At 41.8% G+C, this 288,358-nt stretch overlaps 6 protein-coding genes and 1 long non-coding RNA gene across 12 annotated transcripts; 3 read left to right on the top strand and 4 right to left on the bottom strand.

The window, feature by feature from the left end:
- Positions 1-8,243: 8,243 nt before the first annotated feature.
- LOC134206921 (uncharacterized) lies at positions 8,244-8,939 on the top strand. Its single transcript, XM_062682664.1, has one exon. It carries the CDS (start codon positions 8,244-8,246, stop codon positions 8,937-8,939), a length of 696 nt encoding a protein of 231 aa, XP_062538648.1.
- Positions 8,940-11,951: 3,012 nt separating this feature from the next.
- On the bottom strand, positions 11,952-13,185 carry LOC134210017 (uncharacterized). 2 transcript variants are annotated; one of them, XR_009978797.1, is made up of 4 exons: positions 13,084-13,185; positions 12,590-12,903; positions 12,377-12,523; positions 11,952-12,315 (listed from the first exon to the last, which is right to left on the bottom strand). It is a non-coding gene; the product is annotated as an uncharacterized LOC134210017 (long non-coding RNA). The 2 variants fall into 2 exon arrangements; XR_009978796.1 differs by lacking the exon at positions 13,084-13,185 and having other exon boundaries at positions 12,590-12,962.
- Positions 13,186-17,454: 4,269 nt separating this feature from the next.
- LOC134205689 (CDGSH iron-sulfur domain-containing protein 2 homolog) lies at positions 17,455-43,166 on the top strand. Of its 2 annotated transcripts, none has more exons than XM_062681212.1 (4): positions 17,455-17,602; positions 17,678-17,792; positions 42,273-42,484; positions 42,550-43,166. In XM_062681212.1, the coding sequence occupies exons 2-4, from the start codon at positions 17,696-17,698 to the stop codon at positions 42,637-42,639; spliced, it is 399 nt and encodes a 132-aa protein (XP_062537196.1). In that variant the 5' UTR covers positions 17,455-17,602; positions 17,678-17,695; the 3' UTR covers positions 42,640-43,166. The 2 variants fall into 2 exon arrangements, with proteins under 2 accessions (XP_062537196.1, XP_062537195.1); XM_062681211.1 differs by having other exon boundaries at positions 17,460-17,615.
- A 614-nt stretch (positions 43,167-43,780) lies between these two features.
- Positions 43,781-94,893, bottom strand: LOC134205687 (uncharacterized). Its single transcript, XM_062681205.1, has 6 exons — positions 93,821-94,893; positions 78,118-78,353; positions 63,531-63,808; positions 63,322-63,477; positions 63,196-63,256; positions 43,781-44,315 (listed from the first exon to the last, which is right to left on the bottom strand). Exons 1-6 carry the CDS (start codon positions 93,876-93,878, stop codon positions 44,310-44,312), a joined length of 795 nt encoding a protein of 264 aa, XP_062537189.1. The 5' UTR covers positions 93,879-94,893; the 3' UTR covers positions 43,781-44,309.
- A 27,539-nt stretch (positions 94,894-122,432) lies between these two features.
- On the bottom strand, positions 122,433-243,745 carry LOC134205686 (myosin heavy chain 95F). Of its 4 annotated transcripts, XM_062681202.1 has the most exons (16): positions 243,497-243,744; positions 242,874-243,170; positions 169,245-169,297; positions 145,852-146,191; positions 129,889-129,962; positions 128,662-129,781; positions 128,437-128,601; positions 128,150-128,373; positions 127,883-128,080; positions 127,393-127,825; positions 126,864-127,326; positions 126,712-126,802; positions 126,506-126,645; positions 125,956-126,003; positions 123,172-123,410; positions 122,433-123,095 (listed from the first exon to the last, which is right to left on the bottom strand). In XM_062681202.1, exons 4-16 carry the CDS (start codon positions 146,033-146,035, stop codon positions 122,746-122,748), a joined length of 3,729 nt encoding a protein of 1,242 aa, XP_062537186.1. In that variant the 5' UTR covers positions 146,036-146,191; positions 169,245-169,297; positions 242,874-243,170; positions 243,497-243,744; the 3' UTR covers positions 122,433-122,745. The 4 variants fall into 4 exon arrangements, with proteins under 4 accessions (XP_062537186.1, XP_062537185.1, XP_062537184.1 ...); XM_062681201.1 differs by lacking the exon at positions 169,245-169,297 and having other exon boundaries at positions 243,493-243,744; XM_062681200.1 differs by lacking the exon at positions 169,245-169,297.
- Positions 243,746-253,457: 9,712 nt separating this feature from the next.
- On the top strand, positions 253,458-255,758 carry LOC134210010 (pre-mRNA-processing factor 17). Its single transcript, XM_062686037.1, has 4 exons — positions 253,458-253,835; positions 253,911-254,945; positions 255,067-255,422; positions 255,492-255,758. The coding sequence occupies exons 1-4, from the start codon at positions 253,626-253,628 to the stop codon at positions 255,667-255,669; spliced, it is 1,779 nt and encodes a 592-aa protein (XP_062542021.1). The 5' UTR covers positions 253,458-253,625; the 3' UTR covers positions 255,670-255,758.
- A 13,292-nt stretch (positions 255,759-269,050) lies between these two features.
- LOC134210005 (transmembrane protein 181) lies at positions 269,051-285,406 on the bottom strand. Its single transcript, XM_062686031.1, has 5 exons — positions 284,165-285,406; positions 283,824-284,101; positions 270,333-270,435; positions 270,050-270,274; positions 269,051-269,990 (listed from the first exon to the last, which is right to left on the bottom strand). Exons 1-5 carry the CDS (start codon positions 285,042-285,044, stop codon positions 269,851-269,853), a joined length of 1,626 nt encoding a protein of 541 aa, XP_062542015.1. The 5' UTR covers positions 285,045-285,406; the 3' UTR covers positions 269,051-269,850.
- Positions 285,407-288,358: the final 2,952 nt, after the last annotated feature.

Below are 288,358 nucleotides of genomic sequence, written 5' to 3'. Positions count from 1 at the left end.
CGTCCCTCATCGACTCACTAGCAGGGCAATCAAAACACAGAACTCATGCGTTTTGTTGCAGTCGCAACAATGGAGGAGCTTTGTGATTGTGTGTGTATAACGGGACTTGATGCATTTTGCATGAAGAAAGTAACGAATAAAAGCTTATAAGCTTCCATTAAGTTTCCGATAGCTAGCCTCATCGGCCATCGAAGAAAAAAAAAAGAGAATAATTCGTAATAAGGTTTTACATCAAATAAACATAACCTCAAAAACTCAAACGAATGAATTCAATTTGACATTTATCGGTGGTAGGTTCATGAGGTTCATCATATCTCCCGCAGCAAGCGGATGAACCTTTGTTTATATACAAACCACCGATACCTGTCAAATATGGAAGAAATTCATCAGAACGCAGCCGTGGCTACATACGTGTGACGTCACACTGTGAAACCATATAGTAATTATTACACTCTTATGTTTCCTGTCTCATTTTTGTTAAAAATGGAACAACCCAAACATTAAGTAAAAATGTCCAATACTGAACCCCCTACACACTTAGAATAAATTACCGACTTCGGTAAATTATTCACCGAATTCTCAACAGCTGAACGATCGGTAAACGTTTCGGTAAACTAAGATATTACCGAAAAGTTTGTAATCTGTATCGAGGCATCGTTTGTCAAATTTACCGAAAATTCGGTAAAATTTACCGAAAAATAAGCAAGATCTGTAATTTACTGGAATCGTCGAAAACATTGCAAATCACCGAAATGTTTGTAAATTTTACCGAAAATATTGTAATACTGAGATTTGTTGTTTTCAATAAAACGAGACAGTTCGTTTGATTTATGCATAACATGATTTTTATTGATGCCATACATACCAAATATGTGTTTTAATTGATCCAAAATCTAATTCGGACTTGCCACTAATACCTAAAAGACATAACACATTTTCAAGACAAAAGTTCAGGCACAGACAGTCTGTGGTTCAGGTACCAGTTGTAAATGCAGATTAAAATTCTTCTCTGTCATGCACGCTCATACACGCCAATGTGCTTGCACAGCTTAGATTTCGGGTACCGGATGAATTTGAAGTCCTATGGTCGCCATGTCGCCATTTTTTTGTGAATGGATGAAGAATATTCAGCAGGCTTATCCCTTGGAAAAACGAATCAACACAGACGCTGTAGTTAAAAAAAACAATACTCAGTGTCAGAAACTCGTTTAGTCAACGACAAAAAGATTATTAACTATATTTACCTTGGCTCTTGGTGTTATTTTTTCGCAGACGAAGCGGATCCTCACTGGAACGACAGTAGCTATGAATTGAAGAAAAAACTTGGCGCGATGACGTTTTGCTTTGTGATTATTGAATTCACCGACGTTTCAGCTGATAATTTACCGACGTCGGTGAATTAAACAATTTACATTCTTTGTCGGTAAAAAAATCTGAAGGGTTATGTACAAGACATGACCGCCCAACGTAAACTACGTAAAACAGTTTGGTGCATTGAGGAATGTAGTCATATTTTAAGATAATTCATTTGATTACTTATGTCACTGGTTTAGAACAAAATTACCATAACTTAAAATACAAAACATGTTGGATACCGTAGTCAGGGGTGACGTCCGAGCCCTCACCGACAGTCTGGAGGTCGGATAACAAAATCGTTCAAAAAGGTCACTTATAATTCAGTTTTATTGTTCTCAGATACATTAAATCTATTCTACAAGCCTTCTTTGTAGTTGAAACAGTGACCCATTCTCACCCCCATTTGACCCATTGTCACCCCGACGACGGTACGATAACTTAAAATTTTAACTTTAAAACCCCAAGTGGTAATAATGCTTTTCGCAATTCCAACTGTTGCATATATGTGGATATATGTGGAAATATGGGAGTATGATTATTAAATAATACTATTCTGAAATAAAAATAACTCACTAGTGTTACAGTCGGAATTCGCTGGTTGAGATTTTAATACTTGGGTCACTTTTTAGTTGGGCCTCCGCTGGTTGGGTCATGGCCCAACTAAAAAGCAACCGTGCGTCAAAATTCAATGTAAACACGGAAAACGGGTCTGGGCGTCACTGGACATCATTTGTGATGTTCAAGTCGAAATACACGTGTTCAAATGGCTGTCAGTTGGCCCAACTAAAAAACCGGATTCGTTAGTTGGGCCGAGGTCGTGGCCCAACCAGCGAATCGCGACTGTACATGGTTATGATATCCCAAGCAGCACACGTTGAGCCAATCTTGTTGCAGTAACCTTAATGTGAGAGAATTCGGGCACATAGGGACACGGCAGGTATTTTCGTCTGTTCGTCGTAGTCTCGAAAACCAATTAAAAAGACGCTTTTTTGTAAAACTCATACGTACCAAATCATAGGCTCAGGAGAAACATTCGGCTACAGTGGAGTTCTAGCAAATGTACATTGCTTTCGTTGGTCTTAGCCACTACGACGATGGACGGAAATACCTGCCGTGTCCCTATAAGTTACTGTGATCGATGTGCAATATGTTTGTTGTTGGGGTGAATACTGGTGAGTGCGTGTACCACGATTCAGCGATTTTACGACAGATGTGAGACGATACGCATCGGCCCTGGATCTTGCAAAGAATCTCTGCTCTGGCTACGGACAAACAGGTGCCTCTGTTCAATGGTAGTCAGAGCATCGAGTCATCACTGGTGGAAGAATACGAGCCTTGGACCTTTGGCAGAATCTCCGCCCTCTGTTATTTGGAGTGACGAGGAATAGTTGGCAAAGAAGGGATAGTCGTATTGTTGAGTCCGACAAAGAAGCGCGAGTCGATAAAACCCGGTTGCGCCAACTAGAAATCAACAAATACTAGCTATGTACCGTTTTGACTCAAATTCCGAACATGACTCATATTCCGAACTTATGCTTTTAAATGCCCATTTTAACTTTATTCGTGTAATTTTCTCCACAGGAGTTTGAATTCGTTTGTTATCTTGATCCTCAGTGCGGAAAACCAATGACAGTTTTAGTTTTAGGGCGCTAAAACGCCAGTGTTCGGAATATGAGTCATATTCGAGATTTGAGTCAGAACGGTACCAAAAACCAAGCCATTCGGTTGAGATGCGCCAGAGTAGTAAACGCTGCGGACGGGAATAGGGTATTTGTGCTATTTTATTACAAACTTCTTGAATTAAAATTGAGTTCTTTTGATTTTGGCGCATATTTAATAATAAAAATATAATTAACAATTTGCAGTTTATCATAAAATGGCTTACCATTTTCCTAAGTTATCTTTGAATCGAACATGTTTGTTCATTTGCATTGCGATTATCGCATTATGACATTGCATTGCCGTTGCTAACAATCGATCATCCTATCTTTGCACAAATATGCGCTTGTATGTATATCGCCGACTGCGGTCACTGTTCTGGCCCTACTTTTTGTGCGAAGCACCGCACAAAAAGAAGAGCCCAAAAACCAACTACACTGAACAACGGCCAAATGAGACTCACGTTGCGAACGGGAAAAAAGATGCTGCCAAAATGGTCCAATACCCTACTTTAACGTTGATAATCAAATGTTTCAATATAACTGGAAAATTGGTGGAGAGTTTCCGAGTCGATTGATATATAAATCTCAAAAATCCATCGAAAGATGAATGCGCTATTAACGTTCAAAATCTTACATGATTTCGTGACGGTCTCGGATTTGGAAATTTTCATTTGTCACCCTGTATCCGAGTCTTCCCCTTAGACGTAGTTTACGTCAAAAGATTACCGATCTCGGTAAAGTTGCATAAAATTCACCAAACTCGGTAATGTTTTCAGCGATCACCCGAGAAATCACCGAAATGTTTGTAATTTTTTGGATTACCGACGAATTCAGTAATTTGCTCTACCGAACTCATAGAATCTATTTAAGGGCCGATGTCCACGTAGCGGTTTTTCAAGCTGCGTTGACGCAGCGTTACTCGGCGTTGAATCAGGCTATGAATGCACACGACAAGCGGTAATTTGCCGCAAAACTTCTAACGTCAAACCAATCGTGTGGTATCCTATGATTGGGTAACGATTATTTGTATCAGTGTAAAGGCAGAGAATAGGAAACATGATGGAAAGTGGAAAAAGGCAGTTGAGTCTGGGTACGCGGTTTGAATAGACGTGTTCTGTACCAAGCGGTTACGATCGAATCGGGAATATAGTTTTGAGTGTCTAAACAGTGTGTTAATATATAAATCCGAAAACCTCCAAAAGTCCATATTGGCGACGAGGATACAATGTAAGTAATGTTTTGGGCAATAATCAAAGATCGTAATGAAATGGCCGACATTCATTAGCATCCTTTTTGGTGGAGTGAAAAAATGGCGAATTGGGCCTCTGCCCCGGCGGCGGTCTGAAAAGAGATGGAATAAAGAAGAAACAAAATCGTGCACTTTTTAATGTGTTTGTGAGAGCGTATGGAATGCGCCTAACCAATAAGAAGAAAATCTTTGTTTTACATGAACGGTGTTCGTAAAGTGACCGAATGGAAATTATGCGTTGCAAGATAATCTATTAAAAGAAATGAGTGTATATTTTATTGTATACGGTTTAAGCGTAATTTTCTATATTGATGGTGCATTTTAAGGTGTCTGGAAGCATAATCGAAGTGACATCAGAAAAACAAAAAAATAAATTCTAGATTCTATGGGTAGACATGCATGTGCTCATGAGGGGAGGAATTCAGAAAGAGCAGTGCAAGACAGCAGTGACTATATCGTTGTCTTATTTTTACTCAACATGTTGGGTGTAGATGAAGAACACGGGTGTATGTGTGTTCTGACCATGCTATCGTGGAAAGGAGTATTGCACGTCTTTTATGAATGTCAGGTAAGTAAACAACAAAAGAAAACTGAACGTACACTGAGATAATTCTCCATCTAGAATGTATGTGCACTGCACATATATTTTTGCAATCAAGCTTTGCACATGTACTATATTAGTCTTGCACATAGAATGAGAAACTCTGCTACTCTTATATTTTATGTGCACGCACTAACAGAATTCAAATGCAATTAGAATATTTATTATAGCATTAGATTAATATGTTTTATGTGCAGTAATAATAATAATCATGTGAGTTGTTTTCAAATCCAATCCGATCTAATTAGGGGTTATTGTAAATAATTTGTGAAAAAATAAGAAATAATAAGAAATATTTATTTATACTTCGGACATTTACAAGAACTTCTGCGTAGTAAATAAAATATTACGATCCAATCGTGTACTTAGACGCAAGTTTGGAGTGCCGCTCCGTTGTGACGTGGGGACGGAAACGAAGGTGCTGCCAAAATGGATCTTCTTAATTAACGAAAACCACCCGCGGCAGTCGGTATATATCGGCCCAAATCCACACCGATTTGCGCCAATCCGTTCAAAACGACCACCATCGTGAAAGTGATTTTCCCTGGAGTATTCCAAAAGATTTATCCGATGGTCTCGCCAATCAAAGCTCTTCGCCGTGCTGCAAATTGTGATAATACCGCCTTCGCGCTACTGCACCAGTAAATCCATCACTGCGTAACACTTTGCGTATGTTTTGCCGGAATAAATAGCATCCGCTCGTTGGTGTTTTTTTTCTGTTAATGATGTAAAGATTATTAATATAAATGTTCATTTCTTTGTCATATTCACTTACCTCCATTGATGTGAGACAAGATTTTGGATGTTGGGAATGTTGTTTTTCTTCATTTCTCCACTCGAATGCTGAGTGGGTTCACCGTATTTTGGTAGCGGTGGCATAACTGCGACATCCATGATCTTTTCTGGTGGAGCCATGTTTTTCACACTGCCTATTTCACCCAACAGAGTTATCCGATGCCAAACTGCAAATCGCAATGCCGCGCAAGAGTTCGTGTCGTTCCTGCATCAGAAACCCCATCATCGTGTAGCACTTTTCGTGTAATTTGCTGAAATAGAACATCTCGATGGTGGTTTTTCCTGTAAAGGTCTGCAGTTTGTTTATAGAATAAGGTCCATTTTTTTGTTCTCTTCACTTACCTCCATCAATGTGGGCCAAAATTCCGATTTTGGAGATCTTTTTCTGCTCCAACTTGGTTATACGCTGAGTGGGTCCGTCGTATTTTGGAGGCAAATTCTGGTTTGCTTCTCCGCCATGTTGATGATTTTCAAACAATAAATATTAATTTCAACGCTAATGTATTTCATGTGCGTGTATTGATATTTGATTTAATATTGGTCATTGCATTGAAAATTTACTTGCGATTTAAGTAAATCATAAATGTTTGGCATTTAAATTCTATTACCAATAAATATATTTCAAATGCTGCACATAAAATCGAGTTTAGGGAAGCCGGCTTGCTTCTATATAGTTTGTGCACATAAAAAATATTGTTGATTTGATCTCAGTGTAGAGCTGAACGAATTTAAACATTTTTTTTGTAAAATGTTTTGACCGTGAACCAAATCAAGTTATGCTCAAGATTTTAATAAGTACTCTCATTAATTATATAAAATATACGAGGAGGGGTTGACATATATAAGTGGATTCAATATTTAATAGAAAGCGGGTTCGCTGTAAGTAGAAACAGAGCCGGTTTGCTCCAGAAGTAGAGCACCGAATCGATATAAAACGAAAAGCGGGTTCGCTTTCAGACAGAGAGCGGGTTCGCTATGAAACAGAAAGCGGGTTCGCTATTAAACAGAAAGCGGGTTCGCTGTAGTAACAGAGCGGGTTCGCTCCGGAAGTAGAGAGCGGAATCGCTAGTGAACGGAAAGCGGGTTCGCTGTAGAACAGAGTGGGTTCGCTACTGAAGAAAAGGCGAGTTCGCTATTTAACAGAAAGCGGGTTCGCTATTAAACGGAAAGCGGGTTCGCTATTAAACGATCTCAGATTAAACGGAAAGCGGGTTCGCTATGGAAACAAAGAGCGGCTTCACTAATGACAAGATAGGTGTAACCAAGGGTGTAACAAAGGGGATGTTGAATTATATAATAATCACATAAGTTATTATCTAGAAATGCGGAATAACATTACGCTAAAGATGGGTACGTAAAAGAAGTGTATTTCTTTTGAAGAACAGAAATGACAGGAGTGTTGTTTTGAAAATAAAGAGGGTTCAAAGACTATTTTAGTTATGAATCAGTAAGTGCAATTTCTCAACAAAAAGTAAAGCAAATAATCGCTCATACATACTCTGACCAAAAAGTTATGCCATTGAATGTTAACGAAACGGCCATTTTGTGGACTAGAATATTGGAGTATTTTACATCATTGGCATTCATTGGGTTATTTTTTGTTTATTATTCGTTTTTGGAACAGGTTTGGCAACGATAGTCGAGTGAAGCCATTCCAAACTTCAGTTGAATCCTCGCAACTCCCTTTGGCCTGGTCTAAATGGAAAAGAGATTTGGAAGCATATTTTGAATCGGAGAAGATTGAATGCCAGTACGATAAAAGGTCAAAATTGCTATTTTTGGGTGGCTCTGACCTGAGGGACATTTATGACAATTTGCCAGATACTGCAAATGTACCCCATGTATTGAAAGATCCGCCATATTATGATGTGGCCGTATCGAAGCTCGATGCTCACTTTGAGCCTTTCCGCCGGCGAACGTACGAACGGCACCAATTCAGACAAATCGCTCAAAACACATCCGAACGTTTTTCTGATTTCGTATTGAGGTTACGTGCACAGGTCAAGCGCTGCGATTATGACAAACCGGATGAGATGATTGTAGATCAGGTGGTTGAGAAATGTATATCCAGTAAATTGAAACAGAAAATGCTGAAGCGGGATATGAGTTTGGAAGAGGTGGAAGCTTTGGGATCGAGTCTTGAGGAAAGCGAGAAAAAGCTTAAAGAGTTCGGAGGCGCAGCTGTAAGAAGCGACATTCAAAAAGTGACCAGCTGGGGATATTCAAAATGCAACCACAGCGGTATCAAACAGCAAACCGCTGGGGTCAAGGAGTACCAAATAGAATGGCCGAAGCTAGGTCTGAAGCTGCCAAGGCGACTGGCTATACTGGGCCACAAAGAATGGGATCCCGTTCTGATCCAGTATGTTTTGCCTGTGGCAGGCGTGGACATGTGAAAGGGTCGGAAATCTGTCCGGCCAAGCAGGCAGCTTGTATGAGGTGCAAGAATATCGGGCATTTCGCTAGACAGTGTTTGAAACGCGCAAATAGTGGACAGTCTGCTGGAGTTCCCCCGAAAAGAGTTAGGTTAATTCAAGAACATAACGAGGAGGACAATGGTAATGGGTACATTTTTTACGCGATGGGAAACAACACATTCCGATTCATGGTTGGCGGTGTTGAAATCCCATTGACGATCGATTCGGGAGCAGCTGCCAATATTATTAACAAGGAAACTTGGGATGAGATGAAAGAGGCTGGGGTACATGTATGGGGGATGACTTCCAAAATTGATAAACAATTTACATGTTATGCATCGGAGACACCCATGCAAATTGTTGGAAGCTTCATGTCAACTATTGAGGGCGGCGGAAGAAAAACTGATGCACAGTTCTACGTTGCTGAAAAGGGGCAACAATGCTTGCTTGGGGATGATACGGCAAAGAGATTGCAAGTGCTGAAGGTGGGTTTCGACATTGGGAACATCTCAACCGGACCAGCCAAAGAGTTTCCGAAGTTTAAAGGCATTGTAGTGGAAATCCCCATAGACCAGAGTATCCAACCAGTTCAACAAGCATATCGACGTGCGCCGTACGCTCTCGAGGATAAAGTGGAGGAGAAGTTAAGAGTATTGTTGGCGCAGGGTATTATTGAAAGAGTGAAAGGGCCGTCCCCGTGGGTGTCACCAATGGTTCCGGTCTTGAAGGAATCGGGGGACGTACGCCTATGCATCGATATGCGACGAGCTAATCAGGCAGTTTTGCGCGAAACACACCCTCTTCCCTTGGTGGATGAGCTGCTGGGATCCGTCAACGGAGCGACGGTTTTTCCAAGATAGACATAAAAGATGCCTACCACCAAATTGAAATTTCGGAGAAGTCACGACCGATAACCACTTTCGTGACGAAGAATGGACTATACAGGTAATTACCGTATAAGACAACTAGTTTTATTTTTTTTATCGGTGATGTCAGTAAATACTTTGTGGGACATAATTGTTGAATTTTAACTGAATAAAGGTTCTAAATAAATCTATCAATCTTTCTATTTTTTATTTATTTTCAAATCGTTGTTAAACAGATTCAAGAGGCTCATATTCGGTATCAGCTGTGCGCCGGAAATTTTCCAAAAAACAATGGAAAACATACTGGCAGGGTTGAAAGGTCTCATTATATATCTCGATGACGTGGTTCTGTTTGGCGCAACGGAAAAAGAACATAATGAGCGACTTCAAGCGCTTCGAAATAGATTAGATGAGTATGGTATTCTTCTGAATCATGCTAAATGCGTATATAATGTCACAGAGGTTACTGTTCTTGGCCATATTTTAAATAAAAACGGAATAAGGCCAACAGAAAACAGGATGGCGGCAATCAAATGCTTTCGAGAGCCTCGAAATGTGTCAGAGCTAAGAAGCTTCTTAGGGCTGATAACTTATGTCGGACGGTTCATACCCATTTGGCAACGAAAACCGAACCTCTTAGACAACTGTTGCGAGGAAAAGCAGCATTCCGTTGGGAAAGCGTGCATCGCGAATCATTTGACAAAATAAAGGAAACTATTTCTGATATTGGATATCTGGGGTTCTTTAACAAGAAAGACACAACGAAGTTGATCGCCGATGCCAGTCCTGATGGCTTGGGGGCAGTCTTGTTGCAAGAGAATTCTGTTGGAGAAACCAGAATTATTGCTTTCGCAAGCAAAGCGCTCACAGTCCTCGAAAAAAAATATTTTCAAACCGAACGTGAAGCGCTTGCGTTAGTGTGGGCGTGGAAAAGTTCAGTTTGTACCTACTCGGTAGACGTTTCCAACTTGTAACGGACTGTAAAGCGTTGAAATTTCTTTTCAATTCCCGTTCCCGACCATGTCCTCGTATTGAACGTTGGGTACTTCGCTTGCAATCTTACGACTATGAGATAATACATGAACCAGGGGCTAATAACCTTGCGGACGCCCTCTCCAGGTTATCCCTGCGAACGCCTGAAGCTTTTGATTCATCCGGCGACGCCTACATTCATCATTTATTGGTGCATTCTGTGCCGGAGGCAGTAACGATGGCAGATGTGATCGAGGCTTCAAGAGAAGATGCAATCCTACAGGAACTCCATAAGGCACTCAGTACGGACATATGGGGCGAAGAAGTTAAGGGGTACAAACAGTTCAAGGCCGAGTTACATGTCTCAGATGGTGTTATTATGCGAGGCGATCGACTTATAATTCCAGCCAGGTTACAGGAACAAGTTGTCACCTGTGCACACGATGGGCATCCTGGAATGAGTGCGATGAAAAGAAGACTTCGGCAAAAAGTGTGGTGGCCAAAAATCGACGAACAAGTAGAAAAAAGTGTAAAAAATTGCAATGCTTGTACAATAGTTTCAACAGTAGGACCTCCCGAGTCGATGAAGCGATCAATGATGCCAACTAGAGCGTGGTCGGAGGTAGCAGTAGATTTCCTAGGACCCCTACCAAGTGGACATAACTTGCTAGTAATGACCGACTACTTCAGTCGCTTCGCGGAAGTAGTAGTCATGAAGCAGATCACAGCAGACCTAACCATACAAGCTTTGTTTGAAACATTCAGTCGTTTCGGCATTCCAGAAGTACTGCGTTCAGATAACGGTCCCCAATTCACGAGTGAATCTCTTAGAACTTTCTGCAAGGAATACGGCATTGTGCAACAAAAGACCATACCCTACTGGCCTCAAGCCAATGGCGAGGTCGAGAGGATGAACAGCACTATTCTCAAACGACTTCGTATCAGCCAAGAAATGGGATCGTCGGATTGGAAGTGGGATTTAAGAAACTTCCTGCTCATGTACAACTCAACGCCCCATTCGATCACCGGAGTAGCCCCATCGGCGTTGATGTTTGGGCGAGTACTACGTGATAAGTTACCGAGCGTCCAAGAATCCAGAGAGAAACTAACAGAAAGCATCAGGGATCGTGACTGGGAAAAAAAAGTTGTTGCCGCGGAATTAGAGGACAAGAAACGCCGAGCAAAAGCGAATGAGTTAACCGAGGGGGATATTGTAGTGGCCAAGAAAATGTTGAAAGAGAACAAACTCTCGAGTAACTTTGGCCGGGAACAATTCGAAATAACAAAAAGAACTGGCACAAAGGCGGAGCTCAAGTCAATGGAAACAGGTAAAACGTATCAAAGAAATGTGGCGCACCTCAAACGAATTAGTAAAGAAACAGAACCACATGAAATCGGGACGTCAATTGAAGAGAAATCAACGGAGCATCCGGATCCTCCAACAACAGTGATCGAATCAACGATACGCGAGCGAAGAGAACCGAAGGCACCAGGCTATTTGCAAGATTACATTACTACCGTGGAGTCGAAAAGTAAGTAAAGGGGGAGTGTGGTATCCTATGATTGGGTAACGATTATTTGTATCAGTGTAAAGGCAGAGAATAGGAAACATGATGGAAAGTGGAAAAAGGCAGTTGAGTCTGGGTACGCGGTTTGAATAGACGTGTTCTGTACCAAGCGGTTACGATCGAATCGGGAATATAGTTTTGAGTGTCTAAACAGTGTGTTAATATATAAATCCGAAAACCTCCAAAAGTCCATAAATCGAGTTATCGATTCACATAAAGACATCAAACGTGAAATATGTAAAGAATTACAAATTTAAAAGTTTGATTTTGATTTGTATGAAGCTTATTGCCCCCGAACAAGAATCAATGGGTAATGCTATTAAAAACATGTCATTAGCTTTTACCTACATATATGATGGCAGACTAGAGCAAGTAAGACACTATTGTCCCAAATTAGAAAGTTCCATTGATACTATCTAGTAGAGAGTAGAAAATCTATTCACTGTCGATTCAAAAGTCACCCATTATCTACTTCTAAAATGAAAAGTTCGAACTTCCGAAATTAATTGTAGAGCTGTGAAATTGAAATCATGCCACACAATCCGAAAACACGTTTTCAATACAGAGAGGCAAAAATTTGGCATTGCTTTGCTTTATCCCAATGTATTTTCTACAATTATAATAAATAATTATTGTTATAATTTCATAATGTTCTTTATTCTTTATTTCCAACTTAAATTTATTACTTCATTGGGTTAGATTAATCTTGAATAATTGTGGATCCAGACATTTAATTGTTCTTATCTTGAATCCATCATATGTTGTCTATGGGGTACGATTCTTTAATCATTTAATATATCGGCTAGATAGGGACGAATCATTATTTTGTTCTGGAATAAAAACATTTTGGTCAGATACTGCAGCCGATTTTCACTCCACTGTAACACGGACCGACCGCAATAGCGTTGCCCCACAACACTAGAAGAGTCGCACAGATCCCGGAGTCTTACTGTGGCTCGCCACCATCTCATCATGTGGTCCCGTTTCTTTTTGCAATCGCAATCCACATTGTTTGACGACATCCTACCGTCAACATTCCTAAAAACATGTTTGTCTATCAGCAATAGAAAAGCTAACATATAGGAATCTCGGTATCGAACTTACATTTATTATTCTTCCCATGGAACTGGTATCGCCTGTCTTGGTGTAGGGTCCCGCGGAATACACTTTGTTGGTTGAATTTCGTCTGCTCCGTCATTCAGTCCAAAACTGTCACATCGCTGTCTGTTCGGAAATCAATTTATTCTGATAAAGTTGGTACAATCAACGTCACTATCGCACACATATTTCGGTTGACTTTAACACTATTCGCCAGCCTGGGATGTTTGCTTGTCACTTCTTTCCAAAGGTGTGTTGATCACGGCTGGTATTAACATAGGAGCGAAAGAAACATTTGCTGCTCCGAACTATTACTAGCACTATTATTTAAAAAGTTAGATTTGAAACGTTTTGTTATTTGCAAACTAATTTGCGAAACCAAAATGAACTGATTTGCGAAGTATTTTGTTTGTTTTGATTTCGCTCTGACAGATTCTTTCTGCAGATTTTCCCATTAGAAATCTTGTTGGAAAGAAAAGAAGAGAAATGTCAAAAACTACTCGCGTGCACGCTGCGTTCCTGTGGGGAAAAGCGGTGACTTTGCGGTAACTTTCGCCGCAAATGAGACGCGAGTCGACGCCGCGTTAACGCAAGTGCGTGTGCATGATTCTATGTGATGTTGGGTACTCCCTGCCGCAAATGCGTGGACGCCGCGTGCACGCAAGTTCAAAACCGCTACGTGGACATCGGCCCTAAGTGTGTAGCAGCGAAATTTAGCTCTAGAGATGAGTGACGTTTTGCGCTCGCACACTAATGTGCAATTCGTCATGTGTAAATACATGTTTGTTTTTCTTCTGCTCATAACCTCAAAATTGATCGTGTCGTCACAATCTGGGAGCTGCGGATAGATTCAAAACGAGTGTCAAAAAATCTCCAAAGTAAGCTGTCAAAAAGTATCCATCGCATCGAGAGAGGTTTTGTGGATTGTGAGCGCAGCCGAGAGAGTACACGTGTAAATCAACTCATACTAAATATAGCTCATTTTGAACAAATTTTAATTTTCTGGGGTCATTTTAAATATATCGACGGATTCAAAATAAGTGGAGGGTATGAATTAATTTAACATTCGACACGTTAATTTATGTGATGCAGTAAATTGACGAAAGCTTTGTAATTAATTTTATAAAGATGAACACAATTATAATTCAATGTGAGAAAATCGTAACGTGTACATTGAACACCGAGAGGAAATTAGCGAGTTTCAAGCAAAATATCTTGAAAATTGTATTCGACCGAGTCCGCAGCTCCCAGGTCACAATGATTGCAAAGGAGTCAAAAAATATATGGAAGCTAGCGGACCCGGCAAACTTCGTCTTGCTCAAAATTGATTGATTGAATGGTTACTGTAGAGATCAGTACAATAATATAGACAGAATTATTAAACTTTTTCTTTTCGCGCATGTCACGCTTTTTCATTATTATTTCCATTTCAATCAACTAATAACTGGGAATAATCTAAATTTCTATATTGTTATTCCAATATTTTTTTTATATTATTGTACTGATCTCTACAGTTACCAGCATTCACCATTCTACTTTTTACACAATTTTTGATCAAACATTTCCAATTAATAACATATGAAGACGAATTTGGAATTATACGTTACACTTCTCAATATACCGTCGTTCGGGGTGACATTGGGCCTAGGGGGTAAGATTGGGCCAAAAACGAAAAATGTTTCAACTCCTAATATCTCAGAAACTGTTACGAATTTTGATGAAAACTTCAAACGGTTCGAAAATATATTAAAATTCACGTCTAAGAAATCACAAAACAAATTCCAAGGATTAATTGTGCTCGTACCATAATGCTTGGAATTTGAATGTAAAACTATTGATCGAATGAACCCGTATTAAAATAGTGTGAGTAATGCCCCACAAATCTATTAGGTACATAACTAAATTTTAGATCGATGGATACCTGGTTACGATAATCTGTTTGTTGTTTTATCGAATTTTATGAATATTTATTTAGCATTCTTGCTTTTTCGTAGCAACGAGCAATGCATGCTAAAAGGGGTGAGATTGGGCCAAGCCTTTGGTTGATTTGCCATACATAGTTGGTAAAAGCCGTAATGTAGGCAATTATTTTACTGAACGATTGAATCGTTGCATCGTCACCGCTGAACTTTATTGTATGTGGCCCAATGTCACCCACTGTGAGGGGTGAGAATGGGTCAATTTTAAACAACATATAACTTTGAAGAATTTCTCTCATTTATTATTTTTTCCCCACACAGTAGTAAATTTATTGTTCAAGCTTGTACCTAACTAATTACAACTTGATTCCAATATTAACTACTAGAGCACAGAGAAACAGACGTTTCACTCTACACATGTTCCATCGTTCATCTTTTTAACGGTGGATTCAATTTTTTGTAGGTGGTCGATCGGCCACCGATGGCGCTTCCATCGGTTTTACTTGTGTTTGACGTTTGCTCACTACCGCCACCTGGTTGCCGCTTGTCCACCTACAGTGCATTTAGAATTGGGCGGTACTGTTTTCGTGACGATGATTTTGATTGCATTTTGATCTAAGTGAGACGTCTGTTTCTCTGTGACTAGAGCTTTGTGACATTTACTTGGAGCATACCACATTTTGGCCCAATGACACCCCCGTAGACGGTATTTATTTAGTTGCGATTAAAACTTCATTTATTTTATTATTTAAATTCAGTTTAATCTAATGCCGCTTGATACACTACATTTTTTGTTTTATTGTCCGGTGCGTACACAAACAACGTCTGCCTACGCGTTAACATGCCACATACAGTTGCCCATGAGACAAACATGGGGATTCAAGGTTTAATCCACATACTTCCAATGTTTGGCCTTGAAATTTGTTGATGGTCATTGCGAACGCTAAGCGAATTGGAAATTGAATATGTACGTTTGAATTCAAACGGCAAATCAGTTGGAATTATCGGGATTCTCGGGATTAGCACTTTTTCACCTTTAAATTTTCCTTGGAGCAACGTTGCTTGAATGACATTATTCTTGAGTTGATTCATGACCAACCTTGTTCCGTTGCACATTTTTGGTTGATTCAGATTTCGTAGCACCATTACGATAGATCCAACTTTAAGCTGCAAATTTTGCGGTGGTAATCCAGGCAAGTCCAAAGAGCTTAAGAACTCCGTAATGTAAGTTTCCAACAATTGCATTCTCAATTATCAAATTCAAAGAATCCACTTCATTATTTTTCGCTGCAAGAATTGCACGTGCACTCAACCAATCGTGGTTTGAAATATTCTGATCGATGTTAGGAAACTCTTTTGAAATAAGCTTCTCTTTCGTTGATGCGAACTGACAAAAGTTTGGTGGAAAAGATATCAATCCGGTGGTAGCGTCAACCGGTATCGATCCATTCCCAATCGCCAACAATTGGTTCGAAAATAGTTCGGCAGAAGGATCATCTTGTAACGATACTCGCATATTCGTTGTCAACCGCAATCTTGTCACATAACGCCACAAATACGAAAGCTTCAGGTAAGCATTGATTTCATCGGCTGCCGTAGACCGGGGAATGACAGGGAGTGTTTGAAGAAAATCACCCGCCAGCAGAATAATTGAGCCTCCAAAAGGTCTTGAATTACCACGCAGATCCTTGACCATGGTACAAGTACCACAGGTGTGTCTTTAGTATTATTAGGTACTTTTTTCTAACAATGTGGACTTGCAAATACATGTACATATTGTCGGCGTAGCACCAAGTTAGAATTCAGAAGTCGGGACTTCCGAACCAAACTTTCTTCCGAAGTTTTTTTTGTCAAACTTATGTCGAATTCGTCTTTAAACCTGGGTCAGTGCCAACCCGAACCCTGAATAAAAAAACATTTTCAGTTCCATCTGTCATTGGATATGTTGTTGTGCGTACACGGACAGATAAATCAACCCAAACTTTGAGTTCAATATACGCACTGATGAGAATATCGCAGAAAAAATTTACCCAAATTTGGGTAGTTTTCCCTTTTTTTCCCATGATTGCTATCAAAACTAGAGCAAGATGCAAACACCTCACCGAGGTTGCTCAGCCCAATAACCCAAATTTGAGTAAATTCAATATTCTCTATTTTGGGTTGATTAAGGTCCGCTTTGGATAAATTAAACTCAGCTTTGGGTAAATTGTTTACACGGGATTAAAGGCAAACTACCTAGTGCCAGAAAAGCCATTTTACTTAAATTTGGGTTATTGGCCCAAACCACGGTTTTGAGTGCAAACAACCCACTTTTGGGTAGTTTTGGTTTTCAGTGCAGATAGACAATGGTCCAATGCACCGAGTTCATCATTGACGTTTGAGCGGTGCGCTGTTTACTAAGAATGAATACTTTTTCATTCATCGAGTTCATGCAAGTGTTCATTTTTAGTAAACAGCGCCCGTCTCAAACGTCATTGTGTTCATTCGGTGCATTGGACCATGGTCCAATGCACCGAATGAACACAATGACGTTTGAGACGGGCGCTGTTTACTAAAAATGAACACTTGCATGAACTCGATGAATGAAAAAGTATTCATTCTTAGTAAACAGCGCCCGTCTCAAACGTCAATGATGAACTCGGTGCATTGGACCATAATCAATTTTTCTCGCAGTGCTGAACATCTTGACCGATGAGGCACAATTGGAGCATTAAATGTCAGTTTATTCCCCTTTTGAGCTCTTTTTTCACAAGGCGACATCCAGCAGACTGAGCTTTTTTGGACCATCCCAAGATGAATACACCACTAGGTGTTCCAATCTGCCAAATTCACGATTCAGCCATCTTGGATTTTAGTATGGATGAGCCAGCCGGTTTGTTTATGTTTTGCACCGAAAATGAATTTTTCACCCCCGCCTTCTTCTCGTCCATAAACTGGGCAGATTGAAACACCTAGCTGTGTATTCATCTTGGACCATCCGTCATCCATCCATCATCCACTCAGTTGGTGTCTGATCGTTGTGTAGTGAAACAACAGAGCACCTGGTCCGGTCTTTTGAGTCATCAATCCCCCTTGCCAATAGCCTTCCTCTCGTCATCTGGTAATAGAAAGTGGTGCGGTCATTTTTTGTGTATCTTATCTTTCTCAATTAACTCTAATAAAATTGTTCCTATAGGTTTGTTACATCGACAAAATGCAATTGCTATCCGGACTGGTGAAAACCACCCTGCCTAACTATTTGGCCGGATTGCCGATCCCGGACAGTTTCGGCGGATGGTTCCGGCTGGGATGTGAGTACTGCTTCTGATTTATTGACTAACTCCATTTTCTATTCCCCCTTTACAAAAGAAGGGGGCCCGCGATCGGGTTGTGTGTGTTGTGCAAAAGACCTTCACGTCTGTTAGCAGTAGCTGCTGCACGTTGCTTCTGGCTCATCGGGTACTGGGAGTATCATAAAAGAGATCGGAGGACAACCGAACCATGAAACTCCATTCGTCTCGGAGAAAATGGAATTCATATTTCGTGAATCGGTTCACTTAACATTAAACCTAGTTTCAGTTACTTTCATTTGAGATGTAGGCAATGTACGCTGAGGCCTAATAGAAAAGTGAAGTTGATCGGTGGATCAGTATTGGCAAATGTTTTACTAGACTTGTAAAATAGGTCCATTTAACTGATTGAGACCCGGGATTATTCAAGTCTCGTGATATGTTCTGGAAAGCCAACAAGAGCAAAAAACAAGAACACGTTATGTAAGATTTTGTTTTCGATGTCACCTTTATGAGTGTGCAGCTGCTGGGCACCGTTGTTGGAGACAGCGATAAGAACCTGCATAGTTATATGCGACTTGTTAGTAGGAATAATGTGGCCGTCCTCCAGAGAGATAATGAGGCTAAACTAAATTCATGTAAATTGGGGGGATCATAAAAAAGCTCATTATTGTTCATGTTCCTTACTAATTTTTTAAATCCATTAAAAAAAATGCTTAGTCATGATACAGTGACCTCAATTGTTCGATATGTTGTATGTTGTGTATTCGGAGAACATATCTGCTAATATTTAAAATGTCTATAATATGTTGGGGCCTCTCTTAGTCGTGCGGTGAGACCATGCTGAAGGCGGCTGGGTTCGATGCCCAGTTTGGTCTAGGAGTTTTTCGGGTAGGAAATTTGCCCGACTTTCCTAAGTGTTGCGCCAGCGAACAGACAGGTAAATCAAAGAAATATGTCTGATTTTATAACACTCGTATATTTGTGGATGGTAGTTTAACCCTCAACTACCACAATCCCTTTGGAGCAAATATAAAGAGACATACATATATGAGCTTTGATCGCATTTCAGCGGTTTCTTGGACAAACTTGGGTCGTTTCAGTAAATTTAGGACCTTGTTTTAAATTCATTTGAGGCTGTTACTTACGTTTAGTATTTTTCTACCTATTCTTGTCTGTCTTACTAGCAATTCCGTCTTGGTTGTACCGTTGTTTTGTATAATAAATTTAACGATTTTAATAGCAACCGCTACACAGGGAAATGCCTCAATTTTCTAACTGCAAAAGTTTCATACACTAACAATAGTCATGCAAATTGTTTGTAATGATGGCTGTGATATTCACATTAAAACCTAATATGGTCCGCGAATTAATTATAATTTATTTCGGTTCATTTAGCACTACTTTCAGTACACCGGAGTTTAAACCTGTGTCCACGATCCGAACTGTTTTTCCAAACTAAGACTCCTCGTTCAAGGCCTACTCTATTTCTAATTCACTACATCTTTCTTTTTCCCATAAGTCACGGTTGGCCAACAACATAGTCTTGTTGGCAGGGTGGTCGGTATGTTTGACGAGAGGGGCGTGTTCTCGTTTCTAGTCCTCGGACGGGTGAAGGACTCGTGATGTCCTCCGTGGCAGTCGGTGGCGATTCTTCGTTACAGATTTTATTAGGTGGTTTTTCGGCTCCTGGTTCTTCAAGCGCTGTATCCGTGACTACGACGTTTTCTACTTGAGGATTTTTTTAAATTGAGATGTGTTCCTTTCAAATGTACCGCCTGAAATGGGATCGAAGATTTTTGCTCGACTTCCCCTTCTCTCAACAACCACATATTCTGTTCTTCCAAATTTTGGTGTGAGTTTTCCCGCAGTCACTAGATTCTGTAGTAAAACGTGATCTCCTACTTGTAGTTCTGATGGTTTAGCATGCCGCTTCTGGTCTTCTCTTTCTTTTCCCCAGTACTTTAGAGTTGTATCTCGGTCGTGAGATTCGAAACCCACATGTGGTGTGTTTTCGATATCACTTATCGATGGAATCTTGGAGCGGATCAGCCGATTTTGCAACAACGCAGAGGGAGCCTTACCTGTGACGGAATGTGCGGTGGTGTTGTACATCATTAGGTATTGGAGTAAATCGGTTTTCCATTCTCGATTCATAGAATGGCTTATCTTGAGACGTTTCAGGAGGGAACTGTTCTGCCTTTCGACTTCACCATTGGCCTGTGGCCAGTATGGGGCGGTATGGTTTAGCTTTATATTTCTTGACTGACAATAGTTATCGAATTCTGTGCTGATGAACTGGCGGCCATTATCTAGGGTGATAGTCCGTGGATATCCTAGCCAGACGAAAATGGGTTCGATTCGCTTAATAGTTTCTTCGGACGTGATTTTCCTCATGACGCATACCTCCTTGTACTGGCTGTAGTAGTCGACAATTACTAGGAGATACTCATTTGATGATAGTCCTAAAAAATCCATTGCTACGTCTACCTAAGGTTCTGTTGGCATTATTCGGCGGCGCATCGGTTCGGGTGCTGTTGGTCTACCTACTAGGCGGCATCCTTCGCAGTTTCGTACTGTCGATCTTGCATCTCCATCAATTCCTGGCCACCAGACTCTGTCACGAAGGCGCGATATCATTAGTGTCTCACCTGGATGGCCTTCGTGAGCGAGTTGTAACATCCTTGCGCGTAGACATTGTGGAATAACGATCCTACATCCGCGGATTACGTAGCCTTCAAGAAGAGTGAGATCGTTCTGGAATGGTACATATCTCTTCGCATTGCTTCTCACAGCTTCGCTCGTCCAATCTGAGGACAACAAGGCCTCCTTGACCAGCAATAACTCAGGATCGGTGTCGAGTGCTTCCTTGATTTCCGATACATCAACTGCTGCTGAGTCAGTGATTGCGTTGATGTAGATTTGGTCGTCGCATTGGTCTATATTTTCACAATTGGCTGTTGTGGATAGCCGTGATAGCGGGTCTGCTATGTTTTGCTTCCCAGGTTTGTATATTACTTTGAACCTGAACGGTTGCAACCTTAGGGCCCATCTTTCAATGCGTCCTGGAGGCTGCGATGTTGGCTTGAAAATTGCGGTCAAGGGTCGGTGGTCGGTTTCGAGTTCAAAATCTCTACCAAGTAGATATAATTGAAACTTTTCAACGCTCCAAACTATCGCCAGTGCCTCTTTTCTGTTTGGCATATCGGCGTTCTGTGGGTGATAAGCTTTTACTAGGGTACGAAATTACAATAGGTTTGTCGTCGAATTCATCCTCGAATTGGATTAAAACAGCACCCAAACCTACAGGGGAGGCATTTGCAATAACCCAGGTTCGACGGTAATTGTCGAAGAATCCTAGTAATGGGGCGAAGCATACAGCTTGTTTCAGGTTATTGAATGCAGCTTCCTGTTTTGCGGTCCATTCGAATTGCTGTCCGCCAATGGTCAGCTGTCGCAGATCGAACGTTTTTGTGGCCAGATCAGGAATGAAACGTCCTACATACCCTACAAGTCCTAGGAAACTGCGAACTTCTTCTGCAGACTTTGGCGATCTAAATTGCTGAACGGCCAATACTTTGCTTTCTGTGGGTTTAACGCCTTGTTGAGAAATGTGGTGACCTAGAAATTCAGTTTCAATGACCTTGAATTTGCACTTTTTAGTGTTCAAAACAACATTGTGAGCCTCGAGCGTTTCCAAGACACGCTTCAGTGCAGCATCATGCGCAGCTTCCGTTTTAGCATAGATGAAGATATCATCTTGGTAATTGAAACAGTTGGGGCAACTGCTTAAAATTTGTTCCATAATTCTTTGGAAGTGTTCTGATGCACTACTGATTCCAAACATCAGTCTGGTATATCTGAACATTTCCAGATGCGTTATAAACGTCGTTAGGTGTCGGCTTGATTCGTGCAATTCAACTTGGTGATAGGCATCTTTAATATCGAGCCGAGAAAACCATTTAGATCCGTTTAGCCTTGCAAGAAGATCGTCGAGTGTGGGTATCATATGATATTCCCTACAAATAGCAGTGTTTGCTCGTCTCATGTACGTCTCCGTTGTCCTTGATGACAACTACAACGGGAGACACCCACGGGCTTGGGCCGCTGACTTTTTCAATGATACCTTGATTCAGAAGACGATTTAGTTGATCTTCAACCTGTTGGCGAAGGGCTATTGGAACACGTCGCACATGCTGTGCCACGGGCGTGGCGCTTTCGTCAATCTTGATACGTATTTTTACACCTTTAATTATTATTGAATCATTATTAATTGTTCTTTATTATAAACTAGTAACTACCTTTAATTACAGGGAATCTGTCAACTGAGTTTTCGGAGATGTGTTGAAGTGGTTCTGAGCAAACGACGCTGGGTAAACCAATTAGCAGCACACCAAGTTGTTTAGCTGTATCTCTGCCGAGTAAATTTTGCTCTCCACCTTTCACAACGTAGAAGCTGGTAGTGAAACTGATGTTTTTTCCTTCGACAACTGCTATTTCTGCTTCAAATGTGCATATGATGGCCAGCGGGATGCGTTGAGCATATGCTGAAAGTTTTTTGGACGATGGTCGAACGTTTTTCATGGTAGCATTTCGATCTTGCATGTATCGCCATGTTGGCTCGTCGATGATGTTGTGCTTGCTTCCGGAGTCGATCATCATTTCGATGAGCACGTTGATTCTATAACATTCCCCAGAAAACCATGCCCCAGAAAACCATTCCCCAGAAATCCGTTCCCCAGAAAACCACTCCCCAGAATATACCCTTCCCCAGAAAACCATTTCCCAGAATGAACCATATCCCAGAATTTTTTCCATACCTTTAAAAAGATTGCTGCAATGAAGAAAAAAGCTTTTGTTTCTAAAAGCCCAAATCAGTCATTGGAAAAATGGACCTTATTATATTCACGCCGTTTTCGAATGACATGAATAGTCGCTGACATAAGCGAACTTCCAAGAAACAAATATATAATCTGAAATGAAACACACAACGCAGCAACTCGTATCCAACAGGCAACCAAACTAAGCAGCTCGTATCCTAGGAAAACAAATTCAAGCGACAGCATGCTATACATTTTTGTATTTTTCTAAATCTAGGAAACCTTAGTTACCATGATCGTTTCGTTTTGCGTGTCAACCTAGTGTACACTGAACAGTGTTCAAAGTTCAAAACTACAAGAATACCGAGACACACTTTTGGCTCAAGTTCTCTTCAGAATGCATTTTTAGATTGAAGCAACTTTATATGGACTCTCCTATGCTGCCATCATACGCATATTTGTCCCATGTTTGCTGGGATCCCTATGTACATGGGACAGTTATGCATATAACGACAGTATTTGAAAATTTATTTAAATTTCTGCCAATAAAAATGTGGATTTTTATTAGTGTGGATATATTTATGCTTCAAAAGAAGGCATCTTTCACTTATTTGCAATACTCCGGGAAAACGTGTGATCCGAAAGAAGGTGTATTTCATAAAAATACGTGAGTCAAAAGAATGTGCCACTCATTTGCTTTTTCCCAGAAAATGCGTATTTTGAAAGAAGGCATCATCTATTCGTTAACCTTATTTCGAGAAAATTCGTGCTTTTCAAAAAGGAATCATTTACTCATTTTTCATTTTTCGCGTGCTTCAAAAAAGGAAAAAAGAATACTTGGTGCCTTATCCGGTGGAAATGCCGTGAAAAGAAAATGACGCATGCGTAGCACACAAAAAATTGACTCACTTGTCTTATTCCGGGAAAATGCGCCTTTTTTTAAAGAAGGAATCATCGATTGATTTGTCTTATTCCGGGCGAATACGTGGGTCCCTATTTGTTCCCTCAACAAATGAGGTTTAAAAAGAGAATAAAAAAAAGAAATCATGTTCATCTATACATCCGGTTTTCTGGGGAACGGTACATTCTGGGGAATGGTTTTCTGGGGAATGGTACATTCTGGGGATTGGTTTTCTGGGGAATGGTACATTCTGGGGAATGGAATTCTGGGGTATGGTTTTCTGGGGAACGGTTTTCTGGGGAATAGTATAGAACCGAGCACGTTCCCTATTCTGCACCATACCATTTCATCATGGTTGTCGCTGATAGCATGTATAAAGGAGTCCTGATTTTCTCGTTCGAAGTTAGATGCTCGCTGAGCCACCGATTCATTTGTATTGATGGCGTTGAGTTTCGGTATCTTTGATGCATGATAGTTTTGGTTCTCCGTGGTAAATTTGCGTTTTGGCCTAACTGCTTCTATCGTTCCTTTAGTTGCGAGAAAACGGCACTTTTTGGCATAGTGTCCGAAACGGTTGCAGTTACGACACGAAACATTTATGGCTGGACACTGTTCATTGGGCTTATGTTGCTTATTTCCGCACCTGCCACACTCGGTTAAGAAACGATTTTCTGTCCGACGTGATTTGTTGTCATTTCCGGTGATCTTGTTGACGAACATGTTTCCCCGACTGCCCTCGGGCATGTTCCATGAACCAGTAGTATGTTGGTTGAGCTCGCGAATCTGCTGTTGGACGGATAGATGGGTGTTGACTAAGTTTGTTAGCTCATCCAAGTTGATGTTGGGTTTCTCCAAAATTTTCCGCCGGAGCTCTGGCGGTGCGAGCATTACAATTTTGTCAATTACAGCTGCATCTTTACTTTCTTTTTCTGTGGTTCCAAACTGACACTTGTTGGCCAATACTTTCGCTCGCAGCAAGAACTTGTCTAATGTTTCACCTGCGACTGGTTTTTCATTCCAGAATGAATGTCTTTCGAATGTATCGTGACGTTTGGGAGCGAAGTATTTGTCAAGCTGGCGCAATACCTTGTCAAAGTCGTCCTCTTCATTTCCGATCGCTGCATGGTTGTCCTCTGGTAAGCCTTCGTATATACGCTGCAGTTGACGACCAGCGACGGCGAGAAAGATATTTTTGAGCTTCTTTTTCTGCTTTTTACCTAGAGCAGCGGCTATGTATTCGAATTGCTTCTTGTAGTCGATCCATGTTTGCCTGAGTTCCGTTAGTGGTACATTGTCGCATTCAAATGGTGGTAGCTTGAATATTTGATCCTCCATACCTGTAGAATTGTACAGACGATATTGTAGTATTTTGTTATAGTTAGCATTCAATATTACTTTCTCTTTCGAGCCTTAGGACATCAACACGCTGTGAGAATTATCATTTCTTAATGACACGTTGCCATTGGCAACCGTAGGAGATTGGTGGTCTGTTAGGCTAATCTAACAGTCATTGCTACCAATGGCAACCGGTATTTTTTTTTTTTTGCTTAGCCGTCAGAATTTGTTGCTCTGACGGTTCCTGGAACTTCTTTCTGCCAAGCCAGCGAAACATGCCGTTGCTGAGGCGGTTTCCTTTTTGAAGGCGAAGTTTTTCTGCCCAGCCAACAGAGTGCTTCTGTCGCTAAAGCGGTTCCCTTTTAAGGCGAACTTCATTCTGCCTAGCCAACGGAACATGCCGTTACTGAGGCGGTTCCTTTGCCAAAGGAGGTTTTTTCTCTGCCCAGCCAACAGAATTGATCTGTTGCTGCGGCGGTTCCCTTCTAAGGCGAACTTTTTTTTTATGCTTAGCCAACAAATTGTTTGTGTTGCTAAAGCGGTTCCCTTTTAAGGCGAACTATTTTTTCTGCCTAGCCAACGGACCGTATCGGGTGTTGCTCAGGCGGTTCACATTTTTGAGTGAACATTTTTCGTTTTTGTTTAGGTCAACGCTTCGTTGCCCAGGTAACCCTTGACTTTGCTTCACTTGCCTGAGATTGTCCCAAGTTTTCGAAAAAGAAGAGTTTTTTTTATACCTACCGGATCAGCTTTTTTTTAAATTTCACTTGGGTTCGCCTCGTCGCCAGATTATGTGATATTCACATTAAAACCTAATATGGTCCGCGAATTAATTATAATTTATTTCGGTTTATATAGCACTACTTTCAGTACACCGGAGTTTAAACTTGTGTCCACGATCCGAACTGTTTTTCCAAACTAAGACTCTCCTCGTTCAAGGCCTACTCTATTTCTAATTCACCACAATGGCAATGGCATCTCGGTGTGTTGCTGACATGTTAGTTGTCAGGTAGCTTAGGGTCAGCTCAAGTTGTGCGAATCAAGGTAGCTGTGTGATAGCAGGTGCGTTGCAATCTGTATTGTTGCGACACTCCCCCTTGGTATGCCCAACCCCGTGAAACAAGCACTAGTTCTTGAAGCCACCGTTTGTTGGTGTGGCGCTAGTGCTGTTCTTGAAATTTAAAGCTCCGTTCATATTGTACCGTATATTTCGCGCGGGTATTTAATTATGTATCGCAAAATGATTTTCGATCGTGAAAATTTAAATTTTAATAACTTAAGTTATATTGTTCTGTTTTCTTCATTTATCCAGCATTTTACGTGCAGTAATAGCTGCCACAATATAATTATCATCAAAATCAGCCGAAATGATCACCGAAAAAAAAAACAATAAATTAATTTCAATAGCCGCCACAATTTAACATGTTCTGGTAAGGTGCAATCTATTTGACTTTTGTCTTGTGTCGTTTGTCATCGCAGCGATCATCATCATCCTCATGAATTTATTATTATTGACGAATAAAGGTTGCATGAAGAAGAGGAAGTCTAAGGATAATATTTGAAAAAAATGCACGAGGAAACATACGGGAAGTGTTTTAAAATTCTTCTCAAAAATTTTAGGAGCAATTTGATTTAAAACGGTTAGCAGATTTTTGGCAATTTTTCGATTTCAAATTTTATTTTGTGATATCACACTTGATACACAGTATGAGAAAAGTCAAACCCCGTACTGTTTTCCGTTTTAAATCAAACTACTTCTAGACATTCCAAAATAAGCGGCCGTTAGCGCTCGTAAGATGCTGTAGATGACCACAATTATCATACGATTTTGACAATTTAGGGATGCCTGGACCGGAAATTTACCGAAAAATTAGGGTAACCAACTTGATTTGGACCCCTACATCCCAACAAACAACGACAAGCTACAAACAAGCATCTAGGTTGAATTATTGTTTATTTGTGATCTTTGTAGCTGAATAAAATGGATGCTGAATAATTTGCTAGACAGATTTCATTTCAGTATTTAATCTAACTAATATTCGACATAGCCTATTTATTTGTTTACTACCTTTATTTGCAGTCGAACTTACGTTTTCGTTTGATCACATTTCAGCACATTGGGGAAGTTTAACCCGTTTCGGTCTGACCTAGAAATCAAAATTGAAATAACCCGTGTGGGCTCATTTTTAGTCCGATTGCCATGAAATTTTCAGGGAAGAAGCGTCATCATATCTATTTTTTGGTACATGACTTGATTTGACCATGGGGCCAATCCGGCCAGATTTATTAAGGGGGGGTCCTGGGTCAGATGCAGTCAAAAACGGGTCATTTTTTTAAAAACATTGATAAATGAACGAAAGTGACCAGAATGCTGATGCAAACGTGGTCAATCATCATTCACCAGCATCAGAAGTTAGTTTTGATACAATTGAATCACCAGGACATGGTTCCGGATGTTCCGGGAACCTGGTTCCCTGGGGTATCCCTGGGGTGGTGGACACTTTTCAAGCGGACACAACCCAGTCTTTCGACACATCAAACTTCATGGTTTTGGAAGACAATCCAAATAGATGAGTTTTTGGGAGGTTTTGGACACATTGCCCACATCCGGAAGTGTTCCCGGGAACCTGGTTCCCTCAAGAAAGTGGACAAATCTCGATTAGCACCGAAACCCATCTTGCGACATATCAAACTCCATGATTTTGAAATACAAGCTCAATAGATGCGTTTTTGAGAGGTTTTGGACACAGTGCCCACGTTCGGAATTGTTCCCGGGAGCCTGGTTCCCTCAGGGAAGTGGACAAATTTCGATTAGCAGCGAAACCCATCTTGCGACATATCAAACTCCATGATTTTGGAAGACAAGCTCAAAAGATGAGTTTTTAAGAGGTTCTGGTCACATTGGCCACGTCCGGAAGTGTTCCCGGGAACCTGGTTCCGTCAAGAAAGTGGACAAATCTCGATTAGCACCGAAACCCATCTTGCGACATATCAAACTTCATGATTTTGAAAGACAAGCACATCACATGATTTTTTGAGAGGTTTTGGACACATTGGTCACATCCGAAAGTGTTCCCGGGAGCCTGGTTCCCTCAGGGAAGTGGACAAATTTTGATTAGCACCGAAACCCATCTTGCGACATATTAAAAGCCATGATTTTGAAAGACAAGCTCAATAGATGAGTTTTTAAGAGGTTTTGGACACATTAACCACATCTGGAAGTGTTCCCGGGAGCCTGATTCCCTCAAAGGACCGGACAAATTTCGATTAGCACCGAAACCCATTTTGCGGCATGTCCAACTCCATGATTTTGGAAAACAAGCTCAATTGATGAGTTTTTGAGAGATTTTGGACACATTGGCCACGTTCGGATGCGTTCCCGGGAGCCTGATTCCCTCAGGGAAGCGGACAAATTTCGATTAGCAACGAAACCCATCTTGCGACACATCAAACTCCATGGTTTTGAAAGACAAGCTCAACAGGTGGGTTTTTGAGAGATTTTGGACACATTGGCCACGTCCGGTAATGTTCCCGAGAGCCTTATTCCCGCGAGAAAGTGGACAAATCCCGAACCTGGTTCCCTCAAAAAAGTGGACAAATCTCGATTACCACCGAAACCCATCTTGCGACACATCAAACTCCATGATTTTGAAAAACAAGCTCAATATATGAGTTTTTTTTTAGAGATTTTAGACACATTGACCACATCCGGAAGTGTTCTTGGGAATCTGGTTCCCTCAAGGAAGTGGAAAAAAATCAATTAGCACCGAAACCCATCTTGCGACATATCAAACTCCATGATTTTGGGAGACAAGCTCAATAGATGAGTTTTTGAGAGGTTTTGGACACATTGGCCACGTCCGGAAGTGTTCCTGGGAACCTGTTTCCCTTAGGGAAGTGGACAAATTTTGATTAGCACCGAAACCCATCTTGCGACATATCAAACTCCATGATTTTGAAAGACACGCACAACTTATGATTTTTTAGAGGTTTTGGTCACATTGGCCTCGTCCGTAAGTGGTCCCGGGAGCCTGGTTTCCTCAGGGAAGCGTACAAATTCCGATTAGCACCGAAACCCATCTTGCGACAAATCAAACTCAATGATTTTGAAAGACAACCTCAATAGATGAATTTTTGAGAGATTTTGGACACACTGGATACGTCCGGGTGTGTTCCCGGGAGCCTGGTTCTCTCAGCGAAATTTGTTACGTCACAAGATAAGTTTCGGTACTAATCTAAATTTGTTTACTTCCTTGAGGGAACCAGTTTCCCAATAACACTTCCGTTAGTGGCCAATGTGTCCAAAATCTCAAAAAAAGTCATGTATTCAATTTGTCTTTCAAAATCATGGAGTTTGATGTGTCGCAAGATGGGTTTCGGTGCTAATCGAAATTTGTCCGCTTCCCTGAGGGAATCAGGCTGCCGGAAACACTCCCGAACGTGGCCAATGTTTCCAAAATCTCTCAAAAACTCATCAATTGAGCTTGTCTTTCAAAATCATGGAGTTTAATATGTCGCAAGATGGGTTTCGGTGCTAGGCATGATTTGTCCACTTTCTTGAGGGAACTAGGTTCCCGGGAATACTTCTGGATGTGGCCAATGTGTCCAAAACCTCTCAAAAACTCATCTACAGAGCTTGTCTTTCAAAATCATGGAGTTTGATATGTTGCAAGATGGGTTTCGGTGCTAATCGAAATTTGTCCACTTCCCTGAGGTAACCAGGCTCCCGGGAACACTTCTGAACGTGGCCACTGTGTCCAAAACCTCTCCAAAAACTCATCTATTGAGCTTGTATTTCAAAATCATAGAGTTTGATATGTCGCAAGATGGGTTTCGATGCTAATCGAGATTTGTCCACTTTCTTGAGGGAACCAGGTTCCCGGGAACACTTCCGGACGTGACCAATGTGTGTAAAACCTCTCAAAAAATCATGTGTATTGCTTGTCTTTCAAAATCATGGAGTTTGATATGTCACAAGATGGGTTTCGGTGCTAATCGAGATTTGTCCACTTCCCTGAGGTAAGCAGGTTCCCGGGAACACTTCTGGATGTGGCAAATGTGTCCAAAAACTCATCTACAGAGCTTGTCTTTCAAAATCATGGAGTTTGATATGTCGCAAGATGGGTTTCGGTGTTAATCGAGATTTGTCCACTTCCCTGAGGGAACCAGGCTCCCGGGAACACTTCCGAACGTGGCCACTGTGTCCAAAACCTCTCAAAAACGCATCTATTGAGCTTGTATTTCAAAATCATGGAGTTTGATATGTCGCAAGATGGGTTTCGGTGCTAATCGAGATTTGTCCACTTTCTTGAGGGAACCAGGTTCCCGGGAACACTTCCGGATGTGGACAATGTGTCCAAAACCTCCCAAAAACTCATCTATTTGGATTGTCTTCCAAAACCATGAAGTTTGATATGTCGAAAGACTGGGTTGTGTCCGCTTGAAAAGTGCCCACCACCCCAGGGATACCCCAGGGAACCAGGTTCCCGGAACATCCGGAACCATGTCCTGGTGATTCAATTGTATCAAAACTAACTTCTGATGCTGGTGAATGATGATCGACCACGTTTGCATCAGCATTCTGGTCACTTTCGTTCATTTATCAATGGTTTTAAAAAAATGACCCGTTTTTGACTGCATCTGACCCAGGACCCCCCCTTAATAAATCTGGCCGGATTGGCCCCATGGTCAAATCAAGTCATGTACCAAAAAATAGATATGGTGACGCTTCTTCCCTGAAAATTTCATGGCAATCGGACTAAAAATGAGCCCACACGGGTTATTTCAATTTTGATTTCTAGGTCAGACCGAAACGGGTTAACAATGTACTGAACTAATGATTTTTAAAGTTCTCTGTTCGACTATGATGTGATGCTCTGAAAGGGTGGTCGAATTGAGTTTGAATAGTAAGTTAGTAAGCAGGCATTAGACATCTTTCTTTACCTTTGTTCTTCTTAACCATTGGATTTCACATTTATCTGATCTATCGCACAGTGGAAAAAAACATGCTTTTTCAGTTTGAGAGAAAATCTGGATTCTAGATCTTTTAATTTATAGAAAAATAATGATTTATTTTCAAGACATGCTTTTTATTTTCGTGAATTATTAAACTGTCGGAGATTATAACGAACGAAACTGCTGGAGCAATAAAAAAAAATCATGCATTCATGCGAAACTAAATTTACTAAAAGCCGGACATAACGCCGTTGAATAACATCGGAAAATTATTGAATCTTTGATATGTGGAATCCCAATATTATCGCATGGATGTTGATCTTTATTGCTGCGAAATTGGAATAATCTTAGCATTTGACAATCATATCGCATCGATTATCAAGAGATTCTGAGGAAGACCGAATATACATTGATTTTATTTTCATAAATCCATAAATAGCATTAGGGACGGATTTTATTTTATCGTTTATAGACTTTATTTTTACGTATTTTTCCTAGTGTGCGATGGTTATGACTGGCTGAACAATGGTTGAAATAAAAATCTTGTACAGTTATTAACAAACTGTAGTTTGACAGATCGACTTATTGAATAAGAGTCCAATTATGATTCATATTCAGCAATAAGATTATTTATGTTATGCACTGAGTGAGCCATATCTAACAAATCAAGGATGGCGCGGATGACAACGTTACCGGCGGATGATCAAATGACAGCAGTTCGAGACCCGATTTAGGAAAATTTTAAAATGATTACATATATGAAAATAGCAATTGCTTCAAAATACGTTCATTGGAGATCTTACTGATGTTACCTTCTATGCGTTATTATTTTCGAAGAATTCACATGTAGCTGAATTGAGGCTTAGTAAAATGCTTATTAAAGGTTTAACGAATTAGTTAATAAAGTTGTTTTTCAAAATGAGATGTTGTAGTTGTATAACTTCGCCAAAATTGTGTGAACAAAGCTTGAACAGAAGTTGTGATAAGAAATAGTACAGACATTATTCAACACAGCGCTAAATTGGGGCAGCAGGGACAGCAGGGACAGCATGATGTCCAAGGGCTTGACGACCCCTCCCCAGCTGTCTGCGAGTCAGGGAGAACTGCCTAGGGCGTGGTGGGATTTAGCAGTGGGCTCTGCTAAAATCCCTCCCAAAAAACCACAAGTGCCCGTAAGCGGACTCTATCAAAGCGACTGTGTGCCGCTTCAAAAGCACAAGCCCAGGGAGGGAGTGCCAACTGGCATGGGGAGTGTCCCTACTTCGGTAGGGTAGTGCGTGAGCTGCTTCGGCAGGGAGCGAGTGATCATATTGTGCTGAGGCAGGAGTGTCATAGCGAGTCGCCGCCGCTATGGCAGCCTCGAAGCGCAGCAGCAGTCTGAGTATGGACTGCACCTGCCAAGGTAAGAGTGTCGTAGCGTTGCTACCGCTATCGACACCTCGAGGCATGGCAGTGGAGTGTTAGAGTGAGTTGGGGAGTGTCCCTACTTCGGTAGGGTAGCGCGTGAGCTGCTTCGGCAGGGAGTGAGTGATCTGGTTGTGCTGAGGCAGGAGTGTCATAGCGCGTCACCGCTATTGTCACCTCGAAGCGCAGCAGAAGTCTGAGTATGGACTGCACATGCTGAGGTAGGAGTCGCGGGCCCTATCGACACCTCGAGGCATGGCAGTGGAGTGTTAGAGTGAGCACCCGCGAAAGGGTCACATGGAGCGAATGGTCTTTGGAGAAGCTGCTTCGGCGGCAGGGTAGCAGTGGGTTGTACCCACACACCTACAGTTGTGCACATGTGGTGCATGGGGAGTGTCCCTGCTTCGGCAGGGTAGCGTGTGGTCTGCTTCGGCAGTGGTGTGATTGATCTGCTCGTGCTGAGGCAGGAGTGTCGTAGCGCAATATCTGTAGGCCCAGGCAGTTACCGCTATTGACACCTCGAGGCATGGCAGCGGAGCGTCCGGGAGAGCATCCAAGTAAGACTCAAATGGAGAGAATGGTGTGCGAGCACCCAAGTCAGTCTCGCGTGGGACGAGTGCCTGTGTGAGCGATAATGAGCGAGTACGCTTAGTACTGCCGTCCCCCCAGAAGTAGTACTGCGAGGTAGTTCCTGGGGGAAACGATGGTGGAGCCCAAGGGAGTTTAGTCGGTATTACCGGTATGGTCGAGTCCGACACTCCAGTACACTTCCGTGTGGTAGTTTGGCAACTACAATGCACGTGTACTGGGTTAGTGTGTAAATGCATTCTCCCTTGTAAAAAAAAAAAAAAAAAAAACAGCGCTAAATTAAATCATCACACTGATGTTAGTTCAACTAGTGAATGTTTGTTGGGATATTTTGGACCCTCCTGTTGACATTTTATTGATATCTGAACTAAATTCAATGCCGCTGCTGCATCCCGCATGGTCTTTATGTAAATAAGATTGCTGCGAATGTGTTTAACTAGTTTCATGTGCGAAAATAACGATATTTGGATGAAATGTTGATGAAATCAATTTTTTCAAGAAGGCAAGCGTTACAATGCGTTACGCTTCAAAGCATACATCATTGAATATCTCAGAACGAACACAATCACTTCATGTTGAAATTGCAAATTTAAATCGATGCAATCTTCTCATTGATGCATGTCAATCGAAAGATTAGACTTTGCTTTAGCTCAAATGACCTGATTGACCAAATTAAAAATTCATTTTTGAACAAACTAAAAAGGGAGGTGTCCAAAATGTGTACATTTGGGGGTCCAAAATATGTTGCACTTTCCAAAACGAAGGATATTTTCATTTCAGATAGTTAAAAATCTAAGCGATTTATAAACATCCGATGTTCATTTCAAACTTCCTTTTCATAAATAAAACTTTCATCTGTGAAATTTTGTGATTTTAGCCTGTATCACATGACTCATTTGAAAGATATAAGCGGATATAGCACTTCCTCTAGGGATTCAAAATGCAACATTTACCCTAAACTTGAAAGTGCCAGTTCGAAGATTTAAAAAAAATACCCAGTCTTAAAAAAGGCTGATGCACCTCCCAAAACCATTAAAACGTAAATCTATATTATACGATAATTATTGAACTGCCTCTATGAGATATGAGACAGCAACTACTTTTCAGTTGACGAACTTAATTCATCTACTATTTGATCTTGACGCATTAACTCTTTGGTTACAAACTTGAGCTCACTATAATGTGGGCGTCGAAACTAAGATAAATTAATCTAGTCATTGTACGTGTCATCGACAGGTGTTTTATGAAACACTATTGGAACCTTTTTCCTTTACATTTGATCTGATCCAACTGGAAGTGGATGTCGCATTTTGGATAAAAATTTTCTTTAAACTGGACCATTTGTGTGTTGACAGAATAATAGTTTTTTGAAGCATAATTGACTTAGCATTAAAATCAAGAGACTAAAAATAATAACTATCGAGCTGCCAATGATCATGCACCAAAAGATATTTTAGTTACCAGATAAAGATTGTCGCTTCGGTTCCCTTTGTTCTGCTGTCCGAAACATGTTGGGTACCTACCTGTCAAATCGTATGTATTTTTCCATTTTGACATTTAGATCCCCTATCCTCGCCAGCAAAAGATGTTCCGGACAGCGACGACAGCGACAATGTTTATCTGGTAACTAAAATATGTTTTCATGTACCGGAAAAAAGTTCTTTTAGCTGACGAGAAACCTAACCATACTGCTCATGTCGCAAATTTTTATCGATTATGAGTTAATCTTAAGAATCCTAAGTAACCCAAGAATAAAATCAGATTAGTAGTGATTCAAATTGTACTGCTGCATTTCATTTTAATATGAATCTGAAACATACATTCTCCCAGCAGCTGCCTCAGATTAATTTAAGTTCAGATGCAAAAGCTCAAAACTGTTGCACAGCTTTGTTCTATTTTCTGCAGATTGAATCACGAGATTCAAATTTTGTATGTTTAGGCGATTGAACGCGTTATTTTAACTACGGAATTTGGATCAATGCACTTTGCAATTACGCCGCATTTCTGAGCAGCAAAATAAGTAACAATTATTTATATATACATGAACATGAACAGAAAACTGCTGGAGATACCAGCGTTTTTTTTATTTTGCTTCAGATTCCAACGAGAATAGTGTTCTTAAATTTGGAGGAAAAATAAATCACTGCTGATCAATCAATTAATTGGTTTGCAGTCTTATTTTTTCTACTTGCAAAAAATTGTTTTTTTTAACAGAACGATGCATTAGAAATTAAAGGCCCACTCTTTATCACAATGCCTAATATTTGTCAAATTCCTTCAGACATCTATCAAACCGTTAAAGATATCGACATGAGTATCAGACAGACTTGACAAATTTGTTATTATTAATAATTTGGTATTTGTTATTGTGACAAATACAGTGCTGATAACTTTTGCGCTATAACGAAACATGTGTATCTGAAATTAACGAATGAGAGATAATTGCAATACATTAATGAAACATATTTTAGCGCTTTTAAAAAAACTGTTTCTTTATTTTTTTATTCGAATTAAATTTCTTCTCGAGCGATATTGTCGCATGCGTCACTGTGTTCCGTGCTTAAAGCCACTGCTTGACAGCTAGCACCAAGTTTAGCACCAAGTTTTCGGCTCAATCATGTTGTATGCAGATGACAGCCGTTTCAGGGGGCTGGGTATGCCACTGTTGTACAGGTGGTGTATCATCGTTTCCACCAGTGTCCAGCACTGCAACCTTGGTGTGGCTAGTCTCTCCAGAAGTCCACTGGCTGTTTGCACAGTTACGCGACGGACTTGTTCGTCCTCGGCTTGTATCACTTGAACCACACGTCCTCGCGGCCAACAGTTCCTCGGTAGATTGCAATCTACGATCCATGCTACGTTGCCTTCCTTGATGGGTTTCACGGGTTGAACCCATTTTGTTTTCCGTGTTAATGTAGGCAAATACTCTGTTACCCATTTCTTCCAAAACTTGTCTGCGTATAGCTGGGCCATTTTCCATGATCTCTTCAGTACCATAGGTCTGTCATCGAAGGCAATCGGGGCCTTAATTCCATTTGGTGACCCCAAAAGAACGTGATTTGGTGTTAAGGGCAGTTCAAAGTCGTTGTCGAGCGGAATGTCAGTGGGGGGTCTTGAGTTAAGGATCATCTCGATCTCCATTAACACCGACCGCAGTATTTCATCCGACGACAGTCGTGGAAAGTTGAAGTCTTCCATTGTTCTTTTGACTGATTGAATCAATCGCTCCCAACTGCCACCGAAATGTGGTGCGGCCGGATGGTTGAATGTCCACTTTGTTTCTGGACTGCCGAATTTAACCATAATCTTCTGTTGGTTAACTCCTTCCAAGGCCTCTCGCAGTTCTATAGAATCTCCAATAAAATTTGTACCTCGGTCGCTTATAAACTCTATTGGCAATCCTCTTCGCGCGATGAAATTTCGTAGTAGGAATGAGTGGCCTAATTCCGCCGAACGAGCTATCCGTTGATTTGATCGCTTGATTTTGTCTTTTCGAGCGTGCAACTCCGGGCGTGCCCGGCAGGGATAGAGGCAAGGCAAAGTCATGGCCTGCTATTCACTAGCCAATGTTGGCAACCAAACTGTTACGGTAAACCTGTAGATATGGCAACGCGGTTCTATAACACTAACCCGAATGTCACTGCCCCGAATGTCACTACCCCGAACGCCAGTACCCCGAAAGGTCACTACCCCGAATATTCCACTACCCCGAATGACCACTACCCCGAATACCCCACTACCCAGAAAGGCCATTACCCCGAAAATCATATAAATATACTACGCAATAATTTTAATTATTACTTTTGCATATGCTAACAATTATCCCAATATTTGAGCCGGGAACGCTCGGGATAATGCGGAAGAGCGAATGCCAGAGACCTTGCAACAGACGGTGCTTATATAGAGACCAACAAAGAGAATGAAAGCAAATCTGGCTTCACGACCTTCACGAGAAATTTGTGATGTGACTTTCAGTATAAGCAATTATTGGTTTTTCTATAATACATGTCCTGTCTATGGAACGGATATTAATATCTTCAGCAACAATTAATGTTAATGCGCTTAGTACAATAAACGCACTTACCCGGGACAAGGCGAGAGAGTAAATTACTTTTTTCTTTCAAATTATGCACTTGCCCGGAATGAGATGGGAGAGTGAATGTCTCCTTCTTGTAAAGCGTGCTTGCCCAGAATAATGCAAGGGAGTGAATGCCTCCTTCTTTTAAATCACGCATATGTCCGGAAAAAGGCGGGAGAATAAATGACACCTTCTTTTATAGCACGTGCTTGCCTGGAAATCATGCGAAAGAATGAATTTCTCCTTCTTTTAAAGCACGCATCAGTGGAAGAGTAAAAGACACCCTTTGAAGCACGTGCTTGCCCAAAATAAAGAGGCCTGCACAAACAGTGAACGCCTCCTCCTTTTAAAACACGCATTTGCCCGAACTAATGTGGAAAAGTAAATGACACCCTCTTTTAAAGCATCCGCTTCTCCGGAATAATGCTTCCTTCATTAAAATTAATGCTTCCTTCTTTAAAGGCACGCATCTGCCCGGAATAAAGTGGGGAGTAAATGACACCTTCTTTTAAAGAACGCACTTGCCCGGAATAATGCGAAAGAGTGAATGCCTCCTTCTTTTAAAGCACGCATTTAACCGGGATGCGACGAAAAAGCGAATGTTTCCTTTTTTTTTAAACAACGCGGTAGCCCGGAATAAGACGGGTGAGTAAATGACTCATACTTTAATTATTTTGAATATGTTATTTTTGACTGATTAGTTTCTATTTTCAATTATTGAAACGCAATCTAATAAAGTGATAAAGTGAGCAAGAAAGTGAGTACATGTTTTTTTTAATTTTTTGACAAATTCGGGGTTATGGTCAATCGGGGTAATGATAATTCGGGGTAATGGGTTATTCGGGGCAATAGCCTTTCGGGGTACTGGCGTTCGGGTTAGTGACATTCGGGTTAGTGACATTCGGGGCAGTGTCATAGAATCGGCAACGCAGTGTCTGTCGCACAGTGAGTAGAGTGGACAATCTGCTGTATCTAGCAATACTGCAAAGTACGAATGGGAAGAAATATGATGGTAAGGGCATTAGGATCAAAACAAAACAGATGATTATCTATCCAACGTGGAAATCATATTGTGTGAAACTTTAAACTCTTTAAAATTATGTAAAAATTCCTAAATAAAAGCTAGTTTGTTAAAAAATAATTATAACGTTCACTGTACAAATAAGTCTACATAAATTAATCAAAAAGTCCTACTTAAAACTAACTTAAATCTAAATAAATTAGGTACGAGACTGTCAAGCAGGTTAGATTGAATTTGTAAAAATAGTGGATGTGCACGATTATTTTACAGTAAGTTCTGAGCAATTATTTCTTTTCCCTACATCAAGATATAGACTAGCTACTTAAACTAACTTAAACTTATATGAATTTAGAGTTTCTACTGTGCTGAACTGGAATTTATAGCATAATCAACGAAATACGGTCCATTAGTGAGAGGAAAGCGATTTCAAAACTAAATTGTAAGTAGTCGAGACTTTAGTTAAGAGTTCATCATGCTCATAGAATAAATTGAAATTACAGCTTTGATCAACTGTTAAAGAAGACGGTGATTACAAGGACTAGTTTCTCAAGCAATCCGAACACGAACCGTTATATGGATGATATTTACCAGAGTCTATTATATAGAGTTGCGCAAAGAGGATCTTCTTACACTTATTCTGAATGATCTTCTTGTTATTGTGTTTGCAACTTTCATTTTTGTTCAACCCTTAAAGTGACTTCACGGAAGTGTTCACTGCTAAAGCCAAATCTTTTAATGTCGATAAACCGTCACCTATCGAGCAAACAAATGCTTGTTGCTACTTTATTTGGGGTGTATTGAAGTTTTTAAGCTGATTTCTAGAACAAATCTAATGAATTCAATTCATGCGTTTAGATTCGCCATAATAATCAGCTTAAAAACTTCAATACACCCCCTTACCAACAAGCATTTGTTTACTTTGCTCGATGGGTAGACGGTTTGACAGTTCAATAGGTAGCTTTGGAACACTCTTTGCGTAAGTCACTTATAATAGAACTCTGAAAGTTGCAAACACAATAACAAGAAGATCATTCAGAATAAGTGTAAGAAGATCCTCTTTGCGCAACTCTATATAATAGACTCTGATTTACATGTCTTTCATCAATGCACGCTCAGAGTGGATTGCCCAATTTCTATTAAATCTCACCCTCACACCTACGAGCACTGACATCGTTCCAAAATAGTCGACACCGGTGTATGCAAACGGGTGTTGGTATGCTGCTAAACGGGCATGTGGAAGAATTCCCATTGCTGGTGGACGAGGGCATGCCAGGCGGAACAAAACAACGCTGGTAATTTCTGCGAATGCGAACGAAGACGGGAAATGTTGTAGTTCAGACGAATATCGTTCCAGGCCGTGTTGTGGTTCTGATGGCGGTACTTTTTATGGTAATCGGCAATTACTAGGTTGGTTACGTAATTTCGCCTAGGAAGCAGAATTGGGTGCTTGGTAGCAAGCATTGATACGCCGTTGCATTCGTAGAACATCCTTTTCATCCATCGATGGACTCAGTTTGTACAAAGGACTTGTTTTCGGTAACACATGTTTCCAGGTACAAGGCACTGCAGTTGAATTACGGATCAATTGAATTTCGTCCGGATAAGCTTGTTGATGTACTATCTGGTAGATGGTGTTCTCAACTAGTTCCAGTTCTTCTTCCATTAATGGTCCTAAATCGAGTCTCCCTTCTGGTCCGCTTACGAGCATTGATAACAAACCGATTGACATATGCTACTGCCCTTAGTAGTCGTTTCCACTTTGAAAAGCGCTCGTAGCTTACATGTGGCTCGATAATTGAATGGTGAAGAATACTAGCACGTATTTCTTTTAAGGTAGTACCGTGATCACCACTATCACTAGGCCACTCACTTTATAGGTCCCACAAGAATTCCGGTTCACGGAACCACCTACTGTTTGGCTGTAGGTCCGGCAATCCTTGCCATTTCGTACCGTCGTCTGCTACGTTCTTCTTGGATGGAAGCCATCTCCATTCTTCCACTTCTGTCGTATCGAGTAGTTCACTCACCCTGAAGGCCACGAATTGGCTGTATCGTCGATGATCGGATCTCAGCCAGCAAACTACGTCACGGGAATCGGTCCAGAAAACGCAGCGTGTGATTTTCATTCGATGTGATTTGGAAGTGGAATCAGCTGGACGAGCTCTGATCACAGCAGCTTGAAGTTCAAGAGGGGGAATATAAAGAAATTTTAGGGGAGCCACACGTGTTTTCGATCCTATTCTATATCCTTCTTCTTCGAACCTGAAGAAGGCTACAGCAACCAGACCATTCTCACTGGCATTGCAGAAAATGTTCAATTCCACGTTGTTCGTTGACCTGGACTGCCGTGAATCGCAAATCAGTCCCATCTGTATATGGATTTCATATACAGATGGGACTGACTTGCGATTCACGGCAGTGGAGGAAGTAACTGTTCGGTAACAACGGGGAATACAAACTTGACGGACGTTCGGAAGCGCTTCGACCCATGTCAACCATCTTTCTGCCAGTTTTCCAGTGATTTCGTCATCCCAGCTGCATTTGAAACCCAATATTTCCTGAAGCAGGCTCTTCAAATATATTATGAAATTGGCGATGAGCCCCATGGGATCGTATATGGCCATCAATGTCCTTAAAACCTCACGCTTTGTAGGCATTCTTGTACCAGAAAGTACATCCAGATCATGCTTGATACCAGTCATTGGGATGCTTTTCTGCCTTCTCCGCTGCCGACAGTCGTCGAATACTCCATAATTTTTGCACGCATCGCCTTGTCTAAATCCGGGTCTCATTTCAATCGTTTCTGTAGACACGCCAGCCGTTTCAATGCCATTCCTTTGCTGTCGGGTAACTGTACCCGATAAAACCGCCACAGGAGACCAGTCTCATAGCGGTTTCCAATCAAATGTGTTTCAGCGGACAGAATCTTCGTTGCTCTTTCCTCATACTTCGAGGGTAATGATTTGACTGATCCACAGATACCTAAAGATTCAATGGCAAAATACTCCTTCAAAGCAGCATTAATATCACTAATTTCTTCCTTGGTGCACGGACAGATATGGAAGCTATGATGATTGCTGTAGCCAGAATACGTTGCGCCTGACTCCATCTCACAAGGTCCATAGACAATCTATCCCAGACGTGTTTTGGACACTACATGTTCGTTCTCACCTCCTTCAACACTTCTCAAGGCATGACCTAAACGGCAATTGTTCATGCCTATTAGGATTCGGGGGGAAGCGCCGTCGTATGATTAGAAGGGCAACCCTTCAAGGTAGTTGTATTTGGCTATCATTTTCGAGATTGAAACCGACTGCTTCGGAAGAGAAAGATCGCCAACTGTTTGGACTTCTAACAAATCGAACACCTCGCTGGTGTTATCCACTCCTGAGATTTTCAGGGAAAGCACAACCGACTCGTTCTCCTCTCGTGATCCTTCAAGTCCCAACTCCACGAGAAGACTGTTTTCCATCAACGTATCTGAAGATACATCGTCGAGGAAAGCATAAGTTGTAACTTATTTTCCTCTTCCGTAGATCGTCACTGGCACATACCGGAACAGGACTTCAGTAGTCGCTTTCGAATGAGTGTTACAGTTCTGTACCATCGAATTCTCGCTTATCGGACGAAACAGGTGTCGAAATGTTTGCGCAGGTACTTCCTGCATAACTTCTGCTGTTTGACAACCACCCAACGGGATCCGATATCCATTTCTAGAAAACTTGGGCACGTCTCTGGATTACCGCATCTGTTTTGGCAAACAAGACAACCTTTTAAAACAGAGGCTCGAACGCCATCGGAAAGATCTTCGATGTCAGAGTTACTTTCTGTATGCAGGTTAATAAAGTTGTCTTCTCCTTTTCCGCGTTTTTCTGCTTTTGGCATACTTATCGATGGAATCGTAACAATACTCGCAGCCTCGACCAATTTCCCAAGCCAATCTCCGAACTTCGAGAGTGTGACTCTACCCAACGTCTGATGATGGTATGCCCAGTTCAATTTTATAGGATAGACTTGCAGGATGCAATAACCGGCAACGAACAGCATCCATGGCCTTCCCCTTCAGGCTTCTTTGAAGCAGCAACATATTCTCCTCGTCACTAATTCCGCAAATCCTCGTTGAGTTCTCGTAGTTTGCTAAGAAAAGCGGCCATTCTTCTGGGCTTCCAGAAAATATGGGAAGTTCCTTGGTGATAGCTTGGCGTGCTGAGATCTGGCTATGGCTAAGCAATGAAGCCCCGAAGACGCCACTGATACTCGGTTGAAATTCTGCAGCCTGCGGATTCAGGCCAACACTTGAACCTGCTGCACCTCCGTCTGAAATAGCAAATCACTGTAACAGTTTTAAATTTTATAATCATGTTAATCATATCCTGTAATCCCTTTATTTATCATACAGTCAAGGACTGGCTCTCGCTGATCCCGCCGACCGCCGCCGTTGGAGGCCTCGTCTACATGTCATATCTGGCGTTCTGCCCGGAAGCACGGCCAAAGCCTAGCACTAAGGTGAACCGGTCCGTTCGCTTGGCCGAGGCCAAGGTGGTGGACATGATTGACATCGAAGACATCGCCGAGAAGGCTGCCTTCTGCCGGTGCTGGAAGTCCAAGAATGTGAGCGCCATTGCTTTAGCGTGTTCGAATCCTAATGAAAACTTTGCTGATGTTTTGTTTTTCAGTGGCCTTACTGTGACGGTGCGCACGGTGCCCACAACAAGGAGTGCCAGGACAACCTCGGACCGGTGGTAGTTCAGCGCAAAAAGAACTAAAGCAATAACCAAGCAAACTCAGGAACAGTTTGGATTACTCGAAAGTTCCGGTGGATTCCAATTGTAATTGAATAGTGCTTTTTACATGCATTGGAGGAACGAAGAAAAAAGATAATAGCAAACAACTTGCATTATACCGGATTAGCGCTAGGACTTATACATAGGATCTAATAGAAAGAACAAATCATAGAAACAGGGGTAAGAGAAGGCACTTACGCATCACCACATCACTTTGTTTATCATGTTTCATCATTTTAACTGTTATAGATAGTAACCGAAAGCTACTTAAATGCAAAAAAAAAGCAACGGTGATGGCAGACAATAAAATACTGCAATTCAAAAAACCATACATACCTTTTTTTCAAATATCCTGTTTACGATTGTTTGTTTTATAAATTTCAAAACAAGCATTCAGCATGTTTCCTTAAATAAGTGCGTACTTCAATTTCATGTGATATCATTTAAATCTGGATATACAAACCTGTTACAGCCGAGACGGTGCTGGAACACACTTTTTTCAAACAAAACTGCCGAATGTTCTAAACATTCTACCGTGCATTAAATTTCAAATTTGTAATTTTGGCTAATAAATTGGTCCAGTTGAGTTATGGAAATACACGAAAATGGTTTGTAACTAATAGAGAAATCCCGAAAATATATCTGCTTGAATATTCCTATGCACTTGATTAGATGAGTTGAGCATCATAAAATGTAGTATATTGATTAAGGCAGTTATCCAGGGGACTCATCGTTCAGCTTTCTGTGTTATTTTTTTCATATGGATTGTTTGTTGTTTGCGATTTTGCGTTGTTTGGCGACTAAGTGAATACAACCACATGTCTTTTTAGATATTTAACGAACTTTTGGAAAAATGTTTCTTTTAGACAGCTTTAGGGATGACAAGCTGTTTTTCGTAGCTAATTTTTATATGTTTTTACATCTTTATAGGATACTTATTCTACGAGTTTTACCACGTTTATTATCGAATATGAATAGTAAACTCAGCAATGATGGGCGTTTAATGCCGAGATAGTTACTCTATTATAACGCGATAAAAGTTGTCATTTGAATTCTGAATAGCCTATTTTGGGTATAACGGATTATGTTTCTCAATTTCTATTCGTCTGAAAACACCTTTAGATTATTGGACAATCACTTAATATCACAGTCATTATTACAACTTTTATGCTAACAGTTTTATTTCTGCTTTCTTTTTTGATGGCTTGTTTGCGTTCTACTAGTTAAAATAATATCTCCATTTTATTTTTCTACTAAATAAAACAACCTTCATGTAGTAATTATTTTAGCCGATGTTTTCTTCCCACATCAACTAAACAATAATGAACAAATATTTCATGTTTTTGATGACAAATATGAAATCGATATACCTGGTTGACGTCAAATCGGAATTCAATGGCACTGAAATTAATCTAAACAGGACCACTAAATGGCAAAAATTCTTCCTATAAGTAGTTTACTTTAATGAACTAAAATAGGTCTAAAATCTGCAAGAGAAGGCTTTATGTTCAAAATTGAGTCCTTTGAGTCCTTATCCATGTAAATTTATGCGAGATATCATCTATTGAGCTACGATTGTTTTTTTTTCGTTTTTATCTTCAATAGACATTTGGATGTCCTGTGCGGATGCCAAGCATAAAATGCAGCGAGCTTCAAATCTGCGAAAAAAGATATAAAAACAAGTTATTATTTAAAACAATGTTTGGGCTTAATTTAGTTATTAAACAGCTGGAGGGATTCCGATTCCTTGGATTTGTGCACTGATTCCTAGTAGTCTACTATTATCAAAAACAAAGACCTGTCTGTAGAGTAGAGTGGGGCAAGAGTGCGCGTGGGGTAAGAGTACGTTTTCGATTTTTTGAAGTAATAAAAAAAGATAAACTAGCAGCACTGCATCAGTTTGACAGGTTTTCTGGCCAACTATTATCATGTGTAATTGTAAACAATTTGAATAAACAACGAGGGAGATATGGAGTTAGATAACTTTTTGGTCATTTTGCTAAAAATAATTGGATTTCCGCAACTAGTATTTCATTACCATATATACGTTCAATCAGGTGAACATTATACCATTTCGATAACCTATTGTATAGAGTACCTTATGGTACAGAACACCAATCCGGTTGGTTTTCCAAGAAATCAAAACCATTACTTGAATAATTTTTGGGACTGTGGGGTAAAAGTACGCAGGAACCGGTGGGGCAAGAGTACGCATTAGAATCTTCAAGTTATGATGTCAAACCCGTATCTCCGTCCGAAATAAGACTTCTTCCAAAGCGTAAAGATCCACAACTAAGAAAAAAGGGACAGAATTCGAAATTATCACAAGTTTTTAGGATAAGTTGAAGTAATTCGGTGTTAGAAAGGACTTAGCGAACAAAGCACTGAAGCGAAATAATGAAATTGTATTAGGACTTGTTGTACACCTAAACATAATACGAAAACACAATTTCATCTAAATGATAATTTCATTTAATCAAAAGAAACATTCATAAATTACGCAACGTTTAGCTGGGAGGGGTTGTGAGATGTGTGACGATTCATATAATTTTTAGAGGATTCATACAAATAGTGTAAGATAGGGGGGGGGGGGGGGTGATGAAATAGCCAAATTTTACGTTACGTGATTGGTAGACTTTCTTTACCTTTGTATACGCCACGCGAAACCTGATATATATTTTTACCTCTGTAGTTTTTTGGATATATAAAAAACAATGGTTTTTCGTATGAAAGTGCACATTTTTAGGACCCCCTCCCCCTTTAAGAGTTACGTAATCTTTAAAGATTCCCTAATATATGATCATTAAACATCAATTAAATGTTATTAACTCTTATTTGTGTTAATATATACTTAAAGCACATGATTGGATAAATGCGTACTCTTACCCCACCCGATGCGCACTTTTACCCCACCGGTGGGGTAAGAGTGCGTTTTTCACTTGTCTTGCAATAAGGGTTCTACTAAAACGAATCTCAATAATTTCAAAAAAATTTCCACTGGGTAACATAAAGGAAGAGTATATGAATCATCGACACTGATTTCATATGCAGAAGTTTGCTTCACAAGGGCCACATGATCGATTGAAAACTAAGTGCGTACTCTTGCCCCACTCTACTCTAAGGGTATCACAAAAAACCCTATATTCGAAAAATCATGGTGCTCAAGGCTTGAATGAAAGATTTTCGCATCTGGAGCATTTCTGAAGAACAACACAGAATTCTAAATATGTGTAGTTCGATCTGACCAATTATCAATAGAAAGCAATAGGACAGGATTCCGCATCGAATGCAACTTGTTGCAAGCAAATCGATCGCTTAGTTCCAAAAAGTATCAGTACGATAACTAGACATGCCCAAAAAAATTTAAATTAAACTCATTATTTCTATCAATTACGTCTAAATAATTAAAAAACCTGCATAAAATTGCCATAAAAAATAAGTTAAGGGACAACTACAGCGACATTGATTGATTTATCAATAAAATGAGGATGCCCACAAAAAATTTCGCATTTTTTTTAATGTGAATGTTTTTTAGGGGTACCTATTGAAATTATTACATATCTTGAATATTTTATGAAACTCAGCCCAAATCCAAAATTTTATGAAATTTGGAACACGAGAACTATTTTCAATCAATTTCGAAAAACCGAACCTCTTCCCCTAGTTTAGAGGTTCCGACAGAGCATTTTTCGAAAGAAGCTATTTTTCACATACAGTCGGGATTCGCTGGTTGGGATTTTAATTGGGCCTCCGCTGGTTAGGTCATGGCTCAACTAAAAAGCAATCGTACGTCAAAATTCAATGTAAACATGGAAACGGGATTGGGCGTCACTGGACATCATTGTGATGTTCAAGTCGAAATACATGTGTTCAAATGGCTGGTCCAACTAAAAACCGAATTCGTTAGTTGGGTCGAGGTCGTGGTCCAACCAGCGAATCGCGACTGCATTGGCTATATTCGCCACATTTTAAACGCCTTTACAATCGCTAAATGTTTTTTGAATTTTCTGTTGACCGTAATTAGCATCGTACATGGTAATTCCGTTGGTATTATGCAATTATATGATCTCTAGAACCATTTCAATATAATCAAAATTATGCGGACATTCAGCTGAGGTCCGAGCAATGACTCTGATCATTTCTTCGTTGTCAGTAAAATTCGATCACGGTTGTCAACGGTACCGAAGGAAAGATTACAGCGAACGATGCATTACAATCTCCAGCAATTGTCGGTGGAAGGGATATCGGCTGAGTACCGTCATAAGCTCGACGAACGGATAGTGCAATCAACTTTAGCGACAACATAAACGATCTATTGGAATTGATCCATGGAGCGGTGAGTACAACAGCACGAGAAGTGGTAGGCACTCCACAAAGGCGCCCGGATGGGTCGGTTCGATGTGGAGTGTCAGAGAGTGACAGACGAGAAGAATGTTGCCAGAAGCCGGATGTTGGTGTCGAGTACCCGATCGAATAGACTCAAGGAAGCAAGAGCAACCGAAAAACGAACCCACCAGTGAACAGAATAAATATTAGCGACGATGGAAAAGCTGTGGAGTCGCCTACACTAGATGAGGTTAGAAAAGCTACACCCAATCAGAGACTGCCACATTTTTTAATTAGTGGAAGTCGCGTCTACGAGCCAGCCTAGGGCTGGAAGTCTCCTTAATAAAGACACACAAAAATAGTGGAAGTAAATGGAAGAATAATAGTACTTTAACCGTTATTATTATTATTACCAGACTAAGGCCGGAGTGGCCTGCGCAATACTTAAAAGTCTTCTCCGTTCTGCTCGGTCCAAGGCTGCACTTCGCCAACCACGCAGTCTGCGGAGGGTCCGCAAATCGTCCTCCACCTTGATCGATCCACCTTGCCCGCTGTGCACTTCGCATTCTTGTTCCCGTCGGATTGTTGTCGAGAACCATTTTCACCGGATTACTGTCCGACATTCTGGCTATGTGCCCGCAGTCTTCCGATTTTCGCGGTGAGAACGATGGATGGTTTTCCCAACAGCTGATGCAACTCGTGGTTCATGCGCCTCCTCCACGTAAACTCCGCCATCTGCACCCCACCATAGATGGTACGCAGCACTTTCCTTTCGAAAACTCCCAGTATGCGTTGGTCCTCCACGAGCATCGTCCAGGTCTCGAATCCGTAGAGGACTACCGGTTTAATAAGCGTTTTGTAGATGGTCAGTTTGGTATGGCGGTGAACTCTATTCGATCGGAGCGTCTTGCGGAGTCCAAAGTACGTACGATTTCCAGCCACTATGCGTCTCCGAATTTTCCTGCTGGTATCATTTTCGGCGGTCACCAGTGAGCTCAAGTACACGAATTCTTCAACCACCTCGATAGAAACTCAAGGTGGATGGCTTACATTGACCTCTCTTAAGCCTCTTCCTATCATGTACTTCGTCTTTGACGTGTTGATGACTAGTCCAATCCGTTAAGCTTCGCTTTTCAGTTTGATGTAGGCTTCCTCCATCCTCTTAAAGTTACGTGCCATGATATCAATGTCGTCGGCGAAACCAAATAATTGGACGGACTTCGTGAAAATCGTACCACCCTGCTCTTCGTATTTCTCCCTCCCAAGCGATGTTGAATAGCAGACACGAAAAACCATCACCGTGCCGTAACCCTCTGCGGGTTTCGATGGGACTCGAGAATGCCCCTGAAACTCGAACTACGCACATCACTCGATCCATCATCGCCGTTTATCCGGAAATCCGTTTTCGTGCATTAGCTGCCATAGCTGGTCCCGATCGATTGTAACATATACGGCTTTGAAATCGATAAATAGACGATGCGTGGGCACGTTGTATTCGCGGCATTTATGCAATACCTGACGTACGGAAAACACCTGGTCTGTGGTAGAGCGTTCACCCATGAATCCCGCCTGGTACTGCCTCACGAACTCTCTTGCAATTGGTGTTAGTTGGCGGCATAAAATTTGGGAGAGTACCGTGTAGGCGGCGTTCAGCAATGTGATAGCGCGGTAGTTGCTAAAATCCAGCGTATCGCCCTTTTTGTAGATGGGAAACACGACACTTTCCATCCACTCCTGCGGCAGAACCTCATCCTTCCAAACCTTGGTAATTACCCAGTGCAGCGCTGTAGTTAGTGCCTCACCACCGTGTTTAAACAGCTCTCCTGGTAGTTGGTCAACTCCAGGGGCTTTGTTGTTTTCAGCCGGGCGATCTCCACCTGAATTTCCTGTAGATTCGGAGCCGGAAGTCGCATGTCCTGCGCGCGTGCTCCTAGGTTCATTTCCATACCGCCACCGTTGTTTGCCACATCGCCATTCAGGTGCTCTTCGTAGTGCTGCCGCCACCTTTGTATTACCTCACGCTCGATTGTAAGAAGGTTCCCGTATATGTCCTTACATATATCGAGCAGTGGCAAGTGACCCTTACGTAAACGGTTCAACTTCTTATAGAACTTTCGTGCGTTATTAGCGCGGTACAGTTGCTCCGTCTCTTCACGGTCTTGATCTTACTGCTGGTGTTTTTTCCTCCGAAAAATCGAGTTTTGTTTGTTCCGCGCCCGTTTGTATCAATCTCGCAATCTCGCCCATGCTGCATTCTTCTCCTCAACTAACTGCTCACATTCGCCGTCATACCAGTCGTTTCTCTGATTTGGGAGCACCGTGCCTAGTGCAGCGGTTGCGGTACTTCCAATGGCGGATCGGATCGAATATCTCTCCAGCCATCTTCAAGAGGCGCTGCGCCTAGCTGCTCTTCCGTTGGGAATGCCACTTACAGCTGCTGCGCGTAGTCTTGGGCTAGTCTACCGTCTTGTAGCCGCCCAGTGTTTAGCCGCGGCGGATGACTCCGACGCGTGTTGTACACCGCCGAGAGTTTTGAGCGCAGACATACTGCTACGAGGTAGTGGTCGGATTCAATATTCACACTGCGGTAAGTGCGTACGTTCGTGATGTCGGAGAAGAATTAGCCGTCAATTAGAACGTGGTAGATTTGGTTTTCCGTTTCTTGGTTAGGTGATTTCCATGTGGCCTTATGGATATTTTTGCGGGAGGCTGCAAATTGTATGCATCGTTGGCCGTTGTCATTCGATACGGTATGCAGATTATCCGGTCCGATAACCGGTCTATACATTTCCTTCCTTCCTACCTGAGCGTTCATGTCACCGATGACGATTTTGAAGTCCCACAGTGGGCATCCATCGTATGTCTGCTCCAGCTGTGCGTAGAACGCTTCTTTCTCGTCGTTGGGTCTCTCTTCGTGTGGGCTGTGCACGTTGATGTGCTATAGTTGAAAAAACGGCCTTTTATTCTCAGCTTGCACATCCTTACGTTGATTGGCTGCCACCCAATCACGCGTTGGCGTATCTTTCTCAGCACTATGAAGCCGGTTCCCAGTTCGTTGGTGATGCCACAGTTTTGGTAGAAGGTAGCCGCTCGATGCCCGCTTTTCCACACTTTCTGTCCTGTCCAGCAGATTTCCTGCACCGCTACGACGTCGAAGTTGCGGGGATGTAATTCATTGTAGATCATCCTGTCGCAACCTGCGAAACCTAGCGACTTGCAGTTCCATGTTCCAAGCTTCCAATCGTGATCCTTTATTCGTCGCCTAGGTCGTTGCCGATTGTATCGAGTCGCATTATCTCTTATATTGTTCGTAATGGTTGTTTTTAAAGGTGGCTTCGTCGGAGGGCCGTCGTTTCAGGGCTGTTTAGCGTCCCACCTAACACCAGGACTTGGGCTTGTACGCTTTGAGCGGCACTTGGTCGCTTTGGCGGAGCCTACGGATACAAGCCAGCGGATACATGCAGCTTTTTATAGTCATGTCATGACCCCACCACATCCTAGGCAGGTACCACAACTCGCAGATGGCCTGGGGAGGGATCGTCAAGCCCTTAGACATAGTCGCTGATGACCGTGACGAATCGCCAAATATGTTTCAGAAGAAATGAATGAATTCTTGGAGGATTTTTTGCAGAAAAACATGAATAAATTTTGAACACAAATTTCTAAACTAATTTCTGAAGGCATTGTTGAAGGAATCCACGAATGCATGTCCTATGGAATTTCCAAACAAATACCTATTGGAATTTTCATTTAAAGTCCTAGATTACTACAGGAATTCCATCGGGAGTTACTTCAGAAACTCCGGCAAGAATTCGTTCAGGATCATCTGAAAGCATTCCTCCGGGAATTCTGCCAGGAATTTCTCCGAGAGTTCTTTCGAAAATCCGGACAGTAGTAAAACAAAACCCCGTTTTTAATCTGGCATTGAGACTTGCCAAAAAAAAATATACAAAAAAATCAGAAAGTTTGTGTACAAGACACGACCGGAAGGTAGACGTTGGACAACGTATGGACATTATTCGACAATTCGCATTGCATTGTAGTTTATTATGGTTATGGTTTTAGTGTTAACTAAAGTATTATTGTGGTGGATGATCAGGAAAATCGAAAGGTGAGTCCTGGAAGCATTGATTTTGGTTAAAATAAATTTAGTTTGAAATTTATACACTTGGCGGCTTCAGTGAATATGAGACTACCAAATCTAGTTCTAAAGAAAACTGAGATATGGAAAACTATTGTATAGTACAAAGCTATTTGTAATGCAAAATATATAAAGTCTGATAGTTAGATTAAATGAACAGAATAAGATGTTTACATTATTGCTGCAATCTATAATGTTTCTTGAGAGATCAATATAATTACACTAGGTAGGGGACCAGGGGGCATTATGAACACCCGGGGCAGATTGGACACCCCCCTTGTTATTTAAATCATTTTTGTACTTTCAATGCAGCAAACTTTATAATCCTGTCATAAACAACTAATTTATAGCGTAAAAGCCATTGTTTTATTTTCTTAGCGCATTCATTCATTTATTTAGTTAACATCTAAACAGATAACACTGAATCAACAATTTGACGCCACAATGCACGGTTTGAGGCCGCATCTCTCCATCCTCGGATACGCCCCACGCTCGCCAAATCGTTCTGCACCTGGTCTGCCCATCTCGCTCGCTGCGCTCCACGCCGTCTCGTACCTGCCGGATAGGAAGCGAATACCATCTTTGCAGGGTTGCTGTCCGGCATTCTTGCAACATTCCTGCCCATCGTACCCTTCCGGCTTTAGCTACCTTCTGGATACTGGGTTCGCCGTAGAGTTGGGCGAGCTCATGGTTCATTCTTCGCCGCCACACACCGTCTTCTTGCACACCGCCAAAGATGGTCCTAAGCACCCGTCTCTCGAATACTCCGAGTGCTTGCAAGTCCTCCTCGAGCATTGTCCATGTTTCATGTCCGTAGAGGACTACCGGTCTTATTAACGTCTTGTACATGACACATTTGGTGCGGTGGCGAATCTTTTTCGACCGCAGTTTCTTCTGGAGCCTGTAGTAGGCCCGACTTCCACAGATGATGCGCCTTCGTATTTCACGACTAACGTTGTTGTCAGCCGTTAGCAAGGATCCGAGGTAGACGAATTCCTCGACCACCTCGAAGGTATCCCCGTCTATCGTAACACTGCTTCCCAGGCGGGCCCTGTCGCGCTCGGTTCCGCCCACAAGCATGTACTTTGTCTTTGACGCATTCACCACCAGTCCAACTTTTGTTGCTTCACGTTTCAGGCGGGTGTACAGTTCTGCCACCTTTGCAAATGTTCGGCCGACAATGTCCATGTAATCCGCGAAGCAAATAAATTGACTGGATCTGTTGAAAATCGTACCCCGGCTGTTACACCCGGCTCTCCGCATGACACCTTCTAGCGCAATGTTGAACAACAGGCACGAAAGTCCATCACCTTGTCTTAGTCCCCGGCGCGATTCGAACGAACTGGAGTGTTCGCCCGAAATCTTCACACAGTTTTGCACACCATCCACCGTTGCTTTGATCAGTCTGGTAAGCTGTTCTCGTCCATAATTTTCCATAGCTCTACGCGGTCTATACTGTCGTATGCCGCCTTGAAATCAACGAACAGATGGTGCGTTGGGACCTGGTATTCACGGCATTTTTGAAGGATTTGCCGTACAGTAAAGATCTGGTCTGTTGTCGAGCGGCCGTCAACGAAGCCGGCTTCATAACTTCCCACGAACTCGTTCACTAATGGTGACAGACGACGGAAGATGATCTGGGATATCACTTTGTAGGTGGCATTAAGGATGGTGATCGCTCGAAAGTTCTCACACTCCAGTTTGTCGCCTTTCTTGTAGATGGGGCATATAACCCCTTCCTTCCACTCCTCCGGTAGCTGTTCGGTTTCCCAGATTCTGACTATTGTTTCGTGCGGCAAGCTGTCGTTGTCGTTTTTGCACCTTTTATTTTTGCTTGTCTCTGTGTGCTGTGTAGTGTATCGTTGCATGTTTGCATCCACTGCGGTGTGGCGACGATATGGAATGTGAAAAGTGTAAAGTGGGGATCGCTATCAACGATTTCCCGCTGCGTTGTTGTCAGTGCGATAAGCACTTTCACGCCCGCTGTTCTCCTATCGAGAATAAGGCAGCAGCGAGGCTGATAACGGAGAACGTAAATGTGCTATTCAAGTGTTCGGACTGTCTGTCGAGTCGGTTTTGCGACGGACAGAATGTAAAGGTGTCGGACGTTACCCGTATTGAGGAAGAGATGAAGAAAATTTCTTCTCTCTCCGAATCGATTGGTGGCATCCGAGATCACATTACTGCCAAATAGACAGCGCGTTGAAGCTCGGTATGGAACAATTGGCAAGTAAATTGAATTGCGTTTTGGGTGAGGCTATTAGTGGCTTCCAAAAATCTGTTGGTCAAGAGTTGGAAAATATGAAAAGTTCATTTTTTCAATTTAACTCGAATAAGAGCTTAGCTGCAATGAATATAATGCATGGTACATCTAGCACGGCTTCGGAGCCTGGTCAGAATCCCAGACCTAAAAAGCGTAAGGTTCTTGATGACGTTAGCGATGCGTCGGAAAATTTGTTGACAGAAAACGTTAGTTTCGCGGATGTTGTGAAAAGTAAAACTGGGAATAAAGTTAAAAGCACGAAAAAAATTGCTGTAACGCATGAAGCGAAAAGTAAACGTAAAGCTCGTCCGGTTATTGTGATTAAACCAAAAGAGTCCAACCAGAGTAGTGATGCTACTCGGAAATTTTTGAACGATAAATTAGATCCAAAAACACACAAAATCAGTAACTTTAGGAACGGAAAGACGGCTCTATTATTGCTGAGTGTGCAACAGGATACAATGTAAATGTTGTGAAAGATGGCATTCAAAGCGATCTGGGTGAAAGCTACAATGCTGTTGTTCCCACATCGGTGCCAAGGCTTAAAGTGATGGGCATGTGCGATAAATTTTCCTCCGATGACTTCATCGAGATTTTAAAAATCAAAATGAAGACATCGCTATAAATGAAGTAAAGGTTATCAGGACGTACGAAAATCCACGTTTCAAGTACAACAAATACAATGTTGTGATTGAAGTCGATAAGGATACTCATAGTTGCTTGCTGACCGCGAAGAAAGTGAATATAAGGTTTGATCGGTGCCTTGTAGTTCCCGAAATTAGTGTTCTAAGATGCTTCCAATGTGGAGAATTTGGGCACATGAGTACGGAATGCAAGAATAGTATTGCGTGTTCTAAGTGCAGTGAAGGTCACAAAACATCTGATTGCACGTCAACTGCTTTGAAATGTATCAATTGTTTGAAAATGAATAAAGAACGTAAAATGAATCTGGACGTAAACCACGGAGCATTTAGTACTGAGTGTAAAGTTTATAAAAGGTTATTTGATCGTAAAAAGAGCAGCTTACGTTTCAATGAATAGCAACCAAGTTCCAGTAGAAATGTGAATAATTTAGATATTTTGTATTTGAATATTGCTGGTTTGTCTACAAACTACGTTGCACTACGTAAGATTGTAGAAGATAAACGTCCACTTTTAGTATTTCTATCTGAAACTCATATTGTTAACTTAGAAGCATTTGATCAATATAGTATTCCGGGATATAGTGTTGCTGCTTGTCTATCACATTCGAGACACACCGGCGGAGTTGCTATTTATGTCAAAGAATCAGTTCAGTTCAAGCTTCAATTGAACGAAGTTTGCGATGGCAATTGGTTCTTAGGCATTGCAGTTGTACGTGGCATGAAGTTGGGTAATTACGGTATTTTATATCACTCTCCCAGTGCTAATGACCAGCATTTTTGGAAATTTTTGAAAACTGGTTAGAGTCGTTTATGGATCCTAGTAAATTAAATGTTATTGCTGGCGATTTTAATATCAATTGGTGTGACGATTCAAATTCGAATCATTTGAAGCGATTAATTGACTTTTAATTTAAAACAAAAAGTAAATGAGTATACGCGTATTTCTCGGCACAGTAGAACTTTGATTGATCATGTTTACTCTAACTTTGATTCTGTCACTAGTGTTACGAATTGTGATTTAAAAGTAACCGATCATGAAACACTAGTCATTAGCATTACAGATGACAGTAGTAATAATAACGATTTGGTAAAACTTAAGTGCTGGAGAAAATATTCGAAACAAGCAATTACGAGCCTTATCGAAACAAACGTGGATTTTCGAGAAAATACTGGTAATTTAGATCAAAGAGCAGCTGTTATCACGAGCGTCTTAAAATCCTGTACCAATCAGTTAGTTGAACAGAAATGAGTAACTTTGAATAATTCAAACAGCTGGTACAATCTAGATCTTTTACGTCTTAAACGTAAAAGAGATAAGTTGTACAAAAAATGTCGTAAAAGTAATAATGAAAATCATTGGAATAGGTACCAGGTTGCGCGGAATAAATATTCGCAATGTTTAAAGCATACTCGATGCGAATATATACAGAGGAAAATTTATCAGCATCAAAACAACAGCAAAGAGTTATGGAAAATATTAAAATCATTGTTAAAACCTAGTTCTTGTAAACCGCGATCCATAACTTTTAAAGGCACATTAGAAGAGTCGGAAGAAGTAATCGCGTCTAAATTCAATGATTATTTTATTGAAAGCGTTTCAACCATTAACCGATCTATCGAGTTAATGGATGAACCTGACGAAATAAAACAGCCAGTTAACAGTAACTTGAGATTCGAAGGTTTTCACCCCATTACATTTCAAGAACTTGAAACGATTTGTTTTAATCTAGGAAAAACGGCTGGTATTGATAATGTTAATGCTAAAATTATACAAGATTGCTTTCATGTCATCGGACACAACCTGCTGGACCTGATAAATGAATCATTGCAAACTGGGCACGTGCCGCAAGTTTGGAAGGAATCATAGTTATTCAATTCAAAAAGTTGCTGGAACGATTAAAGCCGAAGAGTTTCGTCCCATCAACATGTTGCACACAGTAGAGAAAATTTTAGAACTTGTTGTTAAAGGCCAGCTACTTACGTATTTAAATAGTAATAACTTGTTAATACCGGAACAATCGGGATACCGGGAGGGTCACTCCTGCGAAACCGCTTTGAACTTGGTATTAGCTAAATGGAAAGAAAGCATAGAGCATAAAGATACGATTGTTGCTGTGTTCTTGGATCTTAAACGCGCTTTTGAGACAATTTCTAGGCCCTTGTTGTTGAAAACTTTGGAGCGCTTTGGAATTTCAGGTTCTGCATACAATTGGTTTAAAAGCTATTTGTCTGACAGAACTCAACGGACTGCTTTTAATGATTCTGTATCTCGTCCCATGGAGAACACCCTAGGAGTGCCACAGGGAAGTGTATTGGGGCCACTTTTTTTGTTTATTATGTATATAAATGACATGCGACGGGTTTTACGTTTTTGTGATATAAACTTATTCGCAGATGATACTGTGTTATTCATTGCAGCTAGAGACTTAGAAGATGCGATTGAACGCTTGAATGAAGACTTGCATTCTTTAAGTAGATGGTTGAAGTACAAACAGTTGAAATTGAACATTAGTAAAACAAAGTACATGATTATTTCGCGAAATCGTTCAATTGATAATGTCTCGGTGAAAATTGATGAAGAGACACTTGATCGCGTACGGGAAATTAAATATCTTGGCGTGATTATTGATGATAAATTGAAATTTGACCAACATATTGACAATGTCATCAAGAAAATAGCCAAGAAGTATGGAATCCTCTGTCGACTGAAAAACGAATTAAATATTGCTAGCAAAATACAGTTGTACAAATCAATCATCTCTCCTCACTTGGACTTTTGTCCTTCCATTTTGTTTCTAGCAAATCAGACACAAATATCGAGATTGCAGCGTTTGCAGAATAAGATTATGCGTTTGATTTTGAGATGTAACAGATTCACTTCCTCAACTTTTTTGTTGGATGCTTTGCAGTGGCTCTCGGTGAAGCAAAGAATTGTGTATTTGACAATGGTGTTCATTTTTAAAGTAATTAACGGATTGCTGCCTCGATATTTGTGTGATCGAATTGAAAGAGGAAGTGACATTCATAGATATAACACTAGAAACGCGGAAGATATAAGAACACCATACTTTTTGCATGGAGCTTCACAAAATTCTTTGTTTTTAAAGGTATCAATTATTTCAATTCGATGCCTACACATATCAAACGATGCAACGACATTATCACAGTTTAAGAGACTTTGTGTTTCACACGTAAAGCTGCCTTTTAAGCAGCTACTTAGTTGACTTTTATAATTCAATAAATTTTGTATCTTGACGAAGTTTGACCTACGGATTGTTTGTTTGGACAATTGTATTTTTTATTTATTGAGGCCCTGATAAACTGTTTTGTTCGCCTCGATGATGATGATGGATTTTATATATATTGACGTAATTGTAATCTGATCTTTTTTGTGTAGTCTACAAAGTTTGAGTCTCGCAAGCGCGCTAAGCAGATATGGATGATTTTTAAAATTTATGTACAGACTTGCGCATTTTCAACTGTTTGAATGATTCTTCGGATTAGTAATGGGCTATCTGGTAGAGTTTTGTTCCGTGGTTGATACCGAAACTTTTGATATCGACGGAGCGGTAACACAAGTTTTAGTTTTGTTGACGACTTAGATTATTAATTTTATTGATGCTTACGAGTGATAAACGTGGTCTTGTATAAACATGAAACGCGATTCTTGGTGGAACTTTTGAAATCTGTGCGAGAGGTATCACAAGTTTTGCATTTTAGTATAAGCTCGAAGTATCACTACCGATGCTTATGAGAATCTGTAGATGAAAACAACAGTTTTTTTTTAATTTACATTTTTTGCTGGATAGTAATGAAAAGTTATGTAATTCATATCTGTGATGGTAATCAGATCGTTTTTGTTTTTTGCAAATCTGATTAAATTGTTATTATATCATTCAATTAATTATCTTAAAGATAAATCGTCTAGCTCAAACCTTTGTAGGGGTATGTGGCGGGACCATCATCATCATCATCATCAGTATGTGCAGGCAAGTGGTCAGCTTTTCCGGGCCCATCTTGATGAGCTCAGCTCTGATACCATCCTTACCAGCTGCTTTATTGGTCTTTAGCTGTTGAATAGCATCCTTAACTTCCCTCAAGGTGGGGGCTGGTTGGCTTCCATCGTCCGCTGAACTGACGTAGTCATCTCCTCCGCTGCCTTGACTTTCACTGCCTGTACTCTCAGCGCCATTCAGATGTTCCTCGTAGTGCTGCTTCCACCTTTCGATCACCACACGTTCGTCCGTCAAGATGCTCCCATCCTTATCCCGGCACATTTCGGCTCGCGGCACGAAGCCTTTGCGGGATGCGTTGAGCTTCTGATAGAACTTGCGTGTATCTTGAGAACGGCACAGCTGTTCCATCTCCTCGCACTCCGCTTCTTCCAGGCGGCGTTTCTTCTCCTGAAAAAAAGCGGGTCTGCTGTCTCCGCTTCCGTCTATAATGTTCCACGTTCTGCCGGGTACCTTGCTGCAGCGCGACCGCCCGCGCTGCGTCCTTCTCCTCCAACAGTTTTTAGATTTGTTCACCTGTTGGGGCAAACTGAACACTCTATATGGGGTAGAACTGACACCTTAAAAATTAAAAACATAACCTCAAACTCATCGAACTTGGCTTTCATATCGTGTTATTTTCGTGTTATTATGGTACGGAATTATAAATCGCCTTAAAAGTTCCAGTACATGACATATATACCATAGAAGCATATATATACCATAAAAGTCGCTGAAAGTGCGACAAAAAAGGAAGTGTTTTGTATGGATTTGGCAATCTCGTTGGCAAGTTGATCGGTACAACCCATTGGAAGGATGCCAGTAGAGTGAATAAGAGTATGGCCCAGGAAACAAAAAGTTGTCTAATTCCACGAAGCACCCCCCAGGATTGTGTCTTTGGGTGAAAAAATCAATCTCTGAAAATTTCAGCTCAATCGCTTGTTGCATAAGCTGGCGCATTTGATTTGAAGTTTGTATGGGGATTTCAGCCAAAATGTATAGGATAATACACCTCCGTCACTCTTTTGATCTGGAAATTGGTTCTGATTGCTCGATTGACCTCAGAATTGCAAAAACGGCAGTTGGTATGCTACAGAACAATTTCACAGAACATTGTATGATGATTAAATGAACTTTTATATAGGTTTCGGCTGATGCGATTCGATCAAAAAACCCAAAAATACACAAATCAGCCGAAAATTATATAAAAGTTCATTTAATCATCATGCAATGTTCTGTGAAATTGTTCTGTAGCATACCAACTGCCGTTTTTGCAATTCTGAGGTCAATCGAGCAATCAGAACCAATTTCCAGATCGAATGAGTGACGGAGGTGTATTTTCCTATACATTTTGGCTGAAATCCCCATACAAACTTCAAATCAAATGCGCCAGCTTATGCAACAAGCGATTGAGCTGAATTTTTCAGAGATTGATTTTCTCACCCAAAGACACAATTCTGGGGGGTGCCCCGTGGAATGGACAACATTCTTTTCTCCCCATAGTAATCTGGGCCAGTCTAGTATGCATAGATTATGCAATGCTTAGAGTAGAGACTATTGATAAGGGGTTTTGCACTAAGTGTGAGGATCCATATAAAAACAATCATATGCTTCATACAAAAAGTTCGACATACATGTATGAGGCCGGCTGAAGGTGGGATATTTTTGCGTTACGTAATCAATCTTCTTCTATTCGTCATGGAATTAATATAGAAAACGACCATACATGACCTCGCTTAAGAAGAAGGAAATAGATTTTCGGATGTTGATGATCCAAACACAATTTTAGGTGTCTCATGACAGGAAGATGAACAATTGGGTAATATTTATGTTGGATGATCCATAAAATAGGTTACTATGGAATATAATTACAAGTAAGATAATTTTCTTCATATTTTATAAGGGTGTCCATACTGCCCCATGGGGGTGTCCAATCTACCCCGATACCTTCCCGAGAGTAGTGAAAAATTAACTATTACAAAATCGTCCTATTTGATTGAAATTGCCTTATTTTCAATACGATTCAAAACAGAACTGGTAGTTAACGAGTAATAGTATCATGTAATTACTAGAAATCCGAATTATATTAAATTTAAATCACCTTAAATTGATTAAAACCTTAGGGTGTCCATATTGCCCCTTATCCCCCTACCAATTAAATTTAGCATTCAAACGATATAGGTATACTATTGATTCCCATATCGTTGTTCTGTGATTGAAAACCACGATGTTTTAAGACAAGTTTACTTTGGAGTTCAGTTTTCAAAGGAATAAATCGGGTTCTCAAATGCAATGAACATTACTTAGGAAAAAAATCATTGTGTTCTATGCTAGTGTATTTTTGCTTTTTTATGAGAGAAGAAGATGAATGTTGGGGTTTGAGTAAGTTACCATCAGCGTGTGGTTATAAATTAACACCTCAACGTGTCAATCGGTGAGTAGCAAGCTATGACTCGGCCTCTTCTCGTTAGATCTCTGTGGCGTGCACACGCACCCAAGGAGAGCTGGGGTGAAATTGCGCATCTCGAATCGAATCACTCGATTCGTACGTTTTTGCATTCGTTTCGAAAAATTTGCGGCATTATGTATTTCGGTCGACTAGATTCAGTCGCAGTACAAGACTTCAAATGGTGCTGTACTAGCTCAATCGAGTATGTTCTGTCAAACGAAATGTAAACAGAGAGAATAAGAGATAGCTGTCTCCGTGTTTATCATGCTGGCCGCTGGAGAGACAACCTTCAGCGCATTGCGAATGTGAGTAAACAAAGAGAATAAGAGTAATTTCATCTGCGTGTAGCATGTTGCCTGTTGGAAAGGCATCCTTCATGGCATGAATTGGCAGTTAATTCATAAACAAGCAAATCGTGCTCAATGACTATAAAAGCAATATTATTTATTGAGCAGTTGAAACCGATTAAAACATTATGCCGATACGACATGTTTTATAAATTGAGATATAGTTACGACACAAATTATAAGTTTTATTATTCGGCAACTTGGCCGTACGAAAACCATTTTGTTTTTGTTAAATGTCTTGGCTGTGTATGGCTTTGCTAAAGCATTTGTTTAGTTTGATTGCTCTAATTGTAATCAAGTGTCGGTCTTCCACCGTCATTATTCGTCTGAGTACACGCGACCGCATGCGTAGAGCAATCAAACTCATCGAATGCTTTAGCATTTATTATATTTATTCGAGTTTATGCCACAGATCCAATTTTGAGCTAAATAATTTAAAGCTAAAAAAGGATTCGATAATACACACTTAATTTTTTTACCGGGATCTCAGCAAAATGTTGAACTTTTACCGAGAATCGCACAGCCGTGCCCCAGCAAACATGTTTTTTGCCGAGATTTCTGTCAAAATTGCTGATAATCAGCAAATAATTTGCCGAAAATCAGCTAACAAACGCTATTTTTGCCGGAATATCAGTTATTTATTTTGCTGGCGCACGGCTGTGCGGATTTTTGCCGAGCTGCAGAAATTAAAACTGAGTGTGTAAATTACTTTGATGTTTCCATGTGTTTTAGTTAGATGCACTTGGGTCATCTCTTGCGCGTTTTTTTATTTAACTCAACTATTTTTACGTAGATTTTGGAATATATACGTTTTTACGCAGATTTTCCCCATAGATTTTTCACGCGGTTTACCGAAATCGTCAAGAAATACGTGAAAACTGCAAAAAAAAAAATCTTGGGGTTGTATACAAGACACGACCGCTCGACGTAACCTACGTAGAACCAAACACAGTAAACTGAACAAATCATTCCGCTCTAAATAGAAGAGGAGGAACCATCCCACCAACACTACTACCCAGTTTAAGCAGCCCCTCCCACTATGTGAGAGAGTAGGAACTCCACTGTCTAGCAGCTGAACCACCCCATTCATACACCCCATACCATAATTGATAATACTCTAAAAGTAGGCAATTACCATGGATTGGAACACGCTGTATAGGGGATGCATGATGCATGAAAGAACTAAAATTTTCAATAGTTTAGCGTTGATAATCAAAAAATTAAATACTACTGGCAAATTGGTGGAGAGTTTGCGAATCGATTGATATATAAATCATTAAAATCCATTGAAAGATAAAGGACCTATTAATGTTACAAATCTTACATGATTTCGTGACGGTCCTCAATTTGGAAATTTTCATTTGTCACCCTGTATCCGAGTCTTCCCCTTAGACGTAGTTTACGTCAAAAAACGATTTAAGTTGAAGTCGTTTTTACGAGGATTTCGGGATAATTAGAGATTGCATATTGTCTGGAAACTATAAAAGTAGGTATACTAATGACATTCTTTCCTTCAAGATACAATAATGGATCATTTATGCTCTTCCCGTAGAGAAATAATAACAAATATAATGAAAAACTTTAAGGAAGAAATGACTCTTGAACAACATTCGAAAGCTATAAAGGTGACGAGTGATTTTCATTCGACTTGAGTCGTTTTTCAGTGTGCTCTCGATTCTCCATAATGCCTAAACATCTCGTTATTCTTGTACCTCCTCGAGCATACTCGAACGATGAGTCGTTTTCGAGATCGAATCGAAAGCCGTAATGCCAAACATGTTAGACTCGATAGAATTACGTTCGAATCGAGATGCACAATGCCACCCCTGCTTTCATTGCATTTCGCTACGGCCATTTGGGCCCACACAAACATACTTAAAGAATTTCCAAAGAAATTCCTGCAGAAATTTTCGAAGGATTTCTCCTAAGTCCTAAAGGAATTTCCGAAGGTATCCCATAAACAATTTCTGTAAGTATTCCTAAGGGAATATCCGAATTATTTTTCTTAGGTATTTCCGAAGAAATTTTCAAAGGATTTTCAAAGCACTTCCTAAAGAAATGTTTGAAAGAATTTCTGAAGAAATTCCTAAGAATTTCCAAAGGAAATTCCAAATTTCTGGATTTATCTCCGAAGTAATTTCCGGAGTAATTCTTGGAAAACTCTCCTCCAGGCATAGTTGCTCACTACTGACGCCAAATGATAAACGAATCACGCCAAAAATGCTGGCGCCCCATCATCAAACTCAATCTTGGTTATTTTTCCAGATGTATAGATAGATGTAAGTATCCTAGCTCAGAAAAAAAATATTACAATTCTTTTTGACTATCATTAGTTATTTATATGCAATGGTAGAAACAAGGCGGTATTTCACTTACCTCATTGTTTAGATAGTAATCGTCCTCTGTTACCAAACGCTGTCGCATTCCGTATCTGTTCCTAAACAGAAAATAGCAATATTGAATTATTATACAATTTAATACATATCGAAAATAAAATCTTACTCTAGTCGGTTCCGGTAGAGTACCATGGCAATGTAAGCAGCAAGTGCCAGTATAAACACCGCCCCAAGCATGATGATCCATATGTGTTCCTGTCGCATAGCCGACACCTCAATAGTCGTATTGTCGTATATCAGTGGGTAGTGTGCGTTTTTGTCTCTGAAATATATTCAATTATAGAACCGCTAGTGACGATTTCGCCGAAACCCTACCCAAACTGTTCCTCCAATCCATCTTCCTTGTTCGTAGCTTCCGGTTGAACTTGTTCGGCAGCGTAGTCGGAATCGTCCTCCTGACTCTCCCCTTCATCCGAATCGTCGTCATCTTCGGCGTCGTAATCGTCATCATCATCATCGCCGTCGTTGCCTACCGTATCGCTCTTACCGTTGTCGATCGGTGACGGTTTGGAGCTGCTGCTGCCGCCATTCGACACAATTGAGTCATCGGTGTTTACTGTACTGCTTTCGACCTTTGCCAGCACGTTTTGACCCTGATCACGGAAATGAGAAAACAACGGTGAAAAGGTGATCACGAATGAGTTATACTGTAGGCTAAGCTTCTGTACCAGTTATTGGTTTCACCAGTTCCGCTGAAACTGTGAGATTAGAAACGTTTCTCGTTTTATGGCACTTTTTAGTGCGTATTGAGATGTTTCAATAAGAAATTTCTGCTTATCCATCTATGAAAAACTAGTACTTTGGCCTATACATGGACTATCACAAAGGCCGTTGACGACATCGATCAAACAGTTTGATCATTTAACATGGCATTTATCCCATCTGTTTGACCGCGTGGGGTGTCTACGTCCAATGCACTCACTTGCCGTTGATGATACTGTCTGGTCTGGTATAATGCACTCGCTGCACGCTGTCTGCTTATTTATTTACTACTAGCTTTATGTACCCGGCCTTGCTCGGAGTTGCCAGTTTAATTCGCAGTTTTTTTCACCATCGGAATTGGAATAGGTCAAAAGGATAATTGTGTTTTCTTATTGATATTTCATCATTTGATTAAAAGAAGGTAGATTACATTTGAAAACATTGACTGATTTTGAAAATGGGATCAAACCCAAAATCGCTTTATTCCGGGCAAACGTCTATTTCTAAAGAAGGAAAACATACACCGATGCCTTATTCCGGAAAAACGTCTATTTTAAAGAAATGATCACATTTACCGTCCAGAAGGAAACACTTTAATCATTGCTTTTCTCTGGGCAAACCATGATTTCGATGAAGTGTTGAGTTGATCGATCCCTGTCATCTTCGCCTTCTTAAGAAAAAGAATGTTTGTTCCAAATTTGGTTGAAATCGGGCAAGGGGTACAGAAGTTATGCTGGAACATTGGATCATTGCATACCTTGCTTTTATTTATTAATCTTGAATCATTATCATATAATTATCATACCTTTTAAAATTTGGAATAAAGGTTACTCGATTATGGATCACTATGCAATTTGATCATTCATAATCATCAATCATTAATCATATCAATCGTTAATCATTAACCATACACATAGTGTGTCAACATTTAATCACGATCGGTAATCGTTAATCATAATCCAACGGTTTTTCATCTATTATTCATAATCGTTAATTATTGTCAAAAATGAATTTAATCATTAATCATTATCAGTCATCATTTTCAAAAATTATAATTCATTAATCATAATCTTTAATCATAGAGTTGAATGATTTAATCATTTAATCTGCTTAGAATTGGTCCTGGGGTCAGGAGTTACACTGAATTGCCCGTTTTCTAAAGACAACCGCTTTCCCTTTACCCTTCCTCTTTTCTCAACGGCCATTTCACCCCTTTGTTATCTTCTCCTAGGGATAGAAAATGTGTGTACCAAATTTGGTTGAAATCGGTACAGGGTTCAGAAGTTACACTAAATTGCCCGTTTTCTGAACAATACCCTCCTTCAGACCCCTACCCCCTTATCCAAATTTCCCTCCCGTACGATCGGCTCCTCATAGTGAATATGTGTACAAAATTTGATTGGAATTGGTCCTGGGGGTTACACTGAATCGCTCGTTTTCCAAAGACAACACCTCCCCTATACCCTCCCTTTTTCCAATGACCATCCCATCCCCTTTGTTATCTTTTCCTTATGATGTAGAATGTGTGTACCAAATTTGGTTGAAATCGGTACAGGGGTTCATAGTTTACTTTGAATTGCCCGTTTTCTAAACAAAACCCCTCCCTCCAGACCCTCCCCTTTCCCAAATCCCTCCCATATAATTACCTCCTCGTAGTGAATATGTGTACAAAATTTGGTTGAAATCGGTCCTGGGAGTTGAAAGTTACACAGAATTGTTCGTTTTCTGAACAAAACCCTCCCACCACCCTCCCCTTTTCTACATGACCATCCCACCCCTTTGTTAACTTCCTCTGAGGATAGAGAATGTCTGTACCAAATTTGGTTGAAATCGGTCCTGGGAGTTGAAAGTTACACAGAATTGTTCGTTTTCTGAACAAAACCCTCCCACCACCCCTCCCCTTTTCTACATGACCATCCCACCCCTTTGTTAACTTCCTCTGAGGATAGAGAATGTCTGTACCAAATTTGGTTGAAATCGGTCCTGGGAGTTGAAAGTTACACAGAATTGTTCGTTTTCTGAACAAAACCCTCCCACCACCCCTCCCTTTTCTACATGACCATCCCACCCCTTTGTTAACTTCCTCTGAGGATAGAGAATGTCTGTACCAAATTTGGTTGAAATCGGCCAAGTGGTTCAGAAGTAGTTAGCGAACATACATACATAGATTGGTTTTTATATATATAGATGCAATCCTTAAACGACACATTGATTCATAACAAATCAACCCGAACCAGAAAAACAAGATTGCATACATCCGTGGCGAGGGTGATCATCTTGAAGGAGAGTGAAACTTTGTTTACCGACTCTCATCGATCGGTCGGGGTGGACTACTGGACTGTTTGCGCCAGATGGACTTTGCGATTCGCATGAGGTAGTGCCCAAGAGCGCACCTTTTCCCAACCGGTCGGATTATTAATAATCTCGTCGTGTGACTTACATTCACACGGGGCTATAATCGGTATAATGGGGTCGAGGAAGTTTGTTTACCTACTTGGCAAGGCAGTTTAGACAGCTAAAGTCGCTGCATGGGGTTTGACGATGAGGAAGCATGGCGGAGATCAAGTCCCACAGCCGATTATGGAAAATCACGACCGTGCTTGTCGTCTTCTAAATAACTTCAGTCGTTAGGTGATCGTGAGTTTTTCTTCTTGCTTACTGAAACGGGATAATTTTGTGCGGAAGCTATCGATGATGGGTCAATCAACAGAAGGGGATATTGATGCATCTATCGTAATGCTCACATGATCTCAGCGTATTAATAGCCGTAAAAATAGCCGGAGCAGCTTACTTTATCTCGTATCGAACAGATCTACAATCCGCATGAATCACCATTGAAAAAGGGAGACGTCACCAAATAAATATTTCCAGGAACGTCAGTACTTATCAATAAGTTAAACGAACCTTTATTTTCCTACTAACGTGATTTTCCATGACGGTATCTCTACACCACCCGTCAAACCAATTGAATCTGACCGTTATGAAGCTGTTACACTTCTCGCAAATCATATTTGCGACGCTGATTGACCGTGTGCTGCATAATGTGTCTTGGGCAGTACGTAGACCGCTTTGGCAGATCCTAAGTACATCTGAACCAGTTCACAAAAACAGTTTGCTCTCCAGTTACGCGACTCTGTTTGACACAATAGTATCGAAATGTACAATCGGTTTCACAGGAGGTCCTTTTTGTGGATATAGAAAGATCACTGCTTCTGAATGGGACTAGGAAGAATGTCCCGGACAGTGAAAGACATTACTGCATGCGAATCAGCGATGCGGCACAACAATACAAAGTTCAACGTTTTGCGCACTTAAGCCCCGTGAGTCGTGATGGGTACTTTCTTCATACGGTGGCAGAACCAGTATAATGCCTCTTCAACTTGGAATATGTGTGAATACATTGCGCCGCCGTAATTGGTCAATTAGGTTCAATATTATGGAAGAATTTCAGTACGCGCGTGCTCTTCTCCTAGTGCATTTGATCCCGGAACGAGTCTACGTAGCGCTTATGTGTCGCCGCATGTGATAACAATCTGGTTTGGCCAGGGCGGGAGAGTAAATTATTTTGTTTACATCTTCGTAAGGTTGCTATTTATCGCTCGGTAGCGGGTTTTCGTTGTTTACCATTTGCCGTAAGATTATTTATATCGCAGTTATTGGGGCCAGCTTCCGCATTGATTATGGATTGATTTTGTAAAAGCTCAGCTAAAATTGAATTTCTAATAAAGGATGCAAAATGAGATCAGAAAATCAATGCAAGAAGAAAACAAATCGTTTGGGTTCTCAAAAAAGCGCGACTAGAATGCAAGACAATGCTGGAATTACATAAGTCCAAAATCATCTAATTGATTCAATTATATGTTTTCACTCTTCATTGAGCACGAAACATATCATGCAAGCAAAGGAATATGATTTAGGGAAATGTATATATCTAGGAACTTTTTTCAAATAGGCCTAACTGTATTTGACCTTGAATTTTGAATCGAATCATATACTGTCTATTCACCAAATTTCGTTCAACTGACGTTTCCACCGGATAGTCCGCAATCTATTCTTTCTGTTGAGTACATTAGTTTACCAAAATAGTTTGAATTAAGAGCACAATCGCCGTTCCAAAAATCAAGGTCAGAATCAATTACGCCCATTTGAAAAAAGTTCCTAGATATAATTAAAATTTCTGACGGGAAAGGTCACTTGTTCGGGATAATTTAAAGTAAATTTTCTGGACTTTCTTCGGAGTTTCTACGGGAAAATGTGGATTTCAACAAGAAATTCTTTAGAATTTTCACGGGATTTATTTTAAAATTCTTAAAAAACAACTGAAACTGCCGCCTCGCAGCTCGTATTCATTAATCACTTCCACATTTGTTAGCAGCGACGTTTCTAAGCCAAGTTAACGTTTTTGTATTCGTATATCATGAGGTTATGATACTTTTAAGCCCAAGACAATTTTCAACCCGAAAACTTCCGAGACCGATCCGAGAATCAAACTCAGTCACCTTCAGCATGTTCTTGCTTTGTAGCCGCTCCCTTGGGGGTTAGCGTTAGCGTTAGCGTTAGCGTTGTTACGGTATACTTCGTAGATTGGATACTAGTGATACTCATGTTTCTTATGGAATCCTTATCCAGATTGCTATCGGAAATCAAGATGGGGAGTTACCCTTGATTCCAATCTAAGATAAAAATGGCATAAGCATGAGGATTACTACTCCCGGCCACGCCCATCTTTACCGTAACTAGGGATAGGAAAGGAAATGTTGATGTAGAACTTACTTAACGAGAGGCCCGACTTGGCGACGCCCTCATAAGTTCTACGGAGTTGGTGGTTTGGTAGGGTAAGGTAGGTCATGGAGGTTTGCCTCAAGCTGGCAATTCGACCCACAGACTATGTTGTTTACCTGTTTTTATTTAAACTCTTGCCAGCCGGCTGTCGAAAGAGTATGCTAATATCAATTTTATTTACAGTTTATTCTTTAAATAATTTACAGACGATTTCTTAACCTCAATCTATCAACAAATATCCGTTGAACAAATCTAAATTTACCAAATTTGTACTTTCTGCTCAGTGAGCAAAACGATTCTTCTAGGTTCATCGAATACAAAAATCAAACCATGCCTTTTAAAGATAATTATACTAAACATTTTACAAAGTTTTATTTCAAGTATTTTCGCGATTTCTGATATAAAATTCAATAGCAAACAATCTGTTTTGGGAATAATGAACTGTAATTAAATACTGAAACTGATCTTGGTTAGATCTGAAAACTGGTTTATTTTTTCGTCTGGTTGGTACAGAGGTTAAATTCAAACTGAATAATCTTCGCGAACAACTCTTCTTTTGCGCGGCAAAAGTAACTTCAGAGCCGGATTCAGGACAACGGTTGTTGATAGTCGAGGGGCATATCAATACCAGAACATACACCCCCACCTTGAGGCTACCGGCCTCAATTGATAGGAAGCACGCACAATTTGTGGATAGGACGCTGGTAAACCGTTGAACCCCGTCGCAATGTGACCGTTCGCACTATACCAAATGCATCTGGATGGACTTCCTGTACCCGCGCTAACTCCCACTGGGTGGGTGGAGCATTGTCGTTCTTGATTAACACCAACTGACCCACTCCAATGTTAGCGTTAACTGAACGCCATTTTACCCGTGGCTGCAAACTGGTGAGATATTCATTTTTCCATCGTGACCATATCTGAACGGTCCGGTTTTGCAAGTCTTGCCAATGATCTAAACGATTTCGAGGGATGTGTTGAATATCAGGTTCTGGAATCAAGTTAAGCGGCTGTCCGACCAAAAAATGACCGGGGGTCAATGCCTCACAGTTGTCTGGATTGCTGGACAGAGGACAAAGTGGTCGACTGTTTAGACAGGCTTCAATTTGACATAATATTGTTGTTAAGTCTTCAAAAGTTGTGGCTTCTGTTCCCAGTTCTGCTACCAAATGGAATTTCACGCTCTTGACGGCCGCCTCCCAAATACCTCCCATATGTGGCGCCGATGGAGGATTAAACACCCATTTTATTCCAATGTTGGAGAGGTATCTTTCCGCTTCCTTACTATGCGACATAATCTGTTCGATGAATTCTCGAAGAACACGATCGGCACCAATAAAATTGGTACCATTATCGGAACGAATTTCATTTGGGTAGCCCCGTCTCGACACGAAGCGTTTGAGGGAACTTATGAAAGTATTTGTAGACATATCACTAGCAACCTCTAAATGTATTGCTCGAGTTGACAAACAAACATAGACCACAATGTATCCCTTACTGATTTTAACACCTCGAACGCAGCCGGCCTTGATTTTCAATGGTCCTGCGTAGTCAATGCCAACGTACGAGAATGCTCTAGTCGCCAAAACTCTTGCTGGAGGAAGGTTTCCCATTAGCTGAAGTGCTGTCTTCCCCTTCAAACGCACGCACCGTGTGCATTTTCGAAGTACATCACGCAATACAGTTTGACAACCAACGAGCCAATACTGTTGATTGATCGTGGCTGTAAGCAAGGTCGGTCCAGCATGGAAGTTTTGCAAGTGTAGTTCACGCACCAATAATTGTGTGACTCGATGGGACTTAGGCAAAATCACGGGATGTTTACTATCGTAAGGCTGAACGGAATTTTCCAGACGTCCTCCAACTCGCATTGTCCCAGTAGCGTCAAGGAACGGATGCAAAGCAGCAAGTATGTTTTTTGTTGGAAGCAACTTACCACTTCGAAGTATTTTCATTTCATTTGTAGCCGCTCCCTTGGGGGTCGTACACTTATTACGTAAGCAATTTTTCTGGGTTTTTCGACACCCCCTCCCCCCATGTAAGATTTTTTTCATACAAATGAATTTTTATTTATATGGAGCGTAAGATATTGACCGACCACCCCTCCCCCCATAAGTGCTTACGTAATATGTGTACGGCCCCTTGCCACTTGACCGTAAAACCCAAATTTCAATCGAGACGGTTATTACGTCGAAAACGTCATTTGGCCGTCAGTGACGTACGGCCGAACTGGTAACTTGGTCGAAAAAATCGTTTACCCTAACAAATCGTTATTTGGACCTCGGAAGGTCCTCACATCTATGGCATTTGAGAAATGGCAACCGTCCACCAAAACACTATCGATTTGAGAACACATATCCCTATTTGGGTGTCTCCAGGTGTGCTTTCGATTATTCTTGCGTGCAAAATAGGTGCTACAGATAGCCATTCCTCTGGCTGCGGAAAAATTGACTAGCCTCAGGCTGTTGTCATTGGCAGTTGCGCGGAGGCTCTCCTTTCCACAGGCCGAAAGAACTCTTCCCTTCCGACTTGTGCGTTTGCGTCACCGATGATGAATTTCACGTCATGTTTGCGCATTCTCTTGTCTAGACGCTCATAGAACTCGTCCTTTTTGGTGCGTATGCATTGATCAAGCATTTGGATCGTCCTTACAGTGGACCTAAGGATGGTTCAGTTTCAAGTTTTTTTTTACAGGAGAGAATGCATTTACGCACGACCCAGCACACGTGCTTAATAGTTGGCAAGCTACCACACAAGCAGCGACCAGTTGGTACCCTCTTGCGGCCCGGCCACATGCGTCTGGTTGGTGCTTTTCGCCTTTTTGGGCCGAGAAGTTGCCTTCTCGGGTCGACGCCCTTCAGGCTCCTCTGCACCCTGTTCTGCTCCATCCAGACGACGTTTGGCTTTTATGGTCACATGTCGTTGGCGTTCTGAGTGCGTGCCTTCGCCGGAATGCTGCCTGAGCCGTGTCAGGTTAGACGCAGTCTTTTCCTCATTGGCCGTCAGGGCGAAATCAATCGCCTCTTGGGCCATAGTAGCTCCTCCAAGGAACAAGAAGGCATCGGTTTGGGCACCTTTGTTGGCCTACTCATTTCCCACTACTCATCTGATAAAAGCGTCCTGTTCTTGCGTCCTTGCGAGTCGAACAGCCTGGCGGAGCACCCGAAGGTTCTGTCTCTGCTCCTTACTGATGTTCTGCCTTGCGCTCGCGAACTCGATGATATTATCGAGTTGCTCGGCGACTACCCCCATCCCGAGTAGTGTAGTGGTAGTGGCCCGCCGAGCGTGCTGATAAGGTATAGCCCATCACTGCTGGGGAGACTTTGGTCCTGCTAGTTGCAGCCACCATCACTCCCTGCGAGGAGACCTCTCCAAATCTCCTATGGCAAAGGAGTTTACCACCTACATAGCTAACGCATCGTCAAAAGAAGAATTAATTTTTGAATCACTCATTATTGTCGGTTACTTATTTGTGGCTGCCGTCGAATCCTACTGGAGTAATCGCCTTTAATGATCCGATTAAGGCCGTGGGAAGGGATCGTAAAGCCCTTTTTTTTCCTAAGCAATGGAGGGGGAATCTGCTCAACAGACATCCTGGGTTGTCCAGGAAGTGCGGGGTTAGGAACCACCTCCAACGGCAAACGAGGGAGGCAGGACTACATCCCCGACCCGCTAAACCGTTTCCATTGGCGCCAAGCCCATAGTCCCTTCGGTACAACCAGAAAGTAATGCTTCAAAGGGGGCCCAGTGCACAACGCACCCTCGAGGTTAGCTGCGTGTCCTTGCAGCACCGATCATCGTGGCTCGCTTTTTTAGAAGAACACCATGGTATCGTGCCAGCGCATTGCTGGATTTCCAGGTGGCCTTACCACGCTCTATGTCCTCGGAAGGTGGGAAGGGTCGACTTCGCGCCTGCTTCACTCTGCACGACTGGTATCATGAATGATTATGCCGCGTGCACCCCAAATTGACCTCTCTGCGACAGGGTCTATTCGCCAACACACAGAGGGACTTGCCTACGCGGTGCCTACGCCTGCCCCAGAGTTGACGAGCACCCCTTTCCGTCCTCGGGCTCGGAACCCGCCCGGTTGACCGACGCCGCGAAAGCGACGATACCATGTTGTTCTTCGCGCGGCCACTTGTTCGATAAAAGGATCGAGTTCGACCACGGAGCATGACCACCGGTATGACCCATGAAGCCGACTCCGATCCTTTGGACCACCTTTTATTTGCGCCTGAACCAGCCATCCTTGAGTCCACGCGCCACCTTCTGTGTAGCTCCGAGACGATTTGGGCGATAGCCGATAAAACGCCGTTCCAGCCAACTACATCTTTACACATCCTCCGAACTAAGTTGTTCAGGGTAGTGTCCAGACCACATGTGGCAAGCATGTGGTCACGCATTGCGCGAAAACGTGGGCACACGTACGACACGTGTTCCGCCGTTTCCTCTCAACCTACGCACACCAAACACTCGGGTGAGGCCGAGCAAGCCAGCTGCGTTACCTGCACTGTGATTCTGCAGCACGCTTAAACGCCGGGCACATCGAACCCCCCATGGGGTGCTTGCTGTTCACAGCATTGCTGGAACAAATCAAACAATTGGGAGGGTTCGTGCAGCATTGTGCCTTATGTCCCTCCAATCCGCAGCGTCGGCAGAGATTGCTTCTGTCAGGGCCTTTGCAGTCCCATTGCTTGTGCCCCGGTTCCAGGCACTTGAAGCAAACTTCGGGTTGCTCGTATATGCCCACAGGGCACACCGACCATCCCACCTTGACGCTCCCTAACTTGACTGCCTTGCAGGCGTCCGCTGCAGATAGCCGAACCAATGCTACCTGCGTTCCTGCCGGACCTTTCCTCCGCCAACTTCTTGTAGGCGGCGCCCTTTTGCGAGACGCCCCGCTTCAGCTCGAGGATCATCTCGCCCATCCGGGTATGTCTTATTCGACGTACGCCGGCGCCGAGTTCACCGAGCTTGACGTCACTCCTCATCGCCTTCAAGACGTCTAGGTACTTAGGCTCGTCCGTTTTGATGACTAGGGCATCGCCCCTGGAGCGATTGGCGCCTACCCTAGACTTCTTGCTACACTCATTCGCCTGGGCCTTCTTTTCGGCTCTTGACGTCTTCGGTTTCCTCTTGTTCTTGACCAGGGTCTAGGAGGTGTCATCCCCCTCTATTTCCCTGGTCTGGTGCGACTGACAGCTCTCAGCCTGCCGTAACCCCTTACCACCGTCCTTCTTCCCCCGGTTTTCGAGGTACCTGGCCGGGGCTCAGCTTCCCAGCCCCACTACCCTTGTTCGAGGTAGTAACCCTCCGCGTTTTGGAGCGGCCCCCTGGGAGCTCATCCCCTGGAGACTGTCTCCCCCGTTTTTGTGTCTGCTCCGTTGGAGCAGTCACCCCCGACGTGCCCGCAAATACTTGAGCCTCAGTCTGGGTAGACCTCGACTCCACGGATTTCACGGGTTTACACTTGGCCGTCCCGACCGCCCTCTCCAGCTTGGCGTCCAGCATCGACTTTCGAAGTTTCAGCAAGCTCCTCTTGAGTTCCTTACTGATATTATGCTTCGATGACGCAAAGTCGATGATGGCGTCCAGCTGTTCCGTCGCCACCTCGAAGGCCGAAAGCCCATCGCGTTTGCGGTTCATCGCCTTCACAAGCCATGAGCCGTCTGAAACCTCTACCGGCGGAGTCTGGGAGATGGTTAAGTGACCCACGCTGGCGCTGCGCACTGAGCTGCCGACTATTGCCTCTGGCCTCCTAGGCGGAGACCTGAACAACCCACCTCTTGCGAAGGGGTTGTCGCCTACACTACTACCACTAATTGAAGAATTGACTTGGTTTTCCATTTTGGTCCCACGAGTTGCTCGGGAAAAGAGGTCCACCACGCCAGAGCCCAGCATGACGCGGTAAAGGACAATTACTGTGGAGGGTGCCCAGGTACCCCACAGGCTCCGTTAAAGGCCTAGCTCATTATTTCACCCCCCTGGCCATGCATCCCCTCGGCACGGGTCGCTTAACGCCTTGGGATTAGGGGTTAGGGACGATGGTCCCGTTGGTCGCACCCACTCACTCTAGCTGATGTCAGAAGGACAACAGTGCCCAGGCTGCACTACCAGCTAAGTACAAAACCCTTAGCTGGCGGTCGATTGTCATCGGAAGACCCGTGGAAGCGTGAGATTGGAACTTGTGAGGACCAGAGCTGTGTAAGTCGCTCCTTCCCAGATGTCAACTCATCATTTCGCAGCTCTTAGTAAAGCCCTTAGACATACTCCAAGGAATCTATGACAAAAGGTCGAAAGACAAAAGGTCGAAAGGACAAAAGGTCGAAAGACAAAAGGTCGAAAAGACAAAAGGTCGAAAGGACAAAAGGTCGAACAGACAAAACGTCGAAAGGGACAGAAGGTCGAAAGGACAAAAGTTCGAAAGGGACAAAAGGTCGAAAAGAACAAAAGGTCGAGAGGGACAAAAGGTCGAAAAGAACAAAATGTCTAAAGGGACAAAAGGTTGATAAAGAACAAGTTGGGTGTATTCTATAGGAATTTGTTTGACTATTATCGGCTCTTTCAGTCTTATAAAGCAGCTAAAACGTTATTGCATCTATTTTCCGACGTTTCGGTGTATATTTACCTGAAATATACACCGAAACGTCGGAAAATAGATGCAATAACGTTTTAGCTGCTTTATAAGACTGAAAGAGCCGATAATAGTCAAACAAAATTGAGCACAACAGTCGAAAGCATCCTTTCAAATATAGGAATTTGTTAAATGCATTTATTTTCAAGCAGAAATAACACACTCATCTCATCAATCAAAGCTGAAGAATGAGCAATTTTCGAAGAAGGAGTAATTACTATAAACCAATATTATGAATATCTAGATAGTTCTGTTAGAGATAAAAAAGATAGCTAATTTAAGAAATGAATAAAACTTGTATTACACGAGACAGAATTGTATTATACAGTTGGCAAAAAAATTGCTTATTTACTTTCCACTATTTTTAACAATAACACATAAAATCATTGAATGAGTGCAAATAATAGATGGAGATCTAGATTTTCTAAATGTCACTTCAATCTGTCTAAATAGTGCATGCCGCAGCCATGCAAGTGCGCGCATTAAAAATACACCGGTGTGTAAAGGCTCCCCCAGGCCTAAGCAATTTTATTGCCGGAACAGCGATAGCTTGATGCCACGATTCTATCGTTGGGTGGATGCTCGCAATGCACCATTTACGCTTCCATACCAACGGCGACAGAATCGGTGTCGCCAGGCAATAGAATCGCGTCAAGATTGTCTCGTCGCGTGTGTTTGGGAGAACCTTAATACATGCCGGTGTATTTAATGTGCGGCGTGCGCCATTGTGAGAGAACGAAGTTACATTTTGAAAACTCAAACATCCATCTGTAGTCATTGAATGAGTTTTATTTAATTATTAAAAATTGTTAAAAAATAAAAAAGCAGAGTTTTGCAAATTGTGTAAGGCAACTCTGGTGCGGGATTGAATCTCCCCGTTTCAGTTTCTTGTCTATTTCGACCTTTTGTGCCTTTTGATCTTATTGATCTTTTATTTCTTTCGGCCTTTTGTCCCATTCGACGTTTTGTCCCTTTCGACCTTTTGTCCCATTCGACGTTTTGTCCTTTCGACCTTTTGTCCTTTTCGACCATTTGTCCCTTCGACCTTTTGTCTTTCGACGTTTTGTCTTTCGACCTTTTGTCCTTTCGACCTTTTGTCTTTCGACCTTTTGTCCCTAACCCTACTCCAAGCTGCCCCTAAGCCCCCTCCTTTTCGCCAAGCGCCCATCTAGCCTTGGTTCCACTAGACAAGTAAAGAACTGAAAAATGCAAGCAATGCATTTCGAGTTCGTGTCATGCCGTAACTCAACGGTAAGATGTGTGACTACAAAACAGACCACGTTGAAGGCGGCTGGGTTCAAATCTCAGCTCTTTTCGTACACAGACCTCAATACATCGATAAACTATTTTTGTTATAACTTTTGAAAACAGCAACCGATAGCAAATTCAATGTGGGATAATTATTCTCCATCGCATGAAACTTAATTTAAATCAAATTACCATATACATATATATATATATATATATATATATATATATATATATATATATATATATATATATATATATATATATATCAAATTACTATAAACTGTTTGAAAAACGGTTTCTACATTTCTGTACAAACACACGTCCAATTAAAAGACAGATGACCCGTAATGCTGGGTAGACACCTTTACGTGGTGTGTTACGGGGTAAGATCTACCACGGTTACATTGCCAGCTACAGGCAAATCCTGACCCAACGATTACCTTCCTCATTATCCAAGTCCGTGGTACTTATGAGGGTGTCGCTAAGTCGGTGGCCTCTCGTTAAGTAAGTACTACATCAACACTTCCTTCCTCTCCCTAGTTACGGTGAAGATGGGCGTGGCCAGGAGTAGTAATCCTCATGTTTTGTTATTTTTGTTTAAGACTGGAATCAAGGACCACTCCCCTTCTTGATTTCTGATAGCATTCTAGATAAGGATCTCAAAAGTAAAACATGAGTATCACTAGTGTCCAATCTACGAATTACACCGTAACAATGCTAATGCTAATGCTAATGCTAAAAACACACGTCCAATTAAAAGACAGACATCAACCTAGTTGTTGCGTTGCGTTGCGTTGTAACGGAGTATTTCGTAGATTGCATACTAATAGCTGTCATGTATATTCTTTAAATTTCTTACTCCAACTGCTTATAGAAGACAGACATCAACCTAGTTGTTCAGCAGAAAGTTAAAAACGAGTATGCTAGGATACCAGTCCCATTAAAAATTAAATAAGCTGATTGCTCAAAATTTAATTATATTTTCTAAGAGCTAAATATTTTTTATGTTAACTCTTTGATCGAGAAACAAAAAAATTTAATTATTTAAAATTTGGTATGGAACATACGATTTAAAGCTTCATCAGCTCAGTTCAATCAAAGTTAATTGCCTATTTTCGGGAATTAAACCACCCGACTTGGACGTAAATTTACAATGTTATGAAAACTCATATGTGAATATGTACGTTATGTGGAAGATATTGATTTGGAAAATGTATTGGAGGTAACCACTTTCCCTTCGATGGGACTCGAACCCATGACCCTACAGTACGCTAGACTGGTGCTTTAACCAACTAAGCTACGAAGGACCTCCCATTAGCTGTTAACTCAGTTAACTGTTAACCCTTCATCAGCTGAACTCAGTAAGCGGAAAACAAACATCTATTGAAACAAATCGTTTTTTAGTTTTTGGTTGTACGCGAGAGTCACAAAAGGTAAACTTGTAATAAAAATACTGATAAGAGAAAGTTATTACCACAAAATAAACTAAGCACGATCATGTTGAAAACATTATGTCTTACCCTATTTCCTACCTTTTCACTTGTGCTATTTTCCACATCCGATGGACTGCTCGGTTCGAGGGCAGCACGAGCCTGAAGAATTTTCAGAGCAGTATCGTTTTCCACTATTTTGTACACGTTACCATCTTTGGGGAAGATCAGTGGTGGCTCTTTGGAGTTTGGATTTGATTCAGCGCTTTTTACCAACTCAGTGGAAGATCCCTTGTTGGCATTGCCAGTAAGGTCTACCGGAGTGCTGTCTGCATAGTCTACGTTTGAAAAATAAAAAAATAAAAATATACAATTAGGAAAATGCAATTATTTAGTAGCGAAAGATGTTGCAATACATGGTTGAACTAAAAAGAAAATTTGTAAATTACTCTGGTTGCATACTGACATCCCATAAAAAGACGATCTTTTTGACCGTCCCAAATGATCGCCCCTGCGAGTTACGTGACTTTTCTAGGGTGTGGTGGTATAGACCTGAAACGAGGGTCATATAGCGAACAGGAAATTTCAATCCGTAGAAAAATGGTCATAGAATACTAAGTTGAACAGCAGGCCAAGTTTCAGTTGTCATGTAGAGCCCCACGCAACAAAGAAAGTATTATGATTGGCAGCTTGGAGCTATGAGTCACAAGACTCCACAGGTTGCGGGAGAATAACCAATTACTCGACGAAAAGTCAACAAGTATGAGACATTGAAATCTATTTTTTTACAGTAGGTCAAAATACGTATTTGTAAAGATTACAATGTGGTGGAATTGAATAGAATAGTAATGAACTCGTAACTCACAAACGACCGCATTTAGCGTAGTGCGAATATTAAATCCGACCACTATTTACCTTGTTGCAGTATGCTTGCGCCCAAAACGCTCGACGGTGCACAGCACGCCACGGCTAAACAGTGGGCGGCTACAAGACGGTAGATTAGCCTAAGACTACGCGCAGCAGCTGGCAGTGGCACTCCCAACGGAAGTAGTTGTGCACTAGAATGCACACCCATACATCCACTTCTCTCTCCGAAATAAAAAAAGGAGTCGATCGAACATTCTTCACCCAAAATCGTTTGTTACGTTTGGAGGCACTTCATAACGAAACAAATTTGTAGACGCATCCAAGTCCGAATTCGGCCGCAAATCGGTCGATTTTCTGCGACATTCCGTCACCGTTCAAGAAAGCCGTCCTCTGCCAGATCACGTGGAAGCCATCCCAATTTTTAAGCTACCGTCTACAGTGAAGGAGTTGAAAAGATTGTTTGCATTGATCCGCTTTTCTCGAAGGTTTGTCTCAAATGCAATTGAGGCTTAAAATTCCGTTGCTGTCAATAAACGTAACGATCGTTCACCTTGCGCATGCAGCAAAGAGACTGTACCATCTTTTGAGAGAAAAAAGCAGCAACTTTCTCGTGTAACACGCTTAGCGTACCCCGCTAAAACTACCGAACTGTCTCTTTGGGTCGACGCCTCCAACTTCATTACAGGTTGAACCAGATCGACGGTGAAGCTCTACTATGCTACATCACATATGATCGTAAGCTAAACGCAATCTACATGAAATCACTTTTAAGGACCCATTTATTTTTGTCAGTTTTTGACTTGACTTGTTAAATATTGGATTAAATAATTCAAGGATCTTGGTATAGATCAGCGGTTCTCAACCTTTTTCTTGAGAGGTACCCCTTCGAACATAGGCATTAATAGAGGTACCCCTATGTTTTTATGCTTGAATGAAAAGAAAATAAGCTCAACTAATAACATATATGAAAAATGAATCTAGAAACTAACGGGATATATGGTTCTCCATAGAGTTGGTTTAAACTTTCATTACTCCGTAGGTTTATAGATCAAGCTTCCTACAGGACTTTCATGACTATGTGAGCTTTCCGAGCCTTTCGAAAGTAGGCTTCCTGTACTCTTGAATGGTGCCTTTCGCGTCACTTGGAAGAAGATTTTGATAGGACGCTTCTAAGCCTCTTGAATTAAGAATTACGAACCAAACGAAGGAAGGTTTCCGAGCCTCTTGAAAGGAGGCTGTTGAGCCACTTGAAAGTGGGATTTCGAACCACTAGGACGGATGCTTCCGAGCCTCTTGGGAGGAAGTTTCTGAGCCTCTCGAAAGGAGACTTTCGGGCTAATTGAAAAGATTTTTACGAGCCTCTTGGAAGAAGGCCTCCAAGCCTCTTAAAAAACTGTGTAAGCGTCTTGAATAAGCCATCCAAGCCTTTGTCTTGAGTCTTCCGAGCCTCTTAAAAGGAGCCTTGCGAGCCTCTTTGAAGAATGTTTCAGAGCATCTTAAAAAGAGCCTCTTGAATGGAGGCTCCCAAGCCACTTAAAATGAGACTTCCAGGTCTCTTGAAAGGAGGCTTCCGGGCCTCTTGAAAGGAGGCTTCCGGGCCTCTTGAAAGGAGGCTTCCGGGCCTCTTGAAAGGAGGCTTCCGGGCCTCTTGAAAGGAGGCTTCCGGGCCTCTTGAAAGGAGGCTTCCGGGCCTCTTGAAAACAGGCTTCCGGGCCTCTTGAAAACAGGCTTCCGGGCCTCTTGAAAACAGGCTTCCGGGCCTCTTGAAAACAGGCTTCCGGGCCTCTTGAAAACAGGCTTCCGGGCCTCTTGAAAGGAGGCTTCCGGGCCTCTTGAAAGGAGGCTTCCGGGCCTCTTGAAAGGAGGCTTCCGGGCCTCTTGAAAGGAGGCTTCCGGGCCTCTTGAAAGGAGGCTTCCGGGCCTCTTGAAAGGAGGCTTCCGGGCCTCTTGAAAGAAGGCTTCCGAGCCTCTTGAATGGAGGCTTTCTAGCTTCTTGAAAGGAGGCTTCAATACCTCTTTGAAGGAGTCCTAAGAGCCTATTGAAAGAGGCTTCCGGGCGTCTTGAAAGGAGGCTTCCGGGTCTCTTGAAAGGAGGCTTCCGGGCGTCTTGAAAGGAGTCATCCGGGTCTCTTGAAAGGAGGCTTCCGGGCCTCTTGAAAGGAGGCTTCCGGGTCTCTTGAAAGGAGGCTTCCGGGTCTCCTGGAAGGAGGCTTCGTAGCATCTTGAAAGGAGGCTTCATAGCCTCTTGGAAGGGGGCTTCGTAGCATCTTGAAAGGAGGCTTCCGAGCCTCTTGGAAGGAGGCTTCCGAGCCTCTTAGAAGGAGGCTTCCTAGCCTCTTGAAAGAAAACTTCCTAGCCTCTTGAATGGAGGTTTTCTAGCTTCTTGAAAGGAGGCTTCAATACCTCTTTGAAGGAGTCTCAAGAGCCTATTGAAAGAGGCTTCCGAGCCTATTGAAAGAGGCTTCCGAGCCTCTTGAAAGGAAGCTTCCGAGCCTTCTAAAAGGAGGCTTCCGAGCATCTTGAAAGAAAGATTCCGAGTCGCTTGAAAAGAGGCTTCCGGGGAAGAGGCATCTGAGCCTCTTGGAAGTGGGCTTCCAAGCTGCTTGGAAGAAGGTTCCGAGAAGCATAGAAGGATGCTTTCAACCCTCTTGCAAAAAAGCAACAACATTATCAACTCGGACATGTTATTCAACATTTTGCTTCGATCAGGTAGATTGCACTGAAATGTTTGAAATTTGTTCATTCCACGTTTTGTCCTTTTGATTGTCCACAGCCCTTCATACACTGAGCGGGGTGTGAAGGATAGGATTCAATAGGCTTTGATTTACTGAGCGTCATACATATTATGTACAAAAACAATGTGTTGAAATAAAAAAAGTACACTCCATCAATAAGTTTTGATTGGAATTGTAACACATCCGCCATTATGCATTTTTGTCCAAGGTACCCCTTAGGACCAGCGAAGGTACCCCCAGGGGTACATGTACCCCAGGTTGAGAACCGCTGGTATAGATGATTATAAAAGTGGATTTATTTTCGATTATGCTAAACTTATTTTATCTTATATTAATATGACATCAATGGAAAAGGCGAGAATAGTGAAAAGGCTATTGATTATTTGTATTAGTATAAACAAATGGCAAATGCTGGGTAATGCGTACATGAAGGATTAAAAACGACCCCATTTCGCGGTCCTTAGCCTCTTACCCAGCACCTCCTATCCCTACATCTTCCTGACGCTGGCCGGGATACGAGCAACCTTGGGGAAGATCGGGTAACCAACAACGGTGGGAATTATGGCCGTATGCTGACATGGAAGGGGGGATTTGCTCCTCTCCGGAGGTGCAAATCTGATCGAGCGTCTGTTCTCCATGTTGGAAGCGGCTCACAACAGCGTCTGTTTCCCATGTTAGGGGCGGCTGATCATCGTGCAAGTGCCAGCGAGGGACTCTAAACTAAACTGTGTACATCATGCTGCATCATGTCGTCATCGAGAAGGCAGCTCCTTCAACGCGATGTAGGTAGCGGAATCCTGGTAAGGTAGCCTACCGAAGATTCTACAGTTACCAAGAAAGGTAAAAGTAGAGCAAACCAAACGGATTGATTCAACGGCACCTGACCCGGCAACAGATGAAGGACAACGATTGGAAAGTTGGATCCTGGACCGTGAGAACTTTGAATGAACCAGCACGTGTTGGACTCCTGGCTCGTGAGCTGTAGAAAATAGTGAGCAATTAAGGAAATACGGTGCCCCAGAACTGGAGAACGTGAATTCCGGGCGGTGGATCCCATAGCGAACACTTCATTCAAGTGCCACATCTACTATAGCGGCGGTGACAGAGCAGAACGAGGAGTTGGCTTCATGGTGGTCGGGAAGCAGATGAAGTGTGTTATCCGGTGGGAGCCGATAAGCGACCGCATTTGCATGTTGAGAATGTAGGGCAAATTCTTCAACTACAGCCTGATCAGCATCTATGCCCCAACGAACGATAAGCCTGATGACGTGAAGGAAGAGTTCTATGAGAGCCTTGATAAGCCCTACGGAGAGTACCCAACACACGATGTGAAGATTGTCATCGGGGAGGCAAATGCGCAGATCGGAAGAGAAAGTTTCTTTCGCTCTGTCATTGGTACGGAATGCCACCATTCCGCTACCAACGATAATGGTCTGTGACTTGTAACCTTCGCTTGCTGCTGCTTTGCTGCAGTAACTACTTCGCACGTAAGAATATCCGCGAACACACCTCCCAAACATCCGAGTGGAGACACTTGCTCACAGATAGACCACGTGCTGGTCGACGGACGACATTTCTCGGATGTTATAGATGTAAGATCCTTCACAGGTCCCAACATCGACTCGGATCACTATCTTGTAGTTGCAAAAATGCTGGCGCGACTTTCCAGCGTCACGAATTAACAAAACAACAGAACGATGCGTTTCAATATCCAACGCTTGTCAGTTGAAGGAGTTGTTGAACAGTACCACTAGAAGCTGGACGAGCGGATAGGAGATGTCACCGGATCTGGCGACTTCAACAGATTGTGGGAAAATATCCACGAAGCTGTGACTACAACAGCGCAGGAAGTGCTAGGCACTGCACTGCGACGCCAACGAAATGGTTGGTTTGATGAGGAGTGCCAGCGAGTGACGGACGAGAAAGATGTTGCTAGGAGTCGAATCCTAGTGGCTCGTTCCAACAGAGAGCGGTACAGTGTAGCAAGGGCAGAAGAGAAATTATTCCACCGCAGAAAAAAGGCAACACGAAAAGAGTGTGATAGCCAAGATGATAGCTGATGCCCAGGAGAACATGGATAGAAATAATATGCGGAGGTTTTACGAAACTGTCAATGGCACACGGCATAAGACTGCGACAGTGCCCGCCATGTGCAATGACCGAGAGGGGAATTTGCTGACAGACAAGACTATGGTGGCAGCCAGGAGCACTTCTAAGATTTGTTGAACGGTGAAAATTAGGGAGCAGGATGGACATAGTCGGCGACGGTCAAGCTATGGAACCACCAACGCTGGACGAGATTAAGAAGGCTCTAAACGAGCTGAAAAACAGTAAAGCTGCTGGGAAGGACGAGATCCCGGTCGTGCTTCTCAAACACACGGAAGTGAGCAGCTGCATCAATCAATCCACCACATTATCCAGAAAATATGGGAGGATGAAGAACTGCCTGCCAGCTGGTTGGATGGCCTCATATGCCCAATCTATAAGAACGGGCACAAACTAGAGTGTGCCAACTACAGAGGAATCACCCTTCTGAACTCGGCGTACAAAATCCTGTCGCATATTCTGTTTAACAGACTGAGACGGCTTGAGGAGTCCAGGAGAGAGAATACCAGGCAGGTTTTCGTGAGAGCCGATCAACGAGGGATCAGATGTTTAGCCTGCGAATGATCCTAGATAAATTCCGGGAGTACAACCTGCAGACTCACCATCTGTTCATTTATTTCAAAGCAGCGTACGATTCAGTCAAGAGAAATGAACTGTGGCAGATAATGTCCGAACATGGTTCCTGCGAAACTGATTAGACTGATACGTGCAACGCTCGATAGTTCGAAATCAAGTATTCGGATTGCAGACGAAGTGTCAACCTTGTTTGTGACCTTAGACGGATTGAAGCAGGGTGATGCACTTTAGAATTTATTGTTCAACATTGCATTCGAAAGCGCTATTAGAGGATCTGGCATGCAGAGTAACGGCACTATCATCACACGGTCGCATATGCTGCTGGGCTTTGCGGACGACATCGACCTTATTGGAATCGATCGCAAAGCACTAGTTTAGGCTTTTGTCCCACTGAAGAGGGAGACGGCGAGGATAGGCTTAACCATTAACTACCAAGACAAAGTACATGGTGGCAGGTAGAGATAGGGGAAGACAGAGAGCCAGAAGAACCAGATAGAACAGAGAACCAGATAGGGGCCGTGGGAGGCCACGAACACGCTGGCTGCACGCGGTGGAATCCGACCTAGGGACCCTGAACGTTCGGGGAAACTGGAGGATCATCGTTCAAGACCGACGATTATGGAACTCTACAATACGCCAGGCATAGGTGTATCGACGCTGTAGCCAACCAGGTATCCAGGTAGGTAATTGGATTGATTTAGTCATCAATACGAAGACGAAGTACACGATAGGAAATAGCTCAAAAGAAGCCACCCACCACGAGTTAGTGACGAAATAGAGGTGGTTGATAATTTGGTGTGTTGGCGAGCGATAGACGAATCCTTGATTCAGTAAATTTTATTCCGGCAGAATGGACGTAAAATTACAAAATTCCTATGAATATGTGAAATCGAATTAGGCACATATATATATAGTCAACTTAATATCGCGACCTACTTTTGGTGATTCGTTATCGCCTCAAAGCGTTGAGCTTCGGCTCTGATTAACCCCTTCTTGGTGGAGTTTTGTACCTGAATTTAATTAGGCAATACACTAATGAAGGCTCTAGTTTTAAGATAGATTTCTTTGCATGATCTCACCTTAGGTATTAAATTAGTAATAATAATATTTTTATGCGATAGTTCACAAATTCTAGGATAATAAACTTTAGCTGTAAGCAATAAAAAATTGAGCACATTGTAGGGCAAAAAATTCATGTTAAACTACGTTAGATGTTTAAGTTTCTCAATAATACCCATTTGCCTTATTCGCACAGTATTTTACGGATTGGATTATACGGATTCTACGCACAATTGTGTATAACTCATAGGATTTAGAAATACGTTTTAGATATGCCACTTGTTGTGTTCAGCTCAAGCATCTACTCTTTTGTCTGTTCTCAACATCTATTTGGTGATTGACATTCACTCAATCGACGATCCTTCTGTAGGTGCAAGGGTGCGGTCGCACTCATTTATCAGCGTTGGCAGTAACGCAGAAGTTGGAGCTAAGTGGACATCTTGACGTGGCGGGATTAACACTCCTCCGAATACACCGATGGTCCTCCTGAGGCGTATCCGTTTTAACGCCGACGTCAAGCACTGCAATTTTAACAGCTGGGCGCTCATAGATTCCATTGATAGTCTGCACTGTGGCCCACCTCACTTGGCCGTCTGCTCCTTGTTTCGTAGCTATTATACGTCCCTTCGGCCAACAGCTGCGTGGGAAGTTCGGGTCTACGATGATTACGATGTCTCCAACTTGGATAGGTTTTGCTGGGCTGAACCATTTTGTTCGGCGAGTAATCGACGGCAGGTAATCACGAGCCCATTGGATCCAGAATTGATTGGCCAAACTCTGGGAAAGCTTCCAGCAATTTCTCAGAGCTGCCGGACTATCGTCGAGGGATACCCATGACTTTAAACCGTTGGACGACCCGAGTAAAAAGTGATTTGGGGTGAGCACCGGGGATTCGTCGTCTTCTATGGGGATACTAGTTAGTGGTCTGGAGTTGACCACGTTCTCCACCTCAATCAGCAAATTTTCCAGGACTTCGTATGATAGCGTACGGTTCGGCAACAGCTTGTTTAGATTCTGCTTGACTGTGCGGATGAGGCGCTCCCACGCTCCGCCCATGTGCGGGGATGCTGGTGGGTTAAAACTCCATGTGGTATGCGATGTAGTGAACTCGATCATCATCCGATCCTTATCAATATTTCGCATGGCGGCTTTCAGTTCCTTGCTAGCACCCCGGAAGTTGGTACCTTGGTCACTGTAGATAACCGCCGGTGTGCCTCTTCTTGCAATGACGTTTCGAAGGGCCATGATGCAGGAATCGGTACTGAGTGTGTGTGCAATTTGCAAGTGGATGGCGCGGATGGTCAGACAGGTTGCTATTAGGACCCAGCGTTTCTCGGTTTTTCGATTAGCAGTTACCAAAATCGGACCGAAGTAATCCACCCCCATATGCGTGAACGGGCGAGAATAGGCAGCAAGCCGAGATGGCGGCAGATCGCTCATAGCTGGTGGTTGTGGAGCTGCCCTCGCGTTCATACATCTTTGACACTGCCTGCGGACTGTATTGTATACTGATTTGAGACGTGGAATCCTGTAACGTTGGCGAATTTCGTTGAGAACGGTGTTGTGGTTTTGGTGATGATATTTATCATGGTAGTGCAGCACTATTAGTCGTGTGACATGATGGTTACGAGGAAGAATTACTGGATTTACTGCGTCGTAATTAATCAACCAGCATTCACCGGTTCGGCCACGGACTCTCAGCACGTCAGATTCATCAAGAAATGGACAGTAATAGGCAATAGAGCTGTTTTGGGAATAGGCTTCTTATCTTCTCTACACAGACGATTACCGAAAAGGATAGCTATCTCCTCGGCGTATTCGTTACTTTGAGCGTGTCGATACAGGAAATTTTCAGCCCTTGTCAATTCCAGCTGCGTCAGCGATCCACCGGTTCGTTGCTTCGTTGTTATCATTTGCTTTGAATTACAGATAAACCGGAATATGTACGCCGTTGTACGCAGTGTCGTAATCCACCTCGAGAAGTTCTGTGGATTAATGATGGATTCATTTGCGGGGGCATGAACTAACAGATGCGCTCTTAACTCGGTGTCTGTCGCTCCGTACCGGTGGATAACAGGCCACTCTGCTTTAGATTTGCGAAGGAATTCTGGCCCTTGAAACCAGCGGCTGGAGGCACTGAGATCAGGTTGACGCGTCCATTTGGTTCCTTCGTCGGCCACGTTCAGTTTTGTTGGAACCCATCGCCACTCCTTTATATCGGTGGTCTCCAAAATCTCGCTTACCCGGAATGCCACAAATTGACTGTACCGTCGATGGTCAGAGTTCAACCAGCAGAGGACATCTCTTGAGTCAGTCCAGAAGTAGCGCTCCCGAACTCTATTAGATAGTGATTGAGCGACGCTGTTTGCTAGTCTAACACCCAGAACGCTCGCTTGGAGTTCTGAACGAGGGATGGAAAGGAATTTTAGCGGAGCGACTCTGGTTTTTGCAGTAATAAATGCAATCTCTATAAGGTCTCCCTCCTCGAAGCGAAGATACACAACGGCTGCGAATCCGTTTTCACTCGCGTCTACAAATGTGTGCATGTTGCAACTACTTTGCAATGTGGCGAATACTCTATAGCACCGTGGAATCTGCACGTCGGTAACCTTCGGTAGAACCTTTAACCAAACTAGCCACTTTTGGAACTGTGGTTCCTCGATGGGAGTATCTCAGTCAATTGATGACCTCCAGATCTCCTGCATTAATACTTTCAGGTACATCAGAAAGTGCGAGATAAAGCCTAGCGGATCGAACATCATCATAAGCGTACGCAGTACCTCGCGTTTGGTAGGTTTACGACGACCAGATAGCAGGTTCTGATCATACCGTGGAGACACTTTGAACGTGAAGCAGTCGGTAGTCGTGTTCCACCAAAGCCCTAACACCTTTTCGGTAGTATTCTCTTCTCCAGCTCCTAGGCATTTCTCTGTAGCCGCTTCTTCCTGCAGGGATGTCAAGACTATTGGCGAATTGGACAGCCAGTTGCGCATTTCAAATCCCCCTGCAGCGTGGATGCGTTTAACATCTTGTGCAAGCTTAAGGGCTTCTTCGTCTGTTTCGACGCTAGCAAGCATGTCGTCTACGTAATGCTTTTCACAATGGCATCAAAGGCTTGTGGGCACTCGTTTTCAAATCGTTTTGCGTTTATGTTCTTCACATATTGGGCTGTTGTAGGTGAACAACAGGTTCCGAATGCCATCACTACCATAACATACACGCTCGGAGAGCTATCCTGAGCATCTGCCTTCCAATAGAATCGCAGGGAATGTTGATCCTCCGCTCTCATCAGCACTTGGTGAAACATGTCCCGAATGTCTCCGCATACCGCAACTCTAAACTCCCGAAACTGAATCAAGACAGTCAACAGGGACGTGAGCTGGTCGGGTCCTTTCAATAAGACCGAGTTCAAAGAGATTCCTTGTGTTGTAGCTGCTGCGTCCCAAACCAGCCGTAGTTTTCCTGGCTTATTGGGATTATATACTGGAAACACCGGTAAATACCAAACACGTGGTTGCTGGATCTTCAGCTCATCGTTGGTCAATTTACGGACATATCCTTTCTGAATATAGTCGACCATCTTTGCTTGTAGCGCTTTTGCCAGTACTTCGTCTTTCTTCATCCGGCGCTCCAGACATTCCCATCTCCTGAGCGCCATCGCCTTACTGTCGGGAAGACGTACAGCATCATACTTCCAGAGAAGGCCAGATTCATAGCGACCATTCGTACGTTTCGTTACTGCTTCTAGGATATTAACTGCACGCTGGTCATCCGCGGAGAGTAGTACCTTTTCAGGCTTGGTGATACCCATGCTGTCAAGATTGAAATAGTTTTCATCGCCACATGAAGACTTTCATTGGAAATATTGCAATCACACACTTGCACAGCATGGTAGTTAACGTGGGTCGCTACGTGGTGAATGGATGAGCAGCTCCCATATACAATCCACCCTAGTCGTGTTTTAACGGCGATCGGTTCGAATGGCTTGCCTTCCCGACTCTTAAATGCGTGTCCAAGCTGCGCGTTGTCTAGACCGATCAAGATACGTGGATTTGCATCAACGTAAGTATCGAAGGGTATTCCAGAGAGATGACTATAGCGCTTCTGCATTTCGGCAGCTACCAAAGTTTGTGGTCTGAGTTTGAGTTGCTGTATGGTTCGAACATCCGCTAGCTTATATTTTTGGGACGATTTCCGCGCTGATGAAATGTCCACCTCAACTTATTGAGAATTGTTCTCTATCCTTTTGGCGTCACCTGTCCATCTCAAACAGAGAGCGGCTTGAGATCCTTGCAATCCAAGCTCCTGCGCTAGAGAATGTTCCATAAGCGTGAGCTCCGAACCATCATCTATGAAAGCGTAAGTCTGAACCATCTTCGCTGGGCCATAAAGCACGACAGGAACAATGCGGAAAAGGACATGGTTTGTCTGGGTTTGATGAACGTAGCAATTGGAATCCCTAGCTGCCTCTGCTCCTGAACTAAGTTTGGAACCTTCATAATTCTCGTTGTGCAGCAAGGGGTGATGGAGGTAGGTACACCCGTTGATTCCGCATTTGTTTTGTTGTCTACATGTGCCGTTGTGTTTACGAAGGCACTTGCGACACACCTATAGCTTCGCGTATTACTGACCACTTAGACTCGTAACTCAGTTCGCCAAATCGTTTACACTTTGCAATCGACGAACAAGAACCTTTGCACACAAAACACGCTCTTGACGGTTCTAGTGCCTGGGCTAGCGTTTCTTTCTCTGGAACCATAGATGTTTTGCATCTAATAGTACTTGAATCCGAGTGGACGTTGACGAATGCGTCTTTCTTAGAATTACGGTTTCGATGAGCAACTGAGGACGTCTGCATGACCGCACTAGCGTCCTCCGCCATAGCGTACAGCCATGTACTCAGATCTAGAAGATTAGGAGCTGGGTTTCCTCGGATGTACCTTGCCCAGTCCAGCCTCAACGTTGGTGGTAATCTTTCCACGAGTTCTAACTTCAGCGAAGCATTATACACGAAGTCTCTCACTCCGCACACTTCTATTGTAGCCACTAGATTTTCGACAGTAAGCGCAAAGTTTACCAGACTCTCTAGTCGATCCACTTCTGGTGATGGGAGTGAACGTATTTTTCTTATAGCCGCTTGGACGATTGCTTCTGGTCTGCCGTAGAGCATCTTCAGTGTTGAAAGAACCCCAAAGACATTGGAGGGATGGAGCAAACGGCACTTCACAGCTTCAAGTGCCTTTCCCTTCAGACATTTACGTAGGCGCAGCATATTTTCCTCATTGGAGAAGCCACACATCTGTGTTGACGAAGAGTACATGGAGAAGAACAGAGGCCAATCCTCAGGATTTCCGGAGAACTCCGGTAGCTCCTTAGAAACCGCTTGCCTAGCGGCCAGTTGACTCCTGTTGAGGACACAAATAGTCTCTTCTGCTGGAATTGGTACATGCTCCGTTGCTGGACCATTCAACGCTTGCCGCATTCCAGAATATGGCCTAGATCCTAGATTCATCGGAGGCATCATGGGCCGCATTTGCGGTGTAGAGCGTTGTTCGGGAGCGAAATTTGGAAATGTGTTTCGTCGTCCACCTAACGAATGATGTTGCTGGCTTGCATGTCGTATTGGCTGTTCAATAGGTCTAGATAAAGCTCTATATTCGGCTGGTTGCTCTTCCTCTACCACGCCGGAATCCTGGACAACCTCTTCACGCCCCGTATCTCTCATCCAGCGCGAAACTATGGACATCTTCTCAAGATCCTCATCATCCAATCCCGTCTCGCTGTCATCTTCTTGCTCCTCTAAGATTCGGTATTTCTCCTCCAAAAACCTTTGCTCTAACTTCTTCTGCTCCTCCAGTTTCTGCAACCGTAACTCTGTTTTACGTTGTTCGCTTTTTCTACTGCTCTTCTTCCCGTTTGATCTTGTATCGCCACAGTTCCTTGGGGGTGGACTCGGGGGTGGATTTTTTGCTGGTATCGCTGCTCCTGCATCTTTAGGAGGGATTTTCTGTTGGACCTTGCTTGGTACGGATGTACACACCGGGCAGACCCAACTGATTTCAGCTACTCCCTCGGTAACTTCCACGCAGGAAAAGTGGAACCATCTGTCGCAACCATCACACTGCACCATTCTACTATTGTCACTATCTACACACAACTCACAACTGTACCGATATGCACGCGCGCGACGATCCGGATTACGTCTGACAACGAGTTTTCCGTGTAAATTTGACAGGGATGATCTATGTTTCAGCTCTACAGTTGAAGCTACTTGCTTCGGCACTGCTCCATTGGCATTTAATTTATTGGCTACGTCAGCATTTACCTGATTGGTACGAAGAGGGTTTGCTGGTTTTACCGGATCTGTTGGATTATTGATGACCGATGCAGTGCGCAATGTGCCGACTCCCGGGTCCATCATGCCCACCGTTTCGCTCGTCGCGACCGCTGCTGTGCTTGCAGCTGCAGTGGGGATGTTGGCAGAAGATCCCGTTGCTGCGCATGTTGCGCCAGGTCCACCTTCATTGGTGAACATATCATCGGAGTCGTTCCTGCCAGATCCAGTATTCGATCCCTTGCCAGACATCGCACTTTTAGCCACAAAAGAATTTTGTAAAATGTTGGCGAGCGATAGACGAATCCTTGATTCAGTAAATTTTATTCCGGCAGAATGGACGTAAAATTACAAAATTCCTATGAATATGTGAAATCGAATTAGGCACATATATATATAGTCAACTTAATATCGCGACCTACTTTTGGTGATTCGTTATCGCCTCAAAGCGTTGAGCTTCGGCTCTGATTAACCCTTCTTGGTGGAGTTTTGTACCTGAATTTAATTAGGCAATACACTAATGAAGGCTCTAGTTTTAAGATAGATTTCTTTGCATGATCTCACCTTAGGTATTAAATTAGTAATAATAATATTTTTATGCGATAGTTCACAAATTCTAGGATAATAAACTTTAGCTGTAAGCAATAAAAATTGAGCACATTGTAGGGCAAAAATTCATGTTAAACTACGTTAGATGTTTAAGTTTCTCAATAATACCCATTTGCCTTATTCGCACAGTATTTTACGGATTGGATTATACGGATTCTACGCACAATTGTGTATAACTCATAGGATTTAGAAATACGTTTTAGATATGCCACTTGTTGTGTTCAGCTCAAGCATCTACTCTTTTGTCTGTTCTCAACATCTATTTGGTGATTGACATTCACTCAATCGACGATCCTTCTGTAGGTGCAAGGGTGCGGTCGCACTCATTTATCAGCGTTGGCAGTAACGCAGAAGTTGGAGCTAAGTGGACATCTTGACGTGGCGGGATTAACATGGTGTGTTTGGCTTCACTGGTGCCCGACAAAAACAATCTCAGCAGAAAAATTCTGCGACGCATTGTGACAGAAAGTCTCAGGAACTTTGAACTCCGCGAGACACTTCGATCGAATAGAGTTCGCCGGCGTTGCAAACAAACTGATGTCTAGAAATCTGTCATTGGGCAAGTAGTCTGCTAGGGACACGAGACCTGGGTAATGCTCGTGGGCGACCAATGCGCACTTGGAATCTTTGATAGAAAAGTGCTGCGTACCAGTCATGATGGGGTGCAGATGGAATACAGTACATATATGGAAACATTGGATGAGCCAGGAATTGCATCAGCTGTTGGGGAATCATCCATTGTTCTTACCGCGAAAATCGAGCGTGGCAAGAATGACGGACAACAATTCTGTGAAAATGGCATTTTTTAGAGATCCGACGGGTAGAAAAACGCGAGGTGAGCAGCTAGGTGACTCGGATAGTAAAAAATTGTATACCAGTTTGACTTTTGTTTACATCTCTTATTCAACAAAACAAAATGCAACAAATTCCACTTTGACTGACGGAAACTGCACAATATATTTAACACTATTACAATTGTGACGAACGGTAGACGCATTCAAAAGTTATGGCGAATCTGGTGTTTCGCATCATAGAGGTTTGTTTGTTGGTTAAATACAAGAAAGGATATATCGTCACTTTGTGGAATGATCTATATTTTTATTGCATCATTCAAATCGACTGGTTTTCTAATATTGCGAAAAAATAAGAGAAAGGCAATTATCCAAAAAACGGTAGCACGAGTATTATTCTAGAACTTTTTTTTTGTATATTGACGAATAAGAAAGCATCCACCTAATTTGTTTGATAGTCTTCAGTGTTCCGCGCTTGACTCAGTCGTCTTTTAAACTTGTGCAGACATTCTTCTATACAAGCTTCATCTGAAATTGACTTTAGTTTGATAATTTGATCCCTTCTAGATAATTTAGTTTTTAATTTTTAGGTTTCAGTTATCTGAATACTGAAAACTCAAATATTGATAAAATAAATACATGCTTCAATAGTACAGATAAAGAATAGCGCACGCCTCAACAAACCAGTTTTCAATGGCAAAAAATATGAAATGTCCCATGAAACTTACCGGATTTCGCAGCAACAAAGACTAGAACTGAGAGCACCACTCGCAAGTTGACCTTCATGGTTGTTCTCTGGTAAACGTCTCGAAGACAGAACTATCAGTTTAAAAAAAAACGTTGCCGTAAAATAGGGCCGCTTCGACGCACGACGAATACAAGGTTCACAAGTTCCTGATACGGAATAATATTATCGACCGGGGCACATGAGGTTCTGACGCGATTCAAAATTTTGCACCCTCGCACTGTTACCGATCAATACCCAACAATAAATTGACTCAAACACTTAGCATATCATATGCTATGCAGCGGTCACACTTCCGATCAAAGACGAATCCTCCGAGACACCCAAACACACACTATATTCTTCGCAACTCAAATGTTGAAGGCGGTATCGACGGAAAATACCGGTTCTCTTTGGAAATTAACGTGTTGAGATCTTTCGGCGATTCGCTAGCACGTATTACTCATACGGCTCACTGCACTCGATAGCGTGTGAACACTTGACCGCTTCCTTGGAATACTTCGAATAACGTAACTACATTCCTTCCACTGGCAATCAATAAATACCGTCCAAACGAACATGTGCACCACCGCGCGCGGCTAGCCCAACCTTTCGAATAACCAAGCCGCACAATTAATCACCAATTTACTGCGACAAACTGACGAAACCTGAATCCGTTTCTAGATCTGCGAAATTGGATGCTTCTTCGGAACAGCGGGTCTCAAATGAATTGGCTCCGGTTGGGTGACGTGTTGCGCTATTATTACCGCTATTACATTGTCGAAAATCTCTACCACAACATCTCACGTAGCTGCGATACTAATGTGCGAAGATTGATTTCGCACCGTACCACCCAACGAAGGCTTCGCCAATAAATTGATAAACGTAATTGAACTGATAAGAGAGTCCCAACTCGATACGGTCGATGGTGCTGAGGCCGATACTAGTTATTGTTGTAGGACGATAATCTCACGCGGCGGCTTCTTTCTGACTAGCGGAGTTGTCCGTCTTATCGGTTCAGTTGTCCACTGGGAACTGAGCGGCCGTATTCAAGCAAACTATCATTTTTAAGAAACGGTTGCTAACGCCGCCGCCGATTTCTTGCGTACTGATACTGATGCTGCTGATGCAGTGAGCGTGCGACAGCGTCTCAGGGAGAGTTTAGTAACAGAAGAACGGTTTCCGCGTGATCCACCTACTCTCGGATGGAGCATCTTGAGCGCCGAGAAATGGGATGGCGCGAAACGAAAGAGAGTGTGGTGTGATTACTTGCACTTTGTAACAATGTTGCTTGATGCCCACAATACTGCTGCAACGGAAGATAGTCAATAATAGTTATATCGCTGGACATGCTCACATTTATTATTTAATTAGGTCTGGACTGGTGAATCGATTTTACGGTATAAAAAACTAAAAGCCTTTGAAACGTTCTGCGAATCGCTATCGTTAATGGAAGATTGGTGGAAAACTTTAATTTTGTAAAGAATCACATGATAATGTTCCACAATAAACTTCGAGACAATGTGAAGTCTTCAGCTATTTGGATGTAATATGAAGCACATTGTTAATTTCATATAGGGTTACTGCTTCAGGACTTCAGGTAGCTCCGATATTCTTCTCATGAAAAACAAAGCAATGAAAAAAAACGAGATTTACTCTTATTTTTGTGATATTTTTAGCAGTAAGCACATGTTAGTAAAAATAAGCGAAAAAATTGGTGCTGTATTTCTTAGCTTCGCGATGAGATGAATATATGTTCAGTGAGATGGAAAACGTAACAGTTCCCCTACTTGAACTTAATATTTATACTCGTGCCCTCCTTAGCCGTGCGGTAAGACGCGCGGCTACAAAGCAAAACCATGCTGTGGGTGGCTGGGTTCGATTCCCGGTGCCGGGCTAGACAATCTTCGGTTTGGAAATTGTCTCGACTGTATCATCGTGTTAGCCTTATGATATACGAATGCAAAAATGGTAACTTGGCTTAGAAACCTCCCTTGGCTGTTCGGCCACATTGAGAGTTGACGTAAAGTCAATGTCAACTTCTCCCCACGAACAGCCTAGATAGCCGTGTGGTGTCGGCAGCCGGTTGTCTGGCTAAGAATAACGCTACGGATTGCCTGTTCCAGTGGTAAAAGTCCACCATACAGGTGACCCCTAATTCTTGGTGTGATGCGGCTTTATGCTTACCGTGCCTATGAATGAATGGTTAGTGGGGTCTAAAAAACCTAACTGCTAACGGATCCTGTGAAACACCAGGGCACCCTTCACAGTATTGAGCCTTTATTGCGCTAACCGGAGCTATGGCGTAGTTGACTTTTTGCTTCTCCGGAATAATCGGCTACTCTTATTCAACTTCATCGTGAGGTTAAATAAGAGTAGGGTTATGAATATGTTTTTATTTAGTTTTTCATCTAATTGTCACCTATATGGATTCGCTATATGCGTTTTTCACAGTGTACTCTGTGTTTCGTCTTTGACGTTCTTGATACGATACCGACTTGGTTTTATCGTTGCTGTTTACATAAATGTTGAAGTTGTGGAGTGTATTATCGTAATTCACAATGGCTACAGTTAGGATAGCTCAAATCAATCTTCAGCACAAAAGAACAGCAACGATTAATCTTTGTAGACTTATGCAAAATGGCAAATCCCAAGTAGCTTTGGTGCAGGAACCCTATTTTCGCAAGGGTAGCTTTTACCTAGGTAACCTAGTGAACCCGGTTTTTGCTGCTTTCAGTAATGAAATGGCAAACTCTCGATCAATGCCGCGTGCATGTGTACTTGTTAACAACGCTATCGTTGCTACACTTATCTCTGAACTAACAACCAGAGATGTATGTGCTGTCACAATTGATGCAACTGGCGGATCCTCCGTCAGGAAATACGTCTATTGTTCGGTTTATTTACCACATGATGAACCATCCCCTACGGATGCTTTCAAACAAGTGGTCAGTTATTGCACGTCAAAAGGCCTTCCGCTAATTGTCGGCAGTGATGCTAATGCTCATCACATCATCTGGGCTAGCTCGGATATCAATCTGAGAGGCTCCAGCTTGATGGAATACTTAAGTAGTACCGAACTTGGTTTACTTAACATAGGCAATCGCCCAACCTTTATGGTATCTAATAGAGCAGAAGTATTAGACATAACTCTCTGCTCCAATCGAATCAGTCACGAGTTGACGAATTGGCATGTGTCAGATGAGGAATCCATATCTGACCATCGCTACATCTATTTTGATCAGTTGAATGTTTCTTCGCAGACCTTGCGTTTTAGAAATCCCCGTTCAACCAACTGGGATCTCTATACAGAGTTGCTCTCGACAAAATTTCATGGATATCTACCATCCATTGAAACTCCTACCGACTTGGATGATACCGTTGATACTACAACGTTACATATTGTGGAAGAAGCTTGCCCCTTGCGTTCTGTGAAAACCTCAAGAGGAACCCCGTGGTGGAATTCCGATTTGGCTAAGCTCATGAAGCAGTGTAGAAGGAGTTGGAACAGACGCCATTCAGCAGGGACGGATTCTTTCAAGTTGGCTCGCAAAGCTTACAAGAAGGCTCTACGATCTGCTGAACGATTCGGCTGGAAAAACCTTTGTGCAAATGTTTCCAATTTGAGTGAAGCCACTTAATTGCATAAAATTCTTGCGAGATCCAAGGATTTCCAAGTTGGCGAAATTCGCAAGCCAAATGACGACTACACTTCTTCTGACGAAGAAGCGTTAGAGCACTTATTTGATACACACTTCCCTGGATGTGTAGATATTGCATCTTCGGATGTTCCTGATGTCTTTTCTTGTAGTTATGGGTCTTGGGCTCAGGCTCGTAGAATCATAACTAATGAATCGATTCAATGGGCTCTTAATAGTTTTGCTCCTTACAAATATCCAGGGGAAGATGGGATCTATCCTGTTCTTCTTCAGAAGGGTTTTGAGCATATCAAACATGTTTTGAAAAAAATTTAAGTATGCAGTTTTGCTACTGGGTATATTCCCATATCCTGGCGGGATGTCACTGTAAAGTTTATCCCAAAAGGAGGACGTGCTTCGTATGAAGAAGCAAAGAGTTTTAGACCCATCAGTCTGACCTCATTTCTTCTGAAATGCTTAGAACGTATTATCGATCATCACATTCGTGATGACTGTTTGGCAAACATGCCTCTTCATTAGACTGGCCCAGATTACTATGGGGAGAAAAAAATGTTGCCGAATTCCACGGGGCACCCCCCAGAATTGTGTCTTTGGGTGAGAAAATCAATCTCTGAAAATTTCAGCTCAATCGCTTGTTGCATAAGCTGGCGCATTTGATTTGAAGTTTGTATGGGGATTTCTGCCAAAATGTATAGGAAAACACACCTCCGTTACTCATTCGATCTGGAAATTGGTTCTGTTTGCTTGATTGACCTCAGAATTGCAAAAACGGCAGTTGGTATACTACAGAACAATTTCACAGAACATTGCATGATGATTAAATGAACTTTCATATAATTTTCGGCTGATTTATTAGGAGCTGATTTGTGTATTTTTGGGTTTTTTGATCGAATCGCATCAGCCGAAAACTATATAAAAGTTCGTTTAATCATCATAAAATGTTCTGTGAAATTGTTCTGTAGCATACCAACTGCCGTTTTTGCAATTCTGAGGTCAATCGAGCAATCAGAACCAATTTCCAGATCCAATGAGTGACGGAGGTGTATTTTCCTATACATTTTGGCTGAAATCCCCATACAAACTTCAAATCAAATGCGCCAGCTTATGCAACAAGCGATTGAGCTGAAATTTTCAGAGATTGATTTTCTCACCCAAAGACACAATCCTGGGGGGTGCCCCGTGGAATTAGACAACTTTTTCTTTCCTGGGCCAGTCTACTCTTCATGTTAATCAACATGCTTACCAATCTGGAAAGTCCACCGTGACTCTTCTACACAAGGTTGTCTACGACATCGAAAAAGCATTTGCCCAAAAGCAATCATGCTTGGGTGCGTTCTTAGATATTGAGGGTGCTTTTGACAACGTGTCTTTCGATGCAATATTGGAAGCCGCACGATGTCATGGGCTACCTAATATAATTACCAAATGGATTCACCAGATGCTTAAAAACCGACATCTCTACTCGACATTACGTCAAGCAGCGATTAGGAAATTAAGTGTCTGTGGCTGCCCCCAAGGGGGAGTATTATCTCCACTTTAGTGGAACCTCGTTGCAGATACGCTATTGAGATTACTCAATAATGGCGGTTTTCCTACCTATGGATTTGCTGACGACTATCTAATATTGATAGTCGGTTTGTGTATTACTACTTTATTCGACCTGATGCAAAACGCTCTTCAGGCAGTCGAAAGTTGGTGTCGCCAATATGGCCTTTCGGTTAATCCGAATAAAACATCTATTGTTCTTTTCACGGAAAAACGTAACCGTAACGGTATTCGCCCATTACATCTTTTTGACTCAAGGGCAGCAGGGACTATGTCCAAGGGCTTGACGATCCCTCCCCAGGCCATCTGCGAGTTGTGGGGCTTGCCTAGGATGTGGTGGGGTTTGACAGTGGGCCCTGTTAAACCTCTATAAAAAGCTGCATGTATCCGCAAGTAGGCCCCACCAAAGCGACCGTGTGCCACTCAAAGCGCACAAGCCCAAGTCCTGGTGTTAGGTGGGACGCTAAACAGCCCTGACACGACGGCCCTCCGACGAGACAGGAGGTTTGCGCTGGCCCAATAAGCCGCCTAGAAAACCAATCATTACGAACAATATAAGAGATCATGCGACTCGATATAATCGGCAAAGACCTAGGCGACGAATAAAGGATCACGATTGGAAGCTTGGAACATGGAATTGCAAGTCGCTAGGGTTCGCAGGTTGCGACAGGATGATCTACGATGAATTACATCCCCGCAACTTCGACGTCGTGGCGCTGCAGGAGATTTGCTGGACAGGACAGAAAGTGTGGAAAAGCGGGCATCGAGCAGCTACCTTCTACCAAAGCTGTGGCACCACCAACGAGCTGGGAACCGGCTTCATAATGCTGGGTAAGATGCGCCAACGCGTGATTGGGTGGCAGCCAATCAACACAAGGATGTGCAAGCTGAGGATTAAAGGCCGTTTCTTCAACTATAGCATCATCAACGTGCACTGCCCACACGAAGGGAGACCCGACGACGAGAAAGAAGCGTTCTACGCACAGCTGGAGCAGACATACGATGGATGCCCACTGCGGGACGTTAAAATCGTCATCGGTGACATGAACGCACAGGAAGGAAGGGTAGACCGGTCATCGGACCGGATAGTCTGCACACCGTATTGAATAACAACGGCCAACGATGCATAAACTTCGCAGCCTCCCGCGGAATGGTAGTCCGAAGCACCTTCTTTCCCGGCAAAAATATCCACAAGGCCACATGGAGATCACCTAACCAAGAAACGGAAAACCAAATCGACCACGTTCTAATCGACGGTAAATTCTTCTCCGACATCACGAACGTCCGCACTTACCGCAGTGCGAATATTGAATCCGACCACTACCTCGTTGCAGTATTCCTGCGCTCAAAACTCTCGACGGTGTACAACACGCGTCGAAGTCGGACGCCGCGGCTTAACATTGGGCGGCTACAAGACGGTAGACTAGCCCAAGAATACGCGCAGCAGCTGGAAGTGGCACTTCCAACGGAAGAGCAGCTAGGCGCAGCGTCTCTTGAAGATGGCTGGAGAGATATTCGATCCGCCATTGGTAGCACCGCAACCGCTGCACTTGGCACGGTGCCCCCGGATCAGAGAAACGACTGGTATGACGGCGAATGTGAGCAGTTAGTGGAAGAGAAGAATGCAGCATGGGCGAGATTGCTGCAACACCGCACGAGGGCGAACGAGGCACGATATAAACAGGCGCGAAACAGACAAAACTACCGCGCTAATAACACGCGAAAGTTCTATGAGAAGTTAAACCGTTCACGTAAGGGCCACGTGCCACAGCCTGATATGTGTAAGGACATAAACGGGAACCTTCTTACGAACGAGCGTGAGGTGATCCAAAGGTGGCGGCAGCACTACGAAGAACACCTGAATGGCGATGTGGCAGACGAAGATGGCGGTATGGTGATGGACCTGGGAGAACGCGCGCAGGACATAATTCTTCCGGCTCCGGATCTCCAGGAAATCCAGGAGGAGATTGGCCGGCTGAAGAACAACAAAGCCCCTGGGGTTGACCAACTACCAGGAGAGCTATTTAAACACGGTGGTGAGGCACTGGCTAGAGCGCTGCACTGGGTCATTACCAAGATTTGGGAGGAGGAAGTTTTGCCGCAGGAGTGGATGGAAGGTGTCGTGTCCCATCTACAAAAGGGCGATAAGCTGGATTGTAGCAACTACCGCGCAATCACATTGCTGAACGCCGCCTACAAGGTACTCTCCCAAATTTTATGCCGTCGAATAGCACCAACTGCAAGGGAGTTCGTGGGCAGTACCTGGCGGGTTTTATGGGCGAACGCTCCACCACGGACCAGGTGTTCGCCATTCGCCAAGAACTGCAGAAATGCCGCGAATACAACGTGCCCACACATCATCTATTCATCGACTTCAAAGCCGCATATGATACAATCGATCGGGACCAGCTATGGCAGCTAATGCACGAACACGGTTTTCCGGATAAACTGACACGGTTGATCAAAGCGACGATGGATCGGGTGATGTGCGTAGTTCGAGTTTCAGGGGCATTCTCGAGTCCCTTCGAAACCCGCAGAGGGTTACGGCAAGGTGATGGTTTTTCGTGTTTGCTATTCAACATCGCTAGGTAAGTGGTAACACGAAGAGCAGGGATTAATACGAGTGGTACAATTTTCAATAAGTCCGTCCAGCTATTTGGTTTCGCCGACGACATAGATATTATGGCACGTAACTTTGAGAAGATGGAGGAAGCCTACATCAGACTAAAGAGGGAAGCTAAGCGGATCGGACTAGTCATCAACACGTCGAAGACGAAGTACATGATAGGAAGAGGTTCAAGAGAAGACAATGTGAGCCACCCACCGCGAGTTTGCATCGGTGGTGACGAAATCGAGGTGGTAGAAGAATTTGTGTACTTGGGCTCACTGGTGACTGCCGAAAATGACACCAGCAGAGAAATTCGGAGCGGGCAAGGTGGATCGATCAGGTGGAAGATGACTTGCGGACCCTCCGTAGACTGCGTGGTTGGCGACGTGTAGCCATGGACCGAGCCGAATGGAGAAGACTCTTATATACCGCACAGGCCACTTCGGCCTTAGTCTGATTAAATAAATAATAATCTTTTTGACTCTGAAATCAATGTAACGGATCAGGTAAAGTATGTGGGACTAATTCTTGATTCCAAGCTCTCCTGGACTCCTAACATTGAGTTCGTGTATGGCTTTCGGCCAATGCCGACGAACTTTTGGTAAAACTTGGGGTCTTAAACCTAAATATATCAAATGGATTTACACAACAGTTGTACGACCAATTTTGGCTTATGGATGTCTTGTGTGGTGGCAAAAGGGTGAAGTGAGGACAATTCAGTCTAAATTAGGCCATCTTCAAAGGATGTGCCTAATGGCAATGACTGGTGCGTTGTCTTCGACTCCCACGGCTGCTCTCGAGGTTCTTCTCGACGTTGTCCCACTACACATACATCTCAAACAAGAAGCACTTTCTTGTACTTACCGATTATGGGTTCTCGGTTTCTTGGAAGAGAATCCTGTAAACCGCAGTTCTACACACACTTCGTTGTTACAACTCATGGTTGATTGGGACAGAAAAGTCCTTGCTCCAAGTGATCTCACACTCGCTAGTAGTTTTCCTTATAGGACATTTTCAACACAATTCCCCTTGCGGGATGAGTGGACATCTGGCATTTTGGAGAGAAGTATGTCGGACAGCATTGTTTGTTATACTGACGGCTCCCTCTTCGAAGGTAGAGCGGGTGCAGGTGTCTACTCGCGTGAGCTAAGATTGGAACAGTCCCACTCACTGGGTAGACACTGCACTGTCTTTCAAGCGGAAATATTTGCCATTATGTGTGGAGTGCAATCTGCACTTCAGAAACACATATTGGGCAAAGTAATATACTTCTGTTCAGATAGTCAAGCAGCTATCAAAGCCCTCGCTTCAGCCAACTCAAGGTCGAAGTTAGTAATCGCATGTCGAACTCAAATAGAGGAACTGAATTCAGTTAATACATTGCACCTTATATGGGTACCTGGCCATTCGTCCATAGCTGGAAACGAATTGGCTGATGAGTTAGCTCGCACTGGAGCATCACAAGACTTTTTGGTCCTGAGCCAGCTATTCCAATATCTAAGTGTTGGGTGAAGCGTTTGATTAGCTCTTGGGCTTCCACTCAGCACAAACGGTATTGGAGTAGTTTGGATTCATGTCGACAAACAAAATTGTATATCCGAGAGCCATCTCCGGTAGTAGCTAACTATTCAGCTAATCTGTCTAAACAGAATTGCAGTGTCTTAGTCAAGGCCTTGACAGGTCACTGCCGACTCAACTATCACATGGCAAATATTCAACGTGTTGAATCCTTTGTCTGTGATGGTTGTGAATCCGATTATGGAACTTCTTATCATCTGATATGTAACTGCCCAGTTTATGCGCAACTGCGTTTCCAAATATTTGGTAAACACTTACTAAGTGAAATTGACTACAGAAACCTGAACCTTCAAAGCATTCTGTTGTTCATAACCCGTTGTGGCAAGGAGCTATGAGCTTTTGTACGTGTTGTATACGTTGTATGCCCTCTTCAAGGGTACCTTTCCTCAACTTCCCATTTTTCTCCCATCCATATTCCTTTCCTTTTTGTTCACTTCCTTTTCCGTCAGGTGCGTGATGAGAAAGGCTGTGAAGGCAATGGCACAAATCTCCCGAATTGAGGTGAACGTGCCCTTGGAGCCGACGTTCTGATACCTGATACCTGATGCTGTGGGTGGCTGGGTTCGATTCCCGGTGCCGGGCTAGACAATCTTCGGTTTGGAAATTGTCTCGACTGTATCATCGTGTTAGCCTTATGATATACGAATGCAAAAATGGTAACTTGGCTTAGAAACCTCCCAGTTAATAACTGTGGAAGTGCTTAATTAACACTAATCTGCAAGGCGGCTCTGTCCCAGTGTGGGGATGTAATGCCAAGAAGAAGAAGAAGAAGACTTATAATTTAATACCCAATTTTATAAAGCTCCTCCTCCTTCCTTAATAAATATGGAAAATCAGGAGAACATCTGGCTCTTTCTTAACTATTTGAGCGGTGAAGTATTCGTAAGGGTAACAACTACTAACACCAACATGATGAATTGCTTTCGGTTCTGTAATGAGTTTAGTTGACTTGGTAGAACAATGAATCGCCTGCTTTGAGCGTGCTTACAGCGGCACACTGGGAGTTAACTTTTGGAAATCAGTATGGCGAAAGGCATCTAATGTTTAATATCTCGAAAATAACCCAACAAACATTGGAAGCTGAAGAAGAGCTTGTTTCGTGACAAATAAGCTTCTTCAGCTAAAAAACTAGCTTGTTCAGCTTAAATTGTTTGTTGGGAAGCACCTTAATCGAAAAAATATTTGGTAGGCGTAGTAGCGGACACCTTCCAACATAACTGGTACCAAATAGTTTCTCGTGAATAGTTCCTACTGTTGAGAAAAACCGCTTTAGATGTCTTTCGCCATACAAACTTCAGGTAGTTAACTCATGCTGGCGCCTGGATGCTGGCAGCGGCGGGTTGGAAACCAGCCACTGTATGTGATTCATTAATATGAATTCTAAAATAATTTATATAACTGATGAAGGCTAGTTCGATTCGAATATATGATCATTCACCAGGGATTCAAGGACTTGGTTGCTATCGGATTTTTACCAGTCCTGGTTGAGCTGGTAGACCAATTGATCTTATTTCCAGAATAATTTGGAGACCTTAAAATATCTGCTATAGACTTATTTGAATAGTAAATCATTCGTTACGATTCTAGAGATTTGCATGGACATTAGGGTGTCCCAAAATTGGACCAAGTCTGGGATTTTGGGGGCTCAACCTTCAAATGAAAGCTTAGGGTATAACAAAAGAAAAATTGTTCTACGACAACTCTGGGAAATGACGTTTAGGGGTGGCCCCGACGCGTTTTATGAAAAAGGTGCATTTTTTATAGGTAACATCGAAAATACCGGTATATCGGAAAGAAATTCGATGAAACCCATCACGATGAACCATTTTCTTCATAACTTTTAAACGCAATTACCGATCGTTATAAAATTCAATAGTGATCAACAAGGCTTTGTCCCCTGTCGAATGAAACTTGTTGCGAGAAAATCGGTTAAGGATTACTATACGAAAAGTTGTCTAATGTTTTTTATAGCTTTTGTGCACACACATACACACATACACACGGACAGACAGACATGTGCTCAGCTCGTCGAGCTGAGTCGATTGGTATATAATACTATGGGTCTCAGAGGCTTCTATAAAAAGTTCGTTTGCGGAGTGAAATGATAGCCTTTCGGTACAACTTAGTTGTACGAGAAAGGCAAAAATATAAAATGGATGGGTTTCATCGAATTTCTTTCCGATATACCGGTATTTTCGATGTTACCTATAAAAAATGCACTTTTTTCATAAAACGCGTCGGGGCCACCCCTAAACGTCATTTCCCAGAGTTGTCGTAGAACAATTTTTCTTTTGTTTTACCCTAAGCTTTCATTTGAAGGTTGAGCCCCCAAAATCCCAGACTTTGTCCAATTTTGGGACACCCTAATGGACATGCTTGGTTGCTTGCGGCTCTCGACTTCCAAATAATTAGGAGAACCAGAAACATCTTCGTTGAAGTAATTTGAATAACAAAGCATTCGCGAGGGCTTTAGGGACACGCTGGGCTGCTATCAGTCAGATTCCAGACGCAGTTGACCTGGTAGACCAATTGAACTACCAAAGTCCCGGACAATTTGGACTTATTTGAATAATGAAGCTTTCACATCATATCTAGGGAATTATATGTATACGTTGGGTTCCTATCGGTATGATACCTGGCGTACTTGACCTGGTAGGCCAATTGAATTCAACTTCCGGACAATTTGGAGACTCTAGAAGTCTATAACATCTGAGTTGGGCTTATTTAAACGGTGAAACATTCACAAGGGCTCTAATCACTTATATGAACACGCTGGGTTGCTATTGGTTTGATACTAGTCTTAGGTGACCTAGTGGAGCAATTGAACTGAACTCTCGGACAATTGGGAGATTCTAAAACATCTGTGTTGGACTTATTTGGATCGTTTTGATATCAGGCATAGTTGACCTGGTAGACTAATTTAACTCAACTCCCATACAATTTGGAGAACCTAAAAAATCTGCGTTGGACTCATTTAAACGGTCAAGCATTCAAAAGAGCTCTACGGACTTGTTGGATTACTATAGATTCATGTTTCATGCACATAAAATTTCCTTTTATTTAGAGCAACTTCACCACAATTCCGAATGTTTGGAGGCCTTATGTTAGTTCTTTTTACATTATTTGCACAAATCTCATTCAATTTAATTATATTGAATAGTCATGTTCATACGGACTGATAAACGAACCATTAAGGTCTGAGGGAAGGATTTTTCGTCGAAAAACCACGTGGTGGCTCTCTTTGAGAAATCGCACGACTTAGCCCGCCAGAATGAAACTGTCAGTGTCGCCAAAATTATTTCATCATTATGCAGTTTACAATTGCTTTAGAATTTGCTGTAAATGGAGAACTAAAGGAATTGCCAACAATGGGGACAAAATTTATCACTCATGAAGTGGTTCGGCGAGAGAACAGCGCCGACGTTATTAGGAGACCAAAATAAACAAACTCCAGCTGGTTTTGGAAATTAAAAACATGAGCCGTTGCTAGAACAACATTGGAAAATATCGTAAGAGAATTTCAGTACCGTGACCTACGGAATTAGGGCAGGTCACGGTACAAGGATTCCAAATAAACCAAATAATTCAAATAAGACAAATGGTCGGGGTTCAGCGAAACCGCACCAAGCGCCTTTTTGAGTGACTTGTGATATTTTGCTCGTAGAATAAAAAACCAAAAGTAATTCATGTCAATTCATTTGTACATTTGTTGTTGGAAATCCTCAGTTATGAGGTAGGATATCCGATACGATTTGTGATCAATTGAATCTGCTACACGCAAATTTGAACAATAAAATGGGTTATTTTTTTCATTGGCGCTTGGTGCGATTTGACTGAACTCCGATCAAATAAAACAAATAAAACAAATAAGACAAATGAGACAAATAAGACAAATCAAACAAATAAGACATATCTGACAAATAAGACAAATAAGACAAAAAGTAAAACCCGGAGGAACTTCCGGAGGAATTCTCTGAGGAACTTCCTGAGGAATTCCTGGAGAAACTTCTGGAGGAATTCCTGGAAGAACTTCCGGAGGAATTTCTGGAGGAACATCCGGAGAAATTGCTGGCAGAGCTTCCAGAGGAATTGCTGCAGCAACTTCCAGAGAAACTTTCGGAGGATTTGCAGGAGGAACTTCCGTAGGAATTCCTGGAGGAACTCCCGGAGAAATTCTTGGGAGAACTCCCGAAGGAATTCCTGGAGTAACTCTTGGAGAAATTCCAGAGAAAAAGCTGGAGGATCTTTCGGAGGAACTTCCGGAAGTATTGCTGGTGGATCTTCCGGAAAAACTTCTGCCGGAATTCGTGGAGGGCATTCCGAAGGAATTCCCCGAGGAACTTCCGGAGCAGCTTCCAGAAAAATTCCCGGAGAAACTTTCGGAGGATTTGCAGGAGGAACTTCCGGAGGAATTCATGGAGGAATTCTGTGAAAAATTCCGGAGAAAAAGCTGGAGAATCTTCCGGAGAAAAAGCTGGAGAATCTTCCGGAATTTCTGGAGGAATTCCTGGAGGAACTTCCGGAAAAATTCCTGGGAGAACTTCCGGAGGAATTTTTGGAGGTACTTTTGGAGGAATGTTCCAGAGGTACCTGCGAAGGAATATCTGGAGGAATGTCCACCGGAATTTCTTGATGACCTTCCTAACGAATTTGTGTACTAAATTAATGATTTCGTGTGTGTTACTTCTACGTGAAGTTAAACGATTTACAATGATATGGAAATGCTAATATCATCTTCCAAACTTGGACGTACATGCTATCATGAACATGTACGTCCAAGTTTGGAAGATGATATTAGCATTTCCATATCATTGTAAATCGTTTAACTTCACGTAGAAGTAACACACACGAAATCATTAATTTAGTGTACTACCCTTGGTGGGGGCATCCATCAATTCAGCTGTTATTGGTCGACGGTACAGCAGCAGTGCCTTTCTCTGCTTTGTTCTCTCCGAGGCAGCCAAGTTGGTTGCGACGAGACGGACGCAATGAGAAAACAGAACTGTGCAATAAAAATCCTATTCGACTAAATGCTGATGTCATATTAGAAATTTGGAGACAGTACTCGTCGATAGCAAATCCTTCCGCACGCGATGGCATATGAGCAAGTCAAACCACCTTCCTTTTGCCAGTGGAGATATATCAGCTTCCACACTGATATTCTTCCCTCCCCCTTCATACGGGAGCTTGGCAGAAGGTAGGTCGTGCGATATGTGCCATCACAAATATTGCCCTCCGCTCGCTTTCAAATCGACTTCTATAAAAAACATTCTTCATGCCTGCCGTATCCTAACGGAACTATCAATTCTATACTTTCGCCTCTAATGCTATCATGAACATGTACGTCCAAGTTTGGAAGATGATATTAGCATTTCCATATCATTGAATTTGTGTAATTTTCTCAGTCCTGTTTAGGAACTTCTGAAAAAAATCCGGATGAACTTTGGGGCTTGAAACTAGTTCACGTCGACCCACGCTGCTGCCGCCAATCACCAACGGCGTGACGCCGCCACCGCTGGCTGAATATGATATATCACGTCGTCGCCGGTCAAATTTCAATCGGCGCTCAGGTCTACAGGGAATTCTTGAAGAAGGGAAGATTTATGACAATTGCAAAATAATAATAAGCCTTACGTTACGTTAATGTAAGGAAAAGATAAAAACGGATAGAATGGATCAATTGAAGCCATTTTGCGCTCACTGCATTGAGATAACATTGTCTGTATGCTTATACGAGAGCCGAAAAATGGAAATACGACTAATATAAGACCGTATTATTATTATTACACTCAACCCTCTTTTTACGGAACTTATTTGTGGGACGTCAAAAAAATATGACGTTAAAAGAATGTTCGCCTCAATTATTGGTTTTCACTTAATTCATTGATCTTTGGACAATTTTAAATGCGTTACATAATCAAAGGAATCCAAAGACCCAAATTGGACATGTTATTATCGCATGGTCTTAAGCTTCCAAGAACTCCCTGAAGTTTAAGCTTTCAGGCCTCCACGCATAAACTAACATCTATAGGTATTTTTGATATGGTACATACTCTCAGCGGTGCAAACATCAATATTCCTTGCGATTCTTTAATCAAATTGGACATGCCTTCTTGAAAGGTCTGTTTGTCCCTTTTAGAAATCAAAAATGCCCTTAGCGATGATTTGAACCAAGATTCATATGAATTGAATGCATGCTCCTTTCCAGACCATCCGTGAATTGCAAGAAGTGGAGTACAAGCCTTAAGGTATATATACGCAATACGAGTAACGAAAGATCTATTTGCTCCTATCAGAGATGCAACATAGAGCATGTTGTAATGTTGTGATCATTTGAACCAAATTGGATGAAAATTTAATGCATGTTTATTTATAGGCCATCCACGAATTCCAAGAATTGGAGTACAGGCCTTAAGGTCATTTCGCATAACGAATGATCTATTTTCTTTCTTTAAGAATTCAACGTGCTTTTAGTGATTATTCAAATTAAGTAGGATTTAATTTCTTGTTCAATGCTTTTTCAATTTGATTCTATCGATTACTAAGGTCATGGACCATTCACAAAAGGAGCTGAAAGCCTATACTTCAAGGCTTCTAGTGATTCTTGGTTGAACTGGGATACAACAATAATTGATGATGTATCCATTATTTTCTATGGATCACAAAGGCACCCGAGCAGAACCGACAACCTCGATATCAGAAATTGGTATGAACTAGCCTTGCATAAGAGGTAAAGACCAAAAAATAATATCAAAAACTTAGATGCAGAATACTTGAAGCATAACAACGAATAATAATAGGTTTAAGCCTTTGGTATAGAAATTCAATATGATAACTGAGTATGTTATGGCTCAAGTATTGTGCATATTAGTTTTTGGCATATTCCTTTGGTATTTTACCTCTTATGCAGGGCTAGTTCAAAACAAATTATGGTATCAATAACAGAATTAGGTACTACTGAGCCAATTTCTCCTGCTCGGGCATCAACCATTTTTAAAAAAGTTATTAGAGACTTCTGGTTATGCGTGTTTTTTTTTTTTCTTCCTAAACAATGGAGGGGGAATCTGCTCAACAGACATCCTGGGTTGACCAGGAAGTGCTGGGTTAGGGGCCACCTCCAATGAGGGAGGCAGGGCTGCATCCCCGACCAGCTAAACCGTTTCCCTTCGGTACAACCAGTAAGTAATGCTTCAAAGGGGGGCCAGTGCATGACGCACCCTCGAGGTTAGCTGCGTGTCCTTGCAGCATCGAACATCGTGACTCGCTTTTTTAGAAGAACACCATGGTATCGTGCCAGCGCATTTCCGGCTTTCCAGGTGGCCTTACCACGCCCTATGTCCTCGGAAGGTGGGCAGGGTCGACTTCGCGCCTGCTTCCCTCTGCACGACTGGTATCAAGAATGATGATGCCGCGTGCACCCCAAATTGACCTTTCTGCGATAGGGCCTATTCGCCAGCACACAGAGGGACTTGCCGACGCGAGGCCTACGCCTGCCCCAGCCTTGACGAGGACCCCTTTCCGTCCTCGGGCTCGGCACCCGCCCGGTTGACCGACGCCGCGAAAGCGACGATACCATGTTGTTCTTCGCGCGGCCACTTGTTCGATAAAAGGATCGAGTTCGACCACAGAGCATGACCACCGGTATGACCCATGAAGCCGACTCCGATCCCTTGGACCACCTCTTATTTGCGCCTGAACTAGCCATCCTTGAGTCCACGCGCCACCTTCTGTGTAGCTCCGAGACGATTTGGGCGATAGCCGATAAAACGGCGTTCCAGCCAACTTCGTCTTTACACATCCTCCGAACTAGGTTGTCCGGGGTAGTGTCCAGACCACATGTGGTAAGCATGTGGTCACGCATTGCGCGAAAACGTGAGCACACGAACAACACGTGTTCCGCCGTTTCCTCTAAACCTGCGCACACCAAACACTCGGGCGAAGCCGAGCAAGCCAGCTGCTTTACCTGCGCTTTGATTTTGCAGCACGCTTAAACGCCGGGCACATCGAGCCCCCATGGGTGCTTGCTGTTCACAGCTTTGCTGGAACAAATCAAACAATTGGGAGGGTTCGTGCAGCATTGTGCCTTATGTCCTCCAATCCGCAGCGTCGGCAGAGATTGCTTCTGTCAGGGCCTTTGCAGTCCCATTGCTTGTGCCCCGGTTCCAGGCACTTGAAGCAAACTTCGGGTTGCTCGTATATGCGCACAGGGCATACCGACCATCCCACCTTGACGCTCCCTAACGACTACCTTGAGGCGTCCGCTGCAGATAGCCGAACCAATGCTACCTGCGTCCCTGCCGGACCTTTCCGTAGCCGAACGGCTGCGGTGGGCGTCTCCACTTCACACTGTCGCCGCAGTGCCGTGACGAGCTCTTCGACTTCAGTGATCTCGTCCAGGTCTTTAACCCTTAGATTCACCTCCGTCGTGAGTGCCCTCACCTTGACCGTCTCGCCTAGGACCTCCTCCGCCAACTTCTTGTAGGCGGCGCCCTTTGCGAGACGCCCCGCTTCAGCTCGAGTATCATCTCGCCCATCCGGGTACGTCTTATTCGACGTACGTCGGCGCCGAGTTCACCGAGCTTGACGTCACTCCTCATCGCCTTCAAAACATCCGAGTACTTAGCCTCGTCCGCCGTGATGACTAGGGCATCGCCCCTGGAGCGATTGGCGCCTACCCTAGACTTCTTGCTACCCTCATTCGCCTGGGCCTTCTTTTCGGCCCTTGACGTCTTCGGTTTCCTCTTGTTCTTGACCAGGGTCCAGGAGGCGTCATTCCCTCTATTTCCCTGGTCTGGTGCGGCTGAGAACTTTCAGCCTGCCGTAACCCCTTACCACTGTCTTGTTTGAGTGGACGGACCTTTCCAGGTCCTTCCTCCCCGGTTTTGGAGGTACCTGACCGGGGTTCAGCTTCCCAGCCCCACTACCCTTGTTCGGGGTAGTAACCCTCCGCGTTTTGGAGCGGCCCCAGGGAGCTCATCCCTGGAGACTGTCTCCCTGTTTTTGTGTCTGCTCCATTGGAGTAGTCACCCCCGACGTACCCGCAAATACTTGAGCCTCAGTCTGGGTAGACTTTGGCACCACCGTCTTCGCTGGCACGCCTTCGGTCGACTCGACCTTGCCCGAGTCCGCGAATCCTTGGGCCTCAGTCTGGGTAGACCTCGACTCCACCGATTTCACGGGTTTACACTTAGCCGTCCCGACCGCCCTCTCCAGCTTGGCGTCCAGCATCGACTTTCGAAGTTTCTGCAAGCTCCTCTTGAGGTCTGATATTATGCTTCGATGACGCAAAGTCGATGATGGCGTCCAGCTGTTCCGTCGCCACCTCGAAGGCCGAAAGCCCATCGCGTTTGCGGTTCATCGCCTTCACAAGCCATGGGCCGTCAATAACCCCTTCCGGCGTTTTTATAGCCGAGAGGAAGGTTGAGTGACCCACGCTGGCGCTGCGCACTGAGCTGCCGACTATTGCCTCTGGCCTCCTAGGCGGAGACCTGAACAACCCACCTCTTGCGAAGGGGTTGTCGCCTACACTACTACCACTAATTGAAGAATTGACTTGGTTTTCCATTTTGGTCCCACGAGTTGCTCGGGAAAAGAGGTCCACCACGCCAGAGCCCAGCATAACGCGGTAAGGGACAATTACTGTGGAGGGTGCCCAGGTACCCCACAGGCTCCGTTAAAGGCCTAGCTTATTATTTCACCCCCTGGCCATGCATCCCCTCGGCACGGGTCGCTTGACGCCTTGGGATTAGGGGTTAGGGACGATGGTCCCGGTCTAACTCGCAGTGGCCATGGGGAGGGGTCGTCAAGCCCTTGGACAAAGTCCCTGCTGCCCCCTCTGGTTATGCGTGTAGAACTTAAGGTATGTGCTCCAGGGTATTCTAGGATGAATCTTTGAATCAAAAAGGGCACAAACTATTGTTAAAAGAGAAAACTGTTTTTTTTATACTAGACGGTCTAGACCGTAACACCCATACTTCAGAGAATTCGTAGATGACCTGAAACGGAACGGTTATTGAAGGCAACTCCAGGCGTACGAATTAAAACCCGAGCAGGAGCAACGACCTCGATAACAGAAATTGGTGTGAACTAGCCTTGCATAAGAGGTAAAATACCAAAAAACAATACCAAAAACTTATATGCAGAATACTGTAGGCATTACATGCTTAGGTATTTCAATACCAAACGAATAATAATTGGTTATGCATTTGGTATTGAAATTCAATTTAATAACCGAGTATGTTATTGCTTAAGTATTGTGCATATTAGTTTTTGGTATCATTCCTTTGGTATTTTACCTCTTATGCAGGGCTACTTCATAACAAAGTATGGTATCAATAACAGAATTAGGTATTATTGAGCCAATTTCTCCTGCTCGGGAAAGAGTATGAACCATTAAAAAAACAGACCTTAGTTGCGCGTGAAGGTAAATCCGTGGCCTTTATTCCAGTGATTCTTGGAGCATCTGGAGGGGAATAGCTATTGAAGGCATATTTAATTTGGATTAATAGATCAAATAGAGCATGAACTATTTTCAAAAGTAGATAACAAACATTTGGTTACGTGTGTAGATTTCTAGGACTATACTCCAGGGAATTCTTGGATTAACTGGAAAGAAACAGCTATTGAAGGCGTATCCAATTTGATTAAATAGATAAAATTGAGCATGCACCATTTAAAAAAAGAGATAACATTTCTTTTAAAACACACGAATAATACCATAGCGCTTATACTCCAAAGAGTTTTGGGATGACCTGAAACAGAACAGTTATTGGAGGGGTATCCGGATTAAGAAGGGCAAGGACCATTTCCAAAAAGAGGTTTCAACCCTTTGGTTACGCATGTAGACCTTAAGGCATAGGCTCTAGGGAATTCTTGGACGATTTAGGACGAAACAATTATTGAAGGCGTTTGCAGCTTTATTCTACAGATTGAAAAGGGCACGAAGCATTAAAAAAATATGAGCTCTTTGGCTTATACTTCAGGGGAATTGTTGGATGACCTAAAACGAAACAGTCAAATAGATCAAATAGGGCATGGACCATTTTCAAAAACAGATATCAGCCCTTTGGTTACGCGTGTAGACTTTAAGGCCTATACTTCTTGCAATTCGTGGATGACCTAGGACGGAACAGTTATTGAAGGTCAATCCATTTTTTTCTGTGTAGGCGTGTAGACCTCAAGTTTTATACTCCAGGGAATTCTTTAATGAACTGAAAGGAACAGCTTTTGAAAGGGTATCCATTTTGGTTCACTTGATCGAATAGAACATGAAACATTTTTAAAAAGAGATAACAGCTCTTTGGTGACGCGCGTGTAGACTTTAAGCCCTATGCTGCAGGAAATTCTTGGATGAACTGAAACGGAACAGTTATTGAAGGCAAATCCAATTTGGTTCACTGCATCAAAAAGGGCATGAACCATTTAAAAAAAGATATAAACCCTTTGGTTACGCGTATAGGTAGACCTCAAGGCCTATACTCTGAGGAATTCTTGGATGAATTGGAAAGGAAGAGCTTTTGATTCACTAAATCGAATAGAACATGAACCGTTTTAACAGCTCTTTGGTTACGCGTGTAGATCTGAGCGCCTATACTCCAGGGAATGTTTGTTTGACCTGGAACGGAACAGTTTCCTGTTTGGTTTCCTGGATCAAATAGGAAATGAACCATTAAAAAAGATATCAACTCTTTGGTTACGCGTGTAAACCTCAAGGCCTATAGTCCAGAGAATTCTTGGATGAGTTGGAAAGGAACAGCTATTGGAGGCGAATCCACTAGATTCGGCGGTTCACTAGATCGAATAGGACATGAACTATGGCAAAAACAGAGAAAACAGCCAGCCCTTCGATTACGCGTGTAGACCTTAAGTCCTATACGAGGCCTAAATTCCAGGAAATTCTTGGATGACCTAAAACTGAACAGTTATTGAAGACATATCCAATTTCGTTTTATGGATCAAATGGGACATGAACCAGTTTTTAAAAGAGATATCACCCCTTTGATTATGTGTGTAGATTAGACTGGCCCAGATTACTATGGGGAGAAAAAAATGTTGTCGAATTCCACGGGGCACCCCCCAGAATTGTGTCTTTGGGTGAGAAAATCAATCTCTGAAAATTTCAGCTCAATCGCTTGTTACATAAGCTGGCGCATTTGATTTGAAGTTTGTATGGGGATTTCAGCCAAAATGTATAGGAAAATACACCTCCGTCACTCATTCGATCTGGAAATTGGTTCTTATTGCTCAATTGACCTCAGAATTGCAAAAACGGCAGTTGGTATGCTACAGAACAATTTCACAGAACATTGCATGATGATTAAATGAACTTTTATATAATTTTCAGCTGATTTATTAGGAGCTGATTTGTGCATTTTTGGGTTTTTTGATCGAATCGCATCAGCCGAAACCTATATAAAAGTTCATTTAATCATCATACAATGTTTTGTGAAATTGTTCTGTAGCATACCAACTGCCGTTTTTGCAATTCTGAGGTCAATCGAGCAATAAGAACCAATTTCCAGATCGAATGAGTGACGGAGGTGTATTTTCCTATACATTTTGGCTGAAATCCCCATACAAACTTCAAATCAAATGCGCCAGCTTATGCAACAAGCGATTGAGCTGAAATTTTCAGAGATTGATTTTCTCACCCAAATACACAATCCTGAGGGGTGCCCCGTGGAATTAGACAACTTTTTCTTTCCTGGGCCAGTCTAGTGTAGATCTTAAGGTCTTGGTTACGCGTGTAGACTCCAGCGAAATTCTTGAATGACCTGGAACACATGTTGGCAAATGCTGAAGATGCAAAACAGCTATTTAGTTCTTTGGGTTTCTAAGAGTGCCTTCTAATAGGTCTACTTTTGGGTGACAATATTGCTCTAAATTCATTTTACGTCACGTAAAAAGAGCACCGTAAAACGAAGTGACTTATAAGAAAGTTCCGTAAAAAGAGGGTTGAGTGTATCATAATGGAACAGATTAAGCCTTAATCTTAAATTCAATTACGCATGGCCAGCCCTTCGAAAATGTTGCTCGCCTCTTCCAGACATATCGCAATGCCTCTTGACATTGGCTGTGTTTAGCAAACGACTTTCGTAATTTCAATTTATTTTAGAAATCATATAGGAAATGACCTCACTCAATCTTGACCGTACATGAATGGAGGAATGGACAACTCGACGAAATTGGCGCACATTAGAACCAAGGCCATAACCTCAATTGACCGTAAACTGGCACGTCCAGGTCGTTCACCTATTCTCCCCGTTAGTGGGAGGCGGGTGTACTGTTTTGACCTGTTTTGAAGTTGTAGTGGCCTACAATGTCATTCCAGATCGAGTGGTGTAATTTAACGTTCTGAACTAAGGCAACGATGCGCGCACTTGGATTTTTTGATTGACCTCTTTTGCCTTTCTCGTACACTCTCTAAATGGACCGATTGAGCCAATTGATGAGGTGAAAATCGAAATCGTTCTCAACAACACATGTACCTCAACGATTGACGCCACTGACCGCATGGTCACGAATCCCACTAAACCAAATGACTTGATTTTATGAAACTCTTAAGAAATCTACAGATACTAAACATGTGCTTATCAAGTAATTTGATTGAACTGCAGCTGAGTAATGAACGTTGAAGACCTTCACCTTATTATCTTCATTTGGGGCAAAGATATTAGGCGTTGCAAGAAAAATTTGGATAACATGAAAATATAATTCAGTTCGATAGAATGGTTTCCAAGCAACTAATTATATTATCCCGGTGGACGGGTTTTTTCGTGCTCGTCAAATTTCTAAATGATTCTTAACCAAAATTATTCTCTTTGAATAATTCAGAATAATGCTGTTTTTGTGCTGTGGACCTCGATAGAGAGGCAATACATCGCAAGTGCTCGTGTTTTTAACGACATGTATTTGGTCTTTTTGATTCTCGGCTGCTTCGGCTAGGAACATTGCAGCAGTGTGCTCGTCCAGCGGAATACAAGATGCAGCAGCAGTCGGGTCATATTGCTGCTTGTTTTGCGGATAATTAGCCGACGTGTAAATTCTTCGACTCTCCCTGAGTGGTCCCGATATTCGCAGCTATTTGGATGATAAACAGCGGATATATGAACAAAATTGGTGATCACGTTTCGGATTTTGTTATGGATGTCTTGTATATTAAGGTCCCAAGTGTCCGGTTCACGCTTTAGTTAGCAGCGGTTGCCAGGGTTTGCAGAATTCGCTCTCAATAGATAACGAACAACGATAAAAGATAGGCAAAAACTGTTTCGAATCATTACATGCCATGGTAACAAATTTATCAAACTTGTATACAAGTGCGAAAAAACGGAAAAAACAGAATCGGATAGGCAGCCCCACAGAAAAATGGTGATTTTCGCTTTGCTTTCGCTCCTTTCGTGTTGGTTACTGCACAGCTGTGTAGAAATGCATCATCAGAGCCAGTGCTCCCCACATTCGGAGCTTTCTAAAAGAAATTTATCATGGGGTATAACATCCCGAATCAGTTCTCTATCATGACAGCTTGCGAAAAAAGTTTCTCGCGCTATGCTACATATCGTATATATGTATACAGACAGAGATGATAAGTGAGAGACTTGCAATTGCTCTTTCTCTTTAGGATTCAATCCCTCGACCGTCTATCCCTGAGTAGTTAGTGCGGATAAGGGGGTCCTTGCGATGTTTGGCTGTACATGTAACGAACAGCTAGTACATCCCACTAACCTTTCACCTTTCTTGCCTCAGCAGTAAATCTTTTATGCAGTACTAGTCTTCAATACAAAACGAGCACCATTTGGGAGCATGAGATTTGATCAAATGCTGAGTAATGCATACCATTGGTACTTCGCGAATCTGAAGGAATAAAATAGATCCTATTTCGCGGACCTTAGTCCTTTACCTAGCTATTCCTATCGCTACCTCCCCGTTGTGCCGGTAGGAATACGAGCAACCTTGGGGAAGATCGGGTAATCAACCCATGTAGGAACTATCGGGAAGATCATGTGATCAACCCCGGTAGGAACTAGGGGGTCTCCAGCTTTGCAAGCAATGGCGTTGGATTACCAATCCGGAGATTTCGAGTTTGAAATTCGGATGTTTCGTGTTGGACACTTTCTTGACACCCTGGGCATAGTGTGCAATGGCGGACATAGAAAAGCTTTCAATTAATAACTGAGGTAATACTAACAGAATACTAAGGGGCTGACCATATACCACGTGGACAGATTTTGGTCAGTTTTAGATACCCCCTCCCCTAGAGTGGACATTTGTTCATATAAATTTTTAAAAAAATGTATGGACCGTAGACATTTGGCACACACCCTCTCTCCCCTTAACTGTCCACGTGGTATATGGACGGTCCCTAAGTTAAAAAGTCGGCCATTGTGCTGCCTCGTATCAGCATCGAGAAGGCAGCTCCTTCAACGTGATGTAGGTTCGCAACCATGGCTAGGTAGCCAACTGAAGACTCTACAGTTACCAAGAAAGGCAAAAGTACAGCAAACGGATTGATTCAACGGCAACAGACCCGAAAACGAATAAAGGACAACGATTGGAAAGCCGGATCTTGGTACGTGAGAACTTTGAATGAACCCGCAAGATGTGAGGCTCCAAGCGATCTCAATCTGTTGAACAGAATATTTGTACGCCGAATTAAGGAGGGTTATTCCTCGGTAATTTGCGCACTCCAGTCTGTGCCCTTTCTTAAAGAGAGGGCAAATGAGGCCGTCCAACCAGCTAGCAGGCATTTCCTCGTCTTCCCATATTTTCGACATAATATGGTGCAGAACTTCATAAAGCTGCTCACTGCCATGTTTGAGAAGTTCAGCCGGGAGCTGGTCCTTCCCCGCAGCCTTATTGTTTTTCAGCAGCTCTTTAACAGCTTTTTTACAGCGGGAAGCATACGAAGCGTATTATTCGGTGGAAGCCGATAAGCGACCGCATTTGCGTGTAGAGAATGAAGGGCAAATTTTTCAACTATAGCCTGATCACCCCCTGATGCCCCCACGAACGATAAGCCTCATGACGAGAAGGATGAGTTCTATGAGAGCCTTGATAAGGCCTACGGAGAGTGCCCAACACACGATATCATTGGGGATGCAAATGCACAGATCAGAAGAGAAAGTTTCTTTCGCCCTGTCATTGGTACGATAATGGTCTGCGACTTCTAACCTTTGCTGCTGCTAGAGGGATGGCAAAAAGCATTAACTACTTCGCATGTAACAATATCCGCAAACACACCTGACAACATCCGAGTAGAGACACTTGCTCACAGATAGACCGCGTGCTGGTCGACGGACGACATTTCTCGGATGTTGTAGATGTAAGGTCTTTCAGAGGTCCGAACCTTGTAGTTGCAACAATTCGGACGAATTCACGAAACAACAGACCGATGAGTTCCAATATTCAACGCTTGTCAGTTGAAAGAGTTGCTGAACAGCACTACCAGAAACTGGACGAGCGGATACGAGATGCCACCGGAGCTGGCCACATCAACAGATTGTGGGAAAATATCCACGAAGCTGTGAGTACAACAGCGTAGGAAGTGTTAGGCACTTCATAGCGACGCCAATGAAATTGTTGATTTTATGAGGAGTGCCAGCGAGTGACGGAGGAGAAAAATGCTGCTAGGAGTCGAATGCTAGTGGCTCGTACCCGTTCCAACAGAGAGCAGTATAGTGTAGCAAGGGCTGAAGAGAAACGAATCCAGCGCAGAACAGAAAGGCAGCACGAAGAGAGTGTGATAGCTGAAACGCAGGTGAACATAGATAGAAACGATATGCGGAGGTTTTACGCAACTATCAAAGGCGCGCGGTATAAGACTGCGCCAGTGCCGGCCATGTGCAATGACCGAGAGTAGAATTTGCTGACAGACAAGACTATGGTGGCAGCCAGGTGGAAGGAGCACTTCGAAGATTTGTTGAACGGTGAAAATGAAGGTGTATTAAGAAGCAGGATGGACATAGTCGGGAGCGGTCAAGCTGTGGAACCACCAACGCTGGACGAGCTGAAGAAGACTCTAAACGAGCTGAAAAACAGTAAAGCTGCTGGGAAGGATGAGATCCCGGTCGAGCTTCTCAAACACGGGAGTGAGCAGCTGCATCAACGATCCACCACAATATCCAGAAAATTTGGGAGGATGAAGAACTGCTTGCCAGCTGGTTGGATATCCTCATAACCCTAATCTATAAGAAATGGCACAGACTAGATTGTGCCAATTACAGAAAGATTACCCTTCTGAACTAGGCGTACAAAATTACAAAATCCTGTCGCGTATCCTGTTTAACAGACTGAGACCGCTTGAGGAGTCCTTCGTCGGCGAATACCAGGCAGGTTTTCGTGAGGGCCGATCAACGACTGATCAGATGTTTAGCCTGCGGATGATCCTTGATAAATTCCGGCAGACTCCCCATCTGTTCTTTGATTTCAAAGCAGCGTACGATTCAGTGAAAAGAAATGAGCTGTGGCAGATAATGTCCGAACATGGTTTCCCGGCAAAACTGATTAGACTGATACGTGCACTGCCGGATGGCTCTTAATCAAGTATTCGGATTGCAGACGAAGTGTCAACCTCGTTTGTGACCTTAGACTTATTTAAGCAGGGTGATGCACTTTTCGCGACTTCAAAGCAAGACCATGCTGAGGGTGGCTGGGTTCGATTCCCGGTGTCGGTCTAGGCAATTTTCGGATTGGAAATTGTTTCGACTTCCCTGGGCATAAAAGTATCATCGTGTTAGCCTCATGATATACGAATGCAAAAATGGTAAACTGGCTTAGAAACCTCGCAGTTAATAACTGTGGAAGTGCTTAATGAACACTAAGCTGTGAGGCGGCTCTGTCCCAGTGTGGGGATGTAATGCCAATAAGAAGAAGAAGTGATGCACTTTCGAATTTACTTGGAATCGATCGCAGAGCAGAAGTGGAGGCTTTTGTCCCACTTCTACGGTTTACGTAACCAGCTTAGGTCCCGCAACATGCAGACGGAAACGAAATTTGCTCTATATAAAACTCTGATTCTACCAGGGGCTTTTTATGGACATGAAGCATGGACGTTAAAAGAGGCGGACCAGCGAGCTTTCGGGGTTTTCGAGCGAAAAGTGCTGCGTGCAATACTCGAAGGGAAACTAGAAAATGGTGTGTGGCGCAGACGCATGAATCAAGATCTCTATCAAGTATACACAGAAGAAAATATTGTGAATCGTAAAAAAAGGGCAGACTTCATTGGGCTGGTCACTTAGTGTGAATGTCGGAAGAAAGAATAGCGAAAGCAATATTCAACAGAGAACCAGATAGAGGCCGGCGACTTCACAAAAGGTCACAAACACGCTAACTGCACGCGGTGGAAAACTAAACGTTCTGGGAAACAGGAGGAGCATCGTCCATGATCGGCGATTATGGAGCTCTACAATACGCCAGGCATAGGTGTATTGACGCGGTAGCCAACCAGGTATCCAGGTACTCTACACTTTTCTTTGTTTGATAAGAAAACACTTGACATTACGTGATAAGTTGATTAGAACTAGACGACGAACAATTGTCGACGAAAGATTAGGATTGTATGGCTTACCAATTGAAGAAGGTCCCATTGGAATTGATCTGCAGATGATAGATTTCAATGATTAGGATTTCTTTTGCTCTATCTGGGAATAATACGTTTTATTTTGTCATAAAACCATCAGCATTTTTTTATTATTAGTAGAACGTGAAACACAAGTTCAGTTTTTTTGTCCAATCAATTCTAACTTCTTATCAACTCGAAGTACCAGATGTTGTAATTTGGAAGAATACATAAACTTCGCTTTTTCATTGTTTCAAGGGTTTCAGGTTGGTATTTTGGAACAAAGTTGATCACATTCATCTATGTAAAAATAGAAATTTGTTTACTTAACTGCTATGAAAGTCTTTGTTAAATACTCTTGCGATAAATGGTCTCAGACACCAACAAGTATTATAATAGAACGGATAATAGGAGTTACTTTCTGTTTTTTTTATAGACGGCAATTTTAGCTTGTTTGTCTTTGAAGGAAACTTGTCTTGCAACATATTTGTTGTTTGTTGTTTGCAAATAAATATATGGGGCAGTAAATATGTCCACTACCACCATTCTTCTTTACTTTGTCTTAGTTTCGTAAGAATATCCTCCATTTTGTATATATTTTTATTAGTATCACCTTTCGATAATCCATTGTCGTCAAACATAAATTAAAACAGTCATTCGTACTTAGATCAAAACTATTAAAAAGCTGACTATTTGTATATATTATTTTATATGTAAAACGTAAGACGATAATATTGCATGAAATAAAGAGAAAACTCTCACACAAGTATTGGAACTGTTAAAACACACGGAATGTAACAAATATTCAACTTCTATATTTTTCATTTTTTATTCCAAAAGGCACCAAAACACAAGACACTCGAAAGCATTTGGATTTTCTCATGATCGTTCGGTTACGTGAAATTTCCAGAAAACTTTTTATGGTTCAATTTACTAATTTAAAATAGACCTCTTGAAAAAAACATAACTTCCAAATACACAAATACTTATTTACCTGCTTTTTTGAAAGGCTTACCACCGTTCCGTTCCCATTCGCGGTTGAACTCGTGTTCCAGGATTTCGGCACCACGTTTCCGTGTCAGTCCGGTCTCCTCCAGGCTGAGTTCGCACATTTGCATATCGTCGACACCGGCCACCAGCAGGATCGGTGGCTTGTCGGCGTGCAGCTCCATCTGGCGAGCCACATACTGCCCATCGAAGTGGGCATACCACCAGCCCCGTTTGTTGTTGTCCTCCTGGTTGTTGCTCGGCCGGACGAACGGAATGCGGAAGTAGCGATGCACCGATCCGTTCGTAATCTCCTGCTTCTGGGATAGTCTTGGCGGAGCTCGTGCGGCTATCGTAGAATTGGTGGTCAATTAAAATTTGAACACATGGAATTGCATTAGTATCGATTGAGTAAATCAACTTACCGGCTTCCATGACGCTGCGTGGGGCCCGTTCGTTCTCGTCCATGGTGGTACGCTTGCGGTTCTTAGCCTTCCATGCGTGGTACACCTTCAGGCGGCGGTGGAACTCATGGCGACACGCCTCCAACAGCTCGATGTCACAGCTGGTGTTGATCGCATCGCGCAGCTCCGAATACTTCCACTTGGATAGGTCGTGCTTTTGCTTCTCGATCAACTGCTGCTGGGCGCGAATCGCTTCAGATCTGGGTGGGTAGACGCAATGTTAGTTAGGCACGTAATAGAATCATGATAATCGAGTTAATTTGTGGCAGGTGAAGGGGAATCAATCCATACAATACTATAAGCTTGGATCAAAATCTAATACATTCTAAATATGTTATGCGGACATTAGTGGACATCAATGCTCTTCCAAGATCTATATTCAAGATCAAATTGAAGTGAATCTAAGTTTGCTACATACTAATTGCTTAATTCTACAAATGTTCTAGATTTTTAGTTTGTACTAAATTTTTAAGAACAATTCAAGCATCCTACATTGTATATGATATGTTAGTATAATCTAAGATGCCATGCTGTATGGTCGGTAGTGATAAGCGTATGTTTCGAGAAAATTTGTCGTTGTGAATGAGAATTTGAGGAGAAATATATGAAAAATCTGTATTAACTTTCAATGCATAAATGTAACTTAAGGTAATAAGAAAACTGATCGATTTTTAACAATTAGAAAAATTCTAAATAGATGATTTTGTTTCCAAGTTTAAAATCATCATTTATTCGATGAATAGTTGGTGATAAATTCTAAAGAATTGTGAAAGGCTTATTTGATGGAAGACTCTTTCACCATAAAGAGAAATCTGTTTCTACGAAACTGATTCATCAAGGCTTCCTCCAGAAGTACAACAGCTCTGGAAAGAAAACAGTGAAAAACATTCGACATTCAAGAAGCCTCCAGTTTTATTGATGGAAATGTTTCTAGAAGCTCGAAGCATAGGCAACGAATCTGTAATTTTCCTTTTTCTTCGTTGGCATTTTATCCCCCCACTGCACTGGGATATCGTCGCTTTGCTGCTTAGTGTTCAAACAGCGGTTCTCAACCTTTTCCTTGAGAGATACCCCTTCAAACTTTTGCATTAATTCCTATTTTTTGGTGTAAATTAATATAAGCGTAGATAAAATATATGAAACACTGACTCAAAAACTAACGGCTCTCCATAAAGTTGACTGAAATTTTCATTATAACGTGAAATTTGGTTTGTTAGGTTTATACATCAAGCTTCCTATTCGAGCCAATTGAAAGCATCGAAAAGAGCCTTCCGAGCATCTTGAAAGAGCCTTCCGAGCGTTTTGAAAGAGCCTTCCCAGCCTCTTGAAAGGAGGCTTCCGGGCATGTTGAAAAAAGGTTTCCAAAACTTTTGAAATGAGGCTTCCAAACCTCTTAAAGGTAGGCTGCCATGTCTCTTGAAGGGAGGATTTCGAGCCTCTTGAAAGGCGGCTTTCAACTTCAGCAGCAACTTGAAAAGCTTCTGAGCCTCTTGAAAGTACGCTTCCAAACCTCTTGAAAGTAGTATTCCGACCCTCTTGAGGGAAGCTTTTAAGTACATTGAAAGGAGAATTCCAAGCCTCTTGAAAGTAGTCTTCTGAGTCTTCTGAAATGGCTTCCGGGAAAAAAGGTTTCCAAAACATTTGAAATGAGGCTTCCAAACCTCTTGGAAGTTGGCTGCCACGCCTCTTGAAGGGAGGATCTCGAGCATCTTAAGGGGGCTTTCGAACAGCTTTAAAAGGCTTCTGAGGCTCTTGAAAGTACGCTTCCAAACATCTTGAAAGTAGAATTCCGAGCCTCTTGAAAGAACCTTTTAAACACCTTGAAAGCAGAATTCCGAGACTCTAGAAAGTAGCTTTCTGAGTCTTCTTGAATGAATTTTCCGAGCCTCTTGAAAGTACGCTTCTACGCCTCTTGAAGAGAGGCTTCCGAGCATCTTGATGGGTCAAGGGAGGCTTTCGAGCCTCTTGAAAGACAGCTTTCGTGTCACTTAAAAGGATGATTCCGAGCATCTTGAAAGGCTGCTTTCAAGTAATTTAAAAGGAGGTTCTTCTTTCGAGCCATTGCAAAGAAGCATCTTGAAAAGATACTTCTGAGCCTCTCGAAAGAAGGATTTCGAGACTATTGAAGGAAAGCTTCCTAGCCTCTAGAAGGGAGGATTATGATTTCCAAGCTCTTGAAAGCAGCCTTCCAGGACTTTTGAAAGGAGCCTTTCAACCTCTTGAAAAGACGCTTCCGGGTCACTTGAAAGGAGGCTTCCGAGCCCTTTGAAGGGCCAAGGGTGGCTTTCGAACATCATGAAAGGCAGTATTCGAGCCACTAAAACAGAGGCTTCCGAGCATCTTGAAAGGACGCCTCAGAACCTCTTGAAAGTAGGCTTCCACGCATCTTAAAAAGAGGCTTCCGAGACCCAAGAATTTGTAAAAAAAAATCAGTCGAAATGATCTCTCTAATATCTGAATGGAGATGTTTATAGTGTGTTCCTTTTACCATGTTCGGGATATGCATTCACAGCCTTTCACATAAATTGGTTACAAAAAAGTCGGATTGCTATTGAGGAATGTTATAGTTATCATATACACAAAATTGTTTTCGCATTCAAAACAAACGAACACAGACTATTACAAACAGTTTAACGGACAGATAGCGGAGAAAGCAGATCGGTATATGAGGACAGTAATGGGTGACTACTACAACAGGCGATCTAATAATCTTCTAATATTTTTTTACAGTAAATCAACAAGTACCTGATCAATCTGTTGGGATTACCCAAAGGCGTAACTTCTGGCGTACCGCTGTGAAATGGTCGAATGGTGGGATGACAAAATTGTAATTGTTTCTTATTTGTAGCTTCTTTTAATTATTTTAGAAGAAATAGTTTCTTTTAAAATAGAAGTTTTTTGAGAACAGAAAATAGAGTTGTTGTTAACAGGGCTAAGAGTAGAATCGTAGAACCAAATGAATGGTGAGAAGTTTAAAGAAAATTTCTATACAGGGTTCGTGTAATTTTGTATTCTGTGTGGCAAATGAGCAATGTGAAATTTGCAACAAATGTGATGAACGTGAAATATCGCAAAGATCCAAATATCAATCCAAATTTTGTCACTATTTACAGCCGAGAAGTGGAAAAGAAATATATTTGCAACAGTGAAAAGGAAAAAACGACAAATCAGCGTTTTTTTGTACAAATCTTAAAATTACTGGCACCCTGTACGTTAAAGAATAAGTGAAACGGAAAACTTAACAGCAGTTTCAGTAAAATAGAAACAAAAGGAATATAGGTAAAAGCATTCATACTTTCTCAACAAGGGCGGACTGTCCTCGACTTGTCCATTGGATTCCTGAGCCAGTCGAAGAGCCAGCTCGTGGTCGCGTCGCTCTTGTTCTAACTGCTGCCTGTACTGGATATCCTCTTGGGCTTCCTTCTCTAATTGAGCCTGAAATTTGCACATATTCATTATAGATATTTGTGCGTCTGAAATCAACGAATGCGACTGACTAACCTGCAGAGCGAGCGCTGCTTTACGATCTTCCTCTTCCTGTCTGAGACGGCGCGCTTCTTCCTCTTTACGCCTAGTTTCCATTTCGGCTTTCCTAAAAAAATGGCAAAATTATTCTAGTGTGCAATCTTAAACCACAATAAAAAACTACGCACTTTTTCCGGGTTTCCTCTTCCTCTCGCAGCCTTCGCTCTTCCTCCTCTTTGGCTTTTCGTTCCGCTTCCAAAGCAGCTTGAATCTTACGCAGTCGTTCCTGTTCTTCGGCGTTTCGCTGTTCCTGCAGCTTTATGTGTATCGTTTTCATCTGGTTGTCCAGCTTGTTCATGATTTCCGCATATAGACCGTCGATTTGGACGGCGGAGATCTTCGGATCGTTCTTGATCCTGGCTACGGAAGATTCGATCGTCCGTTGTACGTCGTTTACCTGCTTCAGCATGTTGTCCCGTTCCGATTTCAGCTGATTCGCAATTTCCTGCATCTTGTTGAGGTTTGACTTGATTGCGTTGATTTTGATGATACCTTTGATGCGTGGTTGGTGCTGCTTGCGAGCCAGGTAGCCGCGGATCGTTTTCTGCGCCAACAGTACACATTTGTTCCGATAAATAATGCGGTTTTTCACTGAAATTGAAACAGGTCATACATTTTCAACGCCAATAGGAGACTAATAGGCATCTTTATACTCACATTTGATTACACATATTGCACAGAATACTGATTTTATCCATCGGGACCGCACGAGCCACTTCTTCACATTCGCGATGATCGCCCGCAAGTTCTCCGGATCCGACTTCATAATCCGGTCAAACTCGACGAATTTTCCCGGCCGGAAAAACACCTTTGTAATGCCGAATTTGAAATCATTGTTGTTCAGTTTGAGCGAGTGCAGCATCGCTTCGCAGAAGGTACGTGGATTAAGCCTGGCCAGTTCCGGTGGAAGAAATGATTTGTACATGTTGTACAGCTCGTTGAACGGCACACGCGACGGATAGCCGTACTCCATCAGCTCTAGCACCGAAGTCGTGCCGGAACACTTGAGCTGCGCCAACGCGAGGCTGCCCTCGAACTCGTGATCCACCATGCGGCTGTTTGGTTTGATACAGCGAATGAAATTTGTGCCCTACAAAGAATAATAGTTGAAATCATAAGCTCAGAAAAAAATGTAGACATCACTTACGTTTTTCTCCAGTTTGTCCATCAGTTCACCCAGTTGAGTTTTGAACTTCGATCCAACAGAAATGAAAGCCAGTTTGCCCTTAGTGGAAGGAGCTTTACCGTTGCTAAAAAGCCGCTTTAGGAGATGATTTTCCGACTCCTGCACAAGGCCTTCTAGCGAAGCATGCAGTGCGTCATTGTTCTTCTCGATAAATTGATGCTAATGAACATTAATTAATTATGAAAATCCGTGAAATTAGACTTCGTTTGATAAACAACCACAACTTACGGTATTGTAGCAAACGGCACCGGCAAAGTGTCGCACCAAAAATCCTTCGTCATCCCGTAGCACACGGTGGGCCTTCAATCGGGAAGCACGAGGCAACGATAACCGAAAATGTCCCGACCATGCGCTGTGTACTTCCGCCGTAAAATGAGCGAAAGAAGGTTTCGGCAGTTTAGACTCCTCGTCAAGAATGTTGAATATACCGCTAGCCTTGGATTCGATCAATTCTGATGCAGAAATTAAAGGTTTTACAATGAAAATCATAATATTGAATGAATTTGATAAATTACCAATTATGTCCTGATTATCTGTGAACTTGATCTCCGGTACGTTGAGACCTTCCCGTTTGTAGAGCTCCTGTTCAGCAGCCAGGATATTGTCATTGAAAAATTTCTGAAGCTTTTCATTGCAGTAGTTGATACAGAATTGTTCAAACGAGTTCACCGTAAAATACTCTGCAATTATAATATTTAAAGTTGCTTTGTTCATCACATTACACTTAAGAAAAACCTTACCGAAACCAGCAATATCCAATACGCCAATATAATAACTGGACGCTTGGAATGGAATATTCTGATTGATCAACGACACAATATGATCGAACAGCCTAGAATACAAAGCCTTTGCCAGGGCATCTCTAGCGTTGTTGGCTTCGTAGATCTTCAGCGGTACCATAATAACCGTACCCTTGATACCACCGCCTTTACTCTGCATCACCCTAGAAACCAGGGCTTGTCTCAATTCAAACGAATCCAACCCGATCAAATTCGCTGTGATAGCTAAAGCCTTCTCCGAACTCTGCGAAACTCGGCAGCCTCCCTTGGCATCTTCAGGGTTGTCCTCAAAATTGATGTTCCCCAGATGTAGCACCGCAGCAACTAGTCCATAGATCTCGAACTTTTGGCTCTCGGACAACCCCAACCGCGTCAAGGCTTGATCCAACTCGTGGAAATCGTTAAAGTCGTCCAATATCGGATCCTTCAATGATCCCTTCGACATGTGATCCCTCGATTTTTGCGAATTCGGAATTTTCCTATCCGTGGTTGTCGATGAAAAATACTGCGTACATCCGGACAAATACCTATAGTCGTCCGGTTTGCCAATCATCAGCTTGTCCCGAAGCTGCTGCGGCGCACCCGCACACAGCAAATAAAACACGTGGTAATTTCTCTCCTCCTGACTCTGCGTGCAGATCCTACTCTTCTCCAACAGGTAGTGCGAAATATAGCCGCCCACTACCTGACATTTGCTATCGTAGTGCACCTCGATGAACTTCCCGAAACGGGAACTGTTATTGTTCCTGGTGGTCTTCGCATTTCCAAACGCTTCCAGAATTGGATTGGCGTCCAAAATCTTCTGCTCGATAGGGCCCGCCGCCGATGCTGAATCGCACAGATACTTCAGCAAGTACTTAGTGCTCTCGGTTTTCCCCGCGCCCGATTCGCCGGAAACGATTATCGATTGGGACACCTTGAGTACGCGCATGTCACGGATCGCTTTGTCAGCGATGGCGTACACATGCGGCGGCAGTTCACCAAGCGATCTGCCATTGTACTTTTTGATTGTGTTCTTAGAGTACAGATCCCGGATCTCTTTGTACGGATTGACTGCTATGAGGATGTTGGCTACGTATGTCTGACGGAGTAGGAGGAATTCGAGAGATTGAAATTATGGTTGACGTTAACATTGGGTAGCATAAGTTATATCAACGAACGTTTAGGTTAGAATAATTGATTACTTACATAAATTTTGTCCTTATAGTATCGGTTTTGGATGTTATCTAGTAGAGTTGCCTCATTAAGGAACATTAATTCACCTGTGAAATAAAATTATAGAATCAATTCAGGTATGAGAGGTATTCGGAACATCAGATTATCCCTGTACCACCGATAACACTGATCCCCCTGCAGAAGATTCGAAGGGATATAATCTTCGATCGATGAACCAATGGAATTACGTGAGTGTAAATTGTACTTATTGAGTTTATTACTATACTTCTTATTGGCATTACATCCCCACACTGGGACAGAGCCGCCTCGCAGCTTAGTGTTCATTGAGCACTTCCACAGTTATTAACTGCGAGGTTTCTAAGCCAGATTACCATTTTTGCATTCGTATATCATGAGGCTAACACGATGATACTTTTATGCCCAGGGAAGTCGAGACAATTTCCAATCCGAAAATTGTCTAGACCGGCACCGGGAATCGAACCCAGCCACCCTCAGCATGGTCTTGCTTTGTAGCCGCGCGTCTTACCGCACGGCTAAGGAGGGCGGTAATAATAAAATTGAATTCCTTGCTTAGATGCACCACACAATATTATAACCTCCAATATCCGCGAAAAAAATTGAAATATTATTACAGTAAGTAATCATTACAGTAAGTGATTGTAGAAAACGACTTATTTTGAAATTGTATCGTTAAGCTTTACAACAACGAGAAGCTGAGAGCTCGATTCATTATCTTTTGGTTGCATGAGTAAGAAGAAGAACTTGATGTGAGTTGCCATAATTATTTGTATGAGCACGATAACTAATAATTTAAAACGTAATTATAGCTTTAAGCTGTTTTCACAAAGACTGCTCTGAGGACGGTTTGTGTTTCTATCCGAACAAACTTAAAGATCAACAATCGGAAACCTCAAAATGCCGGAAGATTTGGATACCTCAAAGGCTGAAGATCGCATCTGTATGCTGTCCGAGGATCGTGATAACGTAGACGATATGGTTCATGTGACAACAGTGACCTGTGGGCTCATTTTGCTCATTATCGTTGCGTCGAAGTGACAGAAAGCGTCAAAGAATTTCCGTGGATGGGCTTAAAGTACGAACACTCTGCAGGTACCAAAACATTCTATGAAGGAAGAAGGTTCCAGCCAAAAAGACGTCCGGTAAGAAAACTAGTGACAAGAGTGATACCGGATCTGATTCAGCAATAGAATTAGCGGGAGCTGTTGAACCAAATTTCGAAGAATCTTTGGAATTACTACAACAGCAGGAGAGTGAAAAAGTTAATCGACTATAAGACGAAAAATCCTTTATGAAAAACGGCTGGAAGTTGAACGAGATATCATAAAGAGGAAACGGTTGCAGCAGAAGCAGATGTTAGACAAGGAATTGGTCCAAGAACAAGAGATCCTGGAACAGCAGCTAAGGGATGAGCAAGAATTTCTTTAACGACGTCAGGACCGCTTTCGGAACCGGATCTGTCGCATCAATATGAGGAACCAGAAGAGTCAGACGATGAAGAAGATGAAGATATCTGTGCTGTAAAGGCGATGGATTGGTTGAAATCGAACAAGGCTCCAACATAGCCTGGAAGGTCTCGAGAAGGAAGCATATCAATGTCACCTTTTAATGTCTGATTCCGATCCGGAAGTAATAGAGAAGATCTGAGGAAGCTATTTGTCAACCCAGAAAGCCTTTAAAAACTCTGGTGACGTAAGTTCGCACCAAGGTTGGATAAGTTGGAGACGTTCCTATATTTTAGAATCACGGTCAAGCAGCTTTATGACCATCTTCAAGCTGCAAAACTTCATGACCATCTGAGTAATCCTATGCTTGTTCAGGAGCTCGTCAACAATCTTTCTTCCAAGTACAAGTTGGACTCGGTGAAGTTTAAGATAGGTAAAGCAGGGACGTCACTAAGAAACTTCATCGACTTTATCATCGTTATTGCTACGGAGGTGTCCGAAGTAGCCGACTTCACAAGAGCGGAACAAGGGGCAATCGATCAGTCGAGGAAGAATAAGCCGAAGAAGAAGTTCGTCAATACTCATAATACACGATCGGACCGGACTGCCGCGGCATGCCGGACCGCAAACGAAAATTCAACCAAAGGCTAGAATACCGTGTGAAAGAAATGATCACAAAGTTCGGTACTGTGACGACTTGTCCAAGTTACGCATAAGTGAACGCTTAAGTAGTTGAAAAGTTCAAGCTCTGACAGCTATGTCTTAATGACCATGGTAAAGCATAATGTACGTTCAAGGGGCGTTGTACTGTGCCAAAACTGCACTAGACCACATCACACGCTACTACATCGCTAGTTGAAACAAATGCACATTTCAGGTCATTTAGGTCGGCATTGTACGAAAATTCGATCTTTTGATCCCAGGAAGGCAGTCTTCAAATCAATATGAAATGAAGGAAGCCAGAACAGTCAAGGAACTGCTTCGGTCCAAAGAAAATGTGTATCTCGAGGAGATAACCGGCCGATAACGTCACCTCGAAGGATTACCGGTTCGCGATTACGGTCCCCCGAATATTGATCGGACTCGATAATCTGCATTTATTTCTAATTATCTAAATTAGGAAAACCTGGCGAACCTATTGCAGTTCGATCACCTCACGTGTGGTCTATCTATGGACCGGAGCACCAGCGGATCTCACCCAAGGCTTACGTACATCACTATTCAGTTCAGCCAATAAGCAACCAGAAGCTCCATGATCTTTAAGATCTGATAATATCAGAACGCCGTACACCAAAATACGAACAAGCTGAGACGCTACCTGAAACATTTTTTTTTATTTCTTGATTGGAGTGATTTTTTAATATTTGATTAAGTTCATCACTGGAATCTACCTAAACAGAGAGATTTTGCGAGCAAGGAACAGACAATAAAAAAGATTGGCGACCGCTATGAAACTGGGTTAATCTGGAAACATGATGCCGTATCGTTTCCAGGCAGCTATCCAATGGCCAAAAATGTTGTCGCTGTATAGATGGCTTACAAACGACACTAGTTTACAAAACAACATAAAAAGTGTGAACTTCAGTGTTTGACCAACGTTTCTAATGCAAAATCCTACGCTGAATTCAATGCCGTGGTCAGAAAAAAATAAAGTAGAGCCATTTTTGAGATATACAAAAATTTTGATTTTTTGAATTTTGGACAAAAGTACGATTACTAAAATGTCAATATCTTTGGAACTAGTGCAAAAATTTTGAATCTTTTTTTATGAAAATGCAGCTAAATAAATTTGCTATCGTTCACTAGAACAGTACAGCATTTTTTATTTTTCCTGAGAATTTTCCATAAAAATCTGGTTTTAATCAACATTTTTAAAGAGATAAACGTTTTAAAAATTTATACCACAACTGGATCTTAAAGTCCATTAAAAACTGGAGAAAATGAGCCTTTCATGGATGAAATCGGTTGGAAATTGTCGAAGTTATGAGCATTTTTGTAAAACACTTAAAAATGTTACAACAGTTTTAGAGTTCCTTTTCTAGGTGTCGTTGTAAGCATCGCATGTAAAGTTTTGGGAGTTTCTTTTCTCTACATATCAATTTGATTAAGGCATGCCAGGATTTAAAACCGAGTTGACACAAAAAAAAAATATTCAGGTATTATTAAAAATTATTGAGAATCGAATGACTTTGTCTTCGATGTATTGAACTTGTTTCTCGAATCAGAAACCAACAATAGTCACCCATCATTGCTTCATCCCAAAACCCTTGGTAACGACGTTCCATCATCTTCATTTGTTGGTGAAAACGTTCGCCGTGCTCATCACTCTCGTCACCAAGATTTTCCGGGAAAAAATCCATGTGAGAATGTAGGAAATGTATCTTCAAAGACATATTCACACCTGTGTTCAGTGAAATAAAAGGATAAAAAATAAATTATATGTAACAAACACAATATTTTTAATTTATACCTATTTTCTCATAATTTTTGAGCAATTCATTTACGGCTTCCTCATAATCTGGGCTTCTGAAATTTCCTAAAAAGGTTGTGACAACACGCTGGAACGATTTCCACGCTTCTTCCTCATCTGGTGTCAAAACTGTATTGAATGCGGAATCATTGAGCAGTTTTTTGATCTGTGGGCCAACAAATACACCTTCCTTTATCTTTGCGTCAGATAAATTTGGAAATACTGATTTCAAGTACTGGAATGCCGGTCCTTATTTTTGCAACGCTTTGACGAAATTTTTGAATAACCCAAGTTTTATATGTAGTGGTGGGAGTATTATGCGTTCTTTTACCACAAGAGGATCATTTTTAACGTTTTCTTTACCAATTGTGAAATTATTCCATTTTGGCCAATCTTTTCGGACGTAGTGTTCCTTACGAGCTCGACTGTCCCATTTACACAAAAAAACACATATATTTTGTGCATCTCTGTTGCAATCCAGTCAATTTTCCAATTGTGTTGATTGTAATTTATCAAATTGAGCAATAGAGCCATTGATTCATACGTTTCCTTCATATTAACGGCATGAGCTAATGAAATAGAAGGTTTCTCATTCCCTTGATGCAGTAAAATGGCTTTCAAGCTCAACTTGCTGCTATCGATGAATAAACGCCATTCAGCTGGATCATATGGCTCACCAAACCCTTCAAACAAGCCGTTTAGGTCATGGCAAAAAAATGCCTTGTCCTTTGTAGAATAATATTTGTCAAATTTCTTATGTAGATTCCTGTGATAAGAAATTTGGACCTCCTTGCTCAGCATGTTGTTAAATATCTTGGCTGTGCATATGCACAGCATATGTTTCGAAATGGACAAATTGATATGAAATTTGCGAAAAAGAATCCACGTGTCTTGGAGGGACTCGAACCCTCAACCTCCTACTCTCTAGATAGGCGTGATGACCCCTACACAACAAGACCACTTAAAGGTCACGTTTGCGGAAAAGCCATCAGAATCCGAGTACCAACCTCCACCGCGGTTAGCTCTCTTTTTTGCAAATTGAATATCTTTCGGATGCTTGATTTGTCCAATCTCCACATGTGCTTTACTGTTGTATATCCACAGCCAAGCGAGTGCACATTGTTTATTGAACGAGAGGATCGCACTCCATGCCCCCCAGTAACGGGCTGGGCGGGATGGTATAGAAATAGAATGCGAATACAATCGCACTCTGCTGTACCAAAGGCTTGCTTGGCTAAAGCATTTGATGAGTTTGATTGCCTTACGTAAGCTCGGATTCTGATGGCTTTTCCGCAAACGTGACCTTTAAGTGGTCTTGTTGTGTAGGGGTTATCACGCCTATCTAGAAAGTAGGAGGTTGAGGTTTCGAGTCCCTCCAAGACACTTGGATTCTTTTTCGAAAATTTAATATCAATTTGTCCATTTCGAAACATATGCTGTCCATATGCACAGCCAAGATATTTAACAAAAAAATGGTTTTCGTACGGCCGAGTTGCCGAATAATATGCAATTAATTGTCAGCATGTTGTGTTCTTTCAAGCGTGATGCCAGCAATTCGGATTTCTCTTTCGATAAGTCGAGATCTCGCACCAAATCATTAAATTCGGATTGTTTAAACAGTTTTGGATTTCTTTCCAATTCCACCTCGAAGTCTTCCTCGCATTCCTTCTTGAATTCCTCCTCACTTTTTGTAACGGTCGATTCAACAGGGGCGCTCGTTTCCGCTTTGGATAAACAGGATACGGGACCGAACTTGAATGTGGAACAGGTTTTGTCATAGAAGCCACTTGTGGATACTCAACTGTTTTGTGAGTTTTGTGAATTTTAAAATAAAGCCTGTATGCAGTTTGCAACGAAAAGGTGAAATTGACCGATTTTGTAAATATATAGTTGTCACACGCGTAACAAAACTTTTGAGGATCATTTTTACACTTGAATTCACGTTTTGTCGTACACATCGTTAAGCAATGTTAAAGAAAGAAAGCTGCCAAATTCACGGGACTGACACTTGTATACCTCTACCACAGTTCATTTCGTATACGTTGGCTATAGCCAACATAGAAAATTCCGCACTGACAGCCATAAGAAGAATCATGGGAAAGAAAGAGATAGGTGCGTTCCACACTGACAGTTCCATAAACGACAAGCAGAAGAAAGGAGACTGCATCTACACTACGAAAACACAACCAAAACACAGATCCCCGGTCAAATTGAGTTGGTTGCGCCGAGCGGTCTCACAAACACTAGCGTAAATTATATTGTTGAAAATATCCCATTTAATTTTGCGTGACAGCTGGTAGTGTTAGTATGCGTACACGTCCGCAGAAAGGCTTACTGGAAGTGGTGCATGAACCTAGGAGCGGGACAACGGCCAATCTTGGTACATTTAATTTCCATGATTTTACAGAAAAAATCATAACTTCGACAATTTTCGACCGATTTCATCCATTAAGGGCTCATTTTCTCCAGTTTTTAATGGAAGATCCAGTTATGGTATACATTTTTGAAACGTTTTATCCCTTTAAAAATGTTTATTAAAACAAGATTTTTATGGAAAACTCGCAGGAAAAATTAAAAAAATGTTGTAAATTTTTAAATAACTTCAAAATTAAATTTTTAATCAAGATATTTTCATAAAAAAGGGATAAAATTGGTGCACTAGATCCAAAGATACTGACATTTTAGTAATCGTACTTTTGGCCAAAATTCAAAAAATCAAAATTTTTGTATATCTCAAAAACGGCTCTACTTTAATTTTTTCTGACCACGGCATTGAATTCAGCGTAGCATTTTGCATTGGAAATGATCATCACCTTACCGAGTTCAAAAATGCTGTAAACTAGTGCGATCTACGACTACAGATTGAAGGTTACAAGTTACAGGGAAAGATACACAAGGGGTATGTGCATCAGGCGCTTGAAGCAGAGTTGCTTAGGGTAGATGTTTCTCACGTCTCACTCAATTCGAATCTTTTAAAGAGGCCTGATATTTTCACGTCGTTGTTAGCTGTTATAAGTAAGTTTCGTGACCGTCCAGGAGCAACAAAGCGCGCCTGGAAGAGCTGGAACATGGTTAGTGGTTTGGAAAACCACAAAGCGCGTCTGGGAGAAAATCCCAAGGGTGGTTATGGAAGCATTGATTTTGGTTAAACTAAATTTAGTTTAAAATGTATAACTTAGCGACTTGTGAACATGAGACTACCAGTTAAGCTAGTTCTAACGAAAGCTGAGAGATATGGAGATCTATCGTATGCTACAAAGTTGTATGGAAGGATTAATATATTATCTTGAAGTTTATTTTGGAATTTACTGACTTAGAAGTCGTAGCGGAATTACCAGTTGGATGACATATCCAACATTCACGAAACTCAAAAAACGTTGCCAGCATTCACAAATTCATAAGTTTGGAGTTATTGGCTAATAGTACTGGTTAACATAAGTCTAAAATTTAGGTATATACTTATGCTACCTCATTTAAGTATGATATCTCTGTCAGAGCTTAAAATATTCATATTCAATAATAATATTCAATCGAATATTGACAGTCCAGAGCCGACTATGATTGTGTCTGGAAGTGAGCTGACAAGTGAAGACAGGTGGACTTCACCAAAAATTTTCGATTATTGTACACTCTGTTGCGAAATTTTAGATAAATATCATATCCTAGGCCAGATGTTCCCAAACTACTTGTACATGCGACCCACCTAGCAGAATCGCATATTGCTTGCGACCAAGGATGTTAACGATCATTCAATAATTTGCGTTCGATCATTTAGTAGTTTGTCAATAACACATTCCAGAAGCTGAATTTCAAAATATGTTGTATGGTGGACTTATAGTGCGAAGGTTTTTCTACAACTCTGCCTAATGGTTCGTTGTTTGAATTCCACTAGTAACGGAGTTATAGCTATAGTTTCAGTAACTTAGACTAAATGATAACAAAATTCCAATCATTTAGTCTAAGTTACTGCAACTAGCACTCTAACTCCGTTATTAGTTGAATTCTAATAACAAACCATTAGGCAAAGTTGTAGAAAAACCTTCGCACTAGAAGTCCACCATACAACATATTTTGAAATTCAGCTTCTGGAATGTGTTATTGACAAACTACTAAATAATCGAACGCAAATTACTGAATGATCGTTAACATCCTTGCTTGCGACCCTCCCACATTGGCTTTTAGAATTTGGATAAAAATGAGTTTGCGTTAGATTGAACAAATTATTATGAATTGTTTCATATCCCATCATTAAATTACTTTGAATGTATTGGAATTCGAACGAATTTAGATGGGATTTGGATTAGATTTTGGTTGGATTAGATTAGGTTTTGGATTTGGAATGGATGTGGAATGGATTTTAATTGAATTTGGGTTGGATTTAGATTGGATTAGGATTAGATGTTGATTGGAATTGGATTGAATGTGGCTTGGATTTTTATTGGAATTGAATTGAATTTGGATTGGATTTGAATTGTTTGGATTTCATTGTATTTGACAAAATCTCAAAATTTATTGTTCTCCATTCACTACATAGATCCAAATCTAATGGCTGTGGGACAAAATAGGAACAAAAGTATGAATCAAGATTCGTCTTTCGCAATCCATCATTGATCAGCCCACGACCTCCCTGGGAGTCGCGGCCCACAGTTTGGGAACACATGTTCTATATATGAAGCTGATAGTTTGATTTAGCGGACGGTATAAGATATTTAGATTATTGCTACAATATAAAATGTTTCTCGTGAGATCATTACCATAACACTAGATACCATTTTAGTTTAACATTTAAACGAATCAACCTATTGACTTGCATTTCGTTGTTCTGCGATTGAAAACTACGATGATCAGACAAGTTTATCCTGGAGTTCAGTTTTCAAAGGTAATTATCGGTTTCTCAAAAGCAATATGTTCATCTTCGTCTCACGTAAATAACTTAAAAAACACATCAACTCCAAAACGGGATTCGTAGTTAGAAATTGATCAACGAATTCAACTATGGTGCTCCATAGAAATTTTTTTCTACAAACAGCAAAAACAATGGTCACAGGAACAACTACCTCCAGCAAGCACGAGAATCGAGATGCGAACTGTACATTTGTTCCATGAAGTTATCTTTCCGGGAAAGCTAATCGATGTAAGCAAATTTTCTGAATGGAATGTCCTCATCAGGTCGTTAGCGAGTGCATTACTGCCCATGATCGCATATTTGTAACATTTGCATTTTGGTTGATTTTGAAAATCTTTTGTCAATCCTCCCCACAAACTCAACCATTTCCAGCTTACCACAGATAAGCAAGGTAGTAAAGCCTTGACAAATACTTGTTGTCATGGTAAACCAGGAGACTGAAAAGAAGACTAATACGACCCACCCACCATTCGTTCAATATGCCGTACAATGTTTTCGTTGATTTCATGATAACAAAGCTTCGGAAGTATCGACGGGCATCTTTTCGACATAACAAAAAACCATACTAACACAAAAGGCTCGATATACCTCAACCAAGTTTTCGCCAGGAAAGGTTAATTGCCGACAATTAGCACTTACTGCATACGAACCAATCACCCAAAATGAGCAGCTGAATTCGGGTATACCATCCAGAAACTGGGTACCAAAAACGATGTTGGGTAGAGTACCAATGTACCGCGGATGACAGGTGTTTCACCCTCCTGTGGTAAACAGCGTATTGGATACTTCAGACGTTCATGTTCAAGATAGAATTAGAGACGAAAGTATAGATTAGAAAGTTCCGTCAGGATACGGCAGGCATGAAGAATATTTTATAGAAGTGCATTTTAAGGACAATCCCATATATTTAGTCGATTTTCCCCAAAAATTTCATGTTTGTTGAGCACCCACTTATACTTGACAGATCTGGCTGAAATTTTTACAGTAGCTTCTGGTAGTAAAAACAACTCATTTTCAGAGGGTATACTGCCATTATTCGCATAACTGTCTCATGCATATAGGGAATCCCAGCAAACATGGGACAAACACGCGTATGACGGCAGTATACATCTCGAATGATGATTTTGAAAAAAATGATTTTGATTTTTTTGGTATTAGGGTAAGACGGTATAATGCGCCCCACCTGGGCAAAACGCCCCCCTTTAATTCCTAGAAAACTAGAACTAATTAAGGGTCAAAATCAGTTGGTACCTATAAGTATTTGTAAACCCATCATACTATGTGAATGTGGAAGTATTTTTGAATTACACAATGAAAATAATAGCAAAATACAAAAAGTTACAGTTTTGATGTAACTTTTTATGTTTGTTAGCTCAACATTCTGGAGCGACTCTGGCATACTGTCCACAAAACTTGCACTGGAACACTCAGTTGGGCAACAAAATAACTTTGATAAGAAAATTATTTTGAGCTTTTTAGTGGAATGTTTTCACCTGTCATAAGACGAGTTTAAACAATCCCATTGAATTCCACCACTTAATTGTATCCTGACAGATACGTATTTCGACCTCAACAGTAAGGCCGTCTTCAGTGTCTTGTACTTGACTCGACTTATTTGAATTATAGTCGAGTCAAGTACAAGACACTGAAGACGGCCTTACTGTTGAGGTCGAAATACGTATCTGTCAGGATACAATTAAGTGGTGGAATTCAATGGGATTGTTTAAACTCGTCTTATGACAGGTGAAAATCTCTTTGCTTAGTGGTTAATATGATATAAAATTGCTTCCATCTTCAAAACTATAACGATTTTCGAAAACATGTTTCACTGGAAAAAACGCCCCAGTGTAGGCAGGACGATATGCCCTTACCAACTGGACACAAGCGCAGCGAGCCTGCAGCAGTTCCTTCCAAATTGTATGGAAAATATTGAAATGTAATTCACACCTGCTTAAATGGACCTATGTTGGTTTTTTATTGTCAAGCGCATAAGGATTTGTAACCTTTTTATTATGGGATTGATAAAATACTAATGAAGGGCTATGAAACGTCTTTGGCTAAGGTGGGGCGTATTGCCCAGGCACTTGTTGAAATCCATATTTTCGCGACTTTTCAAAAAAGCTTTATTACGTGTTATTTGTAATATTTTTATATGACTACTCACGGTTAATGCATTTGCGACTTCCTGGACTACCAAATAATACAAAGTTTGCATAAATTGCGTTGAAAAGTAAAAAGTTATCAAGGAGTTGTCTTAGGGGGGGCATATTATACCGTCTTACCCTAGTGTGGTCTCCCCTAATCAAGATGCTTAATTGGAGCGCTTGTTCTACCCAGAACAAAACATTGAGTTTCCTCAATGTTTTTGTTTAATGCTTGTTCTAACCATAGATATACTCACCACAGACTCGATCCATCTGCCAAACAAGGACTCACATGACCAAAATTATCAAGGCCAGAGTGGTGGATTCAGAAAAAAATGATTTTGAAAATAAGATCAACGCTCTATCAGTCTGTGATAAGCCGTTATGGCAGTTAATAAAAGTTTTGAGAGCCAAACATAGTTTATTTTTACTCACTGTTGCACGTCAAAATAGCCTTCGGCAATGTCTGGCACGATGGTCTGGTGCTTCTTGTACAATATGTCCAGCTTCCTAGTGATAATCAACAAAAACCAAGAGCATTTAGGGTCTGCGCCCATTGAGCTAACTATGATGCACAACAAATCATTGTTGCGTCCCGCAGGGCAGTATCATTGGTCCCCTGCTATTCAATCTATTCACATCCGACATGCCTGAACTACCAACGGTGAAATGTGCCGACCTAGCAGATCATCTTGGCTTAATACTAGACAGCAAGATAATTTTCATGTAGCATGAGGACAAAACTGTCACTAAATGCTACGTTAATGCCAGCCTGAGTGAGTTGCGCTAGAACACACCATCTTAAGCTACGAAGAGTGCAACACAAGATTTTTTTTTTTGCATGATGCTTGACATCTGGAAGAGCATGCGAACAACTGAGGTCCATCGTCTCAGGCTGAGATAAAACTTCGAAACGATAGCTTTGGTGACACGTTGTTTAGGTTTAGAAAACGTTGCCTTATATCTAAACACTTAGTGGTTCGGTACTTAATGGGACTCCGAAATCTCGAAAGGCAGACCTTTTTATACGTGTAACAAAAGACGGAATATATCGTAAGGCGTAACGCGTAAGTACAAAAGGCAAAAAAACGAAAGGCAGAATTTTGACATTTCTTAGTTTTACACATCTTCTTTGATGGCTCCCATTCAGCATTACACTAGAACTTGCTTTGCTACAGCCAGGTCCCTTACATGCGTACACTATCTGGCAAGTTGATACAGTTTATACGGACTTGTCACTTGTTAGCAGATTTTGACCAAGTTAATCTTCACACCCTACTAGATAAAATGGAACATCTAGGTGTCTTGTCCAACTTTGTAGCTTGGATAAGCATATACTTGGTTGGTCGTCAATTGAAGGTCTTGAATTGAATTGAAGGTGGGATCTTTTGTTTCTGGTCCTTTTAAAAACTGTTCAGGAGTACCTCAAGGAAGTAATCCTGCTTAGCTGCTATGTTCAATACTCTTCAATGATATCTGCCTCGTTTTTTTCTCGTGGATGTAAGCTACTATATGCTAACGATCTAAAGATCTTCCTTGTTGTGACTGTTGTGAGATCAATCAACGACTGCAGAGAGCTGCAACGAATGGTGAATTTGCTCGAAGACTGGTGCTACCGCAATGCATTGACTATCAGCGTTACAAAATGCTTGATAATATCTTTTTTAGCAGAAATAGGCAGCCTCCCATTTGGATTTACCGTATGGCGGACGAACCGCTGCTGAGAATATCTGCTGTCAAGGATTTGGGCGTTTTTCTAGACACAAAGCTACAACTTACCGAGTAATCTAGGTCTGATGTTCGAATTGCTAAGGAGCGTAAAGACCCTTATTGTATGAGATCACTTTTCTACACAATGGTGCAATCATTACTGGAATCTGAAGTGATTGTTTAGAGGCCTACGTCTTTCGTATTAGTGTCATGATATAGGGGGAGATCCCCCACAATACCGAACACTTCTCAAAACGACACTTGCAGAGGTCCCTCGACCTTCTTATGTAATACAAAAGAAAGCTATTGAAAGGTCATTTACCGGGATGAAATGTCAGATCCTCATGTTGTAAACTTTGTACAACATTTGAAATAGAACAATAATGCCAAATTTCATATCATATCATATCATTTCATATCAATTCACATTTCGCCTTCAACAATAATAAAATGAATCGAATGCATCTGATTATGTGGAGATGGCCAATATTAGCCATTTTTTGAATATCGATCAAGATTTGTTAGATATTTAATGAAACTGTGGTGCAGAATCAATTTCTGTATCCGGTAGCTGCACCCGGGTCCGGACAGTGAGATTTGTCGTGTGAGAATGGCTATTTGTTCTTCACGCTTGTTTTGTTAAGTTTACTGTCGTCATACGCATAGTTGTCCCATGTTTGCTGGGATCCCCTATATACATGGGACTGGGACAGTTATGCGTATACCGTCAGTTTACTTCAATCCACTTTTTTTCTGCAAAGGTATCAAAAAGCCACAGAGATAAGCAAACATAAAAATTGAAGATATGAATCAAAAAGGTGGGAATTTGGAGTAGAATGTAAGAAATTTAGCTGGAGAGTCAACTAAGCTCTACTAACATATTTTAATATCTATAGCTTAGGCAAGTAAAAATATTACTATTCTAAATTATGTCTTTACTCATGTAACAGGAACTTCTTCATATTTGAACATGATGCAATAGTGTCCGGTACAAGGGGACACTTTTCTGAAACACACCCCTACGTATGCAAAAATGATAACTCGGCTTAGAAACCGTGCAGTTAACAGTGGAAGTGCGTAATGAACACTAAGCAGCGATGCGGATAAGTCCCAGTGTGGGATGTAATGCTAATAAGACGTAGAATATTCTCTTGAAATCTTGACAAAATGTCTATTCGTTTTGACAAAAAAGGGGTACAGCTTATTTTGGACTGATTGGACACAGATGATTTTTCCCCTCCCTGTGGAAAATTATTGGAAAATTATTATGGAATACTTATAAGTCATCTTCTTCCAGCGTGATAATTGAATTCATGATACTTTTATACTTTCCGACGATTCTCATCATAATAGTACTAACACGTTTACTTGTTACTTGCTTGCGATACCAAAATAATTGCCGAAATTTATATATTGTTTGGTGATTGAAAATAAACGTGAGTCACTAATATTCAAAAGAATTGGCTTGTCCATACCAGGAATCTAACCTGGAAAGTTTAGTCTTCTCTTTATCGACTGAAGTCTTGAATTTATTGACAACTCACACATAATATATTACTATGAAATTTTTCAAGCTTTCTATCAGCTATGGGCTTCTCGGAGTTTCCGTTTTTTATTTTTCTTTGATTGTTTGTATCTTCATTGAACAATCTCATATTGTCCTGACACTGTATCAGACAATGAAAAGACTTGAAGTGGCTCCGTCAGCGTAGATAACATTTCTCCCAGTGCAATCAATTTGAAATTGATAATACAGCCATCGAAGTGCGTCAGTCATTGGCAGTATGAGAATTAAATTGTTTTAATTTTCACAACTAGGGTAAATCACTACTTGGGCCTATGGACCCGGTTCCCGGCTCACTGCACAGAAAACTAATGATTTACACTGTTTGGAAGTCGTAGGTTTATGGTTGATAATTTTTAAAAAGTCTCCCATTTATTTTTCACAATACTCAATATTTTTCTATCACTTGTTTTACTCCTAATTGATTCAATTGTAGAAAATAAAAATGTAGAATTCAAAATTTCACTCTCCGATGCCACACCACTGAGCCGAAGTGATTCTTTCCACTTTTACAAAACGGTATTATCGAATAAACACCTACCTGAAAATCGTCACAGCGCTCGATACAACCATTGCATGAAGCTGTTAATCAACACACCATAATTCTAAACACCCGCACTTCAATTATTCTTATTTGTTCGTTTCACTAGAACTTATTTAAACATACTAGAATACATTTTAAAATGTATTCACAAACCGAAAAAAAAATCACCTCGGCCCAAGAACTTCTCGCCGCACCGTGCTGCCAAAAGGCCAGGATTATAAAAATGATCCTTCATCGTAATAGGAAAATTATCTAATATGTTGACGTTATCATGTTATTTATAGTTCTCTCGATTTTAAAAGGTGAAATAAATATTGTTTTAACGTATTTGGAAGAAATTTGGATGAGTTTATATATCTTCTCAACCAAATAAAAATGATTATGAATAATACCATCTGGCATCTTGTTGTCGTGGAACGTGCATATTTTTGTTTACATCGCATTTTCTACCGTCCCGAGAGAGAATGAGAGTAAAATGTTGAGAGATTGAGTGAAATTTTGCTTAGGCCGGGAACTGGTTTTTTTGTATGCCGGATTAGGAATCGCTATGACTGAAATGAGTGCTGCATCTCGTTCATTTAAATCAAATAAAAGCTTCTTCGAACGATATTTAGCACGAATAGCTATTTTTTAAGCAGAAGTGAACCCCAATGCAGTATTATACAGCCTACAAATTTCAGAAAAAGTTGCTTCCTGTCATAAATATCAATTAAATAATGCAGTCGTACGCATGTTAGGCCGGGAATGGGGTAAGAAACCCTATTTTCAATCAGCACTTTTACCAACGAAAGAACGTTTGATATGATTGATATGAAAGGTGGAACCATTTCATGGAACAATACCGAAACTGCAACGTGGGAAAAGTATTTTATCTATATTTGAAACACATCTGCATGATATTTTGTACTTCGTTTGTGGGTATGCATGCTTAACATTGTACCACCTAGCATTACTAAATATTGCACGTCATACAGAATCACATGGCGTAACAAAGGTTAGAGTTAATAAAGACCCATACATGGTGTAAAAAAAGCACATAATATCACATCTGTGGCGAATAAATAAATGCCTCTGAACAATGTGAGAAAGATTGATGAGTGTTTTGATAAATATTGAAGCGTTTGTCGCACTGTAACGAATTTATCTACTACAAATAAAGCCAAACGATACTTACAGTTATCATCGTGATCGGAGACCGCTTCGCACGACGGGAAGATATCATCCAGGATGCAGTTCCGCTTTGGCTGTTTGCCATCCAGGGGCTGCACTTCGTACTCGTGGGCGCCGATCTCCGTTATCCGGCCCTGGATGTAGCCCACATGGGAGTCCCGAGCCCATACTAGCTGGGAGTCCCACATCGCGGTGGCACTGGCCTAGCGCACTGTGACGACACAGCCAATTGATGCACAATGGTGAAGATTGCTGCGTCCACTGCCCACGTAGGATTCCCACGCCCGAGCCACAACCTGGCCGTCCTGGTTCAGACCGCGATCGCAATGACTGTGCGCAGTATTCTGTGAAAAAGCAAAGGGAGAACCAAATAGAGAAGATAAGATTACTGTTCAACTGCTATCGGGGAATGTTCCCTTCGATAAGACGTGCTATTTGGTGATGGTCAGCGGGAAAGTGTTCCATATTTTGTGCTACATTTGGCGTTAAGTTGCGAGCATCTCTAGCGCGACTTAGTCATCACAGCTGGGTGGTGACGGAACCCAACTCGACACAGTGTAATACCTACATATGTGCGATACCCACAGCGAAACACAGTTACTAACAGTCTAGAAATGCAATCTGATAATGACAGCGAAAATAGCTCGCAAAATGAAGTGATGGAACTCAATGGATACGACCTTGAATGTGGAGAGCACCGTCCAGGCCGAGGTTGGTATATGTGTGTCAGAGATTTATCGGTGACAACCGACAACCTGGACTGTATGTAGTTTGTGGATGTATCATGAGACTTGAGAACGTGTAACGCACTACATGTGACAAGGGCACGTCTACAGTGAGATGATGTGTGCAGTTTACCGCATAGACACATTCGTAATTAGCTAATTGATGTGCAAATATACTTAGGTATAGCACAATTCGAATAGTGTAATATAATTACTGAATTTCGACATTCAAGGCTCTGAACGCGGATAAGATTTGACGCCTATTCTACTAGTAGAGTTATGTGAGTATCCTCATTTTCAACTATTCTCATTCTGATTAACGCGTAATTCAAATAAGAGTACACAGGATTTTGTTTTTACACGATTTTTTTTCGCTCGTATTTTTGATCGTGTGACTTCAATTTACCACCAAAATCCTCGCAACATGTTTCAAAAAATCCAGAATAAATCAAAGAAAAATCACATGATAATTAATATGCATTAAACATTTAGGATGAGAGGAAAATTGAGAAAATGTAAATCACGTAAAAACAGAATCCAGTGTATTCGATAATGTTCAATTCATTCGAGAAACGGCGTCCTTTATCCCTTTATCTGTAAAATAAATCAATTTAAAAGACAACATATTTGTTATGCACACACCCTAAAACAAATCTCACAAGTCACAACTTTTGTATAAAATCTTGTTTCCGTATAGAATTCTGCAAGGTATATTCTACTCTATATAACTACTGTTTCAAAATTATAGAAAACTAGCTGAGCCGGCTAACTTTGTCTCGCCAAAAATTGATCTATTTTCTGATTCAATTTGTTACGACCACAATTTATCTAGAAAACAATATTTTTTACAACTTTGTTTTTTATTTAAAGACGGTCAAATTGCAAATTTTACTAAAAACCATTCCCTCAAAATAATTGAGTTTTGATTTTCAAAGCATTTCAATTTCATCATAACAAATCTAGACCAACATTTGAAAAGGGCGTAACAGCCAAAATTTATTCCTTGTGATTCTTCGTCTACATATATAGCTATATATGTGGACGAAGTATTAGAAGGAATAAATTTTGGCTGTTACGCCCTTTTCAAATGTTGGTCTAGAAATTTCCTCGTAAAAGAATAAGAAAACAAATATAAATTAGCAAAAAAATGGGCTGTCCATTCTTGAGTGATCGTGGTCGTACAAATGCCAACTTTGTTTTATATATATATAAGAAGAAGATTGTCGGACTTCAATAGAATGATTGTATTAGATTCTTGCCAATTTGTATGTGCCAAAATGTTATACAAATTTTGCGAGGTTCTCATATATAACTGTATTAAAATATGCCATCCCCTGTTTTAGTGCATGAATTCAAGGCGACATTTATAGACCACGTGATTATATTATGGGATGGGAAAGAAAACAAGACGTGGAGTTGAGTTGATTCCAGTACAAAACAGAAAAAATGCAAAAAGGATCAAAATTAAATTTTTCTTGGATGGGATTCCAAATGATTACCTCTTACACATTTTCTGAAATTCTTTCACATACTGCACATATGTATATGTACGTGCATGCATAGTGCATAAATACACAACGAATTTGAAAATATTGTCAATAATGACCATATAAGATCATTTCCTTTTGCTAAATAGCAAACTTCCTGTGTCCTTAATTCACGACTGAAAGCTTTTAAAATAAAATCGAATTCTACATTCATCGGATAGGCAATTCATCACAAATATTCATAATGCTCACGTGTTGCATGAACACACATTTGTCCACAATCAAAAACCAATACTGTGGTCAAGCACAAACACCTAATATTTACGATTCAACCGAAATGCACCTGGCACATCCCCAAAGAAAATCAACCTATCGATGATTACTCGATAACTCCCGTTATGGTTTTATAGTGCCTTCAATATTTGTTATAAAGGCGTTCCGGATGTACGTAACAGACTGACAGCAGATGTTATCAGTTATCGTCTCGGTTTGATTCCGAACTATGTATCATAAACTGTATGTATATCACCTTAATAATCGGATGATCACCGTGAATTATATTATTGCTAAACTTTGATGGCTAACGTGGACCCCCGATAATTTGAACGGTACCTCATTCATATTTTTATTTATTTATTATTTATTCAGACTAAGGCCGTAGGGGCCTGTGAGGTATATAAGAGTCTTCTCTATTCGGCTCGGTCCATGGCTAGACGTCGCCAACCACGCAGTCTACGGAGGGTCCGCAAGACATCTTCCACCTGATCGATCCACCTTGCCCGCTGCGCACCACCCCCATTTTCACCGGGTTACTGTCCGACATTATGGCTACGTGCCCGGTCCACCACAGTCGTCCGATTTTCGCGGTGTGAACGATGGATGGTTCTCCCAGCAGCTCATGCAACTCATGGTTCATTCGCCTCCTGCACGTACCGTCCGCCATCTGCACCCCACCATAGATGGTACGCAGCACTTTCCTTTCGAAAACTCCATGTTCGCGTTGGTTCTCCACGAGCAACACGGTGAACTCTATTCGATCGGACGGATCGTCTTGCGGAGTCCAAAGTACGTACGATTTCCAGCCACTATGCGTCTCCGAATTTCTCTGCTGGTATCCTTTTCGGCAGTCACCAGTGAGCCCAAGTACACAAATTCTTCAACCACCTCAATTTCGTCACCACCGATGCAAACTCGCGGTGGGTGGCTCACATTGTCTTCTCTTGAACTTTTTCCTATCATGTACTTCGTCTTTGACGTATTGATGACTAGTCTGATCCGCTTAGCTTCCCTCTTTAGTCTGATGTAAGCTTCCTCCATTTTCTCAAAATTACGTGCCGTAATATCTATGTCGTCGGCGAAGCCAAATAGCTGGACGGACTTATTGAAAATTGTATCACTCGTGGGCTGCAAAATGGTGGGTTGACATCAAGGAAGGAAGCGCCCAGCAGAGCTCTGGTCCCCACAAGTTCCTATCTCACGCTTCCACGGGTCGTCCGATGACAAAAGACCGCCAGCTAAGGGTTGTTTACTTAGCTGGTAGTGCAGCCTAGGAACTGTTGTCTTTCTGACATCAGATAGAGTGATAAGGTACGCCTTGAGCGTCTGTTCACCAGGAGGTACGGCTCAAACAGCGACTCTACGACACTACCCATAATTCCATTACCCCGAAGGCCACTACCCCGAACGCCACAACCCCGAATGAGTCACTACCCCGAATGCCATTACCCATAATGGGACACTACCCCGAATGAGCCAGTACCCCGAATTAGTCATTATTTCAAGTTTATACTTCATTTCAATGAAAAAAAATGTTACTCAATAAAAGATTATTCATATGAATGAACATTAATTGGAACCGGGACTGTTTCAATACAGTATAGTACTAAGTATTCTCACTCCGTAAGGTCCCGTTCGACTTCATATGGCACCCTTCAAGAGTCCTGCAGGGTATGGGAAGATTATACAGCACATTCTCATGCACAATGCAGAGAGTTGGAGGCTTTTGCGGACCACATCAGCATGGCTACAAGGGCAACTAGATTGAAGTAAGGCTGTAGTAAAAGTAACGGATTCTGGATGAAGCGTGGTCTAAATCTAAGAATCGACGAGTGGGTGAATGAGTGAGTAAGAATGAGCGAGCAAGAGTTAATGAGTGAGTAAGAGTGAGTGAATGAGTAATAGAGCATGTATGAGTGAGTAAAAGTGAGTGAGTGAGTGAGAGTGAGTGAGTTTATAAAGGTAAGTGAGTGTATAAGAATGAGTGAGTGAGTGAGTAAAAGGAAGTGAGAGAGTAAGTGAGCAAAAGTGAGTACATGAGTAAAATTGAGTGAACTTGTGTTGACTTGAAAAAGGCATCATCTCTGTTCGCCTTCTACCGTGCTGACGCGTTACTTTTAAAAAGGCATTATTTCCTCTGTGTGCATAATCCCGGTATAAGCACGTTCATTTAAAGAATGTATCATCTCCTATGTCTGCCTTATTCCGGGAAAACGTGTCCATTTAAAGAAGGCATCATCTCCTCTATCTGCCTTATACCGGGCAAACGCGTGCTATTAAAAAAGGTGCTTTTATTCCATTTCGTAGAATAGCAGTTTTCCATGTCATAATGACAGGAATGACAGTTAAAGTTAATTAGAAGAAATATCGAAACTGTTGGTTAAACAGAATCTGTAATGCATTTATCTAAGCATCTCTATTTTTTTTATTCTTTGCAAAGATTGTTCTTTTGCGATATCTGTTGGTGTTAAACATAATAAAAGAATACTACAGATTCCAAACGTTTTCGGGGTAATTGCCTTTCGGGGTAATGGATTTCGGGGTAGTGTCCCATTCGGGATGATGGTTTTCGGGGTACTGTCCCATTCGGGGTAGTGGCCTTGGTGTTAATGGCGTTCGGGGTACTGGCATTCGGGGTAGTGGGGTGGAGCCCAAACGGCTCCACCCCACTACCCCGAATGCCAGTACCCCGAATGCCAGTACCCCGAATGCCATTACCCCGAAGGCCACTACCCCGAATGGGACAGTACCCCGAAAGCCATCACCCCGAATGGGACACTACCCCGAAATCCATTACCCCGAAAGGCAATTACCCCGAAAACATTTAGAATCTGTAGTATTCTATTATTATGTTTAACACCAACAGATATCGATGAATCGCAACAGTTTTTAACCAACAGTTTTGATTTTTCTTCTAATTAGCTTTAATTGTCATTCCTGTCATTATGGCCTGGAAAAGTACTATTCTACGAAATGGAGTAAGAGATCCTTTTTTCCAACAGAACACGTTTTACCGGTATAAGGTAAACAGAGGAGATGATGCCTTGTTTAAATGAACGAGTTTGCCCGCTATAAGGCAGACAGAGGAGATGATGCCTTCCTTAAATGGACGCGTTTGCCCGGTATGAGGCAGACAGAGGAGATGATGCCTTCTTTAAATGGACGCGTTTGCCCGGTATAAGGCAGAGAGAGGAGATGACGCCTTCTTGAAATGGACGCATTCGCCCGGTATAAGGCAGACAGAGGAGATGATGCCTTCTTTAAATGGACGGGTTTGCCCGGTATGAGGCAGACAGAGGAGAGGATGTCTTCTTTAAATGGACGCGTTTGCCCGGTATAAGGCAGACAGAGGAGATGATGCCTTCTTCAAATGGACGGGTTTGCCCGGTTTAAGACAGACAGAGGAGAGGATGCCTTCTTTAAATGGACGGGTTTGCCCGGTTTAAGACAGACAGAGAAGATAATACCTCCTTTTAATGAACGTGCTTATACCTCGATAAGGCACACAGAGGAAATACTGCCTTTTTAAAAGTAACGTCTGATCGATAGAAGGCGAAACGAGATGATGCCTTCTTTAGGTCAACGCAACTTCCCGAAAACAAACAAGATCTCCCTTTCTCTCACTCTCATACACAAACCCCCTTACTCACTCACTTCCTCTGTCTCACTAATTATTACTCATTCACCCACTCTCATTTATTCACCCACTCTTACTTACTTAACTACTCTTACTCACTCATCCACTTTTACTCACTCATTTACTCTCAATCATTCGCTCTCTCTTTCTCGCTCACTCTTACTCACTCACTCTTACTCGATTACTCTTACTCGCTCGCTCACTAGCTTTTATTCGCTCACTAACTCTTATTCACTAACTTAATCACTCACTCACTCTTACTCACCCATTCACCCCCTCGTCGATTCTGAGATTTTGACCACGCTTCAACCAGAATCCGTTGCTTTTACTACAGCGATCAAGGAACAACTTCTACCTTGTTGCCTTAGTAGCCATGCTGACGTGGACCGCAGTTGCCTTCAACTCTCTGCAATTAATTGCATATTATTCAGCAACTCGGCCGTACGAAAACCATTTTTTTGTTAAATATCTTGGCTGTGCATATGCACAGCATATGTTTCGAAATGGACAAATTGATATGAAATTTGCGAAAAAGAATCCACGTGTCTTGGAGGGACTCGAACCCTCAACCTCCTACCTCAACTCTCTGCATTGTGCATGAAAACGTGCTGCATAATCTCCCCCTGCCATTCAGGAATCTTGAAGAGTGCCATACGAAGTGGAACGGGATCGTACGGAGTAAGAATACTTAGTTCCATAGTGCATTGAAACAATTTCAGTTCCAATTATTGTTCATTCATATGAATTATGAATAAACTTTTGTTGAGTAACATTTTTTTCATTGAAATAAAGTATAAACTTGAAATAATGACTAATTCGGGGTACTGGCTCATTCGGGGTAGTGTCCCATTAGGGGTAATGGCATTCGGGGTAGTGACTCATTCGGGGTTGTGGCGTTCGGGGTAGTGGCCTTCGGGGTAATGGCATTATGGGTAAAGGAATTATGGGTAGTGTCGTAGAGTCAGCCCAAACAGCGTCTGCCTGGTACCCAGCGGCTGATTAATGAAATGCTTTATCGCGTCAGCTATACCTAAGGTGGCAGCTCCACCAGCGCGATGTAGGTAACGCGACCTCGGTAAGGTAGCTTACTGAATACTCTCAAACACCACGAAAAATGGAGATAGAAGAAAAAGAGAACGTTATTTTTGGCAACCGACCCGGCAACGAAATAAGGACTATGATTGGAAACTCGGTACCTGGAATATAAGCACCCTAAATGAACCTGGACGAGTGAGCCTTCTGGCTCGTGAACTGCAGAAGGTTGGAGTGAGCATGGCCGCTGTTCAAGAAGTCCGATGACTTAGATCCGGAAAACGAGAATTCCCAGCCGTGAATCCCACGACCAACACTGCATTTAAATATAATATCTATCTCAGCGGCGGCGAAAAGCAGAGCATGAAGTTGGTTTCGTACTGATGGGCAAGCAGATGAAGCGAGTGATGCGGTGGAAACCCATTAGCGAACGAATCTGTGTGTTGAGGATACGGGGCAAATTCTTCTATTACAGCCTAATCAACGTTTACGCACCGACAAACGATAAATCCGACGACGTGAAGGACACGTTTTATGAATGTCTTGATAAAGCCTAGGGAGAGTGCCCAAAGCATGACGTGAATTGTTATCGGAGACGCTAACGCTCAGGTCGGTAGAGGGGACTTTTTCCGTCCCATAATCGGTAGGGAGAGCCTTCACTCCTTTACCAATGACAACGGCCTACGGCTAATGAATTTCGATGCTGCCAGAGGGATGGCCATCAGTAGCACCTACTTTTCACGAAAGAATATCCGAAAGCACACCTGGAGACACCCAAATGGATGTTGGTGTCAGGTACCCGATCGAATAGAGATCGGTACAAGGAAGCAAGAGCAGCCGAAAATCGAACCCATCGCAGGAAGAAGAAAGAATATGAAGAACAAGTGATTAGCGAGGCGCAGGAAAAAATGGAGCAGAATGATATACGGAGGTTTTATAAGTCTGTCAATGGCGTGCGGAGAAAAACAGCGCCATCTCCCGTCATGTGCAACGACCAAGAAGGAAATATGCTGACAGATAAAACCGCAGTGGCTGCCAGGTGGAGGCAACACTTTGAGACTTTGTTGAATAGTGGAAGTGACGGAGCATCGGTGAACAGAATAAATATTAGCGTCGATGGACAAGCTGTGGAGTCGTCTACACTAGATGAGGTTAAAAAAGCTGAAAAACAGAAATGCTGCGGGGAAGGACCAACTCCCGGCTGAACTTCTCGAACATGGCAGTGAGCAGCTTTATGAAGTTCTGCACCATATTATGTCGAAAATATGGGAAGACGATGAAATGCCTGCTAGCTGGTTGGACGGCCTAGTTTCCCCTCTCTTTAAGAAAGGGCACAGACTGGAGTGCGCCAATTACCGAAGAATAACCTTCCTTAATTCGGCGTACAAAATTATGTCCCGTATTCTGTTCAACAGATTGAGACCGCTTGAAGAGTCCTTCGTCGGCGAATACCAAGCAGGTTTTCGTGAGGGCCGATCAACGACGGATCAAATGTTTACCCTGAGACAAATCCTTGATAAATTCCGGGAGTACAACTTGCAGACACACCATTTTTTATCAAGGCTGCGTACGATTCAGTGAAACGGAATGAATTATGGCAAATTATGGTTGAACATGGTTTTCCGGCGAAACTGATACGACTGATTCGTATAATGTTGGACGGATCAAAATCAAGTGTAACAGTTGCGGATGAAATATCGACGTCATTTGTTACCTTAGATGGATTGAAGCAGGGTAATGCACTCTCGAATCTACTGTTCAATATAGCGCTCGAAGGAGCGATTAAGAGAGCTAGTGTGCAAAGAAGTGGTACCATTATCACAAGATCGCATATGCTCCTGGGATTTGCGAACGATATAGATATTATCGGGATTGATCGCCGTGCCGTGGAAGAGGCTTTTGTGCCTTTTGAGAGGGAGACAGAGAGGATTGGACTCACGATCAATACCAGCACAACGAAGTGCATGGTCGCTGGCAATCAACGTGTGGTCATTAGTGGTGGTGGTAGCGAAGTGGTGCTGGATGGTGAAAAATTTGAAGTGGTAAAAGAATTTGTGTATCTTGGAACATCAGTGACGTGCGATAATGAGGTTACCCACGAGGTGAAAAGGTGTATTGCAGCTGCAAATAGGGCTTATTACGGACTTCGTAACCAGCTCAAATTCCGTAGTCAGCAAAAGAAGACAAACTTCGCGCTGTATACTATTCTGATTCTTCCGGCGGCTTTATACGGCCATGAAAGATGGACGTTAAAGAAGGCTGATCGGAGAACTTTCGGAGTGTTTGAGCGTAAGGTGCTTGCGGACAATACTCGGCGGTAAAAAGGAGAACGGTATTTGGCGGCGGCACGAGTTGCATGAATCACGAGTTGTACCAGGTCCATAAAGGGCTGGATATAATTAAGCTTATATGACTACGATGGGCTGGACACGTTGTTCGCATGCCGGAAGAACGTCAAGGCCGCGTACACGATGGCTTTTTGCAGTTAAAGAGGACCTGGTGCTCAATGTTCAGGGCGACTGGAAGCGATTGGCCCAGGATCGAGTCCAGTGGAGAAGAATTCTCCATTTGGCGTAGGTTCATCGAAGAGTTGTAGCCCATCAAGTATCAAGTAAGTACCAACATGAATATATGAAAAAATAATAACATGAAAATATAAAAAAAATATATAGAAAAATAAAAATATAAAAGTATGAAGATATGTAAATTAGAAAATATGAAATATGAAAGAATAAAAATATAAAAATACAAAAATATGGAAACATAATTAAGAGTATGAAATGTGAAAAAAATACGAAAATATATTACATGTAAGTGAAAAATATGAAATATGAAAATGTAAGAATATTAAAACATTAAAGTACGAAAGTATGATAACGTGAAAATAGAAAAATATGAATACATGGAAATGTAAAAATAGGGAAAAAATTAAAAAATATACACGAAAATATGAGAAAAAATAAATTCGGTGTACTTCGTAAATGGAACACTAGTGATATTCATGATTCCTTTCAAATCTGTGTCCAGATTGTTACCAGAAATCAACGTAGGTGTAGTCTTTTATTTAAATCTGAAGCTCTTAGCTTAGCTTAATGGACCGCCCGTAGTTGCTCTACCCCATTATGACCAGATCAGCTTTTATTGCACAGAAAGCCAACAGATGCTTGTTTGGGGCTAGCACTCATCTTTAATGTACAAGTACTGAATAATCTCAATTGTTTCGTCACACTTGCGCCTGCCATGTCAGAATGCAAAATGCAGCAAGCCGTATTTACCTCTGCACTTGTCACGACTCACGAGTTCATGCGGAATTTCTTATTGGATGTTGGGGTTAAGTTCTAAGCCATAGGTTTGTTTTGATTAACGGTTTGCCAATGCGGAGGAAAGAAAGGATGATAGATAATTATATCTAAATCCCAATTGTTTCCAGAAACGAACTTTATCGCCCATTTCCAATTCTAACAGCTACTGTTCTAGTTCAGTTCAGCGGTTCTCAAACTTTTTCTTTAGAGGTACCCCTTGGAGCTTTGGCATTAATTGAGGTACTCCTTTTTTGTGTGAATGAAAATAAGCGTAACATATACTGCCATGAATCGCAAGTCAGTCCCATCTGTACATGGATTCCATATACAGATAGGACTGACTTGCGATTCACGGCAGTAAAAGAGATATAAAAAATAGACCTTAAAACTTACGGCTCTCCATTAAATTGGCTCACATTTTCATTATTCCGTGAAACTTCTCAATACAAATTTAGTTTAAACATCAAGCTTCCTACAGGACTTTTGTTACTTTTATTAGGGGAAAAGACGGCTTTGGCATTTTTTGTTCTATTATAGACAGGGGTTTTTTTTCGACCAAATTTTATGAAATTTGGCCACAATATTCTTTGATATGCAAAGAATGATTAGGCCAAATTTGAGCCTAGTCAGTCATAAAAAACCCCCCTGCCAATAATAGAACAAAACCTGCCAAAGCCGTCTTTCCCCCTATTTAAGAGCTTCTTTAAAGTAGGCTTTCGCGACTCTTGAAAGGAGGCTTCACAGTCCGTCTCTAAACATAATAGTAGGACATCCTTACTGGTGACGATCTCAGTTGTCCGAAATGAAAAGATCCGGCACTACCCGAGCAGGAAAAAATAACTCAATAATATCTCATTCTGTTATTGCTACCCATCTCTGTTATGAGCTAGCCTTGCATTAATATCCTAAATTCCTTAGGCATAACATGCTTAGGTATTTCATTAATACGAATAATAATGTGTGATGCGTTTGGTATTGAAATATGTACCTGAATACCTACCTGTTATGCCTAAGGAATTTTGCATATTAATTTTTGGTATTTAATTTCTGTTATCGAGGTCGTCGTCGTCACTCCTGCTCAGGTAGCGTTAAAAATTACGGCATTCGTTCCATTCGTGCCACCCTCACTGTACTTTCCGCGGTTTGAGTCGGGACAACAGCCCATAACGGTCTTGACCGTGTGAATACCCTGCACGGAAGTAATGCCAACAGCAACGAAGGAGCGAGAGATATTTCGATTCTTCGTGAGAGTGAAAAATAAAGTAGTTAAAGTACTGAAAAAAATTATAAAACCACCTTGTCGAGGTCTTTTGGGTCTTCTTGTAATACGGACTGCGAAGATAGTCGTAGTGCACGCCGTATCAGTGAAAAAGTACAAGCCAAAGTTGACAAAAAATATTTGCATGTGATTCATCCCGGCCGGCTGGAAGTCCATAACACCACCATCGGTCGCTAGCCGTCATCGTGCGAAATCGGAAGCGGAGTCGCCAATTTGCTTGACGAACGTTAGACCACTACCGTTCCATGACCACCATCATACTCTCCCAGTCGCTGGCTCTTGAAAGAAGGCTTCCGAACCTCTTGAAAGGTTGCTTTCGAACCTCTCGAAAAGAGGCTTCCGAGCCACTTGAAAAGAGGCTTCCAAGCCTCTTAAAAGGAGGGTTCCGAGCCTTTTGAAAGAAGGCTTTCGAGCTGCTTGCAAGGAGGCTTCTGAGAAGCGCAGAAGGAGGCTAACAATCCTCTTGCAATAAAGCAACTGACTTTTTCGAACATGCCTCTCAAATGCTGGCTCCAGATCCTTTAGACTCCAGATTTAATTTCAGAAGCATGATTTTAAAATATCATTCATCATGCACAGCCGAAGGGCATTATTCAATTTGCTTTAATTTACTGATCGCCATGCATATTATGTACAAAACAAAGTTTTGAGGAAAAAAATCCAATTGTCAAGCCTTATTAATAAGATTGAAGAATAATTGTAATACATCCACCATTACGCAGTTTTGTCCGAGGTTGCCCTTTAGGCCAGCGTAGGTACCCCCAGGGGTACATGTACCCCAGGGGTAAAACCGCTGGTCTAGTCTAGACGACGGACGGACGGTACTAATAACGGTATCAAGTCCATTTTCAGTTGTAGTGATTGGTAGAACATGACAAATATAGGAAAAGATACAAAGTAGGAAAGTTGAACGGGCCTGGGATTGAACCCTCGACCTCCTGCGTATGAAGGAGAAATGGTAACCATATGACTACCAAGCCCGTCTTTGTAGTCCTTAATATCAATCTAAAAGACAAAAATAACTGACTTATCGACACCCTTCTAAGTACCAAGGAGTTGGATATTGGGGCAGGATACGTATTCCGTTGGGTCAGGATTTGCCTGTAGCTGACAACTTGACCGGTAGACACACCACGTTACGGGTAACATATTTAGTAAAGGAAGTTTATTCCCATTTAATTGTCAATTAGCTATGAAGCCTGAATACAGGAATGAAAATCCTTGCTTCGTGTAATTCACTTCCAGGTTATTTGAGTGCCTTTCAGTTTTCAATGACTTCCTTGAGCTAATCACTTCCACACCTACTGCTGCAATTAATATAGGTCAACTGATGTTATTTTCTTTTAGGTATTAGCCGAAGAAGCCGGTTGATGTCTCCACGATGATGGTGCAGATATAAATCCCGCTCCATGGCTATGAAATATGTAGGAGTGAACGAAGTGTGGGTTGCAAACAGGCTTGCAAATTGATTTGATGCAGTACGATGCTAAACTGGCTTCTGTAGAAAATATAAGTAAGTATATATATTTTTTCAACGCGATAATAAATTGCGAGCTATATGATCCTGACGGATTAAGGAGAAGAAACTGGAGTAGACAGTTCAGATTCCGTAATTACGCACGGAAGAAATTATTTTTCCGGTTTTAAGGTTTTCCCAAACACACGCGACTATCGCCGCGACTCTATCGCTAGATAGCTGCTTTCATTGTTCCGTTTACATTTCCATACCAACGGCGACAGTCGCGTTCCATGAAATCTAAAGTAATACCGTTTGGACTCAAACTCCGAACATGACTCATAATCCGAACACTGGCGTTTTAGAACCCCAACCACTGAAATTTTCAACTACAGAAGATGAAGAATGCAAGAGCTCGTGATCCTCTGGTGATCCTTTATTAATCCCCCGAATTAATAAATTATAAACTTGAAAGTGAAAGTTCGGAATATGAGTCTTGTTCGGGATTTGAGTCGAAACGGTATTTTCATGCCTACATATTTCATATCTACGAAAATGGATACCTCGTAACGTGCATGAGCAGGAAACCATACAAGACGGATGGGCACAAAAAAAAAGATTGTCTACATTTATGAACAGACAGTGCGAGGTGATAAAGCTTTGCAGCTGTACATCAACTTTTTCCATATTGTATTAGGTTAGTCTCTGCTGTTCCTTTCCTTGGGGAGAATGCAATCCGAGGTATATGGTTTCGCGTTCCATGGTTATATGCCCGGTTTCAAATAATCAATATTTGTATGTAATATGTTTGCTTACATAATATGCGTTCCAGCAATTATCAATCTAATTTTTACATTTAGCATTATTTCATCTTGAATGCACGCCACGCTGTTTGACAACAGCTGGCCAGCATAGTATTTGGGTTCGTTCAAGCATGAGTGTAAGCGGAAACGGAATTCATGTTTGTAAATGATCGGATCCACCTATTCGGAAGACTTCACTCGCATGCAGCAACAACTACTACGATATGAAAACTGAATAGCTGCACGCCTTGCGTGACGCTCGCTATTTGCCTCCGTTAATTGTTTGTTTATAAATTTTAATGCACCTTCAAGCTCGGCCTCAGCAATCTTACGCTGCATGTTGTGTGCGAAATAGTTGACTTACTTACACGCACTGCCCCTTTCTGCCACAATCCGTTTATGAAGCAATAAAAATGTGTGAATTCCCAACACTACGCTTGCTACGCTACGGTCTGTGTGTTGTAAAATTCCTTATTTCCGGATCGCCGATTGGACGATATTTGATGGCTGATATGGCCAGTCAGTCATTCAGTCACTTAGCCAGGCAAGAAAGAGTCAATACTTTTTCCAGGGCGTACCGTGGTGGATAAATAATCGGGTACGATTTTATTTTATATTATAGGGTTACGGATGATGTTCCCGGAATGGTCCAATTCCCGGCACAGGCTAAAAAACTCATGAATTTACGATGCAGATAGTGGGATTTGAACTTAAAGATGCGATTGCGGCTTTAGAGAGGTGTGCTGAAGCGCAGTAGCATGCCGGAAATACCTGCAGATGCCCTACTTAATTTAGTGTAGGTCAGCTATTTGCAGCTAGATCTGAAAAAATGTGTCGTTTAATCTAAATAATGTAAAAATTCAACGAAATAAAAGTTGGAGTCGTTGGAAGGAAATAAAAGAGGGTCTTTGGAATGTGTGCCTGATAGGATCTGAAACATTGAAATAGCTGTCCGAATTGCATCACCGTCCGGGGATCGCTTCACTACAGTAGCAACATTTGCACTGGTCTACTGCAATTCAAACAATCCAAGTGGAGCCTTTTCCTGGTTGGCTACAAAAATCACAACTTTCACTTTTTATATCTGCGCACATCTTGTGTTTTGCGACCGATACCGAACAAACGGTGAGTGCATTTGCTTTTCCATTTCCATGCAATGGTTTCGCCTAGGATCGGATTGGCTGCTATTTGTGGGTACAGTGCGGCATAAAACTGGTTACTCCAGACGGTCTCTTCCTAAGCGCAGTACCCATCTCGCGTCATGCATCGTCCGTGGTCTTAACTCACTTTTGATTAACTCTCTCGCACTGTAGATGCTGTGCCATTAGTTTTATGTACTCCTTAGCATGCTCTTAAATATTAAAAACAGCGGACTTCAGCAATCACTAGAAAATATAAAATATTTTTCGACAGTGGAGGTGAAAGGCGCTTTGTCAGAGTTATAAACAAACTGGGAAAATCCCGATTTGGATTATTGACTGACATTGAATGATCGATATATTGAAAGTAAATGGAAAAATAAAAACATATCCAGTTGAAATTTTAAAATATCAATTGTAAAATAAAATGAATTATATTTATAAAATCCACATAATTTCCCGTGCTAATTGGAAATAATATCCCTTGAAAATCCAGAAAAAAATCCCATGGGAATTTCATAGAAATTCAAACAATTTTTTCAACGAAGTCTTCCATACAATTTTGAAAGATTATAGTTGGAAAGCCGAAAAAAATGCCAATGAAAATTCGACATTAATTCCGATAAATTTTCAATTGTAAAATACAATTTGTCGTAAAAACTGAAAAGAACTTAACGAAAAAAATCATGAAAAATAGTTTGAAATTTAGGATACCATTTGAGAAAATTAGAGAACCATTTGGGCAGTACCCCCTATTCCCGTCCGCAACGTTCATTACTCGATCGCATTACAACCGAATAACTTGTTTTTTAGTTTCTTGGTTAGTTTCTGTCGATATCTAGTGATGTACAAAAAAAATCAAGCTATTCGGTTGGAACGCGGTCGAGTTATTAACGTTGCGGACGGGAAAAGGGGGTGCTGCCCAAATGGTCCCGCTCCCTATCCGATGGAAACTCGAATGAATCTGCTAAGACAATTTGTATGAATTTCCGATGAAAGTCGAATCAATTTCCAATGGAAATTGGAATCAATTTGAATGCAATTCCGATGATGTAAATCCGAATGAAATTCCGAAGAAAATTCAAATGAATTTCCGTTTGAATTTAGAATGAATTTCCCTCGGAAATTCGAATGAATTACCCTTGGAAATTCGAATGAATTACCCTTGGGAATTCGAATTTAAATGAATTTCCTTTGGGAAATCGAATTTGAATGAATTTCCCTTAACATTCGAATGAATTCCCGATGGAAACACGAATGAATTTGCGATGGAAGATTCAAAAGCATTTCGGATGGAAACTCGAATGATGTTTTTAGTGAAAATATGAACGAATTTCTGATGGACATTTGAATGAATTTAGAAATGGAAATTTAAATGCAATTCCTATGTAAATTCGAATGATATTCCGATGTAAATTTGAATGAATTTGCAATGAAAATTCTGAAAAATTTGCGATGGAAAAACGAGTAAATTTCCGATGAAATTTGAATGAATTTCCGATCGACATTCGAATGAATTTTCATACGAAAATCGATTGAATTTCCAATGGAAACACGAATGAATTCCTGATGAAAATTAAAATGCATTTCCGATGGAAATTCGAATGACTTTTGTGAAAATACGAACGAATTAATTTTTTTCTTTGGCTATCAGTAAAACATTGAATCTTGCCCTCCACAACCAGCACAGTGGATGAAGGGCTGTGGGACAGAAAATCAAAAGGGCAAAACCTCAATTGAACAAATTTTAAAAATCATCTATGCAATCCACCTGATTGAAACAAAATGTTGAATAATATGTTAAGAATATGCTTCTTAACTAAAATCTAGAGTCTACTGATTCGGAAGCCTCCATTTGATAGTCATGAAGGCTTTTTCCCGAAAAGCTCATTTGCTCGGAGGACTTTAAAGAGACTTTTAAGAGGGTTGTAAGCCTTTTTCAAGAGGTTTAGATGCCTCCATTCAAGAAGCCCGGAAGAAGAGGCTCGGAAACATTCTGTTAAGAGCCTCGGCAGCTCCTTTATAATGAGCCTTATTTTAAAAGATTCAGAAACTTCGCAGAGATTCGGAAGTCCCGAAAGCCTTCTTTTAAAAAAAATTCTATTAACTTTCTTTCTTTTTACTTTTTTCCTATTTTTAAAAGCCTCCCCTTTTAAAAAAGGCTCGCTCCTGTCGAGTGGTTCGGAAGCCTCATTTCAAAAGGTTCGAAGCCTCCCTTTAAGAGGCTCGGGATTATTCTTTCAAGAGGCTTGGAAGCGTTCATTCAAGATACTCCGAAGACTATATCTCAATATCTTCCACATAATGTACACACTTAGTTTTTATTTTTGCAGCTCAGCAAAAATCCACACAGCCGTGCGCCAGCAAAATAAAAAACTGATATTTCAGCAAAAATGGCGTTTTTTAGCTGATTTTCGGCAAAATATATGCCTATTTCAGCAATTTTGACAGAAATCTCGGCAAAAAACATGTTTACTGGGGCACAGCTGTGCGAATCTCGAAAAAAGTTCAACATTTTGCTGAGATCCCGGTAAAAAAAATAAGTATGTACATCTTCAAATATTAGTTTTCAGAACATTGTAAATTAATGTCAAAGCCGGGTGGTTTAATACCCGGAATATAGGCAAATAACTTTGATTGAACTCCGAAGATACTTTTTTGAGCTTTTGAGCCTTCCGATCCACTAAAAAGCCGCCATTCAAGAGGCTCGGAAGACTTAAAAGCATCTATTCCAGATACTACAAAGCCTCCTTTAAAGAGGCTCAAAAGCCGCCATTCAATTGGCTCGGAAGGCTCTTTTGAAGAGACTTGGAAGTCTCCCTTCAAGAGCTCGGAAATCTCCTATCATGAGGCTCAAAGGCGTCCTTTCAAGATATTCAGAAGCCTCCTTTCAATTGGCTCGGAAGCCTTTCATAAAAAGGCTCGGAAGCGTCCGTTCAAAAGGCTCTTAAGCCTTCTTTCAAGAGGCTCGGAAGCCTACTTCCAAGACCCTCGGAAGCCTCCCTCGAAAAAGCTTAGAAGCCTTATTTCAAGATACTCGGAAGCCTCTCTTCAAAGAGTTTGGAATTATTTTTCCAGATGGCTTGGAAACATATTTTCAAGCGGCTCAGAGGCGCCCTTTCAAGATGCTCAGAAACGTCCTTTTAAGTGGCTAGAAAACCGCCTTTTAATAGCGGAAGCCTTTCTAGAAGAGGCTCGGAAGGTTCTTTTCAAGAGGCGCGGAATCCTACTTTCAAGAGGCTCGGAAGCCTCATTTCAATACGGAGAACGGAAAATTTCAACAGTCAAAAAAGTTCTGTAAGCAGCTCGATATATGAACTCATTTTGGATTCAGAAGTTTCACGGAAAATGAAAATTCGAGTGAAGTTCATTGAGAGCCATATATTCCGTTAGTTTTCAGTTTCAACTTTCATATATCTTAAGACGTGCTATAATACGGTAGCCCTACATAACTGTCGTAATTTGGAAAAGTGACGTAACAGCCATTTTACAACATGCATGTTTTCCATTTTTCAGCTCGATGAGTATTACTCGTTAACATCATTTTTGGAAAATGGCGTATACGTAACTTTTTCAGATTACGGCAGATAAGAACCCCTACTTCGATAACGAGTTCGGCTTTACGAACAAAATATTTCTTTAGTTCAGGACCGTCACCTTTATCAGGTCATCCGGTCTTAACCTGATGTACTACCCGGCTCACTATAGGATCCCGTCTTGACTCAATTATAAGCTGCTTCCGTTTGACCAATGACTTCATCTCGGATTCCATATACTGCATAAACATAGCTTCTTCGTGGTCTTTAACTTCATCGTCACAGCATTGAACTGGTGCTCGAGACCAGAGTCTCTTAATTCTCGTGTATACATGGATGAGACAGTGTGCCATGAGCTACAAAATCTCACGTCGCATGGATTCAGTGCGACGAGAGAAGCTAGCACGCACATTAAATAACTGAGTGAGCGTGTCTCAATGTACGTCTCATGAGACTCATCTCATGCGCTAGGAATGCATAGCTGGCGTTACTTAGGCGACGATATTATTGAATGAAAATTTCCCGCCCAAGCTTTTTCACGCACCTCCGCTGTTGTTTGCAAAGGTTTGCCATGGCAAACAGCGCATGACTTGATCGCATTGAGATGTCTCAATGCGACTCACCAATGTTAATGTGAGGTACACAAGTTTCGTGAGACTCGCGTGCGTTAAATTTTATGTGCGCGTAGCAGTCGTTGCTCAATCTCATCCTTTTTTGTACGCGTGCATGATGTCTGCTCGAGACTAGAAATGCTACTTTATTGCTGACTCCTTTGATGTACTTGATCTTATATTCGTAATTAGCTAGAAAAAACAGCCCAACGTTGTAACTTGTTGAACGCCATATCCGGAATTCTCTTTCGCCCAATCAACGACACAAGCGGTTGATGATCCGTCAAAATTGTGAAGTTTCTTCCAAGAAAATAACTACTTCGTACCGCATAATAAACTTGCATAGGAAACACTTGTAAAAATACAGCTCCAATTCCTTTGCCAGACGCATCAGTAATTAAGATAATTGGCAATTCAGGATTATACGACACCAGCACATTATCCGAACACAACATCTGCTTTACAGATTCAAGGTGATTATACAACAAAGCCACAAATCGGCCATCTTGGAAACTACGTTTTTTTAGGCAATTTTCAAGAACATGGATTGAGATAACCATAACGCACATAGTGGTAACTGGTGATACAATCGTAGAATCATTTGCTTTCTTACGCTATACAACAGACTTCAGTTTCAGCATTGTATGAGAAACATTATGTCGTATTGTACCTAAGAGAGTGGAAAAACATGTGGTGAATTCATAATTCACCACGAGATTGATTGTATGATACCCCTAAGCAATTGGTATAAAGTGCTCAATATTGCCGAAATGTTCGTAATGAACTTCGAATAATACGTTACCATTCCGAGAAATTTTCTTAGAACTAATTCCTTCACCTTCGCTTAACTCTTTTAAGCGGTTTAAAGTTTAAGCGGAGGTGAAGAAATTGGCCCTTAGTGCTTTGACATTTTCTGGTCTTCGAACATCCATAATAGCACGAGCTTTTTCCGAATACTCATGTAGTCCATCACTATCAATAATGTGTCCCAGAAACTGCATTCTTTCCTTGAAAAACCCTGAATAATCCACCTAGCGGTGATGGTGCCTTTCTCGTGTATTATAAAACAAGAAAACACATAACAGTAACAAGAAAAGCACATAAGAAAGGTCAAAATTGCACTTTAGAAAGATAGTTTCAGTTATTTCCATCAATTTACATTCTTTTGCGTTCATTTGATTGCATTGCAGCAGCTTTAAAAAAAAAAATTCGATTTTATTTTTTTTTTCAAAAATGGGAGAAAAATAATGTTTTTTTAATAACTCCGGAACGCAATGAGCGATTCGGCTAATTTTCAATAGCAAATTTCCGCGTCGAATCGGACGCAAATCGGATAATGCTAAGTACGAAAAAGTGTGTTACACATTTTTTTGTACACACACATACATACATACATACACACATACAGACATCACCTCAATTGGTCGAGCTGAGTCGATTACTATGGGTCTCCGAGCCTTCTATCAAAAGTTCGGTTTTGGAGTGATCCTATAGCCTTTACGTATACTTAGTATACGCGAAAGGCAATACTCGCCCTTCTCACGATTTAGTCGAGATCCTGCTTCTATAATATATAATACTCCTATAATATTAAATACCCCCGATAAATTTTTGAGATGTTCGCTTACAATTGTACCAGATGCTAAAACGTCATCTAAGAAATTGATGCACCCTGGACAAGCCTGCAATAGGTTTTCCGCAATAGATCTTCTTGAAATATCGCACAGGCTATGGTTTAGTATCGAAGGGTAAACGGTTCACATAATATATTCCTTTATGAGTACTCCATGCCAACATTTTTCTCGATTCTTCTTTAAGCTCGCCGATTGTACGCTGATTGTACGCCGATTTTCAATCCAGTTTTGAAAATAGCTTCCCATTTTGCAATGCGTCAAACAAATCTTCCACAATAGGCATAGAGTATCGCATGTCCTCCAGAAACGGATTTACAGTTACTCGATAATTAACTTGTCTTTCTTTAAAACAGGAACTAACAGGGTTAAATAAGAATTAGCTTAGAGAAAATTCATTAATTACGTAACGCAGAAATTGGGCATTTTCAAACCACCCCACACTGGGGCAGCCCTGGTTCAAACATGGAATAAACCTCTCAGTCATTGGAATGATTAAATTAACCATGGCTGTCTTCAGCGTAGTTTCAATATACATCAATGCCGACATTTTGGCCAATATTCATCATTTTTAGCGATAATCGCATAAAAGTCCCATACGCCAAATTGGCCAAACGGCGTTTTTAAAGTGTGATTTCTTCAGAGAAGTTGCTTGTCAGTTAATTTTGATGAACCTTGGTAAAAATATCAAATTTCCAGAGCCTACTGTGATGATTTATTTGGTTATTTTGAAAAGAAGACCAAAAAATGAAATTTGATCAGTAATTGTACTTTTTCAACACTTTTACTATTGGATATTATTCAAAATCATAGATATTGGTAAAATACACGATTCGTGGCGTTGATCCAGTTAAAAAAAATGATTTTTGGCCATTAATCGTGGAAAAAAGGCTAATTTATGGTATTTTTCACATGTGCCGATTATGCGATGGGGCAGAGACGGGCAGCTGTTTCAATCGGCAATGGACAGAAAAATTCATGCCCTTTCAAACAAACACTTTCCAAAAGACATGATATTCGATGATGTTTTTCAAAATTAATTTTACTGAATGCCAGTACTGATGCTATAAAAAATACCTCCTAATGATTTTCGATTAGTTAGGAGGGTAAATAATTGAACAACATAGGCTCTGAAAATTCGAAATTTTTAGCAAGGTTCATCGAAATTAAGTGATAAGCAACTTCTTTGAAGAAATCACACTTTAAAAACGCTGTTTGGCTAATTTGTCGTTTGGGACTTTTATGCGCTTATCGCTAAAAATGATGAATATTGACCAAAATATCGGCATTAATGTATATTGAAACTTCGCTGAAGATACCTATGGTAAATTTCATCATTTTAATGGCTGAGAGGTTTATTCCATGTTTGAACCAGGGCTGCCCCAGTGTGGCACCCCTTTCCCCTATATCACACTTTTTTATGAAACATGTGAAAATTTTGTATGGATCGTCTAAGCGTTACGTAATTTGTGGACGCTCCCTTACGGGGAAGATGTGCTGTCGCGTGGTCTTTAGTAGATTACAGCGAGACAACCAATGGAGATAGTAAACTATAGAGGACGATTGTCGCTGCGGCTTTGTTCTGGCAGGCGTGGCAGGCGCTAGTATGACCTAACAAATGAGATCACCAATACTTGTACATTGAAGATGAGTGCTAGTCCCAAGCAAACATCTGTTGTTTCTCTGTGCAAGAACATTTCAAACCCCCCTCCCCCCTTAAACACACTTTTTGTATGAAGCATATGAAAACTTTGTATGGATCGTCATACTTCACCTAATCCACCTAATAAGAGATACGTAATTTGTGGACGTTCCCATGTATTACCAACAAAAGATTTATGGTAATTTGGTGGAAATTTTAAGGAATTTCCAATGGAAATTGGATTGAATTTCAGAAGAAATTGAAATGAATTTTTATTGGAATTTTGAATAAATTCCCGGTTTTTAGGATAAAATTCCAATGCATTTCTGGCGGAATTCGAAAAAAAAAAATTATAAAGTTCAATCAAATTAGTTTCCGATGAAAATTCGAATGAACTTTTGTTGGAAGTTCGAATGAATTTTCGATGGAAAGACAAATAAATTTCCTATGGGAATCGGATTAAATTTTCGCCGAGAATTCGATTGATTTCCCGCTGTAAGTTTGAATAAATTTTGTGTGATAATTTGAATGAATTTCAGCTAGAAAAAAAATGTATATTCGGTGGAAATTCGAATAAATATCGGGTGGAAATTCAAATGAATATCCGATGGATATTCGATGGCATTTCGTTACGCCGTAGGTGCCGTTACTCTTAAATTCATCGTCCTAACTACCGAGAATAAGAACAGGATCTATGAAAAACAATCTCTAAGAATACTGCGTAGAAAAGTAAGCACCTTTTAGCCAAAACACATGATATCGATGTGCAAACGATATTATATGTAACTGTCAAGTTCCTTGACTCAAGGACTATTGTAATTCTATTGTAGTGTTGTCTTACCGTGTCAAATAATATGTTCTGCTGAAATCCAGTTGGATAGATTTTATAATGACCTGTAAATAAAGAAATAAATGTTAGAATTAATATTGCGATTCACAATCCAGCTAAATGTTTTATTGTAGCATGTTGAAATTACAATTCTAAAATAGAAAGGTAGAAGTGGATAGACAAAATCTGAATAGGAATAGAGATAGGCAAATCAGTAAAACTGCTCACGGCGTGTATCTAATCGAGTGAGCATAATTAATTAAAACACATCTCACGTGCCTAAACTGAAGTTTTCGCAAAGCTAAAGCACATTTGAGGCACGTTTTAGGGGTTTATGAGATGAGCATCGCAAAAACGAAGCAAACGCAGAGAAAGTGTGAGAGCAACATACCCTTAAAATCGACCCGATGCGCAGACACTGTCCCGGATGAATCCGTGACTGGTATCGTATAGCAATAATTAATCTGACCAAAGCTTCGATAAAGCATTCAATGGCTTGTATTAAAAGAGATCTGACGCCATTGAAAAACGATAATATTTGAATGAATTCATGAAGTGCCTAGTTTACAATTAAATCTGTTAGTCAATTAGTTACCACTAATTTGTCCTAATTTTGCGGTTCAAACTTAGTGATCTTACCTCTGCACTTCAATAGTATGCACTGGTGTGAATTCCATCGTAATAACAGAATTTTGTGTGAGTCCGAAGCTTCCCATCTAAGTCGAAAGGGGTTCTATATTAGTCATCATTATTGCTCTTCTTTCTTCACTGGAGCCGCATCTACAACTGGTTATTGCCGCCTCGCAGCGTAGTACCTATTAATAAAACACTACCACAATTATTGAATTTAAGGATTTCAAGCCCGTCTCTACTTGAAAAAAAAAATTTGGGATTTGAAATTGCTTCAGCATGGTCTGCTTTGTAACCAGAAATTTTACCGCTGATCTACGGAAGGCTCCACATTAGTCACCATTGTTCCGCTGAAATGACCCCGCTCTACCACACCATATAAGAATGAGATCTAATTCATACCGTCGAAACTTGTCGAGAAACACTCGAACAGACATGTAAATTACTGCGATCGTTGTAGGGTGACTTAACTTTGGTTGAAACATATTTGAGCAGCATTGTGTTTATTTTTTTATATTTGCTGGCTAGTTGCTAGAGTGTTGTTCACGGAACCATACAACATTCAGAATCCTGTAACATCAGTTAGCACGAAAGCACAATTGACAGATACCTACCTCTAGTGATAAAACCGATAAAACGAAACAGTCTCACAGACATTGGTCCTAATACCGCTTCTGATACTATCATCCTAAAACATAAAGCTCTCCAGTTTCACTCTCAAACCAACAGAAGCCCACAACAACGTTCAATAACTGTAATTACAAGTTTCTCTTTCACCGCAGTGCACTTTAGCATCATTTACCCTCCGCGTATTATTACTGTTCCGTTCGCATCATCCCGCAACTTTTCTTCGGTAGGTAATATGCATGCAGCCAGCCAGTATATGCGATCCGGTTCGCGGTTCGATCCGATCCGAACGTGAGCGTAAAATGCAAAGTAGGTAGGCGTCCGGCGGCCACTAAAGCAGATAAACTTTCACGCTTACTGTGGTTCATGTGCTTTGTTTGTCCAGAATCAGCGTTAGCTTGCTAACAAGCAAAAAATGGGAGGTAGCTACCTAACAGTTTTTTTTCATTCTTATGTGTAAAAACAATCTGTATGTAGATCAGCATACAACCTTTCTAAACATCTCTATCTCTGTAATTGAAAATTTATTCTATTTTGAATTAACACAAATGAAGAATGCACATAGAAGCTCAACAACAGGCGAGTACTTTGACCGTTCAACATCCGGCGAATTATCCTATTCCGGAGTACATAACGATTTAGTGCAACTGATTTTGATAACAAATCACTTCTAATATCAATTACTTGGTATTTAAACATTTATCCCCAGAAATTATTCGCTAATCTGATACAAGAAAGCTTGTTACGTCTTGTTCAGTATTCTCAAAATGTGTTTGTTTACAAAATCAATAACGATGATTTTCTTCAGAAATCGAATATTTTGTGGAGAACATTTTGGGAGACTACGGCGAAGAAGACCTTTGTGGTGTGGATCATTTTCTTCAAAGTAAGAAACGTAAATATGAATGGTCAATGCTTTCGTAATGCGATGCAAAAGTACGTCCAATTGAACAAAAACATAGTCCGAGTTAAGTTGCTTACCTTTCTCCTACAGCACGCTCGAATGACAACACTAAAACCTAGGTAGGTATCAGGCAATATGGAAGCGCAAATTGAGCTGTTTCGCAAGCTTCATGGCCGTGATGTGTAAAAATTGTCCCCTGAAGACCGAAAATAAATCAATTTTACGTGACGCGAACACGGCAAATAAACAATCTTGACGCCCATATTTGGTTTGGATCCACAGCCAGTCGGCACCTAGATTGAGGGCGGTTGTTTGTGGAGCGTTGCTGCAGCAGTCCGAATAAATCGGTTATGATTCTTCATGACCTCTCCTCTGGGTCGAATTGTCAATATCATGTCGGCTAGATGGAAGCTACTAGGCAATGAATGCAACCAGAGGGGAATTCCAATTCCATTCATTTTAGAGTAAGGGGCTCGACCTGCTTTTGTCGTGGCTGGCAATTGTTGTATGAAATAGGTCAGGATTTTCACGACAGTGGCTTTTAGGCTAGACTAGCTAGACTAGCTGCTGTATGGCTGACGTATTTTCCGAGATTTCTCTTTGAGCATCGTGTTTCAAGTTGAACCATGATTCCTAGCAATTATGTGCTCTAAGAGCAATTTTTTTAGCTGAGAGCTCTCTCAATTGATTCTGGTTAAGTGGATCGAAGGTTGCTTGAACGAATGGATTTGTTTAAGAGATTTGTATTTTTTGTAAACCGTAAACGGATTGAACATTCACCCATATTCTTGTTTACGGACGAATGATACTTTCGAACGAATGCGATTCGTTCGAACCGTTTCTCCATTTGATTTTGCTGACGTACACGAGAATGCACTTCAACTTTCGTTCGAAAGCGCGTTCGTACGTATATAAGAATATGGGTGATTATTATCAATGAAATATTTACGTCAGCTATGGTGCTTGATGCATTTAAATCCCGGATAGAGAATGCCAATCATATGATAGTCTGGCTTGAGAACCTCGCAAAAGAGTGAAAATTCTGGATTAACACTTAACTTTATAACAGCTATGCGGAAAAACGTAGTCCCCCTGTAACGCTAGGTAGACACAATTGCGTGGTGTGTTACGGTGAAAGATCTGCCAAGGTCACATTGCCAGCTACAGGCAAATCCTGACCCAACGAATACCTTCCCCAATATCCAACTCCGTGGTACTTATGAGGGTGTCGATGAGTCGGGGGCCTCTCGTTAAATAAGTACACCCGATTCTTTTTTTACACGGGGGATGCATTCCGTGTAAAAAAAAATTTCAGTTCAAAATTTGAAAATCCGTGTAAAAAAAGTTTTATGATTTCTCGACGAATCATGCAAAATGGAGCAACTTTACAAAAATTTTGTATGGGATTTTTTTTTACATGGCCGTGTAAAAAAAATCCGTGTAAAAACAGAATCGGGTGTACTACATAAACACTGATTTTCAATGATATGGAAATGCTAATATCATCTTCCAAACTTAGACGTACATGTTCATGATAGAATTAGAGGCGAAAGTATAGAATTGAGAGTTCCGTTAGGATACGGCAGGCATGAAGGATGTTTTTATAGAAGTCGATTTGAAAGCGAGCGGAGGGCAATATTTGTAACACAGAACAAAACACACACAAAATCATTAATTTAGTGTACTACCCTCCGTGGGGGCATCCATCAATTCAGCTGTTATTGGTCGACGGTACAGCAGCAGAGCCGAGATTTTTAGAGGGATTGGTGTGGTTTGAAAATAATCATTTTTTGCGGTATGTAATTTTTGAATAAACCCTTTTATGTCATAATATATTTTAAATACAGTCAACATAAAATAGAGAAAGAAAGGTATGGGTATGAAACGAACCAGATAGTCAAAAATTGCTGAAAATGATTGATTACCATTTGACAAAAAGAAGAAAAACATTTCCATTTTTTTTATAACGAGTTATGTTAGTTTTGATTTAACATCATAGTGCGACTTACCCATCAATCTTTCCCTCCCTGTTCCTAGAGTACCGTTTTCGAAGTTAGCTTCTGATTCTCCATAAACAGTGGATACCTTAGTCGTGAACCATTTAGGAGAATCCGTCAATCCACTCATTTGACAGGTTGGCACACTCCCTGTTGTATGCAAATCATGCATTGCTAGAGACGACGTGGTCGAATACAGTTGTAAAGATTTATGTAACTATTGTTCCCTTCTGCCCACAAATCATTGTCGCAAGCAAATTACTTTCCACTTAAACGATGCTTTTTCCACACAACGAAAACCTATAGTACGAGGCATTATTTTCGCGAAATCACTTAATTGGAGCACATCGAAACCAGATAAACGTTGCATCGTTCAAACTGTTCACACACCTTTATCGACTTCCTAGATTGAAAGTACGTTTTATCGCTTCTCGCGAAACAACCATCTCGACTCGACAGCTCGCTAAGTGACGTAGATGTAAATTTTACGACAGCCAGTCTTCCGCACTCATCGCACTGGAATGGAAATAGGAGCGATTAACAATCACTGGAGAAAGCACATTTACCAATAGGAAAGATGGTTCAAATTCAAATTTTCTCCTCGTAAACCGGAGGCCGGAGGAAGAGGTACTCATCTGGCCGCGAAGAGTCAGTAGTAGTTGGCAGAGCAGTTTAAGTTGTGCACAATTTTCGCTCCCACTAAACAACATTATTTTCATGGGTGAAACAACATTGTTGGAGGTTTGGTACTTAACAGATCGTCAATTGTTGGCGCTTTGGTTCCGGTGGTTAACAATGTGCGTCCCGCGGACCATATTAGACAGTTTTGTCTAAATGATTCTCGGGTTTAATATGCGACTTAAATGTTTGTTTTTGCAGCAACAAGAAATGAGCAGAAGCGTATTAGCAAAATAGGGACTAAGGTCAAAGCAGGCATTTTCGTCTTTTCGTCATAGTCTCGAAAACCAATAACTTAAACTCATCCGTACCAAATCATAGAGCGAGTGTAGGCGCTGTAGCCCTAGGATAGGATGTGACAACTCAATTGAGACTGCCTTGATGTTGCCTTGATGACGAGGTGGTCGCCAGCGCAGCCAAAGTAATTTGGTACAAAATCTTCCAAATATCGTGTATCAAACTTGATGTTTTTCTTTCCGTTCCATCCATTATTTATGTAAAAGAAGCGAAAGACTGACAGAGAGAAGTTTTCGCTAATGAAAATATGAGATCGAAAATGACGGAAAGGTGCAACCTTTACAACCCTTGAGAATAATTTATATGGCGTTTGCAGTTCAATATAAAAACATTTACGTATTTTGCTTAATATCAACGTTACAAACCCGCAACACGGCCAAACTAACAACATGCTGCCCTACGGAAAACGCGCCGCCACCAATCGAAGTAATCGATTGTCATTTTCAACCAATCAGCATCCGGTACGATTGTGTCAGATAATCGGTACGATTTTTACTGACTACTTGGCACATCCTATCCTAGCTGTAGCCTAGGCATAAGAAAAAAAAATGCTCGAAAATATAACCAACATTTCCAGGATGCTTTTCACTACTGGCTGTGCATGTCCTAAGACAAGACAAGACAAACTCATCCGTACCAAATCGTAAGCTCAGGAGAAACGTTCTGCTATAGATGGTTTTAACCCCTTCGACGATGGACGAAAAGGTCATCGATCAGATTGATTTTTCGAACTGGGCACCACCCACCGTGGCTGTTCCAAAAGTACTACGTGAAAGTCCTCACTTGCGCGGGTTATTCGACGGGGCTCAACGCGGTGCTGGAACCAAACAAATTCCCTTTACCAACCCCAGACGATATTTTCGCTAGACGATATTTTCGCTTTATTATAAGCTGGCCGGTAGCCAGATGCCATATTGCGCATCTACTTTCTACAACTCTTTCGTATGACAGTTTGCATGGTTTGCTCGTTAGTTTGCTGCGCAATGCCACCCCAGTATTTCAGCGTGCTGGATCTAACGGACGCCTATCTACAGATGGAGGTCGACAGGATACGCAGCAACGGCTAGCAGTAAACACCCACAAGAGGCTCTTCAAATACAACCAGCGTCCTCCGGGAGTAAAATCGGCTCCTGGGGCCTTCCAGAAGGTGATCGTTAACATGATTGGTGACCTGGAAGGGAAGAAATCTCTTCTCGACGACGACGTCATCGTTTTCGGATAAACTTGAGCAGAATACGACCGAAATCTGAATAATACTCCGCAACAAATCAAAGAGTTCGGCTTTCGACTCAAGCTCGAGAAGTGCAATTTCTGTGTGACAGAGGTCAAATACCAGGGGCACAACATCGGTCGCGACAGACTTCGCACGGATCCGGAAAAGGTAGCAGCAATCTACCAGAGCCTCCACCCAAGAATATCACCGAGCTACGTTCTTTCTTGGGTGCCGTAAATTACTATTCGAAGTTCATCAGGGAAATGCACCTACTGCATCAACCTTTGGACCAGCTACTCCGCAGTGGAGATATATCAGCTTCCACACTGATATTCTTCCTTCCCCCTTCATACGGGAGTTTGGCAGAAGGAAGGTCGTGCGATATGTGCCATCACAAATATTGCCCTCCGCTCGATTTTAAATCGACTTCTATAAAAACATTCTTCATGCCTGCCGTATCAATTCTATACTTTCGCCTCTAATTCTATCATGAACATGTACGTCCAAGTTTGGAAGATGATATTAGCATTTCTATATAATTGTAAATCGTTTAACTTCATGTAGGAGTAATATACTTAAATCATTAATTAGTACTCCTTAAGAACAAACAGCGGGATTGGGATTCGACCGACGAATATCGGTGTTTGTTCTGTTTGTTTATTCCTGCGTTTCAAGGAGCTGCTACAGTCGGACCTAATGCTTTTACATTACAACCCTCAACTACCGATTGTGATGGCGGCGGATGCTTCCAGTACACAGTGTTATATTTCGTCATTTTCACGATCGAAATTCAAAAACTCGAAAAGTGTTGATGTGTAAATTCCCCTAAAAATCATTCTCTTAACTTAAACTAACTATAATGATTTTTCACATTTTTCGTCTCTTCTACAAAGTTGTCAAACCAGTAAAATTACATGTTTTTGCTGAACATTGTAACTTTCTATCTCTTATAAAACAAAAGTTATTCAAATATTATGATTTTTCATAGGTTTACAAGTTTTTAACACAGCATTCGAGAAGACTCTTGTCGACAAAAGTTTTCAATGTCAGTATAAAAATGAAATAAGCGATTTTCAGCATATCGTGAAGAAATTTGCGACTTTTTGCAATTAAGGGAGTAATCACAAGTGGAGATACCTTTAAAAATATGTATAATTTAACGATAACTTTTGTTGTATGTGAGATGGAATGTTACAATGTTCAGCAAAAACATGTTTAACAACTTTGTAGAAGAGACGGAAAATGGGAAAAATCATTGGAAAGAGTTAGAATGAAAAATAAGATTTTAATGGGGTTTTTACATAAAACGACTTAAGTTTGTTATATATAAGAGATAGAAACTCGGGATGTTCAGCAAAGTTGCTCGTATTAACATTTGCTACAACTTTGCGGAAGACACTACGTGTCTATCTCATTATGGTGGAAAAATAATTTTCTCAACTCACGTTTAGGGGAATTAATCATCAAACTGTTTTTATCGAAAGATGCGCTTCTAAATATCTTGAAACTTCTGTGAACAAACCCTATATCCAAAATAAACACTTTTCGAGTTTTTGAATTTCGATCGTGAAAATGACGAAATAAAACATTGTGCAGTACAGGAATCGGTGCGCATATTCGTCATCGCTTTCCCGATGGCACAGAGAAGGTGATCCAACATGCGTCGAGATCATTGACACCGATGGAGCGCGATTACGGGCAAATAGACAAGAAAGCTCTGATTCTAGTCTATGTCGTTACGAAGTTCTACCGCATGCTCCTGGGACGACCGTTGAACCTAGAAACAGATCACCAACCTCTTCTTCGCATATTCGGCTCGACCAAGGGAAATCCAGCACACGCTGACCATGCTATGCTACGACTTCAAGGTAGAGTACATCAGGACAAGCAAGTTCGGATACGCGAATGTTCTTTGGCAGCGAAACCGGAGGACGACTACACAATTGCTTCGGTGAAGTTGGAGGAGATCTTTTCGCTATTTTGGAGGATTCAGTCGGGAACACCCCAGTCACATCCAAGATGATAGCGACGGCAACGAAACACGACAAAGTGCTAAAAGGGGTACTTCAGAGCATCGATTGCGGCTGTTCTGAAAAGATCATTTAAGACCATAAACCAAGACCATAAAAGTAGATATAGATTTGAAGACATCCTACAACCGGCAGGAGAGTCTAACAACAGTTCACGGCTGTATTCCTTTCGATGAGCTCATACGACTTCGTGGTTCCTCGACTCTACCAGAAGCAAGCGGATTCTTCAACGATTGCATCTCCTGATGCAATCGTTCGAATGAAATCTCTCGCCTGGAGTTTTGTGTCTTGGCCTGGTGTTTATGCACAAATCGAATCGTTTATGAAGCAGTGTAAGGATTGCACATATGTTATCAAGTTTCCAGGACACGTACGTCACTCCAGAAGCATAGTCTACTTCAACCGGACCATGGCAGCATCGGACTTTGGCCAAAGCAACGGCCTTTGGTTCCTAATAATTGTCTATGGGTTCTCTCGATGGATGGAGATCTACCCAACGAAAACTACTACGGCGAAAGCTACAATAAAGTTTCTTCTAAGCACTTTTGCACGGTTGGGGCTACCATCTTTTCGGACAACGCTTCCTAATACACTTGCGACGAATTGAAGTCGTACTGCAAGATGGGCGGCATTACACACCTGCTCACCGCACCCTACCATCCTCAATCCAATGGGCAGGGGGAGCGGTTTGTCGACTCCCAGAAGAGAGCATAAAAAATCAACAAGGGAGAGGAGAAGCTGGATGCCTTCCTAGTTACCTAACGTTCAGCATCGTGCGGAACCACCGGACAAAAGTCACCTAGTGAAATTATGTTCGGTAATCAGATGTGAACAACACTCGACCTACCTCAAAAGAATTTTGGGATTAAATCGGTGTAATAAGGATGGAAAATCATCAACAATCACCTGCCGGCAAAGACATTCCGAGTCTCTATCAGCGGAGCGAGCTCTAATGCGCACAACATCGTCGCAGGCGTTCCACAGGGCAGTATCCTCGGGCCCATACTTTTCAATCTGTTCACCTACGACATGCCGGCATTCTGTCTCTGTTCGTAGATGACACCTCCATCGTCTACAGGGGTAGAGTGATCAAAACGCTAGTGGCAAAACTCCAACGAGGCCTGGACAGAGTACCTTACCAGCTGGAAGATTTGTATCAACGCGGCGAAGACCCAGGTCATCATTTTCCCTACTCTAAATCCCCTAAACATGCTCCGCCTGAAAACTGTAAAATCATACTTAATGGCACGACTGTGGAATGGGGCAATGAAGCCGACTAACTTTGCTTGACTCTCGACCACAAGCTTATTTTCCGGCAACAGGTTGACAAGACGGAGACGACGGGTAACGTTTTGTTGAAACTACTGTACTCCTTGATCAACCGCCGGTCGTCATTGTCCCTGGAAAATAACCAAATCATCCTCCCTGTGATTGAATATGGCCTGCCGCTCTGGGAGAGTTTTGCTAAAACTCATCATCTGAAACTTCAACGAGTGCAAAACAAGTTCCTGAGGATGATCCTCACCACTCCTCCCAGGACAAGAACATCCGAGGAGTACCATTTGGTCGGGATAAAAACATTACATGAACGCTTTGGTAGGTGAAAAGAAAATTTAGGGTCCGTTGCTTACATTCGGACGAGGCAGTCATTAGGGCCCTTATATTGTCGGCGTAGCACCAAGTTAGAATTCGGAAGTCGGGACTTCCGAACCGAACTTTCTTCCGAAGTTTTATTTGTCAAACTAATTGATGCGTTGTTTAGCGCATCTTTAGGCTAATCCAGCGCACTACTTCCGAAGTTGGGAAAGTTGCCTGTATCTGGAGAAAAATCCAACTTCGGTATAAAAAGCGTTATAAATTTATTCCGGATAAAAAATAATCAGGCAGCCATTAGGGCGCTTAAAGTAGTTAGGATATCAAATTTAGTTCTAAGTCTTTCCAATTTAACATAGCCTTGCTCAGGCTACTCTGTAGAACAAACTCTCCCAGTAAATTACTTAGACCATACAAAAAATAAAAAATTCTAAAGATAAAGGGCCCTGTGGCCTGCTATTTCTTTTCGCCAAGATCTCAACATTTTTGTTTATTTTCGCGAGGTGGGTAACGCCGAGTTTCAGCAAACATGATTTTGGCCGAGATCTCAGTAAAAGTGACGTTTTCAGTTGCTGAGATTTAGTAGTAAACGAAGTTTTCTTCCGTAGTTCAGTTTTGAAATTTACTAAGCTACAACGGTGCCCAATTTTGCCGAGCTCAACATGGAAAAAGTTAATAAGAAGCAAGTTCAACATTCTGTTCTATTTTTAAAAAAATGAGCATGTGATTATGGGTGAAATTACGATCTAGACCTAGAGCATCCAAACTATCCTTGAGTTATGATCTCGATTTTAAATTGTTAAGAGTTGGATTAGCTCCTGTGGACTTCATCTTACCATTTATGGATACTATACAATACTATCCGAACTATCCTCAAGTGCAGATCTTGATGTTCTAATTAAAAAATCAACAAGAAGATGTCCCAACATCCGTATGAATTGGATTAGCTCCTTAGAATCCTTAGAATTATTTTAGATACCGTCAACTGGGGGGAAGATGATCATTGAGGTGAAGATGATCATTTGATGTGTCAGTCAAAAGGGCCAAATATTTTGATGAAACGGTAGTCAACAATATTCTCCGTTCAAGTAATGTTACCGCTAGGTAGAAATCCGAGTTTTTCGATTATAATCATGAAAATGAAAATGTATTTTGTGGAGTGTGTATCGATGGTACAGTGGTGTAGTAACCGCTTCCCGTTCCAGAGGTCACGAGTTCGAATCCGAGGGCTGGGCATTTTGAGAGATCCGAGTGTGCCATGGTTGTGAACGCACGTAATTTGGTTTGCGCGTCGGTTTGTCTCGTGTTTGGCATTTTGCAAGATTCGGCGGATAGTGAATCGGGCTACGCCACCCAGCCGATTCAGTGTTCTATTGATGGTGTTTTTTTCCTATTGTGTTTAATTGTGGATATTAATTACGATCGAGAAATGTATGAAACCCGAAGCGCGTGTGTAGTTTTCATATACAAATGGTGCACTAGCAAATTTAAAGTGCTGTTCCTACAGGCTTCGAACTGCAAGACGAACGATTAATTTGGTGAGCGTGTTTCATGTTGTTTTTCCTCTATTTTAAAGAGAGTGGTGGGATCGAAAGGGGTCGTAGGACGGACTTGTGCTGTTCCGTTCGGTTCCGCTACTTTATTGTGCCATTGGCGGATGCGTGTTTTGGCCTCGGCTTGACTCGACTTCAAGTAGGTACGAAGTCGAGTCGAGTGCGAGGCGCTGGAGGCGGCCTTGCTGTTGGGGTTGGGGTGCGTATCTGTCGGGGGTGCAGTGGGGTGGTGGAGTTGGATGGAGTAGTGCAGGCTCCTCTTATGACAAGTAAATACATTCCACTAAAATCTAAAAATAATTTTCGTATCGAGAGAGGTATTCTTTCTGTTTACTTTTTTTACTTCTACCACAACTAAAGTCTTTTCTCACAACACGCCAATAAATCCCATACTGCCCATGATTTCATAGTTGACGTATCAACCATTCGAAATCTCAGCGAATAAAATTTATTACGCGTTTACTAGGATAATTCAACTGCTGCAACATCGATACGTTGCTTGTTCCAAGGCTCATTTAAGTGCTTACGGGTTGAAATGTTTTAAATTTGCGATTTTCGTCCCTAAATTATTCGAAATACATGCGAAAGTGCAATTGTTGTTACGTCAACTATGGAATCATGGGCAGCATAACCTTTCAATTCTTCGATTCGTAGGTACAGTTGGGATAAAGTGCCTAATAGTGGACCCTCCAGCCATTTTTGCATTATTACAGCACAATGTAAACATTTTGTTATAAAATTCCATCGGTTGAACCTACATTACAGTCCTATGATTTGATTACATGGATTGGAAATGCTATGGAAAGTAAAATTAGATGACTTTTTACAATTCTATAAAAAAATAAACACGAGAGTGCCCATTATATGAATATTTTGGAGATCCATAATAAGGAAGAAGAACGTCCCGAAACGGTAGATAAAAATCAAATGAAGTGTCGACTATAGGAAGCAATTTCTTATCATGGACCCCCAGGGGGTCTACTATATTGCCGTGAATCGCATATCTGTCCCATCTTTGCTGGGTTTCCTATTCATATGGGACAAATATGCGATTCACGGCAGTATAGGGCGAACTCAGTCAGACTTTAATATGTTAATTTCAACGAATAACGTCGAGTATTTGAGTATCTTATGTATGTATCGTGAAGAGCTTGATATAAGATATCACAAAAAAAATATATATTTTGAAAATTTCCACTCATTATGCCAGGAAGAGCAAAATTTTGCTACTGTGGGGTCCACCATTGGGCATTTTACCCTAGATCAAAAGAAATCTTCTCTGTGGCTTTGAACAGTGAAGTGCTTATGGAACAATTAGCAAGATCTGTAACCAACACGTCATTTGGAATTGAGATAGTTGAAGATATTGATACATTATATCAAAATTCATTCATTCGTTGTTTCAAGGTATCAATTCTTCAACAAATACACACAATAGAAATACTAAATCGATTCATCTCGCTGCATGAATTTTGTCAAATTTTTAACCAACAATGTCAAACAATTACACATTCATCTTAACCGGTAATAATTATAGACCAAATAGAATACTGGAACATATTTATAACTTTTTTTCTACGCTATCTCTCTCAGGTTTCATTTTTCTCACCATCTATAGGTTTACTGCTCCTTAAATTAATCTCATGTACCCATATCAATCACCATCAAAAACAATGAATTAAAGCTCAAACTGTTTTGTTTTCCTCTAAATGGCTCTACATTTCAAGATTTTGGCCTGTTTTTCAACATATTAGTGTATGCATTGTACTTGTCACATAAGATACATTTATGCCCAGGGTGTCGAGAATGCTTTCCACCCGAAAACATGATAGACCGGGATCGACAATCGAACTTGCAATCTACGGAAAGGTTATTCCACGCATTTTCTCGCAATGCTTTTTTTCTTTTCCATAAAAAAACGACACATATTGCGACGAAATCGCTCATTTTACAAATATGTATGATTGATATGGGAACATGTTATTGTTCATGAACCCAATACTCTACATGTTTTATATATTATTTCATTTGATGTTTCTTCCTCTCCGCTTTACATTTCTTACGTAAGTAGTGTAAGCTGTAATCAAAGTATGATATCTATCATATGTTCTTGCAGTGCAAGAACAAGAAATGAGCTCATACTCGTTTCTATACTAAGTAAAACTGTATCTTAATGATTCTGTCCATGTTGTAGTAGTATCTGTATGTTTATTGTCCACAGTTTCATAGATCATATCACATACCATTGTGAATCCAGACCTATGTTACTTTAATCCTTACCCATCCTTACTAACAACGTCCAACTCCTGTGACATTCGTGGAGATGCAGAGGTGTTCTCGGTCTCTAGTAACAACGAATGTCACACACACACATTCCTTTCCTTCCCCGATGACCATAAGGACGTGGCCGGCGCCGTTATTGACTCTTTGAATAACAGAACTCTCGCATTGTGCACATTGATGATGTGAAACCATTCCCAGCCTCCATCTATTGGTTCCTTGTGCAACTTCGATCGTTCTGGTCAATCACGGAGTAGCAACTACGAATTGTATGGTCATCCTGCTCATGCTCATGCTCATATAATTATGAAAATGTATTTTGTGGAAGAAAGAGAGAGATAGTCATAAATGACGCTATTTTCGTTTCAAATATTGACTTCGTAGACTTCTTTACGTAGTAAATTCAACATTCATACAAATAACCTAGTGTATTTTGACTACTAGGTCATAATGATTTTAGTAGAGCTGTCTTGATCAACTTCACCCCAAACCAGATTACTCAAAAAAAAGTGTGATAACTTAATTTATTTTAATAAATGCGAACGCATTTCAGAAAACTAAAGTTGTTGATTATTGCAACGTATAAAACGTATAAACGTATAAACACACATTGTTATTGCATGTTTTGTCTTAAAAATGATCATCTTCCCCCCAGTTGACGGTACTCAGATACACTCCGAACTGTTTATTAGTACAGATCTCAACAAGAAAATATGCGACGTCCCCATCATTCTTATGGGTTGGATCATGATCCTGAAGTTGCAGCTCCCGATGTCATTACATCATTATAGATGCATTACAGTTTTCCTAAAACATCTATGAATTCCAAATTAATCGAAGTATGATTACATATATGTATGTATGTATCGAAGTATGATTGTGATCGGTGTATGATAGATAAATGACGTCCAATGGATTTCTTCAACTCAAAATTATTACCAATCCCAGGTGGAACGTTTTCTCAACAATACCGATAGAGATCCGAACTCAAGAATAGTTTGGAGTACCGCTGGTGTTTATAATAGCGAAATGATGCCCCATGAAGCTATTCCCCTTCAAAGGTATGGTCTAGGTCCCGAAGAACGTTTTAGTGTTGAGTGCACTAGTTTTGAGTACAACTATTATACTAGGAATACTGCGGCACGCTATTAATAGTGAAGTTCAATCCAAAAGTGTGATCAAGACAAGACAACGAAGTTTGCTTTGTTGACAATACCCGAACAGAACACATGTTGTACATAGATCACATTTAGCTTATGTGTGACCCGATTTAGTCACAATTAGGTTGCTGTAACCAGTTTCATTAGACTTGTGCTGCTTGGGTACGGACCTCCAATATATGAACTCAATAGTTTGCAATACGATAGATGTTTTGGGAATAAAGTGACATGTTTATAATAACGAAAGGATGTCTCATGGAGCTATTCCAACTCAAAAGCAAGGCCGACACCCCATAAATCGTTTTGTTGACCAAGATACGAACACGAGAAAGGTTTGAAATACTACTGATGTTTGGGGAAATCTTTGACATATTATTCAGAATACCGAAATAGTGTGTTGTGGAGCTATTTCAACTCAAAACTCCATTCAAAAATTAAAGATCTGAACTCAGGGATAGTTTGGAGTACCGTTGATATCCTGAGAATACTGTGACATGTTTATAATAGAGTATGGCCAGTATAAGTAGCCAGTAAAAATATACCTCATAGAACGTTTTGTTGACCATACAGATCTTCAATATCTGTACTCCAGAATAGTTTGCAGTACGGTAGTTGTCATGGGATTATTGTGGCATTTTTTTAATGACTAAATTATGTCCCATCAGGCTATTGTAATTCCAAAATATACCTTCAAGAACAGTTTGGAGTACCTCAGATGTCCTGGGAATACTGTGATATGTTCGTAATAGGAAATTGATGTCCCATGGAGCTATTCTTACTCAAATTACGACCAACACTACGTATAACGCTTTGTATATCATACAAACGGCCAAGATCGGAACTCAAGGATTGTTTGAATTATTGATTGAATTTTTATGCTCTGGTAATACTGAAATTTGTATAATAATTTTATTTTGTACTAAGGAGCTGTTCCAACTTCAAATTACAATCGAAACATACGAAACGCTTTGTTGGTCACGTAGAACATCAAGATCAATATTGAAGAAAGGTTTGCAAGGTCTAGAACATTCTAAACAAACATATTTGTCCACATACATCTATTTTTTAAGGTCATATCACTTTTAGAACTGGTATAATCAAAGCATATACTGAGATGAGGTTTGAAAAAATCCGGATACAATCCGTTAAACGTGCTTTATATTGTTCTTGACGATTCAGCTTTTATCATGTTATTAGTTTTATGTTAATAACCTATCGCTTGTTGACAATACACAACAAGATGCATATTGAGTTTTCAACATTGTAAAAAAACTGTATCACTTGAACGCAAACAAGGTGTAGGACTTAATTGATTACACTTATCACTGCTTTCTTCTTCATCGGCACAACTTCATTGGCAATCAATTTTTCCATTAGCTTACGGAAAAGTTTTGCAAATGAAGAGTAGCAGGTTGAGGTCAGGGCTTGAATGAATATTAATCTCTGACTAATTTCATTCGTTGTTTCATATCTTTGGCTGAAACAAACGTGCCCCATATATTATGATAGGTTGAAGACCACTGAACAACACGCTACGAAACTGCTTTGTTTGCCTAAAAGACAGGTAGGTCAGGCCCCATTTCAGCCAAAACGTAAACGATGTGCCGCAATGGACGAGCGATTAAACGTGCTGATTGATGGTTTATAATGTGGGAAAGGCATCTGGCTGCACCTAGCAGGTGTTTAGTGTATGGCACTTAGCAACCCTTATTTTTGGCGTTATATTATCATTATGATAATTTAGAGAATATTATAGGTTTTGCTAGAAAATTCGGAGCAATGAATTGAATATCTTTGATCGGATTTGGAAATATAATTGAAGAAGATGGATGTATCATTATTCTAAATGAAAAAAATCGATACGTTGCATACAGACAGACCTCGACCAAAACGCAGCTGATAAAATTCAAGCGATCTGTTTTCAACTACCCACTTGTTTACTTTCGTCTATTCGTACCATTTTGCCACTTTAACTTTGGCTTTGAGCTTCCAGCAGCAGCTTGGAAACAGGAATCACACAAAGTACATACACTCAACGGCTCATGAACTGAACTGGGGGCCACTAGAAAACCCAATGAACAAAGTGGCTACTCAAAATCATGCCACCGGTGAATGATGCATAATGCGCACTGTTTCCATGGAAGGTATGTATCTGTTGTGGACTGTTTATGTACTTCTCGCAGTTATGGATTTGTGCTGCTCCTCTTCGTATTGAAGTTTCTTGGCCTTTCACCAGAGCCAGAACCAAAGAAGAGAACCCATAGGCACTAATCTTCTAGAAAACTATGTTACGTCCAGGCGGCCCATATGCATAACGTTTCACCATAACGACTTCATGGTGTATGAGAGAAACTACACCTGCTTGGCGGCAAGCGTTACCCCCCATCGATATAGCATCCTATCGCTACAACTGTTGTGCAATTGATCTTCGGTTCGGTCGGCATAGAACCCCTGAGGAAACAAGAAGCAGAAGCCTTTCGCAAAACCAAGTAGCAAATAATGTTAACCTACATATTTCGAGTTCCTCTTTTTTTTCTGCGAAATGCTTCCGTTCCGCATTTTGCAATCTTTGAGCGGATTGTTATGTGCAATATAAGCAGATAGGGAAGCGAAACAAGTTCGTTGTGCTTTTAACGTACTCGTACTATTGAATGGTCAAGTTAAACATTGACCTGATATATTTTTACTTGTCCAAATTAGTGCTCTCGGACTTGAATTATGCGCGTGAGATTTTTTGAAAGCATGCATCATTCAAAATGCATGCTTTCAAAAAAGCATCCGATTTGGTTTTGACTGTTTCCCTTCTAGGATGATGTTTATACTCTAAGAAAATTTCTCATTTGCAATTGAGGGAGAGACCTATATTGTTAACTGTTGAATAAGATTAAAATTCTCCTGTAAATCTATACAGTTGAAGTTTATAGCATAGGGTTTGCTCAACTATGGCATTTCGCCCCACTTACTCCCACCATGGTAGTGATTTAGCTCATCTGGCGAATTGGACAGATTTGGCTGGAAGCATAGATACTTGTCAGGAATTCTTTTCCGCGTTTATAAATCTAATCCACGATTGAAATCAGGCGCGAGTCAAACCCAACCCGACTCATTGCCCAGAGAATTGTTCATGATTCCACTCACGATTTGCATCATTGCATGATTTCTACGTATTGTTCTTCTTTGAATTCATCGAATAAAGCTTCGATGATTAAAATTTGAGCATGATTATGTCGTTTGTCGAAAATGTCGTTTTCTCGAACGAGCGGTTTGGCCGAAAAACACTTATGGCCAAACAACGAAACAAGTTATGCAAACATCACAGAGAGCAGATGCTTATTTTGTGTTCTTTATAAGGTAATTTTTAAGTATTTCTCCATATCCCCGCTACCCGGTGCTAAGAAAGCGTCCACAAATTACGTGACGCTTAGAGGGGGGGTGGGGTTGAGCGAAGTGTGACGATCCATACAAAATTTACAGATGTTTCTAATCTAATCTAATCTCATACAGATACATTTACAGATGTTTCATACAAAAAGTGTGATAGGGGGGAGGGAGTTTCAAAATGCCCAATTTTTGCGTTTCGTTATTAATGGATCTTCCCTTATTCGCTTAAATTGGGCAAAATGCCGTTTCTAACGAAAGGTCGTAAGAGGTAAGAAATTAGCAGTGAGAAATGAGCTGGTGGAAAACAGATATGAGCAGAGAGAATTGACCCGTTTCACGTCTCACTTCTCAGTTCTAACTTCTGATTTTACACTGTCACAAAAGAGAAATGGGAAGTGAGATATGAACAGTGAGAAGTGAAATGTTATAAATGAGAAGTAAGAAATGTATTTCTAGCATGCCGTCTCACATCTCACTTCTTATTACATAAAACCCATAATCATAGATCCCATAAAATCATAGTAAAATGTGTCAATTTTTAACCAACATTTTCAGCACACTAGCACTGCGTCTCTGGGATGGTGATTCAAAATGATCACAAAGGTGAACAAACCTTCTAGCTTAATTGTAGTAGTTCGTATGGTCTGTCTAGTTTAGTCTACTCTACATGAGTTTGATTTTTTTAAATGGGTTTGTTTTCATCTGTTCTGGCCAATAGATTTTTTCGACAAAACAATATGTTCGCTTAATCCAAAATGGCCTGTGGATAAAACGACTTATTTGATCGAATCATTTGTTCTAGGTCATATTTTTGTTTCTGCCAAACGAGTTTTTCGCCCAAACAACATTTTCGGCCTGTTTGAACTGTTCGGTCAACTGACATTTAAGGTTAACTGGCATTTTCGGCGGTAGATTTGCTCGGCCAAATGACATTTTTGACCTTGTTACATTGTGATCTTTTCGGCAAAACGACCTTTTCGACTGTTGGACTAGTTCGGCATTTCTGGCCAAATAACATTTTCAAACAAATGACATATTTGGTTTATGACCTGTTCGGCCAAGCGACATTTTCGGCAAAAATATCTATTTGATTATAGTACCCGTTCGATTAAATGACATATACGGCAAAGTTTCGTTTTTTGTCGAACGACCGGTTAGGCGAGAGGATATTTTCGGTTCGGCCAGAGGTCACTTATAACGGCATTTTCGACCGAATAGTTTGTTTCACTAAACTTTTCTTCCGACCAACTAATCCCCGGAACTAGTTCCGGGTGCCCACAACTGAGAGGGTATCCACAAATAAGAAATTTAAAGAAAGATATGGGAAGTAACAAGTGGAATGGGAGTCAACTTGCTCATTTATCTAATTTCTTATATTTTACTTCTTACTGCTCACAACTGACTTCTCATTTCCCATTTTACACTTCACAGTGAGAAATTAGAGGTTAGAACTATGATATTTAAGACGTCTCGACTAAACGAATTTTCGGGTCGAATCCGCCATTCGGACAAAAGACGTAATTTACAGACCAGATCCTTTTCGCGGTACGATATGTTCGGCCAAATGACATTTTCGGCCTTGTGTTCAGCCAAATCCGATGCTCAAACAAATTACCTGTTCGGCTAAACGACGTGTTCGACTGTAGGACCCATTCAACCAAATTACGACAAATTAGCGACATTTTCAACCGAATGAAGGTTTCGGTGGTATGACTTGTACCGCCAAATGCCATTTTGGACCAAATGACTTGTTCAGTGCAACGCCATTTTTGGCCGAATGATTCGTTCGATTTGGCCAAACAATATTTTCAGCCGACTGATTTGTTCCACCAAACCTTGTTTGGCTAAATGTCTTTTTTACTAAACATCTTATTTGTTATTTGTTATAACTATGTTTACGCCTAATAACCAGCGTTTGTACTTTTCGTTTCGGTGAGATGAAAACAAGCGATTTTCGGGCCGAAGGAGAATCTTTTTTCGAAGTCTGTGGCGAGAAACATCTTTTGCTTGCAACTTTTATCTGTAGAACAGCGGTTCTGAACCTTTTTCTTTAGAGGTACCCCTTCGAAATTTTGCATATATTGAGGAGGGGGTACCTAATTTTTTCGCTGCAAATGAAAATAACGATATTTTTGGCTTCCCAAGAGGTTGTATGAAATTTGCGTTGCTTCGTGAACAAGTAGTCATCAAACATCCTACAAGACTTTAAACATTTTTAGAGCCTTCCGAGCCTCTTGAAAGGAGGCTTCCAAGCCTCTTAAAAAAGAAGCTTTCAAATATTTTGAAATGAGGCTTCCAAACCTCTTGAAAGGAGGCTTCCTAGCCTCTTGAAAGGAGGCTTCCTAGCCTCTTGAAAAGAGGCTTCCTTGCTTCTTGAAGGGAGACTTCCTAGCCACTTGAAAGGAGGCTTCCTAGCCTCTTGAAAGGAGGCTTCCTAGCCTCTTGAAAGGAGGCTTCCTAGCCTCTTGAAAGGAGGCTTCCTAGCCTCTTGAAAGGAGGCTTCCTAGCCTCTTGAAAGGAGGCTTCCTAGCCTCTTGAAAGGAGGCTTCCTAGCCTCTGGAAGGAGGCTTCTAGCCTCTTGAAAGGAGGCTTCCTAGCCTCTTTTTTAAAGGAGGCTTCCTAGCTCTTGAAAGGAGGCTTCTAGCCTCTTGAAAGGAGGCTTCCTGGCCTCTTGAAGGAGGCTTCCTAGCCTCTTGAAAGGAGGCTCTGAGCCTCTTGAAAGGAGGCTTCCTAGCCTCTTGAAAGGAGGCTTCCTAGCCTCTTGAAAGGAGGCTTCCTAGCCTATTGAAAAGAGGCTTCCTAGCCCCTTGAAAGGAGGCTTCCGAGCCTCTTGAAAGGAGGCTTCCGAGCCTCTTGAAAGTAGGCTTCCTAGCCTCTTGAAAGGAGGCTTCCTAGCCTCTTGAAAGGAGGCTTCCTAGCCTCTTGAAAGGAGGCTTCCTAGCCTCTTGAAAGGAGGCTTCCGAGCCTCTTGAAAGGAGGCTTCCTAGCCTCTTGAAAGGAGGCTTCCTAGCCTCTTGAAAGGAGGCTTCCTAGCCTCTTGAAAGGAGGCTTCTGAGCTTCTTGAAAGGAGGCTTCCGAGCCTCTTGAAAGAAGGCCTCCAAGCCTCTTGAAAGGAGGCCTCCGAGCCTCTTGAAAGGAGGCATCCGAGCCTTGAAAAGGAGGCTTCCTTAGCCCCTTGAAAGGAGGCTTCCTGAGCCTCTTGAAAGGGAGGCTTCTGAGCCTCTTGAACGTAGGCTTCCTGGCCTCTTGAAAGGAGGCTTCCTATCCTCTTGAAAGGAGGCTTCCTGAGGCCTCTTGAAAGGAGGCTTCCTGAGCCTCTTGAAAGGAGGCTCTGAGGCCTCTTGAAAGGAGGCTTCCGAGCCTCATGAAAGGAGGCTTCCGAGCCTCTTGAAAGGAGGCTTCCGAGCCTCTTGAAAGGAGGCTTCCGAGCCTCTTGAAATGAGGCTTCCGAGCCTCTTGAAAGGCGGTTTCCCAGTCTCTTGAAAGGAGGCTTCCCAGTCTCTTGAAAGGAGGCTTCCCAGTCTCTTGAAAGGAGGCTTCCCAGTCTCTTGAAAGGAGGCTTTCCAGTCTCTTGAAAGGAGGCTTCCAAGTCTCTTGAAAGGAGGCTTCCCAGCCTCTTGAAAGGAGACTTTTCAGCCTCTTGAAACGAGGCTTTTCAGCCTCTTGAAAGGAGGCTTTTCAGCCTCTTGAAAGTAGGCTTTTCAGCCTCTTGAAAGGAGGCTTTTCAGCCTCTTGAAAGGAGGCTTTTCAGCCTCTTGAAGCGAGGCTTTACAGCCTCTTTAAAATGGGTTTCCAAGCCTTTTGAAAGGAGGCTTCCAAGCCTCTTGAAAGGGTGCTTTCTAGCAACTTGAAAGCATGGTTCCGAGAATCTTGAAAAGAGACTTCCGACCCTCTTAAAAAAAGGCTTCCGAACTTCTTGAAAGGAGCTTTCCGAGCCTCTTGAAAAAAGTTTTATGAGCCTTTTGAAAGGGGGCTTACGAGCGACTTGGAAGGAGGCTTTTGAGCCTCTTGAAAGGAGGCTTCCGAGGCTCTTGAAAGGAGGCTTCCGAGCCTCTTGAAAGGAGGCTTCCGAGCCTTTTGAAAGGAGGCTTCCGAGCCTCTTGAAAGGAGGCTTCCGAGCCTCTTGAAAGGAGGCTTCCGAGCCTCTTGAAAGGAGGCTTCGAGCCTCTTGAAAGGAGGCTTCCGAGCCTCTTGAAAGGAGGCTTCTGAGCCTCTTGAAAGGAGGCTTCTGAGCCTCTTGAAAGGAGGCTTCCTGAGCCTCTTGAAAGGAGGCTTCTGAGCTCTTGAAAGGAGGCTTCCTGAGCCTCTTGAAAGGAGGCTTCTGAGCCCTCTTGAAAGGAGGCTTCCGAGCCTCTTGAAAGGAGGCTTGAGCCTCTTGAAAGGAGGCTTCTGAGCCTCTTGAAAGGAGGCCTGAGTCTTGAAAGGAGGCTTCTGAGCCTCTTGAAAGGAGGCTTCTGAGCCTCTTGAAAGGAAGGAGGCTTCCAGGCCTCTTAAAGGAAGGAGGCTTTGAGCCTCTTGAAAGGAGGCTTCTGAGCCTCTTGAAGGAGGCTTCTGAGCCTCTTGAAAGGAGGCTTCCAGGCCTCTTGAAAGGAGGCTTCCAGAGCCTCTTGAAAGGAGGCTTCCTGAGCCTCTTGAAAGGAGGCTTCCTGAGCCTCTTGAAAGGAGGCTTCCTAGCCTCTTGAAAGGAGGCTTCCAGCCTCTTGAAAGGAGGCTTCCAGGCCTCTTGAAAGGAGGCTTCCTGAGCCTCTTGAAAGGAGGCCTGAGCCTCTTGAAAGGAGGCTTCCGAGCCTCTTGAAAGGAGACTTCGAGCCTCTTGAAGGAGGCGTCCGAGCCTCTTGAAAGGAGGCTTCCGAGCTTCTTGAAAGGAGGCTTGCGGGCCTCTAGAAAGGAGGCGTCCGAGCCTCTTGAAAGGAGGCTTCCGAGCTTCTTGAAAGGAGGCTTCCGAGCCTCTTGAAAGGAGGCTTCCGAGTCTCTTGAAAGGAGGCTTCCAGGCCTCTTGAAAGGAGGCTTCCAGGCCTCTTGAAAGGAGGCTTCCAGGCCTCTTGAAAGGAGGCTCTGAGCCTCTTGAAAGGAGGCTTCTGAGCCTCTTGAAAGGAGGCTCTGAGCCTCTTGAAAGGAGGCTTCCTGAGCCTCTTGAAAGGAGGCTTCCGAGCCTCTTGAAAGGAGGCTTCCTGAGCCTCTTGAAAGGAGGCTTCCTGAGCCTCTTGAAGGAGGCTCTGAGTCTCTTGAAAGGAGGCTTCCCAGTCTCTTGAAAGGAGGCTTCCCAGTCTCTTGAAAGGAGGCTCCTTCTCTTGAAAGGAGGCTTCCAAGTCTCTTGAAAGGAGGCTTCCAAGTCTCTTGAAAGGAGGCTTCCAAGTCTCTTGAAAGGAGGCTTTTCAGCCTCTTGAAAGGAGGCTTTTCAGCCTCTTGAAACGAGGCTTTTCAGCCTCTTGAAAGGAGGCTTTTCAGCCTCTTGAAAGGAGGCTTTTCAGCCTCTTGAAAGGAGGCTTTTCAGCCTCTTGAAAGGAGGCTTTTCAGCCTCTTGAAGCGAGGCTTTACAGCCTCTTTAAAATGGGTTTCCAAGCCTTTTGAAAGGAGGCTTCCAAGCCTCTTGAAAGGGTGCTTTCTAGCAACTTGAAAGCATGGTTCCGAGAATCTTGAAAAGAGACTTCCGACCCTCTTAAAAAAAGGCTTCCGAACTTCTTGAAAGGAGCTTTCCGAGCCTCTTGAAAAAAGTTTTATGAGCCTTTTGAAAGGAGGCTTACGAGCGACTTGGAAGGAGGCTTTTGAGACATCTAGAAGGAGGCTCCCAGGCTACTTGCAAGGGCTCCGATACGTGGCCAAATAACAGTATAATTGTTCTGTTTTCTCAAGAAAGTATTGATTTCCTATTGACAAGGGGTGCGCTTTCAATGAGATTGCTCTCTGTGAAAGATCTAAATAGCGGGACCTTGTTATGATGCCCTGCCCATGTTATCTTTTTAGATGTTCAGATGTTCCAAAGCCTCTGGAAAGGAGGCTTCCAAGCCTCTGGAATGGAAAGGAGGCTTCCAAGCATCTTGAAGGAGGCATCCAAACCTCTTTAAAAGAAACTTCCAAGCCTCTTGAAAGGAGGCTTCCGAGTCTCTTGAAATGAGACTTCCGAGCCTCTTGAAAGCAGGCTTCCGAGCCTCTTAAAAGGAGGCTTCCAAGCCTCTTAAAATGAGGCTTACAAGCTTTACCACATCAACTACTTATTGGGGATAGATTATTTGTTCCATAAACACTACTCTTGTTTGCATTGGTGAAAAAGACAAAAGAAGTGAGAAAAAGAGTATTGACGACCTCAACAACGGATAGGATGATGTTGGTTTGGAACGGATTACACACAAAAAAGAAAAAAAATTTAATAAATCGATCAAAAATCTAATGAGTTTAGCGAAAAAACATCATCAAAATTAGGTTGCGAAAAAGAGGGGATGTAAAGGTCAATCGGCGTTCAGCACATCTGAAATAATTGTTGCAACGGAGCAAAGATGGAAAATTGTTTTTCGTTATTCGCTGTCTTTTGCTTTTGGGAATGTTTGAGGTTTTTTTTACTTCTTCTGATTATTGCTCCTGTTGTAGCCAGCGTTCTTTGAAGTCATTATGACTCTGAACTTGGATGTTGCTATTGCAAGTAAGTACCATTGTGATGTTGAACTAACAGCGCCTGAAGCCATCCCAACTTCCAGAGCTCCGATCATAACTTCTAACTCGAATTGAACTTCTAACTTCAAAAATAACCTTTCTACCTTTGAGGAATAGTACACCCAAAAAACAAATCTAACAATTATTGTATAAGATCTTGGCATATACAATTCTGCAAGGTGTAATGCTTTCTATACAGATAATGTCTTAAAATAATACAAAATTGTTAGATTTCAATTCAATACAAGGCCTTGTATTGGAATCTTCCGAAATTGTATGTGCCAATTTTATATACAGTTTCTGTAAATTTCTTATGTAGAACTGTATTAAAATCTACAATCCACTGGTTGGGCGTACGAAATAATTGTGTCGACAAAAGCCTGGCTTGATTCCTGTACTAGCCAGATTCCTATCTAGCCAGATTTTCGTGCATGAATACAAAGTGTTTTTGCTGCAACCGTCAACCTCAAAACCACCGATCAACCACCGTTGTGGTGTGATCCAAGAATAATCGACCACGAATACTTGAGGGAATGAATCGGGCGACCACTACTAATAAAATCATCATCATAGAGATTTTCTATTTGCCAGGAATTCCGTAGCGAATCTCCTGAAACGTACTGTACGTTCTATTGCAGGAGAACGCTACATTTAACGGAAATAATCGCAGCCCAGAACGTTCAATACGTTGTTTCGCAAATTAGGAATGCTTCAACTTCCCTTATGAGCTTTTCTGGGAAAACTGGAGTTTTTTCGAAAAGCATTCTAAGCATGGCATGAGTTTCTCGCAGAAACTTGCCACTCTTGAAGCTCAATTTCCTTTTATATATTATCTAACATCTATTGAGCTTTTTGAGCTGTTCATCCAGCAGCACACTGAGGGATCTTCCAATCAATTACATATGCAGTTACCACACCGCGAACTGCAACCGTCCGGATCCGCCGAACATAGTTTACTGGAAATCTTTGAACCATTTTTTGTTACGATTCCAGCAACTGGGTCGCATTGAATGAAAATTGCATAAGCCACCATCGGACGCCGAGAGGAATGAACCACTCCACCATCTTGGCGGCCAACTTAGTGGCCACCAAGTAGGTCTGCATTGTTACGAACAGGTAACTCTATTTGCTTTGAAAAGTGAAATTTTCCGCTTTGGCAGCTCTTCGCGCGGTCGGTAGTTAGCCGACTGGAGCGTGTGGCTAATGGTAAGATATAGCACTTCTACCTACGTAACGTTTTTATCATAAGATGAAAACACCACGGAGGAGCCGTTGTCCACCCTTCAGTTGCATTGAATGGTGAAAATTATCTGAATTAGGCATAACAAATTGTAGGATTCGTGCCAGCAGCGTGAAGTTTTTTGGAGCCACAAAGAAAGCGCTTCCATTAACAATATTTCCCTACATAACAGACCGTAATAAGAGGCGCAAAATACCTGACAACGTCTTGTCCAAAGGCCGTCGTCTTCACCGTAGTAGATGGATTAATATTACACAATGCACAAAAGAGCGGAGATGCGCCGCCACAATTAGACTAGCGAGTTGTAGGGACAGTTGGTGGAAAATCGACACCACCCCAACTGTGAAGTGATTTCGGTAATTGTGTGGCATAACATCGCACTTCGTCGCGACAACGCCAAGCTTTTGTTTACTAATTTGCTACGCTCTAATTCAGTTCGCTTCCAATATCTGCCGGTGTTTTCTTGAATCATGGTGTGTTTCTGAAGATTTAAAACATCCCATAAATTAAATGTCCACGGTGTGCGGGCTCCATTTTGAGACATATCTCAGGTAACTTGTGGCCCACCATGGTAAGTTGTGGCACCCGTTTAGGTTTAACTGCATAGCGCCAGCGCTGCAGCGTGCGCCGTTCACCCTTTGACTAGGTTTCTGTGCCTCTGCTGTTGCTAGTCCAACAATTAGGTCCAATTTGTTTATTACTATATTTTCCAGTAATTACGCGTTTCGTTTACCGCTAGAGTAAACGCAATCCAGTTCGGGAAGCGCTCAAGTTTTTTTGCTTCTATTTTCTTCGTTTCTACTTCTCACGTTTATTTGAATGCAGTTACCTGATTCGGTAAGAAAATTGAGCGGCTTGCGAACTACTGACTGATTCGTTGGAAGTGGATGGAGTTCACATAACGACCGGGTCGGAATTGTGTCAGAAGTGAGCAGTCTGTCAGTGTTTTCCACGAAACTCAATGTTTGCGATACATAAAAATGTATGATGAACGAGACTAAGCCATTTGAATGTTAGACGTCTGTATTTAGCTTGAATTGATGATTGATATGAATAACGCGGAAAATTTCATGTGTAGGGCTGCTGCTCAAAATACTGACTTTAGTGACCAATGTTGACGAAAAAAGATACCTAATAGTGACTTTCATTTGCAGAAAAGGTGACCAAATAGTGACTTTCAGTCAGTATCAAGAGAAACTCATGACCTCAAAAATCGTGTACGATTTGTGTCAAGGCAAAATCTTGCATGATTCGAATCATCCAAATGACTTACTTTAGGATTTTTTGTATGTTCACCTCGATTCCGTAAATTACTGAAACGATTTTGCATGAAAAACTCAATCTCCTTCAAAGTTGTAAACGAGTTTACTCGCGCGTGAGAACTTGATGAATAAGTTTTGGAATGGTTTTACCAGTAACACTTGTTATTGTAGAGAAAGTGCTCAAAATTAATTTTATATGAAGTTAATAACTAGGCAGTGAGTTACAAATTGTTAAACAGAATTATATTTTAAATTTAAACAAGAATTTTGCAGATTACTTTAATAGGGGAAAATACCTATTCTTGGCAGTCTAAGACATTCGCCAAATAGAATGATAAAAATAATGAATAAATACACTAAAACACAGGTATAGTTCAACTGGTATACATTTGTATGCTCTTTCTTTGATGATTGGTGTTCACTAAATATAACAGCTTTTACCACAAACTCAGTAAATTTAATATAAAGTAACAGGTCAACATTTCTTCTATTGGCATAGCAAATTTTTATTATCAGCACTGAGTTTGCTCCCTTCAGCAACTAGACATTTTTTTTTTTTTTTTTTTTTTTTTTTTCTTGAGCAAGGGTAAACGGAAATCTGCAACCAGACACCTGAGGAGGTACTCAGGTAGTGTGGGGATGGGTATGTCATGTAACTCTTACCCGACCCACTAAAACCAAAACCCTTTCGCCAGTCCGTGCCCCCGGCCCGCAATTAAGCAATACATCAGGACTATTGAGAACGCTCACGCCTATGCAAACGCACTTGACGTTAATACACACAACATCGACTTCAAGGGTGGCTACCTCTCACCTGTCGATCGCAAGCTATGATAGTAGCCTAGCGGTCCGTATTATAATCTCACGTTGGAGATGAGCACCCCGACAACAACCACTGCGCATGAACCGCAATGACCTCTATATCTACATACTGAGGTCCCCGCAGCCCACCCGCGACATGTTGGTTGTCGGGGTGAGCAAGGTGTTCACTGCATCACAGGTGCCCTTACTGCACTCGTTGGTTTTGTTCAAGACGCCACCACCGCTGCAGTTTCAGCAACTAGACATGGAAGTAGAAAACTGGTAATGTATTGGTGCCAAATGCTGGTTGTTTATGTTTATATCCTCTAGTAGTAAAATTCATTCATATTAATCGGCCGCACGCTCATCTCGCTTCACTAAATTTTGGAACAAACTTTATTGTTTATCAAATTGGCTTAAAACAAAACATGGATTTTTAGCCTTGGCATCAATTTTATGTGATGTAGACATATAGGCAAAAGCATTGTAAAACAAATTTAACCCTTATGCGGCCAACAAAAAACAGACGTGAATGGCAGATAGGGTACCCGTGTACCCAGATATTGATATTATCATAACCTATTTGAATAATGTTGGCCATTTTGGAGAAGAGACTTAAATGCTTTTTGTCCGCTGCCAAGATTTACATCTTTTTTTTTTGTAATGCCTTAGAGTCGTAAGCAAAAGTCTATCAACCAGTTTCAAATATACAACTTGCTCTTTGCGGTCCTTACATGATATGTTTGTTTCATCAAAAAAATCATGGTGGTTGTGTACAAGACACGACCGCTCGACGTAAACTACGTAAAACCAAACCTATACACAAAAGAATGAATTTTTGTCTGTCTGCCCTTATAGACTAGAAAACGGCATGAACATTTGTATGTAGAGGTTTTTGGGAAAGATGAAGGTTCTTATGATGGTATTAGACCCCTCCTCTTTTGGAAGGGGGGCTCCCATACAAATGAAATACAAATTTCTGCTTTAATCGAAAATTAATCCAAAAAATGGAATCAAAATTTGCAAATTTCGAATACTTAATCGTCTTTTAAATAATGCAAAAAATATATAATTAATCAATGTTAGGTGTAACGAAGCTCGTCGGTTCTGGTAGTATAGTATATTAACAATATATTCCACCTCGTAAGTCTTCATATATGAATAATGGGCAGCACTGTCCTATCCAGCCGCTGGAGCCACCCCATTCTTACACTACGTTTCACAGTTGAATAATAGATAATACCCTAAAAGTAGGCAATTATTTATGGTTGAAACGCGCTATGTAGGAACGGGAATGGTTATGATTGTTTTTAAGAGCTTGGAAAGTATTGAAGTTGCAAATGGAAAACGGTCCTGTCAGCCACATAAGGGTTGAAATACTATGGAGTGGCTATCACTTTTGATATAATTCATGGTCTGCGTACAAATCTGAAGAGAAGCATTTGTATTTTAACATTTTTTTTAAATAGATGCCATCGCCGGATATTTTGTTCGTATTTGTAAAATAAAATCACATAGAATTGTGCGTGGTATCTTTTTAGCGTGTGTTTGATATGCTCACAAACACATTCTCTCGCTATATTCCGAAGTGTGCTGCTGTCAATGAAAACGAACAGTCCCGATTTTATTTAGTGAAACATAGAGCAATTATTGCATAAATTTGCTCTTTGTGGTGATAATCAAGTGTTGATAAAGTGTAAAAAGTAGTTTACGTACTTAATTTGTCGTGTCATACGCAATAAACAGGAGAAACAGGCGATCCAAAAAAGTAAGTAACAGTTTGCTTTTCGTGCGCTGCTTTCTTTGGCAACGCAATAATAGCAAGGATTTCGTACGTGCAAATTTGTTTCGGTGATTAACACATCAAATCTTGCTACTTTTACACAAACAACTTATTCAAATGAAAGCTTAGACATGAAATTGTGTGATTGAATCATAATTATGTTCATAAATAGTGTATGTTTGCTGGAAAACGCAAATATTGTTGAGAGTGCCAACAACCGTCGCACCCTGCCAATGCCGTATTCTACACTATTCAAATGAAAGCTTAGACATGAAATTGTGTGATTGAATCATAATTATGTTCATAAATAGTGTATGTTTGCTGGAAAACGCAAATATTGTTGAGAGTGCCAACAACCGTCGCACCCTGCCAATGCCGTATTCTACACTAAAGAATAAAAAAAAGGATTTTGCAGCAAGTTCTACATTATTGCGAGAAACAATGTTTTGTATGATTTTGAACTTTTTTCTACAACCTCTGTATTTGAAAATGTCTTTTTGTGTTTGAAAGCTTATAAATCTAAAAGAGGTTTATCTGTAGGTTTGAGAAACTTTTGAAAAAAAAGCTATTTATAAAATAAGACTGGTTCCAGAAATAGCATTGCGAAATCATAAAATATATTATGAATATCAATGGATAATAAAATAAGCAGCGAGCGTAGTAACAAATTTAAATATATTTTTTGAGATTGAAGGCTCGAAGTATGATGCATAGAAAAACTTTTGAATATTCTCTAAAATAAAATCAAGGGGTTTCTTTACTTAATCCAGGAATTTAAGTAAACCTATGATAGATCTTGCCGGCAGAAAAAATATTTTTAAACCTAAATAATTGGTTCAGGCTTTGGAATATCAAACGGTAGTTCAAATACAGAATTTCAAAATATTTCAAATTTCACAGTTATTTTAATTGAACTTTCAAAGTTTATGCAATTATCATGAAAATATATTTTGTGAAATCCTCAAGAACTGATCGTTTGATCATTTTAGCAGTTCATCTCTCACTTTTGGTTTGTTTGAAACACCAGGAAGCTCATGTAGAATTGAAAAGATTCAATAGGGCCCTCCTTAGCCTAGCGGTAGGATGCGCGGCTATAAAGCAAGACCATGCTGAGTGTGGGTGGGTTCGATTCCCGGTGCCGGTCTAGACAATTTTCGGTTTGAAAATTGTCTCGACTTCCCTGGGCATAAAAGTATCATCGTGTAAGCCTCATGATATACGAATGCAAAAATGGTAACTTGGCTTAGGAAACCTCGCGGTTAATAACTGTGGAAGTGTTGAATGAACATTAAGCAGCGAGGCGGCAATTTCCCAGTGGGGGATGTAATGCCAATAAGAAGAAGAGTTCAATTGTTTTTGTTTGAAAATGTTAGAAAATCGGCCAGGTCTGGCCAGGTCCCTACACGATATTCTCTAAGTCAAAGTAATTTTTTCATCTCGCTAACGATTTCGTCAACGATGTTTTTACCTCGCAACGATGTCGGGCCATTAGGGGCCCTCTTTAGCCGTGCGGTAAGATGCACGGCTACAAAGCAAGACCATGCTGAGTAAGGCTGGGTTTGATTCCCAGTGTCGGTCTAAACAATTTTCGGATTAGAAATTGTCTCGACTTCCCTGGGCATGAAAGTATCATCGTGTTAGCCTCATGTGTGACATACGACTGCAGGAATGGTAGCTTGGCTTAGAAATCTTGCGGTTAATAACTGTGGAAGTGCTTTAATGAACACTAATCTGCGAGGCGGCAATATCCCAGTTGGGGATGTAATGCCAAAGAAGAAGAAGAAGAAGAAGAAGAAGTCGGGTCATTAGTAGGAATTACATGAAGTGTGCAGCGAGAAGACATTTCGCACATCTCATTATAGGAAGAAATTTGAGAAGTGAGAACTGTGGAGTGAGAAGTGAAAAGTGGGAAGTGGAAGTTAAAAATGAGAAGTGAAGAGTAAGAAGCCAAGAATGAGAAGCAAGAAGTAAGAAGTCTCTAGCCACATTTTGGTTTACGATGGTTTTATAACACTCTTGAAGAGTATATTATGGTCTTCAAGAGCGTCATAAAACTTAAAATGTTACTTGAAGTGAGAAGTTAAAAATAAGAAGTGAGAAGAGATAAATTTATAGAATTGTGAAGTGAGAAATGAAAAGTGGGAAAAGAAAGGCAAAAAGCGAAAAGTATATTCTGAAAAGTGAATAGTGAGAAGTAAGAAGTGTGAAGTGAAAAATAAGAATTGAGATTGAAGAAGAAAATCAGAAGTTAGAAGTGAAAAATTTGAGAAGTGAGAAGTGAAAGGTAAAAAATTATTATAGAAAAGTGAGAAGTAAGAAGCGAGAAGTGAAAAGTGAGAAGTGAGAAGTGAAAATGAGAATGGAGAAGTGAAGAGCTAAAAGTGCGAATTGAATGGTGAGAAGTGCAAACTGAGTAGTGAGAAGTGAAAAGCTAGAAGAGTGAAGTGATAACTGAGAAGTAAGAAGACCAAGTAATGAGAAGTGAAAATTTAGGTGAAAATTGGAATTTTTAAACTTAATCGTTATTTCTTCTCCTTCCTTCTTTCTTTGAGAAGTTAGAAGTGAAAAATGTATGAAGTGAAAAATGTGTGAAGTAAGAACTGCGAAGTGAAAAGTGAGAAGTGAAGGGTAAAAATTGAGAATAGAAAAGTGAGAAGTGCTGACTTCGAACATTTCACTTCTCAATTCTCACTTTTTACTATTCATTTAGAAATTCTCACTCCTCACTTCACTTCACTTCACTTCACAAAGAAATCAATTTTAACTATTCGGCCAAATGGCATTCTGTCAAATGATACTAAACCATATTTCTACATGTTATGAAAAGTGTTTGATATTTTGAAAGATACATATAAATCTGTTCTCTATCTCGACACCTTCCTAACTACATGGTAGCTTCAATATCGAGTAATGGAAGGTTCACTATATAGAGAAACTGTTTCCATTGCCATCTTACTGAACACATATTCATTCCATCATGAATAAGTAAAATGCAGTACCAATCACGTTTCTTCTTTCTGAGTCACACAAAAAAGAAACAAATCAAATTTAAAAAAAAATAATTACTGTGTTTTTGATAGGAAGACATCCAGAAGCAGTAATCATATATAGTCAAACCTCCATGAGTCGATATTGAAGGGACCAAATCAGAGAGGTCAAGCTTTGCTAGAGGCTCTAGCAAAGTTGGAGGTCGTGTACGTGTTAGCCAATGACGGCTCAATCAGCACTTTCCGTAGGAATGGGGTGGAGTCGTTAATTGACGTTACGTTGTGTAGACTGAACTGAAGGGTCGATGAGGGCTACACCCACAGCGATCACCTAGCCATCCTCTACGTTTTCAGCAATGGTGTGCATCAACTGAGGTTGAGGTCAGGTCCGTGGGTGGAAGACCCAAAGCTTCGACAGCGAAGCTTTCACCGCGGCACTGGGACTGGAGGGTAACACCGACAGTCTTACCGGGGACGCACTGACAGCTGTCCTGTCACGTGCATGCGATGTCAGCATGCAGAGGATGGCTGCAGGGTGGCCACTCAATTTCCATTTTGGAATTCCCAGTTCAAAAGACTATTATTCTTCCATTTACTTCCACTATTAACTAGTTAATAGTGGAAGTAAATGGAAGAATAATAGTCTTTTAACCTTGTAGCATTTCCCCTAAACGCTCTAAAATAATTAATCAATTCCCAGTTTTTTCCCGGTTTTTCCCGGTTCAAATTTTTGAACTTTCCCGGCAAGTGTATCGAGAAAAGATATGATCGAGGAATGAGGTGTTGTTGTCCTTTCACAATACATCCTTGTTTTACGCGACATTTTTTCGATTGTTTTATGTGACTTTAATTCACCATCAAAATCTGTGGAATTGTATTACAATACATCCTAAATAAATCAAAAAAAAAATATGATGGTAATGTGTTAATAAACCGTCCATTAAGAAAATTCCGTTGTGACGCTTTTTTCAGTAACAGGCTTGGCAGATATAAGGCAACCACTTGTTCCTGCTCTATACGCCATGAGTTCAATTCCAGATCGTTTCCATGTCCATCCTATAGGTACCATCATCTTGACCATTCTAGCAGTCACTGTTAGAAGTGAATCAAAGCTATTTCTGCATTCGTTTTTTCTTTTCTATACCATTGGCAACACGTTAATTAAAACGAATCTCTGGTAAGTGATAGAAGCATTGCTATCAAATATTTTTCATAGTAATTTCTTATTTGAAAAATAAACGAGCTCATTATATAATTTTGATCCAAATTGTTATTAATGTATCAAAGATTTTTCAAGCAAAATATTTTTCTTGAAAAAACATTAAAGCGTTTTTCAGAAAAAAATAATAACAACTACCGAAAAAAGGAAGTTAAAGATGAGAGATATTTTCATATCATAAAGCACTTCCATTCAATATGAGCTCAAGGCATTTGTATTCCGTTGTTATGAACTTGCTCAAAACAACGCCTTATCAAGTTAAAAAAAATAACATGCTTTAGGAACTTGAGATAGGATTGATTTAAGAAAAATTAAATGATTTCAAAACGTTCATACTTAAAATCGGAATCATTATTCAAAAACGAGACAGCTCAAGAAATATTTTTGTCAGATTTCTCTGAGAATTTCAAAGCGGATTTTAAAATGCTTGATGTTTTTAGGGAAAGCATTTTATAAGAAATGGAGTATCGCTAATGGTTTTACAGACCACCATGTGTTCGAAAAAAATCTTAAATTCAGATATACCTTTAAGATTCCAGTTTAATATCTTAGCTTTAGAATAATTTTTGATATTTTGGTAATTCTGTAATGCTGATATAATTTTATAAAATTATCAATCAGATTTATAGACGTAAGTGTGTTTTCTTGAATAGAAACAATTTTAAAATTTTAACTGAGAAACATATAACACTAAGCAGATTTAAGAGCTAATGTATTTGTATTTCGAGTAGAAAGCTGGGATACGTGAAAGGATCTTAGAAGCAAAAAGGCTATCGATTATGATTTATTCAAAATTTATTCCTGAAATTTCTAAAATCTCTGGCACTTGAGTTGAGTTTTTATTTATTTACAGTTCTCTGAAAATCTCCTATATGTAAATATGTACATTATGTGGAAGATTTTGATTTGAAAAGTGTATTGGAGGTAACCACTTTCCTTCGATGGGAAAAAAAACTCATACTGAGGGCAAAATCTTCCAGCATTCTGGTGGAGCGCAGCAATCACAGACCTTCGGTAAAATTGTTTTAAGGCTAGGCGAAGGATGCAGAGAGCTTGCTCTGAGCAACTAAGGGATAAACGCCGCTTAACGTTCAAAGATGCAAAGTTGGCCCTTAACAAGGCCATCAGTAGCAGTAAAAGAAAGTGTTTGGGTAACCTATGCCTGAACGCCAATGCTAATTCTTGGAGCGATGCCTACAGGATAGTAATGGCGAAGACCAGAGGGGGGCTGGCGCCTCCCGAACGGTCGCCGGAAAGGTTGAATCGCATTATCGAGGTTCTTTTCCCGTCCCATGCCACAAGTCCTTGGCCACCTCCAGCATCGCAGAACGCGAGTGCGGCTGAAGTGGCAGCGGTGACGAACAAAGAGTTGCTTGCGGTAGCCCGAACCCTTGACACGAACAAAGCTCCGGGGCCCGACGGAGTGCCAAACCTCGCTCTGAAGGCAGCGATCATAGCTAACCCTGACATGTTCAGGACAGCCATGCAGAGATGCCTCGACGAGCGCAGTTTCCCCGATAGGTGGAAGAGACAGAAGCTGGTGCTGTTGCCGAAGCCCGGGAAACCATCAGGTGATCCATCGGCGTACAGACCAATCCACGGGGCCACCACGGGGAAGTTGCTTGAGAGGATCATCCTCAACAGGCTGACCCCGTACACCGAATGTACGAACGGCCTGTCAAGCAATCAGTTTGGGTTTCGTAAGGGTAGGTCCACGGTGGATGCTATCATCTCGGTTGTGAAAACTGCGGAAGGGGAACTCGATTCTGTGCGATTGTGACGCTCGACGTCAAGAATGCATTCAACAGCACAAGCTGGGATGCCATCGCGCTCTCGTTACTCCAGTTGGGCAATCCGGTGGGTCTGTACAACATTTTGGAAAGCTATTTCCAGAATCGCGTACTCTTATACGAGACCGATGAAGATGAGGGTAGTGCTTCTATCACCGCAGGAGTCCCTCAGGGATCTATCCTGGGTCCGGTGCTGAAGTTCCCCCCAGGTGTTAAGATCGTTGGCTTCGCTGACCACATAACCAGGGTAGTGCATCTTTGGAATCAGATATTGGCAAATTTTAGCCGCTGTTTGTTGCGACATCTAGTGATAGAAAGAAAGCTTTTTACACGGAAAATTTCCATCTGTGTTATACGAGATTCCAGATGAGATACAAAGAGTTACATACAAAGGTGCACAAAAAAAAGCCAAGTGCAAGCGTATTAGTAAATGGTAAAAAGTGTGAAACATAATAATTATTGTTTACACTTTTTTATCATTTACCAATATGCTTGTATTATTATTATTATTATTAATAATGACGACTTTTTGTGAGAACTCATTTGTATTTGTACATAGTAGTGTAAAATCAAGACAAAATTTTCAAAACGACTTATCTGCTTTTGTAAACAAAGATTCAAACGACGATTTGACGAATCTGATAGCTCTCCCACGCAAACCAACACCATCAATTATTTTTTCTAGAATAACGCGGTGGTCTTACGCTTGCAGGCTCAACTGCGAAGGTAAACGTCAATATAGCTTTGTGTTTTCTGTGCGAAGATTTGTTATCTAATAATGATATTTTCATTTCGGAGCCCATTTTCTACTTTAATGGCCAGAAATAAGAGTATAAGACGAAGATAAGATAAAAGATTTATAAATTAATTCCCTTAAACCCTCTTTAATTAATTGATATTTTACGTTTATTTTGAATAAGATTCAAAAGGATTTTGTAAAAACTAAAAGCTCAGACTATTAAAACTTTATGTTTTATGTTAGTAGTATTTTACCATTTCAACATGTGTATTATAATTCTTTTAAACCTCACTTATCAAATTGTGGTCCCCATTTGAAAAGCGGTGTGATTTTATTTTTTCGTCCCGAGAATCTTTGAATCTTGCGCATTGGAAAATACATGGAAACATCTATGCGTAAAAAAGAATTACGACTCTTATTCCTCGGTTAAGCAATCTGAAAGCTGTCCATAGGATTCATTGTAACGTTCATATATGATATATACTATAGTGTTAGGAGCATATAATCAACAAGCAAAATGTAATCAGTATAGCTGACTACCAATTTACTTGCGTTTACATTTTTAAACAATTGCGTTAGTGATATAACCTCACAAACCCAAAAAGGTAAGCTTTGCGGTATGATTGGAACAAACTTACGTAACATTGTTCGCAATTATACTAAAAAATCGGGCACTTTAGGGTATCAGTCAGTAGAAGATAAAAGAATAATACATCTACCAATTGAGGGGATTAGAAGCAGAGGGGTGTAAGTGAAATTTTGGTCAAAATTCAGTTGTCTACAGTTGAAATTGCTTTGATTTTAGAACTTTGCATCAAAATGTTGATATAGTTTGTACGTTGTTTACCTATAAAAAATGTGAAAATTCACAGAAAATCAGTAATTTTTTGAACTTCTGTACAATTTGTATGAAGCGAAAAAATAATGCAAATATTAAAAACTTTGCCCCCTTTTTTTCAAAACTAACTTTTTGTCACTTACCCCTTTGCATTTGCAATTGTAATTGAAACCGTGATGAACTTACTAAAAAATCACGTTAATAAAGAAATTTAAAAAAATGCAATTGTTTTTACCAACAAGTGAAACAAATGTTAGAAATCAACAACACAATTATTGGAACAATTGTGACGTCATCTATAACAGAATGTGTTGTACCTGATGAAGTTTAATATCTTTGCTGTGCTCATGTTTTCACTGGTATAATTTTATTTGAATTGACAGTTTTAGACTGATTTATGAGAAGGACCAATTTTTATGTGAGATCAATTTGATCAGTGTTTGAATTCAGAAGAGAATTTCGCGTTTTCTATCTATAATAATAACACATTGGTCGGTGTTGATCTTATTCTGTAGATTAAAAAAAAAAACACTTTAGTAAAGTTCTAAAAATAAAATAACACATTGGTTTTGGAAGCTGTTGTTTTCCTTATTTCCAACATTTCTTTTAATCCGATAATGCTTGTATTAATCCCACGGCCTCTCACGTTAAAATCTTTTCTATGGTTGAATAGTAATCCATCGCGAATACCATACAAAGATGAAATATTTCTCTCTATATTCAAACCCTTCCCAAGATGTATTACTTTTATTTTTATTAATGTGAAAATGATGGATAATTGTTTTTCTAATTCGGTCAGTATCGCTACTTTTGTAACAATCACATCTATTTTTCCCGAGCCATTCTGGACTGAAGTCAAATGTTAAATACACTGGTCCTAACTCTAGGTGAAACCTTCCTAGTGAAGGGTGGTAAACTAATTATGTAAGGATTCATGGGGATAAGTAAGTAGTAGGTAAGTCATTCCCAAGTAATCATCAGGGTCTCGCCGACACGAATGCACGGTTCGTGGTTGCAAATAATCCCATTTGATTGTGCCGTGATTGCAAACAAACCGTGTGAAAGTGTGAGTGAAATGTCCCTGTACACACACGCTCGCAGAAAGTCTAATGAAGCTATAAATGCTTGTAAATAATACATCCCTAAAAGTTGACCAAAAGAGAAACTTTTACTAAAAGTTGACCAAAAGAGAAACTTTTACGACTCAAATATAGTTTCATTCCGTTGAAATGTTTAAGTAGTGCTGATCAAGTGTATCTTGACCTGAAAATTGATAAATAAATGCATCTTTACATCATTAAAACTGATTAGCAACTAGCATTTAGTATGCTGATGTGTAATTGATTATTTCATAATTCAATGCTTGATGGTAACTTGGGTGATCTTACACTTCATATAAATAAAGATTTCATTGAATTTACTAGCCCAGGTTCTAGGTAAAACGCATACTAGTGAAGTTAGGTTGAACGTATTTGTTAGTATAATCCATTCCAGTTGTCAACGCCAAGGTTATCCTTTATTTTATTCATTGATAGAGAAACCCAATCAAGAATTCGTCACTTTTCAAGTGTCATGCGAGAATTATGCCACGAAAATTATACCATTATACACTACAAAATGAAAAAAATGAAAACTGAAACAAATAAAGTGGGATTCTGAACCCCATTTTTATCCACCAATGGATTAGTACTGAGATGTACTTCCGTTCCGTGACATAACGCTGGAGGTTTACGGAGAGTCGGTTGTTGAGGTTGAACTGACGGCGGCCCACGCGATCGCTATAGTAGAGGAATGGATGAGCTCAAGGCAGCTGGGGCTAGCTCATCATAAAACGGAGTTGGTTGTTGTTAACAACCGTAAGACGGTACCACTGCCTCGTTCGCGTGGGCGACTGTGAGATGATTTCCAAGCGGGAGGTGAAGCTCAACGATCAACGATAGACTGAACTTCGGCAGTCACGTCGATTACTCCTGCAGCTTCGACAGCTATTGCGGCATTATCCAGGATGTTGTCCAATAGCTCGGGGATGCGCTCCAGCAGACGCAGGTTATTAACTGGGGTTGCCGTATCTATCTTTAGATACGGCGGCCCAGCTTGGACCTCGGCGCTTAGCGTCGAACGTAACCTGCAGTGTATGTTACCTATTGTCATACGAGAAGATGAGGAGAGTTTCGAAATGCGCGGAACCAGAAGAGTCCGTAAAGCCATTAGAGTCACCTCGACTATCAAGTGGCAACGGGACTGGGATAACTCTTCTAACGGTAGGTTGACCCATCGGCTGATACCTAGCGTATCAAGATGGGTTAATATGAGGCATGGGGAAGTTCACTTCCATCTGACACAGTTCCTGTCTGGCCATGGCTGCTTTATGTGGTACCTACACACACAGGTTTGGGCATACGGACTCTCCCGTCTGCCCAGACTGCCCAGGGGTCGACGAAACTGCCGAGCACGTACTATTCGTATGTCCTCGTTTCGTCGAAGTGAGGAGCGGAGTGTTGGAGGTTTGCGGGAGGGATACTACTCCGGATAATCTTATTCAGAGGATGTGTCAAGAGGTTGAAAAATGGAACGCGGTCTCGGCCGCTACCACTCAGATTGCCTGCATCTTGCTGTGCAACTGGCGCGCTGAGCAGCAGCCGGATAGTAGGTAGCTAGTCAGGAGGGCGGGTAGCTTGCCACGAGGTAGAAGAGTGAAGCAGAGTCGCGTAGCCGAGTTACAAATTGCGAGAAGTTTGGCATTATTCCTATGGAAAAGTATCGTTCTCCGGCTGACTACGGAATCCAAAAGGAAGAAACGGAGACTATTTGCTGATAAATGGAGCAGTTGGTGCTTGTACCGACGCAGCTGCCAGTCGCTTATGCGGTTGTTGTAACGGTGGGAGGACTAGAATCGCTCGACGGGGAGCCGGGATGGCCGAATAGTTCACCTCGTTTAGTGCAGGAACGCGGTTCTGCTTCGGTAGGGTCCTGGTGGACGCCTACTTTCTTGTTTGCAGGAATTCCGCTCGCTTCGATTGTAGTGGCACCATGTTTATCGCCGCAGTTGATGCACTTGGAATCGACCACCTCCATCCACCTGGCAATTCCGGGTGCCATGCCCAAAGTTACAACAGTTTGTACACTGCATGACTTTGCAATGTACAGGGCGTGTAGCTTATAGTGTCGATGAGCTGTCCTTATAAGCGATGGAACAGGTACAGCTGGTCTCGATTCTTTCCCGGCTTGTCGTAACAGGCGATTTTGTGCATGACGACAGGCTTGACGCACATGAGCTACTTCTCATCCGTTTCATGGAGTCCACACAGCAAAACCTTAAGTGGTTTCGTGCTGAGGAGGACATGAGTGTAATACCCATACTTGTGGACCCAAAGAAAATCCACGTCAGCCCTAACAGCACACATGTTCCACATAGGTTACTGCAACTTATATGCCACCAGATTCAGTCACAATCAAGTTGCTGTAACCATTTTAGTTTAATTTGTGCTACACGGGAGACTTGTGGTGATCTTTGTTCGCTAAGAATCACCTTCACGTTTAGGCCTCTCGAAATTAGTTGGCGGAGCTTTGGGCGCAGCTTCGACGGGTCGCCTTTGATGAAAACCGGCGGGCACTTCTCCTTCCGCATTGGTTGCCTTTGTTCCAGCTGCGACTGCTGCTTTTCCTTGGTGGTTCCAAGATCATGCGTTTCTCCCAAAATCACAAAAATTAGCTCGAAAAATTACAAAAAGTACCTGAGACAAGGGAAAAGCTTCGCCAGCTCCTTCTGCATCAAGGCGTCGTTAGAGATAAAATGGTGCAGTTTGAAAGGCTCTTAAAATGGGAACGCCTCGTTTGTGCTGTGGCCTCTGCTGTAGAATTTTAAAACAAGTGCCAGGAAAAACGGAGTAGCTGAATCAGGACGAAATGCGGAGTCTACTATTTTCAAGCTGATCCAAGCAGAATGCGAAAATCGAGAGCTGCCCGCTGGATAACAGCAGAAGATTTAGAGAGGCTGTAGAAGGTACTAACGTTCCTTATTTTGGAACAAAGTTCAATGTCGACTGGTACTATCGGCAATTTAAGCCTTGTCACGATGAGATTGCGATGTCGCATATAACAGTTACCGTCAAGCAAGTCGGAAAGCTGTGGTGAAAAATCTACAAGGCAATCCCCAAGGTCCCGAGAATGGCTTTATTACCCCAAGCTAGGGCAGTGTCCCACGGTTGACCGTTTATTGACGTCAGCGTGGACTAATTCGGGCCGTTGTTGTTCAAGCAGAGATGCAGCGAGGTTAAGAGGTGAGTGGCGCTATTCACATGCCCCACAATCCCAGCAATGCGTCTGGGGGTAGTGCACAATCTGACAACGGAGTCCTACAAGATGGCGCACAAAAAAGTACTAAGATATCAACTGCATGACGTTGCAATCGCATGACCAAAATTATCATGGCTAGAATAATAGACCTCGACCATCTCATCTAACCCCAGTATACAACAATGGCTCTACGGATCGTTTGATAACTCATGCAGAGAAGGCCGCCGAAGTAGGTCGCCAGCTCGCACTATCATGAACTAAATATCTTAAAGTTTTTCGAGCACTATCGCTGCTCTTTAATCTGTTTCTCCGAATCTGGTGTCTCCTATCGTCTTTAAAGTCAGCAAAAGTCATGCTCATCTAGAAACCTGGAACCTTCCTCTCCAAGAAGGTCTACCACATTGGCCTCACCCTAGACAGTAAGCCAAAATTGGGCAACACAATGACTAAATATACTGCTAAAACTGTTATGTCCAGTAATCAACTGTATACTGTCAAAGTCTCTGAGTAATGAGATTGCTGTCTACAAATAGATCATACTCTCCGTGATTGAATACGGTATGTCGGTTTGATAGAGCTGCACTGCAGCCCACCACCTAAAACTTCAATGGGTTAAAAAAATAAGAAAACAAATTCCTGCGGATGGTTTTCGGCACCCCTTTCAAGACAAGAACATCCGAGGCTCATCGTTTTTCCAGAATAAAAACACTGCACGAGAGATTTTGTGAGTTTGAAAACTAATCGTAAACCGACTACATGGCTTCCGAGGAAAAATTCGGAAGCCAGTCTCTAACTAGGTTACCCGATTTCATAGTGCACATAAAAATTGCAGTTTTATGGTAAACGTCAAATCTCTCTTCCACAATGTCATAAATCCCAAAAAGTGTTCTCATTGAATAAGTTAATTGCATCACTCTTCTAATTGTAAAAAATGTGTTCACCTTGTTTTGGATTATTCCACAACATTACGCCCACCGCATGTTCTCGTTTATGTTCAACCTTGCAGACGAATCATTTGGTTACAATTTCGGTCTCATTGCTTGTACCATCGCATGAGTCTAATTTTCCGACGATCTTGCTCCATAGCCACAGAAATCCAACTCGATCTTCATCCAAAATAAGCGTTGGCAAATCTCATGAATAATGTGCGAAACAAAACAAACGGTACGACGGCGGCGTTGGAGTCGAAACGATCACTCATCAGATCTACCTACTCTACAATTAATTTCCCATTTTGACTCACACAGAACGGAACATGCTTTCAAGCAAGAAACAACAACCGAGAACGAACGGCTGCACAGTGCACACATATGGCAGCGGCGTGTTGCGTCAGATGTTGGAGCTAGCGTCGCGTCGGGAAATGATCACCGGCCTATTGTGGGCACTAACAGCGCGCCGCCGCCATCATCGTAGTCGTGAATTGCACACCTCATGTCGCACACAAATGTGGTTGGGCACATGTTGTGAGAAGTAAAGCCATCGAAAGATACTCGAAGTGTGTTGTTAGGCCGCGCCGCGCCGCCCGCCCGGGTGCAGAAAAGTGTAAACAATGAAAATATTGCACGAAAGGCGAACCACCGCACCGCTTTGACGCTCGCGGCTTCGCTTGCCTGGTTGCCCAGCGAGCCAGGTGGAAAACAACCGACCGTAAAGATAATCGGTAACAATATGAAATAAATCCTCCGGCGAGGTGACCTGACCTTTCTCATTACTCGTAATACAAAATATATGTGAACATATGATTATTGGATCTTCGAATATTGTCCTAGTCAACTCAAAAAAGCATAAATCGTAGGATTGCCAATGAGGAGACGACGAAGGACTTATTGAAAAGAAGCGCATCACTATGTTACTTGCTACAAAAGGATACAAATAATACAAGCAACGATACAAGCAATTACAGGAATAAACTGTCTTCAGTAATGATTTTGAAAATTGTCTTCAAAATGTTTAATTTAATTAATGATCAATCAATTTGCTAAATAAATTTTAATAAATCAAACTTCTGTTTGAAAAGCATTGCTTGTCTCGTTCAAATTTATAATAATGCTAGAATTATTGGAGATTTGTCTACATTTCATTACAATTTCAATTGTTTATGTATTCTTTAACCATTTTGAATACTTGTTTTCAATGTTTGGTGAAAATTCCTCAAACACAGTGATAACATTTTCTTCGTTACTGTAACCGTAACCAAAATCATAGGGGACGCAATGCTACTGTTGCGATCCGATCTTCTCCTCGGGTATAGGGTGGAAAATTGATGGCGTGCGTGAGACGCATTGTGTTGTGGGTGGCTGCTGCCGGAGTGGTGTGGTGTATGGGTTTTCCAGCGGTTTATGGTATGTTATGTATGGAAGTACAAAGAGTGAGAGATATATTTAAAAACACGCGCAACGCAGTCAGCAGCCTAAAACTGGGTATGCAACTGTATCATGGTCATATACTGTTTCATTTGCCTCTGTGTCTATACATAAATATTATCCGATTACGTATAGCTTTCTGTATACACTTGCGTTGCGGTTGCCGGCAGAACAACGTTATTATTATTGTTATTATAACTCTTTCGGTGCTACATTTTTTCCTGTTTGATATCTAAATACACCCAATGGAAACGCTATCCGTCTATGGTTTGTACACTTAGGCTCGGTTTCAATTATCAAATTAACGTTAAAAATGACAGAGTTGTAATTTTCGAATACAAATTACGTATTGTCTTGAAAAGGAAGGAGGTTGCGTAAAGTGTGTCGATCCTTCTAAAATGTTTAGATGCTTCGTACAAAAAGTGTGATATAGATAAGAGAAAGAAGGGTTTAAAGCGGTTATTTTTTGCGTTGGGTAACTGAAAACATTAAATTAATCAGTCCACAAAAATCAGAAATATATTTGCCCAACGCATTTTATTCAGCTTGACCGCTTATATGTTTACAGTCAAATCGTAGAAAGCTTCCCAAATGAAAAAAATCGCAATAGAAATACAGTAGAAATTATCGTAACAGGACGATGAAATGAATCGATATTACAGCAAACTCTTTTGTGGCTCACAATAAATAGCACCAGAGAATATTGTTTCCACCATAAATCCCATTGTTAATGGCAGTTTTACAATAGAAAATAAAAGTTCTATGTATCTTTAGAACAAAAATCAATATCAAATCAAAGAATATATTTTTTTACTCGTACTTAATACGAGAAAGGCAAAAATTAGAACATTAGAAAAACAATATGTTAACTTAATTGACATAATGTAAGAACAATAGAGTTAAAAGTACATAATCACCAATAAAACTAATAGATTTTTCATGATATTTTATTGCAATTCCATTATATTTTTTACTCGGGTCATAGTTGATGCTTTGTTTTAGGATACATAAATGTCAATTTCATCCAACATCTGAGCTGTTGTCAGAAAAAGTGATACATAAACCATTTTTGTCAATTTTGAGTTGCAAAGATCAAGTAAGGAAAAAAAGAATAAGTGATTTTTGACTACTAAATCTGGAGATATGCACATTTTAATTTCTGGTGTATATCACAATGGCCATTTCGTTGCCAGAAAAAGTGGTACATGTACAGTTCAAACAACTAAAATCAGCTTATATAAAAGAAAATTTGGCAACATGGGTGTTACATATTTAAACCCCTTAACGCTACATATGTTAACCCTATTTAGAATTTCATGATGATTTACTGCCGTTTAAAATGATTTTATAAATGTACATGCACTTTACTGCCGATGATCTACGGTTTCTGTTGCATTATGTTCCCATAAATAGTGGTACATGTGCATTTTGTTCCAATAAACTTGAAGTTGGTCAAGAAACTTCGCATATTTCTTACTACAACCTTTAGGCACATCAGTCATAACATGTTGGTACACTTGAGATGCAGAAAATTGCAAATTTGAGTTTATTATTCGAAGTTTTTGGGAAAATGCGTCTCCGGCAAAATTTACTCAATGTGACATGTTCCACTTTTGCTGGCACCGGTTCATCTGACAGACTGATTTAAAGATATCCGGCAGAATTGATAAATATATGTTACTAGTCGACCCGGCAGACGTTGTCCTGCATAGTAGGCGAAAATACGCGTAGAGAACTGCCCATGCGAAATTTCCATACAAATCTTTATTTAAGTTTTTGGCGATTTGCTCAACCCTACTCGTGATTTTCGCCTAAAAAATATCATATAAACCCGTCGGAAACGATAACGAACATATCTGCTGAAGAAATGGAGAAAATCCATCCAGCCGCGTTCGAGTTATGCGGATACGAACACAGACCATTTCATTTTTATTATATAGAAGAAGATATGGCCGAAAGTGTACGGAAAGACTATGTGAAATACAAAATACTTACATACACCAAACAAGTGCCTCTGACCTCAAATATTTACATATTGAGATTATAAATGTACCTGAAAAGAATAGAAAAATATGATAATCACTGTGTTTATGAAAGTGAACTATGTAAAAAAAAGGAATATGATTATTTTATTATAACATTTGATCAGTTTTCTGGGTACATTTCAGCAACAAACCGGAACAAATTACTAAATACTAGTGCTGTGCGCTGCCGCTGCCAACGATTTTGAGGCGGCAACTGTTTTCTAAATAATAAAAAAAAATCTATCAAGTCGTCAAGAAACCAAAATTAGTATTCAAGTTTTCTCGAAGCGGTTTTAATAAATCTCTCTAGATACAAAATGTGCTTTTTGTGGTAAAAAATAAATTGTCATAGATTTGTAATCGGCGTCGGCGTGACGACAAACAGTACCTTAATTGGTAAACAGGTTGGTTGGTTGGTTAGAGTTTACACTCTCTAAGCTTTTATCTAATTAAATACAACTGAGCGATGTTAAACATATTTTTGGTATTCTTCTAGGCAGATTTAATCAATTCAGATACTTCAAGTAGGCAATTATCTGGCGTAGACGTTATCTGGGCAAAGTATGATTTTTCGTTTATTAAAATCAACCAGATTTTATTCAATTAATCAGTTTACTTTGTTTTCTTCAGATCTGTGTTTAGGTGATGCCTGTCCAGTTATTTCCCATTTAATAATATTTATTGCCATCGCATGTTATCGCCTCGCTGCTTAGCATTAATTGATAAAACACTTCTACAGGTAATAACTACAGGATTTCTAACCCAACTAACCTACATATGCCAAGAAACAAGTGATCAGCCAGCAAAATAGGAATCAAATAATCCGAGTGCATGCAAGTCCTCCTCGAGCATTCCATGTCCATGTTTCATGCCCGTAGAGGACCGGTCTTATCAGCGTCTTGTACATGACACATTTGGTACTCAACTCAACTCAACTCATGGATCCTGTACACCTCCGGTGGTGCAAAGGGCCGACTTGAAAGATCTCCATCCTGAGCGTTGCCCGGCTATCGCTTTAACCTGTTGCCAGGTTAGATTTCGGTCGACTTCTTTTATTTCTTTATTGAGGCTTCGCCGCCATGAGCCTCTGGGTCTGCCTCTGCTGCGATGTCCCGCTGGGTTCCAGTCTAATGCTTGTTTACAGATTTCGTTTCCGCCCCTACGTAGAGTGTGGCCGACCCAGCCCCACTTCCGATCCCGAATTTCTGTTGCTATCGGCCTCTGGTGACAACGACGATGGAGCTCATTGTTTGAGATCCAGTTGTGAGGCCACCAGGCCCGAATTATATACCGCAGGCATCTGTTAATGAACACCTGCAGCCGTTGAGTGTTCTCCACTGATACACACCATGTTTCGCTAGCGTATAACAGCACAGATTTCACGTTAGAGTTGAAAATTCGTATTTTGGTGCGTTCACTTATCTGCCTGTTTTTCCAGATATTTCTTAAACTCGCAAAGGCAGCCCTTGCTTTCTTGATCCGTGCGCCTATGTCGATCTTGGTACCGCCATCCGACGCCATTTGGCTACCAAGATATTGGAAGCTTTCAACATTCTCCACTGGTTGCCCGGCTACTGTGAAACTGGAAGGAGTCACCGTGTTTACATCCAACGATTTGGTTTTGTTGACGTTGATGACTAAACCTGCCGAGGAGGAGCGCTCGGTAAGGTCGTTGAGCTTACTCTGCATGTCAGAGCGCCGTTGTGCGAGGAGTGCAACGTCATCCGCCAATTCGAAGTCGTTTAGGTGCTCCATGGTTATAGGCTGCCATAACAGCCCGCGGTTTTGGTTCTACGGTCAATCGCCCTCTACCAGAATCTCATCGATTACGATGAGGAACAGTAACGGTGATAGGATACATCCTTGCCTCACACCAGCTACGACCCGGATAGGGTCGGACAGGACCCCATTGTGCAGCACTCTACACGAAAAGGCCTCGTACTGTGCTTCGATGAGGCCGATGATTTTCTCAGGAACCCCCTTGCGTCTCAGGGCGCCCCACATATTCTCGTGATTGAGACGGTCGAAAGCTTTTTCGTAGTCAATGAATACCAAGTAAAAGGGACTCTTGGAATTCGTTGACCTGCTCCAGAATGATGCGGAGCGTGACAATATGGTCCACACAGGATCTTCCGGCACGGAATCCGGCTTGCTGCCGCCGGAGAGTCGCATCGATCTTCTCCTGAATCCGGGCTAGGATAATTTTGCACAGAACTTTGAGAACGGTACACAGCAACATAATGCCTCGCCAGTTATCGCATACAGTCAGGTCACCCTTTTTGGGCACCTTTACTAAGATACCTTGCATCCAGTCGACCGGGAAAGTTGCGGTGTCCCAGATATTATGAAATAAACGATGCAGTAGCTGAGCGGATGTCATGGGGTCAGCTTTGAGCATCTCGGCTGATATGCGGTCGACCCCTGGGGCTTTATTCGATTTCATGCTTTGGATGGCTGTTTGAATCTCTAGCAGTGATGGAGCTTCGGTATTGACGCGTGTTATACGTCGGATCCTAGGCAGATCATGCCGAGGTGGTGATGGCCTGGCTGGCACTTGAAAAAGTTGTTCGAAGTGCTCGAACCAGCGTTTCAGCTGGTCAGTTGGGTCGGTCAATAACTGATCATTCGCGTCTTTCACAGGCATCGTTGCATTCATCTTCGCCCCGCTTAAGCGTCGTGAGATATCGTAGAGGAGGCGAATGTCCCCGGTTGCGGCGGCTCTCTCTCCTTCGTCGGCCAGAGAGTCTGCCCACGCTCGCTTGTCCCGTCGACATGAGCGTTTTACTTCCTGCTCAAGAGCCGCGTATCGTTGGCGGGCTAGAACTTTGGCTCCTCTGGTTTTGGATCGCTCTATCGCGGCTTTGGCTTCTCTTCGCTCCTCTATCTTCCTCCAGGTCTCATCGGTGATCCATTGTTTTCTCTGGGTGCGTAGTTCGCCCAGATTGTTCTCGCTGGTGGCGATGAAGGCATTCTTGATGGCGGTCCATTGGTCTTCCACGCTGCCACCTTCCGGAATATCTGCAGCACGCGTCTCCAGTTCTTCAACGAAGGACCGTTTCACCGTGGCATCTTCCAGTCGGCGTGTGTTGAATCGTCGTCCAACTCTTTCCTCCTGCCGACGAATCCGCGCAATGCGCAGGCGTATTTCGCCGATGAGGAGGTGATGATCAGACGCGATATCGGCACTACGTTTATTCCGTACATCAAGAAGGCTCCGTTTCCATTTTCGGCTGATGCAGATGTGGTCGATTTGATTTTCTGTAAAGCCGTCACGGGAGACCCACGTGACCTTGTGAACCGGTCGATGAGGGAAGAGCGATCCCCCGATCACCACCATGTCGTTATTACCACAAAATTCTGCGAACAGCTCTCCGTTTTCGCTCATTTCTCCGAGACCATGGCGTCCCATAATGCGCTCATGGTTCGAGTTGTCGGATCCGATCTTCGCATTGAAGTCGCCCAAACAGATCTTTATATCACCCTTCGGAATTCTATCTACGACGGCATTGAGTTGACTGTAAAAGTTCTCTTTGTCTTGCAGATCGGCAGCATCGGTTGGCGCATAACATTGGATTATAGTAAGGTTTCGGACCCGTGTTCTAAATCTGGCAACGATTATCCTTTCACTTATAGGTTCCCACTTCATAAGCGCAGAGTGTGCCTGAGCGCTTAGTAGGAAGCCAACTCCGCGTTGCCGGGGAGCGTGTTCACCTCGTAAACCAGAGTATAGCAGAACTTGTCCTGACGGCGTTCTGTGTTCTCCAAAGTTTGGCCAACGGACTTCACTCAGTCCCAGGATCTCAAGCTTCATGCGGCGTGCCTCATTGGCAAGTTGTGCCAATTTACCCTGCTGGGCTAGGGTTAAAACGTTCCATGTTCCTATTCGTGTCCGTTGTTTCGCACTAAGAGTCGTCGCCGGAAAAATCAGTCCGTATTCTTTCATTATCGGATTCTCGAACAAATTGATGTTTCGGGAACAGTAGGTTGTTGGCCCAAGGTTCCCTATCCACCGGGATGGGGCTGCCATCTTAGGTATAGCTTCCGGGGAATAGCATTTCATACTCAGCCGCTGGATGCCAGAACAGACGCTGTTGGAGCCGCACCTCCTTGGTGGACAAACGCTCGATCAGTCGGGTCAAATTTGTTTAAAGTCCTACCCAACACCAGGACTAGGCTAGTGCGCTTTGAGCGGCACACGGTCGCTTTGATAGGGCCTGCTTGGGGACACATGCAGCTTTTTATAGAAGTTCAACAGAGTCCACTGTCGAACCCTACCACATCCTAGGCATACCCCACAGGACGCACCCTCTCACTCTAGCTGATGTCAGAAGGACAACAGTGCCCAGGGCTGCACTACTACCAGCTAAGTACGCAACCCTTAGCTGGCGGTCAATTGTCATCGGAAGACCCGTGGAAGCGTGAGTATTGGAACTTGTGAGGACCAGAGCTATGTTAGGCGCCCCTTCCCGGATGTCAACTCACCATTTCGCAGCCCACACATTTGGTACGGTGATGATTTTTTTTTTTTTGAATCTTCGTATTTCACGACTAACTTTATTATCAGCCGTTAGCAAGGATTCAAGGTAGACGAATTTCTCGACTATCTCGAAGGTATCCCCGTCTATCGTAACACAGTTTTCCAGACGGGCCCTGTCGCGCTCGGTTCTGCCCACAACTATGATGCATTCACCACCAGTCCAACTTTTGTTGCTTCACGTTTCAGGCGGGTGTACAGTTCTGCCACCTTTGTAAATGTTCCGCCGACAATATGCATGTCATCCGCGAAACAAATAAATTGAGTAGATCGGTTGAAAATCGTACCCCAGCTGTAACACCCGGCTCTCCGCATGGCACCTTCTAGCGCAATGTTGAACAACAAGCACGACAGTTCATCCCCTTGTCTTAGTCCCAGGCGCGATTCGAACGAAACGAAGTCTCCAGTTTCCCAGATTCTAACTAGCTAGTGGCTAGCTTTTCCGGACCTATCTTGATGAGCTCAGCTCCGATATCATCCTTACCAGCTGCTTTATTGGTCTTTAGCTGCTGGATGGCATCCTTAACTTTCTTCAAGGAGGGGGCTAGTTGGTTTCCATCGTCCACTGAACTGACGTAGTCATCTCCTCCGCTGCCTTGACTTTCACTGCCTGTACTCTCAGCGCCATTAAAATGCTCCTCGTAGTGCTGCTTCCACCTTTCGATCACCACACGTTCGTCCGTCAAGATGCTCCCATCCTTATCCCGGCACATTTCCGCTCGCGGCACGAAGCCTTTGCGGGATGCGTTGAGCTTCTGATAGAGCTTGCGTGTTTCTTGAGAACGGCACAGCTGTTCCATCTCCTCGCACTCCACTTCTTCCAGGCGCCGTTTCTTCTCCTGAAAAAGGCGATCTGCTGTTTCCGCTTCCGTTTATATTTTCCAATTTTTTGACGTAGGACTACGTCTGTGTTTTCTATATTGGGGTACACTTTAAGATTGCGAAAATCGGGGACCGTCACGAAAATATGATAGACTTTAAACTTTAATATCTCAGCCGTTTCTCGATGGATTTTCAATTTTTTTGGACCATTCGATCAAGGATGAGTCAACGCTTCTTCGTATTTATTTGAAAATACTGATTTCTAACTATTTATTATCGATAATTGATAAAAAGTTTGAAAATAGGTCAACCAACCAATCATGTACATGACATCATGACAGACATCAAAAATCAATCACTTGCTGGTTTGGATCTAATCCTCAGTTTGAACAAGGTTTCACGCAGAGCAGACGCATCAAAGCGATCGCTGCGGAGCGGACACAGCATCACGGAGGCGCTAATAACATTTTCAAAGGAAATCCATCGCATTGGTGGTGGACGAAAATGGACTGTTTCGGTGGCATTCGGTTTGGCGTGGTAGGTTGGTTGCTGTTAGTGATTCCATCCATTAAAATTTACTACAACATCTCCCTCCAAAGCGCTATCAAATTTGCTATTAACGATTGAGTTTTGCACTTTGAAGAAAGTTTTTTTCGGATAGTCGGATCAACCTTCTTTTGTATAAAATGGTGGCTTTTATATAATATCAATGAAGACGCCACCTCAAGGGAAACTATCTACAGCAACCACCCATCGGTGAACGTCGCTCGGACAGACAGATGCCAAGAGATAATGTTTTGTAATATGAAGAAACTTCGTCTTGAGTCAAATTTTTGTTGTTATTCCTTGCAACGCAACGCATCTTAGATAACCAACATCTCATAACCAAATTCAGAATCTTGCGAAAAAAAATCATAGGATTTTCAGAATCTGTCATTCTCGGAACGGTCCGTTATCTGCGGAATCCCGATCAAAATGGCTCGCGCGCGTCGAAAAGCAGCTTTCTTGTATATAATGAAGTAATTCCATTTGCCCCGCCCCTTCGTTAATCGTTATGAGTGCACATTATATTTACACCTATATCAGATCACAAAGGGGCGGAGCTAACGGGCTTAATTTATTGAATACAAGAAAGCTGCTTTCCAGCGCGCGCGAGCCATTTTGATCGGGATTCCGCATAGAGCGAACACAGCAGCACGAAGGCGCTCTGGTAGCATTTTCAAAGGAAAACCATCGAATTGGTGGTGGAAGTCCGTCATTCAACCTCAACAACAAATCAAAATCTTGTGAGGAAATTCCATTTGACTGCTACTGACGCCATCCATTTGAACAAACTTATTGCATCATCTCCCTCCGACGCGCGCTTGTGGTTGTGCTACCAAAGGGCAACTTTCTGTCGTCGCCAAACGATGGTAACCCGGAAAATCGATATCATTTCTAATGACTAACGAAACAAAATGAAATAATCTTGCCAGAAAATTTCACTTTCCGTCGACGACGGCCAAATCGATGAAGACGCCACCTTAGTGGAAAATGTCGTTTAGCTGCCTTAGTTTTTCAAATGGCGTATTATTAAAAACAATAAATCTTTCCAAAATCGTCATTGTCGTTTAAAAAGCCGAACAGTCTGTTTGTCTGGGTTAACAATTTTTTCAACGGTCAAAACCTCTTCTTGGATAAATAGTTTAAGTCCTGAAAAGGACTGTTTGTAATTTATTCTTGAAGTCCCGCTCACTTTGCCACCAGCGCTATAGAAAACGATGCATGCACGCTTCCATCGCGGGCGGAAGTCGAACGTTGCAAATAAATATATTTGTGTTTGGTTACGCGCCACCTCCGATTTTGCTTATTTTTCCTTTATTCCGGACATTTTTGAGCATAATGTCTTCTAGGATTCTGATGATATCCACTGAAAGATAGGCGAGTGGCTTCAATGGCGATACGGCCGATGAGTCGTTCCTTTTCCATGGCTCGTTCATCCAAATGGGAGCTACTTTCAGTTTCTTTATTCGGTTGACCTCCGAGCAGTTTGCACAATGCTAATAAATTTACACAAATTATGATGAAAAATACCCTCCATTTCGTATAGCTACGTAGTCCTTCGTCACCTTTGTGTACAACCCGATTGGGCTGCACCTTTGAGTTTTTTGCACGAAAACTTTCCTTATAAAAAATACTTCTTAAATAATGGTTGACAATGTACGAGAAAAAAATATTTCACGGACACGAGGTAAATTTCTGCGAAAATTGTCGAAAAAATTGCATTTTTGTGACATTTATTTGGCTCTAGAGGCCACTTAATTGCATAATACCAACTGAACTAACGTATAAGATACTCATTCTGGTTCACAGAAATATAAAAAAAATAATCATTAAAAAAGTGATTAATATGTGATAAACATACCCAATAGGTGCAAAAAAAGTTTTTTTTTCAAAAATTGCTCTGTCAGAACCTCTTAACTATTTTTAAGAATTTTGGGTTGTTTTACAGAAATGCTCCAGATACGATAATCTTTCATATAAGGTTTGAGCACTATGACTTTTTGAATGTAGTGTTTTTTTTGACACCCTATTCCACGCATAATGACACGTAAATAGCAAATTTTTAGCACATGTGTGTCTTTAATTGGGATGATTGTACACATATTTTCGGCAAAGAAGACTGACCATATTCTAACAATTTAGAAAAAAAATCGAATCTCGAGTATTTTATAAAAAAAGTCGTATGCGCTTTCGAACAAATTAATTTTAAAAAAATGTAACTCGGAAACCGTTTATTGTACGAAAATACTGTCTGAGAACGAATTGTAGGGAACCGAAAGGACTTTATGAAGAAAATATTACACTGGCCAAAAAAAGTATTTTACCCTGAAAAAAATCGATAAATAATGAAAAATTTGAAATATATCAAAATCCCACATTTACTTTTTCGCCAAATTTTTACGACATCAGATCGATGGAGAAGTTAAAAATTAATAAAAAAAATTGAAGAAGCCATATTTGGATAATTTTTGAAACATACTATTTCCAAGAAAATTTGACACCGAATTATGATTCCTGGGCGAATTTTGAACAAAAAAGCTGGTAATTATATTTTCTTCCTAAGCAAATATTGCCGTTTTCGTGATATTTCAGATTTAATTTTTGAAAACTTAAAAAAACGGTTGTGTTCCGCCCTTTTCAAAACTTACTCGTCATTCTCCATCAGCAACACTACATACTTAGTTTTTATTTCTGCTGCACTATTGTGCCCTTCACGCGTAGGAGGAAATTCTCACTAAACAACATGATATTGAAAGGTACACGATTGGAACTTTCAAATACAGTCAAATTCCTTGGCGTAGTTCTTGATAGCAAACTTAACTGGAACATGCATTTAGAACACGCCATTAATAAAGCGACAAATGCTCTATGGATTAGTAAACGAACTTTTGGTAGGAAATGGGGACTTAAGCCGAAAATGATCCATTGGATATATTCAGCTATACACACTCAGTTCAGCTCGGCATATTTTGATTATTTTGCCGAGATCCGCACAGCCGAGCGCTCGGTTCGTGACTTACTGCCGATAACTCGGCTGAAAAATTAGTTTGTTTACTGCGGCACTCAAAGGAGCCACCGTGAACATACGTTCATTCAGCCGATATTCCAGCAAACGAACTTAAACCGAGATTTGCACAGCCGAGATCGGTGGAAAAATTTAAGTGTGTAGTAAAACCAAGAATTACCTATGGTTCGTTGGTCTGGTGGCCAAAGACGAAAGAGAAGAGTGCTCAGATGAAGCTCGAAAAACTTCAACGATTAGCGACTATCTCAATTACAGGTGCAATGAGCAGTACACCATCGAGTGCACTAAATGCTTTACTGTACATGCTTCCTCTGCATCAATTTGAACAAGTAGAGGCGAAAAAGATGGCGTTGGGGATAAGAAGTTCCGAAACCCTTTTGGGGGGTGACCTTAGGGGTCTTTTTAGCATTCTAAAAACTTCAGTATAAACTCCTAGTAATAAACAATGAGGACTGGATGGAGAAAAAATACAATTTCAATAGACTATTCAAAGTAATTGATCCTGGGCGCAATACATGGTTGAATGGAGGACCAACACTTCGTTCAGGATCAATTACGTTTTATACTGACGGTTCAAAATTGAACAACCATGTGGGAGCAGGAGTTACTGGCCCTGGGATAGACATATCGATTCCCATGGGAAGTTGGCCATCCGTATTCCAAGCGGAAGTTCACGCAATTCTAGAGTGTTCTGTAATATGTTTGCGTAGGAACTACAGACACTCAAATATATGCATAATGTCCGACAGCCAAGCAGCTTTGAATGCTCTGAAGTCGGCAACATGCACTTCAAAACAAGTTTGGGAATGCATTCAGTCCCTCCAAAATTGTCTTGTCGGAACCAAGTCAATCTATATTGGGTTCCAGGACACTGTGGAATAGATGGTAACGAAAAAGCCGATATGCTGGCGAGACTCGGATCATCAAGTCGGTTTACAGGACCCGAACCTTTTGCAGCTTACCAACTTCTTCTCTTCGTATGGAGCTGAAGGTATGGGAATCTATGAAAATAGAAACCAATTTTAGGAACGCAACTAATGCAAGATAATCGAAACGTTTTATCACTCTAAATATTTCCAAAGCTCGCATCATTTTATAATAATCTAAAAGGGACCTAAGCACTTATACAAGTCTCATTACAAGTAATTGTCCGAATCGATATCATTTGAAGCTTATAGGAAACTTCAGAATGATCTATGTAGCTTCTGTGACACAGAAAAAGAAGATTCAGAACAGTTGTTATGCCGTTGTCCGGAAATTTTACAAACAAACGAAGTTCTTCACAAAGGGGTTTATAGAACCACTTGAGCTTGGCAGAACAACTCCCAATTCGGTGGTGCATTCCATTCTAAAAGCTGAGCCGTGTTAATTAGAAGCTGTTAGTCAAACAATGACGATCACTTCCAATAGCGATACGCCATAATGACATAGCAAGAAAAAAGGGAAATATATTACAATAGATCAAAAAAATGGTCGCAGTAATAAAATATACCCGACAAGGAAAAAAAAAAAATTTCTGCTGCTCGGCAAAAATCCGCACAGCCGTGCGCCAGCAAAATAAATAACTAATATTCCGGCAAAAATGATGTTTGTTAGCTGATTTTCGGCAAATTATTTGCTGATTTCCAGCTATTTTGACAGAAATCTCGGCAAAAAACATGTTTGCTGGGGCACGGCTGTGCGAATCTCGGTAAAAGTTGACCATTTTGCTGAGATCCCGGTTAAAAAAATTAAGTGTCCGATTAGTACATGAAATTGCCAAAATTTAAACATCAATCTTTGAGGATACTCCAAGCCATGTAAACAGTTTGGAATACTGACAAGGATATTCGAGACGTTGTTCGAATAAAACCTAACGATACCTTACGGAAAACGCGTGTTTTTTTGAAAATGTGAAAATGTAATGTGCTTTCTGAGTTGTGAAGTGAATTTCAAAAGGATACATTTGTTTTAGCAGAAGTTGAGTAGAAAACAATGTCGTAAAACAGATGTATCTGTTAGTAGTAATCAAGCAGCGCATCATATCTTGTGAACTAAAACATTACTTAAACAAAACATTAAAAAATATTTCAAACAATGAAGAATGTGTTCCATTCATTATTGTGTACATTATTGTTATTATACATTATTGTCATATTGTAATTGAATTGATTTTTAATTTGGTTGATCGACGGTTGTGAATAATATACGGGCTGTTATTATTATGGGAGTATTTACCCTACTTATGCGACAACTATGATTCATTACCCCGTGGCAGACTGCTAATCAAAATTGCAAACAATCATCTCATCTGAATATATAAAAAAACGACCAGTGAGACATTATCAATCATAAACAACAGGTTACGTCGTTTGTGGCGCTGATTAAAACTACCCAGCTGAGTACCTCTACGCATTCCAGCTCGGTACTACAGCATACGAAACGAGCGGTTCCTCAGCTTCAGTTTTATTGACTTGGATATTGTTGTTGTTCATAACACTAACCGACTGACTGCGCAACAACGTAACAGCACTCGTACAATGTGAATTAAAACCATTCCCACATGCGGATATGTAACATCTTCACGAGATGTGTGCAACGGCGGCGCGGCGATGATGTTTCGAACGTGTGAGATGAGCGAACGGCATCAGGAGGGCCACTGGTGGTGCAGCGAACGAGCAGCTCCCAACCCTCAGCGTAGTGTTTGATGATTGATGCACGTTCGAACTAAATGTTATGTAAACATTTTGCAGTTTGTTGTGGGATGAATCCGCGCTTTGCTTGTAGTTTGCATTGTTTTAATTCAATCCTAAAATTGCTAGTACCGCCCATGTAGTTTAAGGCGAAATAAAGATCCGAGTTATAGGGTGTCGATGCCACAATGCGAGTGAAGTGTGTTGCTGCTGCAGCGCCCTATATGCCATATGTGAGTGACTGAGTCAGTGAAAAATGTTTGAATAATATCATAAATTAATTTAAATACTGTACTTATGTTTGACTTAAAAAATAATCCAAATCACACTTTTTTCTTGATTTTGCCAGAGCAAGTATCGGCAACGCAATTTTGTTTTAAGAAGCTGTCTCGTGAATACATTGCTGTAGATTCTTTGGCCAGTAGCCTAACTGAGCTCCAATATGCCCCAGAAGAGGGGTGCACGTTCGATAATTGGTACTCCCGGTACATGAAACTATATAATAAGGATGTCAAGGAATTGGACAACTCTGAGAAAGTTCGACTCTCAATGGGGAAACTCAAATCTGCACGAGCGATACGCAAGCCTTTTTCTTCCGAAGCAACTCAAAGAATTGACTTTCATCGAAACCATCAAGCATGTTTTTCAAATCTTTATTATTGACTTTCAAGCCCAGCGCTGGCTCGTCTCTATCGAGAAATTTGAATTCGCTTTTCGGATCAACCTATGCAACCTGAGTGTACTGAATGAATTGGAGACTTCACGTCTTAGTACAAGTAAAGATCATTGAGTTAATGATGCAATGCAGCATCATGAAGGCTGTTCTGATGACATATCGAAAGACATCCATTTTGTGATTATTTTTTATACTACTGGTGAATAAATTTTTGATACTCCTGATCAAAACACAAAAGAACTAATTTATATCCAAAATTATTATAACCGCTCAAAACCCAATTTAATTTTAAACTCACTATGTTAAGAGTTGGAAGGAGCGGGTTTTATCATACGTGCTTCGCCACCGAGACACTTGTAAATTGTCATGTTGATTCTACACAACTGACAGTTTCGGACTCTTCCGACAGTGCCACATTATTATCGTCTTATCATTCATTTGACGATGGCCCCATTTCACGTCATCAAACGTGTCTGTTGGCACCACAATGATGGAGAACAGAAAACCACGAGATAAGATACCAGCCTTTGGGTTGGGTACACGTCTGAAAGGCAGCCAATAGCGCTCCTATGTGGCTACAATATAAAAAAAAATAGCAGTCCAAAGAACCACAGTTTAATTAGAGAGAAAGAGATCCGATTACAACGTGCGGAATCAAACTTTGGATGGAATGAACACCGCGCTTGTGACTCAGCTTGTACGCGTTTATCGCGCAGAGGTATTCAAGCATTCGACTTTTGTCTGGTAGCCGTTTCCTGTGTAGCAGAGGAGAATTCCAAAACCATATGCTTCCACTTGCAGTTGCTGGATTCCGTTACGCAGAAGCACTACTCGTGATTCGTCGGGCGGTTGGCGTGAGCTCGAATTTCCAAACTTGAATAGTGTACTCATCATCATCATCTGTTATTGTACCTGAATTTCGCGGTTACTCCCAAACTTTACGCCAACCAGCGCTCAGTTCATTGCGATTCAAGTGGAAATTTTGGGGTTTCTATTATGTTCGTATTCCTTTCGCGCGAGCTCTCCCATCGAAAAAAGCAGGATTTATGGTTCTTGGAAACAATAATTCATTATGTTGCTGAGTTGGGAAGCACTGTCAGCAGTGTTGGCAAATGAGTGTTTTTTTGCATATTTTACAGTGGCGTCGCGTAACCTCACTTTTTACCTGTGCACTGATACAAAAAATGCAAATTTGGATATTTCTAAAGCCCGAATGGAAAATAAAATAATCAGAGTTGTTTAAACTAATCGAAATCTAGTTATTCTATACATTTTCGCACAAAAATTCTTTAAATTTAAGTCCAGTGCACAGGTACATTGAGGTTAGGGAAACGCCACTGATATTTTATATGCAAACTAACGAATCTGTTAATTTTCCAACACACACAGTTATTTGTGCAACGAATTACATACATTATTATCTGCAATGACTAAATACAGGTTTATTTTGATCATTAATTGGTCAATGTCTCATTTGGGTTTTCATTACTTTCGAGTTAACTGCTTGAATGACATTTAATTATACCATAATAATACATATGATAAAAAATGAGACTTTGTTCGGGGAAGTGTGAAAAAATACCAAAACAAACTTTTCCCATATTGAAAATACCCGCATGCCAGTCGTATCAAGAATTTATATAAGCTGATTGCTCAAAATTCGATTCATTTTCCGTTGACCTAAATCGTATTACGTAAACTCACTGAATGAGTAACAAGTATGCATTATTTCAACAAAATCGCAGCATGTTTGAGTTTATTAGATTTTTTTTTAAGTTTTCCATTAAAAACGCGATTTGCAACCATAATATGAAAGTACCGGCAGTGCACTTGTAAGGCAAACTGGAAAAACACAGAAAATGTATCATCAAAAGTTTTACTCATGCTTTTATCGAATATTTAAACGCCAAAAAAATGGCTACTAGTTGTACAGAGTAGATTATGAATAAATATACAGTCAGTCCAGCCTTGCGTGCAAAGGCGTACAATTGCCAATCCGCAGATGGCGAGATCGATTATCGGTGCGTTGAAAAGCTGAAAAGCAGACCAAGTTCCAGTTGGAATGAAGAGCCATAGAAGAGAAGGAGAAGAAGAAGAAGAAGATATAGTCAGTCTTGTAAATTTTTCAGGCTGGCGACACAATTTAAAAAAAATCCCTGGTATTTCCATTTTCTTTCCAAAGTTTTCGTCAAGTTTCCGTCAAATTTCAGCTTTCGATCCGCTTTGTGATATCCAACATAAAATAAGTTTGAATATGAGGAAATTTATGAACTTTCAATCGATAGCAAATAACCATAATATTATTATGTAGCCTTTTGTATTCAAGATGGCGGCTAATGTATACAACGCTGTTTTTATGCAAATATTAGTTACAAACTCGAGCATTCTGCCAATGCAATTGCTGCAATAGTACAGTAACATACAGTTATAGATTTTGATTTGGTGGTCGACAAAAAAATGATTGGGAATCGATTTATATAGGAAAGACTTAACTATATAGGGAAAATATTGTCGAGATCACGATCATATTTTTCTTATAATTAAATCATTTTTGCCTTTCTCGTACAACTAAGTTGTACCGAAAGGCTATCATTTCACTCCGAAAACGAACTTTTTATAGAAGCCTCTGAGACCCATAGTATTATATACCAATCGACTCAGCTCGACGAGCTGAGCACATGTCTGTCTGTCCGTGTGTATGTGTGTGTGTATGTGTGTATGTATGTGTGTGCACAAAAGCTATAAAAAACATTAGACAACTTTTCGTATAGTAATCTTCAACCGATTTTCTCGCAACAAGTTTCATTCGACAGGAGACAAGCCCTTGTTGATCACTATTGAATTTTATAACGATCGGTCATTGCGTTTAAAAGTTATGAAGAAAATGGTACATCGGACCATATAAGCACCATATAAGGTTTGTGTCTTAACTAAATACGAGAAAGGCACCACCAACGCTAGGTGGATTAATCAAATTGCTTTATTTAAGCCTTTAAAGCAGTTAACAGTATCATGGGTTGATAGGTAGCTTATTAATATTGCTGATTCATTTACCAATGGAAATAGTAACTTTGATTGTGAAATCATTGCTTTTTGGCAAACGTATTCCATAATTGTGGGGGAGTGCATGCATATTTGATAACATTGAATAGGGGAACGGCACTTCATCTCATAGCTCCTATTTCAATCCCATCAAAAACAAAGCAATGGGAAGGAATTTGGTTTGTTTATTATTTTTGTGATTTTTTTCAGCAGTGAGCACGCATGTTGACAAAAAGAAGCAACGAATTTGGTGCCGTATTTCTTTGTTTAGCGATGAGATGGATATAAAGCTATGTCCATTTAGAATCCGGAATAATAAAATCATCTGTATCTCGGTAACGGATTGACGTACAAATAAGGTTAATACATCAAAACAAGGGTAATTCTCTGTACTTTGAGGAAAAATTATTGATACAAAAAAAATCTTCTTGTTTCTAGTGAAAATTCGCACCTTCTTCTTTATTCCTCTCATCAAAAGTTGCACACCTCCGGAGTCAACTTCCTTGGCACATTTGTTCCACATTTTGGTCATCAGAGTCGCGTCCCGAGCTGTTTTTCCACTTTTCTTAAGCTTCCGCTTCATTACTGCCCAAAATGTCTCGATGAGCCGGAGCTGTGGGCAGTTGCGTGGATTTATGTTTCTATCGATAAAATCTTCGTTATTATCGCGGTACCACTGGATGACTTCCCGGCTGTAGTGGCAATTCGCCAAATCTGGCCAAAACATCACGGGACCTTTATGGGCTTTATGGAAGGTCGACCGCGGTTTTTGAGACATTCCTCCTTGTACAGCTTCGAGTCCATCGTCTTATTCGTCACAAACACTTAGGTCTTTGCCCCACAGTTGCATATCCCTTGCCAAAATCATCCGTTTTTTTGACACGCTGCACGAAACTTTGTGAAATTTATACCACAGCAAGTGGGCGCCTAGGTAGACAAACCGCTGTAAAAGAATTCTTGCAGCGGTCACTTTCCGTGCCGCTGCAATACAATAAATGATTCCGGATTCTAAATGGACATAGTTTTATGTACAGTGAGATGGAGATCGGAACATTTCCCCTACTTAAATTTAGGCTTGGCATTGGTCATGACAGTCATTGGTATGCTTAGTTTTTTCTCCTATTGATCGTCGTCACCAAACGCAACAATAGCAACCATATCTCATACCCGAAAGCCATAACATCGCGACCAAGAAACAGCGTGAGCGTTGTCAGCTTTCTTCGTTTCCTCACATCATCCTTTTTCGCATGCTATTGGCACTTTGATGTTGCATGAAGAAGAAGAAGCAGAAAGATGATAATCAAGAAAATCTCCACTGGAAAGCATACGAAGAAGTTTTTAAAACTCTTCTAAAAAATTCGAAAACAATTTAATTAAAAACGGTAAGCAGCGGGTTGGACTTTTCTTCTACTCTATAATAAACACAATATTTCTATTCGAAATTTCATTTTGTGATATTACATTTAATACACAGTATAAGAAAAATCCAACCCCGTACTGCTTACCGTTTGAAATTAAATTGCTTTTAGAATTTTTGAGAAGAGTTTTAAAAACTTTTTCGTATGCTTTCCCGTGGAGATTTTGTTCGATTATCGTCTTTCTGCTTCTTCTCCTTCATGAAACATCAATACGCCAATGTTGCGCAGGATTCCAACCCGTTCGACGCGTTGCGAGAACAATCAACGACGTGACATACCTCCGGTTATACTCGGTTGGAGCACTGCATCATTAACAATTCAGTATTAAGAACAATATTAAATTAATGTTTGAGTTTAAAAAAATACATCGAATAATGCTTTTTTTTTTCGAATAATCAAAATTAATCAACATAGAGGAAAGGTATAGTTTTCACTAAGTTTGAAAAATCAAATAGCTGGCAAACATTTCAGTTTCTAAAAGTAACTCATGTCAACTTCTTGATGTGGACTCAATCTGGGCCGGATTAAATGATGATACTGATAATGCTTAATTAAATATCTTTCTTAACAACAAAATATGTGAGAGTTTTTAAATGCTAGTGACGATGGGTCCTGTGCACTCAAACGGTGGAAAGAGCCGATTTGAATGATCTCTATTCTGAGCTATATTCAGTTATCGTCCACTGTTATCGAGTTAAATTTCGGACGGCTTTGCTTTGTAAATCTTTTCTATTGAAATTGTTGTTTTCTTTCTAATATTTGGTTAAGTTGTACAAGAAAAGGTTGTAATATAATATTCGAAACCACTTAACTTGATGCATATTTTTTTAGCAGTCTGGTAGAAGAGGTGTACCAAAAGTCGACGAGACGCCCCTGGTTGTATCTAAAAAACAAAACTAATCGTTTTGACTAAATCAGACTGAGAAAATCATACAATATAGCATCAATGCTTCCAGTTGTAACTCTTTTGTATAAAACCTTGAAGCAAAAAAAAACCTAAAGTAAAAAATCTTTCGGAATTTTCTTTTAAACTCTTTCAAAAAATCAGTGGGAAATTATTTATGGAATTCTGACGAGAATTCCTTCAGGTATTCGACTGAAAACTAGTACATCAATTATTTTCCGTTTTAAATTCCATCCTTATGGAAAATTCGGAAAATCCATTAAATTTTTCGAAATTTCTGCTGGAAATTTCTTCAAACATTCAAAATTCTAAAAAAACGGTTTTCCAAAAAAAAATCATAAAGGAATTTCCGTATGAATTTCTAAAATAATTTCAGAAAGAATTCTAGAAGAAATTTATGGCATTCTTAAGTTTTTCCATTAATCCCTCCAGTAATTCTTCTATCAAATAGACTTCAAGAGTTCCTTCTGAAATTCTTTTAAGAATTCCTTCCGAAGCTCCTCTAGATATTACTTCGGAAATCGTTTTATAAAGTCTTTTGGAAATTTCTTCAAAAATTCCATCAAAAAATCTACTAGGAATGCGTTCCAAAATTCCTTCGCAATATTTTCTAATATTTACTTTAAATATATTTTAGATGAATTTTCTTGAAGAATTCCGGAAGGTTTTCATAAATAATTCCAGAGTGACCACTTTATTCCCATTTTAAAAGTCCCGCATTTTTCCCGAGATTTTTTTGAAAAATTCACGCGGGATACTCAATCTGTCGTTGCGCAGGGCCTACGTCATTGCACACACAGTGGTGTCGTCAATTAGGCCGATGACATACTCACGCGTGTGCGTGCGCGAACGCTGTAGGTCATCGGCCTTACAGGACACAATAAATATCAGCAGCAAGCGTCGAGCCAACTAGTGCACGAAACGGGTTTGTCAAATGCGAACCGGCACATGCCCGTTACTGCAATTCAGTCAGTACATTTCGATGTACCACAATCTTCAGCACAGCAGCAAATCAACTACCGTCATGGCCATTGGGACCAACATTCATCAGGTCGTTCTGCACGGCAACTCCAACCGACGATTCAGTCAAGGATTGTGGAGTCTCCTGTGTTTAGCAACCAACCTTCCATGAGTAGTTCAACACCTACGGATGACCACTTTGGAGGTTAAATTGCAGTGTCAAACGAGAATTTTCAGCAATCGCTATCGCAGCAGCAAATTTCTCTTAATTTCAGTCGCAGCTTACCCACACAAACAGTTCAATTTGGCCCAGTGCAGGAACGATGGGCTCAAAGCGAAGACAAATGTTTTACGAACGGCCAACATCTGTTACCAGGCAACCATTACTCTGATACTACTGCGATTAACAATCTCGTTCTTTCAAACTATGCTCATCTGACAAACTGCACCAGATACCCTATTCCAAGTCCTTCTACTTTCATACCGGTGTCCGGTAATCAGTATCAGACGTTTTTACCAACAAGTCAAGCATCGCAAGTACAGTTAGGAGTGTGTGTCCACAACCACCAACGTCTGCCCCTCAGTTTCCGACCGAGTTTCCAATGATGTCATGAGTGGAATACTAACCACGCAGCACGCCAGGTAGTATCCAGAGAATTACCAAAATTTTGTGGAGACCCTTTGGAGTTGTTCATCAATGCCTTCGAAACTACTACAGCGATGTGTGGAATACAGCCAGTTGAAAATTACAAAAGAGCTTGATTGGCAGTGCTCGAGACAAAGAACAGCTGCAACAATGCGAGCTGGGCAGCTATAGCTGACTCTTTGCACCGCTTGAAAGTCCCGGATTATCTGTGTAGAATTCTGAAAAGTTATTTTCAAAACAGGGTATTGCTAGTCGACACTGTCGATGGGCAGCAATCGATGGTAGTGTCAGCCGGTGTTCCACAGGGATCGATCCTCGGACCGGTTCTGTGGAACGTCATGTACGATGGAGTATTACGCTTAAGTCTCCCGGCCGGTGTGAAGATAGAAGGCTTTGCGGATGACGTAATGCTAGAGGTAGCTGGTGACACTCTCGAGGAAGTTGAGCTCAAAGCTTCCTATGCAATCGGCAAGGTCGAGGAATGGCTCAACTCGAGGAGGTTATCCATAGCACACCACAAGACAGAGGTCGTGGTCGTGCATAACCACCATGGGTTGCAGCAGGCGAAGATAAGGTTTGGGACCTACACAGTCAACTCCGTTAGGTCATTAAAGCATCTGGGTGTGATGATCATCAACTTCATGAGTCACGTCGATTATGCATGCCAAAGGGCTTCATTAGCGATTAAATCCCTATCGCGAATGATGTCCAACAGATCGGCGGTGCATAGTCAGGTACGCAAATTGATAGCGGGTGTTGCGTTGTCTATTATTCGATATGGCGTTCCAGCATGGTCCGTGGCACTAGAAGCCGAGTACAATGTTAAGAAACTTATCAGAGTACATCGACAGATGTGTTTGCGGGTTGTAAGCGCATACCGCACCATATCATATGACGCGGTGTGCGTCATAGCTGGTATAATGCTGATAGACATCCTGCTGGAGGAGGATGTGGAGTGCTTTAACGACCGAAACGTGGTGCAAGTGCGACGTGTCAAGAGTGCAGCCTCGCTGCTCGAATGGCAAAGAGCATGGGACACTGCAGTCAAAGGTCATTAGACCCACAGACTGATTCCGGAGGTGTCACACTGGGTGAATAGAAAACATGGTCAGGTAAATTTCCACCTAACACAGGTGTTATCTGAACGTGGCTGCTTTAAGAAGTTCATGTAGAGGAATCGGTAGAGAATGTGATGTTCGCATGCCCGCGATTTGATGTTGAACAACGTGACATGCTGCTTATCAGCGGCTTGGACACAACCCCGGACAACCTCATTGAGAAGATGTGCCGGGATGAAGTTATATGGAATGGTGTGAACACGGCAGCTAGACAGATTATGTCGAAGCTGCAGCGGTGGTGGCGTCATGAACAAAACCAACGTCTGCAGTAGAGACCCTGTCATGCTGCGAACACCCCGCTCACCCCGGCAGGAAACTTGTTGCGGGTGAGCTGCGGTTGCCACCGTATGTAAATACGAAGGTCGTTGCGGTTCATTCGCGGAATGTTGTTGCCGGCTTTCGAAAGATCAGGCTTTGAAGAAGAAGGTCGATGAACAGATTTATGAGTTTCTTGCACTCGGATATGCTCACAAAGCTACTGACTATGAACTGCGCAACTCTACCTCACTTCGAGTTTGGTATCTACCACTCGGCATTGTTCAAAATCCTTACAAACCGGGAAAAGTCCATCTCGTCTGGAAAGCCGCGACACGGGTTGGATAAATTATTTAACTCCATGTTGCTTGTCGGGCCTGATCTGTTAACTCTATTCTTTTTTTTTGAAAGTGATATGTGGGTTCCGATAACGGCAATACATGGCAGTTGGCGATGTGCGGCATATGTTTCATCAAATCCTAGTATTGTCGGGCCGCCACCAAACCGGACCGCGCGATTGAGCACTCGCGCTGCGACGCGAGTCGCGACAATTTGAAATATTTCATTAGTAGTGCGCATCATGCACGCATGGATGTACTATCATGCGCACTAATCAGAAATGAGTTGCGACGTCTGATAACTGCAGATATTTCATTTTATTGAAAACAAATTTTCGATTTTCTACTATACACGGAATAAGAACACTCGACAAACAGGCATTGCGGTTCTTGTTCAGGTCAGATCCGACGCATGCTTCGAGACAAAGTACAAAGTATTTTGACGTTGCCAGCTGTAATCCCTGAAATCATCAATACTCTGCGTGATGAATGTGGCAGACCAGAGCTACTGTTACATTGCTTACTGGTGAAAATAAGAAATGCTCCTCATCCTAATGCTAACAAGCTTGATACCCTGATAACCTTTGGTAGAGAGGTCAAGAATCTGGTTACTCACGTCGAGGGAGCACAGCTTCATATCCACTTATCGAATCCAATGTTGTTGTCGAAATTAGTTAGGAAGCTACCACCTAATCTACGTCTAGATTGGGGACTTCACGCCCAAAAATTACCAGGAACCTCGCTGAAAGTCTTTAGTGAATAGTAGGAGCATATGTTTTAAGGAGGGTTCATCAACGCTCACTTTGACGCAGGATAAACGAAAAAGAAGGAAGAGAGAACCAATTGCGGCAAAGGTGGCAAAAATGTGCGAGAACCACATCAAGTGATGGTTCACACATGCAATTGCTCGTCAGACACCGCACTGCATGCGTATTTTTAGATACGTTTTTCGACCTCAACTGTGAGGTCGACTTCAGTGTCTTGTACTTGACTCGACTTAAATCCCCTGAAGACCAACGCGATCGCTAGATCATGCAGGAAACAACAAAAACGTACTGCATCGGGAAGATTCGAGTGTGGACTTCTGTAGAAAAGCGACTTTTTGGAATTACCCAAAAGCAAATATTATCAAGCCCGTAATCTTTGCCAATAGTAAAGCGATGGATGAACGACGGTTAAGTTGCCTAGAAAAGCGACTTTCGAAAGATCAGGCTTTGAAGAAGAAGGTCGATGAACAGATTTATGAGTTTCTTGCACTCGGATATGCTCACAAAGCTACTGACTATGAACTGCGCAACTCTACCTCACTTCGAGTTTGGTATCTACTACTCGGCATTGTTCAAAACCGGGAAAAGTCCGTCTCGTCTGGGACGCCGCGGCACGGGTTGGATAAATTATTTAACTCCATGTTGCTTGTCGGGCCTGATCTGTTAACTCTATTCTTTTTTTGAAAGTGATATGTGGGTTCCGACAACGGCAATACGTGGCAGTTGGCGATGTGCGGCATATGTTTCATCAAATCCTAGTAAGAACACTCGACAAACAGGCATTGCGGTTCTTGTTCAGGTCAGATCCGACGCATGCTCCGACCATCTACGTGATGGATGTAGTAATTTTTGGAGCATCTAGCTCCCCATGTTTGGCTCAACACGTCAAGAATATCAATGCCTGTGAGTATAAGCAAAAATATCCTGAAGCTGCGACTGCCGTTATCAACTAAACATACGTCGATGACTTTCTAGACAATAGAAACACCGTGGACGAAATGAATTATGTAACTTCCGGATCGAAGCAATCGACGCGTGAAGATGTGTGTCTGACATGTCGCTAAAAGTTTTGTGAATTCCGTTTTTTTTTTCCAATTATACCTAAATAGAATCTATTTACATAGTTTGTGAAGTGTGCTTAAAAAAGTTATAAAATAATATTGGCATTGAAAGGAAGTGTGTTTGAGAAAGTGATCTGGTGTCAAAATCTTGCGTCGCTAGTCATTGGCGGAAAGGATAAATTTGGATGGCTGCATTCGACCTAAAACAAACTTCAAACTTCGTAGGAAACGGACGATGTTTCGCAAAGTTGGTGAGATCAAGCCATTTTTCCTTTATTAGTATTTTTGCTTTTCAAAATGCAATACTAGTGTTTTGCGGTGTTTTATGACTACCTATATTTATGAAGCTGTTTCAATTCCAAGAAATTTCAGATGTTGACAGCTGAGAGTTGACAGTACTGCATACAATCAATTCTTTACTTCCCAAAGAATTAGCTAACATTTACTTATACAACTTCACGATATTGGGAAACACACTTTCACACCACTTCATACTTTCTTTATCATTACAGATCATGTTTAGTCATGGTTTTTCTTTACTGTCTTTTCCACTTTGCTGTGGATTTCGCTCGTTTTGGGATGGTGAGTGGATATTCTCATTGGATCCAGAGGGTCCACTTGTTTTCCCGGAATGGGTGGGTTCTTGGTGGGGTTGGGGGATTCAGCGGAGGGGAAGTGTCCGTGACTGGATGAACGAGTTTCCCGTGTGTAGTTAATATAACAGTTGCATCTATTCTAATTATATATTTATGAATATGAAGATAATATTCTAGGCTTAGGATTTATGTCCGAAGCGAAGACATTTATTTTGGTGAGACAAATCTGATTTTGATATGAAATTTATGAAAAAAAAAAGAAATTATGAAATTATCATATCGTCTTTGTTTGCATCACATTCCACAACTGGAATACTAACGCCTTGTGGGTTGTTGATGATGGAGATCTCTCAACCAGGTTGTTATTCGTGCTTTCGTATTACGCGCGGCTGGCACAAACATTCATTAGCCCAGAGAAGGTTTTCCATCCGGCAATTTAAGGTAGCGGACTAGAAGACAACGCCTTTCGCATGGCGTGCCCGGGGCCACATGTCTTATCTTTGAGCTGCGGAATACCTGGTTAATGTCGGGGATTTATATCATAAGTATATTTCCTAAGAATCATTTCTCATCTCATTTATTCATTCTATTAGGAACAAAGGTAAGATAACTGATGGTTTTGTTTCTTATTTTTTGTTGTACACTAGTAAGGAGAACAGACGACATTTGTGATTTGTATTTACGAAGCTTGTTTTTACGTAGTTTATATTCTTACGAAATCAGTCAGCAGTTTCATGATTTTATTTTATGCGAAATACCATAAAACCAGATAGTTTTTTGTAAGTATGATTGTAAAATGTTGATGTGGTTAATTAGTGAATAGATGCGCATCGCGCACACTTTCTCGCAGTTTTGTGGCCTTCTATGGTAATATGCGAGGCTGCATAGCAAGACCGTGCTGAAGTTTTCGAAAGCTGATACACAGAACAAGAAAACCCCAAAATTTCAGGTCCCTACGAATTATAGTTTTTGAGATATTAGTTATAAAAAAAGCGGTTTTATTTTTCTATTCAAAATCTTGCTTCACTTCATACCAGCTTTTAAAGAGTTTTTTTTCTGATACGATACCAAGGTTTATATATAGCATTGAAAAGATAATTAAAAGAGCTTTCATATTGTACTAACAAAAATCGTGATATCATGAAGGAAACAAAATAATTTAAAAATCAAAATACGAAAAAAACATTGACGACTATAGATATTTTCAACTTGAAAAGTCAGCCACTTTTTTACCCGCATTGATATTTAGATATTTAGCTGAAGATCACATTTGGGATGTGCACTTTCAGATTCCCACGGAAAATCTAGCGCAAAATTTTGAGAAAACGCGATTTAAAAAAAACTCGTTTGCTTCAAAACTTGTCTTTTTTTCCTTCATAGCAACTCAAATTTCAATATTTTACTATAATAAGCGTTATTGCCAATTTGTTCGTGGTATTTTGCGAATAAAAATTCGATGTCGTTTGGAAATTTATACATAGTTTTAATTAAAGAGTCGAAATAAGCCCTTTTCAAAAGTCAGTCGCGAAATGGCTGGAATTGTTATTTAACAACATTTCATTGCTATGAAAACATAAAAAAACATCTTATAAGCTCGAAAAAGGAAGAAAATATTTTTGTCCGCTAGTTAGCATGGGGAGGCCCCATAGTGCAGTGGTAGCTTGGCTTTAACTAGAGTCTTCGCAGTTATTGATTTGGGGTTCGCTAAGGGGATACGGGATTGCGGGGCGGTAGTGTCCCGATGGCTATGTGGTGTCAACGACGAAGAAAAATCAGATCACTCCATATTTAATATACAAAAATTGAATGGTTCGTCACAACATGTGTCGACGTACACTAGTAACACATATTTCTATCAGATTCACATAAGAACTTTCAGTAAGAATAATAATATTTTGAAATATACATATGTATTACATTTTACATTTATATTATTTTTGTACAGTTCGTCATCGAGGATGACGACATGTGTAAGTATTTTTTTATAATAGTTTAATTGATATATTGGTTGTTCTAATTTTAACTAATAATGGTTGCATGGATCGCATCACTTACCAAGGTGAATCCTGATCCATGTAATAACGTACCCTGTCCCTACTAACCAAAATCCTTCCTGTGACAACTGTGGAGATGCAGAGGTGTTCTCGGTCTCTAGTAGCAACGGATGTCACACCAACATTCCTTCCCTTCCCCGATGACCGTAAGGACGTGGCCGGCGCCGTTATTGGTCCATTAATATCTTGAACTCTCAATCTGTGCACATTGAGGTTGGACAGCTAATCCCAAGCCCCAACTATTGGTTCCCTGTGCAATTTTGATTGTTCTGATCAATCACGGAGTAGCAACTACGAATTGTGCGGTCATCAAGCTCAAGCTCAAGCTCAAGCTCAATAGAAACACCGTGGACGAAATAACACGAATTGTCGAAGAAGTACGACTAATCTACAGCAAGGCCGGATTTTAAATCAGAAATTGGCAGTCAAACTCTGATGAAGTAACTACTTCGACGGGTCGGGATAGATGCGAATAATAGGTAGAATAATTCCTTCTGTTAATTATTCTGCTAAAACGACTGGAGTAGAGTAGATGTCAAAGGATTGCACTGAACGGAGCCAAGCGGCTCTTTAAATTTAACAAAATCTCATAATAATGCGTATAATATCAATTTGAATTGGTCTTCAATACCAAATTTTCAAAACGACTTTTATTTTGCTGCCGATGAAAATATTGTCATTAAACGACATTTCCAAAAAAACAGTTTTGAATAACATCAATAACGTTTCAAAATATATTGAATTCACAAGAACTAATTAAATAACTGGCGATCACCGGGAAAAGTACGGAAATTTTCTCGACTTCCCTGGGCATAAAAGTATCATCGTGTTATACGAATGCAAAAATGGTAACTTGGCTTAGAAACCTCGCAGTTAATAACTGTGGAAGTGCTTAATGAATACCTATGAAAATTAAGGTGCGAGGCGGAAAAGTAAGGGAAGATCTATTAATTACGTAACGCAAAAAATGACAATTTTTAACCCCTTTCTTTTTCAGTTATTGATTTTGATTACTTAGAGGCATCAAAAATATGTTCTAAGGGAACATATAATAAGCCAATAATCTCCTATATACATAAAAATGAATTTCTGTCTGTCTGAACCTTATAGACTCCGAAAAAAATTATATACAGAGGTTTTTGGGGTCGGGGAAGGTTCTTAAGATGGTTCGAGACCCCTCCCTCCTTTGGAAAGGGGGGCTCCCATACAAATGAAACCGGAATTTCTGCATAACTCGAGAACTAATCAATTTTAGGCGAAACGAAGTTCGTCGGGTCTGCTAGTAGACAATAAAACAAGATACAATTTTTAACGGGAGAATTTATTGATTGGTAACCGTTCTACGAATTGCATTTTTGTATTTTGCTTTTCTCGCACAACGAAGTATTACCGAAAGGCTTTGATTTCACTACGAAAACAAACTTTTTATAGGAGGCTAGGAAACCCATATATAACAATCGACGAATTGAGCAAATGTCCGTGTGTGCACAAAAGCCTGAAAAATCATTAGTTAACTTTTCAAATAGTAATTTTCAACCGATTTTCCTGCAACAAGTTGCATTTGAAAGTGTGCAAATCCTAGTTAATCACAATTGAATTTGAAAACGGTCGATCAATGTGTTTAAAAATTATGGAAAAATCGTGAAACAAAACAGATGGGGTCATGGCTAAATCCGAGTAAGGCAGTATCACTACTAGGTGAATAAATTTGTTTATTTTTTCTATTGGAGATTACTAAGATGAGAATTATAATCATATCCAGTAAACTTACAATTCACAACATAGTACATACAAAATTTTCCAATGTTTCTTTTCTTCATTAACTGATACCCATTCAACAAATTTGGAAGCACTGGATTGTGCATTACTCTTCTTACCTTTCGCAATCGAGCGGAGGAAGTCTTCCCCTCTATTTGGATAACTGGAGTGGTACTCTCTGCAATATCTCCCCTGGGCCTGAACCGGTACCAGCAGCAACAGCAACTACTATGAAAGTTTCGCCAGCAGCTGGAAACAATTTTTCACTGATTTCGACCTAAATAACGTGATTCTGTGTTCGTTTTCACTGGCAAATTTTCGACACTAGAATTTTCACTATCACTGTAGTATTTCTGATTTATCTTCGTCACTCTATTTGATCAGCAAAATTTGTACAACAAAATTTTGAAAACGCTCTGTAATTAACGTTACATATAAAATAGGATAAATATTTTACAGCTCTTCTTTATTAGTCATTATAAAAAGTTAAGCGAGAAAACAGATAAAATTCGCACTTTTTTGCTCGCTAATTAATTTAACGAATTCTGAATCTGAACCATTCTTTAGTAACTGAAGCACAAAACTATGACATTTCGCAAAACTCAACAGTCCCGAAACTACACCGGAAGAATAGGTGAAACGCACCGGAACGGCGGAAGCGTAAATAGCGATTTACTTCCTGTGTCAGTGTTTAGGGTCTGTTGTTTCCAACGGAGAAGGCGACGGCGGACTGGTTACCTACCAACGCAACGGAGCCTCCGCCCCCGGTGTGTGTGATTGCAAAGAACAAGAAAACTTGCCACGGGAGCAGCTCTGCTCGCTCTACCAGAGCTAAAACAAGCACTTCGGGAATAGCACAAGCACCAACAGCAGGAACAAAAACACAAAAAAAAACTTGAAACGTTGCACCACTTCAGCAGCTAAGCTGGAGAGTAAACTCAGAGCACAACCGACCGAACAGAGCGACGAAACCGAACTGAAACGCTACTGTACTGATGGCTCGAGCTTTGAGCCGGGCCTGGTTGGAAACTGACAAACCGAAACCACGCAGCAGCTCGCTGTTGGGTGGGCTGATGTTTTTATTGCGGCCGGGGGGAAATTCGAGCATAAAATGAGAGTATGCTCACGTATGCTACTTTTTCTCCGAAGAAAGCATGAAGCTTTTGAAGGGATTCGTGAGCTTGATCAACCCGAACAAAATAGTTTGACGTTGGACAACGTATTACCCGAAAGGCCGAAAGTATACTGGGTGTCAAATCATAATCGAAAATTGGAAACCGTCACGAAATCATGCAATATTTTGAGCGTTAATAGAGCCTTTATCGCTTGATGGATTTTTGAGATCTATATATCAATCGATTCGGAAACTCTCAAGCAATTTGTCAGTTTCATTGAAACATTTGCTTATTTACGATAAACTATTAAAAATTTCAATTTTTGTCCTACTCAGTAAAAATATCAGAACTAACAGACGAATCCAAGTAAAAATAAGAAGAAGATACACGACGTTGTTAACTTTGACAGATCCTACAGCACAGCATAGGAAGATCATTTTAAAATGCTTAGGTATAATAAATTCTAGACAAAATGTAATTAAAATCTGATTGAAGTATGATACGGAAAAAGTTCCAAGCTGTATGATAAATACATTTTTGGAGAATATTCAAAAAATTGAAATAAGCTTCCGAATATGTAATTCAGAACTTTTTCCTTATCCTACATCAATCAGTTTTTAATTATAATTTGTCTAGAATTTATTATACTCAATGATGATGATGATGGTCCCGCCACATACCCCTACAAAGGTTTGAGCTAGACGATTTATCTTTAAGATAATTAATTGAATGATATAATAACAATTTAATCAGATTTGCAAAAAACAAAAACGATCTGATTACCATCGCAGATATGAATTACATAACTTTTCATTACTATCCAGCAAAAAATGTAAATTAAAAAAAAAACTGTTGTTTTCATCTACAGATTCTCATAAGCATCGGTAGTGATACTTCGAGTTTATACTTAAATGCAAAACTTGTGATACCTCTCGCACAGATTTCAAAAGTTCCACCAAGAATCGCGTTTCATGTTTATACAAGACCACGTTTATCACTCGTAAGCATCAATAAAATTAATAATCTAAGTCGTCAACAAAACTAAAACTTGTGTTACCGCTCCGTCGATATCAAAAGTTTCGGTATCAACCACGGGAACAAAAATCTACCAGATAGCCCATTACTAATCCGAAGAATCATTCAAACAGTTGAAAATTCGCAAGTCTGTACATAAATTTTAAAAATCATCCATATCTGCTTTGCGCGCGCGCGAGACTCAAACTTTGTAGACTACACAAAAAGGTCAGATTACAATTACGTCAATATATATAAAATCCATCATCATCATCGAGGCGAACAAAACAGTTTATCATGGCCTCAATAAATGTAAAATACAATTGTCCAAACAAACAATCCGTAGGTCAAACTTCGTCAAGATACAAAATTTATTGAATTATAAAAAGTCAACTAAGTAGCTGCTTAAAAGGCAGCTTTTACGTGCGAAACACAAAGTCTCTTAAACTGTGATAATGTCGTTGCACGTTTGATATGTGTAGGCATCGAATTGAAATAATTGATACCTTTAAAAAACAAAGAATTTTGTGAAGCTCCATGCAAAAAGTATGGTGTTCTTATATCTTCCGCGTTTCTAGTGTTATATCTATGAATGTCACTTCCTCTTTCAATTCGATCACACAAATATCGAGGCAGCAATCCGTTAATTACTTTAAAAATGAACACCATTGTCAAATACACAATTCTTTTGCTTCACCGAGAGCCACTGCAAAGCATCCAACAAAAAGTTGAGGAAGTGAATCTGTTACATCTCAAAATCAAAGTATAATCTTATTCTGCAAACGCTGCAATCTCGATATTTGTGTCAGATTTGCTAATAACAAAATGGAAGGGCAAAAGTCCAAGTGAGGAGAGATGATTGATTTGTACAACTGTATTTTGCTAGCAATATTTAATTCGTTTTCAGTCGACAGAGGATTCCATACTTCTTGGCTATTTTCTTGATGACATTGTCAATATGTTGGTCAAATTTCAATTTATCATCAATAATCACGCCAAGATATTTAATTTCCCGTACGCGATCAAGTGTCTCTTCATCAATTTTCACCGAGACATTATCAATTGAACGATTTCGCGAAATAATCATGTACTTTGTTTTACTAATATTCAATTTCAACTGTTTGTACTTCAACCATCTACTTAAAGAATGCAAATCTTCATTCAAGCGTTCAATCGCATCTTCTAAGTCTCTAGCTGCAATGAATAACACAGTATCATCTGCGAATAAGTTTATATCACAAAACGTAAAACCTGTCGCATGTCATTTATATACATAATAAACAAAAGGGCCCCAATACACTTCCCTGTGGCACTCCTAGGGTGTTCTCCATGGGACGAGATACAGAATCATTAAAAGCAGTCCGTTGAGTTCTGTCAGACAAATAGCTTTTAAACCAATTGTATGCAGAACCTGAAATTCCAAAGCGCTCCAAAGTTTTCAACAATAAGGGCCTAGAAATTGTCTCAAAAGCGCGTTTAAGATCCAAGAACACAGCAACAATCGTATCTTTATGCTCTATGCTTTCTTTCCATTTACACACTTAAATCAAAAATTTCAGCTCGGTAATATTTTTTACTGATTTTATCCAGTAAAAATAAATTTTAACCGAGTCATCAATAAAATGTAAAAATCTTACCGATATCTGTATTAATTTTTGCCGAAGATTCAGCAGAATAAAATGAAATACTGAATCTCGGTAGTGTAGATTACCGATCTGCACCGTATTATGAAAATCTACCAAACTTGTCAAAAAATATACCGATCGCTCAGTAAACATATTAATCATTTACTGAGTAATCGGTAAGTTATTTACGGAGCTCTCAGTTTCCGATCAACAAGCGTGATGCTCGATGTGACGCCATGTTTTCCAATCAAATCTTTAACTTTGCGTTTCTGACTACGGTTCGTGCAAATTCAATTCTGTGAATAATCAGCATGCGTGTAAGTATAAATACATTTGATAATAATTGTATAAATATTGTATTAATGTTTGAATTGTTATTTATTACTAAATTTCTGAAATTTCAGGAATTTCTATGGATAATGAAATTTCCACTTTTGCGACTGTGTGGCATAGCGCTAAGGAATTGAACGTTCCGAAAAAAGTGAAAATAGTGGAGTGAACAATGTGCTCGGACCAAACCTATTTCCCGCAACTACCAGCTTGACACATCTTATTTGCTGAGCTCACTGCGCACCACTTTTTCTTTTACCCATTGGATCGATTTTCAAAATCAATTTCACCGAACTGTCCGTTAGCAGTTATCAGATTACGGCAGTGTTTTTTTGCCACAACAGCTTTAGTTATTCAAGATTCATTCATCTCCTCCATGTACTCCCATCTGCCACTAAGATGCTTCGCAGAAGCCTCCACGACAAAAAAAGAAAATAAATCGAAATAAGTAAATAAATCATTATTACTGAAATTTTTGGTGTTTTATTTTTCAATGAGAAACTGCATTACAAATTACATTTTATTCGGTATTTCGGAATACAAAAATCTGCAATCTTTTCACAGATCCACCCGTATTAATTTTTACCGAGTACTCAGTAAACTTTACAGTTCTACTCGGTATTTATTGACATTTCACTAGCGTAGAAGCTGAACCGACACCTCGGTAATTGAAATCGATTACCGAGGTGACTACCGAGAGCTCAGCTGTTGAGAAATCGGTAATTCGTTTACTGAGCCCGGTGAATAAATTTAAGTGTGTAGCTAATACCAAGTTCAAAGCGGTTTCGCAGGAGTGACCCTCCCGGTATCCCGATTGTTCCGGTATTAACAAGTTATTACTATTTAAATACATAAGTAGCTGGCCTTTAACAACAAGTGTGCAACATGTTGATGGGACGAAACTCTTCGGCTTTAATCGTTCCAGCAACTTTTTGAATTGAATAACTATGATTCCTTCCAAACTTGCGGCACGTGCCCAGTTTGCAATGATTCATTTATCAGGTCCAGCAGGTTGTGTCCGATGACATGAAAGCAATCTTGTATAATTTTAGCATTAACATTATCAATACCAGCCGTTTTTCCTAGATTAAAACAAATCGTTTCAAGTTCTTGAAATGTAATGGGGTGAAAACCTTCGAATCTCAAGTTACTGTTAACTGGCTGTTTTATTTCGTCAGGTTCATCCACTAACTCGATAGATCGGTTAATGGTTGAAACGCTTTCAATAAAATAATCATTGAATTTAGACGCGATTACTTCTTCCGACTCTTCTAATGTGCCATTAAAAGTTATGGATCGCGGTTTACAAGAACTAGGTTTTAACAATGATTTTAATATTTTCCATAACTCTTTGCTGTTGTTTTGATGCTGATAAATTTTCCTCTGAATATATTCGCATCGAGTATGCTTTAAACATTGCGAATATTTATTCCGCGCAACCTGGTACCTATTCCAATGATTTTTATTATTACTTTTACGACATTTTTGTACAACTTATCTCTTTTACGTTTAAGACGTAAAGATCTAGATTGTACCAGCTGTTTGAATTATTCAAAGTTACTAATTTCTGTTCAACTAACTGATTGGTACAGGATTTTAAGACGCTCGTGATAACAGCTGCTCTTTGATCTAAATTACCAGTATTTTCTCGAAAATCCACGTTTGTTTCGATAAGGCTCGTAATTGCTTGTTTCGAATATTTTCTCCAGCACTTAAGTTTTACCAAATCGTTATTATTACTACTGTCATCTGTAATGCTAATGACTAGTGTTTCATGATCGGTTACTTTTAAATCACAATTCGTAACACTAGTGACAGAATCAAAGTTAGAGTAAACATGATCAATCAAAGTTCTACTGTGCCGAGAAATACGCGTATACTCATTTACTTTTTGTTTTAAATTAAAAAAGTCAACTAATCGCTTCAAATGATTCGAATTTGAATCGTCACACCAATTGATATTAAAATCGCCAGCAATAACATTTAATTTACTAGGATCCATAAACGACTCTAACCAGTTTTCAAAAATTTCCAAAAAATGCTGGTCATTAGCACTGGGAGAGTGATATAAAATACCGTAATTACCCAACTTCATGCCACGTACAACTGCAATGCCTAAGAACCAATTGCCATCGCAAACTTCGTTCAATTGAAGCTTGAACTGAACTGACTCTTTGACATAAATAGCAACTCCGCCGGTGTGTCTCGAATGTGATAGACAAGCAGCAACACTATATCCCGGAATACTATATTGATCAAATGCTTCTAAGTTAACAATATGAGTTTCAGATAGAAATACTAAAAGTGGACGTTTATCTTCTACAATCTTACGTAGTGCAACGTAGTTTGTAGACAAACCAGCAATATTCAAATACAAAATATCTAAATTATTCACATTTCTACTGGAACTTGGTTGCTATTCATTGAAACGTAAGCTGCTCTTTTTACGATCAAATAACCTTTTATAAACTTTACACTCAGTACTAAATGCTCCGTGGTTTACGTCCAGATTCATTTTACGTTCTTTATTCATTTTCAAACAATTGATACATTTCAAAGCAGTTGACGTGCAATCAGATGTTTTGTGACCTTCACTGCACTTAGAACACGCAATACTATTCTTGCATTCCGTACTCATGTGCCCAAATTCTCCACATTGAAGCATCTTAGAACACTAATTTCCGGGAACTACAAGGCACCGATCAAACCTTATATTCATTTTTTTCGCGGTCAGCAAGCAACTATGAGTATCCTTATCGACTTCAATCACAACATTGTATTTGTTGTACTTGAAACGTGGATTTTCGTACGTCCTGATAACCTTTACTTCATTTATAGCGATGTCTTCATTTTGATTTTTTAAAATCTCGATGAAGTCATCGGAGGATAATTTATCGCACATGCCCATCACTTTAAGCTCGACTTTAAGCCTTGGCACCGATGTGGGAACAACAGCATTGTAGCTTTCACCCAGATCGCTTTGAATGCCATCTTTCACAACATTTACATTGTATCCTGTTGCACACTCAGCAATAATAGAGCCGTCTTTCCCGTTCCTAAAGTTACTGATTTTGTGTGTTTTTGGATCTAATTTATCGTTCAAAAATTTCCGAGTAGCATCACTACTCTGGTTGGACTCTTTAGGTTTAATCACAATAACCGGGCGAGCCTTACGTTTACTTTTCGCTTCCTGCGTTACAGCAATTTTTTCGTACTTTTAACTTTATTCCCAGTTTTACTTTTCACAACATCCATGAAACTAACGTTTTCTGTCAACAAATTTTCCGACGCATCGCTAACGTCATCAAGAACCTTACGCTTTTTAGGTCTGGGATTCTGACCAGGCTCCGAAGCCGTGCTAGATGTACCATGCATTATATTCATTGCAGCTAAGCTCTTATTCGAGTTAAATTGAAAAATGAACTTTTCATATTTTCCAACTCTTGACCAACTGATTTTTGGAAGCCACTAATAGCCTCACCCAAAACGCAATTCAATTTACTTGCCAATTGTTCCATACCGAGCTTCAACGCGCTGTCTATCTGGGCAGTAATGTGATCTCGGATGCCACCAATCGATTCGGAGAGAGAAGAAATTTTCTTCATCTCTTCCTCAAAACGGGTAACGTCCGACACCTTTACATTCTGTCCGTCGCAAAGCCGACTCGACAGACAGTCCGAACCAGGCTTGTAAAATGTCATCTGCATGTCATTTGACTAATTTGTTCATAACTTTCTTTAGAAGCCAAATTTATTCCATAATTTTAGATGTACTCATAACGCTTGAGTAGGGCTATATTTTTGTCCAAAGGTACATTGCTCTAAATATAACATCTGAGGCTGGAGAGTGAAAACTCTCCAAAATGTCACGTGTCATTTGACATAATGTCATTTGAATGACATTTTGCCACGCCCCTTTGGTGATTGTTACGGTTACACAATATTTCCCCTCAGTTCGATCAACAAAGAGACCGGACTAATGGGTCTCCTTTATTGATTATGCGCGTGGCATTTCATTTGAAATGTCGTGGAGAGTGGATAGCGGTCCCAGTCCCGTCGTAAACTAGTCGCCCAAGTAACCAAAAGTTCCTTTAAGAGTACGTTTTTCGCTTAAGCAGCTCAGTGAAGCTGATTAAGCGAAAAACGTACTCTTAAAGGAATTTTTGGTTACTTGGGCGGTTGTTCTCAGATGGCGGTGGCGGTCCCAGCATCGGCGGAAATGCTGAAGTCGATGGCGTGGGTCGTCGTCGTAGGCTGATAGTGATTCGAAAGGTGCATTGTTGGAAATCGGTTCTTCTCAGGACCACAATTTTTAGACAAGGTACACTATAGTTGTGTGAAGAATGTTGTTCAAAGTGGAACATGTGCACAAGCAAATGTTTACGTGCTACAAGCGTGGTGATGAAAACTGTCGGTTTAACATTCCATACTGGCCTATTAACCATGCTAGAGTGCGGTTAATACTAGAATCATAAGCATAATGAACTACAATGCTACAATTATGTTACAATAATATCTTTACGTTACCCAACGTACACCTTGCGGTCGTGTCTTATTCACAACCCTTATGATTTTTTTTTAGAACAATCTCGGTCGTAATCTGGGTGGTACGCATGCATTCTATGCATAGAATCGATTTGGTTGTCAAACTGAAGCCAAATTTTTCTATTGTGCAAGAGCTAAACAATGAAGATTGTGCTTATGTTCGTTTTAGATCATATATTGAGAAGTATTGTTATTATTTGGGGAAAAAATAAAAATAAACTTAGTTTGAGTTTTGTTTTCTTTGTAACAAATATTTTCAGATTATAAATATTTCGAGTGGAAAATTAGTAGGAATGCAACTAAAAAGCATTCGTTACGAAATTTTACGAGATTCAGCAGCTGATTGGGGCAGGAATGAATGTAAACCATCGTAAAGTCATGTAAATATAGAGTCTCGCGCAATGTTTGACAGCCAACCCGGATAAAAAATACAATAGAGTTGCAATAAAACATCATAAAAATACAATACATTTTATTTATGAACATTACATTCTACACTGCCAAAAATATCTATATAAGATATATTTATGTGTCGCCGTTATAAATTTTTGCAACAGCTCCACTCTAATATAATCGATATAGAACCACACATAAATTAAACAATTGCTAATTCGAGACCACACATAAAGTTTATTTGGATATATATTTTATTAGTAGTTCGCGTGGAGAATGGTTTATGTGTGCGCTGATATAGATTTTTAGTAGTGTATTGTTTTTATATCATACCAATTAAAGTGCCATATTGTTGTTCCAATAGACGTACATTAGATTCTATTTTCAGTAAAAAGTTGGCAATAGAATCACAATAAATTCAATTGTAATGGCAAAAATTTGTTCGAGAAAAAATCGATTTTTTTATTGTAAAGATACATAACAACCCCTATTTTTCTATTGTAAAACTGCCATTTACAATAGGCTTTATGGTGGAAAACAATATTCTTCAATGTTATTCTATTGTGAGAATCAAGGACGGAAATCTTCGTTTTACTATCAGTTGCATCGATGCTCAGTAGGCAGCTTCGTCATTGATTCGTGTTTGTTTTGATCAGACGCTCGGTAATGCAGGCACGAACATCTCGCAGCATGCTGTCAAACTTCCATACCAAATTTACCGCCCGATCCTCAACAGCCGATTGATAATCGAGCGTAAAAAATGAATATCTACCGGGGAAGTAATGAATATTTTGAATTGCACTTGATTTGCACCAATAAATGATGATTATTTTACTTTATATACTAAACAGATGCATATATTTTAGGAATCTGACTTCAAAATGTTGAATCCATGCACCGCAGTATGAAATGATATTCATATTTTGAGATTTCAAATTGAATATCAATGTGCCAAGTTGAAGATTCATTTTTGATACACTCTGCACAATACAACGCTGACACCGAGAGTCGTCGCTTGCTGCTGTTGGTGCACATGCCGTCCAATTCATTCGCACATTCAAATTCGGGAAGGACTAGCAACTTGATTGTGTGTTGGATGTCAGCAATTTGAGTGTAGTTGAAATGACTTTTTCTGTCCCTGGTGAGAATAGAGGTAATAAACTATAGAGGGAGATTGTCGCTGTCGTCACTGGCGAAACATCTTTTGCTGGCGATGATATGGCACTAAATGTCAACGAAGGAAAAATCAGAACGTTTTGACAGATAGGTACCCAACATGTTTGGGGGCGATAACAAAGGGAACCGCAGCGACAATCGTCCTCTATAGTTTATTACCTCTATTATTGTGAGCCACAATAGAGTTTACCGTAATTACTATTAATTTCAGCGTACGGTTACAATAATTTCTATTGTAATTGTTTTGGATTTTTTTATTAGGGAAGTAACTGCAAAATAATATAGTTTATGGAAGTGATTTCAAAATATCCCTCTACTCGCTTGAGAGCAAAAAAGCGGTTCTATCCACAGCACCCAGGTGGTAATGAGAATCTTGCCCTAAAAATATTTAACTAATTTCTTGTTCATCTTAAACTTTTTTTAAATGTTCTGCTAGAATTTATCCTTGCATAAAAGATGAAAAGCGATTTTTCTCAGTGTAAGATATAAAGCTCATTTTTGACATTTTGCAACCGACTCGACTACCCGAATACGTAAACAAAACGATTTTACATCGCCAGGTTTCGTTATTTTCATCTGTTTCCTAAAAAAGTGTAAATTAGAACGATTAGAGCTATTTAAATTTGTAGATTATAATATTAGTTAATGTAAAAACACTACAAGAACTTGTGAGAATGTTGAGTCTTCAAGCGTACGCTAGCGGAAGTGGCAGTAGTGATGGAAGCAGTGATGACGATTCGGAAACCGAACAGCGTCAGGCGGTTGGCAGCAAAGCAGTTGTTCCAACCGATGATGAAATGGCGCATCTGAAGCCCATCAAGGATCAATCTATGTCCGTGGCAAAGTCGTTGCAAGTCTGTGCAGCACCGATAGTCGTTCCTACGGTAGGGTTTTCTTTGTCTTTAATGCTAAGCTTTAATTCTAGTTCGCATGTTTTTAACCACTGATAAATGTTTTAGGAACAAGCGGATGTTTCGCGAATGTTGGCTCCCAGTATTAGTGAATTGCACTACAATCCTCGGTACGAAGAATTGTTTGCTCCAGTAGCAGGTCCAGCTAACCCCTTCCTAACGGAACAGATGAAAGCCCCAAAAAACACCATAACAGGCTTCGTCGAAAAGGCGCACATCAGCGATTTCCAGTTCGATAATCAGCGGAAAACATTCCACAGCTTTGGGTACGCATTGGACCCATCGGTGGATACGAGCCAGGCCGGTTCAGATGCAGGGCCAAGCTATGTGGGACATTTGCAAGCGGCCTACGACACCGATGGCAAAACGGTCTTCGAGTCGAGCAAACCCAATCGAAACGGCGACAAGCGGAAGCGTGTCAAGAATGCCAATCCGGAAGATGTAGAAGGCTTCTTGGGACCATGGGGAAAGTTTGAAGACGAGGAAACGGTTTCGCGTCCCAGCGAACAAGAACGTGCCGAGATCGAAGAGATGATGGCCAAAAAGCAACGAAGGAATCGTGTCACGGAAGATAAACCGATCGAGGAGAAGTCCGTTCTGCATATTAAGGATTCGGTCGATTATCAGGGTCGGTCATTCTTACATCCGCCACATGATTCTGGGGTTAACTTACGCAAAAGCAGTGCCCCGGATCGGTGTTTTCTGCCGAAGGCTCACATTCATACGTGGACCGGGCATACAAAGGGCATTTCTGCCATCCGGTGGTTCCCTGTGTCGGCTCATTTGCTCCTGTCATGCAGTATGGATGCGCGCATCAAAATCTGGGAAGTGTATAACGAGCGAAGATGTGTTCGGACTTATTCGGGCCATAGACAAGCTGTTCGTGACGTCAGTTTCAACAATCGAGGCGACCGGTTTGTTTCTGCCGGATACGATCGTTACCTAAAGCTGTGGGATACAGAAACCGGAGATGTGATATCACGGTTTAGCTCTCGTAAGATTCCGTTCTGCGTCAAGTTTCATCCCGATTTCAATAAGCAACATTTGTTCGTGGCCGGAACGTCTGATAAAAAGATCATTTGTGTAAGTTCAATTTTATATTTGTTTCGTTTTGATTGTAGGTGTTTTTTCTTATTATATTTTTATTTTCGATTTTTGCCCTTTATTTTCTTAAAATATCTCACGTTAACTGTTTGCCTTCCAGTGGGATACACGCAGTGGCGATATCGTACAGGAGTACGATCGACATCTGGGTGCCGTCAACACTATCACCTTCGTCGATGAGAACCGTCGATTCGTCACCACCTCGGACGATAAGAGTTTACGAGTATGGGAGTGGGACATTCCAGTGGATATGAAATACATTGCGGATCCCACGATGCACTCGATGCCGGCGGTCACCCTATCACCGAACGGAAAGTGGCTCGCCTGTCAGAGCCTGGACAACAAGATCGTCATCTTCTCGGCCATTAATCGGTTCAAGATGAATCGAAAGAAGACCTTTACCGGACATATGGTATCCGGCTATGCCTGCAATTTGGACTTTTCTCCTGATATGAGGTATGTTTGGACAAGCCCAAAGCAATCATTTCAACCGGACCATAACATTGTTATTTGACCTTATTTCAGTTACTTGGTGTCTGGCGATGGCGATGGGAAATGCTACATTTGGGACTGGAAGACGACCAAGCTGTACAAGAAGTGGCAAGCGCACGAAAACGTTTGTATTGCGACGCTGTGGCATCCACACGAAGCAAGTAAGCTTGTGACGGCTGGTTGGGATGGAGTTATCAAGTACTGGGACTAACACAGTAGTGGATAATATCAACGTAGTCATGAGTGAGTATGTGGGAAATGTATGGTGAAGAATATATGAACGACATTGCAGAAAAATTACTTTTAAAGAGTTGGTTGTGTTCGATGACTTTCCTCATAGTGATCCAAATTGAGCATAATTTTTCATCATTATTGCGAACATGGAATGTAAAAAGAGTACCTACGTGTGCCGCATTTGACAGGTCTCCTGCTTGTTTGGAACGCGGTTTTATTTATATCGTCACAAAAATTGTCCTTCGCTCGCTGCCGTGTCACTGTAAAAGCCTTTCTTCACGCAGAACCAGGGTTTGCAGAAATCGCTCTCAATAGATAGCGACCAACGATAAAAGACAGGCAAAAACCTCTTCGAATCATAACAAGCCATGAAAACAAACTATCGCACTTGTATACAAGTTGGAAAAAAAAAATCTGCTTCGGATAGGCAGCCTCCATCGTTGGGGTTCGAAACGCTTTGTTCTCGCTCATTTTATGTTGAAGACCATATGTTTTCGCACACCTGTGTAAAACAAGTTGCATTGCATCCTCAGAACTGGTGCCCCCGCAATTGAGGCTTTTTAAAGGAAATTTATCATGGGTTGTAGCCCCCCGAATCAGTTCATTATCGTAACAGCTACCGAAAAACGTCTCTCACTGTATGCTACCTATCGAGAGTGTATACAGACATGATAAGTGAGAGATTTTCTCATTCTACTTTGGAATTAAACCCAGCACAGAAGTAATAAACTAAACTTATTCATTTCCATTCGGAGAATGTATAAAATATTTATCCCTGTTTGAGTGAGCGATGTTTATAAAGCTGATTTTTGAACACCGGACCACCCCTACTCTCCCTCAGGTCAATGCTTTGTCTTTTTTTTTTCTTCCTAAGCAATGGAGGGGGAATCTGCTCAACAGACATCCTGGGTTGTCCAGGAAGTGCGATGTTAGGGACCACCTCCGACAGCAAACGAGGGAGGCAGGGCTACATCCCCGACCCGCTAAATCGTTTCCATTGCCGCCAAGCCCATAGTCCCTTCGGTACAACCAGAAAGTAATGCTTCAAAGGGGGGGCAGTGCACAACGCACCCTCGAGGTTAGCCGCGTGTCCTTGCAGCACCGAACATCGTGACTCGTTTTTTAGAAGAACACCATGGTATTGTGCCAGCGCATTGCCGGCTTTCCGGGTGGCCTTACCACGCCCTATGTCCTTGGAAGGTGGGAAGGGTCGACTTCGCGCCTGCTTCACTCTGCAAGGCTGGTATCAAGAATGAGTATGCCGCGTGCACCCCAAATTGACCTCTCTGCGATAGGGCCTACTGGCCAACACACAGAGGGACTTGCCGACGCGGAGCCTACGCCTGCTCCAGCCTTGACGAGGAGCCCTTTCCGTCCTTGGGCTCGGAACCAAGCATGTGGTCACGCATTGTGCGAAAACGTGGCCAAACGAACAACACGTGTTCCGTACGGGCGAGGCCGAGGGTCCGAACCGGTGTAGATACTGTCTGAAGCAACCATGGCTTGTAAGGACCAGGGTCAGGTGGAAATTGATTTTCCCATGGACCCACGTGCCTATCTCCGGTATCAACATATGTGTCCATCTTACCTGCACTGTAATTTTGCAGCACTCTTAAACGCCGGGCACTTCGAATCCCCCATGGGGTGCTTGCTGTTCGCAGCTTTGCTGGAACAAATCAAACAATAGGGAGGGGTTCGTGCAGTATTGTACCTTATGTCCCTCCAATCCGCAGCGTCGGATTGTGTCAGGGCCTTTGTAGTCCCATTGCTTGTGCCCCGGTTCCATGCACTTGAAGCAAACTTCGGGTTGCTCGTATATGCGCACAGGGCATACCGACCATCCCACTTTGACGCTCCCTAACTTACTACCTTGGAGGCGTCAGCTGCAGATAGCCGAACCAATGCTACCTGCGTCCCTGCCGGACCTTTCCGTAGCCGAACGGCTGCGGTGGGCGTCTCCACTTCACACTGTCGCCGCAGTGCCGTGACGAGCTCTTCGACTTCGGTGATCTCGTCCAGGTCTTTAACCCTTAGATTCACCTTCGTCGTGAATGCCCTCACCTTGACCGTCTCGCCTAGGACTTCCTCCGCCAACTTCTTGTAGGGGGCGCTCTTTTCTGAGACGCCCCGCTTCAGCTCGACGATTATCTCGCCCATCCGGGTACGTCTTATTCGACGTACGTCAGCGCCAAGTTCACCGAGCTTGGCGTCACTCCTCATCGCCTTCAAGACGTCCGAGTACTTACCCTCATCCGTCTTGATGACTAGGGCATCGGCCCTGGAGCGATTGGCGCCTACCTTAGACTTCTTGCTACCCTCATTCGCCTGAGCCTTCTTTTCGGCCCTTGATGTCTTCGGTTTCCTCTTGTTCGTCCAGGAGGCTCTCAGCTCTCAGCCTGCCGTAACCCCTTACCACCGTCTTTCCTGGGTGGACGGACCTTTCCAGGTCCTTCCTCCCCCGGTATTGGAGGTACCTGGCCGGGGTTCAGCTTTCCAGCCCCACTACCCTTGTTCGGGGTAGTAACCCTCCGCGTTTTGGAGCGGCCCCAGGGAGCTCATCCCCTGGAGACTGTCTCCCCCGTTTTTGTGTCTGCTCCGTTGGAGCAGTCACCCCCGACGTGCCTGCGAATACTTGAGCCTCAGTCTGGGTAGACTTTGGCACCACCGTCTTCGCTGGCACGCCCTCGGTCGATTCGACCTTGCCCGAATCCGCGAATCCTTGGGCCTCAGTCTGGGTAGACCTCGACTCCACGGATTTCACTGGTTTACACTTTGCCGTCTCGACCGCCCTCTCCAGCTTGGCGTCCAACATCGACTTTCGAAGTTTCAGCAAGCTCCTCTTGAGGTCCTTACTGATATTATGCTTCGATGACGCAAAGTCGATGATGGCGTCCAGCTGTTCCGTCGCCACCTCGAAGGCCTAAAGCCCATCGCATTTGCGGTTCATCGCCCTCACAAGCAATGGGCCGTCCATAACCACTACCGGCGTAACCGGGGAGAAGGTTAAGTGACCCACGCTGGCGCTGCGCACCGAGCTTCTGACTATTTCCTCTGACCTCCTAGGCGAAGACCTGAACAACCCACCTTTTGCGAAGGGGTTGTCGCCTACACTACTACCACTAATTGAAGAATTGACTTGGTTTTCCATTTTGGTCCCACGAGTTGCTCAGAAAAAGAGGTCCACCACGCCAGAGCCCAGCATGACGCGGTAAGGGACAATTACTGTGGAGGATGCCCAGGTACCCCACAGGCTCCGTTAAAGGCCTAGCTCATTATTCCACCCCCCTGGCCATGCATCCCCTCGGCAAGGGTCCCTTAACGCCTTGGGATTAGGGGTCAGGGACGATGGTCCCCTTGGTCGGACCCCCACTCTTTTTTTTTTTACAAGGGAGAATGCATTTACACACTAACCCAGTACACGTGCATTGTAGTTGCCAAACTAGCACACGGAAGTGTACTGGAGTGTCGGACTCGACCATACCGGTAATACCGACTAAACTTCCTTGGGCTCCACCATCGTTTCCCCCAGGAACTACCTCCCAGTACTACTACTGGGGGATGGCAGTACTAAACGTACTCGCTCATTCTCGCTCACACAGGCACCCGTCCCATGCGAGACTGACTTGGGTGCTCGCTCTATCGCACCCTCAAACACATCCTACATACTCTGTTGCACCTCTGTCATGCCGTGCGGGTCTAACTTGTGTGCCCACCCTTCTCATGCCATGTGGGTCTAACTTGTATGCCCACCCAAACCCTTGATTCACGCTCATACACTCCATGCTTGCACACACGCTAACGCTCCTATGAGTCTGACTTGTGTGCTCACCTCTATCATGCCGTGCGGGTCTAACTTTTGTGCCCACCCTTCTCATGCCATGTGGGACTGACTTGTATGCCCACCTTTATCATACCATGTGAGACTGCTCACCTCTTTCATTCAGTTCGCGCTGACACATACTTCTCTAGTCATTCGACCTAACACTCCCTCTGGCATCCCTTGTGGGACGTTTCGCTTAGGTTCCCACTTCTGAGTCTGACTCACCTCGTTCATGCCATATGAGACTAGCTCAACTCGACTCAACTCATTCCTTTCGTACCATGTGAGACTGACTTGGATGCTCACCCACACTCCTCTGCCACGCCGCGGGGTATCAGTAGTCACAGGAACCAACATTCCTGCGCTACTCCCAGTCCATACATACACCTAGTCATTCACACTTCTGCCATGCTTCGAGGTGACGATCTCGGTTGCCACCCGCTGCACCATTACCTCTGCATGGGCAGACAATTCACACACTTCTCCGAGTTCGGCACTTTCGCTCTAACTAACCAATCACAAGTTAGTCATGCTTGTCGATTGTTGCTCGGCGCGCCAGATTCTCTGCGAGCTGCAGGCAATCTGAGTGGTTGCAGTCGAGACTGCGTTCCACTTCTCCACCGCTTGACACATCCTCTGAATAAGATTATCCGTAGTTGTGTCCCGGCCGCAAACGTCTAGCATTGCTCTTCTTTCGACGTCGAAACGAGGACATACGAACAGTATGTGCTCTGCAGTTTCGTCAACACCTGGGCAGTCAGGGCAGACGGGGACCTCCGCGTGCCCAAACCTGTGGTGGTACTGTCGGAAACAGCCATGGCCTGACAGGAATTGTGTCAGATGGAAGTGAACCTCCCCATGGGGTCTCCCCACCCAGCTTGATATGTTAAGAATCAGCCGGTGGGTCCACCTACCTTTCGAGGAGTTATCCCACTCGCGCTGCCATCTGGCAACCGAAGTCACCCTGGTACGCTCGCGGGCTCCTCTGGTGCCACGTAGGTCAAAACACTCCTCGTCTTCCCGGATGACCAGCCCGACTGGCATCATACGCGCTATCACGCAGAATGTGTCGTGCGATACCGTGCGGTAGGCCGATATCATCCTGAGACACATCAAGCGGTAGGTGCTCTCCAGTTTCCGCAGGTAACTGGTTACCCCCAGTGCTTTTGCCCAGGACGGGCCGCCGTACCTAAGAATAGATGCGGCAACGCCTGCCAGTAGCCTACGTCTACTGGCGCACACCTTCGAGCTGTTGGACATCATCCTCGATAATGCCGCCACAGCAGTCGAAGCCTTCTTGCACGCATATTCGACATGGCTACCGAAGGTAAGCTTGTCGTCTATGATGACCCCAAGAATCTTCAGACTCCGCTTTGAAGTGATCGCGACGTCTCCCACGTGTACAACTGCATGTTGTGCCGACTTACGGTTGCTGACGATAACCACCTCCGTCTTATGTTGAGCGAGCTCAAGGCTTCTCGCACTCATCCAGTCCGCCACAGTGCTGATCGCGTGTTCTGCGGTTAGCTCTACTTCGGGGATTGACTCCCCGTAGACCTCTAGGGTTACATCGTCAGCAAAGCCGACGATCTTCACGCCAGGAGGGAACTTTAGCTTCAGAACCCCGTCATACATCAGGTTCCATAGTACCGGGCCCAGGATTGACCCTTGCGGGACTCCTGCGGTAATAGGAACACTTTTCTGATCGGCATCGGTCTCGTATAGCTGCACACGGTTCTGGAAGTAGCTTTCCAAGATCCGGTACAGTCCCACCGGCAGGCTAAGCCGGTGTAACGAGAGCGCGATGGCATCCCAGCTTGCGCTGTTGAATGCGTTCTTCACGTCCAGTGTCACCAACGCACAGTATCGAATTCCTCACCTTTTCCGTTGGATCGCTACCTCTGCAGTCTTGAGGACTGATTTGATAGCGTCCACCGTGGACTTACCCTTCCGAAAACCAAACTGGTTACACGACAGGCCATCCGTATCCTCTGCGTACGGGGTGAGCCTGTTGAGGATGATCCTCTCGAGCAGTTTACCCGTCGTGTCGATCAGGCAAATTGGTCTGTACGCCGATGGGTCGCCCGGAGGCTTCCCGGCCTTCGGAAGCAGTACCAACTTCTGCCTTTTCCATCTCTCAAGGAAACGACGCTCATCTAGGCATCTCTGCATAGCTAGCCTGAACATGTTCAGGTTCGCTATGATCGCTGCCTTGAGTGCACTGTTTGGAACTCCATCGGGGCCTGGAGCTTTGTTCATCGCAAGGGTGTTAGCCACTGCGAGTAACTCTTCGTTCGTCACCGGAGCCACCATTTCGGCCACACTCCCAGCGCCTTGCAGCGCAGGAGGAGGCCAGGGACTTGTGGCTCGGGACGGGAAGAGTACTTCGATAATCCTCGCCAACCGGTCCGGTGACCGTTCGGGGGGTGAAGAGCCCTCTTTGGTCTTGGCCATCACGATCCTATAGGCGTCACCCAAGGATTCGCATTGGCACCCTCGCACAGGTTGTCGAAGCAGGCTCTCTTGCTGCTCTTAATGGCCTTGTTAAGGGCCAGTCTCGCAGCTTGAAACACTTCCCGGCGGACCGCTCTTTCCTCCTCGGTGCGGGCTCGTTGCGTCCTACGTCTAGCCTTGAGGCAGGCTGATCGTAGGGCTGCAATTTCGGCACTCCACCAGTATACCGGGCGTCTGCCATTTCTTGGCAGGGCTTTCCTCGGCATAGTAGCATCGCACGCGCGTGATAGGACAGCTACCAGCGCATCCCCGCTTAGACTGTCGGTGTTGGACTCCAGTCCCAGGGCCGCGGTGAAAACTTCGCTGTCGAAGTGATTGGTCTTCCACCCACGGACCTGACAGGGATCACCCGCCCTCGGACGCTGCACAGCATAGTTGATCTTGAAGCGAATTGCTAGGTGATCACTATGGGTGTAGCCCTCGTCTACCCTCAGTCCAGGTCCGAGACCAGACTGGGGCTGACAAACGTTACATCTATCCATGACTCGGCCCCATTCCACAATAGGAAAAAAGGAGGTATTTTTGGCCAAAATTATGAATCCTGCAATAAACGGTGGTATTCATCATAAAAACATAGATAGAAAAGAAAAATATTTTTTCTGAGCCATCAATGGGGTATGGGGCCAATTTTCGGCATAGCATCGATTTTTGACATATTCTACAAAACCAACGGAATTTGGTCACTTTTTGGCTTGCAATAAGCCTGTTCGATGCTAAATAAATTCCTCATGGTCATATACAGTCAAATTTCACTCGTTGGGCTATCTTTAGATGGACTACGATTTAGTTGGGCGCCCGTTAGTTGGGCTGTAGCCCACTTAAAACGAAGGTGGACGTCAAATTATGACATCAACGGCAGTTTTTTTTCTTTTTCGCAGTTGGCAGCTCTGAATTTCTATTGTATTCGCTGATTTGACAGATGAAATCTCAGCCCAACTAACGAAAGTCTTTCACTAGATGGACTACGAGTTTAGCCCAAAGAGCGAAAGTTGACTGTATTGTATATTTGTGTCACAGACATATGGACGCAACACAGATTTCTTAAAATGATCAAAAAAGCACTATTAGCTTCTTGTGTTGAAAATTCACGAATAGAACTTATTAAACCAACAAAGGAGGGCAGAACAGATTCAATTAGCGTCATTTTGTGACATCAACGAAATGGAGATTCATTTATTTTATATTTCATTAAGATTTCTTTCATAATTATAAAAAGGTATTGTGGCAAAGAGTTATTCACACTACTCATCCAACACGTTATGGTTAAATCTATAATTCGCTCCTATAATGTAGTAATGTCAAAATTGTAAATTTTGAACAACTTCCCTTCTCACTGCTTAACGCTTTTTATATGATAGATGATTTTTTCTTGAATTATGCGCAACGTTAAGGTATAACCCTTTCCCTTAAAATGTTATGTAAATTGTGTTCGTCACCAAATTCAATTAAAGTGGCATTATTAAGTAACTCAGATTAAAATTTAAAAATAAGAAGTTTACCAAAACACCTGATTAATCCCCCTAGCGGTAATGTTGTCTTTCTCGTACATTATAAGAAAATGTATTTTGGCCATAACTTTTGAGCCATATTTTTAATAGGGAACAACGTATCAACGTTCTCTGACGAATGAAACTTGTTGCGAGTAAGTCGGTTTAGAATAAGTGCTTAAAAAATGTTAAGACCATTTTTGCTCACACACATACAGACATTCACACACACGTACACACAGACATCACCTCAATTCTTCGAACTGAGTCGATCGGTATACAACACTATTAGTGTTTGGGCTTTTTTTTAAATGCTTTTAGAGCGATCATATAGCTTCTACGTATACTTTGTACACGAGAAAGGCAAAAATGGGCAATTTTTAAAATTCATGTATCTTACAAAGTTGTGAATTTGGGCAGAATTTTATTCATGGTCCTCAAAGTTTAAGAGTTCAATAGTGTAGTGCATGATGTTTTACTGCGGGTATTGCGTTTGTTCGTTAAATATTGCGTAAAATATGCTTTTACAAATCTACTAAAACTAAATTCTGAACGGAGCTGTTATTACATTATCAAGCCTATTGCATAGATCTGTTTAAGAGCTTTGTAACGATATATAAATATGTTACTTTTGAGACGAAAACATGCCAAAGCTGTCCGTTTTCCCAAAAACGTAAAAATATAATTTCTAGGAGGGCTACTTTGAACGCCCCCTCCCTAAAAAATCTAAAAAATAAAAACCGTCCTGATTATAGAAATATAAGTTATTAGCTGTGTATTCATCACATTTTACACGCCCAAATCGAAAATTGGCCTTTTGGTAGTTTTGGCCACACCTTTATATGGGGCTGTCCTATTGTGCATTCCTACGGAATGTGCTACTGGCTCCGTCATTGACAAGCACTGCGTCGAGTTTTGCAAGTGCCTCGAGTAACGCTTGTCCCCTCTGATTGGTGCAGCGGCTGCCCCATTCCACTGCCCAAGCATTAAAGTCTCCCGCTATAACGAACGGGCTCCGACCTAATAGGTCGGCCGATAGCCTGTCGATCATCTGGTTGAACTGTTCTCTTGGCCACCTTGGTGGGGCGTAGCAGCTACGATCGAACACCCCATTGATCTTGGCTATCGCGACACCCTCAGCGGAGGAGTGTACAACCTCTTGAACGGGGTACCTTCCCGTTGTGCAGATTGCCGCCGACCTAGACCCGTCCGCCACCCAGTTGCCATTGTCGGCAGGGACGTTGTACAGGTCGGGCAGCAGGGCGACATCGATCTTCAACTCCGAGACCGCCTGCCACAGTAGTTGCTGGGCAGGTGCACAGTGATTTAGATTCATCTGTGTTACTTGCACGGCTTTTTCCGATTGGCTTCTCGAAGGGACACGCAGGTCCGCCCATAGCATGGTTGCGGGCCTGCTTCTTCTACTGGCGCAGATAAGGCACCTAGGTGCCTTGTCGCATTCCTGCGCCTTGTGTCCCTCCTCGCCGCAGCGACGACACATCTTGCTTCGGTCTGGGCCCTTGCAGTCATAAGACTTGTGCCCGGACTCAAGGCACCGGTAGCACCTGTCCACTGAAGGTGGCTGGAGCACGCTTACTGGGCATACTGACCAGCCAATCTTCAGCTTCCCTTTCTTCGTGACCTTTTTGGCGTCAGCCACCGGTAGTCTGAGATAGGCTACCTGCGTACCAAAGAATCCCCCTCTTAGACGTACAGAGGACCGCTCAACCTCTGTGCCGCACTGCTCTTTGGCGGCAGAGACGCCGTCTTCCGCGGTCGTGACCTCGTCCAGCTGCTTACACTGGAGGGTCACTTCCGCACCCAACGACCTGACCTGAGCGCCGTCACCCAAGACCTCCTGGGCTAGCTTTTTGGATTGCGCGCCACGCTTCAGTACCAAGATCATTTCACCGTTCTTGGTACGTCTAACGCTGCGCACATCCTGGCCCAGGGCCGATAGGCTATCGGCCGCTCGCAGCGATTTCAGGACATCGGCGTATTTGTCCTTGTCGGTTTTCACCAACAATGCCTCGCCTCTGTCTCTCACCTTCTTGGACCCCCACTCTAGCTGATGTCAGAAAGACAACAGTGCCCAGGCTGCACTACCAGCTAAGTACAAAACCCTTAGCTGGCGTTCGATTGTCATCGGAAGACCCGTGGAAGCGTGAGATTGGAACTTGTGAGGACCAGAGCTATGTCGCTCCTTCCCAGACGTCAACTCACCATTTCGCAGCTTTGTCCGAGGGCTATCCCAAATGGCGTAATGCCATTTGGCATAACGAATTGAATAGCAATAGGCTTGTTGCGCCCACCGCAGTATAGTACGAAAATTGATTAACACTACACCCAATTAATTGTTAGTCCATAACGCACTTTGTACCCTACACTCCATTTTCAAGCTTCACACGATATTCCCACACGACACACAATAGCCAGTAGTCAATAGATGAACCCAGTGTTGTGCTGAATCATTGTCAGACGATAATGATTGCAATTTTCATGTGACAACTTTTCACGTGAAAACAGTAGGCGAGTTGTCGCTGGCGACAACTTCTCAAATTATGTACTCAAACGATAATAAACACAGAATTTTCATTCAAACATTAATCTTTACTATGATCAGCTAATTGACAACAGTCCCGTTATATATTCTATTTGGCGTTATGGTTTCATGGTGGTAAGGAAAAAGTGTTCAAAATGTAACGGTAAGCGCTTCAAATCAAGATACGATTTTCAAACGATTCTTAATCACTGGCGAGCTTTTATCACTTGATAATTTAAAAGTAAGATCGCGAGTGAGTTTGATCATCCTCGATTTTTTGAAAATTTGATTTTTCCCAACCCTGGATGAACCTAAAATTATCCATCTCTGCATAAAATGTTGGTGGGGGCGATGTTTTCATCGGCCGCCACTGTTCTGATTTATATACTCACTTTCGTGAGAGTGAAAGACAAATGAGTACAAACTATGTGTAGCATAACTTTAAATAAAAGCGACAGTCTTTGCTCGATACAACACGTATACGGACGTGAATCCGAAGTTTCTAAGTCCTCCTGGTTCTATTTCTGTCCGCCGAATAACCTGTCCCTTCGGAAGAATCCAACATAAAACACCTTGATGACCAGTTAGTATGTTACCGTCCCTCTGCACCGAATACACGCGACCGTTTGAACAGTACGCAGTGAAGTGTTCTATCTATCCCCGACCGAAATCCTCCAGTAAAGTGTTTCAGTTAGTGACCAGTGACCTAATTCCGGATCAGTCCGTTCAGCCGTTGTAGACATAGAGCCGTCAGAGAGGATTCCGAGGCGCAGGCAGGGCTATTTGACATAAAAACCATTTGGCATAAAAACAAATAATCACAATGATTTTTGTTCATTTGGCATAAAGAAAAATAAAAACACTATTCAGGCAAACGCGTGCTGTACAAAAGTTATCTGTCTTATTTCCTTATTCTGGGCAAACTTTTTCGCCTAATTCCTTCTAATTTCGGTCCTGCTCGGTCTAGGTCTAAGTTAGTAATCGCATGTCGAACTCAAATTGAGGACCTGAATTCAGTTGGCCATTCCTGTTGGTCTATGCGGAATTGCGTTCCCAAATGTTTGGTAAACACTTACTTAGTGAAATTGACTTCAGAAACCAGAACCTTCGAAGTATTCTGGGTTGTGGCAATGAGCTATAAGCTCTTGTACGCCTATGTGTTGTATGCCCTCTTCAAGGGCCCTTTTCCAAACTTTCCCTTTGATCTTCTATTCACATTCCATTCCATTACTAAAGAGGAATAGAGATCAAAGAACGTTACCCAATTTGGTACCTTCCAGCATAACGATTTGGATACCTAAGGCATAGAGCTGGGACCCCACAAAACATTATGTACCGAAACTAATCAGTTTTACTTATCTTGTAATCTTGTAATCTTGTAATATCAACGCACCCTCTGACCATAGCCTATCTGCGTTGTATTTAAATACCGCTGAGCGATACGTCTACTGGGCAACACGTCCGGTGTGCACTGCACTAAGATCTCCTTAGATGCAACCGGACCGAGATCTTACTTAAGGCTCCGAATGGTCCGTTTAGTTGTGATATGTTGCCATAAAATAGAAATATATGCACTTGCTTTTCTAATCTACGGGAATATTTAAATTTACTAATGATATTGATTAGTGACAAGTAAATTCATTCATCGATCAGATTAGAACGAGCTCAGTGCAATTAAAATACAAACGCAATACTTATCTGCAATTCACAGAAGATGTTGGGATTGTCCTTGAAGTAATCACGATGTGAACACAGACTACCTGTATTGACGGTGGTTGTTATGAATATGAATACCACTGCTGATACTGGAACTATAAGATTTTCTTCATCACTGGTCGTCTGGAAAGAGGTAGATAAAAGAATTGGGCCGCTTTCACTCGCCAGCCCGCAAAACATTAGTAAGTAATTAATCTTACTACAAAGACAAAATACAGTTCTAATAATTCTGTCTTATTAATGGATATCACACATGCCCATCTGATACTCAACAACCAAAACATATCCTCAATACTTAATAAAACGATAACTGTATATAGTTTCTATTATTGTCCATATATACCTACTATTCAATCTAGGATTCCAAATCGGATAAATTAATTCAGTTCCTAACTAAAAGCTTATCCTCAACGATTTGGCTGTCAATAGTCTCCACAATATGAACCTTGAAGGTTATAACTTTGTTCAATCCTACATCTGTTTATATTAAAACTCAATCCTAACTGCCCCGAAACCGCTTTCAACACATAACTGCCCCGAGCACAGCCACTACATGCGACCCACAGGACCCCAATCGAGGACGGCCTACACTATACCGTTGTGAGCTTACACCCTCTCCTGGGCTGTGCGACGCTGAAAACATGCTCCTAACGTTTGATGCCTAAAAAATAAAAATAATTAAACTAATTACACTAAATCTTACACTTTGATCGAACCCGGCTGACATTCGCGTTAAACAATGTGTTCCATGAGTGCTGATCACTCATGATAACGCCCCGAATCGGCGAATAAAATGCAGTTTAACGCAGAGTTTAAACCCTCTCTTGCGCTAAGTAATGCTGAAAACCTAACTTCTAGGAATTTGATTCGTAGAAACAAATTATACTGAAATTGGTGCGTGACAAAATAGCTAATTTAGTTAAACCCTGACTACCCCACATTATACTGGCCCGTTTGGAGTCATCCAGTGGCACTTGGTCTTAGCATTCGTTTTCTTTTTAAATTCTATAACAATTGACCACGCTTACCCCCATATTAGTATTATGTAGAATGAATGCTTGACTATTACTATACTAAGTATAGTAAAAGACCGGAAGTAATAATTGGGCCAGCCACCACCCGTACCGAAACTAATCAGTTTTACTTATCGCTCACGAACTATCGGCCCGGGTCCCTTTCTTAAAATTCGGCGCTAACGAATAGTGCAGACTACAAAAATTATGGTCCTTGACCTTTCGTGTAGAGATGAAAAAAGACACATTTAGTAAAACTGGGTAACTCAAGTATAAATATTTTATTTGTCATTTCCAGTTGTTTGTCACATCGGTTATCGCTATCTTATTTTTCTTTGGGGCTTTTATGCCTATTAGTTTAGATGATGTTAATATTCCATTCATTGTTTCAATATGTTCACACACAACTTTTTTTTATTCAGCAGTTAGATACTCCACTGCTTAGCTTGTTATCTATTTAGATTGTAAATCTCTAACTATTTTAATATATGGCTATCCTGATATACGAATACAACTAACGTGGTTGGAAATGGCTTGATTTAGAATTCTCAAGATGAACATAATGTTGAGGAAAATAATCTATTTGCTTAAGTTTTACTTTGTAATTGATCTAACACGGGATTCTAACGTATAGTCTAGTATTCATTTATTTGGAATGACGCGAAAAGGTTTTTCCTTAGGACTTACAACAAAAATCTTAAACAGAACAAATACCATCTAAACACGTACTCTGTTTTATTTTATAACACTACGGCATCGAAACACCGAACTGATCCAAGAAGTGGAAAAGATATGCCTATATTTATCTCTTACCATAACGCCCCAATGCTCCGAACGGAACGGGAACGTCTTCACCGCTTTCCGGTCCCTAGTACTTACATACCTCACTCTCAAGTCCATCAATTATATATTTACTTCAGTCATAGCACACAGTTTTCTTGTTTTGTACGGACACAGTTCTAACAATCCTATCTGAGACCATTGTTATCGTACTAGTCATGATCGTCGCAGGAATCGACGACGACGACGGCACAGAAGATCCGGAAGACCCTGGGGGGAGTCGCTTCTAATCGCTATCGTAGTCGTTTCCTTTGCCATGTGCCGAGTTCAGTGGACGACGGCTCTCCTCGTCAGATCCATACACCACCTCCTCGTCTGAATCGTTGATCATCGAAAATGCCGGGTTGTCTTTTGTGATGGTGGCTTCTATAATGGGAGTTTTAGTTAGAAATCGTAAGGTTAAAGTCGACACTTTCAATTCCTACCGTGCAATGGACGCCCATTGGGGGAGTACACATAGGCCATCGTATACAAGTAGAAATTCAGCAATCCATAGAAGCACATGAATTGAGCTGAACTTTTGTACGTTGTGTTCAGCTTAGCGACGAAATTATCCTCCAGAATCCCGAACCCGAAGCGACACATGGTAACCGTAAGTGAGATGGCCAGCACAAACAGCATTAGAAGCGTGAGAAATTTGAGGCGCATGTCTGGAAATGTAGATTTTGAGTGAAATGCTACATAATCAATGAAATGGCACAAGCTTACCGAAATAGGGCATCGACCGGAGTTCGCTGTAGGCTCGTAGGATCAACAAAACCAAGTAGAGCAAGTACATGGCACCCGAAATGTAGAAGAACATTTTAAATCCCTGGAATTGAAGAAATGAAAAATCGGTATGATATTGTTAAGCTATGCTACAATTTCTAAGTTGTAATGCCGCATCGAAGTAAGTTTCTTTAAGGATTAAATCTGGAAGCTCAACGTCTATTTAAGTATTGCTCAATATCACAATGAGAACTATTTAATAATGGCGTCATGATGAAACAAAACCACTAGGACTTTTGCCTTTCTTGTATACAAAATATACGTAAAGCACAGACAAACAAACGTAACACTGATGAAATTCCCATCGTCCATACTCTAAATGGTCGTTTTAAATTAAACTGATTACTCGTTTCACACCTAGAGGCGCGCGCATAGTTTACCTTTAGATTTGACATCTCACAGTAGCGCCTTCTGTTGACATTGTCGTACTAAACAACATTTCGGGCAACATGAACGCGAGATGGTGATAAAGTAACTGGGCGATGGAGTTTTCAGGAAATTGTTCTTGTAGAGGCGATATGTTAATTAAAAGTCCGAAGACCCATAACGTTATATACCGATCAACTCAACTCGACGAATTAATGTGACGACTGTGTATGTACGTGTGCGTGTTTAACTCATTTTTCCTGGAGGAACTTCTGGAGGAGTTCCTGGAGGAACTTCTGGAGGAGTTCCTGGAGGAACTTCTGGAGGAGTTCCTGAAGGAACTTCTGGAAGAGTTCCTGAAGGAACTTCTGGAAGAGTTCCTGAAAGAACTTCTGGAAGAGTTCCTGGAGGAACTTCTGGAAGAGTTCCTGGAGGAACTTCTGGAGGAGTTCCTGGAGGAACTTCTGGAGGAGTTCCTGGAGGAACTTCTGGAGGAGTTCCTGGAGGAACTTCTGGAGGAGTTCCTGTAGGAACTTCTGGAGGAGTTCCTGGAGGAACTTCTGGAGGAGTTCCTGGAGGAACTTCTGGAGGAGTTCCTGAAGGAACTTCTGGAAGAGTTCCTGGAGGAACTTCTGGAAGAGTTCCTGGAGGAACTTCTGGAAGAGTTCCTGGAGGAACTTCTGGAAGAGTTCCTGGAGGAACTTCTGGAAGAGTTCCTGGAGGAACTTCTGGAAGAGTTCCTGGAGGAACTTCTGGAAGAGTTCCTGGAGGAACTTCTGGAAGAGTCCCTGGAGGAACTTCTGGAGGAGTTCCAGGAGGAACTTCTGGAGGAACTTCTGGAGGAGTTCCTGGAGGAACTTCTAAATGAGCTCCAGGAGGAACATCTGGAGGAGTTCCAGGAGGAACTTGCGAAAGAGTTCCTGGAGGAACTTCTGGAGGAGTTCCTGGAGGAACTTCTGGAGGAGTTCCTGAAGGAACTTCTGGAGGAGTTCCTGGAGGAACTTCTGGAGGAGTTCCTGGAGGAACTTCTGGAGGAGTTCCTGGAGGAACTTCTGGAGGAGTTCCTGGAGGAACTTCTGGAGGAGTTCCTGGAGGAACTTCTGGAGGAGTTCCTGGAGGAACTTCTGGAGGAGTTCCTGGAGGAACTTTTGGAGGAGTTCCAGGAAGAATTTTCTGGAGGAGTTCCAGGAGGAACTTCTGGAGGAGTTCCAGGAGGAACTTCTGGAGGAGTTCCAGGAGGAACTTCTGGAGGAGTTCCAGGAGGAACTTCTGGAGGAGTTCCTGGAGGAACTTCTGGAAGAGTTCCTGGAGGAACTTCTGGAGGATTTCCTGGAGGAACTTCTGAAGGAGTTCCTGGAGGAACTTCTGGTGGAATTCCTGGAGAAATTTCTGGAGGAGTTCCTGGAGGAACTTCTGGAGGAGTTCCAGGAGGAACTTCTGGAAGAGTTCCTGGAGGAACTTCTGGAGGAGTTCCTGGAGGAACTTCTGGAGGAGTTCCTGGAGGAACTTCTGGAGGAGTTCCTGGAGGAACTTCTGGAGGAGTTCCTGGAGGAACTTCTGGAGGAGTTCCTGGAGGAACTTCTGGAGGAGTTCCTGGATGAACTTCTGGAGGATTTCCTTGAGGAACTTCTGGAAAATTTTATGGAGGAACTTCTGGAGGAACTTCTGGAGGAGTTCCTGGGGGAGCTTCTGGAGGAGTTCCTGGAGGAACTTCTGGAGGAATTCCTGGAGGAACATCTGGAAGAGTTCCAGGAGGAAGATCTGGAGGAGTTCCTGGAGGAACTTCTGGAAGAGTTCCTGGAGGAACTTCTGGAGGAGTTCCTGGAGGAACTTCTGGAGGAGTTCCTGGAGAAACTTCTGGAGGAGTTGCTAGAGACACTACCGGAGGAGTTCCTGGAGGATCTTCTGAAGGAGTTCCTGGAGCACCTTCAGGAATAGTTCCTGGAGGAGCTTCTGGAGGAGTTCCTGGAGGAACTTCTGGAGGATTTCCTGGAGGATCTTCTGGAGAAGTTCCTGGAGGAACTTCCGGAGGAGTTCCTGGAGGAACTTCTGGAGGGTTCCTGGAGGAACTTCTGGAGTAGTTCCTGGAGGAACTTCTGGAGGAGTTCCTGGAGGAACTTCTGGAGGAGTTTCTGGAGGAACTTCTAGAGGAGTTTCTGGAGGAACTTCTGGAGGAGTTCCTGGAGGAACTTCTGGAGGAGTTCCTGGAGGAACTTCTGGAGGAACTTCTGGAGGAGTTCCTGGAGGAACTTCTGGAGGAGTTCCTGGAGGAACTTCTGGAGGAGTTCCTGGAGGATTTTCTGGAGGAGTTCCTGGAGGAACTTCTGGAGGAGTTCCTGGAGGAACTTCTGGAGGAGTTCCTGGAGGAACTTCTGGAGGAGTTCCTGGAGGAACTTCTGGAGGAGTTCCTGGATGAACTTCTGGAGGAGTTCCTGGAGGAACTTCTGGAGGAGTTCCTGGAGGAACTTCTGGAGGAGTTCCTGGAGGAACTTCAGGAGGAGTTCCTGGAGGAACTTCTGGAGGAGTTCCTGGAGGAACTACTGGAGGAGCTCCTGGAGGATCTTCTGGAGGAGTTCCAGGAGGAACTTCTGGAGGAGTTCCAGGAGGAACTTCTGGAGGAGTTCCTGGAGGAACTTCTGGAGGAGTTCCTGGAGGAACTTCTGGAGGAGTTCCTGGAGGAACTTCTGGAGGAGTTCCTGGAGGAACTTCTGGAGGAGTTCCTGGAGGAACTTCTGGAGGAGTTCCTGGAGGAACTTCTGGAGGAGTTCCTGGAGGAACTTCTGGAGGAGTTCCTGAAGGAACTTCTGGAAGAGTTCCTGGAGGAACTTCTGGAAGAGTTCCTGGAGGAACTTCTGGAAGAGTTCCTGGAGGAACTTCTGGAAGAGTTCCTGGAGGAACTTCTGGAAGAGTTCCTGGAGGAACTTCTGGAAGAGTTCCTGGAGGAACTTCTGGAGGAGTTCCTGGAGGAACTTCTGGAGGAGTTCCTGGAGGAACTTCTGGAGGTGTTCCAGGGGGAGCTTCTGGAGGAACTTCCGGAGGAGTTCCTGGAGGAACTGCTAAAAGAGAACCAGGAGGAAGACCTGAAGGAGTCCGTGGAGGAACTTCTGAAAGAGTTCCTGGAGGAACTTCTGGAGGAGTTCCTGGAGGAACTTCTGGAGGAGTTCCTGGAGGAACTTCTGGAGGAGTTCCTGGAGGAACTTCTGGAGGAGTTCCTGGAGGAACTTCTGGAGGAGTTCCTGGAGGAACTTCTGGAGGAGTTCCTGGAGGAACTTCTGGAGGAGTTCCTGGAGGAACTTCTGGAGGAGTTCCTGGAGGAACTTCTGGAGGAGTTCCTGGAGGAGTTCCTGGAGGAACTTCTGGAGGAGTTCCTGGAGGAACTTCTGGAGGAGTTCCTGGAGGAACATCTGGAGGAGTTTGTGGAGGAACTTCCTGGATGAACTTCTGGAGGATTTCCTTGAGGAACTTCTGAAAAATTTCCTGGAGGAACTTCTGGAAAATTTCATGGAGGAACTTCTGGAGGAGTTCCTGGAGGAACTTCTGGAGGCACTTCTGGAGGAACTTCTGGAGGAGTTCCTGAAGGAACTTCAGCAGGAGTTCCTGGAGGAACTTCTGGAGAAGTTCCTGGAGGAAGTTCTGGAGGAGTTCCTGGAGGAACTTCTGGAGGAATTCCTGGAGGAACTTCTGGAGGAAGTTCTGGAGGAGTTCCTGGAGGAACTTCTGGAGGAGTTCCTGGAGGAACTTCTGGAGGAGTTCCTGGAGGAACTTCTGGAGGAGTTCCTGGAGGAACTTCTGGAGGAGTTCCTGGAGGAACTTCTGGAGGAGTTCCAGGAGGAACTTCTGGAGGAGTTCCAGGAGGAACTTCTGGAGGAGTTCCAGGAGGAACTTCTGGAGGAGTTCCAGGAGGAACTTCTGGAGGAGTTCCAGGAGGAACTTCTGGACGAGTTCCAGGAGGAACTTCTGGAGGAGTTTCTGGAGGAACTTCTGTAGGAGTTCCTGGAGGAATTTCTGGAGGAGTTCCTGAAGGAACTTCTGGAGGAGTTCCTGAAGGAACTTCTGGAGGACTTCCTGAAGGAACTTCTGGAGGAGTTTCTGGAGGAACTTCTGGAGAAGTTCCCGGAGGAACTTCTGGAGGAGTTCCTGGAGGAACTTCTGGAGAAGTTCCAGGAGGAACTTCTGGAGAAGTTCCAGGAGGAACTTCTGGAGAAGTTCCAGGAGGAACTTCTGGAGGAGTTCCTGGAGGAACTTCTGGAGGAGTTCCTGGAGGAACTTCTGGAGGAGTTCCTGGAGGAACTTCTGGAGGAGTTTCTGGAGGAACTTCTGGAGGAGTTCCTGGAGGAACTTCTGGAGGAGTTCCTGGAGGAACTTCTGGAGGAGTTCCTGGAGGAACTTCTGGAGGAACTTCTGGAGGAGTTCCTGGAGGAACTTCTGGAGGAGTTCCTGGAGGAACTTCTGGAGGAGTTCCTGGAGGAACTTCTGGAGGAGTTCCTGGAGGAACTTCTGGAGGAGTTCCTGGAGGAACTTCTGGAGGAGTTCCTGGAGGAACTTCTGGAGGAGTTCCTGGAGGAACTTCTGGAGGAGTTCCTGGAGGAACTTCAGGAGGAGTTCCTGGAGGAACTTCAGGAGGAGTTCCTGGAGGAACTTCAGGAGGAGTTCCTGGAGGAACTTCTGAAGGAGTTCCTGGAGGAACTTTTGGAGGAGTTCCTGGAGGAACTTCTGGAGGAACTTCTGTAGCAGTTCTTGGAGGAATTTCTGGACGAGTTCCTGGAGGAATTTCTGGAGGAGTTCCTGAAGGAACTTCTGGAAGAGTTCCTGGAGAAACTTCTGGAAGAGTCCCTGTGAGGAACTTCTGAAGGAGTTCCTGGAGGAACTTCTGAAGGAGTTCCTGGAGGAACTTCTGAAGGAGTTCCTGGAGGAACTCCGGAGAAGTTTTTCTGGAGGAGTTCCTGGAGGAACTTCTGGAGGAGTTCCTGGAGGAACTTCTGGAGGAGTTCCTGGAGGAACTTCTGGAGGAGTTCCTGGAGGAACTTCTGGAGGAGTTCCTGGAGGAACTTCTGGAGGAGTTCCTGGAGGAACTTCTGGAGGAGTTCCTGGAGGAACTTCTGGAGGAGCTCCTGGAGGAACTTCTGGAGGAGTTCCTGGAGGAACTTCTGGAGGAGTTCCTGGAGGAACTTCTGGAGGAGTTCCTGGAGGAACTTCTGGAGGAGTTCCTGGAGGAACTTCTGGAGGAGCTCCTGGAGGAACTTCTGGAGGATTTCCTGTAAGAAATTCTGGAAAATTTCCTGGAGGAACTTCTGGAAAATTTTCTGGAGGAACTTCTGGAGGAGTTCCTGGAGGAACTTCTGGGGGAGTTCCTGGAGGAACTTCTGGAGGAGTTCCTGGAGGAACTTCTGGAGGAGTTCCTGGAGGAACTTCTGGAGGAGTTCCTGGAGGAACTTCTGTAGGAGTTCCTGGAGGAACTTCTGGAGGAGTTCCTGGAGGAACTTCTGAAGGAGTTCCTGGAGGAACTTTTTGAGAAGTTCCTGGAGGAACTTCTGGAGGAGTTCCTGGAGGAACTTCTGGAGGAGTTCCTGGAGGAACTTCTGGAGGAGTTCCTGGAGGAACTTCTGGAGGAGTTCCTGGAGGAACTTCTGGAGGAGTTCCTGGAGGAACTTCTGGAGGAGTTCCTGGAGGAACTTCTGGAAGAGTTCCTGGAGGAACTTCTGGAGGAGTTCCTGGAGGAACTTCTGGAGGAATTCCTGGAGGAACTTCTGGAGGAGTTCCTGGAGGAACTTCTGGAGGAGTTCCTGGAGGAACTTCTGGAGGAGTTCCTGGAGGAACTTCTGGAGGAGTTCCTGGAGGAACTTCTGTAGGAGTTCCTGGAGGAACTTCTGGAGGAGTTCCAGGAGGAACTTCTGGAGGATTTCCAGGAGGAACTTGTGGAGGAGTTCCTGGAGGAATTTCTGGAGGAGTTCATGAAGGAACTTCTGAAGGAGTTCCTAGAGGAACTTCTGAAGGAGCTCCTGGAGAAACTTCTGAAGGAGTTCCTGGAGGAACTTCTGAAGGAGTTCCTGGAGGAACTTCTGAAGGAGTTCCTGGAGGAACTTCTGAAGGAGTTCCTGGAGGAACTTCTGAAGGAGTTCCTGGAGGAACTTCTGAAGGAGTTCCTGGAGGAACTTCTGGAGGAACTCCTTGAGGAACGTCCGGAGGAATTCCTGGAGGTACTTCCGGAGGAATTCCTTGTGGAACTTCCAGAGGAATTCCTTGAGGAACTTCCGGAGGAATTCCTTGAGGAACTTCCGGAGGAATTTCTTGAGGAACTTCCGGAGGAATTCCTTGAGGAACTTCCGGAGGAATTTCTTGAGGAACTTCCGGAGGAATTTCTTGAGGAACTTCCGGAGGAATTTCTTGAGGAACTTCCGGAGGAATTTCTTGAGGAACTTTCGGAGGAATTCCTTGAGGAACTTTCGGAGGAATTCCTTGAGGAACTTCCGGAGGAATTCCTTGAGGAACTTCTGGAGGAATTCCTTGATGAACTTTCGGAGGAATTCCTTGAGGAACTTCCGGAGGAATTCCTTGAGGAACTTCCGGAGGAATTCCTGGAGGAACTTCCGGAGGAATTCCTGGAGGAACTTCCGGAGAAATTCCTGGAGGAACTTCTGGAGAAATTCCTTGAGGAACTTCTGGAGCAATTCCTTGAGGAATCTCCGAAGGAATTCCTGGAGGACCTTCCGGAGGAACTTCTGGAGGAATTCCTTGAGGAACTTCCTGAGGAATTTCTTGAGGAACTTCCGGAGAAATTCCTGGAGGAACTTCTGGAGGATTTCCTTGAGGAACTTCCGGAGGAATTCCTGGAGGACCTTCAGAGGAATTCCTTGAGGAACTTCCGGAGGAATTCCTGGAGGAACTTCTGGAGCAATTCCGTGAGGATCTTCCGGAGGAATTCCTGGAGGACCTTCAGAGGAATTCCTTGAGGAACTTCCGGAGGAATTCCTTGAGGAACTTCCGGAGGAATTCCTTGAGGAACTTCCGGAGGAATTCCTTGAGGAACTTCCGGAGGAATTTCTTGAGGAACTTCCGGAGGAATTCCTTGAGGAACTTCCGGAGGAATTCCTTGAGGAACTTCCGGAGGAATTCCTTGAGGAACTTCCGGATGAATTCCTTGAAGAACTTCAGGAGGAATTTCTTGAGGAACTTCCGGAGGAATTCCTTGAGGAACTTCCGGAGGAATTCCTTCAGGAACTTCCGGAGGAATTTCTTGAGGAACTTCCGGAGGAATTCCTTGAGGAACTTCCGGAGGCATTCCTTGAGGAACTTGCGGAGGAATTCCTGGAGGAACTTCTGGAGGAATTCCTTGAGGAACTTCTGGAGCAATTCCTTGAGGAACTTCCGGAGGAATTCCTTGAGGAACTTCCGGAGGCATTCCTTGAGGAACTTCCGGAGGAATTCCTGGAGGAACTTCCGGAGGAATTCCTTGAGGAACTTCCGGAGGAATTTCTTGAGGTACTTCCGAAGGAATTCTTGGAGGAACTTCCGGAGGAATTCCTTGAGGAACTTCCGGAGGAATTTCTTGAGGTACTTCCGAAGGAATTCTTTGAGGAACTTCCGGAGGAATTCCTTGAGAAACTTGCGGAGGAATTCCTGGAGGAACTTCTGGAGGAATTCCTTGAGGAACTTCTGGAGCAATTCCTTGAGGAACTTCCGGAGGAATTCCTGGAGGACCTTCAGAGGAATTCCTTGAGGAACTTCCGGAGGAATTCCTTGAGCAACTTCCGGAGGCATTCCTTGAGGATCTTCCGGAGGAATTCTTTAAGGAACGTCCGGAGGAATTCCTTGAGGAACTTCCGGAGGAATTTCTTGAGGAACTTCCGGAGGAATTCCTTGAGGAACTTCCGGAGGCATTCCTTGAGGAACTTGCGGAGGAATTCCTGGAGGAATTCCTTGAGAAACTTCTGGAGCAATTTCTTGAGGAACTTCCGGAGAAATTCCTGGAGGACCTTCAGAGGAATTCCTTGAGGAACTTCCGGAGGAATTCCTGGAGGACCTTCAGAGGAATTCCTTGAGGAACTTCCGGAGGAATTCCTTGAGGAACTTCCGGAGGCATTCCTTGAGGAACTTCCGGAGGAATTCCTTGAGGAACTTCCGGAGGAATTTCTTGAGGAACTTCCGGAGAAATTCCTGGAGGAACTTCTGGAGGATTTCCTTGAGGAACTTCCAGAGGAATTCCTGGAGGACTTCCAGAGGAACTCATTGAGGAACTTCCGGAGGAATTCCTGGAGGAACTTCTGGAGCAATTCCTTGAGAATCTTCCGGAGGAATTCCTGGAGGACCTTCAGAGGAATTCCTTGAGGAACTTCCGGAGGAATTCCTTGAGGAACTTCCGGAGGAATTCCTTGAGGAACTTCCGGAGGAATTCCTGGAGGAACTTCCGGAGGAATTTCTTGAGGAACTTCCGGAGGAATTCCTTGAGGAACGTCCGGAGGAATTTCTTGAGGAACTTCCGGAGGAATTCCTCGAGGAACTTCCGGATGAATTCCTTAAAGAACTTCATGAGGAATTTCTTGAGGAACTTCCGGAGGAATTCCTTGAGGAACTTCCGGAGGAATTTCTTGAGGAACTTCCGGAGGAATTTCTTGAGGAACTTCCGGAGGAATTCCTTGAGGAACTTCCGGAGGCATTCCTTGAGGAACTTGCGGAGGAATTCCTGGAAAAACTTCTGGAGGAATTCCTTGAGAAACTTCCGGAGGAATTCCTGGAGGACCTTCAGAGGAATTCCTTGAGGAACTTCCGGAGGCATTCCTTGAGGAACTTCCGGAGGAATTCCTGGAGGAACTTCCGGAGGAATTCCTTGAGGAACTTCCGGAGGAATTTCTTGAGGAACTTCTGGAGGAATTCCTTGAGGAACGTCCGGAGGAATTCCTTGAGGAACTTCCGGAGGAATTTCTTGAGGAACATCCGGAGGAATTCCTGAAGGAACTTCCGGAGAAATTCCTGGAACTTCTGGAGGAATTCCTTGAGGAACTTCTGGAGGAATTCCTTGAGGAACTTCTGGAGCAATTCCTTGAGGAACTTCCGGAGGAATTCCTGGAGGAACTTCAGAGGAATTCCTTGAGGAACTTCCGGAGGAATTCCTTGAGGAACTTTCGGAGGCATTCCTTGAGGAACTTCCGGAGGAATTCCTGGAGGAACTTCCGGAGGAATTCCTTGAGGAACTTCCGGAGGAATTTCTTGAGGTACTTCCGAAGGAATTCTTTGAGGAACTTCCGGAGGAATTCCTTGAGGAACTTGCGGAGGAATTCCTTGAGAAACTTCTGGAGCAATTTCTTGAGGAACTTCCGGAGAAATTCCTGGAGGACCTTCAGAGGAATTCCTTGAGGAACTTCCGGAGGAATTCCTGGAGGACCTTCAGAGGAATTCCTTGAGCAACTTCCGGAGGCATTCCTTGAGGAACTTCCGGAGGAATTCCTTGAGGAACTTCCGGAGGAATTCCTGGAGGAACTTCCGGAGGAATTCCTTGAGGAACGTCCGGAGGAATTTCTTGAGGAACTTCCGGAGGAATTCCTTGAGGAACTTCCGGAGAAATTCCTGGAGGAACTTCTGGAGGAATTCCTTGAGGAACTTCTGGAGGAATTCCTTGAGGAACTTCCGGAGGAATTCCTTGAGGAACTTCCGGAGGAATTCCTTGAGGAACTTCCGGAGGAATTCCTTGAGGAACTTCCGGATTAATTCCTTGAGGAACTTCCGGAGGAATTCCTTGAGGAACTTTTGGAGGAATTCCTTCCGGAGAAATTCCTGGAGGAACTTCTAGAGGAATTCTTTGAGGAACTCCCGGAGGAATTCCTGGAGGACCTTTAGAGGAATTCTTTGAGGAACTTCCGGAGGAATTCCTTGAGGAACTACCGGAGGAATTCCTTGAGGAACTTCCGGAGGCATTCCTTGAGGAACTTGCGGAGGAATTCCTGGAGGAACTTCTGGAGCAATTCCTTGAGAATCTTCCGGAGGAATTCCTGGAGGACCTTCAGAGGAATTCCTTGAGGAACTTCCGGAGGAATTCCTTGAGGAACTTCCGGAGGAATTCCTGGAGGAACTTCCGGAGGAATTCCTGGAGGAACTTCCGGAGAAATTCCTGGAGGAACTTCTGGAGGAATTCCTTGAGGAAATTCTGGAGGAATTCCTTGAGGAACTTCCGGAGGAATCCCTGGAGGACCTTCAGAGGAATTCCTTGAGGAACTTCCGGAGGCATTCCGTGAGGAACTTCCGGAGGAATTCCTGGAGGAACTTCCGGAGGAATTCCTTGAGGAACTTCTGGAGGAATTCCTTGAGGAACTTCCGGAGAAATTCCTTGAGGAACTTCCGAAGGAATTCCTTGAGGAACTTCCGAAGGAATTCCTTGTGGAACTTCCGGAGGAACTCCTGGAGGAACTTCGCCACGCCGCCGTCGCTGACTGAAAATGGTCTATCACGTCGCCGCCGATAACATTTCAATATGCGCACAGCTCTAGCACCCATATGCTCGATTTTTCAAATGTCCTCATTGGATCATCAACTGGAACGATTCCATGTTTCCAGGAATTCCAGGATTCCAACAAACACACTGAATGAGTTCCAATCCCTTATTCATAAAAAATCACAAATGTCCGAAAATCACGAAATTGCGTAAATTTCCCACCGAAAAAAACCCCGAATTTTATGCCGTCGAACGACACCAATGTGATCAAATCCGTAAATGTCCTCATCCCAACTAACATTTTTGGTGCTAAAAGCTTCAACTTCTAGCCTTTGGCTGTATAATATTTGAATAAAAGCAGCCAATGCTGAATAAAAGAAAAGCCTCCGCAAATAATCCCTTAAACTTCAACTCGACTATTACCCAAATATCTATCAGCTAGTCAGTGTGCCGAATATATTTAATCTTTTATCGTTTATGCAGCTTTCATATAGTCGTAAAACAGCTCTGTCTGATTTAGCAACAAAGCTCATCGGTTAAGAGCTCATGTATGTAACTGAGTTGCTTGTTAGCAACTTCCCATATTACGGTGAGTAGCATTCACAATGAAAACGTTTTTGCGGTTGTTATAGCACTAACAATATAGCGTAATGGCGCTATAAATGAACTAACGAAGCTTTTAGGCAACTTCTGTACCTTTGAAGATTACACAACGTTTAAGTAAACCTATTACTGCTTCTTTTAATAGCATATCAGTATGGAACGTCAAAACCGCTATGTTTACATTTGATTTTTGTTGCCGGAGCTGTGTATGAGCTATTGATTTCTGTAATGCAGCTACAAAGATATTCACCTGCTCTTATAGCAACTGACAAAGCGCTGTCATTAATGCTAGCAGATAGCGTAAGAAAACAAGCCATTTAGAAGCGATATTTCTGTTGACGGCTACTGTTAAACGATTAGCAGCAAAGTAGCATATATACAGGTCGAGAAAATGTTGCCTAAAAACAATTTCAGCGATTGATGATGGATAAAAGTTAGCCAACAGAACATGCTGATAGATGTTTGAATAATGGTTGAAATTATGCTGAAAGCATAATTTTAAGCTTATGTGCTGAAAGCAGCATGTAGGCCTCTTTCTAGCGTTTATACAGCATGAATCTGAAAATAGCGCCAGTAAAACAACCTATAGGGTATGCGAAGAAGCACATCCATAATTTTCTTTGTTATTTACATATGTCAAAGTGACGGTGATGACAGAGCAGCGGCCATTGAATCAGGAGATCAGGAGTTCGAATCTAGGTAGGAACAAAATTGATATTTGTGTTTTCACAAAAAAAACATTGAATAAACTCCCCAAATTTACTCTCCTCTCAAATAATATTTAATCAAATTGAATTCAGTGGCTGTATAAAACTTATTTAACAGATTCAAAAAATCTGAATAAGCGCCATTGAAGCAAATTATATTACTAAATGGTTTAGTAAAGATTGAGAAAAAACTGTGTAACATGCTGTAAAGTAGTTGTGCAGACACGTCAAAAACAGCTGAATAGATTCGCCAGATTTGCTGGTAAAAGCATTGAATAGAAGTTCTTGATCATATGTATAGCACACATATTCAGCTTAAAGCCGTATAGACGAGTTGAAATAACATTTACATTGACATTAAATGTTAGTTGGGATTGGGTTCCACCGGAACCGGCTCCAGGTTGGCCACCTGAAGGTGGTTAAATACACTTTAAAGTATAATGCATGAGCTCCTTTTGCTTTTGTGAGTGAATTCAAGTCATTTGGGTATTTAAACGGTTCCAATCTATCCATTTCGGAAGTGTCCACTTTATAGGTCCCTACCGGAACCGATATCAAGCAGCCATGCATCCGGAGCCAATTGCTGGGTCCTAGAAATCTCAAATATAACATATGATTGCATTTCGATTCACCATTCATAGATTTTTCAATCCAGAACCATTACGAAAATTCACGTCCTCAAGCCATTTCCATATAAAGTGGATCCACTTATAAACAGAAAATCAAAACTTTGTCTTAAGAACAAATTTTTGATTTACAAAAAAAATTAGGACATCAATGTTGTATGCTGTGCCAATATGGACTTTTGCTGCATTTACCAGATAGAAGGCCCTTCAGAGGATTCAGAATAAAATTTTGAAAATGATTTTGAAGTTGCCTCCATGGTATAGTACCACTGAACTTCATAGAATTTCCAATTTTAGACAAAATCCTTAGTTTTAATTAGCTTAGTTTTTTCACCTAATTAAAACTAAGGATACAAGGAGCTGATTTTTGTCTAAAATTGGAAATTCTATGAAGTTCAGTGGTATTAACTAAGCTAATTAGTTTAGTTTAAGTTAAAAACATGAAAATTCTTACATGATTCAATTCAGCCAGAGGAAAAATCTTAACTGCCAAAGGCAAATGAAATGTATTAATAACGGTACTAAAAATGTATCATATCAAATAAGGATGATAGTGTTAAGAGAACACGGAACAAGTAGACCTAGGTGTTTTGGACAACTAATAGAAATAGTTTAAAAATTCCGTTTGTTGTTGACAGGTCCCTATTCTTAATTATGAGTCATGGAGCATATAAATTGAACTTAAAACCAATTTCAGCATACTCACGTTATAGTTTCCAGTATCCACAAAATGGCTATACGTTGGATCCTTCATCTCGTTGCATTTTTCCCAAGTAGCCAACACAACGGCACACAACCATATGGGCATAATTACTATCAGCTTCGGCACGTAGAATGTGAGCAGTTTCCTTTCATTTTGCCGCAGACCGTGGTAAATGCACAACCAAAATAGGAGCAATGCACACAGGAAGGTAGCTTGTAGGATAGCGTCCAACATTCCCGGTATCCAGCTACCCATCAGAAATATCAAGGGGAATAGTGGGTCTGCAAAAGATTGTAGAATCAGATAATTGGTTTGGTAAGTGGGGCAGATTCAGGATATATTACTATTATAGAGCACCAACAGCGGCAACAAAACAGACATCCACTTCTGCTCTATTGACCAATCGTAGATAGGATACTTCCGAAGCGTGTGTGCGAACCAGCATGTGACGATAAACGTGAACAGCAAAAATATGAATCGAAACCATATCTCAATCTGGGTGAATGCAGGATTATAGGTTTTGAAGTAGAATAGCACACTGTTTATGTTGTATCGATGATGAAATCCTTCCAACCCATAGAACCGCACCGTCAGGATGTAATGGGCATAATCCAAAAAGCCCAGATGCATCACGATGAATTCCTCACATGAGTCACGTGAGCAGGTCAGATGGCGCGTCCGATTTTTGCTCTGATCCACACTCAACACTGTAACCGGTTTGTGCTCAACCGTGAGACCATCGATCCCAACACTAACATGGAAACTTTTGTCGAATATCTCATCATCGGTGTTGTCCGTTTCGATGTTCGCAATTAACCACAGCTGCTGCGAATAAGTGGTCATCAATGGAGTTCGCATCACGAATGGCCCGGTGGCCAAGTAGTCCGCATTAGAACCGCTGGAGTTCGGCATCAGTGAACTCCCGGTCACCATGGTGGTCAACGTAATAGGCGGACCAGCCAAACCGATGAAAATTCCCAACCCGAAACAAGCGAAAAACGCTAGAAAAACCACTACGAACTCTCGCTTGTTCATCGAATACAGACGCATATGGACGGACCGTTCACAGCGATCGTGATGGTAGGCAGGGGCGATGTACTTGTTAAACTCGCTGAACAAATCACTGAACTGTGAGAGGGAGTTCCGCAATCTCAGGAACATTCCACCGGGGGTCACGTACGAGTAACCCAGACCGGAGGTATCCTGAGGCGGTTTGTTTGCCATATTTTTATAATTTGCGACTATATGAACACTTGAATCAATCACTCTTCACATAAGATTTTCACCGGAGGCCATTTTTTCCACAGCGAATGGTGAATAGTAGAAGCAATAAAAGTACACGGGACTGCGATCTACGCCTTCATTCACACAGATGTTATTTGGTCAGAACTTCCAGCAACATTAACCCGTAATCGGTTGAATCGATTTTAAACCAATCAATCAATTGAACACCTCCCCATCAATCAGGGAAAAACTGGAAACGAGTTGAATCTGGTTCGTGCTTCGGAAAAGTCTCTATTATTCTGTCAAAACAAAGTGTTCGATTTCCACTGTGGGGGAAATCTCGGTCCGATGTTTTCCCTAATAGAGAAATGAAGCGCAGGCGCGCACGTGCCACTCCAGTCCACCGACAAACGACAGCCTGCATGTTTGTATTCCTTTGCATCTATTGAGTGGTCGGTAGGTCGGTTTGTCACATGGTCTGGCCTCTCACCACGTGCAGTTGCATTACGGAACTCATTCGTTACAATTGGCAGCTTGGTGTCGTGTTACAATCCTAACGATTTGAATCAATTAACTTACCCATCAGTTCATTCAAAGTTAATTGCCTTGCCTATGTTCCGGGTATTAAGCCACTCGGAGTGGAAATTAATTATTATGTCTGAAACTCGATTTATGCATGCATATGCACAACATGTGATAGATTTAGTTCGGAAAAGGTAGGAGCCAGACAATACTCTAAAGACTCATCCTACTTGGTCGGCATTGTACAAAATACACTGGCCGGCATAATAAAGTGCCCACTTGCCGTTTTTCATACAAAATGGTCAACTTTGGAGCTCTAGATCTCAGGTTCCCGTGAACCGATTTGGCTGAAAATTTTACCAGAGCTCAGATATAACTTGAATTTTAACATATCTAAGTTTCGACCATATTGATTCACAGGTTAAAAATTATTGCGGTATTACCAAAGTGAATTTTTGGCAAAAATTTATTTTTAAATATCTTGAATTCTATAGGTTGTAGACTGATGACATATTCAGCAAAAACGCGTATTTTGCCAATACAAAAAGTTTGCTATATATACCTGTACACTTAGAGATGTAGTTTTCGAGGTATTTGAAAAACAATTTTTGCCAAAAAATTCACGTTGGTATTACCGCAATAATTTTTAACCCTGTGAGTCAATATGCTCGAAACATAGATATGTTAAAATTCAAGTTATATCTGAGCTCTGGTAAAATTTTCAGCCAAATCGGTTCACGGGAACCCAAGATCTAGAGCTCCAAAGTTGACCATTTTGTATGAAAAACGGCAAGTGGGCACTTTATTATGCCGGCCAGTGTACATATGAGAGAGTTAGTTCTGAAAATGTATTGCAAGAGTTCGACTACGTGCCTGGTGCTGGAATTTTGGTTTCATCAATACTCGCTAAACTGCGGAGAACAACGGAGGTTCATCGTAGCATAGTAGAGATAGCACCTGTCAAGCGTACTGGTTTTGTGGGATCAAACCCCACCGAAGGGAGCGGTTACCCTCCAATACCTTTTCTGAACTAAATCTATCACGTTTTTTTCTTCTTCTTTTTTTATTGTTATGCGTATGCATAAATCAAGTTTCCGACGAACTTACCCATGTATTAACGTTTATTGTTTGAATTTTTAGTAGCACTCCAACTGATTATTTTTCATAACATAGGTTTCTAGAACTATCAAAATTGAAAAAAATAATAAAAAATATCAAATGATGGATGCAATAGTCAGGATACCACTTCTCTGTCGGCACACTTATTTGTTTCAAATTATGTTTCACGAGATGTTTTTGCTCTTCGCTGGGAGTTTCAGCTTAAATTCAATTAATGCCAGATGGACGGCAATAAAATGTAACATGCAGAATTGGACAAGGGTTAGATAACTACGGATAAGGGATATAAAAGCCAACAATGTGGCCATGTGGCAAGACAATGCAATGCTCAGCAATGTTCTATGCTATGTGTGCGGTCAGAAATAGTGATTTTTCCAATTAGATCCGCGCTCTCCCAGACTGTGCTAAGCCGTTCTGGAAGCTAACCAAAATTCTAAAATCCAAGCCTCGGCCAAGGTTCGCTTGGATCGCTTGATGACTCTTGCAGAGAAGGCAGTCGAAATAGGTCGCCATTTTGTCAGCTCACGCAATCTTAGACATAACATCATCAGTCCACATGCAGCAGCCGTCAGCGAGCTTGCGAACAACATCCATCTGACTCCAAACGACTTCCCGGAGGAGTTGGAGATCACAGCATGCCGGTCTGGGAGAGCTGCGCTAAAATCCAAAAACAAAATAATAACAACAAAACTTGTCACAAACAGCTATGCACAAATTGAAAGAGTTATAGGCACTCTATATTCTTTTCCTTTCCATATGACTCTTCACATCTCAACTGATAAGACAGATACTTTTGGAGGATCGGAACGGTATCCGCGCCATTTTGACCTTGATGCATTCAAATTGCAGCATCCAATGGTATCCACGGCAACTGAAATTGAAAACAATGAAACGGAAAACAAAACTTGAGAACAAAAACCATATACTTTCCAAGCAAAAATATATCTTCAATGAAATTTATTATAGGGTAAACTGCCCAATAGTGGACCCCTAGTAGCGGAATTTTGCTATTCTTGTCATAAGGCCACAGAGAACAGACGTTGAAGCTCCACTCGCCATGTTGTGATAACTTTTTACTGTTCATTTTGAAATTACTTTGGAATGTCGCCGTTATCCCGTACATAATCAGCGCTAGCGTCATCAAAAAATGCCACTGTGCGCTAGTGTCGTTATGCATGCAAGGGCATACCAGCGCCATCGTGTTGTCAAAATGAGATTGTGAGTTGCAATGTCGACGTCGATGGCGTTGAGGTTCGGTGTGTTTGTTCACACATGTTTTACAAGAAATTTTGTTCGAGCCTCCATGTCTGTTCTCTGTGATAAGGCTTAGAAATTTTCAACATATTAACTCTGCTTGATATCTAGCAACAAGCTCGGCATCCCCTCTTCACGATACATACATAAAACACCCAAATTCACGACGTTATTCATTGAAATTGAAATTTTAAAGACTAACTGAATTCGCCCTATAGTAGACCCCCTGGGGGTCCATAATAGGAAATTACTTTCCTATAGTCGACACTTCATTTGATTTTCATGTCCCGTTTCGGGACGTTCTTCTTCCCTATTATGGACCCCCCAAAATATTCCTATAATGGACACTCTCGTGTTTATTTTTTATAGAATTGTAAAAAATCATCTAATTTTACTTTCCATAGCATTTCCAATGCATG

Source organism: Armigeres subalbatus, chromosome 1, assembly GCF_024139115.2.
Source record: "Armigeres subalbatus isolate Guangzhou_Male chromosome 1, GZ_Asu_2, whole genome shotgun sequence".
In the NCBI taxonomy this organism is placed as follows: domain Eukaryota; kingdom Metazoa; phylum Arthropoda; class Insecta; order Diptera; family Culicidae; genus Armigeres; species Armigeres subalbatus.
The sequence above is the reverse complement of the archived record's forward strand: the minus strand, read 5'-3'. Positions and strand labels throughout refer to the sequence as shown.

Coding starts and splice junctions, on each gene's coding strand:
- LOC134206921 (XM_062682664.1), top strand. CDS start 8,244: ATGGGAAACAACACATTCCGATTCATGGTTGGCGGTGTTGAAATCCCA.
- LOC134205689 (XM_062681212.1), top strand. CDS start 17,696: ATGCAATTGCTATCCGGACTGGTGAAAACCACCCTGCCTAACTATTTG. Junction 17,793..42,272: donor CGGATGGTTCCGGCTGGGAT/GTGAGTACTGCT, acceptor TTTATCATACAG/TCAAGGACTGGCTCTCGCTG. Junction 42,485..42,549: donor GGTGCTGGAAGTCCAAGAAT/GTGAGCGCCATT, acceptor TTTGTTTTTCAG/TGGCCTTACTGTGACGGTGC.
- LOC134205687 (XM_062681205.1), bottom strand. CDS start 93,878: ATGAAGGTCAACTTGCGAGTGGTGCTCTCAGTTCTAGTCTTTGTTGCT. Junction 63,809..78,117: donor AAAATAGCACAAGTGAAAAG/GTAGGAAATAGG, acceptor TTCCGTGATCAG/GGTCAAAACGTGCTGGCAAA. Junction 63,257..63,321: donor CTCTACCGGAACCGACTAGA/GTAAGATTTTAT, acceptor TTTTCTGTTTAG/GAACAGATACGGAATGCGAC.
- LOC134205686 (XM_062681201.1), bottom strand. CDS start 146,035: ATGTGGGACTCCCAGCTAGTATGGGCTCGGGACTCCCATGTGGGCTAC. Junction 129,782..129,888: donor ACTATAAGGACAAAATTTAT/GTAAGTAATCAA, acceptor CTACTCCGTCAG/ACATACGTAGCCAACATCCT. Junction 127,327..127,392: donor TGCAATATGTGTAATCAAAT/GTGAGTATAAAG, acceptor TTTCAATTTCAG/TGAAAAACCGCATTATTTAT.
- LOC134210010 (XM_062686037.1), top strand. CDS start 253,626: ATGTTGAGTCTTCAAGCGTACGCTAGCGGAAGTGGCAGTAGTGATGGA. Junction 253,836..253,910: donor CACCGATAGTCGTTCCTACG/GTAGGGTTTTCT, acceptor TAAATGTTTTAG/GAACAAGCGGATGTTTCGCG. Junction 255,423..255,491: donor GACTTTTCTCCTGATATGAG/GTATGTTTGGAC, acceptor ACCTTATTTCAG/TTACTTGGTGTCTGGCGATG.
- LOC134210005 (XM_062686031.1), bottom strand. CDS start 285,044: ATGGCAAACAAACCGCCTCAGGATACCTCCGGTCTGGGTTACTCGTAC. Junction 270,275..270,332: donor CCGGTCGATGCCCTATTTCG/GTAAGCTTGTGC, acceptor CTACATTTCCAG/ACATGCGCCTCAAATTTCTC. Junction 269,991..270,049: donor CAATGGGCGTCCATTGCACG/GTAGGAATTGAA, acceptor CTCCCATTATAG/AAGCCACCATCACAAAAGAC.